Below are 264,532 nucleotides of genomic sequence, written 5' to 3'. Positions count from 1 at the left end.
GTCGCTAAGAGTCGGACACGACTGAGCGACTTCACTTTCACTTTTCACTTTCATGCATTGGAGAAGGAAATGGCCACCCACTCCAGTGTTCTTGCCTGGAGAATCCCAGGGACGGGGGAGCCTGGTGGGCTGCCCGTCTATGGAGTCGCACCGAGTCGGACACGACTGAGGCGACTTAGCAGCAGCAGCAGCAGCAGCAGCAGCAAGGAATTCTCAACTAGTCTATAGGACGTAGGAGAAATGTGTGCACTTTGAGTCACTATTTGCGTGTCCTCATTCTCATGGATTGAACCTTAAGATGTGCTCATGCTATACGAATGCTTGACATGTAGATCTAATGTGATCTTAGCAGAGCTGTGACCAGGTATTGTTATGCTCCCTTTTTACTCATGAGGAGGTATAAATCAGGATTTGAACTCCGACGATTTGATTCTAGAGTGTGCTTTTAAACTCCATTCTTCACCTGATTCCCACTACCACCCACCTTCTTACTATTAAGGCAGCAGGCCTTAGTAAATTGTCTCCAAATAAAAAAGAGAAAACCGCTGTGTGGCCTGGAAAAAACAAGTAGAGCCTAAGAAGAAACAATGGAAAGGAAGCTGCTCAGAGTCTAAGGACTTAACATTTGAATCTTGGTGCATCTGTATACGTGTTTCTAGCTTCCTTTTTCTCTGCCTCGGTTTTCTCATCAGCTCCACCAGGTCCCAATCATCACTTTGCTCACCTCACTTGGTGTGTAAGGATTCTTTAAAGTAATCACTTTGAAAACTTTGTAACTTATGAAAACCCAAACAAATGGGTGGGATTTACTGTGGGCTTCAGCTGATAATACTTTGTGAGGTAATTCAAGAAAAGAGAAAGTCGATCCAGGCTCAGTCACAGCTTTTCACTGCCCTATTTCTCCTGTGAGGGGACCCTTGCTACCCCACCTGACCTTCCTCCCCTCCTCCTGCTACCCTTTCAGCCTCTTTTCCCCGCTGCTATCTTTAAAGCTGAAAATGTTCTTCCAGCTGCTCAGTGACTCTTTGAAGTAGTCTAAGAACAGATGGAAAGATTGATTGATGGAGGCTTCCCGGGGTCACACAGGGTCCCTGGAAAGCAGAAATCCCTCAACCCCCTAAAATGTAGCCTTCCCAACGCTAGGTCCTGCTGCTTAATGATAAAAGTCACTTCCCCTTCAGTGAGCGCTTTGAGAAGAGTATCCCCAAACTCTCATAACCCTTCAGCATCTCATTGGCCTCCATACCCAGCTAGCAGACAGAGGTAACTGCAGCTTTCAGATTTTGAGGAACTACTTGCTCAGGATCAGATAGAAACTAGAATTGAACCCAAATTTCTGTGATTCAACACCTTCAAGGATTTTCCAGGCACCATACTACACCCCCACTGCTGGAGTTAGGTCAGCTCAACTCTAATTCAGCATAGACCAGTGGTTCTCCAAGTGTGGTCCATGGGTTCTCAGGAGCCCTGAAACTTGTTCAGGGACCCAGATGGGTTAAAACTGTTTTCATAATAAAGCTAAGAACTCATTTACCTTTTTTACCACGTTGACACATGCACGGATGGTGTAAAAGCAGAGGTGGTAAAATTGCTGGCACAACGTAAGATAGTGACACTATTCATACTGGTTGCCATATTTTTCATGAGTGTACTGGTGGTGAACTGGTAAACACTGATAGTAAACAAAATACTGATTTCACTTAAGAATGTCCTTGACAAAGCAGTTTAAAAAAGCACAAAAACAAAACTTCAATATTAGTAACTCTAGACCTTTGACTACAAGTCTTTTTAACATTATGATGAATAAAAATTATGCACAAAGCACCTTTTTCCACTTTCTTTTTGAGGTGAAATTCATGTAACATAAAAACATTTTAAAGTGAACAGTTCAGTGGCATTTAGTTCATTCACAATATTGTGCAGCTGCCACCACGATTCAGTTCTGAAACACTTGACATCACTCTAAAATGAGAATCCATACCTCTTAAGCTGTTAATTCCCACACATAAAGCTCTTTTGCTAGGTGCAGAAGTAGGATGGTTGTCTCAACGGAAAGCACTTCTGCAATGAGTTGCACTGATCTAGCCTCTTTTTTAGGGGAAAAAAGAAAGATTTTTTAAAAAGCAAATTACTTTTACTTTATGTGCAAGCCTGGCTTCCCTAGTAGTTCAGTTGGTAAAGAATCCACCTGCCATGCAGGAGACGACGGTTCAATTCCTGAGTTGGGAAAATCCACTGGAGAAGGGATAGGCTACCCATTCCAGTATTCTTGTGCTTCCCTGATGGCTCAGCTGGTAAAGAATCTGCCTGCAATGCAGGAGACCTGGATTCAATCCCTGGGTTGAGACGATATCCTGGAGAAGGGAATGGCTATCCACTCCAGTATTCTGGCCTGGAGAATTCCATGGACTATATAGTCCATGGGGTCACAAAGAGTCAGACACAACTGAGTGACTTTCATTTTATGTGAAAGGAATGGTCAAACATGCGAAATACAGTTATTCAGACTCGGATATTTGGCAAACGTTTTCTCAAAAATGTATGAAATGGGTTTGTCCCGTTAAGTAAAATAGTTGATGATCTTTGTTGTCAGTGATAAAACTGCAGCTTCATTGGAATTTTGGAAAACTTGAATGTCCCACCATGTACTTGATGCCCCAATGTCTTTTCTGCTTAAGATGGGCAGTAATAGTAACAAAGGTGAACTTTTGATACTGTGTAATAAACTATGCCTACACTTGGAAGAGCTGCATAACCCAGTGAACCAATATCTTCCAAATGACCAATGCATAATGTTACCCAATCATGCATGAATAAAAGATCTATCCAAAGTACAGGACAAACCAATAGAGTTTAATGTGACTGAGTATAAAAGTTTCCTTCAAATGAATTTATGCAAGTAAACTTTAAGAAACTACCTCCTCTCAAGTTTTAGTGTAGCATCAAAAAAAGAATATCCACAAACATCTGAACTGTATGCGACTGGACAGTCTTCATGTATTTCAACAAAAACAAACTGACATAGATTGAATGCACAAGCAGATAGGAGAATAGAGAATTCCTCTCTTAAGTCAAACCTTAATAAGACCTGCAAATGTGTAAAGCAATGCTATTCTCCTCACTAAATTTTTCATTCTAGAACACAGTAGTTTTTAATGAAAATATGTAACTTATATTACCATGTCTTGGGTTTGTAATATTATTTTTAAATCATGTATCTTTTAATAAATGACAAGTAATTTAATATCTTGTTTTAATTCTTAACAAGGTAAATATCCATTGATATAACCATAACTAAAGCTATTCAAGGTCCTCAATAACTTTTTAAAATATTATTTATTTATTTGGCTGTGCCAGGTCTTAGCTGTGGCGTACAGAATGCTCAATCTGTAGTTGCCGCAAATGGGATCTAGTTCCCTAGACCAGGAATCAAACCCAGGACCCCTGCATTGGGAGCACAGAGTCTTAGCCACGGGACCATCAGGGAAGCCCCAGGGTCCTCAATAATCTTTAAGGAAACCAACAAGGTTGAGAACCACTGTCATTTTCATTGGAATTTCTCAACTGCAAAGACATCTTTAGTCAGTATGTGAATTTTTTAACTTAAATAGTTATGTTTAATATATATGTGGAAAACATAGCAGATCAAACTCAGTATAACAGGTATCTTTGCTTAGGATGAGGGTAAGTTTATTTATGTAAAGTGAGGAACTGATTTAAAGAAAAATGTAGGGACATCCCTGGTGGTCCTGTGGATAAGAATCTACCTTGCAACGCAAGGGACTCAGGTTCAGTCCCTGGTCAGGGAATTCAGGTCTCACATGCCACGAGAGGCAACTAAGCCCTCATGCCTCAACCACTGAGCCAGAGAGGGAAGACCTGGCAAAGCCAAATAAATAAATACTGAAGCAGAAAAAGAAAGAAAAATGTGACATATATGTTAAACAAATCTGATGATGTCAAAAATTCATGAGGATAGCATTCAAATGACTGGTCATTGGGAAACACTGAAATAGTGATAGAGCTTTTAATGAGGGCAGACCTGCCACCATACCTTACCATGTGGGTGATGTCATATGGAAGGTGAATTATGGTGGGAGTTAAATAAATGAGCAGGTGCATTGATGTGCTTCCAGTCCTCCCAGCAGCGCAGTGCTGGGAAGGCCTGCTGCAACAGGAAGTCGGAGGCCTGGATTCCTGACCCAGCTGAACCACTGACTCACTGTCTGACCTGACCCCACCACCAGGGCCTCAGTTTTCTCATCCAGAAAATGACACAGCAGCATGTCACCCTCTCCGTGGAGCCTCCCAATCCTCCCAGCCATCCTCTGATTAAAGGAATCAGCTTCTCCTTGTTTAATTATGGCTTCAGAGAATCACAGAAGTGCAGCTGGAAAGGATTCAAGAGCTCCAAGTCTCCCTGGCAAGCCCCTCCTGTGCCCCCCCACCCCATTAATTTCACAAATGAGGGAACTGAGGCCCAGAGAGGTTAAAAAGCCCGCTGAGGGTAGTGGGGGGCTGTCAACAGGTAATGCCCCAGGGTCCAGTGGGGAAATGTGAGTGCTTTTTCTACACTCTGATGAATGAGCTAGATGTTTGGTAGCATAGACACCACTTAGGTATTAATAAATACCGCACAATTCTGCTGGGGATGTGAATCCCACTTCAGCCTAAGAAAATCAATGCGGCTGGTCAGGAACACTGTGTTAATCAGACTGATGGATCGCTTCGTGTTACTAACTAAATCCACCTTGAAAAGGCCAATTGCCCCTTCTAAATTCCCCCCAGGGAAGGCAGAGGTGAAATTGGCAAGGAGAGGATAGAAGCGGGCATGGGGGAGGGAACCATAGGAGAGGAGGGGCACATTCCCTCCAGCTCCTCTCCAGCCCTCCTCCTCTCCCTACCATCTCTGCTGTAAGACGACACACCTCCCTCAGTGCCCGGCTTGCTCTGCCCAAAGCTTCCCCGCAGCTTGGGCCAACTCAAAGCCACAAATAGAACCAGAATCCACTGAAAATAGCTCCTCCTCCCTTCTGCCCAGAGTTTCCAAGTGCAGCCAGGGAGGCCCTGCCCCCACCAGCCACAGGCCCCAAGCAGGGAACTCAGGTGGAGGGACACTCTGACCACAGCCAGGGACCATCTCAGGAGCAACAGTCCCAGTAATAGCTGACCCTTATTAAGTGCTGGCTCCCTGCCAGTCCTGCGGGGAGCTCTACCTGTCAGCAACCCAACAAGGAAGCGCCAGGAGATCAACCCCATCACGCACATGAGACTCTGAGAGTTGAGGAGCTTGCCCAGAGCCACAGAGCCAGAGAAGGGGGAACAGGGGTCCATGTGGTTAACCACGGAGCTGCCTGTATGCCTCTCTCCACGCAGCAAACATCAGCTCGCCCCAGCTTCCTGAGGCTGTGGGAGCTCAAGCTAGGCAGCAGACCTTCCCTTGCCAGCCGGGGAAACTGAGACCCAGGGAGAGGCAAGTCCTGCCCAGAGGCACTTGGTAAACAAGTAAATCAAGCACCCAGGTCTCTCAGCTCAGAGGCCAGTGGTTTTCGCAAAGGTTGGAGCAAACAGAGACTCCCTTGTTCCTTTCATGTAAAAGCCCCATTGGTCTTTTCTTTTATCCCTAACATTTCAGCCTCCTCCCACTTCCCACCAGAGCAGAAAGCCTGCCCCTAAACATTCTCTGACAGCCAGGCATCCTGAGATTACCTCTTCTTCCCTCTCTGCTCAGGGTGTTTAATGTTCTAGGGGAAGAGAGCAAACAGCAGCGCATAAATCATGGGTGACATAGGCTGGGTTTCTCCTTTGCTGAGAATGAAGCAGACGGGACCCAGCAAGGGAAGAGAATTAGCAGGGATTTGCTGGCTCATTTAAATTCAAGGTCCAAAAGACACACATTTCTCCTACCCCTGAGAGTTAGATAAATTTTCCTCTGCCCCGAGATCCCATTTGTTATAAAATAATTCTCCGAAACAGTCTTCGCCTCCAAGGTGATGACGAGCAAGACGAGAATAAGGCTGCGAAAGCTCTGCTGGAAAGGAATTAAGTTATTTAAGAAGCGGTCTAAGGGTATGAAAAAGAATCTCTCACCCAGTGTCAAAAAAATCTCAATTCCATTGCCAGACCTGCTAAGGAGTCTGCCAAGCTGCCTCAGTTTATCCAATGCGTCTGAGAAGCAAAAAGTATACACACTCAATCTTTTTTTTTTAATTTGGCAGCTCTCATATATGCAGGATCTTAGTTCCCCAAGCAGGGACCAAACCTGCGCCCCTTATGTTGGAAGCGCAGTCTCACCACCGGACCACCAGGAAAGTCCTCAGAGCAGATCGTCTTGTTTGTTAGCAATGCTTGTTGAGTACCCCCTTTGTCTAGCATGATGCCAAGCTCTGCAGATGCAACACTGAACAAGACAAAACCAGTCCCTGGTCTCCAGGGACTTATATAGTCTGACTGACACAACAGTCAACAGAATGCAAATAAGTACTCTGATGGAGAAGATACAGGATTTACAGTAGCAGTTAAGCAGAGAACCCACCCCACTCTTATGGGAGTCCAGGTAACCTTGATACAGAGACTGGAAAGAAAGAAAGGAATTAATTGGGTGAAAGTCAAGAGAAAGGATGGCTTGGGAACAGGGAACAGCACATACAAAGACCCAGAGGCAAAAGAGAGCCAACCTGTTCGCTGAACCACCCAACTGGAGCAAGTATAGGTTTATTTGGGCATCTTTCTGTGCGGCAGGCTTACCCTTTTAAGATTAAAATCATGCCGAAGCTCTATGACTTCATGTTGTGTTAATAATAGACTGCAGACTAGATTCCTTAATGGTTGAATTCTTTTAATATTACAAATTCCTTCATCAGCACCTCTAGGAAATAATCAACCCTGTTCCAGCAAGTCTCTGGATGCTCACAAACCCTTTCATTGGATGTATGCCATCTGTCTCTCCGAGTCCTACATTCTTGACTTTTTAAGGTTGAGTCTTCCAGGACATGACCCACTCCATCCTTCTTCATCAGGGCATACACGGCATAAGGCCAGCCGGCGTGATCTGGGGGTCTTAGTCTTACAGGGGAATTACAGACTTATATCCAATCAGAGAGAAAAAAAATCATCCTGCACCCCTAGCCCAACGGCAATGGAAGATTACCAGTGAATACCTCTCTGGGAAATGTGATTCTAAAGGCAGAAAACAGAAGATCAGAGATGCAGCTAGAATGAGTCTTTGCTTTCCACCAATGAGGCTGGGTGCCTTACAGTGTCCAGGTCAGCTGTCAGCCCCAAGTGACTGGCCTTTAGCTTCCGAATTTCCCAAGTGTTTCTGAGGAATGGTATTATGTAGCTATCATCAAAGTAAACGGAACAAAACCAAAGTTTCCCAGCTGAATAAATTTGGGACATGCTGAGTTCAACGAAGGTAGCCAGGTTATTTTCTTCACTGCAGAACTTTTCAGGGCCTTGATATGCTGATATACATAGTGGTCTTTTAAGAAGAGATTATTATGGAGTTTTCAGAGTTTCCAGAACTCTTGAGCTGAGGACATGTGTCCCTGTTTCTGGGAGCTAGGTTCCCTGGAATCCACTATGGGAAATTACCTCATTAACTATCTCATGCTTGTGTAGCGTTTTGTCCTTACATATAAGGAAGTCCAATCTATACATTTCGGATGGACAAATGGATGGATACCTCGACCATTTCCTTGTGTGACCTCAAGTATATAACATCCTCCCCTTCTTTGAGCCTCAATTTTATCCTCTACAACAGGAGCCAGCAAACTTTTTCTGAAAAAGACCAGACTGAAAATATCTTAGGCTTTGTAGACCACATACATCTCTGGCACATTCTCTCCTTTTATCTTTTTTCCTTTCTTTGACCAACCCTTTTAAATGTATTGATGGAGGGACTTCCCTGGTGGTCCAGTGGCTAAGATTCCATACTCCTGTTGTAGGGGACTGGGTTTGATCCCTGGTTCAGGGAGCTAGATCCCACACACCACAGCTAAATAAGATCCCACATACTATAACAAAGATGGAAGACCTGGCACAGCCAAATAAATAAATATTTTAAAAATTGTTTTGGGTTCTTGGCTCAGAAACAGATCCATCAGATACACCCAACTGATTCTTGCCAGAGGTATAAAAGCAACTCAGTAGGAGAAGCATAGTCTTTTAAACAAATATTGCTGGAGCAATTGGACATCCATAGACCCAGAAAAAAAGAACATTGGCCTAAGCCATACACCATGTATAAAAATTAACTCAAAATTGATGAAGGATTTAAATATAACATACAAGACCATAAGATTTTTAGGAAAAAAAAAAAAAGAGATCTAGGGTTAGGCAAAATGTTTTTTTAGACTTGACACCCCAAGCATCATGACACACCGTGCATGATATGAAAAGCTGATAAGTTGGACCACCTCAGAACTAAAACCTTAGACTCTGTGAAAGACCCTGGGACTTCTCCGGTGGTTCAGTGCCTAAGACTCTGTGCTTTCATGCAGGGGGCTCTGGTTACTCCCTGGTCCGGGAACTAAGATCCCACACACCACACGGCATGGCAAAAAAACCCCAACAACTCAGCAGTAAAAATCAAATAATTCAGTTAGAAAATGGGCTAAAGACATGAACAGACACTTCACTGAAGACAGTACACAGATGGCCAATGAGCACAGGAAAAGACGTCCAACGTTGTTAGTCATTACGGAATGCAAATCGAAACCATATAAGGTATAACAATAAGCCTACCAGAATGGCTAAAATAAACAATAACAAAAACACCAAGGGCTGGTGAGGAAGCAGAGGAACTGTATCACTTATACACTGCTGGTGGGAGTGTAAAATTATAGTTACTCTGGGAAAAAAGGGTGGCAATTTCTGACAAAACCATGTGTACGCTTACCAATACCCAGCAGATGTGTTCTTGGGCATTTGTTGTAGAAAACTGAAAACTTATGTTCACACAAAAACCTGTACTTGATTGTCCATAACAGCTTTATTCACAGTAAACCCAAACTGGAAGCAAGCCAAGTGTCCTTCAGTGGCTGAATGTAAAACAAACTCTGGCATATCCGTACCATGGAATACTATTCAGTAATAAAAAAGGGAGGAGCTATTGACACCTGCAACAACTTCATGGGATGTCAAGGGAATAATGCTGGATGAAAAAAGCCAACCCTAAAAGGCTACTTACAGGATGATATATATATATAACATTCTTGCAATAACAAAATTGTAGAAATGGAGAATACATTAGTGGTTGACAGGGGTTAGGGAAATAAAAAATTATTTAAGAAAATGTTTTTAATATATATTTTATTTATTTATTTGGCTGCACTGGGTCTTAGTTGTAGCAAGCAGGATCTTTAGTTGAGAATCTCTAATCTTCTTCGTGCCACACAGGATCTAGTTCCCTGACCAGGGATCAAACCCCGGCCTCCTGCTTTGTGAGCACAGAATCCTAGCCGATATACCACCAAGTTCCACTCTTCTATATCTTGACAGTAATGGTAATCAAACAAATCTACACAGACGCTTACTCCTTGGAAGGAAAGTTATGACCAACCTAAACAGCATATTAAAAACCAGAGACATTACTTTGCCAACAAAGATCCATCTAGTCAAGGCTATGTATGGATAGTCATGTATGGATGTGAGAGTTGGACTATAAAGAAAGCTGAGCGCTGAAGAATTGATGCTTTTGAACTGTGGTGTTGGAGAAGACTCTTGAGAGTCCCTTGGACTGCAAGGAAATCCAACCAGTCCAACCTAAAGGAGATCAGTCCTGGGTGTTCATTGGAAGGACTGATGCTGAAGCCAAAACTCCAATACTTTGGCCACCTCATGCAAAGAGTTGACTCATTGGAAAAGACCCTTATCTTGGGAGGGATTGAGGGCAGGAGAAGGGGATGACAGAGGATGAGATGGCTGGATGGCATCACAGACTCGATGGACATGCGTTTGAGTGAACTCTGGGAGTTGGTGATGAACAGGGAGGCCTGGCGTGCTGCGATTCATGGGGTCGCAAAGAGTCGGGCACTACTGAGCGACTGAACTGAACTGAACTGAACTGACACACACACACACACACCCAAATGCGTGTAAAACATGAAATTTAGATAAGTGGGTGGACTTATCTGATTGAGATATGGTGCTATAATTATGTAGGGAAAATTGGCAAAAGACAAGGAGCCGTTTCTTACAACTGCATGTGAATCTGCAATTATCTCAAAATAAATGTGGTGGGTTTTTTTTTTTTAATTCCTTTGAGTTCTTGGCCCAAGATGGTTCTTTTGAGGGGTAATGGTGCATTTAGCTTTCATTTGCCTACCAGATAACCTTTAGCAGAGCCTGTATGTCAGGTACTGGGCTAAGTGCTCTCCATAGATGATCTCTTTTAATAGAACCTTCCCTGGTGAGCCAGTGGCTAAGACTCTGCACTCCCAATGTAGGGTGCCCAGGTTTGATCCCTGGTCAGGGTACTAGATTTCACATGCTGCAGCTAAAAGAACCTGCATGCCACAACTAAGACCCATGAAGGCAAATAAATAAATAGTTTTTTTTAAAAAAAGAGCCTGATGAAGTCAGAAACACTGTTATCATATCTTTATGGAATAGATGAGGAAACTGAGGCTTATCAAAGTCAAGTTATTTGCCCAAATCTATATAGTGATTAGGCTTTCCCGGTAACTCAGCTGGTAAAGAATCCACCTGCAATGCAGGAGACTCCAGTTTGATTCCTGAGTTGGAAAGATCCACTGGAGAAGGGATAGGCAACCCACTCCAGTATTCTGGCCTGGAGAATTCCATGGACTGTATAGTTCATGGGGTCAAGAAGAGTTGGACACGACTGAGCAACTTTCACTCACACGTATAGTGATTAACAGCCAGGAGCAAAATCAGAGTCTCTGAGTCCAAGACCCACACCCTCAACCTCTGCACAAGTCCTCTTTGATTAGATGCCACGTGTCATTGGTCTTTGGCTTGGTCTGACCTTCAACCTGGGACAAAAAGCTAGATCTTTCCTTTGAGTGGCTTCTGGGCATGGCTGTACTACAGTGGAAGGAACACGAGATCCTTCCACTAGATTCCCTGAGACCATTCCACTTCCCAAGACTGAGTCTCAGTCCCAATACCATCACTTGCATGCCGCATGGCCTTAGAAACGTCACTTGGGTCTGAGGTTCCTCCCCCTCAAATCAGAGCTTGTAATTCCAGCCCTGTCGGTGGATCAAATGAAGTAATACATTTCAAAGGGCTTGGGCCACTCCAAAGGGGGCAGTTATTATTAATAACAGGGCATCATGAAATAAATTCTAAATATAGGCCACTTGCTCATATTTATCTTCTGGCTTGACGGTAAATGTTCTGAGGGCATGGGCTGAGTTTTAACTTTTATTTTCTCCTAACCTCCCCTTATAAAGTGCTCACAAAAATAGCAGGTTTCTAAAAATCCTTGTTAACAGCTATGTCGGTAGAAATGTGATCAGAATGCAGAATGAAAAGTGACAAATTGAGGGTAAAAATGAAGAACCCTGTTCTTTAACTGCACTCTTCTTATAAATTGTGAAGAGTACAGAGAAGAGAAAACCTGGCTTCTGAATATCCTGCCTTAAAACCCCAGGTAACTCTTTGTTTTCAGTTTTGGAAGTGTGGGTTCTATCTTTTTAGGGGCATGGAAGAATGTGAAATTTGCAAAGCCCTTTGAGGTACAGGATGTTCTTGCTATTTATACCAGCCAGGATCTGTGGCTGTTTTTTGGGCAAGGTTTTTCCACATAAAATCAACCTCCCCCCCAACCCCCCGCTTTCCCAGTTATGACAACCTTGAAAACTCACAAACAAATTTCTCAGCTTTATTACTAATGCCAATAACATGGACTTTTAAAACTGCCTTTCATGTCGACATCTTGAGCAATGTTGCAAACAGTAATTAAACTTCAACACCCTGGTGAAGGAGGTATTAATTATTCAACCCACTTTCCAAACAGGTAAACCCAGGGTTACAAATTAGAGGTCTAGCCATGGGTCACCAGGGATAGAAATAGAGATGAGAACAAAATTAAGAATTCTAGGCCTCTCAGATCTTACATTCAACAAGGTGTGCTTAGTAAGAGGCTGTGGAGATGCCCTCTCAGTGCCCAGTGGAAGAACAGGGCAGATTCAATGATACTTAAAATGAAGTGTGTGTGGGGGGGGGGAGGGTGTGGCAGGGAGGACTTAAAACCATTTCCTGGCAGTCCAGTGGTTAAGACTCTGAGCTTCTGCTGCAAGTCTTGCAGGTTTAATCCCGGTGGGGGGAACTGACATCCTGCATGCCACGTGGCAGAGCCAAAAAAAAAAAAAACTACTTAGAAAAAAAAATAAATGTATTTGATCCATAAAACACGAAGGTAAAGAAGAGTGTGCTTGAAATGTGGGCTATAGTTCCCTGTCTAGGTATTGAACCCAAGCATTGGGAGCCCAGAATCTTAGCCACTTGAACACCAGGTAAGCCCCTGTGTCCGGTTTTTGGCTACTATGAACTTTCTTGTACATGCTGTCTGGTGGACCTAAGCATTTATCTCTGTGGGAGTATATGGTCTCCCCTGGGGGCTCAGCAGTAATGAATCCGCCTGCCAGTGCAGGAGCTCTGGGTTCAGTCCCTGGTCCGGGAAGATATCCTGGAGAAGGAAATGGCAACCCAGTCCACTATTCTTGCCTGGGAAATCCGGAGCACGGTGGGCTACAAAGTTGCAGAGAGTCAGACACGACTTAGCGGCCAAACAACCACAACTACAACATGGAGGAGAAGAGTTTTGGTCCTAGGGTAATCGAATGTTTGGCTTTGGAGAGATATTCCCAGCAAGTTTTCCAAAGTGGTTGCTATTTTCAACTTACTTACCAGTGTGTGAGAGAGTCCCAGTAGAAGTATAAAATTTTATACGTCACTGAATTCTGTTTGAAATTTTATTCTTTCTTTATTGGCCGTGCTGGGTCTTTGCTGCTGTGCGGACTTTTCTCCAGTTGCGGCGAGAAGGGCCCGCTCTCCAGTCCTGGTGTGTGCGCTTCTCGTTGCAGTGCTTTCTCTTGTTGCGGAGTCCTGTCTCAAAGGGCGCAAGAGCTTCAGTAGTTGTGGGACGAGGGCTCAGCAGTCGCAGTTCCAGGGCTCTAGAGCGCAAGCCCAATGGTTGTGACGCACAGGTTTCGTTTCTCCACGGCATGTGGGATCTTCCTGGACCAGGGATCAAACCTGTGTCTCCTGCATCAGCAGGCGGATTCTTCACCACTGAGCCACTAAGGGAGTCCCTGTATGTCACTAGATTCTAAAAAGTGATGGCATGCAAGTCAGCTGAGATCTGTCCGCGCTTCAGAATCCTCATTTCAAAGTGTTTTCTGGTTCCGATCCAGAAGTGGAGAAAGCACCTAAAAGAGTCTCAAAGGCTGTTGGACAGGAAGGTGACGTCACTTGTCAGGAAGTTTAGTAGCTAGAATTGTCATCTCCTTGGGTGACTTTGAGTCAGTCACCACTCTGGATGTCTCTGGAAGTGAAGCAGATGGATGGGACCATTTCTAAAGTTTCTTTTCGCTTCAAAGGCAGTGATTCCAAGATGAAAAAATGTTGATGCTGTAATGTTTAGTGAAAAGGCAGAAATAGAATGCTCTGTGTCTGGGGAAAGTATACTTGCCCAAAGGCATAGCCTGGAGAAAAATATACAATGCTTATATTGTTAGGTTGTTGCATATTTATTTTTCTGTTTTTAACAGTATTTTAAAATTTTTGCAGCTGTATGGGTTTTTTAATATTCATCTATACAAATATATGTGACATATTAACAGTACTTGACAATATTATTAATATCTCATATTAATACATGAATTGTTTTTCTCCTTTTAGATATTACATAAGACCTGAGGCTTTATTCCCTCTGAATAAACTCTAGACTCAAATTTATTAGACACTTTGAAGTCTCATCATATTTATTTAACAAATACTTACTGAGCACCTTCTCTGTGCCAGGCACAGGGCTTGGCCCTAGGGAATGAACAGGGATGAACTAGAGATGGTCTTTAATATCTAGGAATTTACCACCTGCTGCAGGAACAAGCCCGTAAACAAATGGGAACCGGGCAATGTGCTAAGGTTTATTTTAGGCAACTTGTGAGCTTACCTCTCTCACTAGGTTTGGGCAAGTAAGGAAAGCTTCCTGGAGGAGAGGACCCTCAGCTGACACCTGAAAGATGATTTAAAGTAAGCCAGGTAATAGGGAAACAGAAGCGGGGGCCAGCTGGAGCATAGGCGTGGGAGCATCACGGAGTGGCAGGAGTCTCGGTGGTGAGAGGTCATGGGACACAGTGAGATAAGGGTGAAGAGGCTTGAATTTTCCACAGGGGTCCTTGAACTGCCAGGGGAAGTGTCTGAAAAATATGAAGCCAAAATACCGTCCCTGGCGGTCCAGTAGTTAGGATTCCGTGCTCTCACTGCTGGGGCCAGTTCGATCCCTGCTTTGCTTGGAGAACTAGGATCTCACAAGTCTTGCAATGCAGCCAAAAAAAAAAAAAGAGAGAGAGAGAGAGAGAGAGAAGCCAAGGAGTGACACAATCAGATGGGGGCTAACCTGTAACTATTCAGCCCTGTCCCCAGGTCCCCGGGACACCTGACCATAAGCTGAGATATCGCCAGATGTGGATAAACTGGGCTGCCTCTGTGCCCTGCCGGCATTGCTCTGGGTTTTGGTCAGGGAGCTAGAAGACTTGTCAAAAAGCAAGTCGTACGGGGCCTGTGGGCCTTTTTGACAACCAAGAGCAAGGTTTGAGCCCTGGAGGCGTGGCTGAGGGTCCCGCCGTGAGGGATGCACAGTAGGTGTGCGGGTGGTGGCCAGAAGGGTGAGAGAATGAGGAATTCATCCCAACAGAGTCGGAGAGTGTCAGCGGGCGTCAGTGGAGGAAACCAGGCCCAGGGAGCAGGGAGCAGAGACCCACTGTGGCGTGTTGTCTATAGCCAGGGGAGACAGCAGGCAGGCTGCTAGAGGAAAGGAGACAGCCCTTTCCCAGGGTCCCTCTCACGATCTCTGCAAAGGCTCCTCTATGCCTTGTACTGGCGGGCCGCCTCAGCTGAGCACTCAGTCCCCAGTGGAGCTGAGCGCATGTCCGTCAGAATCACAGGGTGCAGCTAGAAGCAGGGCAGCCTTCCCAGTTTGGCTGACGATATCTTGATCAAGTTCTCAAGCCTGCGGTCAGCCCCTGACAGCTTCTCTGGGCAGGGGTTCATCTTGGGCAGCTCCTGCACCTGCCTGCCCACCCAGGGCACAGCAGCTGGCAGACCACAGCCTCCTGCCAAGAAAGGCCTGGAACTCACTAGGTCTCAAGAGGCTTGACTTTCAGCCTCGAGAGCAGTGTCCTCTGAGCACGGCCCCCGATCAACAGATGGCAGGCCAATTTAAAGATACAAAAACTTGCTTTCATTTTCACATGCTGTCTAAAAAAGTATAAAGACTTACAGTACATCTCAGACTAACTAAAATCTTTATCCTGGGTTCCCCCAAGATAGAGTCTGATATAAAGGCTTCTGTATGGAAAGTTTATAAAGGAGCAGGATCCAGGGGGAGGTGGGCCAAGGGTGAACCTGATATGGGTGATTCACGACTCCTTGGGATTGTCAGAGACACCTTAGGAAATATATCTGGGAAGCAATCCCTCTGAGGAATTAAGGGGGAAGTATCTGATCATCAGCTCTGAGTCCCATTGGTCAAGGATTGCCTTGCAAGCACTAATATTCCACACTTCCTGGTTACACGGGGTGACTACTGGGCCTGACAGGTAACCCGTCCCTGGCGGCACAGGGAGAGGTGGGGCACTGTCAACTCTCACCCGAGACTACCTAGTGCTGGTTGGAATAAAAGGTCAGATCTGGGACTTCATTGGTGGAATCCGCCTGCCTGTGCAGGAGACACTGGTTTGATCCTTGGTCTGGGAAGATCCCACGTGCCTAGGAGCGACTAAGCCTGTGCATCTCAGCTGCTGAAGCCTGAAGCACCTAGAGCCTGTGCTCCACGACAAGAGAAGCCACCACAGTGAGAAGCCCGCACGCTACAAATAGAGAGTAGCCCCTGCTCGCTGCAACTAGAGAAAGTCACGTGCAGCAGATAAGACCCAGCACAACCAAAAATTAACTTAAGTATTTTTAAAAAGGGTGAACTCTGTGTAACCAAAGTGGTACACAGAAGTGTCTGATACGCTCTATAGACATTCTAACATGCCCCTGTCCACCCCCATGGCCCTCTCTTGACCTCATGCAATGGACATCTTTCATTCTTGCCTGCCTAGCATCCATTTCTAACCTAGTTGTTGCACCCCTCTTTGGGCATTAGGAAACCAAGCTTCCCCCAATTTCAGTCCCTGTAGTTGGGTGAGACTGACTTCCCCTCCCTCCCTGTGCCCTCAACTCCAAGGGTTGGCCAAGTCCCAGATCCAACCAATCAGCTAATCTGTTCCCCCATCCACTAGAATGACCGGTTCTGGAAGGTTCCCTGGATCGGGTTGGTACAAGATCTTCATTTCTTCATTTGGATATCTCCACAGCCATATATTAATACTAGGAAAGGTGATTCCATTCCAAGTTTCCGGCTTGGGACGTGACGGGCTTATACCAACCAGCACACACAGTCTACTGGATGTAGATGCTAATTTCAGAGTATGCTTGTGACCTAAGTGGCCCGGCCAGGCTGGATCTCAGGACTGCGGCTTGGAATGCAGAAACAGATGTGCCCTTTCAGATGGGAAGTGTATAAGAAGGCCCGGGACTTCCCTGGCAGTCCAGTGTCTGGGACTCTGTGCTTCCACTGCAGGGGTCAGGGGTTTGATTCTTAAGAGGGGAACTAAGATCCCACAAGCCACGTGTTTTTGCCAATTGAAAAAAAAAAAACGGGTCGTGATGCTGATGACTGCTGCAAGTCTTCCTAGGGTGCAAAGGTGAACCCATATCAAAAGAAGTCCTCACAGCACATGGCAGAGCAAAAAGCCGGACAGAACTGGTCCCTGAGAATGAGGACACGGGTGAGCTGTGGAATCAACTGAACCTGAAAATCAGCCTCCTTCTGGGATTCCAGTTATAGGAACCAGTCACTCCTCTTCACTGCTCAAGTCTGGCTAAGGTGGATGTTCTGTTCCCTGCAGCTGGACACAGTCCTGAGACCCAGCGGTGGCAGTGGTTTAGTCACTTCAGTCGTGTCCGACTCTCTGTGACCCTCTGGACTGTAGCCCACCAGGCTCTTCTGTCTGTGAGACTGCCCAGGCAAGAACACTGGAGGGAGTTGCCATTTCTGTCTCCAGGGGATCTTCCCAACCCAGGGATCAAACCTGCGTCTCCTGCATTGCAGGCAGATTCTTTACTGACTGAGCCAGCTGGGAAACACTCAACCGAGACCCGGACTCAGGCGTGAAAGAGAACTGTCAGTTCTTGAAACAGTAAAGTCCCAGGGTGGAGACAAACTGAACAAGTGGAGACTTCACACCTGTCATCTCGTTTGACCATCATATTTCATCCTGGTAACTATCATCAGGATCCCCACTGAGTACATTAAAAAAAAAAAAAAAAGACTCAAGTAAAAGCTCTAACTTAAAGCAGTGGCTTTTTAGTGGGAGCAGTTTTGCTCCCCAGGGGACACTTAATGACTAGAGACTCTTTAGTTGCCACAACTGGGGGCAGGGGGAGATATGCACTGGCATCTAGTGGGCAGAGGCCAGGAATGCCGCGCCACAGCCTACAATGCACACAAGGGTCCGCAACAGAGAAGTCTCTGGGCCAAAATATCAACAGGGCTGAGGTTGAGAAATCCTGCTTGATTAACCGAGGGCTACCTAGGTGCTAGACTCAGAATCAAATCTAAGGGGCTGCACCAAATGCAGCCGGGCCCACCGTGGACACGCAGTGCAGCCCAGCCCGGGAACCTGTCAGGTTCGCCACAGGGAAGACACGGGAGTTCGAGGGGCCTGAGAGCCAGAGGCGAGTGGAGCCCAGCCACTTCCGAGGGCACCGTGAGCTTGTACCAGCTTCGGTCAGATGCGTTCCAGGGCGAGCCCCTTGCAGATTCCTGCATAATTTCTTGGCCCTGGTGGCCTGTGCTTCAGGGGACCTGGGGAGGTCTGTGGCTCCATGCCCAGGGTCCCAACTCCATTTCTACCTGTTTGTCTGGCATTTGCTGTACAAAATTGGAAATTAATAATTCATCTCACAGGATGAATAATTCAACAGAGGGGACAAAGGGTTGCCGGCAATGGTTGGCATCACAGAAACAGACTGTATTGCCTTCAAAGGGGAGAAGGAAAGGGAGATTCTACAGCCAAGCTGGTGTTTGGACCCAGGTGACTCTGATGCTAGACAACTGAAATGAGCCCTCCTGGGGGGTGTGTGGAGTGATGAGGACAATGGGGCTCCCAGAAGGGAATTTGGGATCCTATCCTTCTCCCTCCATCACTTCCAGCCTCTTAAACCTTTATGGCTCATTACAGCCCACCTTCATTGGCACCTATTCCAGGAAACCTTCCATGATACCCTCAACCAACTGAAGCAAAAATGCATTTCTCTCTGATCCCATGTGTTAGTTACTTAGCCCTGACCTCTACTAACCTCACAGTCTCTCACTAAACCGTCTTTCTGCTGCCAGAGATTCTAGAGCTGTGGAATGGGTTTTCTAGTGTGAAGGGAAGAAGAGGTTCAACAGAGAGCTAGTGTGACTGACTCTTAGCATTTCAGGATTGTGCTCATTTGAGGTTCAGATAAAACCTGGCAGCCCTTCTACTGAAAAAAAAAAAAAAAAACTCCCCAATATATCCACAGATATTTCAGGGGATGCAGAGGTCCTGGAGCCCCTTTGCTGACTCCGGTTGAGAATTCCTGCCTCACAAGGAGCCTTCCCTGAAGGAGGGGCTATAATTGTCCAGAGTGTGGAACACAGCAGAGTCCCCCAGCCTTGCAGTGCCTTGAAATGCCCATGTCCCACATGCCAAGGTATTTGAAGAGAGTGAATAATCAACAAGGAGCTATTAGATGCTTGCATGTGACACTGGGCAAGTCACTGCCCATCTCTGGGCCACAGTTTGTTTACTTGGCATTAGAAGAGTCAGTCTAGATTATCTTGGTGCTCTGATTCAATCATTTATCAAACAAATATTTATTAAATGTTATTAGGTGCCAGGTACCTAGCTGAGAACTGGGAATAAGGTTAACGAACAAATAGATGAGGTTCCTAACTTGTCAAGACACATAGTCTAATGAGGAGTCACTGATTAAATGATCACACACAAAAATAAAAGGTGATGAGTTGTGATCAGTGCTACACAGGGGGAAGTGCAGGGAGCTAGGTAGGAGTGTATATGTTGAGGGAATGATTAGAACTTGGAGAAAGAAGAGATGAAGACTTCACCTTGATGAGGAGAGCATCGGGGGTAGTTCAGCATGGATAGGGCCCTGAAGTGTGAGGTGGCCGGGGCACTTAAGGACTTAGAAGATCAGGTACTCACTTCGGCAGCACGTATACTAAAATTGAAACCATACAGAGAAAGTCAGCCTGGCCCCTGTGCAGGGATGACGTGCAAATTCATGAAGTGCTCCGTATTTTTGGCAGATGTACACTATTGATGGGCTTCCCATGTGGCTCAGTGGTAAAGAATCCTCCTGCCATTGCAAGAGACTCAGGAGACGAGGGTTCAATCCCTGAGCTGAGAAGATCCCCCTGGAGGAGGAAATGGCAACCCACTCCAGTATTCTTGCCCCTGGGAAATCCCATGAACAGAGGAGCCTGGTGGGCTGCAGTCCATGGGGTGGCAGGCCCTGGAGTAGGCAAAGAGGAGGATGACTGAGCACGCATGGGTTCATACTGTTGATAGTCTGTATGAAATAGATAACTAATGAGAGCCTACTGTATAGCTCAGAGAACTATGCCGAAAAATGCTCTGTGGTGACCTACGGGGGAAAGAAATCCAAAAAAAGAGGGTATGTTATATAAATATATATACATATATGACTTACTATGCTATACGGTAGAAATTAACACAATATTATAAAGCAGCTATATGCCAATAAAAATTTGAAAAAAAAAGAAATTAGAAGCTCAGAATGGGTTCATTCTAAAGTCTGCTGGGGACTATGCAGGACTATGTTTACTTACTCAAGGGAGTAAACATCCAGGAACACAAGAAGGCAGAGTCCCTCTCTTTTCATGATAGCCAAGGCATATCTTCCAGTAACTTCTTTTGATGCTCTCCCAAGGAAAGCTAAAGAGCTGGCACTATTTCACTGCATTGAAACTTCAGGTTTACTGGTTAAAAACGTCAAGTACTAAACTTTCCCATCACCAGTGTTACTGAAGGTGTCTTTTGAAAGCCCTTCATATCTTACGTTAAAAGTATGAGATGCTACCAAATAAAAAATGTTTAATTTTATTTATTTATTTTTTTGGCTATGCCATGGCATATGTGCCATGAGTCAAACCTGTGCCCTTGCAGTGGAAGCATGGAGTCCTAACCACTGGGTGGCCAGAGAACCCCCCCAAAAAAAACATTTAATCTTAAAGCGAAGCAAAAATCCCCCGGCCCAGCCCTCGCTGCAATTTAAACTATGTTCCAGCTCGAGAGGAATTATTCTACCTCCTGGTTCCGTGGCTCCATGGCCCCACACTGATGATTACCGAAAGCCTGGGAGCACCAACTGCCACTCTGACGGGTGGTCTGAGAGCAGTGTCGCCGAGCTGCACGGGACAGACAGAGCTACCCTTTCATCTCCCTGGGTGGAGCTTTCGGCTGGAGCCAGCACGGAGGCTTCAGTTCTGGGGCCCCTTCTGCCCCCCGCCAGCTGACATCTCTGGGCAAATCTCATGCCCTCTCTGGGCCTCAATTTCCTTATCCGCCAAAGGAGAGATTGGGACTCCGTGTTTGATAAGATTCTTTTCTTTGACTCGGGAATTCTCTGCCCTCTTCTTTCTAAAAGGCATGAACCGGGACATTTTCAAACTTGTTTCCAACAACTATTCATAGGCCAGTGACAGAAGGCGAGATAACCACCACTATCTGTAAATTATAATGAGTAGATAATTAGCTGCCTTCAAATTAAGGCTCCCTTCTTGGAAGCCAGGAGGCTTAGTTTTTTAAGTTGTTTATCATTATCATCCTTTAATGCTGTTTTCTCACCACAACCCAGAGGGAAAGGGAAGAATGACAAGCAGATGTTTTGTTATTAGGGGCCCTGGGGGATGATCTGATACTTCCACTGCTGTGATCATTCTCCAGATTCCTCTTGAGTCAGCAGAAGCTTTGATGAACTCGACAGAGGGCAGGGGGATCGGACAGACACGGCCTATTGAGAGAAAGCCTGGCTTAACAGAAGGCTGCTGGGGACAGCAGTTCCTGGCCGGTGACAGCGTGGATTATGAAATTCATATTTTTATGTAACACTTTGCAAAGAGATTTCATTGCCGTTGTTTCATTTTCTCATGAGGATTCTTTGCCACTGCCTGAGTTCAAACCACTACCATCTTCCACACAAGTCTCTCTCATTGCACAGTCTCCCTAGCTGTTGCAGTTGCTTATAAAAACAGCCATCAAAAATCCATAGAAAGTAGATTAGTGGTTGTCTGTGGTGGTGCAATGGTAAAGAAAGAGCCTGCCAATGCAGGAGACTTGGGTTCAATCCCTGGGTGGGGAAGATTCCACCGGGGAAAGAAATGGCAACCCACTCCAATATTCTCACCTGAGAAATCCCATGGACACAGGAGCCTGGCAAGCTACAGTCCATAGGGTCACAAAGAGTTGCACATGGCTTAGCAACTAAACAACAGTGGATGGAGAGGAGGACTAGTTCTTCTCGCCCTTGAATCAAAGCTGGCCTTGCAACTTGCTTTGACCAATGCAATGTGGAAGAGGTGATCTTGTATCAGACCCTATATATGACTGAAGTCATGGCGTGTGACTTCTAAGGCTAGACCACAGAGGCATAGGTGCTTCTACTTTGATCTCTTGGATTACTCCTTCTGAAGGAAGCCAGGGACCACGGTGCAGGGATATTCAAGCAGCCCTGTGGAGAGCAACCGTGGCTTCTTGCCAACAGTCGGTACCAACTTGCCAGCCCTATGAGTGGATCACCTGACAGTGGATTCTCCAGCTGTGATCAAGGCTTCAGGGGAGCGCAGTCCCAGCTGACATCCGACTGCATCTTCAGGAGAAACCCCGAGCCAGATCCACCCAGCTGAGTCACTTTGGAATCCTTAACCCGCAGAAACCATGTCAGAGTTTTGGGGCAATTCGTTGCACAACAGTAGGTAACTAATGCAGTGGTTCACCCTTCAAATCTGGGTAAAGAGTCACTCCTACTCCACGTGGACTGAGCTGGGAAGCGTGGTTCTCTGAGGGAAATGGAGTAGGACTCTACGGTCCTTCTCCCCTATCCTCATCCTGCCTTTTTGTCTGTGGAAAAACTTTAGCCAAAGAATGTTCAATGGGAGATGAGAAAGAAAACTATCAAAGGAGTCCAAATAATGATAGTTTAGTCAGTAAGCATCGTCAAGGACCTCTAATTCCTTCTCAAGGGCTATAGATAATATTCTGAATCATCCTAGGAGCTGTCTTATAGATAAACGATGACCAGACTGCAGCCAACAATAAACGGCCACAATTCTGAGAACTGGCCTCAAGGGAATGGGAACAAACTGACCATGGGACTGCAGATTAACTGTACCTCAAATAATCAAGGTGACGCCAGTCTGACCACTGATGACCACATCCAGGACGACTGTCAGAGCTGACTGCTGTCTCTGTGTATAGCCCCCACCCCTGTCTGTAAAAGCTCTTGCCCCTGCTTGTCAGCGGGGGAGTCAGCCTTTGGACGGAATCTGTCCCCTCCCCACCCTGCTGCCTCACTGGTGTTGCTGTTTTAGTCGCTCAGTCATGTCTGACTCTTTTGAGGCCCCATGGACTGTAGCGCACCAGGCTCCTCTATCTGTGGGATTTCCCAGGCAAGAATACTGGAGTGAGTTGCCATTTCCTTCTCCAAGGGATCTTCCCCACCCAGGGATCAAATCCGGGTCTCCTGCACTGGAAGGTGAATTCTTTACTGCTGAGCCACCAGGGAAGCTCACCCACTCTGCCCCAATGCTGACATCCAAAATAAAACAAACTTTATTTTGCTTTATTTTTCCTTTCCACCAACCTGGCCTCTCTATTGGCTTTTGAGCAGTGAGCAGCCAGACCCCAATTTAGTGACATGAGGAGTGGTCAAGCTGCTGTTAGTGGGAGAATAGAGGAAATGAACATTGTGCAGGCCACGCAACAGCTCACATCAACAATGGTCCTCTGCAAACACAAGCTGGTTGGAGGGTTGAAGCACAAAGGCAATACTGATTCATTTTAGGTGACTCAGAGCATCTGGGCCGAGTGGGACTCAGACCCAGATATTCCAGTGCTGATTTTCTAGCTCCAATACCGACAGTATTTCTCTTTATTTATTCCTAGACTTGACTGATTCTAAGCACCACAGACACTTGCCTCCATTGCCAATCCAAATAATTGCCATTAAATTAAGTTAGTTGTGGTTGTGTTTCTTTTAATATAGAAAACAGAGACCACCCCCCCACACACAATTCCTCCATACTTGTGTGTAACTGGTACATAGTTTGAGGCTTCTCCTGTTAACGTGGTTTTTAATTCCATTTCACTTGGACATATGACAAGGATGTCTCCTTTGGAATCTCACATTTCTCATTAATCTCTTCTGGAAAACGAGAGAAAACAAAGATGAAATAAACATGAGGGTTAACATTTCAATGGAAGGGCTTCCCTGGTGGTCTACTGGTTAAGAATCTGCTTGCTGGTGCAGGAGACACCGGTTTAATTCCCCGTCTGGGAAGATTCCACAAGCCACGGAGCACCTAAGCTCATGCGCCATAGCTACTGAGCCTGTGTGCCCGAAAGCCCTTCCTCTCCAACAAGAGAAACCAACCACGATGAGAAGCCTGAGCACCGCAACGAAGAGTAGCCCTCGCATGCTGCAACCAGGACCCAGAACAGCCAAAAACAAACAAAGACATTTTTTAAAACCACTCCAGTGGATAGGGAGCTTCCTTCCTTCCTCTCTCTGTTTCTCTTTTTTATTTTCTTCCTTCCTTTCTCTCCACTAAGCACCTACTTTCTCTCTGAGCACCTACTATGTGCTTGGCATTGTCTGTACTATCTCATTTAGCCTCCAAATGATGAAGTGGGTATCAATGATCCCCTTTTGACAGATGAGGAAACTGAGACACGTTAGAAGTCAGGTGTCTTGTTGGAACTTTTTGTCTTCTATAAGTCATGCTGTGCTGTGCAACCTACTCCAATACTCTTGCCTGAAAAATCCCATGGACGGAGGAGCCTGGTGGGCTGCAGTCCATGGGGTCGTGAAGAGTCGGACATGACTGAGCGACTTCCTTTTCACTTTCATGCATTGGAGAAGGCAATGGCAACCCACTCTAGTGTTCTTGCCTGGAGAATCCCAGGGACGGGGGCCTGGTGGGCTGCCATCTATGGGGTCGCACAGAGTTGGACACAACTGAAGTGACTTAGCAGCAGCTGTGTTTAATCGTGTCTGACTCTGTGACCCCATGGATGGTAGCCACCAGGCTCCTCTGGGATTCTCCAGGCAAGAATACTGGAGTGGGTTGCCATGCCCTCCTCCAGGGAATATTCCTTACCCAAGTCTCCCGCATCGCAGGAGGGTTCTTTACTGACCGAGCCACCAGGGAAGCCCAAGAATACTGGGGTGGGTGGTCCAACCCTTCTCCAGAGGATCTTCTCCACACAGGAACTGAACCTGGGTCTCCTGCATTGCAGGCAGATTCTTTACCAGCTGAGCTACCAGGGAAGCCCATAGTCAAGTTAATTAGCTTTAAAACTTCAGTGACATTAATACCACCGGAAATAATGAAACCAATCCATACATTTCTGCCAGAAGTCCTACTTTAAGCTTTATCTGTACCAAAGACTGCCACGTGTGTTCTTACAATCAACCACTAAATTACAAATTAAATTGCCTGTGTGATGCCATCAACTGCGTGTGATGCCAGAGGGAAAAAAAACAGACCAACCAGGACGTTTTTTTTCTGTCCCTTTTAGATCACTGGATAACAAGTTTACCTGAAAAAACTGATGTCAATAAAAGAATGCATCCCCTGTCCCGACACAGTTTATAGCATTTAGCTGCAGAATTCCTCCTGGACTTGAGGAACCCAGGTAGCACACTTGGTTTTTCCAAGAGGTGCAACCACACCTGTTCTCCGCCCACCTCCCACCATCTCTGCTAAAGCATCAAGGGTGCTAGGAGCGGAAAGTGTGGGTACAGCCACTCCTGTACCTAGGGGAGGCGGAGTCTTGGGTTGGGGGCGTGGCCCCGGGCCCGGCTTCTCGGCGGCAGTTGGCTCCGGGGGCGGGGTCGGGCCGAGGCTTCCTGTCTGCGCCTGCGGAATAGCTGTTTGACCCCGGAAGTGCCTGCGCTCTGGGAGCTGTCACCGTGGACCGTGGCGGCGGCGGCGGCGGCGGCTGCGGCGGCACATCGCCGGCATAGGAGCCGCCAAGGTGAGTGCGTGGCTGATCCTTGCGGATGTGGGGCATCGGACCTGGGAGGGGCTTCAGCCGTTCCTCACGCGGCCTCGGGCTTCCCGCCTCGATGGCAGGGCCAAGGTTTAGACTGCCCCAGGGGCCATGAATCGCCCCGTTCCTCCTATCTCTCCACCCCGACCCGGAGTCAGGCCGTCAGAATTTAGGATTCGAGGATCGGCCCCAGAATGACCTTGGCCTTGGGCAAGACGCTGCCCTCCTACCCTCACCTCGAGCTTCAGTTTCCTCGGGGTTCATTCATTCGTTCAACAAATGTTATGTCCAGCGCCTCCTACGTGGGCACAGATCTAGCTAGGCACTGGAGATATAAACAGAGCAACAGAGGAAGTTCCTGCCCTCATAGAGCTTACAGTCTAGTGGGCGGGGACAGTCGACGACAAAGAAATGCACTAGGTAATTAAAGATATGCCTGCAACCGGAGGAGTGAATACTTTAGACAGGGCAATCTTGTACGATCCCTGAGGAGGGTAATACTGAAGCGAGACCAGAAGGGTTAAGACAGAGAGACTGAGACAGGAGTAGCCTTCGGGATGCTCCTAGGCCTTCTTGCACTTACTCCAAGCTCCCCTTCAAAAGAAAGCCCTTTCCTAAATTTTTAACTTTTGCTGCCCTGCTTGACACTGAGGATCCACTGTGGGGTGGGGCACAGATATTGTCATGATCATTTACCTTGTCATTTTTAGAGTCCAGTTACTGCCTAGTTAATTTCTACTCATACTGTAGACGAAAACTCAAATTTTCCTTGACATCCTCTCTCTGTCGAGTCAGTTCTCTTTGTTAAATGCTGTCATAGCCTCATGGGCCTTGCCTGCAAAGCATACTCACAGTATTGAATTTTCCTTGCTCATGTGGCTGTTTGGTTCATATCTGTCTTGTTAACCATCAAGACCCTAAACTCTGTGAAGGGCAGAATCTGGTCTGTTATTTGCCCGCCTTAGGATTCTCCAGGCTTCAGTGCCTGGCACATAGTAGGTACTCAAAAACTATTTGAAGGGACAAGTAAGGTTATTAACAGTTTTTGCTGTCCAGTAGTTCATAGAAGGTCTCTCCCACCACCAGGCTGTTACCTTCTCTTTCTGATTATGTCTCTCCTCTCCTTACATGACTCCTCACTTTGTCAGATGAAAAGCCAAAATCTTTAGCACAGCATTTGAGGCTCCTTTTAAAGTGGCTCTATCTTTTCTAGCCAACCTCTTCTCTCCACTTCTTGTGTTTTCAGCCACACCAAGTGTCTCCCTCATCCTTCAAAGCCACAGGCTCTGAGCCTTTGCTCATGCTTGCTCTTTGCTTAGAATGTTCTTCCTTTCCATCTTTTTCTCCTGTCCTTCAACAGCCAGGTTGTAGGTCACCTTTTCTGTGACATTCTTCCTTTCTGTGCTGTGCTCGTCTTGGAAATTTCCAGTTACAGCTCTAACGACACGGATTAATAGTCATTTACATGCCTAGGTCCCAGAAGATATTCAGTATTTGCTGAGTAATTGAGGAAGCCCAGATGCTCGGCTTATGATTGGGACTTGAGTAATAATAACAAGTGAACTTTACTGGGGGCTTCCTTGGTGGCTCAGTGGTAAAGAACCCGCCTGCAGGAGACAGGAGACATGGCTTCGAACCCTGGGTTGGGAAGATCCCCTGAAGAAGGAAATGGCAACCCACTCCAGTATTCTTGCCTGGGAAATCCCATGGACAGAGGAGCCTGGCAGGCTATGGTCCATGGGGTCACAAAAGAGTCAGACATGACTTAGTGACTAAACAACAAACTTGACCGACTGCTTATTATGTGCCAAGTACTGTGCTGACCACTTAGTATTGGTTACTTCTCATGTCAACCCTGAGGGATTATGAGATTATGTACTGTTCTCATCCCGATTTTACAGATGAGGAGATCGGAGCGTAAAGAAGTTAAGGAACTGCTCAGGTCTCAACATGGGTAGGATGGAGCCAAGACCTGAACCCAGGCTGTGGAACTATAAACTTCTCTTTTGACCATCATACCAGCCTGAGTCTAAACTGCCCTTACAGGCTCTGTGCTGTAGGAGTAGATTTCCTCTAAAAGCAGGTTGCTGTCTGTACCTATCTAGACCTGGACTCTGGGAACTAGAAGTTTAAGTGTGGAGAGCCGCCTCCTCCTTATGACTCTTTCCCCATCCTAGGTCCCCACACTGGGCACTCCTCCAGTCTTCGGAAGGTGAGCATGGAAAGGCCTGGGCTTCATTTAGACTTTGGCACTGGTGAGCTGAGCACTGATGTTTCCAGCTGTCCTCCCAGCATCTCTCAGGGATTAGGAAAGGAGTATTTTTAGCATACTCAACATCAGAGACCCAGGTGCCAAGGCACAAGAGCTGGGTTTCAGTTTCAACTTGGCTACTCAGGTATTTGCCCGAGCAAATCAGGGCCCCTCTTTGGACATCTGAGCATAATAATCCTTGTCGCTCTTAACTGGGCTATTGTGAAAGGCTAGTAAGATAGTAGCTCAATTAGAAATCATGTATTGACTCAATGGACATGAGTTTGAGCAAACTCCGGCAGATAGTGAAGGACGGGGAAGCCTGGTGTGCTCCAGTCAATGGGGTCACAAAGGGTCAGACACGACTGAGCGACTGAACAGCAACGACAAATATACAGCAGATGGTGTTATCTACATTTCGCAGAGGGGAAAGGTGAAAGCTCAGTCACAGGGACCACGTGTCTGATCCACTGTCCATGGAGACCCTAGTGCTAGCGTGGGTCTCGTGGACTGGGCAGACTAGACGAGGGACTAGTTCCTTCTCTTTCCATCCCGTGTGAAGATGGGTATCTTCAGTCTTTAAAGTAGCCCCTGAACCAAGGTTCCTTGTGCGTCAAGCTGCTTCTACCTCCTTACCTTCGTTCCTGCCGTTTCCTCCACCTGGGACACCCTTCTTCCCAGTCTCCACTAGCAAGACTCAACTCAAGCTCTCCTGAGCCTTTAGGCGCTCCTCTAGAAATGCTCTCCCTATAGCCACAAGCCCCTGCCCCCAGCTCAACTGCCCTAGACTCAGCACAGCAAATGGTTAAGAGCCAGCCTGCTTCATCAGCCACTAACTCTGAGACCTAGGGGAAATTTTTTTTATCTTCTCTGAGCCTCTGCTTCCTCACTGGTTGAGTGTTAGTTGCTTAATCACGTCTGACTCTTTGCAATCCCATGGAGTGTAACCCGCCAGGCTCCTCTGTCCATGGGATTCTCTAGGCAAGAATACTGGAGTGGGTTGCCATTCCCTTTTCCAGGGGATCTTCTCAATCCAGGGACCGAACCAGGGTCTCCTTCACTGCAGGCAGATTCTTTACTGTCTGAGCCACTAGGGAAGCTCATTGGTGAAATGAAGGTAATGAGATTAATAGCACCAACCCTGGACTTGCTACAAGCATTCGTACACATGAAGCCAGTTAGGGTGTCTACAAGCGAGTGCATGCTAAGACAGTGGCCCAGAAGAGCAGCAGCACCTGAGAGGCATGTTCCTGCTGCTCTTATTGTCATCATCATTACTGCGTTGGAGCTCCCACAGAGCAGAGACCAGGCATTTTCAGTCTGTCTTTGTAACACTAGGGCCTGGCCTGGATCTGAGAGCCAGGACCACAGTGTCTCATGGCTGGCCGTGTCCCTCAGCACCTCAGGGAGGGCTCAGGAGGTGACGGTTTCCTCATCCTACCCTCCATACATCTTCATGTCATCATTGAGGTGTGCCAGCCTTTTGTGGCATGTCTTCTTAAGAGCCCAGAGTCACTTCTGTTCCATGATTCAGCCAATATGCACATCCCTCCTGTGGATCAGGCCAAGTGGCATTGAGAAATGAGTGTTGGACCGGAAGGCAGGAGACGTGGGGTCTGCCCCTCACTGACTCTGCAGCCCGTTTGGGCCTCTCTAAGAGAGGAGGTCACTCTGGCAGGTTTCCGTGAATTCTCTGTGAAAACCTTCTGGCCCTTCTGTTTATCCATATCCTTCTTCCCTGAAGCCTAGAAGGTTTGTAAAATCTTAACACCCTCTGCAAGGGAGGAAAGTCCCATGGCTTCAAACCCCACCCCCACCCCCCGCCAAATCTGGTTAAAATGGTGAGAAAAGTATCATCATATTCAGCTGTTCGTGAGCTATTTCATGAAGACACCTCTGGACCAGGCCTGTGCTGGTCACAGCAAAGGTAGCAAGAGGAGACCCCAGGCACAGGCTCCGCAGAGCTCACAGGCCAAGGAGGGCATGGAGCTGGGGCCGTGAGAAAGATAATCTAGCTACTTTTAACCAGTGCTTCACGACTTGGGTGGGAACTGGAGAGGGATCTGCAGCCCACTCCAGGACTCTCACCTGGAGAACCCTATAGCAGGGGAGCGCGGTAGCTGCAGTCCCCGGGGTCGCAAGCGTGGGACGCGACTTCGTGACCAAACCACCACCGTATCAGGTGTCACCTGGGGAGTGTTTCCCTCCTCAGCTGAGAACTGCCACTTTGGGCAAAAAAGCCACTGGTCTTCGTGAGTAGTTGTGAGAACCAGGCCTTTGAGGCCCGCCAGGAGCCCCCTGAGGCTAGAGGTTGAAGCTTCTCTCCTGGCTCTGGGGTGAGCCCCAGAGCAGGCCCCTGCCCCCGGAGCCTCTGGGTCTGCTCTCTTCTTCCCATCCGTATTTCTTTCAGGAGGGCCACACAGCACAATGCCCGCCTTGCCCCTGGACCAACTCCAGATTACCCACGAGGACCTGAAGACAGGAAAGCTGAGGACTTCGCCTGCGCTGGTGAGCCAGTGCCTTGAGGCTGTTCAGCCCGATATTGATATTATTGAACTTGCAATCTCAGAAGCAAAAAAGTAAATTCCTTCTTTATCGGTTCTATGGTTCTACAAATGACCTGAGGGCCACAGTCTACGTTTCAGGAGCCAGGATGCTGTTAGGTCTTTCCAGGCCCCAGTGCAGGAGTTTTCTTTCCCAGCAGTAGCTTGAGTTTGAGTGGTATTTTCCATGTCACCACCCCATACCTTCCCTGCAAAGCATTTCATTTTGAATCAAAGTCTGATGGCAGTTCTGACTCAGCCTGAGCTGGCTGGGTAGCGGGGCTGGCCCAAGGCCGGATCTGGGGATTGGACCCTGCAGGAGGTGCTCAGATTTCAGATGGGCCTTTTTCAGAGCTGTCCCAGCTGTGGTCTACTTAGCGGTGGGGGGCAGAGGAGGGGGACACTAATAATGTCAGAGGTCAGGTCTGAACGGGCTAAGAAGCACTACGTGCAGACGCAGCAGGGCTGGTGAGACTGAGAATGGAAGTGAGCATGCCGACGACCAGCTGTGGGAGAGATTAGAGCCGTGGAGAGGTGCCAGGCTGCTGGAGGAAACAGATGTGGGCACCGGAGACCCCATACCCCCTGCTGTTTCCCCAAGAACATTAGCTTACTTGAACAAGGTGGAAGGAAGTATTTTCTGGGTGCTTGAGTAAAGTCGTGGGAAACAAGAGCTTGGTGTTTTATTTCCTGCTTTCTGGATGGCTTCCTATTGCTTCCTGACTACTCTCTAATAATAGTGCTTAATATTTATAGAGCACTTGCTCTGGGCCAAGCCTTTCACCTGGATCATCTCATGGAAGCCGAACCACAGCCCTCTGAGTAGGCATTTTGGCCATCCCCAGTTTACAGATGAGGAAACCCAGAGTTCAAGGTCACAAAAGTAGAACACTAGGGGAGTCAGAACAGGACCCCAGCTGAGCTGTCCCTGGAGTCTATACTTTCTTCACCTTCCTACTATCCAGCCTCTTGTTTCTTTTTCATAACTTTTTTAAAAAATCGAGGTAGTGTTGATATCCAACGTTGTGTGTTTCAGGTGTATGACATAGTGATTCACAACCATAAAGGTTATATTCCACTTATAATTATTATAAAATGTTAGCCACGTTCCCTGAATATATCCTCATATTCATAGCTCTTTTAGGTGAAGAGGATATTGATTAGAAAATCAGGAACTGTTCTGTACAGTATGTTAGCCATTCACCACATGTGGCCATGGAGCTCTTGAAATTGTGGGGGATTCAACCAAGGGACTGTATTTTTAATTTAGTTGTAGTTCGTTTAAGTTAAAATAGTCCCATGTGGTGAGAATCTGCTGTCTTGGCCAGCACGGGACAGGTCTGGAGCGGTTCCGTCTCTGCCGAGGTCCTGTTGGACAGTGCCAGTGGAGACTGGTTCCTTGGGCCCTTCCCCATGTCCTGGACACCAGGCTGTTAGACTGTGGGCCCTCTAGGAGCAGGGACTGGTCCCTTCCCTTTACTCTGGTTTTCCAGTGCCAGGTGCATCATAGGTTCTCAGGAGACATCCAGTAAATGAGTCAAGGACCCTTGCCGCACTTCGGGACAGGGCCTGGAGCTGCAGAGAGAAGCGACTGCCCTACAGAGGAAGCAGACTGGTGGATTCTCTGCAGCATGCATGATCAGGATGTGATGGAAGGAACTCCACGCTGCTGATCGAGACCAGGGAGGGGTGCACGGAGGTCTTGGGGTGGTGGGAGAGCTCACGCCACCAGGGACGCCCTGCTGTAGGAGGGAGATCCTGAACTGCGTGTGGAAGGGTGAATAAGCACCAGCCGGGCAGAGCAATGGAGAAGGGCGGGCCTGGCAGGAGGACCTGGGTATATTGTCCGCGAGTCCTGAGAGCCTGATTCCTACACCAGCCCCCGGGGGTGGAAGTGGTATCGCCCAGCCTTGTAAAGAAATCAAGTTTGGCACCCAAGTGGTTGAATGGGTTCTTGAGAAAGATAAGGATCATTTAAGGGGAGCATTTGGAGAACAGTACAGAATAGTTTCTTATCAAGATGAACAGGGCACAAGTTTGATGGGCAGGGCATGTTCAGGAAGCTTCATGGGGCAAGTGGGACCTAGGCCAGGCCTGAAGAGTGGGAGATACAGCGAGAGACTGCAGCTCCTCTCCCTGGGATCCTCCGTGGCCCCTGCTCTTGGGCGTGGCGTCGGAGGTGCTTCAAAGACCTTGGCAGGACCTGGTCCTTCATTACCTCCATGCATTCCTCTGTTCAACCTGCAAGTGTGTATGGAGGGAGTGCTCGATGCCAGCCCGGCTCTAGGGGCTGGGACTGCTGTGTGAGCAAGACTCAGACCCCCTCCAGAGACCTGCAGGATAGCGGGGAAGACAGAAGGCAGGCCCTCCCTTTCAATCTAACTTTATTGAGGTGTCATTGGAGGACAATAAACTGCGTATATTTATGGTACACGGTTTGGTTGGTTTTGACATCTGTAAACCCACATGGAACTGTTACCATAAGCAAGATAATGAGCATTTCTGCCACTCCCAGAAGTGTCCTCGTGCCCTCCACCCCCTGTTATAAGCTACCCCTTCCTCCGTCCCCCTCCACTGCAACCAAAGATCTGCAGGCACTTCTGATGTAGTTCAGCAAGTGCTGCAGGCAGGGAAGCGTAGAACGCAGGTGTTGAGGGAGCCAGGGTGAACCCCTCACCTAATTGGGATGGGGCTTGGGAGACTTCCTGGAGGAAGTGAGGTCAGAGCTGGGGTCAGAAGGACGAGCAGTGAGACCAGAGTGGCCTGTGGCATCATAGGTCACGTAGTAGGTGCACGGTGTCAGCTTTGGTTCAGATCCTGCCTCAGTTGCTTCCTTAGCCCTGTGACCTTAGCTGAGTTCCTAAATCTCACCAAGTCTTGGTTTTCTTCTCTGTACAATGGGGAGAATACTCTTTCCCTCTGAGACAGTAGTTGTGAGTTAAAAAGAAATGGGCTGTGGGACTGGCCTGCTCAGCAGCTCGCACAGGGCAGTCCTCAGTGAGTGATGGCTTTTTTCTATCCTTTCAGCATCTCTCCCTCCAACTCCGCCTCCCACTGCCCAGTGCAATCTGTGCCCCCGTCCCCTGTTTTTTGTTTTTTTGTTTTTTTTTTTTTAATGGCCCGTCTTTATGCCTGCATAAATGGACTCTGTCTTCCATCTAAAAATTCTGCTCCACCTCCAAGGTCCAGTTCTGGATGCTGCCTGGCCTGGGAAGCAGCCCCTCGCCCCCCAGGCGTTCCCACAGGGCCTCTGCCAGGTTTGAGCTGCCTGCGTTGTGCTCGTCTGATGACAGCCATGCATCGTCCCCTCTGCAGAGTGGGCTCTGGGAGCACACAGACTCCCTTCTCGTGTGTGCCCCCACACCTGGCAGAGCAGGGTGCCAGTAGGTGTTCGCACGATGGATTGCAGGAAGGTCCACGTGCGCATGTGTGTGTCGCTTGGGCAAGGGGGGGTCGGTGAGCAGCCTGGCCTGAGAAGTGACTTAAGTGAGAGGTGAGGCGTCGACCGGTAGAGGAGGGGAACCTGGAAACCACAGAGAGGAATTTAGGCCCTTGAGAGTAGTTTTGAACTTGTTTCAATCAGCAGGATTCCTTTTGTATAAATTGTGATGTAAATGGGCGGGGGACCCTGTGGAGGCCCTCAACCTAGGTGGTTCTCGAAGTAACTGACCCATCAGCCATGACATCCCTGTCCCCCCTGGACTGACAGACCTGGAAGTGGGTGGACTGTGGTTGACAACAGCTGAGACGAAAACAGGCGGCCTCCTTCCTGTCACCGCCTCCCCCGCAGAAAGTCAGAGGGGAGAACCGAGCTCATCTTTTCTTTATGCGAACAAAGTAAGGTTTGTTCCCCGGCAAGGTAAGGGTTAGAAGAGAGCACTTGTGAGGCTAAGCCGAGACCTGCAATTACTTGATTAGCATCTTTACCAAAAAGTTACTGAGGTTTTTCTCTGATTACACAAAGGGAACAGCACGGTGATCGACATTGTTTGTCAGAAAGATGAAAATGGGCCCAAACAAATGCCTCGTGTGGCCACATTTTAATGTAAATGCCTAGAAAAGGGCAGTGAGGATGCTCACGGGATGGGGAGGGGCTCCCTCTGGGTGGATGCTAGACCCGGGGTGGTGGTCCCAGGCGACTTATCTTTCTGTACTGTTGTGAGTTTTTGGAAAAAAAAAACAAAAAACAAAAACAAACCTCCTGCCTCACTTGTGTAATTAAAAAAAATAATACATGTTCTTTTTTAAATTGGAAAATATAGTCAAGTCCTAATCCTTTCTATTAGAGATAGCCACTGTTAGCTTTGAGGTGTCCCCCAACCCCCGGCCTGACACTCTTTTAAAAAATAAAGTCCATACCAGTGTGTGAATGTGTTAAATATGGCACTTTTTTTTTAATCCCAAAAATGGTCATACAAAATAGAGGGGTTTGTGTCTTGCTTTTTCTTCCCTTAACCTTTCCCTGTGTCATTAAGCATTCTCCAGAAAACATGGTATTTAATGCTCGCCTGGCGCTCCCAGACTGCGGCCAAGCCGCCCTCTGTCAGAGACACTCGGTTCTTTATGCCTGAGGGTCACCGGTTGGAAGAGCCCAGGGTTGTTGCCGTGGGTTGGCAGAGGGGCCCTCGCTGACTAACCTCTGCCACGTTAACACGTGGTTTTTGGATCCGTAGCACCCCGAGCAGAAGGCAGACCGGTATTTTGTGTTATACAAACCGCCCCCTAAAGACAACATTCCCGCCCTAGTGGAGGAGTACCTGGAACGCGCCACCTTCGTAGCCAATGACCTGGACTGGCTCCTGGCCCTGCCGCACGATAAATTCTGGTGCCAGGTAACATTCTACCACCATTCCCGCTAAGACCAGGCACGTGCCATGCCGTTGGTTGGGTGCTGCTGATTTTTCTCCCCAGGAGGTGCTTTTTCTTCCCCTGCTTCTTACACTGGATCCCTAAGAGCAAATTGTGTTTGGAATTACCGTGTTCCGTTATCAGCATCTTAATGATGTTTACACAAACGCCTTCCACCATGGCATTTTTAGAAACTCGTGTTTAGCTCATTTATGCCTCTTCAGTCCCTTCGGGTTGGTGGGCGTGTTTGCCCCAGGCCAGAGCTGACCAGCCGTGAGCCCCGCATGGTCCCCCCACAGGCCCTCGGGCCTCAGTGGCGCAGCCTGGCTGTCCCCTGTCGCCTGGCCTGGCGCAGCCTGGCTGTCCCCTGTTGCCTGGCCTAGGTCATCTTCCACGTGAGCCCCGCATGGTCCCCCCACCGGCCCTCAAGCCTCAGTGGCGCAGCCTGGCTGTCCCCTGTTGCCTGGCCTAGGTCAGCCTGGCTGTCCCCTGTCGCCTGGCCTAGGTCAGCCTGGCTGTCCCCTGTCGCCTGGCCTAGGTCATCTTTGACGAGACCCTGCAGAAGTGCCTGGACTCCTATCTGCGCCATGTGCCCCGGAAGTTCGACGAGTGGGTGGCCCCGGCCCCCGAGGTCATTGACGTGCAGAGGCGCCTCCACCGCAGCGTTTTTCTCACCTTCCTCCGTATGTCCACGCACAAGGAATCCAAAGTGAGCCCCGGGTCCTGTGACAGGTCGCCCCCGCCAGCTGACACCCCCACACCCCTGGGAATGCAGGCTCTGGAAGTATCGAGTCTCCCCCTTGTCTCCCGCTTTCACTCCCGCCGCTGGGGAAGAAGTCTATGCCGCCTCCCTCATCCTCTGAGCCGCCAGGTCGCCTGCGTTACACCCAGTATTTCCACCAGTGGGGAGCGAGGGCCCTGTGCCAGGGAACGCGTGACTCTGCCTCTCCTTGGGCATCAGAGGGCGAAGCATCGATTCTGATTTTTTTTAGAGGACCCTGGATGTGCTGTCTAAAAGCCTTTACTCCCCCACCCCGGGTTTATTTTTGTTAATTTAATTAATTTATTTGGCCAAATTGTGTGGCACGTGCAATCAGGCTGTTCCCCAACCAGGGACTGAAACTGTGCTCCCTGCGGTGGAAGTGTGGAGTCCTAGCCACCGACTGGACTGCCAGGGAAGTCCTGCCCCCCAATTTTAAAAATAATAGCGCTGCCCTTAAACAAACGTAACAAAAATATTTTGCAGATAATGAGAGTCGCCCACAAATTTCCTTCCCTCAAAATAACCACTGTTAAGGGGCCTGTTCCTTCAGGGAACTTTTTTCCTTCCAATGTGTTTGTGTCTGTGTGTGTGGTGCCCACATATTTACTTTAAAAATAGTATCTTTTCTGTTTTTTTTAGCTTGTTAGCATGGAAACTGTTAAATATACACAGAAGTATCACGACTCCCACGTGCCCATTACCTGGCTTCAACAGTTAGCATCTTGCCTATCTTGCTTTCCCTCCCCCACTGAGTTTTCTGTTTTTCTTGGAGTATTTTATCCTTGTCCTTTTGAAGCTGTGCCGTGTGGCATGCAGGATCTTAGTTCCCTGACCAGGGATGGAACCTGAGCCCCCCTCCATTGGGAGTGCAGAGTTTCAACCTCTGGACCACCAGGGAAGTCCAGTCTTGGAGTATTTTAAAGCAGTCCCAGACATCATGGTAGTTTACCTGTAAATAACTTTAGAATGAATCCCCAGGTGATGGTTTCATAGGGAGCGTCTGCTTTGTTTTACATTAGGGTGAGTGACTGTTGCTCCAGGTCAGTCCCCTTGGCTTGGGTGCATCCTTGGTGTGGACGGAGCTGCTTCTATTAGCCAGGCCCCCCCGATGGACCTGAAGGTTATTTCCTGTGAGCCTGCTATTACCCTGCCACGCACGTGTTTGGGGAGGTCGCTCATCCTCTCTTTGCTGTTCCTTAGGATCACTTCATTTCGCCCTCTGCTTTCGGAGAAATCCTCTACAACAACTTCCTGTTTGACATCCCAAAGATCCTGGACCTCTGCGTGCTTTTCGGAAAAGGCAACTCTCCACTGCTGCAGAAGATGATAGGTGAGTAGGATGTGGGGCCCAGGGCCTGGGGTGGGCGTGGGTGGTGCAGAGATGACCCCCACACGTCCACAGGGGGATCAGGGTAGGAGCAGTGGGCGGTGCTTGGAAGTGGCCTAGCGGATGTGTGTGTCAGCTCCGAAAGGAGTGGCTCAGTGGCTGTGGGGGAGGGGTGACAGACAAGGGCAGACGAGCGCTCCTCCAGGACCTCAGAGCCCCAGCATCAGTCTGGGTGTCCCGGCCCAAGGAGGGGGGCGTTTGCTTCCGTGGTGACAGCTAGCCGTTTGCCTGAGTGTGCACGGGTGACTCCACCGACGCCCCACCTGTGTCATCTCGGGTGATCCTCGCAGCCGCCCTGTGACGTCAGCGGTGTCACCACCCCCACTTACGGTTAAGGAAACTGAGGTTGAATGTTCAGGACTTGCCTGCAGGGTCGTGACTGATGCGTAGCCAAGCTGGGGTTGATGTCACGTGGGCCTGAGGCTCACACTCTGGGCCTTGGTCACTCCCCGCCTCACAGGTGACATGGCTGCCTCAGAAATGTTGAGCTTTGAGTTGCTTCTGAGAATGGACAGGGGCAGGGGTCAGAGGGGACCCCCTGGGGTTGTGGAGGGAATGGGCATCAGCAGCTGGAGCCTGTCTGGAGGCGGGGGTGCTGGAAAGTTCACGCAGAAGCTTTGTTGGGAAGCTCCAGAGGGGACAGTGGCCCTAGGGGTTTGCCTTGGAAGAGGAGCTTGTGGCAACTGGCCCAGCTGGTCACCCTGGACACTCTGTCAGCCCTCCTCACTCTGAGACTGTAGGAGAGGGTCTTCCTAATGCCCAGTTACAGAGCTCAGTCACCCCTTGAAATGGTTTCCTTCCTCCCTTTCCCTCCAACCCCAGTGATAAAGGTAATATAGGTTAATTTAGAAAATTTTGGAAGAGTATAAAGAAGCAGGAAAGTAATTATCAAATTCCTGCCCCCCCCCCCCCCGAGACAATCATTTGGTGATTATTCCCTTCTAGTCTTTTCTCTGTGTATTTTTTAAAACTGTATTTAGGGCCTAATGCATATGAAATTTCACATCCAGCTTTTTCACTGGCGCAACCTCTGGTTTCTCATTCAGGTCCAATCATTGGCCTGATCATCAGTTAAGGGAAAAGACCCTTAATAATTATACTGTAGAACGAGAGGATGGGGTGAGTACACAGAAGCAGCACGGTTAGTTAGAGAAACAATTATCAGGCCAGTCTAGTTGGAGCAGGGCATTCTGGGAGGGAGCATGGGGTCAGGGGAAGAAGCTGGCATCAGATGGTGGGGGGCTGTGGGGAGGGCTCTGAGCCAGGGACCTGGGGAGGGGTACATTGCTCGGTAGCTAAAGGGAAGGCCCTGGAGTCGAACTGCCTGGTCCACAGCTGTATTCTGGGCTGTGTCCCTCTGACTCGGGCAGTTAGCCGCTCTAAGCCTGAGTCTTCTCATCTGAAGAAAGGGAAGACTGATGATCCGTCCAGCCTGTAGGATGGTTGTGGGTTGTGAATATGAGGTGGGGCGCAGCACAGAGCCTTGCAAGTTACAGACACTCAGTAAGTGTGAGCTCGTATTGTGACGAGGCTGTGGGAGCCTCTGGGAGCACGGAGCAGGGCGGGGAGCCATCCGCTGACCCGGTCAATCGGGCAGCGCGCAGGTGGGGAGGGTGGTGATAGGAGGCCGTGGAGGAGGCCGGGCTTTGGCGTGGGCTGGAAGGGGAGAGCCTGGGTGGAAAAGGACTTCCGAGAGGAGAGTCGACAGGGCTTCGTGAGGTCGGCTGGAGGGAGTGAACTGGGGTTGGGAAGCAGGAGGCAGTCGGGGGGTGTGCTGTGAGTAGAGACAAGGTCAGCGTTGGGTCTGGAGGCCATCAACCGCTCCGAGGATACAGGAGAAGAGGCCGTCTGGCCACAGACGGGTGAGGCTGGAGCGAGAGAGCTCCACCTGCTGCCGGGGCTCCAAATCTTTCGGGTCACTTGACTCCTCTGAGAATCAGATGAAAGTTTGTCTCCAGGAAGACATAGCCCCTCATAGATTTTGAGCTGTTTAAGAATGTTCTCATCCCCAGATTAAGAATCTGAAATCGGTTTACGAAGGGAAGCACTGTCTTTGGCTCACGGAGGCTGGTTCACAGACAAGATGGCAGGATCAGTCATCAGGCGCCCCTTCTTATTGCGTGCGTGTCTGTCTGTCTGTCTGCAGGCCCCTTCTCCACACCCTCCAACACACGCATTAGCTCTCTTCCCAGCCCCTTGAGCAGAAGACAGGAGACACAGCATGGGGCAGCCTCTGCTTTCTCTGCCCCAGGAGCTCTTGAGCGAGGCAGATCAGCTGGAAGAGGGTTGACAAAGGAGACGGGGTGGGGGTGGGGGTGGAGCACAGGAACTGGCCGACTGTCCTTCGGGCAAAAGCCCAGGCCTTGCCCTGTCCCCACCTCCCACTTTTTTTTAACCTCAAGGCTGGTGGTGTGAATCAGTGAGTGTAATTGTGAAAACTGGGCCTTTTAGTTAGGCTGTGAGACCTTGACCCCGCGGAGGATAGCCCTGGTCTCTTTGGCCATACCTCGCATCCACCCTGGGTTTCTGAACTGCTTCAGTCTGAGGATGGGTGCCATCGCTTTGGCTTTTTAATTATTTCTTTAGGAGATCAAAAGTCAGATCTTCCCTGTCACTGGGATCAGATAAAGGAAAAGAAAGAGACTCCAAAGAGCCGCAGGGTAGACTGTGAAATGTGATCTATTTTGACGCTCATAGAGCGTCCCTGTTACTCAGGCCTGAGCGTGAGGAGGATCCTGAGAGAGTGCCTTCCTCCCTGCCTGGCACTCCGGGTATGGTGGGCACCGCCTTGCGGCCTGGGGATTTTCGGGGGAGGCCTGCTCCCGACAACTGGGTCGGGAGACTCTGCCTGCAGAGGGTGACACCTGCCTTCTGGTGGACTTGGCGCTGGGAGGTCACGGCAGGCAGAGGGGGAGGGCAGTTTCATTCTGTGAGGCTGAGGATGGTGTGAGGGAAGAATGCAGTTCGAGGGATGGGAGAGGGTGGCGGGAGATGCCAGCAGAAGCCAGATCTTGCAGGCCCTTTGTGCCACGGTCAGGAGTTCTAACTTGACCTTGAGGGTGTTGCTAGGAGGATCCAGTGAGGAAGAGCAGAGGAAGACAGCTCGGTCACTCACACCCCGTTCGTCAGGAGCAGGAGGTGGGCGCAGATGGTCAGGGAGAACTTCCTTCACAGGCTGAGGGGTCAGCACCCATCTGGAGTGGGAGATGCCAAGCAAGCTCCTGCCAGTAACTTTCTGGAATCCTAGGACCAAGTGGCCTCCAGAAAAGCATTTAGAGAAAGTCCAGCCACCTAATGACTCGCTTATACACCCAGCCCCATCTGGCCTCTGATCTCATTCATTTTCAAGCCCTCCGGGATGGGGTGAGGGCTGCAGGGTTATGTTGAAGGCAGCCAAGGACAGCCCTGTCCAAGGACGGAGGACACCTAGGACTCAGAGCGTCCTGACAGCCAGCCAGCCAGCCTTCAGTGCCAGGATCGCAGTGGGATGAGGAAGCCAGTCCCCTTTTCGAGGCGGTGCCATTTTGCACAGTCCTGCCTTCTCAAGAGCTGTGATCCTCTCCCCCTCCGCGTTGGGCAGCCAGAACACTTGGTTTCTGTCCCAGTGACCGTGTACTCTAACCGCCACACTCACAGCAGCAGTAAACACTCGGGGCTTCCCTGGGGGCTCAATGGTAAAATCCGGCTGCAATGCCGGAGACAGGAGTTCGATCCCTGGGGCAGGAAGATCCCCTGGAGAAGGGAATGGCAACCCACTCCAGTATTCTTGCCTGGGAAATCCCATGGACAGAGGAGCCTGGAGGGCTACAGTCCATGGGATTGCAGAGAGTTGGGCATGACTGAGCGACTCAACAGCAACGCACACTTGGGGAAGGGCTTCATCTTCTGGGAATAACTGCACGTGTGTGATAAACCTCCCCCCAGGTCTTTGGCCAGCCTCTCACCTTGGATGGGGGCTGTGTACGGCCAGCAGGTTCAAAAGCAGAGGGTGAGAGAATTTCTAGAGAATTTCTCCAGAATTGGCCTTGCAGGACCCCTGGACTGTAGCACCCAGGTTTCTTGGGCAAAGAGATCACGTCTCCTAATTTTCCTGGATGACTCACTCCCATTTACAAAGCCAACACTGTCATACAAGGCACAGTGCCCAAGTGTGATCATTCCCCGGGGACGGCAGGGTGAGCTGGTTTGACCAGGGCGGGTGGGTCTTTTACGTAATTCTGCTGGGGCAGAGGTGCTTAAAAGGTTAAATTGTACTGAGGCGAGGCCCCTCCCTCACCCTGGGGAAGTTTCTAGGCTGGGCCAGAGCTCTGTGCCAGCAGGGCCCGCGGCCAGGACTGCTCTAGTGCAGGCAAGCTCAGGAGAGGGGCGAAAGGTCACAGAACATGCTGGCAGCCATGTGGGACTTGTCTTCCATCCTGTCCACCTCCACCATCTTTCCCCAATTCCTACCTTTCTCTTCTCTTTTCAGGGAACATCTTTATCCAGCAGCCAAGTTACTACAATGACCTGGACGAAACCATGCCCACCATCCTTCAGGTACCAGCTCTTTGCCCTGCCCTGGGGAGGGTGGGGGGGATGGGGGTGGGGCAGGCCCCTTCTCCTACCTGGAGATGTTGCTCTTCTTTCCTGCAAGAGTCAGGGAGAACTCTCCCCAGCTCTTCACACCAGACACACCCCCAGACCATGTGTTCTACCCCTCACTTCATTCCTTCAAATTTGTCCTTTCCCCTCTCGAACAGGACTGAAATCTAAGGGCTGTCCAGCACTCATATGGAAGAAGCTTGGGGTGCATTCTGTGTTGTCTGTCAACGGCCATCTGCCCCTGAGGATACCTCTGCACGTTTCTCAAGTCTGAGCTCTAAAGCCTCATAGAATCATTTTTATGAAATAATGCTCATTGTAGAAACTTTGGAAAATTCCAAAAAAATAAATAAGTAGAAGAAGAAGATTAATCTTCCTCCGTAATCCCGCCACCAGGAGATAAGCACTATTCACGGCACCTCCTAGAATTCTGCTGCTAGTGTACTTAAATGTGGCGCTCGGTCGCTAAGTCATGTCCAGCTCTTTGCAACACCATGGACTGTAGCCCACCAGGCTCAGACTCTGTCCATGGGATTTCCTAGGCAAGAATACTGGAGTGGGTTGCCATTTCCTTCTCCAACTTAAATGTAGTGCAATCCACAGTGAGCTCTGTTTTCCCCCTCACTATTGATTTGTCTTTTATTCAATACAGTTCCTATAAATCGCCCCCCCTGAGCATCCAGGAATACATGTTGCTGACTGTATCTCTTAAATATCCATCCCTATACACTTGTCCAGCCGATCCAGGTCACATCCACAGGGTTTACGTACATTTCGTCATCATCATCATCCTCACCACAGTCCTGCGGGAAGGACGTCCCCATGATTCCCTTTTGACACAGGTTCCATTCTGAGATGGTCACTGAGAAGGTCACTGTCTCACCTGGTGTCCCAGGGACACCGGCATATATGCTAAAGATTCCAAGGCAGTGTTGGGGTCACCAGTCCCTCACTGCAGAACGGGGGTCCCTGCTGCCGGTTCAATAGGATGTGAGAGAGTCACCTCTTGTGTTCACAGGTCTTCAGCAATATCCTCCAGCACTGTGGTCTGCGCGGGGACGGGGCCAGCGCCACACCCCAGAAGCTCGAGGAGAGGGGCCGGCTCACCCCCAGCGACATGCCTCTCCCGGTGAGCTTGCCCTTCAGCCGGCTTCTTTCTGGCCACGAGAAGGCCTGGAGCTTGCCCACTGCTCACAGCCCCTCGCCCCAGCCCGCAGGCGGCTCGTCCCATGACACACGCTTTAGGACATTTCAGCAGGCTTTCTGGCTTCATTCATGGAGCTGCGGAGGGAGCAGCATGGAGGTTTAGCCTTCGCTTAGTTCAGCTGGACAGGTTCCTGGGTGCGTTTCTCATGGGGCCATTCATCCGTGGCACCAGCATGCCCCAGCACATGCCAGGCCCCCAGGCTGGGCCATGAGGCCCAAGTGGTTGCAGAAGCAGATGCCTGTGTTAGCACGGGAGTTAGAGCAGGGGCGAGGGTGCGGTGGGCTGCCCTCCTGCAGCTTGCGCTGTCGTGGGAAAGCAGGCCTTAAACAAGCGTTCCAGAAAAGGGCACTGCGAGTGCCGTGGGAACAGGGCACGTTGCCCTGTGAACTGCAGATAAGTTCCCTTATCTGTAAAGTGGAGATCTGACCTGTGGCCCAGCCTCTTGTTTGAGCTGTTGGGAGAATCAGGGAGCCCTGCCTGTTCTCAACACGCTCTCCAGACCCGACGGCGAGGCGGGGCTGGGTGTCTTGGCCTCCTTGGGCTGTAATTTCTGTATGGGACCTCCGGCGCTGTCTTCAGATTCAGGGATGGGTTCTTCTTCAGCTTCAAAGAGAGAATCGTATTAACCTGAAGCGAAAGGTCACCCTCGACCCCCCTGGGCGTGCATCCTTTGGAGCTGCGGCAGGCAGACCCGAGGGGGACCCTGGGCTCTGTCCGCTTTGCCTCAGACCCTCGGCAGGGCTATCCCTGGGGGGACTGATGCGGTGTTTTTCCTCCGGCCTGACAGGAGTTAAAGGATGTCGTCCTCTACCTTTGCGACACCTGCACCACCCTCTGGGCCTTCCTGGACATCTTCCCTCTGGCTTGTCCGACCTTCCAGAAACACGACTTCTGTTACAGGTACAGCGGTTGCAGTCGAGGTTTGGGTTCACATCCACATTCAGCCAATATTTACTGGACGCTTAGAACCTGCTGGGCCCCCTCTTCCAGCGCCCGCCTGCCTGGAGGCTGCATTTGAGGACTTTTACTGGGGGGGCTAAGAGCAGGGAAGGAGAGGGAGAAAAACGCCAGCCAAGGGCGGCGCAGTTTCCGTTCAGACCCGGTCTGCTGCAGAGCCCCCGGCACGGGTGGGCACAGGAATGCAAGAGGCTGAAGAGGCTCAGGCTGAGGACTTCGGCCTCCAGCGCGGGGAGGCGTGCACGCGAGCAGACGTGCATCCACGTGGGGCCAGCTGGTGGGGCTGCACCAGGAATGCAGACGAGGGAGCACGGCTCTATCTGGAGGAATAAGAGACGGTTTCAGAGTGATGCTTAGATGAGACCTTAAGAATGAACAGCAACCTGCCTGGCAGAGAAAGCCTGCAGTGGCCCAGATGGTGAAGAAAGCCGTGCAGTGCAGTATGACGCGGGGTGTGAGCTGGGGAGTGGGCTTGGGGAGCAGGTGACCACAAGATGCGGCCCCAGGGAAGTCAGACCTGCTGTGTGACGTGTGTTGGCAGGGAGTGGGGCCTTTATCGTGGAGGCAGGAGGGAGCCCTGGAGGCTTCTATCCAAAGAAGTCATAGAAAGATCCTGCTGTGATGGAGAAAGACCAGGGGGATACAGCGGAGGGAGAAAGACCTTCTTTGCCCACTTAGCCCCGTGGGCATCCGTTCCTTGAGCAGTGAGAAAGGGGTGCCGGGATGTGGCCTGGTAACTGGCTCGTTGCCCGGTAACTGTGGGGGGTGGGGGGCTGTCCTGCTGTCAGTGACCTCCGCCAGGCATCTCCCCCAACCATTCTAGGAGCTATCCAACTCCATCCCCCCGCCCTCTGTCCACTGGGTCATTTGCCCAGCTACTCCACAAAACATTTATCTAGTGCAGACATGTGCCAGAGATGGCAGCTGGTGCCCTGAGCCCACCGGGTCCCCTGAGCTCTTGAAAATCAGACATGAGGATTGCTCAGCCTCCCAGAGAATGTTAGAAAAAAGCGCCAATCCACACTGTCCCCAGAAGAAAAGGGTGGGGATAGGACTTTTTAAAAATGTTGTCACAATTATTTAAAAGGTATTTACCTCATGGTAAATGTGGCAAACTGGAAACCTGGGAACTCCCCAGAGGCAGGAAATGAAAATCACTCTGAACGATCAGGCTGTTCTTAGACTTATTTTCATTCACCATGAGCACTTTGCCATTTTGCGAAAGCATCTTCCCAAATGGGGCACAGATGGCCTTGGAAAGGGTCTCTGGAGATGGGAGGGTCCTTGCCGAAAGAGCTGAGTTTCCCAAGAGGTACCTGGAAGGCATCACAATGGACATGAGTTTGAGTAAACTCCAGGTGAAGGAGAGGGGAGCCTGGTGTGCTACAGTCCATGGGGTCACAAACAGTCAGACTCGACTCAGGGACTGAACAACAAACCACCCCCCCCCCCCCCCCCCCCCCCCCCCCCCCCCCCCGGCCCCCGGAGGCAGGGCTGCAGCTCCACCCACTTCAGGGTGAGGAGGAAGAAAGGAAAACACTTTTGACTGCGAGTGACCCTGCCTTTGGCAAGAGATGCTGCCTCAGACCCACAAATAGCCTGAGGCTGGCTCAGACTGTTCCAACTGTGCTGGAGGCCAGGAAGGCGTGCTGAGCAGAGTCCTTGGTACCCCCCCAGGGCTCCAGGCAAGGGGTTACCTCACCAAACAGCCTCCAGCTAATCTCTCTGAGCAGCCTTCTCCGCCTTCCTCTCTTTCTGTCCTTTAATTTTATGAACAAATAATATATTCACAGGGTGTATAAAACACACCTTTGAAAAGTCTCCCTCCCCCCCTTCTCCACTTCTGTTCCTTACACACAACCATTGGGTTAGTTTTTTGTGGAATTTTCCCAAGATATGCATGTAAATATGCACATATACACAAATAAACACATTATCTACCTCCACCCTCTTTTTAATATTTCATATACTGGCATATTGGGCATCCCACGTGACTCAGTGGTAAAGAATCCACCTGCCAGTGCAGGAGACTCAGGAGATGCGGGCTAAATCCCTGGGTCAGGAAGATCCCCCTGGAGGAGGAAATGGCAATCCACTCCAGCGTCTTGCCTGAAAAGTCCCATGGACAGAGGAGCCTGGCAAGCTACAGTTCCTGCGATTGCAAAGAGCTGGACATGACCGAGCACGCACACAGCCTGGTATATTATGAGTGCTGTGTGTACTGTAGGCATTCTGCTTTTAAATTTAATGCATATCTGTGCAGGGACCACCTTCAGTCTTTGGTATCTCTGAGTAGAACTCCACTGTGGGGGACCCCAGACCCCAGAGATGGCACTTTAGGTTTTTTCCAACTGTTTGCTATCACCAGAAAATAAATAAATAAATTGCCACGAAGGCTAACTTTGCACCTAGCTCACTGTGCACCTTTGCAACTATATCTGAGGAATAAATTCCTAGAAGTAGAACTGCAGGAACAGATGGTACATGCATTTGAAATTTTCACGGATTTCGCCAAATCACCCTCCATAGGGGCTGTTTCAATTTACCCTTTCACCAGCAGTGTGTCATGGCAACGCCTGACTCTGTTTGAGCCAAACTGTCCTCTCTGTCTTCTGGGTGCCACGCTGTGGGCCTCAAAAGCCCCTCCCCTTTTGGCCTGCCTACCCACGTCTACCGACAGCCCCACACCAGGAAAAAGTGGCCAGGAGCCAGCGATCGACAGACGAATGTTTACAGGGCACATTACATTTGCTGCTGCAGATTCAGCTCAGTCCTAGGAAATCAGCTGCTTTTCTGGCTTTGGGAACTTAAGATGTTCAGAGATAGAATTATGCCCCGGAAGAGAGGTAGCTGCATTTTAAGGTGTAAGATCAGCATCTTCTGAGCACTGTGTGTCTGGTTCGAGAGAGGAATAGTCATGGGGGTGAGCTTATGGTCAGGAAACATGTGGCTAGGATGGAGAGTTGGGTTTTGTGTGTTTTTTTAATAGGAGTATAGTTGATTTACAGTGTTCTGTTAGTTTCAAGTGTCCAGCAAAGTGAATCAGATATATATACATATACACACACACATACATACATGTATACACATATACATATACATACATATATACACATATACACATATACACACATATACATACATATATACACACATACATATACACATATACATATATACACATATACATACATATACACACATATATACATACATATATACACATACACGCATATATATACACACATACATACATACATATATACATACATATATACACATATACATACATACGTGTACATATATAGGCTTCCCTGGTGGCTCAGTGGGGAAGAATCTGCCTGCCAATGCAGGAGACGCAAGTGGTTGGGAAGATCCCCTGGTGAAGAAAATTGCAACCCACTCCAGTATTCTTGCCTGGAATATCCCATGGACAGAGGAGCCTGGCAGGCAATGGGCCATGGGGTCGCAAAGAGTCAGACAACTTAGCAACTAAACAACAACAACAAAATATGGGTGTTCCATTCTTTTTCAGGTTCTTTTCTCATATAGGTTGTTACAGAATATTGGTTAGAGCTCCCTGTGTGGTACAGTAGGTCATTATTAGTTACCTCTTTCATGTGTACTAGTATGTATACGTTAATCTCAATCTCCTAATTTAGGGGATGGAGAGTTTAAGTCTGAGTTGAGGACAGGTGGCTGTGAGGTTACTAAGGTGAGAAGCCAGCTTGGCTGGCCTGTACCGGGTACAGATGTACCAGAGAGAAGAGTTCCACTCTGATATCATAGGAGATAGGGAGCTGCTGGCAGTTTCTGAGCAAGAAGAAAGTCACCTTGTACCTATACCTCAAAGCTTGGTGTGTCCTGGGTGGCCTGCTCATTGCTCTGTGAGAACGAGCCCCTCTGGATCTTGGATTCCCATCTGAGCAGGGGGCGAGCTCCAGGTCACTGCCCACCAGGCTCTTCCTAGGACCAGCCACAGTGGAGCAATCTGGGCTGAGGGAGAAACTTGTCTTGGGGACAACCTGGCAGGAAGAAATGGGCCCTCCTGCTCCCTTGAGCATGCTTTGATTTTTCTAAGGAAGTGTGAGATTTCTGAACTAATCCAGCCTTTTACCCTGTGTGTGTCATTGCAGGCTAGCTTCCTTTTACGAAATAGCCATTCCCGAACTGGAGTCTGCAATTAAGAAGAGGAGGCTTGAAGACAGCAAGTGAGGCAGGGACAAACTGAGGGCTGTTGTGGGAGAGCCCCAGCTCACCCGTCCTGGGCATCGGCACCCCCTTCTCTATGTCAAGGGCCAAGGACCAGGGACGAGAGGCCCCGCAATTTCAGCTAGTGCTTCCCTCCCTACCTAGCAGCCTCCTGGCAGCAAGGAAGCCTTTCCCCCTCAGCTGTTGCTCCAAACTCTCCCGCTGGTTCCTGAGCCACCATTTGAACTGACAGGTGGCCCTGGAACCAGCCAGCCTCTCAGAGCCTGTCTCCCTTTGCCAGCTGCTGTCAGCAGCGAACTGAGGCTTTCTCAGCCCCCGGGGGATGGAGGGTGGGGTGGGGGGCACCTGCAAAGGCTGTGAGGAAGCTCCCCTGGTGCCTTTCTGCCTCTCAGATCTACTTTTCTTTCGCTCTGGCCTCCAAGGCTGCTAGGTGACCTGTGGCAGAGGCTCTCGCATTCCAGGAAGAAGCTACTGGAGATTCTGCACACCCTCCTGAATCAGACCTGCCTCCTCCCGGTCCTGGAAAGCAGGTGGGCGTTCGGGATCCCCTGCCCGCCCAGGCGGGAGAGCCCCCTCCCCAAGCCCGGCTGGGGCGCTGCCGTCATTGCACGGGGCTCCCTCCCCTGACCCGGGGTTGCCCAGCAAAGATGGCAAACCAGGAAGAATGCCTCTTTCCTCCGACTGGCAGAGGGAGGCCGCAGAGGGGTGGGGCGGGTGGGGAAGGAGCCAAGCCTGTCTGCAGGGAGTGAGCGCATCCTCTTCTCTGTGTCCTGTTCCAGCTGTGACAACATTCAGGGCTACATCGAAGACTTCCTTCAGATCTTCAGCTCCTTGCTGCAGGAGAAGAGGTGAGCTGGGAGTAGCAGCGGGAGGGGGCCCGGTCCTCCCACCAGCCCCAGGAGAGGCCTTTGGTAATAGAGCCCCTGCCCTGTGCTCACCACGATCTAAGCTTTTGGTGTTTGTGGTTGGGCAGCAGACACGAGGAGTGGCAAACTAGCCTGGTGTCCCTGCCACCCTCTAAGTCCCGCCCCCACCCCACCCACCCTCTGACTCCCGCCCCCCTCCAGGTTCCTGCGGGACTACGATGCGCTCTTCCCCGTGGCCGATGACGTCAGCCTTCTGCAGCAGGCCTCCTCCGTCCTGTATCCTTCCACCGCAGCACCCGGGGTGGGCCCGGCCCTGAGTCCTGGGTCCTGGGTCCTGGGTTCTGGGTCCTGGGCCCTGACCGGATTGGACCCAGAGGAGTGAAGGGACCGTTTAGCCTCAGAACACGTGGGAGCCAGCTTTCCCTGACACCCTGTTTTGGGAGGCGAAGACTGCTCTGGTCCTCGGGGTACACATAGCCCTCCTTTCCCTGGTCTTTGCTGAGCATCTGGGGCTGTGTGACCAAGAAGGACTCAGCCCTGCCCTCGGGGACCTCATGCAGGATGGGAGACGGATAAGCAAACAGGCAGCGAGAGTGTCACTCAGAGGCAGGGGAGTCAAGGGGAGGAGGGGGTGTCACACAGAAGCGAAACCCAAGTTGAGAGTAGCGCAAGGAACAGGAGATGGCCACGCCCTGAGCTAAGTGCTCTCCCGGGCACAGCGTGGAGCCCACAGACGTGTGCAGCCTGCAGGGCGCCGAGGCCCGGGGTCTGGTGGGGGCCGGGGTCTGGTGGGGGCCAGGTTTGGCCATGGCAGATGAGCCCTGGGGTGGCCCTTGCTGAGGAGTTTGGGGTGAGCCCTGCAGGTGCTGGGAGACCTGGAAGGATGTGAAGCGGAGGTGCACCTTGTCAGTCTCAGACTTCGGGTGGTGGGCGCTTGGGTTGGAAGCAGCATGAGGGAGGGACTTGCCTGGTGGCCCAGTGGTTAAGACTCTGTGGTCCCAGTACAGGGGGCCCAGGTTCGATCCCTGGTCAGAGAGCTAGATCCCACACACCGTAACTAAAGATCAGAGATCCCGAGTGCTGCCACTAAGACCTGGCGGAGCGAGCCTAACTAATTAATTTTTTTTTTTTTTTTTTTTAAGAAAGTATAGAGTGAGAGAGTCTAGAGCAACTACCCAGCGACTGACTTGGCAGCACCCGGGGTACTGGAGAGGGACGAGGGCCTGGGAGGAATGGGCCTGCGGGCCATTTGGATGGCTGGGGTAGGTTGCTCAGTCCAGCCTCAGGGACAGACACCCTGTGGGCCAGCTTTTGCAGAAAGCCCACAACGGGTTGGACAGGACACCCGGTGGCAGTGCCCCCGCCGGGCCCTCCTCCTGGGGGGTCCTTGTCCCAGGACCCTTGGCTGCCACACCCTGGCCTTGCCCTTACGCAGAGCTGCTGTCTGCTGAGTGGCAGGTACTGGGCTTTGAGGCTCGTGCGGCCGTGGGCTGGCCTGCTTCCCCAGGCAGCCCGCGGTGCCCACGGGGTGCAGCCCAGATGGCCCCTGGCCTCAGCCACGCAGTGAAGGGTGGAGAGAGGGCTGTGGTCCCCGAGAGACTCCTTAACCCGTACTCCCAGGGATGAGACACGGACCACCTACATCCTCCAGGCAGTGGAGAGTGCCTGGGAAGGGGTGGACCGGAAGAAAGCCAGCAGTCCCAGAGACTTGGCTGTGGCCGAGAACCCTAACGGGGTGGGGGAGACAACGGAGGCGCTCAGCGGGCCGTCCTCGCTCCCCCAGGAGGAGGAGGTGTGTGACGGGACTGGCCCGGGCAGTGGGAGACCTCCCTTCTCTGTTCCCACGAGGAAAAGGGTTTGTTTTGGGGTTGACAGCTTCTGAGCTGCTGGCCTGCTCCGCACTGCCCTTCGAGGGTTCTGAGCCGAGGGTGAGCTGGAAGGCCTGTGAGGTAGGCAAGGCGCTTAGCCATCAGGGCCTCACTTCCCCCGACAAGGTGAAGCACGGGAGCTTTTTCCACATGAACTCTCCATCGGCGCACACCTCTAAACAGCGGGGAAACCGCTGAGCTGGTGCTGTCACTCCGGACGTCGCCAGAACCCTGCAACACCACCTCTGTGACCGTCCTGATTGGCCGCTGACCCAGGGCTCTCCCCTGTGTGTCGGGAGGCAGTGTGACTTGGGGATTAAGACGACACAGTCTCTTGGGTCAGGCTGCTGAGGGGCGTATCCTGATTCTGCCACCTGCCAGCTCTGAGCCCTTAGGCACATCCCTCACATGAGCCCTGGTTCCTCCCCTGTAGAGGGGAGTGGCAGGGTCCCCATCTCCACGTGGGCGCTCAGAGCTGCCACGAGGAGCGAGTGATCGGCCCCCGTGCCCCGCTGCCAGACGCTGCTGTCCTCTTAGGCCCCAGGCCCTGTGCCCACTGTCCCAGGGCCTTGGAGAATGGTGGTCCCCTCCCCACTGCCTTTTCCCCATTTGGCTTCTTGCCTCAGACACAGAGGAGTTTTATTACTGTGTTTTTGATTTGTGAATTTCCTTAATTGAAAAGCTGAAAAAATTAACCCATTCCAAGCCAAAGGGGCGCTTCTCCACATCAGCCAGCTCCAGCGGTTGCTTTTCCCCTCCGACCTCAGTTGTCAGGCTGTCAGAGGAAAAAGGGCTGGTTCCCAGAAGCTGCAGCCACTTGTGGACAGCCTCGTCCACACCAGGCTCTGTGCTCTGCACTTTTTGTGTATCATCTCTTTGAACCATTTGAAAGCAACCCCATGAAGTAGGTATAGTCTGGGGGCTTTATAAGGAGGAAACCGAGGTTCAGAGAGGTTAAGTGCCCTGCCCAAGGTCACACAGCCAGAAGCAGCAGCTCAGCTGGTAAGCCGTAGCTCCCCCTTTCACAGAGGAGGACATGGAGGCTCAGACAGACTTAAGGTCCCTTAGCCAGGAGGGGGAGGGCTGGGACTCAGGCCAGGTCGCCTGACTCCGAGACCAGTGCTGTTTGGGGCTCCCTGGCCCAGCCCAGGCATCCCCTCGGTCTCTTCCGCAGTGCCTGGGGGCGGCCGCAGCCCCGGGCCCCACCGTGTGCGGTGTGGAGCTGGACTCGCTCATCTCCCAAGTAAAGGACCTGCTGCCAGACCTTGGCGAGGGCTTCATCCTGGCCTGCCTGGAGCACTACAGCTACGACCCCGAGCAGGTGATCAACAACATCCTGGAAGGGCGGCTGGCCCCCACCCTCAGCCAACTGGACCGCGGCCTGGACAGGTGGGAGCATTGGGTGGGAGGAAGCTCGTGGCACCCAGACTGCCCTGGGGTCCTCGTCGGGGCTCTTCCCATCTCCTCTGCCTCCCACTCCTCTTTCTCCTGTGTCCCGTCCTCAGTACTTCCCCACAGTGGCAATTCCCAACCACAGAAGCTGATGTCCTCTTTGGGGAAACAGAAACCTCAGGCCCCCAGAGGTCCTCGCATGCCCCTGCAGCGCAGAGTGGGCACCGCTGGGCCTCCCTGCTCTGCCTCCTGGGAGATGGGGGAGGCGGCGGGTGACTGAGGGCTTGCGGCCCTCTGCTCTGATGTTGCTGTCTGCCTGGCCACTGAGGGAGCACAGCCAAGCTTCTCACTTCCTTCATACCCACCCTTCTTTTCCTTTGTTGTTTTTTTTTTTTGGGGGGGGGGAGGCTTTTTTGACCGCAGTACACAGCTTGCGGGATCTCGGTTCCCTGACCAGGGATTGAACCAGGGCCCTCTGCAGTGAGAGTGTGGAGTCCTAACCCTTGGACTATCAGGGAATTCCCCCACACCTACCCTTTCTGAGTTGGGCCCACTGCTTCCCTGAAGCCTCCGGGGGCAACAGGAAGGAGTGTAAACGGATGTTTCTGCCATGAATAAATGTTGTTTGTTGAATGAATAAGTGAATAACTTCCAGAATGAAGCTAGCTCTGCCTTTGAACCAATTCTTCAGCCTCCATGTGCCCATTTTACAGGTGAAGGCACTGAGGCAAAAAAAAAAAAAACCAGCTCAAGTGACCTCTGTCTTGCAGGGAACACAGCCTGTATGAGTGGCACGTGTGCGGGGTGGCCACCTCCCCAGGCTGGGGCAGGCTTGGGCAGGTTTTTAGCCCGTGTCCCACGCGTGGCTGTTACTGGGGAGCGGAGGCTCTGACGGACCTCACGTGGGAGGGGGAGCATCCCCCTGAAATGGATTTCTTTGCCACCCCCCCAGACAGGTGAAGCCAGACCCAACGCCCCTACTGACGTCTCGTCACAACGTCTTCCAGAATGACGAGTTTGACGTGTTCAGCAGGGACTCAGTGGATCTGAGCCGGGTGCACAAGGGCAGGAGGTGAGTCCGGTGGGCTGTGGGGTCCCAGAGACCCCAACTCTGCAAGTGCAGAGAGGACGAGAGAAACCCAGGGCTGTCATCTTGATGGAAGTGGTCACAGAGCTTCCACTTGGGGCTCCCCCATACCCCAGATCAGTATGCCCCCTGCAGCCAGGCTCCAGGCCTCTAACAGTCTGGTTTCAGGCTCCAACCTTGTGTGCAGAGTTAGTGAGTCCTCCTTGATAGCAAAAAGCCAGCAGGGCCAAACCGGCCCTTCTTCCCTTCTCCCATCTTCGGAGGAGTCCCCGGGTGGGAGAGCTGGTCAGTTCTCCTCAGAGGTGCTCCCTGACTGGCGCCTCTCCACCCAGGGACACAACGGGAGAACGAAGGCCTCTGCCCAAGTGAATGTATTACATTTGAAGGCCTTCCCACTTATTTTTGGTCTATGTCCTTCGTACTGTTTTGGCATTGAAAAGTCCATTCATGATTTATTCATTTATTCAACAAATATTTGCCTGGTGCTTCTAGGTCCTGGATTTATGAGGTGCTGGGGACATGGTGGGGGGTGGAACAGACACGGCCCCTGCCCACGTGGCGTTTGGACTGATCAGCTTGGCAAACAAGCCCCATGAACTCATAGATGAAACAGATTCTCCAAGGTGGAGGCGCGCAGACTCCCAAGCCTCTACCTGGGCCTTCAGTCCAGGCAGAAAGGCTTCTCGGAGACAGTGCCGTGGGCGGACGGTGGAAGGACGAGGGAGGGTCAGTTGTGCAGAGCAGGTAGGAGAAGCTTTCCAGGCAGACTGAACAGCAGGGGCGGTGGCCCCAAGGCCATGGGGAGCATGGCAAGGGTCCTCTTCACCAGGACAGTGTACGTTCTGGAAGGATCCCCTGGCTTTGGATTGGGGACCCGTTGGAGGGACTGAGAGTCAGCAGCCACACGGCGTGGTGGCAGGATCAGACGCTGCTAGCCCGGTGCCAGCCCGCAGTGTTAATGGAGCCATTTCATGGAATCTACAAAGCTGGGGGCCGCTGGGCAAGTCCAGCGCGCCTCCTCCCTCATCACACAGATGGGGGCAGCGAGGGGCAGTGAGGGGAGAGGGCCCTGCCCGATTCTCGGGACAGGAGCCCCAGTGCTAGAAGCACAAGCTCTTCCCTGCTCCCGGGACTGCCCAGCGCTGGTAGAGTGGCCGTCTGAGGGCTCGGGGCCCTGGCACAGGGCAACCCTGAAGCCATCTGGCTGGCTGGACAGGAAGCTATTGCAAACTGCTTAGTCACGCACGTTGCGACACCACCAGATACGGGGCTGGCGATGTTGTTCCGCCTCAGTGCCCGCCCTTCCAGGCCCTGCTGCAGGAGAGGGGCACGCGGCGGGGGCTGTCCCCCTGCTCCAAGGGGCGCCCGGCCACCCGGGCAGAAACTGCGCCGCAGACGTTCACTGGCCTCGTGCTGGGCAGCCCAGGGGTTGGGGTTTACAGAGATGCAGGCGCTCTGTTCATATGCGCATTATTTATTTATCCACTCAGCAAATATTTATTAAGTGATTGACTGTGGCCAGATCCTGTGCTCGGCACACTGGGAGACACGGGGAACGGGGCACCCAGGCCTCTCCCTCCCATGGCAGAGAGACGTTGGGAATGACTTAGACCGATCAAGACGCGACAGAGTGGAGAGGGGCATGGAGGGGCATGGAGGGCCTTAGTGGGGTCGCCCGTCCTGACGTGGGCAGGGCGGGGAGCTTAGGGCCTGTAACACACGAGAAAGCAAGCCGCACAAGGCAGGCCACCCTTGAGTTAAACCGTATGTGCATCGTTACAGATACTCGAGCCCTAAATGGCGCAAGAAATGAGGAACTCTGTCCCCTTGTGGGACAGGCCAGTGCAGGGTAGGGCAGTTGAGGCGTGGTTGACCTGTGGTGCAGCCACGTCTTCAAGGTTGCATCTTGCTTTCTCGTGGCCCCTGGTGGCCGCAATGTGATGTCCAGCAATGACCAGGCCACCAGGAAGTCAGGGTCAAGTCTTTCTGCATCTCTCTTAGAGACCAGGAGACCTTTCCCAGTGGCCCTCACGTGAGGGGGTGAGCTGGGGAGCTGGGCTCCAGGGCTCCCGGAGAAGGGGGAAGAGGAAGGACCTGTGCAAAATGAGGGGCTGCTAGGAGTGGGGGTGAGGTGAGGGGCTTGTTAGGTCGGCACCAAGCACACGTGCTGCAGGTGTATCATAGCTGGGGAAGGAGGCCGTGAGGGTAACGTGGGGTCCCCTTTCTCCTTTCGACAGTGGTGCCCCAGAAGATAAGGCATTCTCTTTCAGATCAGTTCTGTTGCCCCAAAATGCTTACGCACCCTGTGTGCCTCATTGGAGAGTCACAGAGCACATTAGCCCGTTAAAGGTTCTGACGAGTCCTATAGTCAGAGAGACTGGATGCCCTTTGTGAAGCTCAGCAGGTGCCAGGTCTGCTTCTGGGCATCGTCTGATTTCATCCTTGCACCATCCGTGGAGGCAAGATCAAGTCTCAGCAAGGAGAAGGGGCCGGCCTGTGATCACACCCCTCAGGAAACAACCGAGCAGACTGAAGTCAGGAGACCTATATTCTGGCCCCGGCTATGCTGGTGGAAGCTGTGTGACCTTGGGAGGGTTACTTGGCCTCTCTGGATCCCCTGATTCCTCACCCGGAAAAGGAGGGCTTTACTGCCTCTGCAGGCCCTTTAGAAATTCAAAGGAGAGTGTCACCCCTCTAAGGGCCAATTTGAGGGCCAATCTTGAAGGACAGGCTGGAGCAGGTGAGGAGAAAGGTGGTTGAGCCTCAGGGGAGCCCGCATGTACCTGGACTTGAGGGAGGCAGAGGAGGCACCCTGCTCCAAACAGGCCCTGGTGCTCCCGCGGCTTGGCTGACCTGGCCCTCGGGTGTGTCTGCTCCCGGCGGCTTTTGCCCCTTTCTTTCTTTCTTTCCTTCTCTGGCTTCATATGAGGGCCAGAGCCTTCCTGGACGAGGTACCCTGTCCTTACCTGTGTCCTCTCCGAGGACCCCACTGAGGCAGGGGCACTTTGCTAGCCTTCTCTGTGGTCCTGCCGGGGAGCCACATAACCAGAGGCCATGCCGTGTGAAAGAACCTCCCTCTGCCCACCCTGGGGACCAGGGGCCGTGGGGTGGGGCAGGGAGACTGTGTCAGCGCTCATTCATCCTGGGTCCCCTGGCTCAGCTCGGGGCCCAGCACCTGGCAGGACCTCAGGAAGCCTGTGTTGGTTGAACGGGTGCGCTTTTACCAGGGGCTCCACCTGAACGAGCTTGGCCCCTTCACTTCCTCTCTGCCTGTCCCTTCTCCACCCCTTAGCTTGGCAGAGAGAGCGCCTGCTAAGGGCCGAGGCCACGGTCACAGGCTCCCTCTCCTGGCATGAGGTGACAGATTCCTGTGGCCCGAGATGGTTCCCTGGTCCAGACCAAACATCTCCACATCACGGAGCTTCCAAGAGCCCTTCTCCAGCGCCTCCCCCAACCCCCCCACTCAGCCCCCTGCACCCCCATTCATTTCTGCTTTCCTTGTGTCTCCAGGACGTGTGTGCCTGCATCTAGCACGCTTCTGCTCTTTGCCACTAGACTGAGTTCCATGAGGGCAAATCCAGATTTTACTCTTCTGAATCTCTCCCCAGCCCAGCTCATAGTAACCCCTTATTAAAAACTGTTGAAGGGGGCCTTTCCTGGTGGTCCAGTGGCTAAGACTCTGTGCTCCCAATGCAGGGGGCCTGGGTTCAATCCCTGGTCAGAGAACTAGATACCACATGTTGCAACTGAGGCCCAGCGCAACCAAATAAAAACAAAAAACTAAAAAAAAGGTGAAGGAAGCAGATCCTAACCTACTGTGCGGGGGGGCCCCAGTTTTGATCTGCCCCAGGCTCCCAGGCCAGACACAGCCCACCGGACTCAGGCGCCTGGCCCTCCCCACACTAAAAGCCTGTTAATAGAAGATTTTTATGGATGCTGCGGGCTTTGTGTCTGTTTTTCCCCCCTACCCCTGATGCATTCCAGAGGCCCGATTTCACAGCTAAGCTGGATTTTCTTGCCTGGCACCTCATATTGATTTTCCTCTGCAGGGGTAGAAACTGCACTCCACAGGCCTGTGTGTCTGACAAGCCAGGCTCTTCTGCAGATTTGCAAAGCCTCAAGTCCAGAGGCCCGAGTCACCGCCGCTGTGCTGCGGCTCACTCTGTTCCCACACACGTCCCTCCCTGCCCCCGGCTGGCCTCCCCTGTGTCAGGACAGGAGTTAAACTTCCAGACTTTTCTTGCCATGCCATCTGACATGGGAGATTGAACCGCAGGCCAGACAGGGTCCCTGGGCTGAAAAGCAAGGGTGAGAGGGAGGGGCTGGGGTCCCCGAGTGACTACGAAAGCCACCCGTGGGCTCACTGTTTCTTCGGGGTTTTGTTCCTTTGAAATGATTCCGGTGACCCCAGGCCCCTCCTCAGAGCAACCAGGGTTGGGGTGGGGCCCTACCAGCCCTCTGTCTCTATTCATGTGCATAGATAAGGACATCCTCGCTGGAGGAGAGGACAGATCTGGTCTGCCCTCTGCTTTTTGCACAGATGAGATCACACTGTGTTTCTCTGCGCTTGCTTTTTTCCCCTGGAGGATGTCTTAGAATTCTGTCTCCATCAGCACAAATTGTCGCTCTTGAGAACTGTCACCCAGCGTCATGTGGCCCCTGTCCTTGGGCCATGGTGGACATGAGTTGCTCTCGTTTTTCACTTTTACACATAGTGCTGAAACGAAAATCCCCAATCAGACCTCTCTGCGCGGGGGCCAACGTTTCTCCGGGGCGGAAGACTCGAAGGGGAGTCTCCCGGCTGAAAGGGGGGGGACACGTGTTACACTCTAATAGCTGCTCCTTGGGGAGGGGCGCCCTCGGAAGTGGCTGGACCTGGTGAGCCCCACGCTCGCCGCCGGTGCTTGATCTCAGTTTGCGGCGGCCAGATGCAGGAGAAGTGAGCGGTGGTCTGTCTGGACCCTCGCGCTGCGGCCCCCTCCCGCTGCCCTCGAAGCCTGATGGTTTTCTTTCGTGTCTCCCCGCTGTTCCCTCTCGACGTCAGGAAGGAAGAGAGCGCGCGGAGCCTGCTGAACGACAAGCGGGAGGTGCAGGCGCAGCGGCAGCGCTATGAGCAGTACAGCGTGGTGGTGGAGGAGGTGGGCGGGCCGGGCTAGGGGAGGGGGCGGGCCGGGGCGGAGGGGAGGCGTCCCCGGGCGCCAGCCCCGCTGCGGGGGGAGGTGGGCCAGCCCCGGCCCCGCGGACCCACGCTTCGGCCGTCTCAGGTGCCGCTGCAGCCCGGGGAGGGCTCGCCCTACCGCGGGGACGATTACGAGGATGAGTACGACGACACATACGACGGCAACCAGGTGGGCGCCAACGATGCGGACTCGGATGATGAGCTCATCAGCCGCAGGTGAGGCTGTTGACGTGGGGGGTGTGGGCGGCCCTCCCTCAGCCTCTGGTTTATACAGATCTCGTGAGCAAGTCAGTGACCAAACCAGGGTCTGAACCCCAGCCTCCCGACTCCTGGTCCAATGCTCCCTCCAGCCCTAGCCAGTCCCTTAGCCGGTTGGTCCAGCCCACCTGAGTGAGGAGCCATCAACTGGGTCTCATGCAGTGTTCCATTTTTCTTCTTAACTGCAGAAAACTTTCCCCAGTGGGATCTTGGGGAGGTTCCCCAACTCCCCCAGTAAAGGCATTGCCGCCCTAGAGAGGACTGGAGACCACCCCTGCCCCCAGGACTCAGCTCAGCCTCCCCGAAGCCCCCACCTCAGACCTTGGTACCCACACAGAGTCCTGGGGCGGGAGCAAAGCTGACTCCAAAGGCACTTTGGTTTCCAGTCCTGGAGGGCCCTCTCAGCAGGACCCCCTCCTCCATTGGAGGCTCCGCTCTCCAGGTTTAATCTAGTCTTTGATCTCCCTTTCTGTCTCAACCCTCAGGCCCTTCACCATTCCTCAGGTGCTGAGAACCAGAGTGCCCGGCGAAGGGCAGGAGGACGAGGAGGAAGAGGAGGAGGAGGCTGCAGTTGAAGCCCCCAAGGTACCTGGTTGGCAACTGGGAGGTGGAGGAGAGGGTACAGTTCTGAGGGGTTGGTCAGGGGCTGTGCCCCGCTTCCCAGAGCCTGGCCCTAAGGCATTTTCAGCATCACTGCCCGGAAGGGGGGTCCCTTTGAGCCCAGGATGTCTGCTTGAAGAGCTGCCGGCTTAGAAACCTTCTCCAAGGCCCCTCAAGGGCCCAGGGGAAGGATCAGAGACCGGGCCTTTGAGCTGCTGGGTTCATTAGGCCCAGGAACCTGGGGGCCAGCCTCCACGCCCAGGTTGGCAGTTCTCGACATCAGAGAGGCGTTAGGGCCCAAGGTCATCTGTGATGATGGGTTTGAACATTTTCTATTTTTTAGCCACTAAACTTTTTCTTCTAGTGAAATCTTAAAATGCCTCCTAGAAAACAGATGAGAGCAGCACTGCTAGGGGTGAGCAGGGCCCAGCCTGGGAGGCCTGGATCCTTTACTCCCCCCCACACCCCCGCCGTGTCCTCCCACCAGGGTGACAGGTTCATTTGTGTCCGGGGCCAGGCCACCAACGTCAGTGAGTAGCAGGCCTGATGGACACTGAGGCTGGGGCAGCAGGCACCCCTTCCCAGGGGCTCCTCAGCACGGCAGAGGCCTGGACCTTCCAGAGCTTTCCCTCCTTCCAGGCAAGGGGTCAGCCCAGGTCTTTATGTCGAATCCTGCTGTTTCCACAGGTTACTGATTCCGCTTGTCGTGTCGTGTTTTTGACAGCCCAGGCTCCCACAGTCTGCCTGTGGTCCTTGGGTCCCGATCTCCCCCAGCCTTGGCGCCAGCGAGCGGAAGCGCCAGTGTCCAGGCCGCTCTGCTGGGTTCCAGGCTCCCTGTGGTCTCTAGAGGCCCCCTCCTGGCCTCCCCCCCACTCCCCCTTGTCATCATCTGGCTCCAGCTATGACTACCCGTTAGCCACCTGTGCCGCAAATGGGTACAGGGGTCAGAGGAGGGGGCTTCTGGTGGAAACCTTGGACCAGAACAACCAGCCGGGTTCTGGGGCATCGCCCTGCCGCGCCGTGGCTGCCCCCTGACTCCTGGCGTGGGGGACATCCCCAAGATGGGGCCAGACGCAGCCCGGCTTCGGGAAAGGGGGCAGCTCGTGGTCTTTTCTCCCTTCTCCTCCACAGCCCGACCACTTTGTGCAGGACCCTGCGGTGCTGCGGGAGAAAGCGGAAGCCAGACGCGTGGCCTTCCTGGCCAGGAAGGGGTGAGTGCTTACGGCGCCGTGTCGGTGGGCACGGGAAGCCCACCCCACCCCGAGCGCTTTACGTGTGTTACGTGTTGCTCTGGCAACAGATCTAGGAAGTAGCTAGTCTCGTCATCGTCCTTATTTTATAGATGAAGGAACTGAGGCCCAGACGTGTTAAGTAATCTGCCAAAGGTCACACAGCCAGTGGGTGGCATACTCCATTTCTCCTCTGACCTCAAGCTGGCACGGGGGTGTCCTGGCCCAAGCTTGGTGTCCGCTCCTGAGGATCTCGGAGGAAGGCAGCAGGCTCTTCCCCTTCCCGTCAGGGCCGCCGCCTCTGGCTGATGGATTCTTCTGGGGGCGGGTTGTTCCCCCCTCAGGTACCGGCATGACAGCTCCACCGCGGTGGCCGGCAGCCCCCGGGGCCACGGGCAGAGCCGAGAGACCGTGCAGGAACGCAGGAAGAAGGAAGCCAGCAAGGCCACCCGAGCCAACCACAATCGGAGGACCATGGCCGACCGCAAGAGAAGCAAAGGCATGATTCCATCGTGAGACCGCTGCGCGGGGACCAGCGGGAGGCACGGGCCTCCTTGCCAGTCGGCCCCCTGCAAGGGCCCCAAGTTCAAGTCTGCCCCTCGACAGCCTCAGCTTTGCAGCCCCTGAGAAGGCCGCCTCATCCATCATCCACCAGCCAGCCGTGAGCGCCTTCCTGCAGAACACACAGTGCCTTAGCCCGCGGCCGAAGAACCGCGAGGCCAGCAAGCAGGGAACAGAGCCCCAGGGCCAGCCTCCCAAACCCTGTGCAGCCAAACACCACCTCCCTTTCTCCCGGACAGCGGGAAGCTTGTATATTCACAAACAGAAAACAAAAAAGGCCCTCGAATAAAATTTTTGACCCTTTCAAGAAATGATCTGTGCCCGGCCTGTGACCTCTTCCCCTCCCCGCCCCCGCCCCCAACCCAGCCCCGCTGTCCTAGTCCAGCGATGGCCGCCATCAGGAGAGGAAGAGGGCAGGACGATGCTCTGTCCATCAGCCTTTCGTGCCTGCCTCCCACTTTAAGCCCTCCTGATCTTGCTCCACCTCACCGTATGGCTGGAGACCATCACCCCACTCTCTGAGCCTCCGCTCCCTGCCTGTGGAAGGAGGGGCCAGTGTGAGGCCCTGCTGTCCAGCCCTTACCGTGACCTTGCGCAGCCCCCTGACAGCCACCCTAGGGCGTGGGCAGGCACGATTTCCATTCCCATAGTGCCAGGGAGGGCGGCCAGGCACTGAGACGTAAAGGCGGCTGCCCAGGCCAGCCGGGAGGTGGGCAACCAGGGACTGGGCACGCAGGTTGAGCCCTGGCCTTCACAGGGTCCTTGGTCCCAACAGGAGTATTTTCTCCATCTCACAGCTGCCCAAGGACGACCGGCCAGTGGCCACACCAGAGCCAGAACTCAGTGGCTCTTGGTCACACATACATTCCATTAAATCTTCCGAAATCAAGGGATCACAGACAGGAAGAAACAAGTGATAATGCCACTACCAAGCCCTGTTGAGTTGAAGCAAGTGGGCCTCAGGCCTTGTTCCTCGAAAGCCCCTTCCCAGCCAGGGCCAACCAGCTCCCAGCATGGCCATGGCGGCCAGGCATCCCAATTCCTGGGCCACCCAGAACGCGGCTGATCCGTGACGGATCAGCGGCGGGGCATCTGCTGGGCTGAGCCCCCGCATTCAGCCTGGCCTGGAGTCCATCGGCGGAAGCCAGGGCCCCTGCCCGGCTGGACCTTGACAAACCTCCCCAGGTGCTGGTGCCATTTGTTTGTACGTGGTTGAGATGAGCGTCTGAGGCATCGAGGCAGACAGGCACTTGACGCGTTGATTTTGTTAGGTCAGCCCACACAAGTGGAAATCAATAGCAATTCCTCTGTCGCGCCAGTTCTCTCAGCGTGTTTGAAATGCAGAGCAGATACAGGGGTGGCATGTGCTCCCCTAGAAATGTCAAGTTAGCTGAGATCAGGCCCCGGGTCAGCTGTCCTGACAGGCAGTGGGAAGACTCTGTTTCCTCCTGGAGGCATTTCCCAGGGACCCAGCTTAGGGTCAGGCCCATTTTTTTCTCTCTCTCTCTCAACTGCTCAAGCCCATCTCTTGGCCCTGGAGAGAAGTCAGGTGGGGCGGGGGGCTCCCTGGCCATACCTGCCTCACTGTTTACACAAACTCTCACACCTGCACGTGAATCTTCTGCTCCTCCTGACCACCTGGAGTTCCAGCTTCACGTTAGCATCCTGGTGTAAAGGACATGAGAAGACAGAGATCACTTTTGAAATTTTCCAGAATGAAGTTCCAGGTCCAACTTTGTCTCCCTGGAGGCATCACCTCAGGGTGATTTTCCATTTCAGACCACGAGGGCCCCCTTTCGGGGGTGCTTCAAAAGAAAACCACTCAGGGGTCACCCAGAACAGTGCTGGCAGGCATACTCCTTCACCTCTTGGGGCCTCAGTTTTCCTATCTATAAAGTGGGTACATTGGACCAGAAGAATGGTTTCCATTCGGTGCCAATTAGATCCTCCGAGGAAGCCCCAGGGTGTAAGATGGGCACCGTTATAAATGAAGTGGGCTCTGGAACCCTGCCCACCTGCTCAGTGGCTCTGCCACCCCCATGACTGCTCCTAAGCAGGAATCTGGTAAGTGCCCTGTCTGTACCCTGCCAGAGAACTCCACCATCACAGGCATCTCCCAGGAAACTTTTAAGATTTTGTGCCTCCAAAAGGACTGAAAACCGGAGTGTCTTTGTTTCTAGTCCACGAGGGGCAATGATGGTGTTAGTTTGAATAAGCACACTTGTGCCTCTGTGAGGTGGGTGGGCTGAGCCTGTCATTGTGGGTAAAAAGGGGGGCGCTCAGGAGTCCTAGCAACTTGCTCAGAGCCCATGTCAAGACAATAGCAGAGCTTGAACGCAGATCCTGTCTGAGTGGCCTCCTGAGACATCCAGGCACAGGCTGGAAGAGTTAAATGCTTGGCAAGAACCTGCCTGTCCTGGCCACACCAGAAGCTTGGGTTAAATAACACAGGAAGAGAACAAACAAAAGTTAAGCCCACCAAAAATGCAGGGGGCTGTTGCGTAGCCCTTAAACATGATGTCGGTGATAAGAAACCAAAAATGCAAGAATTTTTTTTTTCGTAAGAATAAATTTAAGGGACTTGCCTGGCAGTCTAGTGGTTAAGACCATGTTTCCAGTGCAGAGGATGGTTGTTTAATCTCTCGTCGGGGAACTAAGAGCCCACATGCCAAGCAGTAGGGCCAAGTAAAATTAAAAAAAAAAAGATTGAAAGCAGACTACATGATAATACACTGTGATTGTGAAAATATTAGAAAAAGGGGTTAGTTTGTGTGTTTTTTTTGCATTTTTCCAAGTCTGGAAGGGAATGTACATAATGAGAAATGATGATAAGAGCATGGATGATGGTGGTGGTGAAACCACAATTATTCGTTATTAGAATAAAAAGCACTTGCTGTGCACTTTCCTTGGCCAGAGTTTCTGCTTGGCTCATTTTTGTTTAATCCTCACCCAGTAGGTACAGATGAGGAGACTGAGGAACTGAGTGGGGAGGTGGCCTGCCTGAGGCCACACATTTAGCAAATGACCAAGAGAGGCTTTGGTCTTGGAAGTGTCCCCTAAAGCCGACTCTTAACCCTGGAGTCTCCTGCCATCCCTCTTCCCCGCACCCCTGAATCCTTGTTACTACCTTTCTTACAAAGGAAAAAAAAAAAAACAACAAGTCCAACAGCTGCAGAACAAGAGGACAGGAAGCACCATTTCATCAGGCCAGGCTGCCAGGACCCTGATCGATTGCGTGTGTTGGACCATTTGCCACTGTGTCCCCAGAGCTCAGGCTCTCTGTTCCATTTTTCACTTTCTGTTTTTCTATTTTCAGACTCATGTATCCTTTCAACTCTGTGTGTCCAGCCTTGCCATTCAGCCTGCTGAATGGTTCTTCGTTTTTGCCCTGAGACTCTCTCCAGGGGAAGTGAGGGAAAGGCTGGAGGCTAAGATGGGAATGCAGAGGCTGGGGGGCATGGAGGCCCTGGAGGAGGCCAAGAGGCAGGAAAGTCAAGGATCGGGGTGAAAGTGGGAGGGGACGGGGGCAAGGGAATGCCAGTTCAGGCCGCAGCCTCAAGGTGAAGCAGGCTAAGGGAGTGGGGCTCACGGCCCAGCTTTGCCAGGAAGTGAAGGGGAAATAGCCAATGGGAAGCATGGGACATGAGGAAGAGGAGGCAGGAGAGCAGAAAGAAAGTGAAGTCGCGCAGTCGTGTCAGACTCTTTGAGACCCCATGGACTGTAGCCTACCAGGCTCCTCCGTCCATGGGATTTTTCAGGCAAGAGTACTGGAGTGAGTTGCCATTTCCTTCTCCAAGAGATCTTCCTGACCCAGGGACTGAAGCCGGGTTTCCTGCATTGTAGGCAGACGCTTTACCGTCTGAGCCACCAGACAGGTAGGAGAGTGGGCCCATCTAAAAGGCAGTTGAGGGACCTTCGTCATAGTCCTGTGGCTAAGATTCCTCGCTCCCAATGCCAGGGGCCTGGGTTCGATCCCAGGTTGGGGAATCTAGATCCCATATACTGCAATGAAGAGCTTACATGCTACAACTAAAGATCCCACGTACAGCAACTAAGACCTGCACAGTTCCTTTTTTTAAAGGAACTTAACATCAAAGAGAAGGAAGCGAGGCTCAGCGTTGAGGAAGGAGTATTAGCACTTAGAGCGTGTTTATGGGATCTTTAGAAGGAACCAGGGCGCGGCTAGTCCTCAGGGAGGGGAAGCGGGGAGCCAGGGCCCCCCTGGAGCTCTCAGAGCAGCCCAGTAGAACCAGGGGCAACCTGGCACCAACTCTTATCTAGATGTTCGTGATGGGACAGCAGGGAGGGGCCTTGGCTGTGGTCAGAAGCTCTTGCAATTCCACTGGCTGAACCAAGGTAAAAAAATCAGTCTAAAAAAAAGAAAAAAAAAATCAGCCTAAAGTTTATCTCCAGCCCTACGTGTGTGTGTGTTTGTGTGTGTGTGTGTGTGTGTGTGTGTGTGTGAGAGAGAGAGAGAGAGAGAGAGAGAGAGAGATGGGGGCTGGGGACATCTTAAAATGAGCGTTAAATTCCAACTTCACATCATAAGAGAAATTCTCTTCCAGCTGTCGATAACCATCGAGAGAATTTTGCACAGACTGGCAGAACTCAGGGAGCCGTAAAGGGCACAGAGTCCAGAGTTTTTCAACCTATTTAAAACCCCCAACTTGCCCCAATCTCAGGCCCCTGGGATTTCAGATTCCAGCTCCTCCCCTGGGGATGGGGGAGGTGTACCCTGTTCAAGAATTTACTAGGCTTCCATGGGTCTCTCCCAGCCCTGGAGGTGGTATGGGGCTTGCTTTCACTCGACTTGGTCTGAATTATAAAAACAAGAGATTCTTAATTCTAGCTCTCCGAAGATGAAACTGTGACAGGATATGCTTTTTCTGGCTGCGTGATCCCACCCTCTGCCACCTGACATGTCCCTTAAGCGCTCTGCCATCCCAAGGGGTAATTGTGGCTTTCTTCTCTTTAAAGTGGTTTTCATAGAAGAGCCTGGCAGAAAAAGAGCCTCCAATGGGACGAGCGCCCATCATTCCTGTGCACTTAGGAATTTTATTTACAGAGATCGCATGCAGGCGCCCACCCTGTCTCCCATCTGGTCTAGTCAGCGTTCCTTCACATATAGACAACCCCAGGCCTCATTTGTCCATCCTTTTTATTGTTAATTTGCTCAGACTTCCTGGTGGCTCAGACGGTAAAGCGGCTGCCTAAAATGCAGGAGACCCGGGTTCGATCCCTGGGTTGGGAAGATCTCCTGGAGAAGGAAATGGCAACCCACTCCAGTATTCTTGCCTGGAAAATTCCATGGACGGAGGAGCCTGGTAGGCTACAGTCCATGGGGTCGCAAAGAGTCGGACACGACTGAGCGACTTCAATGTCAATGTCAATGGTGGCCAGGGGTGATGAAAAAAGGCACTGGATGAAGAGGCAGGAGGCTGGGGCCCAGGCCCTAGCCTTCGATAAGCTGTGTGACCTTTGGTCAGTCACTCTCTGGGCTTCTATTTCTTTTTGTGCAGAACGGAGATGATCATCCTCCAAGCCCTCTTGCCTCGTGGGGGCCAGTAACTGGGGGGAGGTCAGATGGGATCATGATTGGGGAACACTCAGAGCAGTGAACCTCGTTCAGGTGAGAGAGAAAAAAACTGTCATGGGCAGCCGTTCACTCTGCATTTGGGGCAGCTTCCTTCTCTGCTTTCTCTCTCTCTCTCCCTTTTTTAACTGCCTCGTCGGTGGGATCTTAGTTCCCTGACCAGGGATTGAACCTGTGCCCTTTGCACTAGGAGCACAGAGTCTCAACTACCGGAGGGCCAGAGGAGTCCCATCCTCTGCTCTTCTTTAATCACCCTGCCGGAAACCTCTTTGCACAAATCACCTGTTATTTCTGGGGGCAGGGCGCATTAGTCAACGTGGACTTCTGGGGTCCCAGGGCCATGAACAGCTCCAGAGCTGCCAGCATCTGCGTTTCTGCCGACAGTTCCCAGCAGAAGCACAGAAAATGAGGGGAAGGCTTTTGCCTTTGTGGGCAAGCTCTGTCATGTAACAGCCTCCCCCAGGCCCCTGCCTCTAGGGAGCCGGGAAACCGTGGAGCTGAGACCCCTTTGGTGGGGAGTCTGATTAGAGGAGGGGAGGACACTGCCTGCTCCTGTGCCAGGCTCACCAGGTCCACATGCCTATGGGCGGAGTCCTGCCCCCAGGTCCCAGGAGAGGAGCGACGGTGAGGACCAGTGGGTGACCTGCTAAAGGGAATGCTTGTCACACCTGGAAAACCGGACTCTCCTGCCCAGGAGAGGTCCGCACACAAAAGCATTGGTTCCCCCCACCCCTGAAGTTGTAAACTCAGAGTAACAGCAAGGGCCAGGCCAGAACTTTCCACTGGGGAGCAGGGGCCTCTGAATGGCCAGTGGCCTATATTGCTTTTGCCATTCATAGAAGGACCCAGGCTCTGGGGTCAGGACCCAGCTGGCCTCAGCCACTCCCGGACCCTGTGACTCTGAGCAAGGTAGCCTTTCCTCTCTAAGCCAGAGCTGTCTTGTCTGCAGATCAGAGATGTTGGCAGGATGGCTGGCATAATGTGTGTAAAGTCCCGCCTGCTGTGAGGTGGCCAGCGACCAGGGCAGTCCTCCCAGAAGTCCTCCCAGGGCTCAGGATGGCCTGGACACACAGGAGCCAGAGGGAGAGGAGATAGGCACAAGCCAGCCTGTAAGTGTGTGCGAGGTACCCTGGGAGCCCAGAGGGGGCGCCCCGCTCAGCCTTGTTGGGCGTAAACTACCTCACTGAATCCTTGAAACAAAGCCAGGTGGTACGTGTTATTATAAGCCTCATTTAGCAATGTAGTCACTGGCTCATGGCTGAGTCAGGATTCAAACCCAGATACGCCAGCCTCCAAAGTCCATAGTTGCAGCCCCTTGGTTTTCCCACCTCAGTGTAGCTTGGCGCTTGAACCAGCAAACACAATACTCCACATGTGATCGGCTCAGCATGAAAAAGAGGACCTATCACCTCCCTCATTCTACACTCCATACTCCTTTTGATACAACCCCTCTAATCAAGTCATTCCATTGACGGAGGGGCAGGAGAAAGGAAAGGAGAGTAGCAAGTCAGACAGGACGTATTTTGCAAATTTCCACTCTGCCACAGTCTCCTAGCAGAAGGAAAGGATATCCATTGGAGGTTGCAGTTTGAAGGATGGGTTTCATTAGGAAAGCTTAGCGAACCAAAAAGATAAGGCATCCCACGGAATTGCAGCCCTAGGGCGGGAAGTGGCTTCTCTGTTGGAAGGAGGGAGACAGAAGTCTGCTAAGTCGACAGGAAGGAAGGAAGATGGACGGAAGCAGACGGGACTCTGTTACATGGTGAAAGGTGTGAGGGGGAGATAAGGTCTGTCTGAGGAAGGCACCAGGCAGCTGGGGTTTACGACAGTGTTAAAGACGCCAGGAACAAGATAAGGGGAACAGAAGGGAACACGAGAGAAGGTGATCTGGCCTCCGAGGGATGCAAAGGAGGTAGGGAACACCTCCTTTTAAAGCAGCTGAGACGGCAGTGCTGTGGGGGGAGGGGGTTCACTTGGATGATTCAGCTGTACACTCGTGCCCAAAGCTCGCAGCCTGCATTTTGTGGATTGAATATGCTAATTAGGCGCTGATCCAGGCAAACTGTGCCAGCTTCCCCCCGACCCCATTAACTTCCTCATTCAAGCAATGTAACAAAACTACCCCACAGACCTGTGCTAAGCACAGCACAAGCATCGTCTCACATCCTTCCAAGCACCCCTAGGTATTACTATTATCATTAATATTGTCATCCCATTTTCCACATGAGGAGACTAAATAGTGGAGACGTAACTCGCCCAAACCCCCCACCCCCGCCCCAACAAGGCCACCTCGCTGGAGGTGAGCAGAGCCGGGCTTTGTTTCTAGAATCCATGTGTTCTCTGGTTGTTGTGTTGTTATTGTTGGCTGTGCCGCATGGCTTGTGGGTTCTTAGCTCCCAGACCAGGGATTGAACTGTGACCCCTGCAGTGGAAGCATGGAGTTTAAACCACTGGCCCACCAGAGAACTTCCCCCCTTAACCCACGTTGGGAAGTTTTGGTTGTTGTTGCTTTGGGAGTTTTTTGTTGTTGTTCATAATGGATTTATTTTGGCATCAATTTTTATCCTTGTTTATTTTCTGGCCATGCTGCATGGCATGAAGGATCTTAGTTCCCCAGCCAAGGATCGTGTGCCCTGAAGTGGAAGCATGGAGTTCATACCACTGAACCACCAGGGAAGTCCCCCCATAATCTATGTTGAATCACAAGATGAGAGAGCCATGGGAACCCCCAGCAAAGGCCCCCTATTTAGAAGGTGAATAAAGTGAGATTTGAGGTAGCCTGGATCTGAAATTGTCAGGTTAGGGAATTTGATCTTATAGGTAGTGGGGAGCTCTTGATGGCGTGTGAGCAGGGAAGTGGACATGGCAGGCTTCTGAGGGTTCCGTGGAGAGGAAGGAAGAGTCCAGAGCAAGAGGATGTGCAGGAGGCCTGAGCAGGGGACAAGGCTGGGGCAGCTGGAAGGCAGTCGGCACCCTTGTGCTCGGGAACTGTGGACGGCACGGCTCCAGGCCAGCACTCTCTGCATTCCATCGGCGCCTTGTCCTTGATGCTGGCTGGAGCCTGCCCTTGGCTTCCAGTCTCTGCATAAATCCAAGCGTATCAGGCCAAGGCCCCAATGAAAAATGATTTTTACGCAGTGTAGAGCAGTGGACCTGAGCTCTGGAGCCAAGCATCCTGTCTTTGAACCGCTGCTCCACTCTCACTAGCTGCGTTACCCTAGACAAGACATTTGACCTCTCTGAGCCTCATTCCCACCTGTAAAATGCTGCGGAGAGCAGTGCCCACCTCGGACTGAGGATCCAGTGGTACAGGGTATGTTAATGGCCTGGTCCTGGGGAATGCCCAGAGAAAGCAGCTCTGTGTGTGTGAGTGTGTGTGTGTGTGTCTGTGTGTGTGATATGTGCTGCGTGGGCCACTGCCCAGCCCCAGTACAGAGTGTTCATCTTTTGCTCACACTCAAGAAGCTGCCATCGCCTCCATCTTGCCCGAGGAATTTGTATTCCCTCCAACACTACACATGGCTCAGATGTTTTAAAATCATGGATTTCTGTCCCTTCCTCGGGAAACTTCAAACTCATCTGCAGGACAGTCCATGTGCCCTGTTGCTGGAAGGGCTGGCTGAGTTACCGGGTGGAATCTCTTTCTTTGTAATTAACTTACATTGCTCCCCACCCCCAGCTTATTACAAAACCAGTAACATGCTTGCCGTGGGTCACAGGAATAAGCAAAGAAAGAAAAACCACCAGAAAGAATCACCGTTAGGATTTTAGTTCTTTCCAGCATTATTTTAGAAAAAGGAATATAAACATTGGTTTTCTTCAAAAATGAGATCATTCAACACAGGCTGTTTTCACTATTCTGTTCAGTTAATAAGACATTGTGAGCATTTTTCCATGTCTTATTTGCATCCTTTAATGGGTAAAAGCATGTCTTGCTGTTGAGTCGCTCAGTTGTGTCTGAATCTTTGTGATCCCATGGACTGTAGCCCACCAGGCTTCTCTGTCCATGGACTTCTCCAGGCATACTGGAGTGGGGTGCCGTTCCCTTCTCCAGTGGATCTTCCCAACCCAGGGATCGAAACAGGGTCTCCTGCATTGCAGGCAGATTCTTCAACGTCTGAGCCACCAGGGAAGCCCATTGACCCCAAAAGCACTCATCAGTAAACTTCCTGCAGAGTCTGCATCCCAGAGAACCCAGCCTGTGATAGGCAACATCTTGTGTCTACCAGGGACTAACCTAGAATGTTCTGAGGGCTGGGCCTTCCTTCTTTCTTTGAGCTGCCAGGACAAACTGGACTCTACCCAAAGCCAAAAAGTTTTGAGCCTTGGCCGGCAGCCCTGAAATGCCAGAAGTTTCCAGGGTAGCCCTTGGCTGGGTTAATTAAGCAGACAGTTGGATGAGAATTTACTATACAGTAATCTTCACTCCCCTTGACACTCCTTCAAGATGACAGCATCTCCAGAAATAACAAGAATCATAGCTGTCATTGTAAATAGCACAGTGGGTATTTTACAGGTGAGGAAATCCGCTCAGAGAGGGTGAATAAATTGGTTGAGTTTGCACAGCCAGTGAGTGGTGGGGCTTGAATTCTACCCCAGGACTGTTAAAATATTTGTGCTCTTCATCCTTCACTAGAGCTATTCAATGGGAATAATAATGTTACCTTCCAGATCGTTGCGATTATTCAAATTAAATGACGTGAACCGCTAACACTTGGTACAATGCTTGGCTCATAGTAAATGGTTTATAAAGTAAATCATTACTCAGAAAACTCCCCAGGAGCTTCCCTTTCTTTGTAGTATGAAAACCAGGGACTTCCCTGGTGGTCCAGTGGTTAAGAATCCGCCTTCTAATGCAGGGAATGAAGATTCAATCCCTGGTCAGGGAATGAAGATCCCACTTGCCATGGGGTAACTAAACCTGGGCAACAGCAACTACAGAGTGCGTGTGCCCCACAATGAAAGATCCCGCATGCCGCCGTGAAGCTCCTGTGAGCCAAACTAGGACCGATGCAGCCATAAATAAATACTTTTTTTTTTTTTATCAAAAGATTAAAAAAAAAAAAAGAGCAAAATCCAAACTCTTGGTGTGACCTATATAAGACCACACAGTATCTGACCCTGTCTTTCACGCCTTCTCTTCCTTCAGTTCAGTAACTGAACCAAACTCACATCTACCCCAGGGTATTTGCACTTGCTGTTTTCATTTCCTGGAACACTCTTATTCTGGGTCCTTACCTCACTAGATTTCTATTCAAATCTCAGCTCAAATGTCATCTTCCTGGAGAAGACTTCCCTGACCATCAAACGTTGTTCTTCAAACCTGAGTCACTCCCTATAGGTTATCCAGTTTTATTTTCTTCATAGCCCTCAACATGAGCTGAAATCCTTATTTCCTTTCTCATTTACTGTCTGTCTCACCTACTAGAATGCTTTAGCCCCAAGAGGGTGGGGGTCTTTATGGTTCTCCACTATTTGCCCAAGGTCTACGACAGTGACAGGTATAATAGGCACTCCTTAGAGATATACTGCTTGAATGAATGAATGAATGAATGAATAGTTTCTACCCATTTGGAGAGATGTTCCTGGATGCAAGAGAGAAGCTAAGGGAATAGGGCATCAGCATAAAACTCTTTGCCCAGAGAGAGGTCCTACTTGCTCAGAGCTGACATACCAGATGCCAACTTCTCAGAAAAGTTTCAGAGACCTTCTGGAACTTGCTTGATGAGGCACCTAAGCAGTTAGCTTTTCCTGACACGTGTACGAGTGGAGCAGGTGCAGAGTCCTTGGGGCTTTTGACCTGTCAAGACTATCCTAGCTCTTGCCCTCAGAAAATGCCGTGGGCTGAGCTTGGGACAGAGGCGGACCTTTTTCCCAGTAATAACGTCTCTGTGTCAGTCTGAGAAGGGTGCTAATCCTCACTTCCCCCACCTGTGGGCAGATTCACCCAGGGAACCCTGGGGAGGCCCAGCTCCCACTCAGCAGGGCCAATCAAGAACAAGCTCCTGGGACTTTTCTGACCATTGTGGTTAAGACTATGTGCTTCCACTGTAGGGGGCACAGGTTCAACCCCTGGTCAGGGAACTAAGATCCCCTCTGCCTCAGGGCAACTAAGCCTGTGCGCCACAACTAAGAACCTAGGCGGCCAAAATCATTAATAATAATAATAAAAAAAGATTCCGTGCTTCCACTGCAGGGGGCATGGGTTCAACCCCTGGTCAGGGAACTAAGAGGAACTAAGATCCTGCATGCCACAAACTTAAAAAAAAAAAAAATTTTTTTAAAGAACAAGTTCTCATCAGGACTTCAGGAAGAGGCACCATGGACCACCCCGCAGCTGGGTTCCAGGGCTGGGGGCCCACATTTCTTGACTCTCTGTGTTCATGTTCTCCCTGGGCAGCCCTCTTTTAATTCACATCCATTTCCCCACTAAAGAGAATACAGGCTTGATGTAGAAAACTTAGAAATCGGGGGAAAAAACACAAGAGAAAAGAAAATGGCTCAGCCAGTTAACTACTGTGAGGAATTTCGTATAAGCATTTCCAATTTTTTTTCTTATACATGTTTACCAAAAACATAAAAGGTATCACACTTTATTGGAATTTGTGACCTGCTTTTTTCACTTAGCTTTATATTGTGACTGTTCTATCTAAGCACGTGCATTAACTACTTTTTTTTGCTGAATTGCTTTGTTTCCTATAAAATATTTTTTATTAGAATGTCGATATCAGCTTGTTTGGAGAAAAAGTCAATCACTGTTGCACGAAGTGAAGGTATATCTTTGAAGTCCTAGCCCTCAGGTGTGAGTTTTCCCAGGAAAATCTGGTGCAGCTCCTGCAGGATTCTGTGTGCAGCCTTATCAGCACGCATGCGTGTGCTTAAGAGGATCCAACTACACATTGACACACGCCATTTTGCAGCTTGGTTTTGTTTTCACTTTGTCCTTCTTTTCAACTGCAGGCTGAGTCACCCCATTCTTTTTATTGTCTGCAAAGATTTCTATGGTATGAAGCTACCTGTTATTTAACCACTCCCCCACTGAAAGGCATTTTTCTCCTTTTTTAAATTCCAAACAAGCCTCCAGTGACTTTTTGTGTGTGCGCATATGCACGTGGGATCCTGGAGATACTTTTCCAGGAAAGATCAGGAACGAAAGGAACAAACAGGGACTCTCCTGGTGGTCCAGTGGCTAAGACTCCAATGCAGGGGTCCTGGGTTCAATCCCTGGCCGGGGAACTAGGATCCCACACGCTACAACTGAAAAAATAAAAGATTCTGCATGCCGAAATGAAGATTGGTCCTGAGTGCTGCAACTAAGACCCAGCTCAGCCAAATAAATAAATAAATATATATTTTTTAATGGAACGAATATTTAAAAATGGATATCACCAAAGTACACTCCAATATCGCTGCTTCAGGGCCCATGGGCAGTGCCTGCTTCTTCACTGAAACACTGGTTTTGCTAATCTCCATTTTTGTTCATGGGATGTGCAAAAAAATGGTTATTTCATTGTGCTTATTAGTGAAACTGGGCATCTTTTCACGTTTGTGGCCATTTGTATTCCCTATTTTAATTGCCTCTTCCTGTCATTCACCCTAACCTCTACTGTGTTAGTCTTTTTTTCTCATGCATTTGAAAGACTGTTTCATATATTAGTGAAGCTGATACATTGCCATGTTTGTTGGATATTTTCTCCCAGATAAAATGTAATTATAGGACTTTCCTGGTGGTCCAGTATTTAAGGTGCACGCTTCAGGCTCCCCTGGTGGCTCAATGGTAAGTAATTCGTCTGCTGATGCAGGGGACACAGGTTTGATTCCTAGTCCAGGAAGATCCCACCTGCCGTGGAACAACGAGGCCCATGTGCCATAACTACTGAGCCTGTGCTCCAGAGCCCGGGAGCCGAAGCTACTAGAGCTTGTGCTCCACAAAAGAAGAAAAAAGAAAAGCCCCCACGATGAAAAGCTCACACACCACAGCGAAGAGTAGCCCCACTTGTTGCAACTAGAGAAAAGTCCGAGTAGCAACAAAGACCCAGCACAGCCAAAAATAAAATAAATAAAACTATATTTTAAAAAACGTTAAGCCCCCAAATCGCTTGGTTTTAAATGGCTACATATTTCACCTTAATGCTGCTGTTAAGTCACTTTAGTCGTGTCCGACTCTGTGCGACCCCATAGACGTCAGCCTACCAGGCTCCTCCATCCGAGGGATTTTCCAGGCAAGAGTACTGGAGTGGGGTGCCATTGCCTTCTCCGTTTCACCTTAATAGTAATTCCTATTTTGGATATCTCATCCCTGCCCGCCACCCCCTCCCCCCCAGCCATTGTAAACATCATGATGAACATAACTTGTGGACATTAACTTTTTTTAAGGAAAACTTGGTAGAAGTGGAATTTACTGGCTCAAGGGTATGTATATTAAGGATCTTGATACATAAGTACAAATATCCTCCAGGAAGATGGTACTGCTTCACATACGCTCGCAATAGTCCATCTGTGACATTTTCCTGTATCCTTGACAAGGTTAGGTAATGTTATTTAGCTTGGCCAGTGTGTGCCAAGTTTTGTCTGACTTTTCTGCAACCCATGGACTGTAGCTCACCAGGCTGCTCTGTTCATGGGATTTTTTTCAGGCAAGAATACTAGAATGGGTTGGCATGTCCTTCTCCAGGGGATCTATCCCACCCAGGGATCGAACTCGTCTCCTGCATTGGCAGATTGGCGGATTACTGCTGAGCCATCAGGGAAGCCCAACTTGGCCAATATGACGGGTGTATGTCACCTAGGGCTGACATGACAGATGACCGCAAACTGAGTGACTGAAAACAACAGAAATCTATTTTCTCCACGTTCTGGAGGGTTACTCTAAACTCAAGGTTTCATCAAGATCCCTCTAAAGTTTGGGGGATAGGAATCCTTGTCCTTGCCTCCTGGTTGCTGGCAATCTCTGGCATTCCTTGACCCCTGCAACTCTCATCTTTCAATCTCTCTCTTGGTCTTCTCAGGACGCCCGCCATTGGATCTGGGGGGGGGGGGTTCCCCAACCCATTACTCCATTTCTTTTGAAAAAATGTGTATTTCATAATGTGGCTGCTCCAGGCCTCAGTTGTGGCACGCAGGATCTTTTAGTTGGGGCATGTGAACTCTTAGTTGCGGCATGCGGGATCTAGTTCCCTGACCTGAGATCAAAACCTGGCCCCGGGCATTCACAGCGCAGTCTTAAGTCACTGGACCACCAGGGAAGTCCCACAACCTCATCTTCATTTAACTGAATATATCTGCTGCTGCTAAGTCGCTTCAGTCGTGTCCGACTCTGTGCGACCCCAGAGATAGCAGCCCACCAGGCTCCCCCGTCCCTGGGATTCTCCAGGCAAGAACACTGGGATTTTCCAGGCAAGAGCACTGGAGTGGGGTGCCATTGCCTTCTCTGATATCTGCAAAGACCCTAATTCCAAATAGGGTCATGTTGAGGTTCTGGGTGGATAATATTCACTCCCATAAAATAGGTAAAATGGGGTTAACATTCGTCTCTTAATTGAAAACAGACATACAACCTCAACAGTCCAGAAGCACGAGTGACGAACAACGGGGCATCCTAATGCAGAATGGCTTGGAGACTCTTGCTGCTTGGGCTGAATATGCCTCACCTGAGGCAGGTAATCAATTAAGCTCGTTCTACCCCCACTGCCCTGAGCTTGTCATCAGGTGCGCAAGGAATACTGTAGACTAACTTTTCAAGAACGCTCCATTTTATTGTTTTTCGCCGGCACACTACCCTCAAATTGTTGAGGAAAGTGTAGTGTAATGTAAATGGCAAATCTTCAACCCCCGGGATTATTCTTTACTTCATGGTGAAATCGTTCTTAAAAAGAATAGCCTCTACTCTGGCTCAGGTCTTAATCTGGCCCCTAGAGCTGTACAACCTTTGTCAGGTCATTTCTCCAGGCCTGGACTTGCCACCTTCATGAGGATATGCCTCAGGTAGGGCACACTGGGCAGTTCCTAGGGTCTCTCCAACCCCCGCGTGAGTTTCCCAAATGACTCTTCCCGCATCAGATGCTAGTGGTTGTTCTAGCTCTGGCCCCATCACTCCAGGCTCCAGGTGAAAGATGGTGGGCAAGTGAGCCACTCATCTTTCCAGGCCAGTCACCAAACAGAACCAACCGCTCCACTGTTCAGCACATCTCCATGCTCTCCAGGGCTGCTCCCAGCCATGCAGCGTGCTTTCCGATATGCCTTACAGCTATGAGAAGATGAGCTGTGGCCCAGACAGGTATGCCAGCTTCCCCAAAGATCCTCAGCAACCTAAAGGCAGAATGGACAATAAACATTTGTCCCCAGCTGGATCCACAGCCAGTTAGCTGTCCTCTGCGTGACTCAAGAATGGAGCTATTGGTTTAGAGGCCAAAGTTGAAGGTTAACACCTCCAACTCTAGCTCAGGGTGTGAAAACCAGAATTCTCTGGAAGTTAATGGGAGACCCAGAATAACGGAATCTACCCTTCAGATGCCTGCAGAGGACTTTGAAGTGGTGTCAAATAACTGGTTAAGTGAAGAGCAGGTAGTTAAGAAGATGCAGAAGCAGGTCTCAAGGACAATTTACATTTATTTGGTGATGACTCTGACTAAACATACTTCAGACACAGCAGAAGTTAAAGAGTCTGCCAGGTGACGCCATCTCCTGCGGACAGCTCAAGGCGGTCTGTGGAAAGCGGCGCGAGCATGTCTTCGAGCTGAGGCCCCGGCTCTGGGCAAACAGCTGGTGCTGGACCTGGTCCTTCCGGCCTGGACAGGGGCCTCTGAGGAGCTACTCCTTATTCTCATACTTGTGCTTGATGTGCTTCCACAGCTTCTGCATTTGAAAGACAAGAGCCACACACTGAGTTTTGCTCCTCACATCGTACACGCCTCCCACAGCCCTGGACTCTGAAACAGGCCTGAGAGAAACATGGACCACATCCAGACAGCTTGCAGTGGGCAGTCTGGAAGCAACAGCAGGCTTGATGTACACTCCCAGCATTTCCAGAATGCGCTCAATCAGTATGTGAAGGAAGGGGAATGCATGACCTCACTCTAGAGCTAACTGAGGTAGAGACACTAAGGGCCCCCAAAAGTGAAAGTGAAGTCGCTCAGTCGTGTCCGACTCTTTGCAACCCCATGAACTGCAGCCTACCAGAGTCCTCTGTCCATGGGATTTTCCAGGCAATACTGGAGTGGGTGGCCCCCAAAGCACACAGTTATTAAGGAAGAGAGGCTGGAAATGTCTCATTTCTTCAACTCCCAGGTATTACTCCAGAGGTCCTAAGAGCCTGGTCCCCAAATACTTCACACTGAGCCATATTTTAACCTCATCAGACTTATGATCCCTGGGTCAGGAACTAGCTGTATTTTCACTCCTAAAAGCACCAAGAATGGGTGGATTATGACAACGTTCTGAGATGCCTTCCCCACATACTGAAATGGCCAGGGGAACAGCTTACAAATGAACAGGAGCAGCACTTTCATAAGGACAGAAAGCTACCCTGACCACAGGCTGTACATCAGGAGACAGAGCCTGCCTGGGCTGTAGGGCCAGACAGTTTCAAATTATTAACAGAGTGGTGGAACACAGCTTACTTGTCCAGGACATTCCTTAGTATGAGCCATAAATTAAATACTTTACGATATAAAGTAGGCAGAGCACCCAGCACAGTGCCTGGCACACAGTGACTTTAAAAGGTGTTGTTATTCTCTATCTTATGCTTCCACTTTCTCCCTGGGATGGTAAAAAATGCTAGTTTTTGAGTGGTACCACCTACTGGACACCTTGCCAGCATCTCATGGAATCCTCACAATAATCCCCTGAGACAGCTACTATCATTTCTATTTCACAGAAAAAAGTGAAGCTCAGAGAGCTTAACTCACAAGTTATTAAGTGGTAAGGCCCGGTATTCCCACCCAGGGTTCTCTGCTTTTATATCCTCCCGATCCCCCTCACCCCTCACCCCCTAACCACTATTAATACCATCGCTGCCAGCATAGAAAGGCTTCGGAACTGAAAAGTGCTGTCTAAAAAGGCCAGCCCCAGTGTCTAAGAAGATGTCCTATTCACGGCCGTGGCCCGCTCAAATGTGCGCTTGAAACCCTCAGACGAAACAGGGGTCCCGGGCCCAGCCCTGACTTGCCACTGGCCTCCTGGTGGTGTGGCCCTAATAATCCTTCGCTCTCACTCTGCTTTAGTTTTCGCTCCTGCCAATGGACAGGTGGGTGTGTGGGGTGGGGGACAGCGATACTAGCAACCCCTGCAGAGCGGGAGCTGCTGATCCCGTTGAACGTTTCAGGGTTCATACCGGCCGGGAACGGACAGACGGCAGTCTACAGATAGAAGACCTCCAGGGCTCCCCCGCTTCTCGTCAAGGGAGACTGCGTCCCGCCCCACCTCCACTCCGTCACCCCTCAGAAGGGCCCAAGGTCAGGGACGGTCCAGGCCCTCACCCCCTCGTTGATGTGTTCGTAGATCGCGTCTGCGCCTTGATCGAAGGCGCGCTCGAAGAACAGGGCGCCCACGACGATGGTGAGGGCGAAGGTAGAGGTCCTGCGGAACAGCAAGGAGTACAACCTCGCAGTCAACGTCGGGGCCGCCATGTTTGCCCGCTGCAGAACGAGCGCCGGCGCCGAGACAACCTTTCTCTCCAAAGGGCCTCCACGTGTAATGCTTTATGGGATTCGTAGTTCTTCTGAATCCCGGCGCTCGTCGTTTTGAACTATGGAGGTAAACTGATGGCTTGCGCGGGATTAAGGTCTCCTAAAATCCAGATCATGGAATCCCAAACAGCTTGGTGAAACATATTACTGAATTCTTCTTCTTAAGCATTTTTTAAAAAAGATTTAATATTTTCACTACAACACCCAGAAGCCCTCGCGCTTCCTCAACTTCCGCTCTGTTTCCGCTTTGATTCGCAAAGGTTTCTGGGAAGGGCGGGCCGCTCCCCAGCGGGAGGACTACGAATCCCAGCAAGCAGTTCACGGCGTGAGGGCGCCGGAGGAGGAGCTCGGAGCCGTCGGGCCCCGCCGAACCAGGTATGTTCTGTGAAGGGGACATCGAAGGAGAGTTTCTCCTCACCCCGCCGCGGGAGGACTTGGGCTCTCCCAACTAGATCGGCGAGCCCCGCGGTAATTTAACACGACGTGGACTGGATACACGGGCGAGGCCTGGGTGCCTTATCTCAAGCTTGTCCCCACCCCTGTCGCCTCTGTCAGCCCCAAGTCCAGGTCTAGAGTTGGAACCTATGGCAACAAGTCGGGTCCAGGGGGCTAATTTCCTCTGCCCGACCCCCGGGGAAGAGGCGATTCTGCCCCTGCTTCCTATACTCCTCATCCCTGGGTTTCGCAAGCTGACAACCTGGCTTGGAAGACGGGAGACCTAGATGCACTTATTCCTTCGGGGAATAGAAATAGCAAGAACTTCGGAGGACAAGGGCGGTCCAGTAAACGTTTTCTAAGAGGCCCTGGGCCCTACGCTGCGGATCCAGCGGTGAACCAGTCCCTGCCCTCATGAAGCGCTCGTTCTAGTGTGTGTGAGTAGGGGCAGTAATAACAAGTAAGAGCAGAAGACAGGTTGATTGGGGAGGGAGTGGTGGTAATATTTTAGCCAGGGTGCCCAGGAAAAGTTATGAGCAACCTAGATAGTATATTCAAAAGCAGAGACATTACTTTGCCGACTAAGGTCCATCTAGTCAAGGCTATGGTTTTCCAGTAGTCATGTATGGATGTGAGAGTTGGACTGTGAAGAAGGCTGAGCGCCGAAGAATTGATGCTTTTGAACTGTGGTGTTGGAGAAGACTCTTGAGAGTCCCTTGGACTGCAAGGAGATCCAACCAGTCCATTCTGAAGGAGATCAGCCCTGGGATTTCTTTGGAAGGAATGATGCTAAAGCTGAAGCTCCAGTACTTTGGCCACCTCATGGGAAGAGTTGACTCACTGGAAAAGACTCTGATGCTGGGAGGGATTGAGGGCAGGAGAAGAAGGGGACGACAGAGGATGAGATGGCTGGATGGTATCACGGACTTGATGGATGTGAGTCTGAGTGAACTCCGGGAGTTGGTGATGGACAGGGAGGCCTGGTGTGCTGCGATTCATGGGGTCGCAAAGAGTCGGACACGACTGAGCGACTGAACTGAACTGAACTGAGTAAATGAATAGTAGCAGTTCAAACAGGGCTTCCCTGGTGGCTCAGAGGGTAAAGCGTCTGCCTGCAATGCAGGAGACCTGGGTTCGATCTCTGGGTCAGGAAGATCTCCTGGAGAAGGAAATGGCAACCCACTCCAGTACTCTTGCCTGGAAAATCCCATGGACGGAGAAGCCTGGTAGACTACAGTCCATGGGATTGCAAAGAGTCGGACACCGACTGAGCGACTTCACTTTCACAAACAGGAAAACATTGGTGCGAAGGCCTTGAGACTGCTCTGTCCTGGGGTGTTCCAGGGGAAAAAGTAGAATGGACTGTGAAGTAGCTCAGATCAGCTCATATCTAGCCTTGTAACCCACAGTAAAGAGTCTTGCTTTTTCCTTATTGCACTAGGAAGCCACTGATGATGGGTTTTAAGCTGGGGTGTGACATGATCTGATTTACTTTCAAGGTCATTTCTGGCTGCTCTCCAGAGATCAGACTGAAGAGGGGAAGTTGCTGTGGTGGAAGTGGAGGCTGGATGGTGATTTAGATTAGGGTGTGGATTAGAGTAGTGATCAGATTTGGGATGTATTTAGGGGGTGGGTCAAATGGAATAGATGCATGTAGGGGGTTCAGTTCAGTCGCTCAGTTGTGTCTGATCCTTTGTACACCAGGCCTCCCTGCCCATCACCAACTCTCGGAGTTTACTCAAACTCATGTCCACTGAGTCGGTGATGCCATCCAACCATCTCATCTTCTGTCATCCCCTTCTCCTGCCCTCAGTCTTTCCCTGAATCAGGGTATTTTCCAATAAGTCAGCTCTTCACATCAGGTGGTCAAAACATTGGAGTTTCAGCTTCAACATCAGTCCTTCCAATGAACACCCAGGACTGATCTCCTTTAGGATGGACTGATTGGATCTCCTTGCAGTCCAAGGGACTCTCAAGAGTCTTCTCCAACACCACAGTTCAAAAGTATCAATTCTTCGGTGCTCAGCTTTCTTTATAGTCCAACTCACACATCCATACATGACTACTGGAAAAACCATAGCCTTGACTAGACGGACCTTTGTTGGCAAAGTAATGTCTCTGTTTTTTAATATGTTATCTAGGTTGGTCATAACTTTCCTTCCGAGGAGTAAGCATCTTTTAATTTCATGGCTGCCGGCTACACCATCTACAGTGATTTTGGAGCCCCAAATAATAAAGTCAGCCACTGTTTCCACTGTTTCCCCATCTATTTTCCATGAAGTGATGGGAGCGGATGCCATGATCTTCGTTTTCTGAATGTTGAGCTTTAAGCCAACTTTTTCACTCTCCTCTTTCACTTTCATCAAGAGGCTCTTTAGTTCGTCTTCACTTTCTGCCATAAGGGTGGTGTCATCTGCATATCTGAGGTTATTGATATTTCTCCCGGCAGTCTTGATTCCAGCTTGTGCTTCCTCCAGCCCAGCGTTTCTCATGATGTACTTTGCATATAAGTTAAATAAGCAGGGTGACAATATACAGCCTTGACGTACTCCTTTTCCTATTAAGAACCAGTCTGTTGTTTCATGACCACTTCTAACTGTTGCTTCCTGACCTGCATACAGATTTCTGAGGAGGCAGATCAGGTGGTCTGGTATTCCCATCTCTTTCAGAATTTTCCACAGTTTATTGTGATCCACACAGTCAAAGGCTTTGGCATAGTCAATCAAGCAGAAGTAGATGTTTTTCTGGCACTCTCTTGCTTTTTTGATGATCCAGCAGATGTTGGCAATTTGATCTCTGGTTCCTCTGCCTTTTCTAAAACCAGCTTGAACATCTGGAAGTTCACAGTTTACATATTGTTGAAGCCTGGCGTGGAGAATTTTGAGCATTACTTTACTAGCGTGTGAGATGAGTGTGATTGTGTGGTAGTTTGAGCATTCTTTGGCATTGCCTTTCTTTGGGATTGGAATGAAAACTGACCTTTTCCAGTCCTGTGGCCACTGCTGAGTTTTCCAAATTTGCTGGCATATTGAGTGCGGCACTTTCACAGCATCATCTTTTAGGATTTGAAATAGCTCCACTGGAATTCCATCACCTCCACTAGCTTTGTTTGTAGTGACGCTTCCTAAGGCCCACTTGATTTCACATTCCAGGATGTCTGGCTCTAGGTGAGTGATGTAGGGGGTACCAGAAAGAGAAATCCAGGATGACATCAAAGTTTTGACCTCAGCAACTTAAAATCAAAGGAATGATTTTAGCTTCTGTTTGGCCATGTTAAGCTCGAACTGCTCCTTAGATGTCAGATGGAAGTGGTTGTTGTTCAGTCGCTACATGGTGTCTGACTCTGTGACCCGGTGGACCGCAGCACACCAGGCTCCCCTGTCCTCCACTGTCTCCCACAGTTTGCTCATATGCATGTCCATTCAGTGGGTGATGCTGTCCACCCATCTCATCCTCTGCACCCCCTTCTCCTTTTGCCTTTGTTCTCTCCCAGCATCAGGTCTTTTCCAATGAGACAGCTTTTTACATCAAGTAGCCAAAAGTATTGCAGCTTTAGCTTCATCATCAGTCCTTCTAAGAAACATTCAAGGTTGATTTCCTTTCCTTGACTGGTTTGATTTCCTTGTAGTCCAAGGGACTCTCAGGCGTCTTCTCCAGCACCACAATTCAAAAGCTTCAGTTCTTCAGTGCTCAACCTTCTTTATGGTCCGACTCATATCCACGCATGACTGCTGGAGAAACCATAGCTTTGACCATATGGACCTTTGTTGGCAAAGTGATGTCTCTGTTTTTTAATACATTGTCTAGGTTTGTCATAGCTTTCCTTCCAAGGAGCAAGCAGCTTTTAATTTCATGGCTTCGGTCACTGTCCACAGTGATTTTGGAACCCAAGAAACTAAAATCTGCCACTGCTTCTGTTCAGAGGGTGACGGTGGTATGAATGTAGAGTTCAGAGGAGAGGTCTGAGCCCGAGATAAAAGTCATCTGTGTAGGTGCGGCATTGAAAAGCAGGGACCGGATTGGAAACCTGGATCTACCTCTGACTTGTAAAAGCAACTGTAATGCCTTATTAGGGGATGGGGAGGAAAAATGTGAAATGCTCTATAACCATGACCAGTTATTTTCTATTTGCAAAGCATCTTGGTAGCCCGTTGGGGCAGGAGATTGTGAAGCTTCTGGGAAATAACACTTTTTCCTTGCTGACAGCTAATCTGGCTGATGGTAAGTTAAGAGGAGGGGGGAATTATTTTAGGTGAGATGGGTAGGGAAGACCACAGGGAGTTAAGGTGTGGCTTATTGTATTTTTATTTTTTTGCCTTTTTTAGTTAATTCTCGTTTTGGAGCAAGGCTTTATTAAAAATATATATAGTTGTCTTTAAGCTATCGCTTTCAGTTTAGAAATTATTATTCTATGTGTAAACCTAAAAAAATAAGAAAAATAACCTTAACTTTCCCTTTGATTAATGTTTGAACTCAAGTTGAGCAAATGAAATTCCTTTAAATATTCAGCCCTATCTTTAGCCCAAGTACATTCCCTTACACATTTAATTCCACTTATACATTTAATATATTTGATTTTCCTTTTAAGTACTTCAGATATATAACCTAACAAGTATAATATCCCCAGAATACTTAAACAATTAACTAGAAAAGCCAATAAATTAAACTAATAAATGTGATAAATTTTAAGTTCTTGTAAACAGTTTGATACTGTTAACAGACTTAGTCATGTTCTCTTATGTCACATTTTCTCAGTCTGGGGATTCAAAAAATACTGGTTCCATCTCTGTCATGAAATTGGAATATGGGGGGCCACTCTTGGAAGCTCTTCTAGCACCCCAGGTGTTATATGCAGGTGTTTACTATGCAGCCGACATTCCCAGCCTTCGCTAACTCCTCCGCCTAAAGTAACAAGCCTCAGACAAATCGCTGATAAGTTGTCAGTTGTGGACTTGTGCTCAGCCACTCAGGCGCGGCAGATTCTTTGTGACCCCATGAGCTGTAGCCCGCCAGGCTCTTCTGACCACGGGGTTGTCTAGGCACGAATGCTGGAATGGGTTGCCATTGCTTCCTCCAGAGGACCTTCCTGACCCAGGGATCGAGCCCACATCTGCACTGGCAGGCAGATTGTCTACCACTGGGCCCACTGGGAAGCCCGTTTTCTCAATCATCTAACTACAGGTTTTAATTTTTATATTTTAAATTGGAATCAGTTTAATCAATTCCTGAAAAAACATGCTTTTCTCTTGTATACTCAACAGAAATTCTTTTCAGTGAGATACTTTTAAATACCAAGTATACACTGATTATTAATAAACTTAGGACAAGAACATTAATACAGTAACGAGTTGCTCTTCTACCTCTATTTTCTTTGCTAAAAAATGATTGTCTACGTTAATCAAATTCCATGAAAAGTGAAAGTGAAAGTCGCGTCGGATTCTTTGCGACCCAATGGACTCTACAGTCCGTGGAGAATACTGGAGTGGGTAGCCTTTCCCTTCTCCAGGGGATCTTCCCAACCCAGGGATCGAACCCAGGTCTCCCACATTGCAGGTGGATTCTTTACCAGCTGAGTCACCAGGGAAGCCCAAGAATACTGGAATGGGTAGCCTATCCCTTCTCCAGCAGATCTTCCCAACCCGGGAATCAAACCAGGGTCTCCTGCATTGCAGGTGGATTCTTTACCAACAGAGCTATCAGGGAATCCCGGTCAAATTCCTTACATATAGCTTCAAAATAAAAAGGTGTATTCACGTGTTCTTTATTTTTTTCCGTGCTCCGTCTTCACTGCCGTGCGCAGGCTTTCACTCCCTGTGCAGGGCGGGGCTTCTCTTTGTTGAGGAGCGCAGGCTCTAGAGCGCTGGCCCGGTAGTTGTGGCACATGGGCTCAGTTGCTCCCATAGCATGTGGCATCTTCCCGAACCTGGGATCAAACCTGTGTCCCCTGCACTGGCAGGTGGATGCTTAACCGCTGGACCGCTGGGGAAGTCCTGTATTTTCAATTTTAAACTCTCCTGGAGTGTGACAGGAGACGTAGCCAGTAAGAAAAGTGTTTTGTCCACTTTTCTGAGTTATGCTTTGCTTTCCGGTCAAGTCGGGGTTTCAGGACACTGAGGGTGTTTGTAGACCAGCAGATTTCCAATTGGGACACGAATTTGGGGGCTGTGTCCACCCAGAGTGACTGCCTTCAGCAGAGGCTGCCGGTGGCATGCAGGGGAAGAGAAGGTTGATGAACAGTGGGACCTCAGTTCTCCAGGCTTTTATTTCTTGGGGGTATCTGCTAGGGGGGTGCTAGACTCACTGGTTAGAATACAAATTTCTCCAGATCTGCTGAGTCAGAATTCCTGAGGATCCTGTTCAGGAGGCTTCATTTTTAATAAGCTCCTCACCAGGAACAATGGAAAAATTTGAGGAGTTGTTTTCAGAGGGTTGATATAATGCTGCCCAGGGTGGGCTGAACTAAGGAGGCTGGTTCAGGGGCTCAGCAGTGGCTCAGTGATAAAGAACCCGCCTGCCAATGCAGGAGACATGGGTTTGATTCCTGGTTTGGGAAGATCCCTTGGAGAAGGGAATGGCTACCCACTCTGGTGTTCTTGTCTGGGAAATTCCATGGACAGAAGAGCCTGGTAGGCTACAGTCCACAGGATCTCTGAGTCAGACACGACTTAGCGACTAACAACTACAAACCAGATGTTATTGAAATAAAAATGTGAGGAAAAGGAAATAAAGGCTAGGGGGAGGCTGGTCTTGGTGTGAAAGGGTGAGACGTGACTTGGGCAGCGGTGGCAGAGAGTCCCGTGGTATTGGGAGCCCAGGCTTTGGGATGGTGGGGGGAGGGTGGAGAAGGGAAAGGCAGAGATGTTTTGGAATTGGGGCGTATGGATCAAGAGCCTCCTTCGGGTGATTTTTTACCTCTCCTGTTTGGAGCTCTGTCCTTTCAGGAGGTGAGGAGAGAGATGGGTGGTTGCTACAAGACCTTGGGGGCATCTGAGGAAGACCCTTAGCATCTCAGGGGTCCCATCGGGAGACATTTGGGTCTCCTAGGCACTGCTGTTGGAGCTGGATCCCGAGCAGGTAGTCTGCAGGCCTCCCGTGTGGGGCGGGTCTGATGCCACCGACTCCAGACGGCGGGCATATGCGATGCTGGAATGTTGCGGTGCTCCTAGTGGGCGCGCCACAGAGCCGCCCTCTGGCCAAGGTTTGCTGTTTACCTGGGGCCTGGCAGTGCCGTAATCAGAAGAAATGACAGGTGAGCCCGAGGGCAGCGTATGGAGAGCGCAAGCCTGGATCATTACCGGCTGCCTCCCAGCCCCCGCGGCCAAGCTGTTGGGTTATTTTAGCCTTGTGCCAAAGCCAGCTCTGGACCCGAGCTGCTCACGATAAAAGGAACCGAGAATATCAGTGGAGCAGCCTCAGGATGGGGCGCTGGGGAAGGGACCGCCGGCCCCATGTCAGCCGGCCCCGGGACGTGCGGCGACAGCGCTGGCGGTGCCTGGGGTGTGCCCGCCGGCCCACCCGCAGCGCTCGGGCTGATGAGAGGCCATCAGGGTCTCTCCCAGTCGAGGCTTTGAGCAAACTAGGAAGTGAGGGTTTCTGAATGTGTGTCCCCACCTGTGAAATGGACACCCTGGTGTCTGCTCAGGGGGTCTGTGAAGTCAGGCAAGGGAATGCCTCGCACTACGGAGTCAAATTGGACTCTCTCTTTTCTCCCCTCCTCCTCTTCCCCGCATCTCAGCTCAGTGGCCATCCTTTCCTGGAGCCTGCCGGGTGTGGGCTAAGTGGGCTGGGGGTCTCTGCTGGGGACAGAAGCCCTGCGGGGAGGGGGAGGGTGGCAGACTCCCCTTGGGGACCTCGTGTCTCTCTTCTCCTCCTCATGGTCGTCCCCATATTCAAGCTTACGGAGAAGAGGGTGGGCGAGCTGGTGACCAGGCGGCGCAAGGCCTCAGGCAGGGATGGGCAGGCCCCCCGCTCATCCCAGCAGCCACTCTGTGTTTGAGCAGGTGCAGCTGCCGGACGGACAGACAGCGCTCTCTGCCCTGGTGGAGCTGTGTTCTAGCGGGGACGCAGCCCATTTAACAGTAAATCAGCATGTGAGACGAGCTCTGGAAAACAGAGCAGGTGGCGAGAGGGACAGACGTGTCTGCTGCTGAGACTTTGGCTGCAGTTTTGAATCAGGTTTAGGGGAGAGGAGTGAGCCCCCTGGGTGACGATGGCAACAGCAGTCACAGCCTCCACTCTCCGCGGTGCTAAATTCACAGCAGTGGCGGGGTTCCTATTTTCTAGCTGAGGACAGACTCTGGGAGATGAAAAGGACTTTCCGGAGGTCACCCAGCTGATAAGCGGTAGAGCTGGGACTCAAACCCAGGCCTGTGTGACCCCAGAAGGTGGTCCCCCCCGAGCCTTGCCCTCTGCCCCATGGCCACGAGGAGCCACTCTGTCACCTGGCACAGGTCCAGGGAGCCAGCAGATGCTGTTGCCACCGCAGACCTGGTCTCTGGGAGTGGGCGGGCAGTGCCGCCTGTGTTCCCGGCGAGGGAGCGGGGCCGGATGGTCCTGTGTTCCACAGGGCTGCGCTCACATGGTGCAGAGCGTCCTCGGAGGACGGGATGAATCATGGCTGTGGAGAGGGCCCGCTTACTCAGCACCCTATGCTGGCATCTGGGTGCCAGGGAGACGTCCGGCCGTGCCTACCCCCGCCCCTGCCCTGACCTCCTGCTCAGGACTGCCAAGTGCGGTGATGCAGCCTGTGCCCTGTGCAGGGACGCCTGGCACGCTCCACCTGCCCAGCTGTGTGTCTGTCCAGAGGGCTCTGCAGCCGCAGCCCCTCCTAATGTGCGCTGGGGCGCTGGAGTGGGAGGTCGGGAGCCCTGGAGGTTCACACCTGGGCGGTACCCAGCTGAGGTCACCTTGCTGGGGGCCAGCTCCTGCCCAGGGTCAGGGCCTCTGCCTCCTGGGGTCAGGCCTGTGAAGGTGGCAGGAAGTGCTGGCCCCCGTAAAGCCACTCTGCTCCCCCTACCGCATTCCCGGGCACGGGGGGCCCCGCAGAGCTGCCGAGCGGGCAGGGGTCTTAGGCTGCCGTTGGGGCTGCGGACTAGCCTTGTGCCGCCTTATGCTGGGTGCTGTGGATGGCTCACTTCCCTTCTCCTGGCCTCATTTTCCTCATCTGTATCATGGAGCAGCTGATCACAGAGGTCACTTGGGCACTGATACCCTGGCTTTTTGGAGGCCAGCAGTAATGATGGCCAATGTTTCTTGAGGGCCTGCTGTGGGCCAGGCTCTCTGTTACGTGTCTGTGTGTGTGTCTGTGTGCTTTTAGATATCTCCTGGCCTAGCTACCTACCTCGTGCTTTCCATGTGGGGAGACAGAGGCCTGGAGAGGGCACGTGACAGCCACAGCCTGGCAGAGCTGGGACAGGATGCGCGGCCCGTTGACCTGTCCTGGACAGCTGAGCACCTCCCCTGCCCCATGAGGGGCGGCTCGGGTGGGCAGCGGGGAGGAGGCATGGGGGGCTGTTGCTGCTGTGGCAGCCCTCAGCTGAGACTAGTGTGTCCCCCGTGGTTTGTGCATGTGAGAGATGGGAAAACACAAACACACGTGTACACAGACACACGCAGCCCAGCCCCAAAGGTTCATCATTTGAATCGGTGTCACCGGGTAGGTTGAGGGAGGGGTGTGTACTCTTCATTTCCTGGTGGGTTGGTGGGTGGCTTTCCCAGCAGACCTCAGCCCCAGGCATGACGAGACCTGCTATTCTTCCTGGAGGTGTGATCTGGAGCACCCCAGAGCCCCTCTCTGAGCCTCAATTTCCTCCTTCATAAATGGGATCATAATACATACCTCTTGGTACTTGAAGGGGCTGTGTGGTCCTGGGGGTATTGTGAGTAAACAGCAGAGGAAAGTTGTCATCAGTGCGATCTGTTGGGAGGAGACTCTCTTAGCCATGGGGAGTGTGGGCTCCAGAGCCATCCCCGCTGTGTTCTCAGCCAGGCCTGGCCGCTCTCCAGCAGCGTGAGCTTGGCTCAGTCCTTTCCCTGCTGGGAATCTCAGAGCCCTCATCTGAAACCTCACAGGTTGTCCTGAGGATTCAGTGAGAGTACGCCTTCTAGAGCTTTGAGCCCAGTGCTGGCCTGGGGTAGGTGCTGACACCTACCACCATACTACCTGACATTTATCCTGCGCTTGCGCAATGCCAGACATCGTTAGCGTTATTTACATTGCTAAGTCGCACCTGACTCTTTGGCAACCCCATGGACTCTAGCCCACCAGGCTCTTTTTGTCCATGGGATTCTCCAGGCAAGAATAATGGAGTGGGTAGCCATTTCCTTCTCCAGGGTATCTTCCTAAGCTACGGATCGAGCCCCCGTCCCCTGCATTGGCAGGCGTGTTCTTTACCACTGAGTCCACCAGGGAAGCCCTGTATTGCTATTTAACTTTTACTAATAATTCATTTGGATAAGCAAACTTCTGTGTGCTGCTCTCTAAGCAGTTAGCCAGCCAGTCAGACCCACTGCCCCATATTCCTAGCCTGGAGGGGTCTGGGGTCACGCAGCTGGCTTCCCAGTGCCTTTGGGGGTTTCGCTCAGCGTCTGCCCAGAGCCCTTGTTCCATCACATCCTCCCAAGGAACGCCTCTCCCCTGGCGCTTCCCCCTGCCCGTTTCTGTCCTCTGAGCTGCTTCAGGCCTTGTGAACGGCTTGGTTAAGCACTTGGCCGTTAAACGTTCATCTCTTACAATTTCAATCCAATTCCTATAAGTTTATTGGCAAGACAGGGTGTATTAGAGCTGCCAAATTTAATATATCAAGTCCGTGTGTCTGGGATGTGGTTTCTCAGCAGTAATAGGAGAAGAGAGGTTTTATACGTTTTCATTTTGAGTGACTGTCTGTTCCCGATCCCATTACTGCCCTTGACTTAATGGCTGCTGTCTGTCGCGGGAGCGGCCTTCTCCAGGGGGCTCGTTTGTCTCTGTGTCCCTCCCCGGTATCAGGAGGGATACATCCCAAGATGCATCTGTCCCCCTCTGGCTGCCCCCTCTGGCTGCCCTGTGGATCGCCTCTCAGCTTTAACTGTATTCTCCGGGCCCCAGGGGGCTGGGGTTTCTGCTGCTTACCTGGTGACCTTGGGGAAGTCACTTTCCCTCTCGTCCTCGGGGCCTCAGGCACCCGCTCTGGGAAAGGAGGGGTCAGACTCTGGGACCTGAAAGGTGTGGGACGGTTCTGGGCTCAGCCCTTTGCCGATCCCACTTGATGGCCCTGAGTGGACCCGTTTGTCCTCTCATCTTGTGACACCAAACAGGGACCCAAGGGCTGGCCATGAGTCACAGAGTTGCCACCTGCCTCTGGTTGCGGTGGTTACCACCAGTGAGGGGTCTTACGGGTCTGAAGACCCTCAACCGTTCTTGTTTTCCTCCATGATCACCACCTGAGCGTTCAGTGCCTGCGTGTCCGCCCGAGCCCTCTGGCTTCTCTAAGCCTTGAGCTGGCTGCGGAAGAGCGGACACCAGCGGCAGGATTGTCGGGCGCCGGGGATTGCCTTCCGTGTACCAGCTGTGTGGCCTTGGGCGAGTCACTTCCTCTCTCTGAACCTCAGTTGTTCCCATAAGGAAAATGGGAATTAATGCACGTGGTCAACACACATTTGGTTGCCTTCTCTGTACTGTGCACCACTTTGGGGGCTGTAGCAACACACAACAAAACTATCCCAGCCCACAGGCGCACATTCCTGTTGAAGAGACGACATAATAAACAGAACAGATAACGTTACTTCAGAGGTGGTAAAGTGGAGCTGGGAATGGGGAAAGCCAAGCAGAGGGCTCTGCCGTTGTCAGTGAAGTAGTCACGGGAGATTACTGAGAAGGCAGTGTTTGAGCAAAGATGGAAGGAGCACAGCTCTGAGAGGGGAGATGAGAGGTGTGGGGGGCCCTGCGGGGGGCTGGCCAGTGGAGGGCAGGCGGCTGTTCTCCAGCCTGGCTGCAGATGAGAACCCCCAGGGAGCGTTGAAACATGCTGATGCCCATGTGGTTCCTCCCAGGCTGTCTGGGAACCTTCCTCCCCCGGCACAGGCCAGGCCCCGGGCGAGCCCCTCTGCACTCCGGGTGGGCTGGTGGCGTGCCCTCCACGCTCTGACCCAGCGCCCTGACCTTGCAGGCAGTGGTAGCTCCCAGCGCGGGTCACCATGGGGAAGCGTTACTTCTGCGACTACTGCGACCGATCCTTCCAGGACAACCTCCACAACCGCAAGAAGCACCTGAATGGGCTGCAGCACCTCAAGGCCAAGAAGCTCTGGTACGATATGTTTCGAGGTGAGTGTTGCAGGCCTGGCGGCCCAGCGGGGGGAACCCTGGTCTCCAATCGCTCTGATCATCCATGGGGAAGCACCATGGGCCAGCAACCATCCTGGCCTGGGCTCTCCGAAGAGCCAGAGAGAGAGGCCCGGGCTGCTGGCCCCTGGGGCAGACGGGCCCTTGGAGGGGCAGTGGCAGGTGCGCTCCTCTCCCTGCAGTCCTGACTGGAGGCTCCATTCTCAGAGCCCTTGCTAGGCTCTGGGGGACACTGGGGACAGGGAGAGGGCCTCTCCGAGGAGCTGGTGTTCCAGCCCACAGCTTAGGGAAAAGCCTGTGCTCCGTCCTGAGCAGGTGTTCTTGTCGCAGGAGAGAGGGCGAGGGGGAGGGGCTGAAGCTGGCCATGGGGTTGGGGAGCACCTGGCATGCACCTGGCTGCCCAAGAGGCTCTGAAGACCGAAAGGTGAATAGAACAGGGCCCTTCTGCCCCATGACCTCACGTCCCATTAGGACAGCGAGGTCAGGGCGGAACCCCTGCTGGCCTTTCCCTCCAAGCTCCAGTGCGCTGGCCATGGCCGGTACTGGCCCCTCCGCTGCCAGGCCTTTCCTGCTGTCGTGCCCTCCCCGGGGGAGCCCTCTGGGACGCCCTCTCCGACCCCTGGGCCAGGGGAGGTCATCTGGCCGCGTGGTGGCTGTTTACCTCGCTCACAGCCGCGTGGATTAGTGTGACTGTCAGAGTGGAAGGAAGGACCAGGTCTGACTTGTCCTCCGCTAAATCCTCATCCTGGCACAGCGCCCGGCGCCCAGGACGTGCTCGGGAAATGTTTGCCGGGCGAATGTCTCAATGAACGAGCAAACAGACCCAGGGCAGCGGGGCAGCTGTTCATCTGGAGAGCTGAAGCGAGAAGGACCAATGGGGTCAGACCTCGAGAAGCCTTGAATGCCGGGCAGAGGGGCAGGGCCTGGGGTGGGGGTTCTCAACCCTGGGTGCACTTCAGCATCACTGAGGAGCATTTTAACAGTTCTCAAGCCCTCCCCTCGGATGAAATAAAACAGAAGCTTGGAAAGACAGGCTTGGGCTCAGTAGACTTGAAAAGCTGCCTGGAGCTTCTGCCGTGTGGCTAGAGTTGGAGCCAGCAGCCAGATGCTGGGCAGCCTGGAGCCCTTCCCCATAGGGTTGTCTTGACAACCATGTCAAGACTCAGACTCAGCCCCTCTTCCAGTTTCGCTATCCTGCCTGGGAGATGGGTGGCAGGGGAGGCTCTGAGCAGTGTCCAGATGCCTTCCATGGACCCACCTCCCCAGGGGAAGCCTCTGGCACCAGCAGGGTGGGCCGAGTAACAGGCCTAGTACTGACAGATGGACCCTGCTCAACGCTGCCAGCTGCACCCACGCTCCGGCAGGCAGGCCGGGAATGAGTCCTCTGATAACTGACTGCAGACCTCAGCAGCCCAGCCCCACCCCCGGCCATCAGCTGGCCCACCTAGGGAGGTGAGGGGCCCCTGTCAGCCAGCGACTCACTGCTGGCGCTCAGCTGCTCAGTTGCGTCCAACTCTTCACGACCCTATGGACTGTAGCCCTCCAGGCTCCTCTGTCCAAGGGATTTCCCAGGCAAGACTACTAGAGTGGATTGCCATTTCCTCCTCCAGGGGATCTTCCTGACCCAGGAATTGAACCCGCCCCTTCTGTGTCTTCTGCATTGCAGGCAGGTTCTTTACCCACTGAGCCATCAGGGAAGCCCAACACCAGGGAATCAGCAGCCACACGGGAAAGGGCAGGGGCTTGAGACTCACTGCTAGGGTTCAAACTTGGCACTGCCAGTTCCTGTCTGTGTGCCCCTTTTCCTTGCATGAACCTCAGTATTCCCATCTGCAAAATGGGCCTATTTGCATATATGATGGGTTTATGAGGAGGTCATGGAGTAAGAACTGCTCCTATTGTTTGAGCTTCCACTTCTGGCTGCACGTTAGCATCACCGGGGACCCTGGCACTGAGGCTGCTCCCAGCTCCAGTTTCCCAGCAAAATTCTAATGTGTGGCGTGCTCTGCCAAGTGCTCTCCATCCATTAACTTATTAAATGTTCACAGCAGCCCTACCGGGTGAGCGTTTTCCTCCCATTTGACATGTGGGGAACCCGAGACTTGGAGAGATTAAGCAGCTTGCCTGGGATCCTGTGAACCTAGGCTCCGAAGTCCCTGGCCTCTGGAAAAGGTGGTGGATGGACGGGGAAAGTGCACAGCCCAGGCCTGGCTGCGCCCTCCTTCAGGGCAACGTGAGGGGTCTGAGTCAGGGCACCATCCTGTGTGCCTCACTCACTCACAGATTCTGACCAATTGATTCCTTGCCCACCAAGGAGCACACAAGGTTTAAACTTCAAACAGAATTTAAATTCTAACATATAAGATTTAATATTCAATATGGGATTCCCTGATGGCTCGATGGTAAGGCATCTGCAATGCAGGAGACCCAGGTTCGATCCCTGGGTTGGGGAGATCCCCTGGAGAAGGGAATGGTAGAATCTCAGGAAGTTGCAATGACAGAACAAAGAAGTCTTCTTCCAATTGGACCTGGGTCTCCTGCACTGCGGGTGAATTCTTTACTGTCTGAGCCACCAGGGAAGCCCAGGAAACCCACTTCCCTGGTGACTGGGTCAGTAAAGAATCCGCCTGCAGTGCAAGAGACACAGGAGATGCGGGTCTGATCCCTGGGTCAGGAAGATCCTCTAGAGAAGGAAATGGCAACCCACTCCAGTATTCTTGCCTGGAAAATCCCATGGACAGAGGAGCCTGGCAGACTGCAGTCCATAGGGTCGCAAAAGAGTCAGACATAGCTTAGCGACTAAACCATCTGATACCAGAACTTAAAAAAACTCCCCAGGTGATCTGCCATGCACGGTTGAGAGGCCTGACCTCACACCTGTCCTGGCTTTGGCTGGGTGGGGCTGAGGTCACCTGAGGCTTGGGTCCCTCTCCCCACGTCCCTGCACGTGGTGGTCCCCTCTTACCCTCCTTGCTGGGTGAGGCGCTCTCCCCTTCCCTGGTGTTGGTGGTGGGAAGTGCCCGTCCGCAGCCACAGTCTGAGCCCAGCTCCTGTCTCCTTGCAGATGCAGCTGCCATCTTGCTGGATGAGCAGAACAAGAGGCCCTGCCGGAAGTTTCTACTGACAGGTAAGGTGCCCTGCTCAATCCAGGTCCCTCCCTTCCCCCCCGCCTGCCTGGGACCCATCTGGCCTGCCTGGACCTCTGCACAGCACGCCCCCTGCCCTCACCCCAGCCACCACCCTGAGCCCACTTTGTGGTCTCAGTCACCGGGGGCCTTCCCGGGGGCTTGTGCCTTATGACAGCCAGGGCTTGGTCCTCAGCTCTTCAGACCTCAGCGTATGATTTTATCAGGTCACCCAGGACAAGCAAGCGCTGGGTGAGCAAGAGCCTGCGAGTCAATCCAGGAGACACTGATGGGTGTGATAGACTGGCTGATTAAGTTAGCCTGGGAGCCCGACCTTCACCGCGCCCTCCTTCTCGGCAGGCACGGCTGGAGACGCTAACAGGTCGACAGCAGCGAGAAGCTTCAGAGTTCGAACAAAGGGTGCTGGGTGTCGCTTTCACTGCCCCGTACCCAGCTAGTAAAGATGCATGTAGTTCCAGGAGCCAGAAACCTCAGCAGGCAAAGGAGCCGGAGGCAGGTGAAAACAAGAGCAGGAAGAACAGGGCAAGGCTGGAGAGCAGTGTGTCTCCTCCAGGCTTGTCCCGGGGTCCTGCGTGCTCACTGAGGGTCTGGCCCTGAGGTTCCTCGCAGCCAAAGCAAAGAGGAGCACCGTGGTGGCGAGCACGGTGTGAGAGGGAGCACGGTGTGAGAGGGAGCACGGTGTGAGAGGGAGCACGGTGTGAGAGGGAGCACGGTGTGAGAGGGAGCACGGTGTGAGAGGGAGCTTGGCACCCCGGACAGGTACTGCTGTTGGCCTTGGAAAGCGGGGTGAAGAGCTACGCTCCCCTCAGGAGACAGTGCTGCCCCCAGGGTCTCCTGAACGCGGCATGGTCCGTGAGGCTGTCTTAGGGTACCTCTATCTCCTGTGTTTGTTTTTTTCCTGTTTTTTGTTGGAGTCCAGTTGATTTACATCGTGTTAGCGTCAGGTGTCGGAGAAGGCAATGGCACCCCACTCCAGTACTCTTAACCTGGAGAATCCCATGGACAGGGGAGCCTGGTGGGCTGCAGTCCATGGGGTCACTAAGAGTCAGACATGACTGAGGGACTTCACTCTCACTTTTCACTTTCATGCATTGGAGAAGGAAATGGCAACCCACTCCAGTGTTCTTGCCTGGAGAATCCCAGGGATGGGGGGAGCCTGGTGGGCTGCCGTCTATGGGGTCGCACAGAGTCGGACACGACTGAAGCGACTCAGCAGCAGCAGCAGTTTCAGGTGTACGGCAAAGTGATTCAGTTACACGCATACTTATTCCACTGTCTGTTTGTGTTAGAGTCTTTTCTCATATAGGCCGTTAGAGTACTGAGCAGGCTCCCCGGGCTGCGCAGCAGATTCCTCTCGGTCATCTGTTTTATATACAGGAGGGTGTGTGTGTCAGTCTCAGCTTATCCCTCCCCCAGCCCCACAGCCTCTTGCTATCTCGAGACACTTTCTAGTCTCCACGGTTGAGATTCGGAAAGCCACCCTGGACTTTGGTGCCTCCTTGACAAAGCTGCCGTGAAAGCCTCTCCGGGGAAGCAGTCCAGCTTTTGTGCCCCACCCCCAACCATGAGCCCTGGGCAGGGGCCACCAGCGGGCCGGGCACGAGGAAGCAGGACCCTCACAGGGTCCTCCCATAGTTTGATGGGACTCGGGTAGGGGGAGTTGACAGGGGACAAGCCTGCAGAGGCTTAATGGAACCTAGTCACTAAAGGGGCTTTCCTGGGGCTTCCCTCATAGCTCAATTGGTAAAGAATCCGCCTACAATGCAGGAGACCTCGGTTCGATTCCTGGGTCGGGAAGATCCGCTGGAGAAGGGATAGGCTACCCACTCCAGTATTCTTGGGCTTCCCTGGTGGCTCAGCTGGTAAAGAATCCACCTGCAATGCGGGAGACCTGGGTTCGATCCCTGGGTTGGGAAGATCCCCTGGAGAAGGGAAAGACTACCCACTCCAGTATTCTGGCCTGGAGAATTCCATGGACCGTATAGTCTGTGGGATCGCAAAGAGTCGGACACGACTGAGCAACTCCCACTCACTCACTCACTCACTCGAATCTACAGTGGACTTTGGTCTCCGGCCAGGGAAGGGTTTCGAGCAGGGCCTGGGGGACCCGACAGGCGGTTCTGGCAGCCCCCGTGGCCAGGCCAGAGGGAGTGCAGCTTCTCCTTTGGGGCTGGGCGGCCCCTCCTCAGTCCCTGACGCTAGCTGGCCCCTCCTCAGGCTGCCCCTCAGCCCGCAGGGCTCCGCTCCAGCAGTGGCGGGCTCTGTCCGCTCCAGCAGTGACTGGCTCTGTCCGCTCCAGCAGTGACTGGCTCTGTCCTCCTGTTGCAGGTCAGTGCGACTTTGGCTCCAGCTGCCGCTTCTCCCACCTGTCCGAGCGAGGCCTACAGGAGCTGAGCGTCCAGGCGGAGGGTGCGTCTCCCTGGGGCCCTGGGCTGGGGGCGGGGGTGCTGGGGGCTGCTGCCCTGCACCTCCCCCCACCCCCTCTTTTGTGACTGCCATGTCCGGTAGCCCGTAGCATCAGGAGCCACCTTCAGTTCACCCCGGGCACAAGTGGGGAAGGAGCCAGGAGCTCCCGTCCGCATCCCCGGCTGGGTTTAAAGTGAGATGCATGGCTTCCTGCCCGGGAGTCCTGAGGGTGTGCCTCAGCCCCGCTGGGGCCCTGCTAGCCTGCCCTGCATTCTTATACACCCGCGCGCCCTTCCTCAGTCAGGCCACGTGTTTGGGGTCCCTGCTTGGTCCCTGGCAGATCCCCTGTTGCTGCTCTGGGTCCATGGAGATGAAAAGAGCACCTTCCCTGACCTCAGGGTGCTCTGTGGAAAGGCGAGGTCAGTGTCCGCCTGGAGACTGGCCTGTCCGCCTTTGTCCGCCATTCACTTCTTACCGCTGCAATTAGAGAAAAGGGAATTCCCTCTTAGGTGGTCTTTGTCGATCTTCTGCCTCCCTTCACTGAACCCATGGAGAAACAGCCTCGCGTGAGCCCCCGGCAAGCGCGGTGCCTCCATCCACGTGGCCAGCGAGCGTCTGGGCCGACCTGGCCTTCGCCCTCATCCCCCGATGGGCCTCGCTCCCCTCTGACCAGTCAGATCCTGTGGGCAGTGCCTGCCCTGGGGGGCTGGTGGCAGTGCAGCCGCAGCCCTGGCGCAGACAGAGGTCTCTCGGCGCTTTTCCAGGGCAGAAGTGAGGCCCGTGGGCCGGACCGGTGCATCCCGGCAGCCAGCTGTATCTGCAGCCTGTCCCCACCACCATCTCTCAGAACTGGAGGCCCGTGGAGCAGGGCGCACACAGGCTCTGCTCTGTTCTGCAGCCTACGCTGTCTTCCCGACCCTGGGAGGGTTTGGACCCTCCTGAAGACCAGCCTCTCAACACGCATTATCCCGTGTCCACCTCCAGAAAGCTGCGGGGCAGCCAGAGTTTGCTCTCCATTTGATGAGGAAGCAGTGCGAGGCCCAGGGGGAGCTGCCTGGGGAGGCAGGTGGCTGCAGGTGGAGACAGGCCAGAGGCTCTGCTCCTGGCCTCCCAGCCTGTGCCCCCCACCCCAGAAGGTTCCACCTGCCATGTGGGAGCGTGGGGGTGAGTATGTCCCTCACTCTGGCCTGTCTGTCTGTACCCCCAGAGGAGAGGCGGGCCAGGGAGTGGCCGCTGGACGTTGCCGAGCTTCCTGAGGTCCGCCTGGAGGACTGGCTGGAGAAGCGAGCCAAGCGGCTGAGCTCCACCCCAAGCAGCAGGTACAGGCCCTGGGTTCCCCGCTCCGTGCCCTCCAGGAGCAGGACCCCAGCCAGCTCGCCCTTGTTGCCACCAACTGCCCAGGGACCAGACACGAATACCCACATAGGACTCCCCAGGGGGTCCACATCAGGGCTCTTGGTCCCCAGGCCCTGGCCAGAGGCTTACGGACACTCGCTTGTAGGCGCCCATGCCCAGCCTTGTGCCCTGCCTTGGTGGCTCCCCCCTTATAGCAGTCTGCACTGGCTGAAGGCAGGCAGGTGGCCAAGCCAGCTTGAGTCCACAGCACCAAGTGTCCCTTGCCAGAGGGAGGGGCCTGAGCGTGGTCACTGTCCCCTCTAGACCCTGCCAGAGGGCCACGGTTGCCCCGACCCTGCAGAAGGGGAAGGGAGGCTCGTGGGAGGTGTGACTTGTCAGGGGGCACACAGCTCTGAGCGGGCAGAGCCGGGATGGCACAGAGCGGTGACAGACTCCTCGCCGTTGACCTTGAGGAGGGGGCTGGGGTGGGGCTGGCCTGGCTGCTGCTGGGGCCCCGCACTCAGGAGGCCCAGGAGTAGATGGGGTGCCCTTCACTCCTTATGTGGGCGGCAGCCTGGGTCAGGAACCCAGGTTCTGCCCTTCAAGGTCACAGCCAAGGCCAGAGCCAGGGCTCCTGGGGCCTTCCACCAGGTATTGAGAGGGAAGGGAGGGAGAGGGCTAAGGGGTGTGCTCGGGAGCTGCCTGACATGGTGAGGTCGCCCTGCGCCTGGCTGCACTGGGGCTGCAGAACCGGTGATGTCTGCGGGGGGGCCTCGTGGTCTGTGGCCCAGCCGGTACAGTCTGTGGGGTGAGGCCTCCCCTTGAGGCTCCAACAGGGGGTGAGAGCCAAGCCTCCTGCCTTCTCCATGCCCCAGTGAGGAGAGCTTGTTAAGCTGTTTTAAAATTAATCCTGTTTTTAAATCTGGGCCCCGACCTTGAAAACACACATTGCAGCCATGGCTCTCATGTTGGAGCGTGACGGCCCCTCCTCTGGTCCTGTTGGGAGCGCTTATGACCTTGGTGACCCACCCTCCACACAGCCGCCCCAACCAGCTTCTAGAACACTCCCCGGCCCGGCCCCTGCTGAAACCCTCCGGGCCTCCTCCCCCTCGGGGAGCCTGGACTCCGCCGCCCACCTCGAAGGGCCCTGGCTAACTTCTCTGCTGCTTCCATGGCCCGTGGGGGTCACCTTCTCACCTCCCTCGTCCGGCCTCCGTGTCAGTCCTGTCAGGACGCTTGGCGGCTTCTTAGATGTGGTGGGCGTTCCTGATTGTGGGGCGCCTCGTGCTATTTCCTGGGCCTGGAACTGCCCCCCACCCCCGCCACGTCTGCCTGGCAGAGTCAGACTCATCCTTCAAGCATTAGCTGAGCCGTCTCCCCTCCCCTGGCCCACCCCGCCCTGGGCCTCCCCCTCACGGCGGCCCAGAGCTCACAACCCAGGACACACTGGCTGAGGAGAATGTTTGGGGAGAGGGGCCCGGCCCGGGGGACCATTCCTGGGTGTTCGTGCCACATGCGCCTGGTGGGAACGGGTCTGGTGGCCCCTCTACCTCTCAGGGTGTGTCTGTTTCCCCCTTCCTGGGACACCCAGGGCCCAGACGGCTGCCTGGCCCACCTGGGGCCACCCAGCCCTGAGGGCTCTGACCCCCCCAGGCCGAGCAGAGCCCTCAAGCTGAGTCTGGCCAGCCCTCCTGGGGAAGGGGAGATGCAGGCTGGAGGGGGGCTGCTTGCATGTCCACTGCCCCCCACCCTGGCAGACTGACCCTGAGGGGCCTGCCAGAGCGGGCAGTGCTGGGATGGGGGGGCTGGCCTCAGACCAGCAGGCTAATCCCCAGCCAGGCCAGGGCTCATCGCGCTTTCCATTGTTGGCACTTCAGATTGTGACTTGATCCGTCTTAATCTCCCCTCTGCACCCTTCTCTGAGCCGGGCGCTCCTGTTCAGCCCAGGCGCCTCCCTGAGACTCTCTCTTTCTAACTGGGCCCAGGGCGGGGGACAGCGAGAGAAGAGAGAGCTGCCCCTGTCCCCGTGACGGGCAGACTGGGCGCCCGCATCCCTGTCCGCTCTGTGCGGGCTGGAGGGGTGCACCCTGACGGCTCAGGGCCTGTGAGCCTGGGGAAGGTGCTGTTCTCCTGGCAGGACCCCTTGGCCGCCTGGGCGTCTGCCCGGGTCCAGAGGCAGGACGGGGCTCCCCGTTGGGTCACGCCCTCTCTGTGGAGCAGCGGGGCTTGGCTGGCAGCCAGGCATCCCTTCCAGCAGCCGCGGGGCCCCCCCTTCACTCCCACCCTTCTCTGCGGCTGCTGGAGTTTATGAACTCTCCCCGATGCCATAAATCACGGTGGGAGCCGCTGTCTGTGCTTTCCAGCAGGCAGCAGACAGCCGAGCAGGGACTCCCCTGTCCTCACGCCACGGGAGGCCCCAGGCCGCCTGAAGTCCTTGCTCTGGGTCTGACGGTGGGTCAGGCCAGAGAGAGGCCCAAGCCTCCAGGCCTCTCCTCCTGCAGACGGTTGGCCACGGGGGCCCCGGGCCTGCCAACAGCTGCCAGGGCCTCGCCTGCACTGAATGCGGGGCCGGGTGGGGGGGTGGGGGTTGAGGGGAGGGCTGGGCAGGGGGCTGAAGCACAAGCAGCAGCCTGCGTGGGGGTCAAGTCCCGAAGGAGCGAGCGTTGTGGGACGGCAGCAGGTGGGGCAGGCTCCCTGAGGAGAGGGCTGCCCCAGGCTGGGCACAACGGGGGTGGGTGGGTGCTTCAAACAGGCCCTGGTCCCCAGGAGGTGGCTCCCGGGATGGTGGACTTTAAGGGGGAGGAGAGTGAATAGCGTGAGAAATGAGGCTTAAAAAAAAAAAAAAATTTAGACAATTTTTTTTTTCCTGATTTCAAAGGCTTGCGTGCTTGTAAAACTTTTCTTTGAAAAGTATAAAAGAGGTAGAAAAAAAAAAATCACCCATAATTGCAGCACTCAGATAGAACCACTGTTAACATTTTGCTGTGTCTTCCAGGTTTTTTTCCTTTTTATGCATTTATATATGTTATATATCTTTAAACAAAAATAGTATCATGCTATATACATTATTTTATAAGCTGCTTTTTCTACCCTCGTCTCACAGTGCGTCATGACACCTTTCCTCGTCAGTGCGTATAAGTCAGCCTCTGTCTCACACAGGTTGCATAGCATTCTCTGCCGTGAACGTGCATACATATTTATCCATTTATCCCTCTCCCACAGGTGGACTCCTGAGGTTCCTCCCATCTCTCTCAGCTCAGTCTCTGCCCCCAATCCCCACTATTTCTTTGGGCGCATTCTTAGAGCGGGGGCTCAAAGGGCCCGCGTGTTTCTGAGGCTCTACCTTCCTGAACTGGTGATTCAGGCAGTGGGGGCGAGCGGGGGGCCGCCACAGCTGGGGTGGTGGGGAGGGTGATCTGGGCAGGGGCAGGTAGTGCCCCAGCCTGGGCCACAGCGCCCCACTTTTAATTCTCCGTCCTTCCCTCTGGGTCTAGGGCCGAGCCCATGAGAGCCACCGTGTTCCAGTACCCCGTGGGTTGGCCACCAGTCCAGGAGCTGCCTCCGTCCCTGCGGGCACCCCCTCCTGGGGGGTGGCCCCTGCAGCCCAGCGTCCAGTGGGGCTGAGCCCCTCCTCCCTGCCTGGCGAGCTGATGAGTCGGCCACAGCCAAGAGAAGGGCTTCTACGGCGAACACCGAGGCTGTGCCCCATGGAGCGTCAGAAACTCAAGCCTGGGCCTCTCTGAGGCCTGCGTGCTCCCTGCCCGCCAACAGCCAGGTGCAGCCCTGGTCCTGACTCTGTGCCAGGCTGCTCCACGCCCACCCCCTCAGGAGACACCTCAGAGGACTTCCTTCTGGATGCTTATAAAGCAAGCCTGTCACCACAGTGGCACAGCTGCCCTTGCTCGCCTGGCGCCCTCTGCTCCACGCTCTGGCCCTGGGTCGGGAGATGGGCGAGGTGCGGTTCTCTCTGGGCTGATCGGTGCTTGGCACCCTTCTCTTCCCTCAGGGGCTGGCGGAGGCTCAGCGCGGCAGGGCGGGACCGATCCAGACCAGGCGTGGCTCCGCATCTGGGGAGGGGAGCTGAGGACCGGGTGTGCCGGCCGGGTCCCCACGTCCGCCAGTGCAGAGCACAGGTGGCGCAGCTCGGGTGGCGCGCGGAGCCAGGTCTCGGCCTGGGTGGAGTGGAGAAGTGGGCGACCCCTGGAGGGCGGGCCCTGGGCTGGGGAGAGCGGCCTGGCTGAGCGTCCCAGCACCGACATCGGGTGGGGGGCTTCCACCCTGGAGGAGCCAGCCCCCTGATGGGTAGGGAGACCACACAGGCGGCCCAGGTGGTCTGCGGCCCAGCCCTGCACTCCAGGTCAAGATGCTGTGCTGGGTGCTGGCGGGCAATGATAGCCCCCTGGTCACTGGGCCTCTGGTGGGGGAGCCCGATGGGTGGGGTGGCTACCAGCTCCATCTTTCGTGAGCTTCTGCCCTTCCTGAAAATCACCATTGCTGGGGGGAGCTGAGGCCAGTTCTGGGAGCCTTCTGGACCTCAGACGACTCCTCTTTAAAATGGGCTGATTCTCTAGTGTGAGGACTAAGGCTGGTTTGAGTCTAGGGAAGGTCAGAGGGAGGGACTCAGCAGAGGGCGGGGCTTCCTCAGGCTGTGCCAGGGACCAAGGCCCAGGAGACCCCAGCCTCGTCCTACTCCAGGAGGAGGCAGCCTACCCCCTGCACGCCCCTGCACGGCCCTGGGCACCCCTCAGGGACCAGGCTGGGGCTGGCTGTGCAGCGTTGCCTCCTCCTGCCTCTGGGACCCCAGCAGCTACCGGGCCCTGCACAGATTCCTCCCTTCAAGCCTCAGGAGCCCCCTCCGCCCGGACAGCGGGGAGAGTTGGTGCTATGGCACAGCAGGGTGGGGCACGCAGGGTGCAGGCGGGCCGGGCCCTTCACGGCCGGGGCCACGGCTCCATGCAAGGCCCTGAAGTACACGCGTTGGTGGCCCAGGGGACAGTGAGGGGGAGGGCTGCGGGGCGGCCGGTGCAGAGTGGCCCCCGGCCCTGCGCACCAGGCGCCTACTTCATGCCACTGCGCAGCACCTGGTTGGCTGCGATGAGCATGACGCTGATGATGAAGGCGATGGCGAAGGCGCAGATGAGGCTCTTCCGCACGCACGTCTGGCGGATCTGCTGGTTGGAGCAGGCTGCGGCCGCCGCCACCGAGGAGCAGCAGAGAGACAGAAGGGACAGCCGAGCGAGGGACTCAGGGGCTGCCTGCACTCCCGCACGGGGCGCGTGGAGACGCGGGGTCTGGGGCAGACGAGACCCCCAGCGTGGAGTTCCTCCCCTGCCCCGCCCGTGGGGTCCCGGGGGGGCCACTCACTCTCCACGTCCACGGGGCACTCCTCCGCCGTGCCCAGGTGACTCTCCTCCTCCGTCATGATGATGTTCTCGATGTCCTTCATGGACAGGTGCTCACAGAAGGTGTCATAGAGCAGCCGCTTCAGCTCGTCCACAGTCAGCTTCTGCATGTCACACTTGGTGGGGGGGACACGGTGCTCTGGCTGCGGCCACCACCGCCAACCGCCCCACCCAGCCCCTGCGGCCACACAAACCGGTGACAAGCCTCTAGGTCCCGGAGGGCTGGGAACCACTCACCCCTCTCCTTGAGTCCTCGACCAACAGTGGCCTCCCCAGGGGAGCCCTTGGCCCAGCGGACAGAAGCCTGGAGGCGTCACTGCCCCCACTTTGCAGCACGGGCCCGACCCTTCAGTGGCCCCAGTACAGCCCTCCAGTGAGCCAGGGCATACCTTCCAGAAGACAGTGTCAAAGTCAGTGCCGTGGAACTTCTCTGGGATCCCCGAGGTGGAAAGCTTGGGTCCCAAGAGGGTCACAAACTCCTCAAAGTCCACTTGGCCGTCACCTGGAGCAGGCAGAGCTCCAGTCAGCTGGCAGGCTGCACCTGGGCACTGCGGGCCAGTGTGCGGCCCAGGAAGCCCCTCCTCGGAGCCTCACACGCCAGGCTCTGGGCTGACGCTGAAGCCCCCAAATGTGTGGAGGCCCCACCTGACAGGTGTGTGTGTGGGGGGGTGCAGCAGGCGGGCCTTGAGTGGCCTTGCCCGTGGGAGACACGTTTCACCCCGAACCCTGCTCCCCGGAGCGGGTGTAGGGCCAAACATCCTCCCCACCACACACAGGAAACGAAGTTCAGGATGGGGGACCACTGGCCCAGGTGGGCACGTGCTATCTGTGTGGAGAGGGGACCTGGGAGGGGCCAGAGTAGACTGGGAGGAGAGGACTGGGCCTTCCTGGTGCTTACGAGTTTTTCCTTCACTGAAAGCCAGATGGCATATACAACTAATGATTCTTTTTTCTTTTTGGTGATGGGAACTGGAATATTTCGTATTAATATATTGTTGCTTAGTCGCTCAGTCGTGTCCGACTCTTTGCAATCCCATGGACTGTAGCCCACTAGGCTCCTCTGTCCATGGGATTTCCCAGGCAAGAATACCAGAGTGGGTTACTATTCCCTTCTCTAGGGGATCTTCCCAACCCAGGGATCGAACCCCCATCTCCTGCCTTGTAGGCAGATTCTTTACCACTGAGCCACCAGGGAGGCCCATTTAGTAGAGACATTCTTACTTTTCTGTACTTTAAAATTTTCTTGGGGACTTCCCAGTGGTTAGGACTCCTTGCTTCCACTGCAGGGGGTACGGATTAAACCCCCGATTGGGGAACTAAGATCCCACAAGCTACAGCACAGCCAAAAAAAGAAAATTCAGAGGTACAGGTCTCCAACTTCTTGGGTGTAGCTGGGGCTGTCACACTCTGTCTGGCCTCAGTTGTCCAGCTGAGAAGTGGGGCCAGACCCAGCTGCAAACTGCCATGGGCTTGGGGCCGACCCGAAGTGGTGAGAGTGACGGGACCCCTGTGAGCTCAGTCCTGGGGGCTCAGGGTCCAGACTCGGCTCCCCAGCCCCCTGCAGGTGAGGGGTGAGGGAACAGGCAGGGCGCAGCTCACCGTCCATGTCCAGCCTCTGGATGATGACCTCCAGCTCCACCTCGTTGGGCATGTAGCCCAAGGAGCGCATGGCCGTGCCCAGCTCCTGCTTGGAGATGAAGCCGTTGCCATCACGGTCGAAGACTTTGAAAGCCTCGCGGATCTCTGGGGGAGGGGCAGGGCCAGTCAGGACCTCACCCCTGTCCCCAGGACCCCAGACCCCACCACCTGAGCGCAGGATGGAGGCTGTGCCCCCCACCCCCGACCGTCGCCACCCTCTGGGACCCCGCAGGTCTGGTCAGAGACAGTCAGCGGGTGGCCCAAGAGTTCACTACAGCGCTGCCTCCCTGGAGCTCCGGGCAGGCCAAGCTAGCAGCAGTGGAGCCGGGGCGGCGGCGGTGACGAAACCGCCCCGGGGTCTCGGGCTCCCAGAGCCTCTCCAGGCGTGCTCACAACGACCCCGTGTGGCCGGCACCACGGAGCCCGCTGTGCAGGGGAGGACTCCGGCGAGGAGCCGGTCCTCCGTGAGCTGCCGGAGGCTTCCCGCCCACCCCCGCTCCTCCCATCCTCCCCCCATTCCTTCCACCCTCCCCCCCATCCCCATCACACTTCCTCCCCAGGCTCAGCTCGTTAACACCGGTCAGCACTCGTTAATGGCGGCCGCGAGAGGCAGCCGCAGCTCCGGGCTAACAGCTGGGCGCAGACTGTCTCCTGGAGCCCAGGATTTGGGGGAAGACAGGATGGATGGAGGCGCCTCCGCAGGCCTAGGCCAGGCTGAGATGTGGGGGTCACTCCCCCGCGACCACCACATGGTATGGAGAGGGAGACAGCCCTGAGGAACCTGGGTGACTCAGGGGTGGAGAGCAAGGCACAGGGCTGGGAGCCTGAGAACAAGAAACTCAGAGTGACCTTGGACCAGCCTCAGTCTTACCCACAGGAAAATGGGCAGTCGTGGTGTGACATTTTACCAAAGATATCCAGGAACAGTGGAGGGTTGAAGGGTTCTAAACTCTCCCGGTTCACCTTCCCACCTCTGTCTCTGGGCTTGCCGTCCCTTCACTGTTACTCAGCTCCAGAAGGGTCCTACAGAGCACCTCCCATTGTGGGGAGGGGCTCTCAGTCCCCTCTCACCCCCTCGGCTCAGGTTCCCGGGGGCTCCTTGTTCAGTTCGCAGGCGGAGGGGAGCTCACGCGTGCAGGTGTATTTGGAAGGACAGGCGTACTGCACACCTGGAAAGTGAGGTCTAGGAGGCTAGGTGGCCAGTGCGGGGGTCTGTGAGCCCCTGAGACTGACCATGGGATCCTGCACCTTGGGGTCAGCCCCTGATTCTGCTGGACCCACTAGAGCCCAGAGAGGGTGGCCATGTGTCCCAAGCCACACAGCAAGGCGGCTGTGGCCGAAGCCCCAAACTTCATCAGGTTCATCCCACCTGGCATCTGCCTGAAGGTTCCAGTTGCCATGCAGGCCAGGACAGTGTCCACAGGCCTCACCTGAGCTGCCTAGGCCCCCAGACCCTCTGACTCTGGACTGCCACCCCCTCCCCAATCCTAGATAGGGCCTGAGAAACCAGTCTCGTAACCAGTGGCTGCTTGGCCAGAGGAGCAGCTTGGAAGGGAGAGCTGAGCCAGGCCAGGGGCTCCTGTAAACCCTGGACCGGGGGAACCCCAGGCCAACGCCCACCTAGAGTTTCCCTGGGCCATTGAGAAGGTCATGAGTCCCCCACCCCCAGAGGAGTGTTAGCAGAGGACCAGCAGTTCCAGAGGTGCTGCGGGGGTTCCAGTCCCCTGGGAGTCCTGGGTGAGAGAGGAAGACACTGGCATTGCAGCCAGGCATTGTGTGCCTGACCCTACACACACACACACACACACACACACACACACACACACACACACACACACACTTGGGTTTTTCGCTGGCTCTGTTGGCCTCCTGACCACACGCGCACACACACACGCACACACACACAGGTTTTTCGCTGGCTCTGTTGGCCTCCTGACCACACACACACACACTTGGGTTTTTCGCTGGCTCTGTTGGCCTCCTGACCACACACACACACTCTTGGGTTTTTCGCTGGCTCTGTTGGCCTCCTGACCACACACACACACACGCACACACACACAGGTTTTTCGCTGGCTCTGTTGGCCTCCTGACCACACACACACACACACACACACTTGGGTTTTTCGCTTGCTCTGTTGGCCTCCTGACCCAGCCCCGGGCTCTGCCCACCTTACGCGTCCTGAACTCCAGCCCCAGGGGCCCTTTCAATCCAGGTGGGTACCAGGGCTGCTCCCCCTGCAGGCCTCTGAACACGAGGCTCCTTTTGCCTGCAACGCTCTTCCGCTCTCCATGGCGAACTTGGATACATCCCTGGTGCCCAGCAAGGATGGCTGGCATTACCTCCCTTCCTGCCCGCCCCCGCCCCCGCCCCAGCTGACTCTGGCCCTCCTCTGGCTCCCACAGACCCCTTCCCCCGAGGATTCCTTCCTGACCGAGCTGGATTGTGGACTATGAGATGCCATGAGAGCAGGGACAGGTGGGTCTTGTTCACTGCTGTGTCCCGTGACTGGAACGGTGCAGGCATCCAAACCGAGCCATTTGCTAATAAATGGTTAAATGAGTGACTGATTCAGGGACCCACTCCTACATCTGGGGCACACACAGAAGAGCTGAACAGAAAGAAGTTCATGGTCCATGTGGTGTGGGGCCACCTCTCAGAACCCATTTACTCTTAGTTTACAAATGATCCTAGTAAGGGCAAGTGTTACCAGAGGCAGGGGGCGGCTGGGGTGCTGCTCGTCCTCTCATGCAGCCCCTAAGGAAACCCTCACCCCAGGGGCCACCCCAGAAGAGGGGGATCACCCCCAGAAGAGGCATCCTCAGACGCCCAGATCAGGGGCTGGTTTGTGGGAAGTGGGAACCCAAGGAAGGCACCCCATCTTTCTGGGCCCTCAGCTGGGAGATCTCAGGGTGGGATGGCCAAACTGCAGCCTCATAGCACAGTGGTGCTGCAGTGGGTGCTGGCTTGCTTCCTTGCAATGAGCTGGGGCCCAGGCTGTCTCTCCCACCCCAACAGGGGCTAGGTGTGCCTCCCAAGAGCCCAGGGCAGCTTGTGTCGGAGCCCCTGACCTCGTTCTAAAAGTCCTGAGAAAATACACACACAGGGGACAGTGGAGGGCAGGTGAATCCTGGGGTACGTAGGCAGGCGACAGTCCCAGAGGCACCCCTTTCTCAGGCAGGACGAACCTCCCAAAACCACTGGATCAGTCCAAACACTGCCACTTCCCCTTCCACATGTCCCCTTAGCTACTCCTCCCTGGCACGCCCGGCTCACACTCAGTCTTGCTCTGTGTCCTTGGCCTTGCTCAGAGCCACGACCTGGCCCCTGCTGATTCTCCAAGGCCAACTTCAGGGATCACCTTCTCAGCCAGAGAATCAGCACCAAGTCACGCAGACTTGGGTCAGATCCCAGCTCTCCTCCATCCTGGCCAGGTGCCCTCGGGTGGGTGTTTGCTCACCTGTACAGTGGGGCTACAGAAATGAACAGATAGAAAATCAAGCAGGCAAGAGCTCGGCCGGGCCGGGCCTGGTTCAGAGCAAGATGCTATAAATCAGAACAGCCCAGGTGTTCGGCGGAGCAGGAAGGAGAAGGGAGGTCTCAGGGAGCTTTGGACACCAGGCCAGCCTTCCTGTTTGCTGGTACTAGGACCTGGAGGCCCAGGGCTTGGAGTCTGGCCTTGCTGCTGAGCAGCCAAGAGACCTAGACACAGCACCTTCCTCTCTGAACCTCCAAAGACTCGTCTGTGAGCTGAGAGCGTGACTCTTGCCCAATCCCAGAGACCTGGACTCTGCTGGGGGCTCCCGGAGCAGGGTGGGCATCACGGCTTGCCTGTTGCTGCTGCTGCCATCGACACAGCCCAGCTGGGCGCGTTTCCCCGAAAGCCTCACTCTGTTCCTGCCCTGGAGGCTGGGGGAAGCCTGCCGCGCTCCATCTTGGCATGGGGACGCCTGGCCCGGGCAAGGGCTGGCAGGGCCTCTGAGTTTCCAGGCCGACATGGGTCCCTTCCTGCTGCCTTCAGCCTCTGCCCTCAATCCCTCCCCTGGCCCGGGGAGCTGCATCAGGGCCTGAGTCCCCAACCAGCCCCACGGGAGCCGGAGTCCAGAGAAGGGGTGTGTGGGCTGGAGGTCACTTTCGGGGGCAGAGTGTGTCCTCTGCGGTGACGATTCCTCTCCGCGGCATTGGCCCTGCGCCCCAGCACTTTGGCCTCCCTGAGTTTCTGGCCTGCACAGAGGTGGTTGCTGGGCTTGCGGGAAAGAGGGGCAGGAAAGGGGACCCCTCTGTACCCAGAATGCCCCGTCTGGCCACGCAGTGCAGACTCCACTGTCTGAGCAGGTCAGGTGCCAAGCCCAGACCCCTGCCCTGGTGGCTGTCTGCCTGTCTGTCCACCTGTCCATCTGTCTGCCTTCTCCTCTGAGGGAGGGCTGGGTGAGGGCCTGCCGTTCCCCAGCTCCCACCCTCAGCTGTTCAAGTCCGTCGATGCCACTGGGGTCAGCCACAGGCCTGGCAGCTGTGGGGCCGTGCAGCGTGCATCGCAGGGAGGATCTGGGGGGTTCTGTCCTCTGCTCGAGGAGGGCCAGGGACCCAGGCCAGCTCTGCCCGGCCACGTCTACCCATCCAGGGGTCCCCAAGTGTCTCCGCAGACCTTCAAGGCCCTTTCCACCCACCCCTTCCCCGAGCCTGCGTTTCTGGCCCAGTCCCCCACATACCGCGTGTTCCTTCCTCATGGGCCTTCCCCGATTCCCTCTCCCACTCCTTACCCTCCCCACTGCTGCCTGGTCTCTGAGCCCCCACTGAGCCCTGTGCCAGGCCCTGTGCTGAGCACCTCCATCACGTCCTCTGTCACTTGTGGCCCTGGGGAGGGGCAAGTCCAACCCCTTTTTACAGATGGAGAAACCGAGGCAAAAAGCAAGTGATTGCCCGAGGTCACTCCATAAATCGAGGAGCAGAGATTCGAACCCCCCCCCTCGCTTCACTAGGAAGCCCTCCACCTTAAGCCAGCGCTCTCCACCTCCCTCCCTCGTCCTAACCGCCCCCTGGATCTCTGCAAGCAGGCATGTACTGTCTGCAGCATCTCAGCCCAAGCTGCTGGGCTCGCTGTCCTCGGCACATGTGGCTCGCCCACCGATGGGCGTCCCCCAGCCGAGGGCCTGGGTGGGACAGGAGCACTGACGGGTCACTGGGGAGGTGGACGGGGCAGAGGGGGACTCTGTGCCATGGATGGTCACCCTTCCCACCCAGCCCTTGGCATCCAAGGACCACTGGGGCCTGCAGAGACCTGGTCTCCTCAGAGGAGGGCTTCCAGAGTGCCTGCAGCCAAGAAGGGGGAAAATCACAGAGGACTTCCTGTCCTCATCCTTGGCTGCCCACAGGCTGTCCCAGACGGGTGGGGACCGCCAAGCATTTACAGGCATCATCTGCCTCCCCCCACCAGGGAGAGCCCTGCCCTTCAGATGTCCCCTGTGCCAAGGCCCCCTGCTCCACAGGGCCCGGGAGAAGGGGACGGGCGAGAAGCAGGCAGCGCGTTTGGTGTGGCTGGTGACTAACACTCCTGGGCTCCTGCCAGCATGTCCGCCATGCAGTCCAAGGGGAGCCTGCGGGCTCCTTGCCCCTGCACTGCCCGCCCTGTGCCCTGCTCACCCCTGCATCCCAGTCTCCTCCCACCTCTCTTTCCTTGGGGTCTGTACTCCAGGGCTGGGAGATCAGGAGAAGATGGACCAGTGAGGCCCCAGCAAGGCTGCCACGGGCATGGTGGGATGCTGGGAGCAAGAGGAATGAGATGAAAGCTGCCTGGGGTGCAGGGGGGACAGTGTACCCCTGCCCCATTGGCCAGGAGGAAGGGATGGATGAGGGCCTGTGAAGGGGTTGCTGTAAGAGGTTTGGGGTGCCCGGGACGGGAGCAGACAGTGTTAGGGCAGGGACGGCCGATGCCCCACCCCCGCCCTCTTGCCTCTCACTGGACCCCCTCGTTTTCCTAGGCCCTGGATGAGACTCTGGTTCCTGGGCTTTGGCCCAGACAGGGCATGGACTTGGGCTTTGGAGTTCAAGGCCAGAGACCCAGTAGCGGTACCCATCCATCTGTCCTGCCCGCGTCAGACACCAGACCCTATTTCTACGGCTCTCCCAACCTCTGGTGGCTTTCGGGGGGACGTGGTGAGAAGCAGGTGGCTCACGGTGGTGCAGTGCGGGCTTGGGGGTGGGGGCGCCTTCTCCCCTTAATCTTCCCCCCGATCCCCTCTGACTCCCTCAATATCTGCCCCCTCCAGGGCTTGGGGGTGCGGCTGGACCTCTCTCCGTGGCTTGTGCTCCCACGGTCACCCCTGACTGCACTGGTGTCTCAGCTGTACCCCACAAAGGCACTGTTGAGCCCCAGATCTCAGAGACCCTTGGCCCTAAGGTACCTGAAGAGAGGCCCAGCCTCTGGGTGATCGCAGGCCCTCCCCTAACAGCAGATAAGCAGATCCCATGGGGCCGAGACCCCCATCAGCCCAGAGCCCCTCACTCCACTGCAAAGGGCCCTCAGGAGGTCTAGGGGGAGGGGAAACCTGAGCCTCTGCCCCCGGTCCTGTAGGGAAAGAGCTGCAGGCCCCAGGGGTCTCACTGCTGCCCAGAATCCTCAGTCTGAGGACCCCAGATCTGCTCTGATCCTGCCCAGCCCATTGCCCAAGGTCCCCATTCATGTCCAGAGGTGGAGGGACTCGGGAAACAGATCAAGTCGCGTCCCCCTCTGCCTTTCCCTATCAGGCTTGGTTATCGCGACCAAGCCGCCCAGTCTGGCCACTTGTTGTCGCCACCACCTCCCTAGCCGCCTTCCCGGCGCTCGGGGCCGGGGGTCCCCGCAGGGCTGTGGGGAAAGGGCTACGGGCCCTGCAACAGGGGCTGGGGGCAGCCCGGCAGCCGGCGGGAGCAGGGCAGGCGCCCGCTCCCCTTCTCTGGCTGCCCGAGCAGATTGGATTTTAAAAGCGACACGAGCGGAATGTCAATGCGAGTGCAGAGCCGCGGGCAGGCGCCGCCGAGGGGATCAGGATGCGGGTGCTCCGGGGACCGGCGCTGGCGGGGGTGCACAGCTCAGACCCCCAACCCACCCCGCCGCGTTGCCGCACCGTCACCGCGGACTGCGCGGCCCCGTGACCCCGCTGCGGGGCCCGGCAAGTTTCCGCAGCGCGGGGGACCACGCGGCTGAGGCTGGGCCGGCCCTCCGCCTTCGCGACCCCCCACCGCGGCACCCAGGGGTGCGACCGGGTCCGGCCTCCCGGCGCAGCTGTTCGCTGGAGCGCCCACCTGGCAGGCGGCACCCGCAGACAGGCCCCCAGCCCCCGCGCCCTTAAGACCGCGTTTCACCTGGGCGCACAGGTAGGAGGCCGGCGGGGGTCCCGGCGGGGCACTCACCTTCCAGCTCGTCCTCGGGGATGTCCACAGGGCGCTGCTCCGACAGCAGGTTGGGGACGGTGTAGATGCCCCGGTACATCAACGCCGCCGTCACCGGGTGGAACGGCATCTTGAAGGCTCCGCGCCCGCCCGCCCGCCGCAAACTTTGAGGTCGGGGCTCATGGGCCGGCGGCGGCCCCGGGGGCGGCTGGAGCGGGCGCGGCGCGCGGCTGCGGAGGGCGGCGAGGCGGGGGGCGCCCCTCCGGGGGCCTAGCGCCCCCGCGCCCCGGGCCGCCGGTCCATGCTGCCCCCTCCCTCGTCGGGCTCCCGGCCGGGGCCCCGCAGGGGCCGCGGGGGCGGCGCCGCTCGGGCCTCTCCGCTCGGGCCGCTGCGCGCTGCGCCCGCCGCTCCCGCTCCTCCGCGCCCCGCGCGCTCCGCGCTGCGCGCTGCTGGCCGCCCGCTCGTCCGCTCGCCGGCGCGGCCGCCCGGCCCGCCGCTCCGGCTCTCGCCGCCTTCCCTGCTCGCTCGCTCGCTCGCTCCGTGTCGCGCTGGCTGCTCTCTCCGCCTCCCCCGCCCTCCGCTCGCCCGCCCCCTCCGCGCTTCCCCCCACCCCGCCCGCCCCTTCCCGCCGCCGGCCCCTGCGTGGCCGCCCGAGCCGGCCGGGGGTTCCTTCTCCCCTTTGGCCCGGGCTCCTCTTTCTCCCTACGGAGGCTCACTCGCCCACCCCCACCGCCATACAAACCAAGTCCGCAGCCACCCGGATTAAATTAAGATGGGGTGGGGTGGGGTGGGGGTGGGGCCCTTCCTTCCAGCCCCTTGGCTGGCCCCCACCCGCCTCGAACAGACAGCAGGGAGTCGAGGACCAGATACCTGGCAGCCAGCGGAGGCCTGGCCCCCCGGCCCCTGAGTCCTCGAAGAGAATCACAGTGTTGGTGCCAGGAGAGGCTCCAGAGTTGGGAAACTGAGTCCGAGGAAGAAGGGCGTTGACCAAGGTCATGGGGCAGGGCCAACCGGCAGGAGCTGGGGATAGGTTTTGGGCAGTCTCCCCTGCTCTGTGGCTGAGACCTGGCCCCCGACCTTGCCCCCCAGCAGTGGAGCCCCAGTCCTGGCTCCTTCCCAGACGTTCATCACCACTAAGCCTGCAGAGAGGGAGCCAGGCAGGGGAGGCCGTGGGGAACAGAGAGGTGGCTGGGTGCCTGTGGGGACTGCTGGGAGGGCTGGTCAGTCCACATGGCTCCAGGTTAGACCCAGTACTTGTGCAGGGCTGTCCCAGGCCCCAGGGCACGTGTGCCTGTGGAGTGAGGGGACAGCATGTGTGTGCATGTTACACCCTGTTATCCACAGGGTGTGTACGTGTGTTTTCAAGTCCACATGGAGATGGTTGCGTGCTTGGAGGGTGTGCGGCCACCTGTGTGTGCCAAGGTTGTGAGCTGGGAGGTGAGGGCAGGGGCCCGTGGGTAGGCGGGGGGCGGTGTGCAGCCCTTGGGTGCAGGCTGTGTGTTCACAGATGTCCGTGCATATTTATGGGGGAGGGCTTGGCCCCCGACCTCATCATGGCTCCAGATGCAGACCCTGCCCCTGGTGTTGTCCAGCCGCTCAGTCGTGTTCGACTCTTTGCGACCCCATGGACTGTAGCATGCTGGGCTTCTCTGTGCTTCATGATCTCCTGGAGTTTGCTCAGATTCACGTCCAGTGAGTTGGTGATGCTCTGCAACCATCTCATCCTCTGTCATCCTCTTCTCCTGCCCTCAGTCTTTCCCAGCATCAGGGTCTTCTCCTGTGAGTTGGCTCCTCGCATCAGGTGGCCAGAGTACTGGAGCTTCAGCTTCAGCATCAGTCCTTCCATAGAGGCCCCATTGGAACCACCTCCCTCCCCTCTTTGGTCCAATCAGCCTTCGTCCCCAGGGGGAAAGCTGATTGCCACGGCCCGGCCGGCCCTGCCCTCCCCAGTCTGATTACACTTTACTGCTTTTTGTCGCTGATTAATCACAGCCTGGGGAGAGGGGCTCAGGGAGAGATGCCAACCCTGGCTGAGCTGGGCCGGGCCAGGCCTGGGCCCCAGCACTTCTCACGCCTGGCTGTGGACAAGGCTTCCAGGAGCGTCTACAGCCTGCAGAGGAGCCAGGCAGGACTGCAGCTCTCGGTCTGTCTTCCCAGCCTCTATGGGCCAGCGGGTGCCCATTAGGACCTGGGGCTGGGGGTGTGGGAGTCCCCAGAAAAGCCCCCGCTGCAGCCCTCTTCGTCCACCTGACCTGGGTCCGACATCCCACCCATAGAGCCGAGTGTTCTGTGTTTCCTCGGTTCTTCTGCTGGAGCAGAGGGAAGCGGGAAGAAAGAACCCGGCCCTCGGAGCCCGACAGACCTGGGCTGCCGCCACTTAGTCGTCTCCTTTAACCTACTGGGGCCTCAGTTTCCCTTATGAAGTGAGGCTGGCAGTGCTACCTCCCGGGGTGGCCGGTGGCGTGGCGAGGATGGAGAGACGTTAACATATGAGAGGCGGCCTGGCTGGGCCTCCCTGTGTCTCTTAGGATTTCCTATTAGCGTGAAAACTACCCCCCAACCAGAGCAACAAGAAATAATAATAATTAGAGCTTCGACGTACTGATTGGGAGGCTGAGTGGCAGCGGCTCGCTCCTTTGGTGTCTACTGAGCCACCAGCTGGCTCCTTGGGACCCCCGCTCCGAGGGAGGGTGGGCTGGAGTCTGCCGAGGGGCTGGTGGGAAACCGGCTCCCAGTGGCTTTCCAAGAGGCCATCACAGGGCATGTCAGTGCGGCCTGACAAAGCTCCCACTGCATCCCCCCGACTCCCAGGCCAAGGGGCTTCCAAGGACAGGCAGAAGACGCACCTAAATAAATCAGACAAAAACTAAGTGGGGGGCCTGCCCTGTACTACCTGCGGGTCTGCGCTGAAGGACGGTGTGGGGTCCACTGGGGACATGGGCCTCCCTCCGGGCCTCGGCCTTGGTCTGTGGCCACCTCTTGGCCAGGCTGCTCCCTGGGGCAGGATCCCACCTGGCCAAAGGGACAGGATTCACCTGGTTTATAGCACCAAGGGATTATAGCAGCAAGGTCATGGAGGACCCCACTACCAGGATCCTCCCTGACCTCAGGCCAGTCGCTGTCCTCTCCCCTGGTGCAAAGTCACCCCCCGTGGAGCCGGCTGTGCGTCCAGGGAGTCTTCCACACACCACCAGCTGCACCTGGGCTGCACTTTGGCTGTGCCTAGGACCTGCATGGAGTCCTCTAAGACTCTGAAGGCAGTTGGCCATGCCCCCAACTCATGGTCAAGGGCACCCCCATTCAGGGAGCCAAAGGGACCAGGTTGGGTCATGCTGGGGTGGCAGGGCTGGGGTTCAAGTTCAAGGCAGGAGCTGGGTAGGAAATGGGATGGGGAGTCAGGTTCTGGATCATCTGCTCTCTGTGCCCTTCCAGGCTCAGAGGAAAGCTGCCTCCTTCAGGAAGCTTCCTCAACCTTCTTAGCCTTTCGTGGGGCAACCCCTGGGTACCAGGTCCTGCGAGCAAGCCAGGCTGGGAGTCAGAGGATGAGGGAGAGGCTTGTCCAGGGTGCTCAGAGAGCAAGCGCCGGAGGAAAAAGCTCACTGCCTGCTGAAAGGCAGGTGTGGTGGTCGGCATCGGGGGAGAAGGGTTTGTTTTTTTTTTTCGTGCAGAGGAAGGTCATAGAAACAGGGCTTGAAATTTTCCTGACATGGCAGGGGGCAAGCAGTGCCAAGAGCAATAAGAGCTCCACATGGAGATCCCAGAGCTGGACCTATGCCTCTGGGTATCTCTGAGCCTCAGCTTACACACCTGTTAAATAGGAACACATCCAGCCCCCAGAGTGAGTGCTTAGATCCTGCACGTGAAGTGCTGGACATGGTGGCTGAGGATGGAACGTGGCTCTTAGTACAAGCCAAAGGAACTCCAGGAGGAGGAGCCAGGGTGGGCAGAAGCTCAGACACATGAGAGGACCACTCCCCCACTCAGCTCTGGAGGGCAGGATCCAGGGGTCTGCACACCCCAGATCTGAGCGCCTGATACAGGGCTAGGCTGGGCTTGGGAAGGCGGCAGGGGCTGGGTGAAGGTCTGCTTAAAGGATGAATGAGAGGGTGAGTGAATGAACGCGTGTTCGCACACCAGCCCACCCGCCCTTCGGTACTGCAGCCCCGTCCTCTCCTCTGCACGTGACGGGGGAGCAGATGGCGAGATCGCAGGGTGTGAATTGTGTCTGTCGCTCCCCCATCTGGGGAAGGTGCCACTGTCATCACACCGCACTCTGTGGGGTGCTACCCGGAGACTCGTGGGCCTTCCAGAGAGGAGTCTCCAGGGACTTCCCCCACTAGTCCTTGGCTCAGCGTCCTGGAGACCCTGGCAGAGGTGACCCTGCCCCCACCCCCCAAGACTCTGGAAGGATCCATCAGGCAGGGAGGCAAGATGAGAGAACTGGGGACTTCCCCGTGCAAAAGCTGGAGGCTTCCCCTGCCAACCCGGAGACTGGAGCCCTCTCCTCTCAAAAGCCGGCATGCTCCCCGGCATCCTGTCTCCACCCACATTCAGCACCAGGGAGAGCTCCACCACACGGGGTGGAGTTGTGCAGGGATCTGGGAGGCCCTGGCGAGACATGAACCCATTGTCCAGGGCAGGATATCAAAGTGGACAGAGGGCAAGCATCTCGTGCAGGGTTTTGCCTGGACCACTGACCACAGCTCTGCCCATACTCGGGACCTGCTGGGGATGCTGGTCAGGGAGGGGCGCTCCGGGGAGGGCAGAGGATCTGGCCTTTGCTCCTTGGCTAGGGAACAATATTGTTCCAAGAATCCGCTGGGGACAGTGTGTAGAGGTGAATAAAATATTCATCGTCCGGGCAAACTCACACGGTCACTTGATGAATAATGGAATTTATAGACCTGCAGAGGCACACCCGGCCACGCGGGGCACGCAGGCCTGGACACCCTCTTTGAGCCCCCAGAGGCCAGCTCCTGCAGGCAACAAAGGTGTGCAGGACAGAGCAGGAGGCATAGTCCATGAGAGGGGAACGGGGTGGAAGGGAGGTCTTTAAAACTGTTACTTCTGGAGAATCAACTCGATGATGGAAAAAGAGGACTGAACTTGGAGTCCAGCGTGGCTGGGGTGCAACCTGGCTGCTGCTCTGTGCCCGGGGCGTGACACCCGGTCACCAGGTGACAGTGCCTGGCGCCTCAGTCCTGGCACACACAGCGCTGGGTCAGGCTGACAGGCTGGACCCTGAGAGCCCCCCTTTCCAGCTGTCACACCCCTCTGAGCCCAGGAGAAGTCTGAGAGGCAGAGGGAGGCACGGCCACAGGAGCAGAGAAGCTTCTAGTCCTCGGGACTGGGTTTGATGTCAAAAACATGCAAAAAACCTGGCTGGGGAGAGACGGACACAGGCACTTCCTAGCCCCCCCCCCCCACCTCACTCTCTCCCAGAGAGTCTGCTTGGCTGCGCCCTGGGTGAGGGTACTTAATTTAGTTTTTTAAAATATTTCTTTCTTTATTTGACTGTGCTGGGTCTTAGTTGCAGCATGTGGAATCTAGTTCCATGACCAGGGATTGAACCCGGGCTTTCTGCATTGGGAGAGTGGAGTCTTAGCCACTGAGAAGACCACCAGGGAAATCCAAGGGAACACTCTTAAAAAGCTTCCCAGGAGCTTCCAAGAGTGAGCACTCTAACTCTTAGAGCTCTCAGAGCTCCACAGAGGAAGGTCTGGTCTGGGAAACTGAGTTTGGGCCGGAGCCAGAGGAATTGGATGATATCCCTGCCCAGGGTGGGAGAGCGCTCCCTGCCCCTGGTCCCCTTGGGCTGTGGTCTCCCCCTTGGGGCAAGCTGCTGGCTGGCTGGGGCATCAGGGGCCCCGCCCCCACTCCAGGCCCGCTTCCTGAGTGACAGCTGTGGCAGCTGGCGGGAGGCAGGCACGAGGCCCGCTCCTAATTGCTCTGGGCTCCCGGATCCCTGCCTCAGTCTGCTGCCTCTGATGAGACGTTCGACCGATCTGCCCAGGGCGGCCGCTCCTCTGGAAGAGACCTCACGTCTGGCCGGCCTGGGCACCAGCCTGGGGGTGGGAGAAAGGAGGGAGGGGGAGGCTGCCCCTCCTTGCAGGGTATGGCCACCTCTGGACAGGGCAAGGTCCTTTCCGCTTTTCTCATTGTGACATAAAAGAGCTTGTGTGTCAACTTCCATTTGGACGAGGGTCTGTTCAAACAGTGTGAAATGGCAGACATCGTGGGTGGGCTCTGTGGCCTCACTTGGCATACCCTGCCCCTGCCAGGGGACCGTAACCTGTCCTCTGGGATCAGCTGCGAGAGAGAGAGAGACAGAGAGAGAGAGAGATGAAGTGACCTTGCGCCAGCTGTTGGGAATAAGGGCAGCTGCATCCCAGGACGAACCCCGAAGGAGGATGGCGTGGACGGCACTGAGCTGGGGCCTGGGGCCGAGTGCACGGTTCGCTCTTACTGCTCCGCTGGTGTCTCAGAGCGGTCCTTGTGCTGCTGGGGACCAGCAGCGTTTAGCATAGCCCCCGGCTGAGTTCTCAGGCTGGCGCCTGCCTCCCTACCTCCGGCTGCCCAGGCCCCTTCACCACCGCCCCACCCCAGCCCCTGCCCCTTCCTGTTGCCGAAACAGTTCCAGAGCAACGGCTGGACATCAGAAGACTGAGGCCTCTGGTCCCTCCACGGGCGTTCTCAGATCTTGACATCTCAAATCTTTCTCAGGAGAACCAGAATCATTCCCCGACTTCAGTCATCCAGCCCAGCATTTACGCTTCTCCATGTGTGAGCTGGCGGCTTCCCCAGTGGCTCAGCTGGTAAAGAAGCCGCCTGCCAGTGCTGGAGAGGCAAGAGACAAGGGTTCGATTCCTGGGTCGGGAAGATATCCTGGTGGAGGGCATGGCAACCCACTCCAGGATTCTTGCCTGGGAAATCCCATGGACAGAGGAGCCTTGTGGGCTACAGTCTATGGAGTTGCAAAGAATCGGACACGACTAAGCTCACATGCCATGCCATGCATGTGTGAGCTGCTGCCTCCACCTGCCACCACGCGGCCTGGGTGCAGTCTGTGCTTGCATACCTCCAGGGACGGGGAGCTCACTCCACCCGTACCCCCAGGCAGGGCCAACACTTGCCTGTTCCCTGGGCTCTGACTTTGTGCTCCAACATCTCCCCTGTGCTGAGACAAGACACTGAGGCCCCCGCCAAAAGGAGCACCTGCTTGTCACCTGGGAGATGGGCTGTCCTGATCTGTGAGCAGCTCATCAGATAGCACGGACATGGTGTAAGGACAGTACCTCAAGGCTGGGGGCAGAGGGCACCGTGGAAGCAGAGAGAGGGAGCCGGGGTTGTGGGGCCAGGTTTCATAGGAGTGCTTCTAACCCTTCGTCCTAGGACTCAGCTGTGCAGGCTGGCCTGGCACTGAGATGCTGGGCTGTGAAACAGTGAGTTTCACGAGGGGAACATGGGGGAACGCCCAGGCCGGAGACGCTGCCCAGACAGAGGCTGGTTTTGCCAAAGTCCCACCTCCCCTGGCCTCTTCCGGTTCCGTCGGGAACTGGGCTGTGATCTTTTAGGAGTCCCCAGTGTTGGGGGACAGGACCGGGGCAGTCACGAGGATGCTGGGGGCAGTGGGTGGCAGGACTTCCTTCTGAGCTGCTGAGTTAGGCCTGCAGCCCTGGCCCCGGCCAGCGCCCTGCTCGAGGGCCCGCTAATGGGCCTCTGTGGCCCGAAGTGCCCCGGTCGTGTCGAGCCTAAGTGATGATAAAATCGACAGCAGTTTAATTGGTAATTTTAATCCTGGACAGAGGAGTAATGGCGTTACTAATTGGATCGTTAGAGATTTGTGCTTTATGGCTATGTAATTAGAGGAGCTATGGGGGGTCGGGGTGAACTGGGGTGCCATGCAGGGCCAGGGGCAGGGAGCAGCCGGCAGGGCTCCGTCCCTGGCTGGGGCTCGGTCACCACTGATACCTCTTGCTCTTTGGCTCGTCCTGAGCAGGGCTTCTGGGGGGTGGGGGGTGCCACTCAAGATCTGTGCGTGCGCCTCCCAGACCTGGGGTTCCACAGAGTCTAGTGGAGAGGAGGACCCTCTGAGCTCAAAGCTCAGTTCCCTGTAGATGGGGTGGAGCGATTCCATCAAGCCCAGGCTGTCCCTGGGCTCCCAGGGCTCTGGGCTGGGGAGAGAATCACGAAGTGTCTGCATTTTAGACTAGAAAGAGGTTGTCGGTCCGCTGGCCCTGCTTAGTTCACAGGTGGGGAAACTGAGGCCCAGGGAGGGGAGGAGACAGCCTCGTGTGTGCATCTGAGACTCACCGGCCCTGGACACCAGCACTCGGTGGCTTTTGTCACCCTGCATCTGTGTGAAGAGACAGGTGGGCTGACAACTGGAGCATGGAGGGGGGCCGAGGGGGGTCCAGCCCCACCCCAGGCACTCGGGGCAGACACTGTGAGGTGCCTTCTGATGGGTGTGGGCAGAGGGGAGTGTCCTTTGGATTGAGTTAACGAGAGGCTCCATCTATTTCTGGCCTGCAAAAAATATTTGCTGGATTAATTAATGAAGGAAAGAAAAAGGAAAAAAGAAAAAGGAGGGAAGGAGGACAGGTAGACCACAGACAGAGGGCCTCTGCCAGATACCCCTCCCGCCGGTCCCCTAAGCAAGCCCGGGCCACCCTCCTGACCTAGGCGTGGTCCCCTGCCAGCCTTCCAGTGGCGTCCACTGACTCCCAAAGGAGCCTAGTGGGCCTCTCTGCACCCCTCTGCCCTCCACTCTCCCTCTTGCTCACCTGCGCCTGCTGCCTCAGGGCCTTTGCGCTTGCTCTGTTGTCTGCCCGAAAGGCTCTCTCCCTAGACACCTTCACTGCTCGCTCCTTCAGGTCTTTACTCAAAGGTCACCTCCCTGATGGGCTTTCCTTGGCCACATCCTTGCTTAAAAGGAAGACACGCAAAGACAAGCCACACCTGTTCTCCCACCGTCCTGCTTTGCCGCCCTGGCCTGCCCCTGAACCACAGCCCCACACGCCGTGGACTTGCTGTCCGTGCCTGTTGCAGGATTTGTTGGCAGCCGCATCCCAGTGCTGTGACACAGAGCAGATGCTCCTACAGGGCTGTTGAACGAATGAATCTGTGAATGAATGAGGGCCTGAATGAATGCAGAACCGGAGGCTCCCTGCAGAGGCAGCCCTGGGAGGTGAGGGCAGGAGGTGTGGGCGTGTGCGGGTTGAGGCGGGCAGGAGGCGGACATGGGGTCGGGTGGTGACTGAGGACCCCTCCCCCCGGCCAGTGTGAGCCTTCCGCCTGCCCTGCTCCAGCACTGCTCCATCAGGAGCCTCGACCTACACCAGCCAATGACTTGGCAGGTGGGGCCGGGGAGGCAAGAATCTTTCTCCTCGTGCCAAGTGCCCTCCGCCTGCGGGCTGTCAGCCGACCCGCACTCCCCTTCGGGTCACCCCATGGCCCACAGCTGCCTCTTGTGTCTGCCCCCACACAGGGAGTGGCTATCTCCCAGGGTGGGCTTTGGGACTCCAAGGAGACCCCTCCTCTGCTGGTCCCAGCTCCCTGTTCACAGGCAGGAGTCCGTGCCTGAAATCCCACCCTCAGCCCCAGGGTGGGTCCCGCCGGGGAGGGCACCAGCCCACCCGCCTGGCCGGGCTGCCTCAGGCTTCATTGTCGTTGTTGGGTGATGTATGGCCCGCTGGCCCTGCCAGGAAGTGACAGCGGATGGATGGGCAGTGCCGAGGGGTGGGCTTGGAGCCAGGAGCGGGAGCGGGAGTGGGGAGGAGCCTGGCGCTGGAGAAAGCTGTTCCCGGAACACCGCCCTCCCTGACCGCTGGCAGGGCAGGGAGCAGTCTCCTGCCCCGCTCCCACACTGTGGCCCTCAGGGAGGCCAAGTGCAGGGACCCGGGGTGGGGGCTCTAGGCTCCCTGTGGCGTCTCTCCAGGCCTCAGTTTCCCCATCTGTGAAAGGGCAATGAAGCGTCCACTGGGAGGGGCCGGATGGCTTGAGAGAATGCGTACCACATACATACCCCGGGGTGTTCCAGCCCCGAAGTGTCTTGGGCCTGGTGCTGGGCCAGGGAGGGCCGTCCCCACCATTATCTGCTTCCTCTTCCCTGTATCTCCCCTAACCACCCCTCTCCCACCCTTTGGGAGACTCGCCCAGCCAGAGCCAGGCAACACCTTGGGAGATTTCTAGTCCAACCTCCCTCTCAATTTTCCAGATGGGAAAACGGAGGTCTTGAGGGAGGCAGGATTGGCCCAAGGTCAGGTGGGAAGGCTTGGGAGACCCCCTCGTGGTGATTCCTGAAAGAAGCCGCCTCTCCACCCCAGGAGGGTGGGGTATGAGGGCACCGGCACGGCTGCCCTGCAGGTGGGGGAGGACGGCAGGACAGCGCTGGACACGGGGAAGGGGCCTGTCGGCCGGCGTGGTGGCTGCGGCCGAGTCAGGATGCGCCAGACGCCTCCGTGGGATCTGTCTGCGTCCAAGGAGACCGGGACAGCGGGCGGGCGGACGGCGTGTCCTTGCTGGCTGGGCCTGGAGGAGGGCCGCGGAGTGGGGGGGTCATTCTGGGAATCAGGCTGCCTGTGGGGCCGGGCGGCCTCTCCCAGCATCTGTTCACCTGCCCTGCTCCCCAGAGGAGCCCAGACTCCACGTGGGGCTCCTGATGGCTGTGGGCGCGGGACACAGATGTACGTGGACGGGGCTGGCGGGCGCCTGAGGGGTGGGCGAGGGCGTGTGCAGCTGTGGCCAAGTGTGTGCACACGTGTTTGGGGGGGTGGATAGGTCTGAGCGCCCGGGACCCCAGAGCCCAGGGCTGGGCCCATATCCCATCCGTCTGGGTGTGCAGTGCGTTTGGCCCATGTAGGGAGGCGTGGATGAGACGTGGGCATGCACAGGTGGGCGTGGGGAGAGACAGGCGCTCAGTCAGTACCCACCAGGCCCCACGTGGCGCGGCCTCAGCTTTGGTCCAGAGGACCTGCTGTCAAATGGGGACCTGCCTCAGCCCGCCCCCCGACCCCGGGGGGCTCCTGCCTGTAAATCCAGGAGAACCAGCCCTGCCCCATCCTTCTCACAACATGGGTCTCAAACAAGTGCCCCCCCGCCCCCCCAAGGAGAGAGGCAAGGGTGGGCCCTGGGGAAAGGCGCTGTGACAGACCCCGGCAGCGTTCTGGAATAGAGTCTTGGAACAGAGCCTTGCTGTGGCCTTGTTCTTCTGAGCTCGGGCAGGGCACAGCTGTGGAATTCTGCAGTCGGATGTGGGCTTCGAGATCACCCAGGGAGCCCTGGCCACTGGGTTGGGGTAGGGACCCTTGCAGAGGAGGGAGCCCCAACTGGAGGGTCTCGTCCCCTCTCCGAGCCTCTGTTTCCTTACCTGTAGAACAAAGAGGCCCCCCTCCTCCCCGGGCCCCGCTGGAGGGCTGGAGACCCAAGGTCATCTCAGGGACGAGGCAGTGGTCCCGCCACACTCTCCTGGCGGACTGGGAGAGGGGGGATGAGCCGGGGGCTGGGGAGGAGGGGGCTGAGTGATCTGAGGCAGGGAGGCAGGCCTTCCAGTTCAGTTAGTGAAGGGATTTGTCATTTTAATGATGTGATATTTCTTGCCCGGCTCCTGTCCGCGACAGCACCAAGGGGCCAGCTGCCTCCCTGAGTGAGGTGGCAGCAGAGGCTGCTCTCGGACTCCCTCGCTCGGCCAGGCTGGGGCCGGGGTCAAGGTTTGGACGCCAGGGCTGGCAGGGAGGGGGTCCAGCGGCTCCCATGCAACGTTGCTCCCCACCCAGCCCTGCCCTGCCGCTCCGTCTGTGTAACCTGGGCTAGTGCTGCCTGGTCTGCAAGGCTTGGTTTCCTCATCTATAAAGTGGGGCTCAGACCCTCACCCCCTGCCCCCGGCTTCTGCCACTGACCCACTGTCGGCTCTAAGAATCTTTCACTCCCTCCCCTTCATGGCCCCCTCCAGTCCCACCGGCCAGGGCCATGTCTGCACCCCTCATTTTTGCAGACCCTGGGCAGGCCGCCCTCCCCCTGGCAGCAGTGGGGTCTTTTTATTTTTCAGCTGGAAGATAATCGCATTACAATGTTGTGTGGGTTTCTGCTGCACGACAACGTGAATCAGCCCTAAGTATACACCTATCCGCTCGCTCTTAGGCCTTCCCCCCGCACCCCGCCCACCCAGGTCATCACAGAGCCCTGGGCTGAGGTCCCTGTGCTGCTCAGCAGCTTCCCGTTAGCTTCTGCTTCACACATGGGCGTGTGTATATATATACGTCAACGCCAGTCTCTCGATTCATCCTGCTCTTGCAGCGGGGTCTTTTGGAAGCGCCGACCTAGCTTTTACCCCCCTCCACCCAGAGGTGAGCCCGAGCTGGCCTCGCCCCACTCCCCAGCCTGCCCGGGCCCACACCCCATGCTTTCCCCACGCCTCGGTCATCCTGACTGTATCACAGCCGTGTGACCACCCCTCGCCTTCCTCGCTTCTGACCCGTCCCACCAGCTGCTCCCTCTGCCGTCATCAGATCCATCAGCCTGGTCCCTCGGGTCAGAGGCCCCCCGACTCCCACAACCACCCCGTGACCACGCCTGTCACACGGAAGAGTGACAGCTGCTTTCCTAACCTGTTGTCTGCTCCGAGTTCCAGCACACGGTGGGCCCCCCTGCTAAGCCTGTGTTTGTTGAATGACTGAATGAGGGGCCCCAGAGCCTGCCCTGCTGACCCTGGAGCACAGCCATGAGGGTGCGGGTGGCTGGGCGGGCGGCCCACCCATCAGCCTGGCACGGTGCCTGACCAGATGGAGCAGCGCCCCCGAGGAGGAGCTTCATCACCCTGGGGCCGGTCCGCAGGTGTGTGGGCGTGTCGCTTCTGCCCCCCATGGGACCCGCATCCATCATGCTGTCCCTGGGATGCTGGGGTGGGGTGAGGCGGCAGGGGGGCTTGGAGGAAATCTGCAGTTCTGTTAGCACAGAGGAGACCGAGGCCGGGACAAGGGCAACAAAAATAAAGAGTATGGACTCTGCAGCCAGACCAATCTGTGTTTGAGTGACAGCTCTGGGCCTCACTCGTGTGACCCTGGGCAGGTCTCTGGCCTCTGGGAGCCAAGGTCCTTGTCTGTAAAATGGGGACACGGCAGTGCCCCAGAAGAGGGGATTCGCGCTGTGCCTGCCTTGTGCCCCTACCCCCCACCCTACCCCCTGGCCTGGCCCCCGGGGGAGGAGGGTGAAGCAAAGATGGTGGCTGCGAGGGGCAGGGCCATCGGATTCAGGCGGGACTGGCTAATTGTCTGGGCTGTCAGGGGGAAGGAGACATTGATGGATGCTCCTCTGGGCCAGAAGGGCTGCGGGAGGGGGTGGCTGAGTGATGACCAGGCCCCGTGGTAAGTACAGCTCGGCTGACCCAACCTGCGGGGCCAGGGGGACATCGTGGCCTGGAACCTCTCCCAGCCCCACCCGGTTTGCTGAGAAGTCACCGCCTCCCTCCTCCTTCGCATTTCAATTACCAAAACAAATGCTTTCTGAGCCATCATTTCACCTGAATTGCACAACGGCACCAGGGAGTCGGATTGAAGAGCCTCACCCCACAGGTGGGGGCCCCCGCTCCACGAATGGAGGGGACTCATTCACTCAGCTGTTGAGTACTGAGTACCCACGGGACTGAGCATCGGACAAGAAGGCTTCGGCCGCCTGCCGGCCTGCCCTGGGCACCCTGGACGATATGGGACTGGGTTTTGCATCCATCACGCTCGGTACTGGGAGTGTGGCGGGCAGACAGCATCCTGCCTGGCTCGTGCTCCCTGGCAGTGATGGTGGCCTCGGCGCCAGGCACAGTCTGCACTTAAAGTGCGTTCTCGTTTAGTCATCCAAGGTGGATGTCGGTGACCCTGTTTTCCAGTTTCAAAAACTGGAGCTCAAAGCGGGGGTGATTTGAGTTGCTTGGGGTCCCCCAGCTGGGAGGTGATGAGAGGCGCCTACATGCCCACCCCAGACCTTCGCTCGCTTCCTGGGGCCAGAGCCATACCTTTGCCCAGGGGGGCTCATATATGAACCCCACACACTCCAAGAGCACCGCGCTCAGCCTAGCCTCCCCAACGCCTCCCTGCTATGGGGGTGAAGGCCAGGATGGGATCTCACCTCCCAGCATCCGACGGCACCCTGGAGGGCCCCTCCCACATGTCCTGCCCCCCACCCTGGCTTGAACTCACTGGGAGCCCCCTTAGGGGGCCGACGGCCACACCCAGCTCATTTGAGGGCAGAACAGCCCAGGCAGAGGTAGGATGGGGCTCGCACCCCAGCTTCAAGGAGTCAGGTGGCCTCTCTGAGCCTCACTCTGCCCCCCTCTCCTGTCCCACAGAGGTGACAGCACAGGGTCCCCCAGGGGCCTTAAGATGCAGCCAGGCCTGAAGTGGGAGCCACCGCCACGAGCTGGGCCCATGTGCAGCGTGACGAGCATGGTCCTGCTGGGACCAGCGTGCTGAGGTGCACACGATCACTCTTGTTCTCTCCCCCTAGGGCCGGAGCAGGTACTCAGGGGACCCTGGGTCGGTGCTGGGGTTGGGGGGCAGGGCCTGCTCCCCTGAGGCAGGCAGCGGGGCCTGGGACAGCTGGAGGAGCTGTGGGGCTGGGAGTGTAGAGGGGTGCTGGGCCTGGCCTGTGCCGACCTACCCAGCGAAGCAGAGCCGGGTCTAATGAAGTGGGCTAGCCCCAGGCCGGCACTGATTTCACGATTCGGTGGCCACTTCGCAGCCAGTAAATGTCACCGAGAGAGGAGCTGTGGGCCCTGGCACGGACCCAGTCTCTGGAGGGATGGGTGTGGGCAGTCTGCCGGGGGTGTCCAGGGATCCCTGTGGAATGCTGCTACCAGCGCCAGGCTCCTGGGCCCTCGGGGCTCCTCTCCAAGTCCCGGGGGCTGAGCCCAGGTTGCTCCAGGGTCACCTACTTAGAGACATAGTGACACAGCCCCGCTCCTGTGTCAACCCAGGGGGCCCGAGCTTGGGGGCCCCAAAGGCCATATCCTGCCACCCTCTCTTCATGGGGACGCATTTTGGGGTGGTCTGCCCAGGGCACGGGAGCAAAGCCAAGGAAGAATCACCTCCTTCCCCCGCCCTTGCGGCTCCTGCCGCCCTGAGCTGTCTCCTCCGACACCTGAGCCAGGACGAGCTAACAGTGAACAGCCATAACCACACAGCGGCAGGCCCCGCTTAATAAAGCCTCGCTGTGGCAGGTGTTGGCTCAGACCTGGGATCCATGATGACCCTGCAGCTGGCTGGGAACTGACTCTGTCCCATGGAAGACGGGTGCGGGGCTCCAGAGGCCGAGCCCTCTCCTCTGAGCAGCGCTGCCCCCCACCCAGCCCTGCGGTGCCACCCCTAGTCCTCATGGGACCCTTCTCTGCCTGGCCAGAGGAGATGGTGCCTGGCCCCCCTGTCTGCCCTGCGTCTTCCTCCCATCATCTGGGATCACCAGGAGGCGGGAGGTGGGGTGGGGCGCCCTGACAGGCATTGCTTTTCCACTGCTCCTAGTGGACACTCCGCGCCACCCCCCACCTGCCACTCCAGCTTCCTGGCCCACGGGAGCCGGAGTTGGGGAGAAGGGAGGCTCGCCCTTTCCAGGTTTGAACTTGAGGAGGAACTGGGCTTCCTGGGGGACGGAAGCAAGAGGAGCAGGGGGCAGGGAAGGGGCGTCCCTGTGCACCCTTCCTTCCCCGTCGCCTGTCTCCTGTGGGAGCCTCCATCTCCTGGTCTGAGACCTGACAGCCAAGCTCTGCTCACCCTCGACCCCACACTTCCTGCAAATACTCTTGACGTTGCATCGGTGACGGATGGGACATCAGTGACGGATGGCTGATGCGGGCTCTGCAGGCAGAGGGTCAGCACCTGTCATGCCGTGACTTGCGTGTCACCATCGCAGCCGGGGTCCCTGGGCCCAGTGGGAGGCATCCCTGGGCCTTCTACATCTCCTGACCACCTTCCCCACCTAAGGAGCCCCTCCAGGTCGGGCCCTGGCTTCCTGATTACTGCCTTGCTGGGCCTCTCCGCCTGACACCCAGTACAGATTGGTCACAGCAGAGCTTGGCGGATGGGGATGCTGGGGCTGGGGCTGCCCCTGGAGCCCGGAGGGCCTCCTGGAGCGGGGAGTGGGGTGAGGATGTGGCCCAGGGATGCCCCTGGTGGAGACATACATGCCCGCTCCATCTGAGAGCTGCTCCCTGCCCTCCCTTCTGGGCATTTCCGGGGACCTTCCTACGTGGGGCAGGGAGCCCTGGTATCCCCAGCTGCCCCCCCTCTATTCCATGGGGAAAGCAGGGAGGAGAGAAAAGCCGTATTAATAAAAGAATAGGACGCTGAGACGGCCGCCCAGCGTGTGCAGCTCAGAATAGCAATGTGCTTTCTCAAGGCAAACAGAACTCCCCAGGTGTTAATGCAAATTCACTCCAGTTAAGATGAAAGAGGGTTGTTTCCCCTTTGCTGGCTAATATGAAGGACTTAATAGATTCTGCTTGAGGAACTTGGCTGGGAGCGGAAGGCTGGGGGAGGGACCCGGGCGTGGGCAAAGAAGCTGGGGGTGGGGGGGTCCCCAGGGGTCTTAGGGCAGAGCGCCTGTCGCAGCAGGCCTGACTGACAGCGCTGCCACGGCCGCCACTTGGGCTCTCAGGAGCTGGTCACGTGGCCGGAGTCAAGGCAGTGCCAGGCCCCCTGCCCTGTTGCCCACTGCCCTTCATGCCAGCGCAGGGGCTGGCACCAGAACTGCCCACTCCCCAGTTTGTTCCAGAGGAGGGTGGAGCTGGGAGAGAGGGTCAGGTGAGGCAGGCTGACCCTGCAGGGTGCCTGGTTCAAGACCCTGGCCCACCCCCCACCCCCTCCCACCCCTCTCCCCAGCCCCACCCCATGGGGACCCTGGGTCTGTCTTTACTCTGCTCCCCGGAGGCAAAAGGGAGGTAAAAGAGACCAGCCTGTGGAATTCTTTTAGAAACACCTGCATTCATAGATGCCTGCAACAGGAAGCTTTGCCCCGGGTTCCTCTCATCCAAATTTGGACCTGGGCTCGAGGACAAGGGAGCCTGGAGAGTTGGGGAAGGGACCTTCTGGGCCACACGGCTGCAAGCAGAGAGCTGTTCTCCGGAGGCACAGGTTGGACCCCGACAGGCCAGGGCAGGACTGTCCATCTGAGTGGCTCTGCCAGTCACGGGCGCCTCCAGCCCAGACCCCCCAGATCACTCTGCACACTTGTCTCCCTGAGTCACCCTCCCCTGGGAACCATGCAGGGCCACTGCTGGGGAGGTTGGGGCCTCAGAGGCCGGGCTGCCTGGTGGCCCAGGAAAAGTGGCTCTGGAGGAAGGGAGACTTCAGGGAGGTCGGCAGGGGGGAGAGTGGGCAGGAGAGAGGCTGTCCACAGTTCTGGGTTTAACTCCATCTCCTGGGTAAATGGCACAGCAGGTGCCTACAAGGAGACACCTCCGCAGCCTTCTTGCCTTTTGTTTACTGACTTAATTCCTCCAGATCAAAGGCCCCTTGCTCCCTGAGCAGGCAGGCGGGGGAATTACATTATTTATATTGAAAATGGGCAAGAACTCCATGGGGACTTCTTCCTCATGGCTGATAGGAGAAAATGAGGTCACTGCATGCCCGTCGCCGCCCCACCCCACCCCCAACCCCGGCGTCTGCAGTGGGTGCCCACGGGCTCAGGATGGGCTACTCCAGGTGCCGGGCAGGCCAAGGGCTGCCCACCCGCCCGCGCTCACCTTGAGTCTCCAGTAAATTATTGACCGGAGCAGCAGGTATTAATGTGACGAAGCCAGAACATCCTCTCCAGGCAGCCCCCAGCCTGGGTGATCTATCATCTCCCTGGGCTTTGCAGCTGGCACTGGGCAAACACAGCGAGGACAGAGAGGCCAGATGCAGGTCATTAAGCTCTGGGTGCAGGTGGAGTGAGGGGGCCTGGGCGGGGGCCACAGGTGGGTCTGATCGTTCTTGGGCTGGGGTTTCCTCTGGGTCACCTACTGCTCTTTCCTCTGCTTCCTCATGCACCGGCACCCCCTCTTCCCCCCCGCCGCCCCATCCTCAAAGGAAGCCTCCAGAGAAAGAGTCACTGGGCTTAGGGCTTCCCTGGGCATGATCAACTCCCACAAACCCCGACAAAACTCCCTTCTCGATGAGGAAACTGCTGTGCCCAAAAGTTAGGCAACTTGTCTGGACCACATGGCTGCTAAGTGGCTGAAACCCAGGTCTTCTCTGAGTTCCAGGTCAGGGGCTTTGAGCCCGTGTGATGTCCTTTGGCCCTCCCCATGGTTATGTGAAAGGAAAAGATGCCACGTTTCTTTGTGTGTATAGCTAGCTCTTGGTACTTGCAAGGAAACTACACACCCACAATCCCCTTTCCCTTAGAAATCTCAGTATTTTTTGGGGGGGTTGTCTCATCTTCGTGTTAGCCTGACAGCATCTCAGAGGTGCCCAGAGGCATCACTCCCAGCCCTCTTTGCAGAGGGGGAGCCAGGAGGCAGGGAGTGGGTATGCAGCGAGCGACCTCACCGGGAGGTGTCTTGATTTCTTCGGCTCAGAGGCAACGTACCAGGTGCTATTCTGGGCCTACTACTCCAGCGGGGAATAGGCATCATGTGGGAACCGGGAGGGGACGAGGTGGGGGTTCCTCTGTGAAGGCTCAGGTCCTGGCGACGCTCAGTGGCCCCGAGCCGGCTCCGGCCTCCCTAGCGGTGCCGGGATTGCGGCCGCGGCATGCTGCCGTAATGCAGTAATGACAGGCTGCCAGGGAGCCCCGCGCGGCCCGGGAGGGGAGAGAAGCCCTTGACCTCCCTCTCAGCTGCCTGGGCTGTCCGAGAGGGAGATGCCGGAGAACACGCGGATGGCTCGACTGTCTCTTCCCCAGACGAGCAAGAGAAATTGGATTAGACACGGCTGCAGCAACCGTCACCAATCCCTTTCCCCCTGGAGTCCTGCTGCCAACTCGTCGTTACATCCGTGGGTGGCTCCCGACCCACTCCTCCAAAGCGAAGGCTTCTGGGGTGGCCAGCCCTGGGGACGGCTGGAAGGCACTCAGCTCAGGCGAGGACCACAACGGAGGACGAAGTTCTGGCAGGGATGCCAGAAGGGGCCACTCAGGGCCCCTCGTGGGGCCGGGCTGCAAATGCCACAGTGAAACACCCAGATCCTGTGGCAGATTTGGGTTTATAGCGTGGTCAAAGCAAACGAAAAACGACACACACAAAAAAGCGGAGGAGAATTCAGCCTGTCTCCCCGGTTAATTCCAACCCCACTGAATGGTGATCTTGACATCTGTGAGAGCACATTGTTATCTTTTGGAGGTCAGGGGTTGGCTTAAAAAAAAAAAGGTAAAAAAATTGTCTGGACAACTTCAGATGACCGGTATTTATAAGGTTCTTTCTCTAGCTTAGGACTAGGTAGGAAATCAGACTATTTCCAATCACTGCAAATGAAATGTGGCAGTTTCTGGATACCCGAAACTAACACGACGTTGTAAATAAATTATACGTCAATTAAAAAAAACAAACAGCAATTTATTATTTATTGAACAAAAATAGTTGAATTAGTTACTAACTCTATACATTTAAAATGAACAAAATAGTGAAGTGTTTAAAAACTTCCTAATTCTCTAGCTTTACAACTTCATACATATCTTTCCAATATATATATAGGAAGCTGGTTTTTTATATATATATATATATATATATATATATATATATATATATGTATGTATGGCTTCCCTGCTAGCTCAGCTGGTAAAAAGTCCACCTGCAATGCAGGAGATCCTGGTTCAATTCCTGCATCGGGAAGATCCTCTGGAGAAGGGATAGGCTACCCACTCCAGTATCCTTAGACTTCCCTGGTGGCTCAGATGGTAAGGAATCTGCCTGCAATGCAGGAGACTTGGGTTCAGTCCCTGGGTTGGAAAGATTCCCTGGAGAAGGGAACAGCTACCGACTCCAGTAATCTGGCCTGGAGAATTCCACAGACTGTATAAGTCCATGGGGTTGCAAAGAGTCCAAAAACATGACTGAGTGACTTTAAACAAAATCCCCTAAGCTCAGAAGGGTAGTTCTCAACTCCAAGGGTGAATGGCACGCAGCCCTGTGACCACACGGGGCCTGTAGGCAGCACCTGGGCTCCTGGGGAATCCACATGCTGCCCCCCACCCCCCTTCCAGAGCTGGAAACGGGGACCCCGGAAGCAGAAGTGCCTGGAGTGACCATCCAGTATGGCACCCTAGTTTCCAGGTCTGGAATTGAGGGCAGGCGAGGGGTGTGGGAAGGTCACTGGGCGATGGAGACCCAGCACACAGCCTGCATCATGGGAAGCACGAGGGGGGTGCCCAGATGAAGGTGCAGTCAGGGGTGCTGCCATCAGCCCGGAAAAGGGGGGTCCTTTCCCCACCGACACAGGGATAGGGCTGAGGTCCTAGACATTAGTGGGGGCAGAGGCCCGTTTCTCCTGGGGCTCCCAACGCCCACCACTGCAGGGGCTGGAGCGACGAGCAAACTGAGGAGGCCCAAGACCAACTTTTTACCGTTTAGACTTTTTATTAAAACAATCATTTAAATTACAACAGTCCGCCAGAATAGAAAACAGCCTTCCCTGGTCCGGCTCTGACAGGAGGCCCCATGGGAGGGGGAGGGTGGTTTGATGTCTTTGAAAACCGAGGGAGCTTCCCTGGAAGCCCAGAGGGGCTGGCCTGGCCCTGGGGCAGCAGCCATCTTCCCACCAGGCCGCCCCCTCCAGGGGCCGCCGGGTCTCAGCCCTGTCAGCGGGCGATGCTCAGTCGCTGTGGCTGGTTGTCAGCCTCAGGACAGGCTGTTTGGATTCGAAAGAGAAAAGAGAGGGAGAGAGAGAAGCCTGTCCCCAAGACTCAGAAGGCAGTCACTCAGGAAGCGTTATGTAAGGCCGCGGGGGCCGTCCAGCAGGGACCGCACACTGCAGAGGCCCCGGGGCCCAGGAGGGGCGGCGAGCAAGTCAGTGAGGTGGTCTGCGTGCGCCCACCAAGAGCCGCCGGTGCAGCCCCACCGAGGGTCACTAGCCCGGTGCTTCCGCCCAGTGACCGTCAGGGGCGCTTCTAACCCAACGATCCCAGGCAGGGCCCTGCTCTCGGTGGAGGTCAGGGGCTTCCTTAACTGGACAAGCCCTCAGCTCGCCCACTGACACATCACAGTTGCCTCTGCTGTGGGCATGCGCCCTGAGAACGAAGCTCCTCTTTCAAAGTCCTTCTTCCACTCGGGCTCAGGACCCTTCGGAGGGTCCCATCCTCTCCGCCTGTCCATCTCCGGGAGGTACCCGCCCGCCCTCGTCCCCGAGGAAAACTGCAGTGTTCCAGCCGGCCCTCTCCCACCCCGAGGCAGCTCCCCTACACGGCTCAGATGCCAGCCCGCTCCCCTGTGGTCAGAGACTTCAGACACACAAGCAGCAGTTAAATAATAATAATAATAATAAAACCCCCACAAAGCCCGACAACGTTTTTATAAATGACCACCATGCTCTGGGCCCACAGCCACTGTTACAGACAACCTACAGGTCAGGGAGGGGTGGTGAGCCTGAGGAGACAGCCGGGCAGACGCTAGAGGACCCCCACCGGGAACCTTGTCTCAGGGTTAGAGGCCGTGGAGGGTCAGGGGAGACGGAGGGGAACCTCCCAGCCACAGCCGTTCTTGCCTAATGTTCAGAGTCCCACCCTGCACGTCCCGAGGGGCTGGCTGCCTCGGGGCAGGGCAGCCCGAGGCGGTGGCGGCCAGCCCAGGACAACCGCTAGGGCAGCTCGACCGTGGAATCTGGCAGGATCTCTGTGAGCGTCTCAGTCTCTCAAAACCACTTAGGATGGCCAGAGACCACCTCTGCCCCCGGGAAATCTCTGGGCCCTCACAGGTCTTCACGTAGGAAGCGTCTTCTCACTGGATGAGACTTCCCTCCTGCCACTCTGCGCAAGAGCCCCGTGGGAAGGACGTAAACAGGCTGGTGGGTCCAGCAGGCCATGGAGGAAGAAGGGCGGGAGAGTGGCCCCAGACTGAGGAGCGAGTGTGGGCCCTGGGGTGGGCGCATGGCAGGGGGGCATCACGTGCCAGCAGGCGCCGAGCACTGACTATGCCTCCCCATCCCCACCCGGCCCGGGGGTCACCTGCACCCCTCCCCCCACAGCCCAGGGAGCATGTAAAGTGAAGGCTCTGGGGAGATGAGGGCAGCAGGAAAGGAGGCCCGGGCACCGTCACGGGTAGGGGGTTGTGTCAGCTCGTGGCCAGGAGGGAGGATGCTTCAGATCAACAAGACAGACCGCGGCCAGTGAGACATCCCTGTGAGGCCTCAAGAGCCCTGCAGAGACCCCAGTCGTGGCTGGGCTGACTAGAGCGACGGGGAACCCCCTCGAGGCCCTGCCACGTGCAGGAGAGCATCCAGCTGGAGAGGCCCACCCCGCCTACCTCTCAGACCTGGGTCTGAGCGGGCAGAAGAGAGGCAGTGAGTGTTTCGTAGGGTGCAAGTTCCAGGTGCAGGCCTGGCTGGCCTCCCAGGCCCTCTGCCAGCAGCCAGTCCTTCACCACAGCTTGGGCTGGGTTTTCCCCGGGCGCAGCTGCGTTCCCACTCCCCACCACGGGCAGCCAGAGCACTGCCCCCGGGGGGTGCCTGGGCCGACCACCCATCTCCGGGCTCTTCATGGCCGAGCTCTCCAATGACGTGGAGTAGGCGGGCCACTCTGAGCCACCTTCTCTCCATGCCAGCTCCTTACTAGGGAAGGAGATGAATGTTCTGGAACCCTGGGGGCAGGTGTGGGGGATGGCACCAGCCTCTGGGTCTCCAGGGGGCTTGTATACTCCCCTCCCTACAGCCACTTCCCAGCTGGGGGACCGGGGCGGTCAGCCGGGGCAGGGGAGGTGAGGACAGTAAGACACACACTCCAGGGTACTTTGGACGAAGGAAGCATAGGATCCCACATCAGACAAGGAGAGACAAATACTCCTTAAAAAAGACCTAAAGACTCAGGTCAGGAGAACTAGAACCCCACGAGAGAACCCTCTGCAGGGTCATAGTTCAAGGCAATTGCACACGAAAGGCCTGGGCTCTCCGCTCGGCCCGCCTTCGGGCGGCTCCCGTGGTGTCGGGCCCATCCCGTCGGTGCCAGGGGCAGACGGGCAGAAGCAGCCGATCCTGGGGTGGCCGGGTCACTTGCTAGAGCTCTTCAAAGAAGGCCACTCGGGACTTGGCGCTCTGCAGGGTGAGCTGTAAGGAAGCAGAGAAGATGGTAAAGGCGGGGCTGGCTTCTTGCCCTTTCACAACAAGACATCCTCCTGCCTTGGGGACTAAGCTCGAAGCGGGTTTGGAATGAAAGGGAAGACGGCTCGAGAAGCCAGAAGCCGGTGGTCAGCCCCAAGCAAGTTTCCAGAGTCGTCCAAGGACTCGGATTGGGAGGTGACCTGTGAGGACACTCAGGAGGGAGGGATGGCTGGCGGGTGGACGATCCCAGGGCATTTGAAGAGACTCCTTCATCCCCGCCTTGTGTCTACAAGGCGTGCTATCCACGCCAGGGCTCGAGGGTCAGCTCAGCAGTGCTGACGTCTCAGTCCTCAGGCCCTGGGCGTGCCGCTCGGGCAAAGTGACGGGCCTCGGGCGGGGCAGGCCCGCGTCACGTGAGGACCAGCTCATCTCTTCTGCTCCCGGTACCCCAGGGAACCCCAGAGCCGACTTGCCTGTGACCTGGCAGCTGAGAGGGCGTTTCCATCCACAAACTGGGATGGAGGGCCCAGGCTTTCTAGGTGGGGCTGGTTCAGGCAGGGAGGAGGCAGCACGTGGTGGTTGGGGATGCTCTGGGCCCGAGGCCTTTCCTGAGAGGCAGGAGCCCGGCGAAGAGGTGGAAGGGAAGGGGAGGGCCCAGGGAGGAACTCCTGGCTGGCAGATAAGGCCTGAACTTGGGTTTGCAACCTCTCGGGGCTGCCAAACCTTGATTCCCAAACCCCGCAGGCCCCTTGCCAGGAGCTCCCCAAGCTGAAGCATCTGGCGTGGGCACCCTCCCAGCGCCCGGCTCTGCTCCTGAAATCAACCACGCCGGCGAGACTGTGCATGCCACGTCCAGCTCTGGGACTTTGCTAAGGAGAGTTTCTGGGGATGGGGACACAGAGCACACACAGTCCATCCACCTTCATACCCTCGAGCCTCTCGGCTTAGTGCTGTGCACACAGTAGGAGCTCGGCTTGTCAAGTGAGCAAAATGCAGGTGTAACTGCAACAAATGGTGAGATGCGGGGGAAATTCGAGAGTTCCCCACTGGGCTGGAGAGGCCCAGGTGCTAATTCTCCATCACCAGCTCGCGGTGTGGCCTCAAGAGACACGCCTGACCTCTCTGGGCCCCTTTTCTCTGGAGTTCAACCACAGGGGCAGGCTAGATGGCCTGGCCTATTCCCTCATTCAGAGACCTCTGGCAGCCTCTGAATCCAAAGAGCTTGGCTCTGTGAAGGGCGGGGGAGGAAGGCTCCAACCCAACCACTTCACCATCAAAGATGCACAGCATCAGTGCACTCGAAATGAGACAGCTTGAGAGCCGGCTCTTTAAATCCTGCCAAATCTTTTGGCCTTGAAGTTCCCGACTAACAAGCTAAATGCAGGGAGGCATCTGAGCTGTTTCCTTCAGTGGAACCAATTTCTGAAGCCCTTTGGAAAGCCCAGCTCTAACTGGAATGCAGAGAGCTTTCATTTCTTTGCTGAGATGGAACTCCCTCTAGAAGGATGGGCTTCTCCCTAAACATGACAGCGGAGAAGGACCGGGAAGGACACGCTCGGTGATAATGGGAACCAGGATGCGGAAGAGAGAGCCGGAGAGCCGCTGGGACAAAAATCGTCCTGGGAGAGAATGAGCTGAAAGGGGTAGAAGCCTGTGTACCACTCAGGTTCCTCCAACATGCCCGGGGAGCCTCAGGTCAGCTCCTCTGAGGACAGGGGACCCGCAGGAGACACACTTTGCCACACACCCAGTCAGTTACAGGCACAGCCAGACCGCCTGACCCAAAGCCCACCCGGGCTGCTGAGCTGCAGGGTGGTCCTGACGGTCCCTTCCTCACAGGGTGATCAGAAGCGCCCGATGACACGCTACGGCTGGTGGTCTACGGGGGCACTAAGAGGAGATCATGTCCCTCCTCCCCCAGCTCTGGCTCCTGGCCTTCCAGGGATCAGGGAGCAGGGCAGAGCACAGGTTAGAAGGGGTGCAGGCGAAGGGGAAAGGCTCATGGCCGCTGAGATGGGGCAAGCAGATGCCCCCGAGGAGGGGGGCCTGGCCACTTCCGCGGGCGGGGAGCCCGGCCTGTGCAGGCCTCCGAGAGCCTGCTGCCCATTTGTACGACGGTGGCGCCAAGAATTCCTGGATTGTCTACACAAGCTGCGTGCCGGCTGTCCCCTCGAGGTGCCAGCACCAGACTCCAGCTACTCACTCCAGCATGAGCTTGTCAGGAGGCGAAGCCCTCTTCGGGTGGGCAGCACACATCCCTGGACCCCAGCCCACACTAACCTCTTATCTCGCAAGAGCGGCAATTGAGCCGCAGTCCAAGGAGAGGTGTGGGGACAGACCCAACGCCCGGGACATGCGGAAGCAGGGAGGCGCCCCGGACACACGGCCTCGGCAAGAAGACAGTACTGTGGCCTCTGGGCTGCTGGACGGACGGGTGGGGCCGCCAGACAGAGGTGGCCGACGTGGCCGCTGACACCAAGGGCCCTGGGATTCCAGCCCTGGCCCACAGTCAGACCTGCCCCCATCGCTCCCTCTTTCTGCACAGCTTGTGTAAATGTAAATCCTGTGTGAGTCGCTCAGTCACTCCTCTGTCCGTGGGATTTCCCATGCAAGAACCCTGGCGTGGTTTGCCATTTCCTTCTCCAGGATCTTCCCCAACCAGGGATGGAACCCGGGTCTCCCACATTGCAGGGAAGATTCTTTACCGTCTGAGCCACAGGGAAGCCATGGCAGCTCCAATTCCCACAGGAAGCCCGTCATCAGAGGAAAATCCCGCACGAGCTGACTGGCGCCGCTGGAACCCTCCCAGTGGCCACGGCGGCCTCCGCCTGCCCCAACTCAGCAGCATCCTTCATCTCAGGCATCACGCCGTGATCGTGGTCATGCTGGAGAGCAAGCTGGGGAGGCAGGCGGCGGGAAGGTCTGCAGGGAGAAGCCTGGGCTTCTTTCCTCCATGTGGGGACTCAAGCCCAGGGGCTGGGAGACGCGCCCTTGGGGTCTGCCAGCCACGCTCCCAGCCCCTGGGCTTGAGATTACTCCCCTCACCTGTGGGATCCCTGACCGCCAGCTCTTTCTAGAAAGCTCCCTGACTGTCACACCGACCGTGCAGCCTCAGGCAGGATGCGTTCCTAACCAAGGAAGGGGAAGCCCTAGCGGAAACGGCACACAGCCGGCCCTTTGTAGCATGAACTGCCCCTGTGGTCGTCTCCGTAGACTCCGGGAGACGGGCTCACAGAGGCCAGGACCCCAGCCACCGTCTCACCCCCCCAAGGTGTACAAGCCACTCAGTGTTCCGTCCACCTTCCTGGCTCTCCGCCTAGCAGGCAAGGGACCACACAGGCGATGATCCGACCGAGGCCTTGCGTCCTGCCATGTCGCACGGGAGAGCTGAAGCTCATCCAGTGAGCCCACCCCCAACCCTGCAGTCCCTTGGTGATCCAGCAACATGCGTCATCACCCCCAGAGGGACTGCTCGGGGTGGGGGTGGGCAGCGCCTCCAGGACTGGGGCTAGAGGAGGACCCCCCCCACTTCAGTAGACAGAGGAGCAGAAAGCCCTGGGGACGTGGATGGACACAGGCGGCCTTGCGCACACAGGCTGCCCCGTCCAGAACCGCGGGGTCCACTCCACCTTCTCTGAAGCCTTCTGAGGACGTGCGGCCTCAGCGGGTCCGCTCGCCGGCGCCCCGAGGATGACAGCAGGCCATGACGGCTCCTCACCGGGCTCAGGGCTGACCGCGCCTCTCTTCCCGCTGTCTCCTGACACCTGCTTCGGATCAGCCGTGTGAATAACGCAGGAGTTAAGTTCTCTCTCTCGACTGAGCCGGCTGTTCAAGCCTGTCACTAACCCAAGCTCCATTCCGAGCAGACAAACTTCCTCTTCTCTGCCGGCTGCAGAGCTGGACAGCGTGTTTTTCACTTTCAGGGGGTGTGTGTGTGTGTGTTGCGGGGGGCGGGCATCTGGTCCACCTGTGGCCTGGCCCCTTCTTCCTGCCCAGCCTTAACACACACAAGCCCGGCAGAGTCGCCTTCCTGCTCCTGCCCACCTCCCCATGGCACTGCCCGTTGTCTGTGACTGCCACCGGGCTGGGCAAGGGCAGGACAGGGTGGGGGTGTCACCTGGGTGGGGTCACCTGGCAGGGCCGAGACCTCTGCACACCACCCAAGCTGTGTGCAGTGTGAGCGAACAGACACCTCCAACCAGGTGATAAACGAGTTCAGATCTGGGAGCCGCATCTGTGCCCTTAAAAAGACGGGAGGTTGGCTCCCCTGGCCCTGGGAAGGACCTGGTAGCCAGCCACCTCTCCCGGACTCAGGCACGGGTAGAAAAGACAGGCTCAGGGACCTCCAGCTCAATGGGCAAGGACTTCAGGCAGCCCTCTGCCACTGCCTGCTCCTGAGAGAGAGCCCCCGGAGGTCTAGAGACAGCAGCCCTAGACCTAGCAGGCCTTGAGACAAGCACCAGGCTCAGAGGGGGCCGTCCCGCCCTGCAGGGAAGGCTTCCAGCTCTCAGGCTCCTCCAGCCTCATTCATTCCCAGGAGTGCCCCCTGCTGGAGGAACACAGCCCCCCAGCCTGGTGGCTGCCAGCGCCCTCCTCCCCAGCTCTCCTCTAAAAGTCCTTTTGGGGTGGAGGGGGCATGGCGGGCACTGCTTCCCGAAGAGAAGGGAGAAGAACTAGATGTATTCCGGCTCGGAGCCTGCGGCGGCGAGGCTGCCTGATTAAGGCTGAATTACACTTTCATCAGCGCATAGAGAAAACTGATTCACAAGGCCGCACTGTGATAATCTGGCTCCTACAGAAAAGGGGGTGGCGTCGGGGGTGGGGGTGGGCAGGACACAGAGCCACTGGGGCGATCAGTGACAAGATAGCGAGAAGACGCTTTACAATTAAGCTGGGAGAGCAAAACTAATCAGAGAGCCAGGGGTCCTCCAACTAGTTTCTGGGGGCCTCGCCTCAATCCACTCATCCCTGTGGGCAAGAGAGAAAGGCGGTGGGGGTGGGTAGTGGGGGAGTCTTATTCATTTTAGACAAGGAGACCCACAAGGCTGAACCCGTTTCAGACACTAACCTAACAACTCCAGGGGGCCAAGACCCTGCTCTTCCCATCAAAATGCAGGGGAATCGAAATGCAAGCCCTAAAATCATGTTACACTTTCTGTCCGTCACTACATATTGAGAACAGAGGAGCTGGGGGGCGGGGCGGGGGCAGCACAGATGCAAAAGGAGAAGCGGCTTCTCCACCACTTGGAGCAGGAAGGTGACCGGCAAGTCCAGAAGCAGCAGCAAATTCCCACATAATCTCTAGCTTGGGGTGTGATCAACATTCCCCTTCCGGAGAGAAGCTGAGGGGGCAGGGTCGGCAGAGGGGGATGGTGGCTGGGAACTGGCCGGATTAAGGGATCTTGCTGGCTGACAACTTGCACCCGAGTGCCATCTGGGGATGTGTACAGGGGCAGAGAACTTGTCCACATGCTTATCCTGAAACGGAGGTGGGACGAGGGGCCGAGTCCACCACCATGAACAAATCCAGTTTGGCATCAGCTACTTTATCTGCTTCTGGGAGAAATCTGCCTGGGAAAACCCAGAGGGTGCCTTTGGTTTATGCATCCTTTAGGCTGAATGGCGCCTGGAAACTGGCGTCTGCCGGCATCTCTGGCTGTCCGGGTGATGCTTGGCTTCTCCACCTGGAAAATGGACTAATCAGCCCGCTTCACCTCGCTGGGCACAGGGAGGCTGACGGACGGGCACGGAGCGCTCGGCATGGACACCTGGGGAAAATGGTGCAGACAGACCCATGTCTTTTCAAATCGCCAACATCAGAAGGGAAATCACGGCAGGGATCATCAGAACAGAACCTCGCACCCGCAGAATGAGTTTACAGGCAGATTTGTCCCTCCTGTGGCTATGGTGATGGATCAGGTGCTGGAGGGAAGCGGCATGGACGCGTAGGGTCCGTGCGGAGGGACCAGATGAGATGTTTGACTCAAACATCAAATAAGGCCGGCTGGTGCCCTCGGGCACTTCCAAACGGGGGCAAGATATCCTTGGAGGGCAAGGCAGGCTTTGTAGGCTCCTTGACACCTCCCACAGGGAATGGGCTCACGTAGGTAAAGCCCACCCGCCCAAGGGAGGGGCTGGATCGTGGTCTTTTGGCAAAGAGGCTGAGCCAAGTGGGTCCCTGAGATGGGTCTGGGGGCACTGAGCATGTCAACCACACCAGCAGCACAGCCTGTGAAGCGTCCCGGGTCCTGGCAGGCAATGCAGAGAGGCTGGCCGGTGGCTTTAGCCAGGAGGGATGCCTCTTGTGCGAGTCCACCCTCGCCCTGGGGTTGATCATGCCCCTGGTATTTTAACTGCTGCACTTGACTCCCAGCCCTGCAGCTCCAGAGGGAGTCCCTGCAAATTGAAGACGTCACTGGTCTTTTATGTCTTCCTGATCTCAGAGCAGCAGCTGGGCTTCAGAGACGTGTTGAGGCTCCTCACTGCCACCTCCCCACCAGCAGAAACCACAGCAGGGCCTCAGTGGTTTGCACCACTTATGGAGGAAATAAGCTTTCTAAGCTCTCTGACCTCCAGGATTTCTCATCTGTCGACTGCCTTTGAGATCCTGTGCTTCTTCAGAGGGTACAAGACACGAGGACAAGCTTGCTGGCGCTCAGACCAGCCCAGAATGATGCCGTCCCTCGAGAAGGGGTGGGGTGAGGGGTGCGACTGCGGTGCCACCTCCACAGTGCGCTATGCAGCTAAATCGCACCCGGCCACCGCGCACCTCATCGGCCCGGTGGCTCTGAAGGCAAGAGGCTCAAGCCCCGGACACCGTTTCCCCCTCCCCCAGCCTCACTGCCGGACCCCACGCCCTCGTTCAGAAGACCCAGAGGCCAGGAACACGTGCCTCTGTTGCTCTCCTCTCCCCATCCCCGCCACCCCGAGAATGCCATGGGTCTACGTTCCCAGGGGCAGCCTTTGATTGCTAGTGCCGCTCAGACTCGGATGCAAACGTCAAACCAGTTGTGCTGATTATCGATCGGGAGAAGATGCAAAAGTGCAGCGAAGATCAGTGGGAGCAGAAAAATGCGGATCGCACAGCACCATCGGCGTGGTTCGTTCTGGCTTCTTAAAAGCTTTCGCCTCCCAACACGTGGAAGCTGAAGCACCACTGGATGCGCACGTCTCGCGCTGTCACGCAAGTGTGGCGCCTCCCAGCCCAGGCTCCCCAGCAGCTTTGTTTCTTTACGTAAGTTCAAGCCCTCGCTGAGTTTTTACACGGAACTGCGTGCCATGCTGTGCTCAGTCGTGTCCGACTCTTTGTGGCCCCGTGGACTGCAGCCGCCGGGCTCCTCGGTCCATGGGATTTCCCAGGCAAGAGTACTGGAGTGGGGTGCCATTTCCTTCTCCAGGGGATCTTCCCGACTCAGGGATGGAACCCGTGTCTCCTGTGCGCGTGCGTCTCCTGCGTCAGCAGATGGATTCTTTACCACTGAACCGCTTGGGAAGCCCACAGGGAACTCACTGAGTCCTCATAAACATCCTGAGGGGCAAGAACTGTTTTATCCCCCTTTTATAGGTGAGGACGCTGACTTTAGCAAAAGCTAAGGATTATAGAGGAAGGAAGTGGCAGAGCAGCTGGCCCCGGCGAGGCAGACTGGACTGCCTCTCTGCATTGCCACAGGAACATGGTAGCCCCTGCCCTGGGCAAACCCTGGGAATTTAGCCTAAGTGTCACCAGCCCCAGAGGGTTCTGCTGAGACGGGTCAGACACAGGCCTCGAGGGGGAGGCAGAGAGCAAAGGGGGAGGAATACGGCCAAAGGGAGGGGAACCAGTCTTTCCTCGAAGGAATCTGTGATCAGAAGACATGGAAAATGAAACAAAATAAAATCAGTGCAGGCTGGTTTGAACCAAGATTAATGACGAGCTCCAGGACAGTGGAAACTCTTCGGTTCACCCCCGATCTGCATTTCTCACCCTAGACTTTCTAGATGGAGCTGTGCCCTTGACAGGCTGGGTGCCCACATCTCAGAGCCTGCGGTGTTTCTCATCATCTAGGCTCACTCTCAGGGAAGGCGATGGCACCCCACTCCAGTACGCGTGCCTGGAAAATCCCATGGACGGAGGAGCCCGGGGGGCTGCAGTCCGTGGGGTTGCGAAGAGTCGGACATGACTGAACGACTTCACTCTCACTTTTCACTTTGATGCATTGGAGAAGGAAATGGCAACCCACTCCAGTGTTGTTGCCTGGAGAATCCCAGGGACGGGGGAGCCTGGGGGACTACCATCTCTGAGGTCACACAGAGTCGGACACGACTGAAGCGACTCAGCAGCAGCACCAGCAGGCTCACTCTGGCCCAGACCACGGCCCAGACCACAGCCCACGCACAAGGCCAGAGCCACCCTGGCGTAGCAGGTGGCTGGCCGGCAGGCTTGGTTACTGGCTGCTGGAACCACCAAAGTCTAGAATGTGCCTCCCCTCCAACTTCATATGTAGCAAAAGCTACCACTGCTTGATCTGTGATGCTGAGATTAAGTCCAGCTGTGTTGAGAGCCAACTCCATTTTATTAACCCTTGATTAATCTGAATTCTGGGTTAACCGGAGCTTGCAGCCAGCCTACTTTGAAAACAAGTTCATATCAAGACATTAAAAAAAAAAAAAAAGGCGTCTGTGCATGTCCTAGGAGCAGTACACGTTTGACTGCAAATCAAACCTCATTTGTCTGTAATCAGAGCTCAGTGAGGACTGACGGTCAGAACCAGGCCCCTGAAGACTTCTACCTTGGGATGGTTTGAAACGTTCTGAATCATTATAGAAAGAGACAAAACCATCCCAAGGTAGAAGAGTACAGTCACAGAGAATATCTGACAGCCCAGACTGAAACAAAAAATGGGCTTTCCGTGGGCCCCTGTGCTCGCCACGGGGCCCAGGAAGCTACCGTGGGCCCACCCTGGGTGCTGTGCCACCTGGCCCACTCATTTCATGGTTCTCACTCCTGCCCAGCACAGAGCATGCACCGCTTGGAGACGGGGTGTTCAATGCCAGCACGTGGCGTGAAAGCTCGAGAAACAGGAGCCCGCTAAATAAAAGTGTCACACACAAATTGTGGTTCACGCCAGGGGTTCCTGGAACCACTGACAGATCGAATCCATCTTATAATGAGATCCATCTGGGACTTTAATAGCTAACCTCTCCCGCTTGGATGGCAACCACAAATAGGATCTCTCCTATGCCAGATAGCACTTTTTGATACAAAGCTTCCAATGGGCTTGTTTTATTCTGGGAGCAGAAACCATGGTGAGGATAGCAAAGAACATGTCCACATGTGACCGCGGGTGTCGGCGGGCTCCCTGGCGCGGGTGCTGCCGGGGTTCGGCTGAGGAGCAGGGGGAGAGTGCCATTTTACTATTGTATGCAATGAATTCTCTCCACTGCCTAGACCTGTGGGGAGAATAATGAACTGTCGCAGGAGGAAAGCAGCAATCATTCAATTAATTCACTTGGCGAGCGCTGACTGCCCGTCGGCCAGGACTGCGCCGTCCCGACGGGAGTTCCTGCCGAGGTGGCCGTCAGCGCGCTCGCTGGTGGACAGACAGTCCGCTGAGCCTGACCGCGGCTCAGCCCCCTGTGCTAGCGGTTTGTTTTACTTGAAAAGAGAATAGATGTGGACAGAAACTGGGGGTTGGGAGGCGGCTCTAGAGGAAGGCAAAGCGGCACGGGCAGCTCTCCCCGCCCCACCCCGGTCCCCCGACCAGGAGCTGCCAGGTGTGACCGCGGACGGGTCTTCAGAGGCTGTCACCACATGAAAGGTCACGATCTCCAGTTAAAAAGACACCCAAACAGACCCCGTTCCCATGCCAGGGTTATTTATCGGAGGGGGACGCCACCAGGACGAAGGACTTGAGACACACCTGACCGGACAAGAAGCCATGACCTTCCCCAGCCCAACAACGACACACGTGAAGGAAGGACGGCTGGGCCGGCAGCCCCGGGACATGCTCTTCCGAACGAGGCGGCCCCCAGGGGCCTGGAGGTCGGCCTGGCCCCACAGAGGGGGCACCTGCTTTCAGACTCAAGCATGCTGCGGCCAGGCCCCAGGTGCCGCCTGCCCCGCCGGGGAGGGCTGGGCGCGGCCCCGGGGACACAGACAGGCAAGCTCATGCAGGGGTTAGTACCACAGAGGGCGGTCCCATCACCACATACAGAGTACCTGGGCATAACCTACTGTGAGGGCTCAAATGCAGATAGGTCTTCTGCCTTGGGCTTGAGGCTAAACCAGCAAGATAAAAACGAAGAAAAACAGAAAACACACCCTGTGATATCAACAATGTCACGTGCCATTTGCAAAATGCTTTCAGCCCGGGTCTGAGACTGCGACTGGTGACTTCACGCACTTGTTTTTTACGGCTTGGAAACGGGGATCTCTACAGCTTTCAGCACCCCAGGGGCCGTGGGGCAGCTACATATAGCCTGTGCCCGGGGCGGCAGGGGAGAGAGAGTGGAGTAGGGAGGGGTCCGAGGCAGCTCCTTGGAGGCCCCGCCGGCTCCCTGGCCAGCTGGTCCTTCCTCCTCTCTGCCCACAGGCTGAGGCCTCGCTCTAGCATCCCTCTCTGCTCAGAGTTTCAGACGTGGGTCCAGGAGGGAAAGCCGTTAAGTTACAGAAGCTGGGGGAAAGAGGAGCTTGGATGGTGGGGAGGTCTCTTCTTCCCGGTCGTGCTGTTAAAAGGAATTCTCTACTTGGTGCCAATGCTAACTGGAGTCAGGAGGAAGGATTCGGGACTCCCGATTGCCCCCCTGTGTGATGGCAGGTACACACATCTCACGGTTTTCAGATACAGCTTAACCACTGAAAATAGTCCTCCAACTGAGAGACTAATTTTAAAGGCTCGGGTAAAGGGTACAAAATTAAACACATCTATCACCACCTAAGCTCACTGAAGAGCCTTGTCGTACTGACCCCCGTGTGACAGGTGTTCCTGGCTCTAGGGGAAAGTGTCAGGAGCTGATGTCACCTGGAGGGAGAGGACCTTTCTGCTCTGCCCAGCAGAAGACAAGTATACTCTTGGGCTGACAGTGTGGGACTCAGCTTCCTCCCAAGGGCTGAAAGCCCGAAACATCCATGGAGAAAAAGACACGAAACTTGTTAGCAACATAAATGGGAGTCTCATCTTTTAAAACATTAAGGTTCTTCCAGACATTTCTTTTCAAGTCTGGACGAAAGCTTAACATTCAGAACTTGGTTCTGAATCAAGAACGGAATTTTACAGTCCTACGCCGCTTAGACACACAAAAAGCTGAGAGGGAGAGGCCAGTCTCAACAGCCTCCCTTTCATTTTGCTTTCTCATTAAGTGAGGTAGCTCCCTGGGCAGAACTCCCCTCGGCTTGAAAGACAGAATTGCTTTACTGCTAAATGATGGATCGAAACCTGTCCTGTAACCATGATTCATCTCATCAGAGCTCTTAACACAAGCTCCCCTTCCATCAGGCCAATGGGTTCACAGTCATCAGCAGAGTAACTTCCCTTCCCGGCGTGATTAAAAAAAAAAATTCCCTCAACTAAGTACGTGTCAAAAAAAAACACGACACCGGTGTGATGCCTCGGCTGCCGAGGGAGCCAGATGCTGAGCCCACCCTTGGTGAGTGGCCATCCTGAGCGTAGAAGTCGGGCGGCCCAGTACCTTTTTGATGGTGCTGTGCTTGCTGCCGCCGCCACCCCGGTCGGAGCTCTCGCTGTGCAGCATGTCCAAGGCCGTCTCCCGCTCCTTGAGTCTCAAGGCCTCGATCTCGGTCTTGAGCTCGTTGAGCTGCTCCTGCAGGTGCTTGCTCTTCTCCATGTACTCCACCCTGCCGGGGAGAGGACAAGCGTGTCACGGGGCTGGCAGAGGGCGAGACCCGCTGCGGCTCAGAGGCCACAGACCCACGAGCGGCTCGCCCGGGGACCCGGAGCCTGAGCGAGGGGGTTCAGGTCCCTGCTCGGCCCTCCACAGGCTGGTCCCTTAACTGCTCTGCATCTGTTTCTCGCCCATGAAGCAGGGATGATGATCACAGAGCCGAGGTCAGGATTAAGCAGAAGGGGGCGGAGGATAGCCTCAGTAAGCTGTCCTACTGGTGGTAACGGCTAACAGAGAGCTTCTAAGTTCTGTCCAAGAAACAACATGAGAAGCCAGCCTCCCAGAACCAAGAACAATGTCCTCGTCTCAAAAGGGAAGTCGCCCAGTCACGTCTGACTCTTTGTGACCCCACGGACAGTATAACCTACCAGGTTCCTCTGTCCATGGGGTTTTCCAGGCAAGAACACTGGAGTGGGTTGCCTTTTCCTTCTCCAGGGGATCTCCCAGACCCAGGGATCCAACCTGGGTCTCCTGCATTGCAGGCAGACGCTTTACTGTCTGAGCCACCAGGGAAGCCACGCTCTTCTTGGAGAAGTGACTCCATTCTGGTGGACCTCTCGGACAGGCCGTGGCCCCATCCCTACTTGCTCTGGGCCATCATCTCCTAACGACAACAGATGCTCACACAGCCAACACCGGAAAGAGAAAGACGCCCGCCACCATCTGCAGGCAGACACGCTGTGAGGGAGGCCACTCTCGGGGTGTCTGACCACCTGGGCGTGGCCAGGCAGACTGGGCCCTCCCAGACCCAAGGGGACATTCTGCAGGGATTCCCAAGGCTGGTTATGCACTCTGCCCAGATGCTCATGGGGACTGAGTAAGGAAACATAAACTGTAAAAGAGCAGGGCACGGACAGGACACAGCTCACCCCCATCGCGACCAGGTAACGCTGAACATGCCTAGGATGCGGAGAAGGGGGAGGGGAACTCACGCCGCGGGTGCCACAGTCAGACACTGGGGCCCTCTGTCCTCAGGACACACTGCCCGGCCTGGGGCTGCTAGGCGCGCTAAGTCTGGGCTCCTGTTGATAACAGGAACACTAGGCCTGCCTCTAAAGTCAGTTGGTGGCGATGAAATGAAATGAATGCTAAAGAACTGTGTCACCAGGCGCCCCACGCCAGGTAGCTGCCGTGACAGTCCCCTGGCCGGGGTGGCACGGCTGGCTGATTTACCTACGGCTCAGAGCAGGGGACCCCGGTTAGATGTCCTTTGTAGGGGGGAGGTTCCCTTCCATCTCAGGGCCATGGCCCCCGACCATAAAGTAAACAAGGAGGTCCACTCAGGGCGGGCTGAGCTTGGCCGCCAGAGAACACAGCTAGGAAACAAGTTCCACTGCCAGGTCAGAGCACGACCACCACTTGAACAGGGTCTGACTGGCTGGGAGACCCCCAACAACCAGTCCTAGACTGTGGGTGAGCTCGGAAGCCACTGTAAACTCCGGGTCACCCATCAGGTGTCATTTTTATCCTGGAAGACTGAATGCTGGTCTATCGCCCTTCATTTCCAATCAGGAAGCTCCTCTTCCAGTGGGCAACTGTGAACGTATTAGTCGCTCAGTCATGTCCAAGTCTTTGCGACCCTGTGGACTGTAGCCCGTCGGGCTCCTCTGTCCACGGGATTCTCCAGGCCAGAATACTGGAGTGGGTACCCATGCCCTTCTCCAGGGGGGTCTTCCCGACCCAGGGATCGAACCCAGGTCTCCTGTGCTGCAGGTGGATTCTTTACTGTCTGAGCCACGAGGGAAGCCCACAAAGGGGGAGCAGCCGGGAGAGACAGGCAAGAGTGCTGCGAGGGTCCGGTGGGCAAGGACAGAGCAAACCTTCCTGGGGTCAGGGACAGGCTGCCCACGTGGGGCCCCAGGGAGCCAGGGACTCCGTACTTCTCTTTCTCTATCTCCATGGAAAGCCGCTTCATGTCGGTGTCCTTGAAGTCGAAAGACAGGCTGTCGCCGACGAGGTTGAAGCTTGCCATGTCGGGAGGCAGTGGCGCTGGCAGTGGGTTCATGGGCTGTGAAGGAGAAACCTGATCATCAGAAGGGTTGGTTCCCCAAGAACGGAGGGCACCGCCGTGTCACCCGCTGACCCTCCAGAGGGCACAGAGGCCCTGGGCCCAGCGCGCCCACCCCTAAAGCGGATGGAGGTGAGGCAGCGAGACTGGACGACGTTCTCCTCCCAGATCAGAGCGTCACCTGAAATGCAGCCCCAACAGACCTCTCCCACCGCCTGCCCCACAAGGCTGCAAGTGGTACTGTTTACTACTCTTTGGAGCCACTCTTTTGTACCTCCTGCTCTGTCCCTCTGCTTAAACCATGTTGCTTCCCTACACACCACGCTTTCGAGGCCCTAGAATGTTTTCCACTGCTCACTTTGCCGTGCATTTGCTTAACAGTCACCCCGAGGGCCTCGCCAGGGAACCTGAGGGCTGGGAGGCCGGGGAACCTATGAGGCTGGAGGCAGGGTGGCTGGCAGCCCAGGCTCACCGGGTACGCGGGCTTGGTGGTGATTTCCAGTAGCTTCTGCTTGGCCCTTCGCTCTGCCTCCCGGGCTTCCTGCAGGTCCTGCTTCAGCTGATCGGCCTCCTTGGCCCTGCAAGGAGAGGAGGGGCCGTCAGCTCCACAGAAGACACAGGAGGAGCTGGAGGTACGCGAAAGTGGAACCCTTCTAGGAAGTTCAGACTAGGAACGAGCCAGTGTTCATCTGATGGCTGTGGGACAAGGACACCCAGAGCCTTGAATCGTCTTTGCAAAGCACAGACCACAGTTCTATCCTTGGACCTGGCTGTGAGCCAGGGTGGCCTGTCCAGCCCCACTCCCGCCTATAGAGCATGGTGAATACTGCTGTCTCCCCAAGCACCTCTCAAAAAAAAAGAGGAGAAGCAGTATATTGTGTAAGTGTAAGAAAAGTCTCATGTCTCCTCAGCTAAAAGCAGCCTGTGAATAAGCTTGGCAGTTTTCCTGCAAACACAACCGTCCAAGGGCCAGAGGCTCGGTGCAAAGGCACGTCTGGACTGCGGTCCACAGAACCAGAGAACAGCATCCCTACACCCGCCTGGCTCCAGCCCCTCTGGCCGTGCGGGAAGGGGCCTCTGGCCGGCCCAGGAGATGGACTGGCTGTGGGGGCACCCGCTCACCTCCTCTCTGACTCCTCGGCCATCTTCAGCGCCAGCACCTCGGCCTCCAGCACCTTCTGCTCCATCAGGCGCTTCTCCTCCTCTGTCCGGATAGCCGTGGCCTTGATGCGCTGCATCTCCTGCTCGGCCTCTGCCGCCTTCTGGGCCAGGAGCTTTGCCTCCTCCTCTGTGATCTGGGCCTTTTCAGCCAACAGGTCAGCTGTCTCCTCGGACCGCATCTGCAGAGAGGAGCACAGTTCAGCGGAAAAATGGGGGGTCCCGTTCCTGTCCTCCCACCCTGCTCAGGTCTCAGACACCCAGGTCAGCAAGAACCAGTGTCTTGGACATCCTGGGGCCCTGCTGGTCCCCAAGCCACACCCTTCAACTGCTGAGAAGGCCCTTCAGGGGGTCCATCCGCGGGGGCCCATTTGAGCTGAGGCTACACTTTATGAGGGAGAAAACCAGCTTAACTCTGTCCTTCTCTCTCTTTAAATAAGGGGTTCGAAAGCGGGGCGACTGTGCCCTCATGGGACACATCACAGTGTCTAGAAATGAATTTGTTTGTCACAAATGGGGAATCCAGTGGATAGAGGCCAGGGACACGGCCAACCAGCCCTCAGTGGACAGGATGGCCCCCACCAGGGGACCACCTGGCCAGATGAGCGGGGGGCCGAGGCTGAGATACCCCGGGGAAAGGTGACCCATGGTGAGTGAAGTTTGCCTGTCCTGGGAGGCTGAACTCAGCCTAAGCCTGCTCCTGCAAACATAGGTGGAAAGAAAGCAATGTTTGTTTTAAGCAGAAACGTCAAAGCAAGTGGCTACTCCATGGTCTTTGGGGCCTGACCCCAAGCCCGAGGGAGGCCTCCTGGGACCCGGCCCCGTGGGCGTCACCAGGGCTTTTTAAGCTGAGACGTCACAGCGCGTGGCACTCCATGGTCTTTGGACCCCGACCCCGAGGGAGGCCTCCCAGGACCCGGCCCGTCGGCGTCACCAGGGCTTTTTAAGCCAAGACGTTACAGTGAGTGGCACGCCGTGGTCTTTGGACCCCGACCCCGAGGGGGGCCTCCCGGGACCCGGCCCGTGGGCGTCACCAGGGCTTCGTTGGCCATCGTCGCCTCTTCCTTCATCTGCAGCAGCCGCCTCTCCAGCTCGTCCCGCGTGCGCTCAGCCTCCTCTCGCATCTGCTTCTCCCGAGCGAGGCGCTGCCGTTCCATCTGTGGGGGAGGCGCGGCCACTGGTCACAGGGGCCCACGACCTGCAGACGCCCAGTGCCAGAATCTCCCTCTGAGGACCCTTTTCCTCCCTGCACTTTAGGGACCCAGCGTGACTCCCCTCGCCCACCAACCTCCATCCTTCTGAACCAGCTTGTCGAGTGGCAAGCCGTGCTCCTTGAAAAATCACCGAGCGGTAAATGAACAAGCAGCGGAATGCCGAGCCAGCCTCCCCTGGGATGGACGGGCGCGTTCGTGCATGGTGGGTGTGGAAGCAGCTACTTGGCCAACGCAGCCCTTGTGCAGGGAGGCCCTGGTGGCCCTGCTCTGCGGCTCAAAGGATGCGATACAGGCTCCTCCCAAGGGGCAGCTGCAGAGACAGACTGCGTTCTCCCCTGCACCCACAGACCCCTCCCACACCCCTAGTCTCATCAGCAAACGGCTCCACTCTTGCCTCTGACCCTCGGCGGTGACGTCGTCCGTGTGATGCATCAACAGCTCGCATGCTGTACTTTACAGGGGAGGCAGCGGCAGCCGAGGTACAGACCCCACAGCCTCATGCGGAGGCAACTCCCGAGCCAGGCCTGCGACAGGAAGGAGCCAGGAGGGGACGGGGCCCGCTCCTCGTGGCACCAGCACTAAGCCACCACTGCTGCCTCCCTGGCCTTCTGGATCACTGAATTAATTGGGCCACATGCCGAGCTTAATAAGGGGAACAAGAAGAGGACAAGTGCTATTCTCTGTGATCTTAGGGCCCTAGGTGAGTTCAGAAAGCAGGAGCCAGAAGTGACCACTGCACTATTTTCTTCCTTAAATAATTAAAGCACATCTAATGACTTATTTCTTGCTTTAACCTTTTCCCCAACTCAAGATTTCTAAGACTGCTGCTTTTTCTAAATACTAAGCAAAAAAAAAAAAAAAAAAAAAGGCGTTGGGCATCGAAGGAATAATGCAAAGACAAGCAATAAAATCCTATAAATTCTTCTCCAATTTTCCCCTTCCAGGTCAATGAAAAGCTTGGCCAATTTGTTCTCGATTTCTACCATGTGAGAATTTCCATTATGTGGATGACTAGATCCCCATTATCATCTGCTTGAAAAATGCCTACAATCCCTTCTGCTCCCAGCACTGCACCTTCCCTGAGACCTCCACCTCAATCATAAGGAATGTCCCCGTTTGCAAAGTGGTTTCAGCCACAAAGACCCGCAGGTACAGTGTGTCCTTTGATCTGAGACGCAGAAGACAGATCCTCAGCTCCACTTGACAGATGAGAAAATGGAGGCCTGGCAGGTTAAGTCATTCACTGGGGTCTCAGACTAAGTCCCATGTGTGGCACCAAGGTCAACGTCTGTCCTGCTGGGCCATGGAGCCCCTGACCTGCGGCCGCCAGATGTCAGGAACAGACGTCTGCCGTCCTCCCAGCAGTGTGGGTCAGGGGTGTGTTCATGTTACTCTCTGCACAGCCTGGAGGCTTACACGCTTCCTTGCCCTGTTCAGATCTCTAGCTTCTGAGCTCTGCTCTGCCCATAAGGAGGGTAGAGAGGGATCTTTTTGAAGTTGCCTCTATGACCCTGCGCTGGCCCACAAGCATTTCTTGTCCAACAAAACCCATGCCACTGCCCTCCCCCACCCCACCTCGCACACACACACTCAAAGCATCCCAGCGAGTATGTCTATGGCCTGACGTCTCAAGAGAGCAAAGAGATGGAGAGCCGGGAGCACAATGGATCCAACTGGGCGTTTTGTCCTAAATCCCAGGGCTGGGAGCCAGCCTCTTTGGAGGATCCGAAGTTGAGAGCTACACACAGACTAATCATCACCCTCCGAGCCTGCAAGTCCGAGGGCAGCTGATTGCAGCTGCTGTTCCTCTGTCTGGTGGTTCATCCACAACCACGACTGACATTTGCAGCAGCGAGGCTCACATAAGCCGTGTGGGTTTCGGTGAGTCAGAAAGGTCTATGAGTGGAAAACAATGGTGCGGATGGTCCAGGCTGATGATAACGGATGCTAATGGAGGCTCCCGGCACCTCCCACTGTGGCCGCTGTGCTGCCCGGCCTGACCTGCAGCGGGGAAGTGCGGCCGGGGTCTAATTAGCATTCTATCAGCGGGCTGCTGGGTGCACCCTGTATTCCATCACCAGCTAATTAGAAAAGAAAAAGTCTGGGCACAGGAGACGGGCAGGCAGAAAGAACGAAAGCTTAGCTGCATGGACCAGAGATGGATGGATGGGTAGATGGATGGATAGAAAGATAGACGGATGGATGCGTGTGGGCTTGGCTATCTCTGCCCGAACTTGCGCTGACCACGCTTCACGCACTCCACTGGAGAAGTAACCAGGGACGTGTCTTTGAGATACCCTGTTACAGTTTACTCCTCATTTCCAGAGCTGATGTCCCACCATCATTTCATCGGCCAGAAAGATCCAACAGGGGCAACATGAGAGCAGGCACTTTCATGATCAGAGCTCAGCCACCCCTGACCTCTGGGCCGAGGCCCCCATGGGCCGACAGCAGCAGCTCCAACACCCGCTCACCTGCTTTCTAGCCTTCTCCTCCCTGGCCTGGGCTTTCATCTGCTGGACTTCCAAAGAATCGGCCTTCCTTCTCCTCATAAACAGGTCGTGATTCCCAATACACAGCTGGAGAATCTGCGGCCAGGAAAGCAGGGGACGTGTGAATACCCGTGGACACAGGCTGTGTGCAGGGCTACACGGAGACGTGCTCTGAACTCCCGGGCAGCGACTGCCCGTGCACACCAGTGGGCACACACAGACGCAGAAAGCACTTGACTGCCTACTAACAGGAGCGTGGAGGGAAAAAACATGTATCACACAATATACGATGGAGTACTATATAGCAGTGAAGTATGCGGTTAGTTACTCAGGACCATATTTTTAAGCATCAACATGGATAAATCTCAAAAAAAAAAAAAGGTAAAAAAAGGCAAGTAACAGAGGAATACAGTTGACAGCACATATATACATTTCAAGAACATACAAAATTTGCTAGTATCCTTGTTTTGCCATACGTGAAATAAAAGTTCTTGAATATCGGGGGGGTGGTACTTAGCACACAGCTGAGAACATTGGTCACCCTTGGGGAGCAGAGGGCTGGTGGGGTGCCAGTGTGGGAGGGGGTTCCCACAGTGATGGGAGTGTGCTGTTTTTCTTTTTTGTTCTGCCAGACTGCATGGTGGGTGGAACTTCGCCAACCAGAGACTGAACCCATGTCTCCTGCAGTGAAAGCACAGAGCCTCAGTCAACCACTGGGTCACCAGGGAAGTCTGGGAGCATGGCACTTCTTAAAGCTGGGTGGTGGCTAAGTAGTTGTTTATTCCTGTCATTCTTTATTTCTCATAGATACATTATACTTATCCTTTCATATGTATGAAGTACTTTAATAAAAATAACTTTAAAAAAGTTCCTCATCACAAAATGTAGATTTGACTTTTTGCTGGTGGTGGTTTAGTGGCTAAGTCATGTCCAACTCTTGGGACCCCATGGACTGTAGCCCATCAGCTCTTCTGTCCATGGGATTTTCCAGGCAAGAATACTTAGGTGGGTATTCGCCACTTCCTTCTCCACGGGATCTTTCCGACCCATGGATAGAATCCAAGTCTCCTGCATTACAGGCAGATTCTTTACCAGCTGAGCCACCGGGGAAACCCGTAAGTGTGACCTTCCAGTGAAGCTGGAGAGAAGTCTTTCAAGGCTGATCAGGAAAGCACATACCAAGCGGGTTATCATTTTACACCTCACAACACGTCGCTCTGATACTGGTTCAAAAAAGGCTTTCAGTTTCGCAGAAAAACTACAGTCCATAATAAAAACCAGGATCTTAACTTACCAGCTTATTGACACGAAGCTTTGAGGAGTTAAATTTGAAGACGTCGATTTTCTTATCCAAAGGCTTAATGGTAAACTGAAAGGACAACGCAGAAAACAGCTTCAGTTTCCGACAGCCTAGAGCGCTACCATCAACCGGGCAATTCCACAAAGGTGGCGACCCCCTGGCAAAGATCCTTGTCCCAGGACGTTCAGGATCCTGGAAGCTGGGTTCTTAGCACCACCTTGGGCTTGGAAACTTGAAGCTAAACCCTAGGTGGGCCCGACCTTGAGGCCAATGCTGGACGGGCCACCCGGGAGTCTAAGGCAGCCTTCAGGAGGCTCTCAACCAGGCCAGAACTAAACCAACCACCATCAATGGCTCGACAGGTAACATCAATCATCACTGCCTCGCTGGATGGCACAGATCTCAAATCCTCAGAATAGGAGGGACATGCTGCTCTTAGACAAAGAACATGACAGAGAAGCTAAAACGTAGGAGGGAGGGGCATTCTGGACAGGGCGAGTAATAGAAATAAAGCAGAGATGGGGAAATGAGCACCGTGTGGGAATGTGTGTGCATGTGTGTGTATGTGGTGTGTGCGTGTGAGAGAGAGAGACACAGCATTAGCTCTTCGATGACCAAGAGAAAACCATGGGAGGGGCTTCCCTGGTGGCTCAGTGGTAGAGAACCCGCCTGCCAATGCAGGAGACACAGGTTCGATCCCTGATCCGGGAAGATCGCACACGCCCTGAAGCGACTAAACCCGCGCGTCACGACCATTGAATCTGTGTTCTAGAGCCTGGGAGCCCTAAGTCCTGAGCCCACACGGCGCAGCTACTGAAGCCGGCGTGCCCTAAAGCCCGCGCTCCCCAACAAGAAAGAAACGCCGCCACAATGAGAAGCCTGCGCACCTCAACCAGAGAGCAGCACCTGCTCCAGAAACTGGAGGAAAGCCTGTGCTGCGATGAGACCCAGCACAGCCAAACAGATAAATGAAGTTATAGGTATACATATATAAGAGAAAACCCATATGCAGAGTACATCATGAGACACGCTGGGCTGGAGGAAGCACAGCTGGAGTCAAGACTGCCGGGAGAAATATCAATAACCTCAGATATGCAGATGACACCACCCTTATGGCAGAAAGTGAAGAGGAACTAAAAAGCCTCTTGATGACAGTCAAAGAGGAGAGTGAAAAAGTTGGCTTAATGCTCAACATTCAGAAAACGAAGATCATGGCATCTGGTCCCATCACTTCATGGCAAATAGATGGGGAAACAGTGGCAGACTTTATATTTTGGGGCTCTAAAATCACTGCAGATGGTGACTGCAGTCATGAAATTAAAAGACGCTCACTCCTTGGAAGGGAAGTTATGACCAACCTAGACAGCATATTCAAAAGCAGAGACATTACTTTGCCAACAAAGATCTGTCTAGTCAAGGCTATGGTTTTTCCAGTAGTCATGTATGGATGTGAGAGTTGGACTGTGAAGAAAGCTGAGCGCCAAAGAATTGATGCTTTTGAACTGTGGTGTTGGAAAAGACTCTTCAGGGTCCCTTGGACTGCAAGGAGATCTAACCAGTTCATCCTAAAGGAGATCAATCCTGGGTGTCTTTTGGAAGGAATGATGCTAAAGCTGAAGCTCCAGTACTTTGGCCACCTCATGCAAAGAGTTGACTCATTGGAAAAGATCCTGATACTGGGAGGGATTGGGGGCAGGAGGAGAAGGGGACGACAGAGGATGAGGTGGCTGGATGGCATCACCAACTCGATGGACTTGAGTTTGAGTGAACTCTGGGAGTTGGTGATAGACAGGGAGGCCTGGCGTGCTGCGATTCATGGTGTCGCAAAGAGTTGAACACGACTGAGCAACTGAACTGAACTGACTGAAACTGGGAGGAAGGCAGGAGCTGGGGGTGGTGAGGTGGGCTGGGGATGGACAATCAGCAAGGCTTAGATTTGGTGTGACAGCAGTCAGGGAGTTACCCCAGATTTCCCAACACGGGGATGGCTTGATAATGCTGCTAAGAGAAGGAACGCAGTCACGAGTGATGAAGAACGCACTGGAGGAGAGAAGGAAGACATAACCTTCACAATCAAAGGGGAGAGGAAGATGAATGAGGATGGGGATGGGGGAGAAATCAGGAGGAGACCCGAGGGCCAGACTGGGGACTGCGCCACATAAAAAGAAAAGAGCTGGTGCTCTCACCTCTTCCTGATGAGATCGGACAGAGCCCAGATTCCAAAGCTGCACCTTGGACGTGAAAAGCCCACTCCCACGAAAGACTTGCTAAGCAAAGGCACTGGGGAAGCTCTATTCTTAGATACTTCCTTCCCACGCTATGCTGTCCAACAAAGGGGGAGCACACGGAGGACAGAAGAACGGTCCTCTGTGTGGCTTTTGGTCAGGTGAGCTGAGAAGCAGTGCTGCTCTTGTGCAGGCTGCTATTTATGAATTTCGAGAGCTTATTTTTGGCCTGGCTGCCAAACCCCAGGGCTGCCAGTGGGAGACCTGAAGGAACGGGGACTCCACAGGCTCTGTGCCACTCTGGGGCACGCGTGCGGCGTCCACGGGTCATCTGGAATAAACCGGACTTGTGTTGTCACAGCACGGGGGAGAATGCCCCAGGCTCCTTCCCATCACGTCCCACCCGGGCTGCGTGAGTTCCTGACATGCTGGCAGGCGATGGTGCCCGGCCCCGGGAGAGGGAACATTAGAGTTTCGTGTCGGGCTGTATGAGGGGAGCCTTTGCTGCCTGGCTTCTGTGAAGGACGAGCATCTCGGGACCTTTTAGCACGCCAAGTGTGCGGACGTGCCGTAAACAGACTTTTATGAAATTAGAGGTGAAAAACTACCGGCTTACCCTACTGCTGCTTTGAGTCACATGGAACTTTCCATTTCAGGGCCTTAAAAAAAAATACCTTAAATGCTCATCTCTTGGGCTACGTGCAAAAAATCTGAAAGCCAGAATGTTTTGAGTTAAGAGGCTCAATCTGTCTCGTCAAGCGTGGCCGAGGGGAGCTCAGCCACGTATTGGCAACTGGGGGCCTGGTGTTCCTATCCTCAGAGCTGCTACATGAGGGAAGGGCAAAAACAGGAAACCGGCTTGGAGGTGGGGGCCTGCAGGCGACCACGTGAGCCATCTCTTACTCACTCCCTCCGCGCTCGGGCCTGGGTGTGCGGGTACCAGCCCGCCGCGGGGCACTGCCCGGGCCTGCATTCCTGGGCCCCGTGTCCTGAGTCTCGGGGCTCGTCCTCTGTGTCTCCCCGGGAACCGCCGGGGGCGTGGCTTCTGCTGGTGTGCCCCCCTGCCTGACACAGCTCTCCTGCTCCCTCTGGGTCCCCGCTTCCTGAGGGGGCGCAGAGCTGCCAGAACACACCCCTCCTCCCGCGGCGGTGTTCCTGTGAGGGCTGAATCAGAGCCGGGGCGAAGCTGCTGGCTGGCAGAGAAGCGCCGGATCGTCGCCCTCTTTGTCACTGGCCTTTCGCGCTGCAGTTATGTGTCACGGCAGCTGAGTCACTGCTTGACTAGAACTTCCTTGAGGGCTGAGACTGCACTCGCTCCATCTCTGTTTCCCTCACGAAGCCTGACACCAAGCAGATGCTCGAAAATCCCTTGAAAATTAACCAGGGAGGGGGACTTCCAGTGGTTAGAATCCGCCTGCCAAGGCAAGGGACATGAGTTTGATCCCTGGTCCAGGAACTAAAATTCCTCATGTCTTGGAGCAGTTAAGCCCGAGCGCTACTGAGCCCGAGCTCTAGAGCCTGGGAGTCGCAACTACTGAGGCCTGAGCGCCCTAAAGCCTGTGGCCCCAACAAGAGAAGCCACTGCAATGAGAAGCCCTCCCTCCGCTGCTAGAGAAAGCCCACACACTGCAACGAAGACCCAGCACTGCCAAAAATAAATCAGCTATTAAATAAAGCGATTTGTAAAACTTAACCATGAGCGCATGAGTGAGGGAATGGACACGGCATTACAGCATTTGGGAGAAGTCCATTCTGTGTCAGTCAGCTCAGCCACTCACTTTCGCAACCCCATGGACTCCTTATCACTATATAGGACCATCCTATACAGTACTACTTGAATTCTGCGTTAGGGTGTTCATCCAAGTTATCTGAAGTTCCTTATTCTTGAATTCTTATAAGCAAGTTAGTCTGATATCCTTGTTTATATCATTGCTGGTATGTATATGTTATTTGTATAGTATATATAATACATACAACTCATGTATGTATCATGGAGATTTGAGTGAGTGAGTACAAGTGTCTCTTAGTCGTGTCTGACTCTTTGCGAGGCCATGGACTATATAATCCATGGAATTCTCCAGGCCAGAATACTGGAGTGGGTAGCCTTTCCCTTTTCCAGGCATTCTTCCCAACCCAGGGGTCGAACCCAGGCCTCCCGCATTGCAGGTGGATTCTTTACCAGCTGAGCCACAAGGGAAGCCCTATGAAGATTTATGTATATATAAATGCCTGCATCACATTGAATCAAGCTCTGGACGCAGAGAGAGTTTAATAAACACCACATTTAAGAGACAAAGAGAATTCTCACCAGAAATAGAAAGCCAAGGAATAAGAAAGGGTTACTTTCTGGTTTGTTTACAGTTCTCTGGGGCTTAGTCCTGACAAATTGATCTTCCTGGTCTCTTGTTAGTCAGTAGGGAGGGTTTAGTGATACTATTTGAAAACAGGATGCCAATACTGTTCTGTAAATGCTATAAAAATCAACAAGCAAAAACCCAAAGCCTGGGAATTAAAGGATCTTGCTGCTGACAAGGAGCAGGCTGGCCTGGGCTGCTCCGGAAGGAGGAGAGACAGAGAAGGTTCAGCTGGGCTGCCGGGGTGTCTGCTGTACAGACTCGACCTACCTCCTTGTCGCTATAGGAGATGTTCCGGATTTCGTTCCACGGGAAGGAGATCTTGGGGGTCAGCCTGTTCTCAGGGTCATAAATGTGAAGCCCCAAAGCATCCACTCCGAGCAGCAGCTCTGTGCCCTTTTTATTCTGTAGATTCAACAGAGAACAGCCACCGTCAGCTCCAGCTGAGGCTCAAGGTCTTGCTCAGCTTCCAAAAGAACTGACATAGACTATTACGTGTGACACGTTTCAACAGCTCCTGACAGAAATCACCACTGTCCTCGATCCTGGGGGGGCCTCCAGCCTCCTGCACTGGGGCAGGGGGAGGCAACATGAGACGGTTCTGATGACTGGGGTGTCCCATGGAGGGGGCACTGGGGGCACCCATCACCGCCCCAGGCACCCTGCACCTCTGCCAGCAAGAGACAACGTGTGAGTGTGCGTGCTCAGTCCTAAGTTGCGTCCAGCTCTTTGCAACCCCATGGATAGGAGCCCGCCAGGCTCCTTTGTCCATGGTATTTTCCAGGCACGAATACTCAGGTGGGTTGCCATTTCCTTCTCCAGGGGATCTTTCAACCCAGGGATCAAATCCTGCACTGGCGGGCGATTCTATATCACTGAGCCACCCGGGAAGTGTCAGCGGCTAAGACAGCAGTAATGGAAATGTTGTTACTGCTAATTACATAGCCGGCTTATCACAGATGTAGAATAAAGACCTGTAGGGTTAAACACCCCTCATGTTAAAAGAAGAGGTGGTTGTACTACCAGAAAGAAAATTCTAAGAGCTGTGATCAGGTGGCTTTATTTTACTTTAAAATGCAGTTTCAATGTGATAAAGCACGTGTTCTGTAGTAAACTGTTAACTGTGGAATCCAGGCAGCGGGTGTACAGAGGTCCTCACTCAAAAGTCTTCCGACTTCCCTGTATGTTGGAAATTTTTTATTGTAAGATATTGGGGAGAAAAAAAATATCAAAATGACTTGAAAGTATATTATACTCCAATAAAGCTGTTTGAAAACTTAACTGACAGGTTGCATGCAGGCTATGCCTCTAATGGTAGTCCAGCCAGCACCCAGCATACTGGAGGGCGATGCCCTGGGCCCTCACGTTGCAGACCAGTGCACACCTCCTCGGGTGTGGGCCCCTGCCCTGTGCAGTCTGGCCCTCGAATAGCGGTGGTAGCCAGCTCCCTGCGTCTGACTCCCTTGCTGACATCAAGGAAAAGGAACCAAGACTCCAGGGCAGGAAAACAGGTCGGCAAGCGAAGGACGTGCCCCGACTGTGAGGAGAAGCACCAAGCTAACAGCAGGTGCAGGAGAAAATCTTTTTACTCCATCTAACACCCTGGAGTCAGGTGCGATCACCAAAGCGTGAGGGAGAGTCGTGAGCTCTTCTGCAGGGCTCTTAAAACCACTGCATTAACACAAGTGAGGCTTTGTGCTTTGAAAATCTACATTTTGGAAAACAAGATATTTCATTATGTTTCTAACTTAAATTTTTAGAGGAAAAAAAAAAATGGATCCCACCCTCTCGTCTCCTATCACGATGACTCCAAGACTTCTAGAGAATAAACAGAGAGAGGCGAGGACTGAAGAAGCCCCTTTTAAATTGTTTCAAGCACACAGCTTCCTTAGATGATGGCAAAATTTCAGGAACATTAACCCTAAGACGCTAAAATATTCCTTACCCTCATCTGTCATGCAATATGAGACATACACGCACAGAATAGTATAATGTAGTCTGACTGCTGCTGTAGAATTAGTGCCCCCCAAAAAACTGGTTTTTCTTGTTGTTTTTTTCTTTTTAAGAACTATAAAGATCTAGTTTTCTACAATGTAGGTGGTGGGGCAAGAGACGTTGTATGGACAAAACCACAGAAATGCGTCAAATGAGTCTGCCCTTAAAGAAACCAAATGTTTGGCAAATATAAATCGATAACATTTTACAAATCAACCTTCAGCGTTATCATGGAAAACCTTTTAGGCATTTGTACACTGTACAAAATGACAGGACTTGTCAGTGTGCCTTATTTTATGCAAATAACCCATTAAAGATATGTATTTAGAAAACAAAGTAGAAAGCTATCCCGAGGGTATTTTAAATGTGTTTCAATTTACCTAAATGTAATACAGAATTTTGGAGAAGGAAATGGCAACCCACTCCAGTATTCTTGCCTGGGAAATTCCATGCACAGAGGAGCCTGGCAGGCTTCAGTCCATGGGGTCTCAAAGAGTAGGACATGACTTAGTTATTAAACAACAATAAATACAAAATTTATGGACACTCCAAACAGGAAAGCAAGCCTTAACTGTAATGACTAAGGTGGCCCAGTGCGGATGGTTGTTTTTTTTTTTTTAACTGTCTGCTTATCTACAGTTTGGAACCGGCTATGAAATAGGTCAGCAAATTGTATGAATCCTCTGGAAGGCACTGCATCCAGCAACAGAACCTTGGGAGAAAGATGCTCAGGGTGCTAAAAAAAAAATTAAAAAAGATGCTCTCAGGGATGGACTGGGGGCTGAAAACAAATGCTTCTCCAGTGTACAAGCCATGGGTTCCCAGAGGACAGCGGAATATTAATGGTCTGAGTAGAAAACCAATTAGCCTGCCAGGGAGAGTTCCCACCCAAACAAATCAGTAATCTGTAAAAGCAGCTTTACTCTCCTCGTGTCCTGAGGGGAGAAAGTATTTACAGGTGATCCCCATGGGCCCAGATCTCACAGAGCCAGAAATAATCAAATGTTCCACCAGAGCATTCAGACGGCCCCCCCGAGGCTCCACCGACACTTCATTACCTAGCATCTAATTGAAGGCCCAGAATAGAAACTGAGGCTCTCAGACCCTCTCCCCTGCCTCTTCCCTTGTTGGCCACTGAACCGGCCAAGTATCTGCCACCTTGGGACCAGGAAGGACCCATTTTAGCAGTCTGCCCCTGATTCCGCCTCCATCTACGCCCCAGGAACTCGCAGGGGCTTCCACACACCCGGATTGTGAAGTAGTTCACACCATACATCTCCAGGTCCTGAGCTATCTTTAAATACTCCATCTCCGCTTCGTCCCTGCGAAGAGAAGGAAAGACTCTGTCACTGGAGGGTAGCGGGTGCCAAGCTGAGCCTCGAACCTGCGTGAAGACGTGAGCCTGGCAGCTCCCAGCCCGGCTCTGCCCAACCCTGAGTCTATTAACCACACTGAGGTCAGGCAGAACTTCCCATCCCCGTGAAAACAAGAGAACAGATTCATTAGCGTGTCTCTTGGCTTCAATTTCACGCTTTGCCCTTGGTAAACAGTGACACCCGTCTCAAGTAATTCGAGATGAGCACGTGGTATATCTGCTCCCTCAAATGGATCTGGATGTTCACAATTTCATTTCAGCTGTTGCTTTATCCAACTGCGTGATTTCTTCACCTAGAAGGTTTTGGTAACAAAGCATCTCTGTCTGCAAGCAACCTGAGAGCTCCCTTCCTGATCTGATTCCTTTGGGTGTTGCTGGAAGTTGGGGTGAGAGCAATCCAGCCTGTAGAACCCCAGCCAGGACGCCCACTTCTAAGTTATGAGTCAGACTTAAAGGCAGCTCTTGAAGTAGTGATGACTTGCAAAGAACTCTCAGACAGGTAGAGTGTTGAAACATCTTAAGTCTATGACCTTGCCTTCTTCTCTTCTCCAATCTCAAAATGGCCTCAAATGAATTTTAAAAATTCAACCCCGAGGGGACACCGTGGTGGCAAGCTGAAGCAACTTGAAATCACACATGTATTGTTGACGTACCATTGTTTGGAAGATTGATGTTATTCGTCACAACAAAAACCAGGAAAAAACCCGGCAATCTACATGCCTGTCGGCAGCGGGGTGGATAAATGGTGCGTGGGCTATTAACACGTTGGAATAGTACATAGCAAAGAGAAAGAAAGGGGGAGCCACCGCCACAGGCCACAAGCCCACATCGCACAATATGACCCTGAGTGAAAGAAGTGAGGCCCAGATAACAGAAACTGATCACACTCAAATCACCTTTAAGATTGACCACACCAACCCGTGAGTTGTGTGTAGGAGAGTGGTCAGCTCTGGGGAGGAATGAGGGGGGTCACCTGGTGTTTTCACTTGGTAAGAGTCCATCAGGTGTTACATTTATGACCTGCCCACTTTCTGGTGTACTTTTTTTTAAGAGTTAAAAAAAATGTCATAGGAAGCTGGTTTGAAAAACAGGAAAAAAACATACGTTAAAGGCTAATGAGAAGATGATTAATTCCCAAAGTGATTGGGGAAAAGCTAATGATACTTGAGATACAAAATTTCACCTTTGAGATCACAAAAGTTAGATTGGTAATTGTTGGGGATTGGATGGGGGAGGGAGGTGGGGCCCTTTCATGCTCTGCCCACGGGCATGAAAAGGGGTACAGCCTTTTTGCAGGACGATCTGGGAGGCACCTTTCAAGACACAAAACGCTCACCTCCTTCGACTCAGCAACTCTTTTTCTTCTGAAGGATCTCTCCTCAGAACGACTCATACAAGTACATCATGACGTAAGATTGTACACTGCAGAACATTCTGTGAAACTGAGAAACCTACAGCTACTCCAGACGCCATCAGTCAAGGGATGGACGCAAAAGCTACGGGGCACGCACACAATAGGAATCTTAAAATGGACCTACATGAGCAGTGAACGTGGCAGGTCTGTACCTTCTGGCAGGTCTGTACATCCCGACAGGCGGGAAGTACCCACGCCTCCACGCGCTAGCAAAGGGACACACACAGTACCGGAGCCCGGAGTGGCTGCCAGCGCTCCCTTTTTCTTTTGTGTACTCCGGTACTGCATTTTGTTCAACAAACACGTCCCAGTTTTGCAGTTCTTTAAAAAAGAAAAAAGAGGCCCACGGGGAAACGTCCATCAGCAAGGAGCAGCCTCACCTGGCTCGGCCTCGGTGCTCCGCGTACCAGGCTGTGATCCTCTCCTCCCACATTTCCGGAGTCATCTGATACAGATTTATTACCTGGTGCGGAAGAGAGCAAAACAAAAAACCCACACACAAAAGAAGTTTGAGTACTGAGCGCCTTTTTGATAATTATGCATCATTTTTACAAAATAGCAAGGCACGTGTGTGTATGTCTGTGTGAGTGTGTGTTAGCCGCTCAGTTGTGTCTGACCCCTTGCGACCCCATGGACTGTAGCCCTCCAGGCTCCTCTGTCCATGGAGTTCTCCAGGCAAGGATACTGGAGTGGGTAGCTATTCCTTTCTCCTGGGGATCTTCCCCACTCAGAGACTGGATCTGAGTTTCCCACATCGCAGGCAGATTCTTTACCATCTGGGCCACCAGGGGGGCCCCAAAAGCCGTACACAGGGGGCCAATCACAGGCAGAGGTGGGTGAGTAAATGAGCATCGTCCGATCTGAGTCACAACTCAGAAGGCTGCACCATTTCTCGGGCTGGCACTGGCCCCTCTCTCCTGGGCCATGGAGCCCAGAGGCAGGACCTTGCTCAGAAGCAGGACTCCCTGGCCTGAGAGCTGCCTTTGACTCTTACAGAAGCCATCAGGGGCGCAGGTCAAACCAGGGGAAAGGGGGGAGCAGGCCTTTATCACACATGACAGGTGAGTGGAGCTAGAGAATCAAAAGTGGCTAAAGAGAGGGCAGGCCTGCTTCTGTGGATAATCAACCAGACCAAAGACACCAGGGATTAAAAGCTACAGTGCCCACCCATCTACCTGCCCCCTGCAGCTACAAACAGCTCACTCTGCTGGGCTGAACTCAGGTGGCTCCATGCCCCTCCCTGGGAACCAGTGCTGCTCACCTACCTTTACAAAAAGGACCAACTACAGGCCACGCTTGTTCTAATAACCCCAAAGGAATTCCACAAATCTTTACTCAAGACTGATGACAAAACACTTATGAAAACATTCTCAATACGGCCATCCTGTATTCCTGCAGGTCCTTCGGTTATGTCTTCCCAAATGGGAATTTTAACGTCTTACCCTTTTTGGAAGCAATTCCTCTTGGGCCAGAAAGCCCCGCTTGTGAACAGAGGGGTCGTAGTCGCCATACTGGAAGAAGAGAAGGTGAACGAGGGATTGAGATTCTAGAGACAACTGCGTTTCTGAACGGGTCGACTCGGCCTCCGTCCCTCCCAGCTCCCGGGAAGCAACGCAATTCTGATGACAAGTCAAGATTTCAGCCTCGCTAGTTTGTTATCCTCGGATGAAGATACAAAGCTGATTGTATCTGTGAACAGAGTTGCATAATCCCATACGGGATGGATGGGTGACGTGCTAATAAGACTGTGACATTTGTAGAGAAATGGGGCTACACTTTCTAACTCCTGAAGGAAGCCAAACGAAACACAACTGGGTGTGAGATGTGATTAGCATCGGGTGATAAGAGTCTTACCTACACATGCTTCTAAGTGGCTGGGAATTGGAGCCAAGTGCTAGATGGGAGCTAGGGACAGTGCTGGCAATATTTTTAATAGCTTTCACTCAAGGCTCTGAAAAATGCTTTGGAAAAATCTGATGCCAACACTGTCATCCTTACCGTACAGACAATAAAAAAGTAAATAAATAAAAGGTTAACTGATTTTCCTAAATTTGCAGAAGAGAATCACTAGGAGGGCCAGAAATCGGCCCTGCATTTTCATGTACCCACAGGGGACAATAACTTGGAACTTCCTGATTTCAAACCAATTATCTCTTTCTTTCCTGGAAAGTTAGTCTGACCAGGAAATAACCAGAAATGAAGGAGTTATTTTTAACAAGAAACTAACCACAAAATATATAGAACACCAAACCCTGTCTCTTGTCGATTAGCATTCAGTGGTTTTCCTCTTGATCCAAAATGACAAAGCTCAGTATTTTAGTATAATCTTCTATAAATATTTATGCTTTTCACTACCAACACTGGCAAAAAAAAAAAAAGGCTTGGCAGTTGGCTCTACATCCCACCACAATGGATCCGGACATGGCCCACCCCTCTCATTCCCAAGAATCTCAAGTTTAGATTTCTGGTGTGTTTTTCAATCGACACTCATGGGATTGAAAAGAGATGTTTATCATCAACTGGAAATCACGCCTTCATCCCATATCACTCTTTTGTAAAAGCCCCAAGGATCAATATCGCTTAGGAATTTCATAATTATCTTGCAAATAGAAGAATTGTACTGCATTGTTTTTTCAGTTTAAAAAAAAATTCAATCTCAACCCCTTCACTTCTTAGCAGTGACCTTGGACATTTTGTGTCCCAGTTTTCTCATCTGTAAAATGGGGATAATAACAGTACATATCTCACAGGACTCCCCTGGGGGATCAAATGGAATACCCATACATTTTTTTTTAAACTATGACTAACACACAGCATTCAACACAACCTCATGTCAAAAGATAAAAACTCAGGTCATGCCACCTCTCCAAGCCTGCTTCCAAATTGTCAAAGGAGAGCGTTGGTCTTGGAGGGCTCTGAAGGGGCACTCTGGACTGTCCCGAGGCCTCGAGTGGGGAACCTTTGGAAGCAAGGGTCAGAATAGTGCCTGCCTCCTGGGTGTGTGTGTGTGTGTGTGTGTGTGTGTGTGTGTGTGTGTGAAGGATGAAGAGTCAAGGAAGCACGGTGTGTGTGTGTGTGTGTGTGTGTGTGTGTGTGTGAAGGATGAAGAGTCAAGGAAGCACGGTGCCCGGCTCATAAGGCATCAGGTGTCACTGTCATGCCCTGTGTTATTTATAAAGACGCTGGTCACTCTTGGCTTCTCTGATTTTTGGAGGGACAGAATGATAAAGCCCTCGCTGCACTTGCAAACCTCTCTGAGTGCTTCTGCAAGCAGATATGCAAAGTGAGAGCTATAAATTCAGGTTCCAAAGGCTTGCGAGAGTAATGACCCACATTATCATACTGAGCTCCCAGCTACGGCACCGATCAAATAATCAAACGTTACATCTGAGCACCGGGGAGGTGGCAGGGACGCTGCTGAAGGAACTTCTCCCCTGGACTAATTCCACTTCGGACATTAAAGCCACCTTGAGGTATGGGTCTGCTCTTAAATGTCTTTAAAACAAAACAAAAGAAGAAGATCCTCAAGTCGTGGCAGCTGGTGAATATAAAGGAGAGTCACACCACCCTATGGATGCAGACAGCTGTTCCCCCGTCTTTCATGTACAGAGGCTCCCTGGTAAAACAAGCAGGAGTGAATCTGCTGGGAAGCTATAATGAGGCTTGGGATTCAGGCGTCTGCACCTGCATGGGCCTTGACCTAATTTTATATTCATAATTGGTGTTCTTGCATTAAAAGAACCCCCTAAATTATAGAAGCTCCTGGCCCCACAAAACCTGGGTCCACCCCTGATATAAACCAGTGGAATTTAAATTCAAGAAGGGAGTTCACCGGCCTCCTGGGAGGAAAAGCGAACAGAGCAGCAGAGATGTTCTAGGCTCGCAAGGGGAAAGGATGGGGTGGCTGGCTGTTTAATGAATTTTAAGGACATGTCAAGAGATGGTGTCAAGTGGGCGTAAAAACCCAAGCACAGAGTAGATAGCACACGCAGGGAAGACCCAGGACGCTCGGGGTGATGTTGTCCACGCTTAGGGAAGGGAGAGAGGAATCGGTTCACGTTGAGACCAAATTAAATTTTAAGAAACCAATTTGCCAGTGAATGATGAGGGAAGTCAAGAGTTTAATGATATGTGGATCTTTGCATCTTAAACTTCTCTCCCAGAACCTTTTCGTTTTCATTAGTTTCATTTTACCACCTCTGGCCACTTGTGAGAAGTTTAGAGCTTTGAGGTAGCCTCCTGGCCCCCCATCCCTGACTTCAGAGTTTAAAAAGAAAATGTCTCTGTTGCTATAAATAGCATGTTTCCATCCCTAATGTATGGTTTAAAGAGAGTCTGAAGGTACCCGCTTTTCACTGGGGTAAATTGCGACAGGTTTATTCACAACAAAAGAAATGAGAAAAAAAGAAAAGAATCCACCTTTTAAAGGACTCTCAGAGTCACTTCTTAAACAGAAACCCATACTTTCCTCTGCTTATATATATGAAAAATGAGACCAAACGATCTGAATAGGATTTCACAAAACACAAAGGTCTAATCAATGCATATATAGAATAAGTAGTCAGATCCCTACCACACACCAGTCACTAAATTCCAGATGGATTAAAGACTTAAACTTATAAACAGAAATCCATAAAAACATCAGGATAAAATATTGAAGAACATATTAAGGTTGGTGTATATTAAGGTTGATGAAATCATTTGAAATCAAAAGTCACTGAAAACATGAAAAGGACGGACAAGACTGACATGTAAAAAAAGATAAACGATTAATATTCATAATATATGGAGCTCCTGTAAATCAATTGCTGTTCAGTCGCTCAGTCGTGTCTGACTCTTTGCAACCCCATAGACTGCAGCATACCGGGCTTCCCTGTTCTTCACTGTCTCCTGGAGTTTGCTCAAAGTCATGTCCATTGAGTTGATGACTTAGGGACCAAACAACAAGCCCCAGTGCTATGCAGTACAAACCTGTTGTTTCAGCTCAGTCCAGTCACTCAGTCGTGTCTGACTCTGAGACCCCATGGACTGCAGCGCACCAGGCTTCCCTGTCCATCACCAGCTCCTGGACCTTGCTCAAACTCATCTCCATCGAGTCAGTGATGACATCCAACCATCTCATTCTCTGTCATCCCCTTCTCCTGCTTTCAATCTTTCCCAGCATCAGGGTCTTTTGCAATGAGTCAGCTCTTCACATCAGGTGGCCAAAGTATTGGAGCTTCAACATCAGTCCTTCCAATGAATATTCAGGACTGACTTCCTTTAGGATTGACTGATTTGATATCCTTGCAGTCCAAGGGACTCTCAAGAGTCTTCTCCAACATCACAGTTCAAAAGCATCAATTCTTTGGCAATTTCATGGGTTTGAAATATTTCCATGTGTGTGCGTGTGCTAAGTCACTTTGGTCACGTCTGACTCTTTGCAACCCTATGGACCATGGCCCGCCAGGCTCCTCTGTTCATGGGATTCAGTTCAGTTCAGTTCAGTTCAGTCGCTCAGTCATGTCCAGCTCTTTGCGACCCCATGAACTGCAGCATGCCAGGCCTCCCTGTCCATCACCAACTCCTGGCATTCACCCAAACTCATGTCCATCAAGTTGGTGATGCCATCCAGTCATCTCATCCTTTGTTGTCCCCTTCTCTTCCTGGCCCCAATCCCTCCCAGTATCAGGGTCTTTTCCAGTGAGTCAACTCTTCCCATGAGGTGGCCAAAGTATCGGAGTTTCAGCTTCAGCATCAGTCCTTCCAATGAACACCCAGGACTGATCTCCTTTAGAATGGACTGGTTGGATCTCCTTCCAGTCCAAGGGACTCTCAAGTGTCTTCTCCAACACCACAGTTCAAAAGCATCAATTCTTTGGCACTCAGCTTTCTTCACAGTCCAACTCTCACATCCATACATGACCACTGGAAAAACCATAGCCTTGACTAGACGGACCTTTGTTGGCAAAGTAATGTCTCTGCTTTTGAATATACTATCTAGGTTGGTCATAACTTCCCTTCCAAGGACTAAGCGTCTTTTAATTTCATGGCTGCAATCACCATCTGCAGTGATTTTGGAGCCCCCCACAATAAAGTCAGCCACTGTTTCCCCATCTACTTGCCATGAAGTGATGGGACCGGATGCCATGATCTTCGTTTTCTGAATGTTGAGCTTTAAGCCTGAAGTGGGTTGCCATACCCTGCTCCAGGGGATCTTCCTGACCCAGAGATCAAACCCTCGGTTTTTAGGTCTCCTGCATTCCCGGGAGTGCAGTCGTCTCTCCCGAGTTACTGGTGAGACTGAGAGCTGTTTGTATTTACTGGTTCTTCTCCTGGTCTATAAACTGCCTGCTGTTCATACCCTGTGCTCCCATTGTCCTGCTGTCTTTTTTCTTAGAAACTTATGAGTTCTTTATATTCAAGGATGTGCCTGGAATTCTACTTCTAGAGATGTACCTTAAGGGGAAAAAGCTTTAGCACATGTACACAAGGAAGCATATAAAGAGTTTTCAGTAAAACACTACTTATAATAGGGAAACAGCAGAAAGTAAACCTGCCTCATCCTCAGGAGGATGGAAAAATAAATTAGGTTTATTCATCAACGGCTACCATACAGCAGTTAGAATCACTGAACTACATCTACAACGTCCAACATGACATATCTCAAAATCAACACTGAGAGAGAGAAAATACCCATTTGTAAAATGATAAGTCCCTCCAAAAGGGAGATATGCAGAGGATAGCACCACTTATATCAAATTTTCCCTTCTGAATATTTTTTTTCCTAGATATTATATTTCTTTCCTGGATATTTTTTATTTCTAAAAACCTTACTATTATTTCGGCTGTGCTGGGTCTTCATTGCTGCCCACAGGCTTTCTCTAGTTGCAGCAAACAGGGGCTACTCTCCAGCTGTGACGCACGGGCACGCTTCTCTTGTTGAGAAGCACAGGTGCTAGGCATAAGGGCTCCATTAGTTGGGGCCCGAAGGGCTCGAGAGCTCAGGCTCAGCAACTGTGGCACACCCGCCCAACTGCTCCTTGGCACGTGGAATCCTGCCAGACCACGGATTGCACCCGTGCCCCCTGCACTGGCAGGCGGGCTCCCCGCCACTGGGCCACCAAGGAAGTCCTTTCTACCTGGACATCTTAAAGTCAGCCTCCTCCCACCCAGCTGAGCACTGCCCAAGGTGTGAAGCCCACAGTCTTGTCTGGATGGCCACCGCAGCCTTCTACCAGGTCTCCTTGCTTCCAGACTGGTATTCCTCCATTCTGTCCTGCACACAGCCACCAAAGAAAGGATCTGTCTAAATATAAACCCTTCCCTGGCTCTGCATCACCCACAGGGTGAAGTTAAGACTCTTTCTGATCTGATCCCAGACCTCTCCAGCCTCAACTCTTACACTCGCTCTGCCTACACTTTACAGATACCCAACTTCTGAGTCGCCTTTTGGCGCTCTGCCCCTGATTGACATCAGAGCGCACTGAGAAACAACAAGCCTCCTCTCCCTCCCACCAGCCCTTCCTCTCTCCGAGCACTAGGAATCTGCTGGCCAGCCCTGCAAGTCTGGGGAATTATATACCATTCCCTCTCCAAGTCATTTTTAATAAGAACACATTTTCAAACTGTCAATATGAAATCCAACAGGTGGCTTAAAACATTGCAAGATGGTTTGGTACATCACATGACTAGGCCAAAAAAAAAAAAAAAACAAAACCAGCCCATATTTTTAATTGAAATATAACCTAAACTCCAACTATGAAATATGGTTCTTGTTAACTGAACCATGTGATTAATTTTTGTATTTATGCTTTAAGGGTAATTGTTTCTTTATGCTTTAGAATGAACTGTGTCTGTATCAGCTGAACAGCTGAAACACTGTAATGAATACATTAGTGCATAATTACATCCCATGTGTTAATGCACTCAAATTCACTTTCCCCACCACACTTTTACAGTTCCTGTCTGTCTCAGAAAGGTTGTGGGAAAGGAGAAATGGAAGCAGCAGGTACAATTTATTGAAAAGTTTGGAGGGGTGTGACCAGATAAATGAACCTGGGGTTTAGTGAAAGGGGTGGACCGGTGTGGGACCCAGAGACTCCTCTCACGGTATGAGCAAAAGCTAAGTGAGGCAATCAGACTCTAGGGTTCTCATCCTGGCTCCATTCTCTAGCTCCCTTTTCCTTCGAATCCTGTCCATCAGGAAGTGGGCTATAGGGGGACTTCCCTGGTGGACCAGTGGTAAGACTTTGCCTTCCAATGCAGGGGGCACGGGTTTGATCCCTGGTCAGCGAGCTAAGATACCACATGCTTCTTGGGCAAAAAAATAAAAAATAAAAAACAGAACATAAACAACAGAAGCAGTACTGTAACAAATTCAATAAAGACTTAAAAAATGGTATATACATTAAAAAAAAAAACCTCAAAAAAATAGTGGGCTATAAATTCCAATTAAAGCAGAATTAACATCAAGTATTGTGAGACAAATTATTAACCTTTCCTGATCCTTAGCTTCCGGAAAAGACTCCTCTGAGGAATCTCAAGAAATATTTATGTTATAACACTGTGTAAAACGGTAAAATGCTACAGACGTATAAGATCGGATCAACGTGACCACCAGAGGCACCCTACTCACAGCAACAGCTGTCCTAGAAACTGGAAGTATGGTCCAATAATCCTTAGCTTCCCAAATGCAGACTCGAAACCATAGATCACCTTTGTTTGTACGACTGTGACAATTTACTCTGGGAAAAACAGCTAGAACACGCTTCTCCATGTGAACCACACGTGATGTCTGTGCATCACTTTCATCTCTAAATTAGGAGGATCCAAATCAGGAGGGCTTTCCTACAGTGAAACCTGTTTAAGCAAACATCTGCTGGTTCCCTGAAAAGTTATTTTTTTTCCACAAGTAGCCTTTGAATTTGCCCCCCCACCCCCGCCGCAGTTTGTGCAAAGACAGTGTGGCCTTTGAGAACTAAAGTCCTTCAGAGGGAGGTGGTATCCTTGGGAGCCTGGGCCTCCTCTCGGCTGGGGAGAAAGCGGGCGGGAGAGGAGCTCGGTTCCAGGCCAGGAAGTGCTCGGATTTAATGAAAGTGACAACAACTGCTTCATCACTGTCAGGGAGCTACTGATTGAAAGGACATGTTCTTTTCCCCTGTTATTAATATTCTTAATCAAAGCAGAAAAGGAAGCATATGTTTTAGTTGAATCCAGGCCCATTCTGTTTTCTCAATTACTCATTTGTCAGGGCAGCGGGACAGGCAAGGCACAAGATGCAACCCCAAGGCCGCGGGCTCTGCCCTGAGCTTTACCCAAGGTTGCCCAAACGACCTTGAACAAACCATGAGGGCAGAGATGCTCGCTTCGTGTCTGTATCCATGACAGAGTCAACAGCCTCCTCTCTGGCCAGCAAATACTCAGCAAATATTAGACAAGTCATCCAGCGACCCAGATGCTTCTGTTGGTGTGACGAACAGGTACAGACCCTTTTCTCCTTCAAACAGTGGGCCAGTTTTTTTCCTTCCGGGCTTTGATCTGAAATTATCTTAAGCTCCCCTTAAAAAGTGGGCTAAGAAGTTGAGGGTCTTATTAATTTCTGGAAATTAGTTTCAGGGAAATGGCTTTATGGAGACCTCTAATTAAAAAAGAAAAATGATCACTGAAAAGATTGTGCAAAATCACAAAGCTAACGAAAGTGACCCAGTTCTGAGGTCATCTTCCCATGCTGTAGTGAAAGGGGGTAGCGAAGGGACCAAGGGCAAAAGGCATGTAGGGGGGAAACGATGCGGGGAAGGGATAGTTAGGGAGTTTGGGATGGACATGTACACACATCTGTATTTTAAATGGATAACCAATAAGGTCCTGGTGTGCACAGCAAGGAACTCTACTCAATGTCAACAGGCAGCCTCGATGGAAGGGCGTTTGGGGGAGAATGGATACATGTGTATGTATGCCTAAGTCCCTTTGCATTTCAGGTATTCATCTGAAACTATCACAACATTGTTAATTAGCTATACTCCAGGTAAGCTAAAAAGCTGAAAAAAAAAAAAAAAAAGAGAGCAAGTGGCATGTGACTAAAGCAGGAAACCTGAGGGGCATGAAGCATCCTGGGTAGACCCTACGTTCATCTTATAAAAACAGAGCGGATAGGAACACAGCTCCCTGCCCCACCAGTCCCAAACTGCAGCCATTTCTCTGAAAGACTCTCAGGTCACCAGACAGCTCAGCTGGGCTCAGTGGGCCCGAGGGCCTGCAGTGCCCACCATAAGCAGAGCCAGCATACCCGTCGGGGGGCATGAAACAGAACATTCTCTAGGGTGTGGTCCTGACATACAGGGTTGCTGGTCCTCAGAAGAAGATTTTGCAGTGAGCACCTGGGCCTTTCTGACCTCATGGCCACGTCTGGCCAAAACTGGAGATGATAAACTCATTTTTCCCAGTTAATGAAAAGAGAGGTTGGCGCGGCGAATATAATTAACCATGTGTTCAAACAGGATTACACAGAAAATTCATCAAGCTGTACACTTATCATTGGTAGGCACACACACACACACACACACACACTCTCTCACAAGATGGTACACAAGTGGGACAGTGAGAGTGGTCCCCAAGCCCACACGTCCCAGAGCATCCCGCTTTCCAGGGGAAGTCTCTCTGAAGCCCAGAGAGTCCAGAGAAGTGGATGTCTGGTATGATCCTGTGACATGCATTAACACTCAGAAAGAATGCTTGCATCTTCTCTGAGCCTACCTTGGCCTGGACGGCGTAAGAAGCCAGGAGCACAGACGCCTCGGGAGGGCAGTAGATTTTTTCATCCAAGATCTGCTTCTTCACCTGCAGGGGCGACAGGGGAGGCGTGACAACGTGCGTGCAGAGGAGGGCCGTGAGGACGGCTAACAGCCGGTACCGCTGGGTGTTCTAACGAGCCCTGCCACACCTGCCTGTAATGATTTTCTGACAAAGGGTATGATTTAAAAAAATTTTTTTAATGCTGCTGACAAGTCGGGAGTTCAGCCCTGAGAAGTTACTGGTAAGATAGCTAGGCATTAAAAAAAAAAAAACAAAACCCTATCTTATCTCTTCTGTTCATGATCAAATGCTGAAGAAGAAAACAGTCTTTGCGGTGGTTAAGAAAGAGACTGACTGGGCTGTGATGGAGGAGAGCTGTGAACTTGAGGGGGTGTCAGGAACAGGCCAAGACTGCAGCCTTGGCCCCTGCTGAGCACACGCACAACCAGACCAAATGGAGTCTGCTTTTTGAAGTCTTAACACGAGCCCAAAGTCAGCGAGGCCACTGAGTTATGACTGCAGGGAGAAAACCATCGCTTTCAATATGCCTGCTCTAAGGAAAAAGGAAGCAATAAAAGCTTGATCGATTAAACCTTTAAGTCCACGTGAGGTCCAGGAAATATAATTCTTAAGCCATAATGTTGAATTAACATATCTCATGGCATTTAATTTCTTAGCCTGGTGGGGTGGGGGGATGTTCCAGACAGAGAGGCAGGAGGGCCTCCTCAAGTGGGGGCAGGTTGAAATAAACACAACAGGAAAGCCAACTCTCCTTCACAGATGTCAACAGTCACCAGATTCATAAAAGTAGTAAATTTTGCCTTACTCAGCCATGAGAGCACTCCTGCATTTCAGTGGGAGGGTAAATTGAGCCAAAGTCAAATGGAGAGTAGGCACTGCTTCCAAGAAAGCCATCTCTATAAGGCCGGGACGTTCTGGGGCCCAGAAGGTCATTGTGTGGCTTCATTTAAAGCAGGGCAACTCTAACTCTTGGGTTTTTAAGCCACACTACAGAAAAGCTGAGAGGGCTTCCCTTTGACATGAGAATGTTGTAGCGCGAATATATATACATATGCATATGTATATATATATATATATATATATATATATATATATATATACACTTTTTTGGGGGGGTAAGCTTGGTTGTTTTATTGTTCGGTTGCTAAACCATGTCTGACTCTTTGCAACCACATGGACTGTAGCCTGCCAGGCTCCTCTGTCCGTGGGATTTCCCAGGCAAGAATACTGGAGTGGGTTGCCATTTCCTTCTCCAGGGGATCTTCCCCACCCAGGGATAGAACAGCATCTCCTCTACTGGCAGGTGGATTCTTTACCATTGAGACACCCGGAAAGCCCTGTAGGAGGACTGGGTGATAGCCTATATGCCTGCTTCTGGGAAAAGTGAAAGTGAAGTCGCTCAGCCATGTCCAACTCTTTACGACCCCATGGACTGTAGCCTACCAGGCTCCTCTGTCCATGGGATTTTCCAGGCAACACTGGAGTGGGCTGCCATTTCCCTCTCCAGATCTCCCCGACCCAGGGACTGAACCTGGTCTCCCGCACTGCAGGCAGACACTTCACCGTCCCAGCCCCCAGGGACTCACACAGCTAATGCCCCTGCAGGGCTTTTTCCGTCACTGATCTCCCAGCGCCCGGCACCGACCACGAGGGACTTCCCTGGTGGTCTAGCAGTTAAGACTCTGAGGTTCCACTGCAGGGGGTATGAGTTCGACTCCTGGTTGGGGAACTAAGATGCCAAATACCTCAAGATACAGCAAAAAACAAATAAAAACTAACCCTGAAACTGGGGAAACACTCTGACCAAGCAGTAGGAACACAAACAAAACCGGCAGCGTTCCCGCCCTCACTCCAGTCCCATTGCCCCTCCAGAAGGCCAACTCCAGCGGTCTCTGCACCTCTAATTATGGAGTAACTTATGGGATGGCCACCGTGCACTCAGTGAGCCTTGCCTTAAAGAGGCTCACAATCTAAAGGGGGAGTAAGTGGGAAATAAGACAACCTAGACTAAGAGTGGCTTGAAGCCTGATGAATCTCAAGTGTTAGTGGAACGCTGAAGCCCCACCTTCATGAGAGTGAATTTTGAACTTTTCGAAGAACTGCTGTTTGCAGGACTCTCTGTTCAGACTTCCGGGGCAACTACCTAGTACTTTCAAGTCAGTGGGGAAGAAAATGGGATCCCTCTCCAAAGAGATGGATCTAGTGAGGGAGCCGCTACCGGCATGGGTTCTTTCGCCATCACACTTCTGCAGTTTCATCTGATACCAATTCTCATCGCTCAAGCACAGTTCTGTCCTGAAGCTTGTTTTTTCATTACAGAACCAGAGGGACTGGCTTTCCAGAGAAAGAGTTTTCAGGATGTGGAGGCATGTGTGGTCGACACAGAGGGGTCAGTCCAGACTGCCTCTGTGGCCATGCCTCTGAGAGGGGGGGTACTTTTAGGATCGGGGGGTAGCATGGAAAGGGGTACCTGCAGGAAGAATAAGTGTTGTGTGATCTCCTGAACCAGCTCTTCCTCGGCATTCTCGGGATAAAATTTGGCCAGGAAGTGAAAGGTGACCGGCTCTTCCTTTGAGACATCGTGATCCAGCACCTGTGGGATCACGGAACGAAAAGAAAACAAGCTGGGTTGGCCCCTCTCCCTCCTGGGGCCACCATCAAAGAACCTTCTGCAGGGAGTGTATAAACATCCTTCTCCCTTCTAAACTCGTCACATTCCCCAAGGGTTGTGATTCTACAGTTTGAAGCATTCACAGAGCCACCTATAACAGGAGGTGGTGTTCACTCACATGGCGTCTCTGAACCAAATGAATCGATTCCCCCAAGTGGCGAGTGGAGCTAAGAATATTAAGGCACCAATGTTTTCAAGGCTGCAGAGATAGCTAACAACTAGAAACTTATAACCTGAGGGTCTTGGGCACCATCCTTTACGGTCGGCCGAAGGTTCTTTAATTTTCTCAAGTCATGGAAGCTTCCTTTACTGTTTGGTCTGGCTGCCTACCTCCAGCATTTAAGTCCACGGTGGAATGGAGCTTAGAGATGACAAACTAGATCTCTGTCGAATCATCTCATCATTAACTGAGCAACGAGAGGTGAAACCTGTCCATCAGGGCAACCCTGTGTTTCAAGGAACCTCTAGAGGGGCCCCCATGAACTACTTGAGCATGGCCAGTAAACCACGCGGCCTTTAATCTTCTAACAATTCCATCCACCCACTGGAAAGCTTGAGCCATCTGCTCTCCAGAATGAATTTCATCTCAGGACATAAACATGCCATGTGACAGGCTACAAGGCTCCATTAACATGTGTCATGATTTATTTCTTTTGAGCAGCAGGCTCCATGGCTCCTGAGGCCCCCCAATCTAATATCCATTTGGCCGACACTCAGGTTACGACTGCAAATTTACTTTGCCGAGAGCCATAAAATGATACCGGTGGTTCTGCTGCCTTTGGTGGGTAACCTTCCAGGCTCCTGCGCAAATTCCTGGCCTCGGTGCCTGAGAAATTAAAAATAAACCTGATCGGGGACGTTCATGATCGTTGGGAATTTCCACGTGAAATTTATAACCGGCAGCCATCCCAATGTGAAGAGCCGGATTTACGTTCGTAAACACAATTTGAACACTTGGGTTCAGCGTCAAGCTGGTGAAAGACAGAAGGCCTGCACTGCTTATCATGCCAAGTAGTAGATAATAAGATGGGGTAGGCAATTGAAGGGGGGGGTAATCTGCGGTAAGAATTCGACACTGACTCACTCTGAGATTCGGGGGTCTTTTAGGAGTTACTGACAAATGCGGAGATGCTCTCAGCATCTCCGCAGTTAGGTGGGCAGGTAAGTAGGTGACAGTGTCTCTGTGCGCATATAAGAACCCACGCAGAGGGCAGTTCCCCGAGGCAATATCCATTTCTGAGCCACATTAGAACTGCTGGGAGCCCAGACTCCTCCGCCAGGCCTCAGATGCCCCAGGAAACATGAGAACAAAAAAGACATTCTTCTTTCACCGTAGGGACCAGGCACTCTTTATTCCTTAGATCATGGTAATGAGTAAATTGAGTTGGGCCATGGTGCTTCTCAAAAAGACTCGAAAAAAATTCCCTAAAGAACATGAGCCCTGAGAAAATCTTTCAAAGACATAAACTGTGGGGAAAAAAATAAAAGATAATACAATAGTAATTTTTATTCACAAAGCCTGACTCCTGGCTCAGGCTACTGAACGGCATAAAGCCTGGAGCAACCAGGTGACATCCGATGACAAACGAGGAAGCCAGGAATGGTGGCAGGTCAGTCCTGGGGGATTCTTCGGGCCTGGAGAGCAGAGGAGGGGCCTCCCCAGACCCACGTCCCACGTGACTTCCTCTGCGACCCGGCCCCCTCTCTACTGTGCACCCGTAATGTTCCATGATGAGCAACAAGCTGGGCACACACCCAGGGGAATTTGGGGCCCACGCCAGCCCCACTAGTGTCATCGGGGTCCAGGCCCACCTTCTTGTCCATCTTGAGCCAGGCCACGGTGTCCTTGATTGTGTACTGCAGGCCAAAGAACCAGGTTTCGCGAAGCCCCAGGGTCCGGCACACCAAGTCAAACAGGTCCTTCCCCTTCCACTTCATCTGCAAGGGAAGAAACCCACAGGGAAAGCTGGCTGAGCCTGAGTTGCAGTCTACTCACAGGAAAAACTCTTTCCTCTGTGCCCCCCGCTCTCAGGTTCCGAAAGGTGGGGAACGACGCTGAGATGGCTGATGAGCACAGAATTCCTAAATAATTGTGAAGCTTCCTACACAAAACCATGAGTGGGAAAATACCAATTAGAGCTTAATGGCTTAATCGCTGCAAAGCACACACAATACCTCCCTTGGACAGTTCCTTTCAGATCTTAATATCCCCAAAGCTGCTAATTTTGGAAAGCTGGTAAATAGCATCCGCATTTAGGAGAGTCGAGCTTCTCCAGTTAACCCGGGGTGAGCTCCCAGGGACATCCATTTCCTCGAGATTTTACTGTCGATCTTTTTAATAACGACTCTGCCCTTTGATAGAAGGCTAGCTTTTTAAAATGTAAAGACAAGTTTTACTAGCTATTTTTAAAAGCAATATAGGGGAGGAAGTTATAATCAAAGTCACAAATCAGGAGGAAAAGGCACCATCAGAGACCAGCCAGCAAAACCACAGTCTCTTAACGATGTGTTAACGGAGGCTGGAGGGGAAGGGGTCCCACCTATAGTCACACAGCAATTTCACAGGAAACCCAGGGGACAAACAGACAGGAATACACTGCCATGTGCTAATTCTACAGCGTCCCCTTCAGAAGGACCTGAAGCAATGGCTGCTAAACCCTTTTTCTCTGCTCTTCAATCTTACGGCTGGAAAAGCAGGTTCAATATCATAATAGGGGAAGAGAATGCCCAGCAGCTTAGTAAATGTTGCCACCTTGTGGCTCTCCAGTTATATCACCCAGGATGCTCCCACATTACTCCTTAGCAGCCCATCGCCCAGACCCCAGCGGCCCCCAAGTATCAGGTGGACATTCGAATGGACACCCGGGTACACGGATGAGCGTAAGCCATACCACAGAGACCACGGTCACAGACGGTGGATTCAAATACTACGAGGTCACCAAACATCAGAAGAGCAAGGACACCAACCTTCAGAGGGGCGTCTGTTCTTCTCCTGCCCTCATAAGAGAAATCTCCACCCAAGGTCCCGGCACATTCCAGATGTATGATGAAAAAGCACTGGGGAAAATTTCGGGTTCAGAGACCTCTTATAAAAGAAGGGAAAAAAGGAAAAAACAAGCAAGACCTCTAAGATTCGATTCGTTTCTGCTAAGACCTGACTCTACAGAGGGCTTTTCAAGCAGGATTTTTCTATTTTTAATGTGTGTGAGCGGACAGTGTGTTCCCTACGAGGAACTCAACGGGGAAGCCCATCCTGGCCTGTTCCATCAACATCAACAGAGCAAAGGAGCAGCCTACATGGAAGGACACCAAAGGCTGCAGCACAGGGCCTTTCCTGGTAGTCCAGTGGTTAAGAATCAACCTTGAAATACAGGGGATGTGAGTTCGAGCCCTGGTCCAGGAACTAAGATCCCACATGCCACAGAGCAACTGAGCCCATCGCCATAACAAAAGATCCCACTTGCCGCAAATACGGGCTGATGCAGCCAGATCAATAAATACTCAGCAGACAAGGGGTGGAGATTCGGGTTGGCTTCTGTCCCTCACGGGGGCCATTTCTCCAAATGTCTCTCTAACTCTGCCCCTGTCCCGCTTCTGGGACCTCAGTGGGGCCCCAGCGCCACCCCAGAGGTGGAGGTCTTTACTAGTAATGCTTGTTGGCACATCTGTGTCCCAGCCTGACTCCAGGACAAAGGGCTTTTTAATTCACGGCAGGTTTTTCTAATTCCTACCGGCAGACTTCACCGAAGAAATGTTATTTTGGAAAACTAGGAGCTTCAGAACGCCGATGATCCTCTTGTCTGTATTTTAAGCCGGCATATAGTATATAAATTATAAATGACTACCTTGCTACCAGATAATGTAACGCTTAAGAGCAGACATTAACTTGGAGAAGTGAAATACCCAGCAGCCCAGAAGATCAAGGTAAAGGCTCCCCATCCGCCATAACTCACGGCCGTGGCAGGGAGGGCTCTGGCAGGCAGGGGCTGTCTGCTGGGAGGTGTGCGGTGCGTCCTAACTCCCAAGAGGATGCTGACTGGATTTCCTGACTTGGGTGCTTAAATTCTCAAACACAATCTCCTATCAAGGCAGTTTTCCTGTATTCCTTTCTACTTCTTTGTTTCCGAAATGCAAAACTATCTCTGTTGAAGGCAAAGACTGCCTTTGTTCCCATGGGGCTTGCAATGAAGTGTGTGTGTGTGGGGAGGGGTGATTCTCACACCGCCTCAATGCCTGTCTTGGATTTTCAACTTCGACTCTAAGAACTGTAGGATGTCAAATGGAAACGAGTCTGAGTCATTAATTACCTACTGCAGACCTGTCCCCTTCTTGTATAAATAAGGAGACCTTCCTTGGCAGCCTGCTACAGCAGACACTGGCCGTTTTCTTGATGGTCTAAGGTAGGCAACCCCCACCCCCACCCCATCACCTCTTTTTCTTCTCTGTGGGGTTTCCTGTTGGCTTTCTATCAACACTCCCCAGCCATCTTTTCCAGTAAGTGACTAGGGTCTTAACACTCTTCTCCCACCTTAAAATAAAACCTGTTCTTGGAAGGGCCCGATATTATTCCTTTATAGCTCAAGGTAAATTAAAGTCTCTGTTTCCTCTTATCTAATCTTTTTTTTTTTGGCTGCACCACGCGGCTCATGGTTTCTCAGCTCTTGGACCTGGGATTGAACCTAGGCCATGGGAGCGAAAGCCCAGAATCCTAACCTAACTAGGCCACCAGCGAACCCCCTGTCCTCTGAGCTGATCTTTCAGCAGGCACCACAGAGCACATTATATGTGTCCAACAACATTAGACACTCGAAATGCTGGAGGCATGTTCCCCGCCAGAGACTCAAGCAGGGACCCACGTGGGGAAAAGCTTTAAAGAACAGAGGAGAATTAGTTAAAGGAGAAAAGGAGATACGTCTTAAAACAAACAAACGTCCCAATCTCTACAAAGAAATGCAGGTCATCTGGCAGAAGTGAGACAAGACAGCCTGAACTTGCGGGGGTGTGGAGGGGACCACCCAAAGACCTTCAGACAGACGGATAATAGGATCGGACCTGCATTCTAGAATGCACACTGACAACATGTTGGAGAACGGGTTGGAGCAAGTGTGAGTCTCTCAGTCGTGTCTGACTCTTTTCAGACCCCATAGACTATAGCCCAGCAGGCTCCTCTGTCCATGGGATTCTCCAAGCAAGAACATTGGAGTGGATCGCCATTCCCTTCTCTGGGGGATCTTCCCGAACCAGGGATCGAACCTGGGTTTCCTGCATTGCAGGCAGAGTCTTTACTGTCTGAGCCACCAGGGAAGCCCAGAGGAGACTGGAATCAAGAAAGCCAGAAGGGAGGACAACTCCCACCTAGAGGAAGGCAAGTGGGAAGGAGAGGAAGGCTGAGAACTGGAGAAGCATTGAGAGAAACACCTGAATTTCTGGGTTTGAGCATCAGGTGGTTCCAGGAAAGGAGGGCTGGAAGATGGGAGAAGTAGGAGCAGCCAATTTTGAGCGAAACAGATGAGTAATTAAGTTCTAGACAAAGTAAGCTCAACTAAGGTGCCCGAGGAAACCAGGTAGAGGTGTCCTAAATACATCTGATTTTGTCTCTGCTCTATTTATAAAATAAAGTGTTCTATTCTTAAGTCATTAAGAGTCTCTCTTGGGTTACACCTAACCTCCAGCGTGCTGTTACCTACATGAGGTTGCACTTTTCAACCTGCCTTCCCCCAAAGTTGGCGGGCGGCCTGCTCAGTCCTCCTAATGTGGGCTTCTACTTCTTCACAGACAAGAATCATTGCTCCCAGTTGCTCCCAGCGGTTCTCAGGACACCCTGCAGAAGGGAGGTCTTGGGTTGTGATGGGGCGTCCTTGGACTCGCCAGCACGTGGCCACACCTGCCCCTAGTTCTGTCGCCAGTCCACAGAGCCGGTGGGTCAGGAGCCTCGGAACAGGATCGACCAGGTCACCTCTCCACCCCCCACGGTGCCCGCCGAGTGTGTACACAAGACGTGGCAAATGATGGCTGTGCAACAGAACACACTTGGCCACTTAAAAAACCCTTGGCTCCAAAAAAAAGGAAAAGCCCTTGACTTTGCACTTCTCTGGTGGTTAAGACACCATGCTCCTAAGGCAGTGGACATGGGTTTGATCCCTGGTTGGGGAACTAAGATCCCACATGCCCTATGGCATGGCCAAAAAAACCCTTGAGGCTCAAACGTGTAAAGCAAAAATGAACTCCTGTTCATCCACTCCTTCAACATTTAGAGAACACACGTTGTGTCCAAGCACCAGATGAGGTACAGGAGGTTAACAGGGAACAGAAGACAGTCTCCGCTCTCAGAGAACAGGCCCGGAGAGGGAACCTGGCAGGAACGGGTGATCACTCCTCTCACCCCGCACACAGGTCAGCTTCCGGTGTGGCTGTCAGTGCTACCGCACCGTGAGGGCCTATGACAGCGCCATCGGGGACAGGAAGGGACCCTCCACCTGGGAGAGCTGAGGAACTGCATCTGAGCAGGTGGAAAAGGGAAGCCAAGGGAGGACCGGACTTGGGGAAGGAGGAGTGAGCAGGGACGTGTGTGACGGGCACAGGGGAGAGCATATGCGAAGGTCTAGGGGCCAAACAGCTTACATGGTCCTTGCAGGAAATGACAGTATTGTAGTTCAGCGTGGCTGGGGAACACTTGCGATGCCATACTTTCAACTACCGTCTAAAACCAGTTCTTCAGGGACTTCCCTGGTGGGCCAGTGGTGAAGACTTCCCCTTCCAGTGCAGAGGGTATGGGTTTGATCCCTGGTTGGGAGGGTAAGATCCCACATGGCTCGAGGCCAAAAAATTGGAGCATGATGTTGTAACATAAGTAATATTGTCACAAATTCGATGAAGACTTTAATAAATAAACAACCCAATTCTTTGTCACCTAACCCTGCCTGTCTCGTGAACCACAGAAAGTTATCCGAGGGGCTGTTATCTGCTTTCTCCCTGAATGGGAACCTGACTCGTACCCATTCTTCATGCACAGGAGAGAAATTAAACCATTACATAAGATGGATGCCTCTGGAGATTCGAGCTTAATTCCTTCCAGGAACCAGCCTCCAAGGCAGAGAGAAACCATGGTTATCTGACCTCGGTATGAATCTCTTCGCTGCCACCGTGTGACCTTCGGCAAGTTATTGGGCTTCCTTGTGCTCTGCAATGGGGATAATGAACAGAACCTGTCTCAGCAGATTGATCTCAGGAGTAAGTGCACTGATACATTTTAAAAGCCTGAGAAGGCACCGCAGTAAATACTCAATCAAAGGGGGTGATTACTCATTCTAACCCCGCCTCTTCTCCTTACATTCGCAAGTGGCATCGTTTAAAGCCTCCCAGTCGTGTTCCACTCCACGGGTGATGGATGGCGGATCAGGAAGGGCACCATCAATTCTCATCGCGCTAACCACGCCATCACTCACTTGACAAACATTTATTGAGCACCCACGACATCCTCGTCACTGCGCTGGGCCCCAGGGATGAATGAGGGATCCGGGACAAGACACTGTCCCTACTCACGGCTGACGGGGAAGACAGGTGAATGGAGGAAAGTGCACCCTGGCCAATGCTCATTGAACAGAGGACTGGGGGGCACACAGCTCAGGCCTGGGGGTCTGATGGGGAGACAGGGGCCTCCCGGGGGAGATGCTGGGTCTGAGCTGGGTCTCCAAAGCCAGGTGGTAGTTGGTCCTCTGATACAGGAATGGGGCGGGGGGGTCATGCCAGCTGGAGGGAACAGCACGTCTGCAGCTCGGGTCCAAGCTGCTGCAAAGGGAAGGAATGTTCTCTGCGCTCTTCTGGTGTCTGAGAGGCAGCATGGCTGTCCTGTCTGCAGTACTGAATGTTCAGTGCAGTACTGAGCACTCGGCTGCAGCCCCGCCCACCTGTGATGGCTCACACCCTCCTCGGCCCACCAGGGCCTGGGTCGTTCGTCACTGTTTCCCAGCCTCCCCCCAGCAAGACCTGCCAGGTCTCTAAGGAGCCACGACCAGTTGGATGAGTCTCTTGTTTATTCATTTATTTTAATATTTATTTGGCTGCAGCATGCAAACTCTTAGTTACGGCATGTAGAGTCTAGTTCTCCAACCAGGGATCAAACCCGGGCCCCCTGCCTTGGGAGTGCCAAGTCTTAGCCACTGGGCCATCAGGGAAGTCCCTTACTATTTTTTTTTTATTAAAACATTTCCTCTTCTGACACCTGCTAGAACATAAGTCATTCAGGCTTTGCACTTACAGACTCTTCTTTTGGGAGGGTTTGCCATTTTTCCCAAACAGATTGCCAGAAAGAGAACAGCTCCTTGGGCTGATGGATGGATTTGCTTGAATCCATCTCTTCCTCCGGAAGGGACGTGTCCCACTGCCTCCCCTCAGCCCAGGGAAGAGGAGGCAGGGGCTCACTTGCAGAAAGAAGAGGGGTGGTGGAGGGAGTGAGAAAGGCCATTTGTGGGAAGGAGCAGGGCTCTGGACTCCACGGCGTGTGGGCTCCAGCCTCATCCTTCAGGTGCCCGTGGTGCGCAGGGCAGCTGGCAGGGAGCCAGGGCGCCCGGTGCGTCATGCTGCGTCCTGGCTGCGTGCTCACATTACTTTAACCGACTGCAGTGCTATTTCCCAGATCCACCCTGCACCTCCATCAGAGATGGATGTGTATGAACTTTATAAACAGGACTAAGTGCTGTCAGCTTGTTATTTTTGGTAGGGGCTGAATTTATGAGCTGTACCCAGAGTGAAGTGCTTGTCATTTATCAACCTCGAATGGTTTAAGGAAATAGCGCTAAGCATTTACGGCTCCGTGGCGGAGGATGTAGGGAGTGCAGCACTTCTGCTCTGGGAAGCAACTGGCACCAATAACCTACGGGGCTGATCCGGGTCTGTTAACTGGGGAAAAGTTAATACAAATCCACGACCTCTTCTTACAACGGGCCAGGTTTAGACTCACAGTCCTGAAACGATCACTTGGTTTCTGGGCTTTGGTAGACATGGAGCCGTCTTTCTCCCACTGTGCTCTTTAATCCCTTGTGCTTGCTGGAGACAACCACGCAGGGTGCGTGGAAAGCCAGACACGACACAGGAAGAGGCCACAGACAGAAAAGGGCAAACTTTCCCGAAGAAACAGAACTGAGTCTGACTGCCGTGGGCGAGATATCTGAGAATTAGAAGACACTTCAGCTTTACAGAAAAGACTCAAGCCTGGAGAAGCTGGCAGAGAGGTCTCATAGATGTCAGGGGACAGGGTGATCAGCCACCCAAGGGAGGCTATTTGACTGGCTGTCTACTCCACAGAAGATGACAGAGAACCAAGGGACCTGGCATTCACTTATCAGGGTTTCTCCTAATTAGCTCACAAGCTGCCCCAGCATTTGCTGTAAAAACTGTCAAAAGGTCGGATCCTTTACAGACAGAGCAACAGAAGGAACGGCACCTCCCAGGGCTCAGGACACGCGTGGCATGTTTGCCATAGTTTCGGGAACACAGAGCCAGAAGGGCTGTGACCTCTCGCAATGCTCATCCCTAACTGACCTCTGCAGCCACGGCTGCCCTACAAGAACTGATTCAGAGAATAGTTGACAATTTAAGGTGTTGCCGTACCAGATCCAAACCTAAGTACGACTTTTATTTGACTGTTTTGAAAAAAAAAAACAACAACAAACAGACGCCAGGGACTTCCCTGCTGGTCTAGTGGTTAAGACTCTGAGCTCCCAGTGCAGAGGGCTTGGGTTCAATCCCTGGTCAGGGAACTAGGTCCCATACGCTGCAACCAAGAGTTCGCATGGAGCAACTAGGACCCAGCATCGCCAAGTAAATAAATATGAAAAAAGCCCAACACCTTCATTTAGCAGATGTACACAGTGGGAAGAGTTATAAAGATGGTTTCGCTGCACAGTAGTGAATAATGAATTCCATTAAAATCTATTCTGGTTTGCAGACTTCCCTGGTGGTCTAGTGGTTAAGACTCCATGCTCTCAACGCAGAGGGCATAGGTTTAATCTCTGGTCAGGGAACCAAGACCCCACATGCCATATGGTCTGGCAAAACAAACAAACAAAAACAAACCACCAGGCTTATGTCTCATGCCTGTGTTCCCTATCGTGGTGAAGACACATCACTCTCCCTTTTTTCTGAGATGTCTCAAAAAACACTTGATTTTTAAAGAGATATTTTGACCAACTGTAGGCTAATGTGTTTTGAGCAGATCTAAGCTGGGCTTCCCTAGTGGCTCAGTGGTAAAGAATCCACATGCCAAGTGCAGGAGACTCAAGAGACCCAGGTTCAGTCCCTGGGTCAGGAAGATCCCCTGGAGGAAGAAATAGCAACCCACTCCAGTATTCTTGCCTGGGAAATCCCATGGACAGAGGAGCCTGGCAGGCTATAGTACTCGGTGTCACAAAAGAGTCAGACCTGACTTAGTGACTAAACAACAATGACAAGGCTAGGCTAGGCTAAGCTATGATTCCCCAGGCTACGTTAGTTAAATGCATCCTCAACTATGATATTTTCCACTTGTTGTTCAGTCACTGAGTCATGTCTGACTCTTTGCAACCCCATGGACTATAGCATGCCAAATTCCTTTGTCCTCCACTATCTCCTAGAGTTTGCTGAAATTCATGTCCTTTGAGTTAGAGATGCTATCTAACCATCTCATCCTCTGCTGTCCCCTTCTCCTTTTGCATTCCATCTTTCTAAGCAGCAGGGTCTTTTCCAATGAGTTGGCTAGGACATACCACTCCTACTCAGCCATTATTTCTGAGGGAAAAGGGGAAACAGGATTTTAGCCAAAAAAGAATCATTATCTTGATCTGAGCAAAATTACACAAACCTGAAACCGCCCTGATGCAAAACAAACATTTCAGCTGTAATCTTGCCCTGTCAGTTTCTGCCATAATCAACCACAGCAAGTAATCTTCCTCTCCCGGTCCTCCGATCATTGCTGTTAATATGCCCAATCTATCTAAATTATTGGTTTCAAAGCCCTCCACCAATTACCTCCTCTCTCTTCCAACCAACTGCCCCGCCTTGTGACAAGGCAGCCCGTGTCCTCCCAGCTCAGCACAACATATGCTTCCATTTTCTCACAGTCAGACCTTTCTCAGGTCGCTTCCTTATCTCATCAGTCTCCTTCCCCAGCATATAACACCAGACACGTGAGTTAATATGCACTTTTGTTGTTTTAGTCGCGAAGTTGTGTCCGACTGTTTTGAGAACGTGTGGACTATAGCCCGCCATGCTCCTCTGTCCGTGGTGTGAAAAAAAAAAGAGTACCGGGATGGGTTGCCATTTCCTTCTCCAGGGTATCTTCCTGGATCAGGGATGGAACCTGTGTCTCCTACATTGCAGGTGGATTCTTTACCACTAAGCCACTTGGGAAACCCTGGTGGCTCAGAGGTTAAAGCGTCTGCCTGGAATGTGGGAGACCTGGGTTCGATTCCTGGATCAGGAAGATCCCCTGGAGAAGGAAATGGCAAACCCACTCCAGTACTCTTGCCTGGAGAATCCCATGGAGGGAAGAGCCTGGTAGGCTACAGTCCATGGGGTCGCAAAGAGTCGGACATGACTGAGCGACTTCAAGCCACTTGGGGAATCCAATATGCACTTACATACATGGAAAAATTGGGTTATCTGTCTTTTCCCAAGATTCCTGTCTTTCCTGTAGATCATAAACTCCCTGAAGGCAACAGCTAACACATACACTCTCTCTCTCTCTCACACAAAATCTCTAAATCTCCTGGGACCCAAGCAAGCACTGCATAATCAATTTGTGGCCACTTCACAAACACTTGTGGTCGGTTGATGATGTTGATATAATGATGAAGACATCTGGATCAGGCTTCTGAGCAGAACAATCTTCTAGGTAATGACTGCAATGAAGCAAGAATTTATGATGCTCCTTATTAAAATTCTAATTGCATAATTGGGCCTGAAGGTATATGTCCCTCCGCCTGCCTTTGGTGACACATACTGATTTCCTCTCTCTAAAAATACCTTGCCAAGGAAATCTAAATCTCAAAGAGCCAACCAAGAAAAATTTCCTCAGAATAAGAGATCAGTAGGAAACAGATCACATCACCTTGCTGCTGCTGCTGCTGGTAAGTCGCTTCAGTCGTGTCCGACTCTGTGCGACCCCATAGAGAGCAGCCCACCAGGCTCCCCCGTCCCTGGGATTCTCCAGGCAAGAACACTGGAGTGGGTTGCCATTTCCTTCTCCAATGCATGAAAGTGAAAAGTGAAAGTGAAGTCGCTCAGTCGTGTCCGACACTGTGCGACCCCATGGACTGCAGCCCACCAGGCTCCTCTGTCCATGGGGTTTTCCAGGCAAGAGTACTGGAGTCGGGTGCCATTGCCTTCTCCACGCATCACTTAGGGAGCCACAAAGAGGAGGTTTTAAACTCTAAGGACTCTTTCAAACCAAAACAAATTATAGTTGTTGGGTTTTTTTTTACGGGGGGGGGGGTGCAGGGAGAACAGTCCTTAAGTTTGCAGCTTCTGGCATGTTTCCTGCTTTAGTGGAAACAGGTTCTGGCAGCAACTGTGAGCCCAGAAAGGGAAACCAAGTCCTAAACTGCCCTCTCTGGGAGACCTCCTAGCGGTCCAGTGGTTAAGACTCTGAGCTGCTAATGCAGGGGGTACAGGTTCAATCCCTGGTCAGGGAACTAGGATCCCACATGCTGTGCAGCCCAGCCAAAAGATATTTAAAACAAAAACAAACCAAAACCCCACCCTCAACCACCCACAACCGTGGGTGAGCCACGTGGCTCAACTGGGCCTTGATTTCTTCATCTGTCAATCTCTCATGGCCCCCATGCAAGGCTTAGAATTCATGATGCCATGAAAAAAGGGGGCTTGAAGCTTTGAAAGCCAGCTGACAGATGACAAAGCAAAAAGTATCCGTAGTTTATATGCTATAAAAGCAGTACAGTCCTCCCAAAGCAAAGAAGACTGTCTCTGTCTTTGGAATTTAGCTCACAACATGAGGGCAATCACAGCCTTGTCAAACAACTATAAAACACCCAAACCTGCTGTGCTAGGAAAGTCACTTAACCTCTCTGGGTCTCGGCTTCCACAATCATCAAGTGGGCTTTCAGGATTAACACCCCCCGAGTCTATGAGATTCAGACGGTTTTGTATAAACCGTGGAGTACTTTTTTCGCTACTATAATAAATTTTCTTTTAATCCTTTAACATTCCATTCTGTATCTTAAAATCATTTTCGGGGATGTCAATGACACTTAACAGTTAATTTCTGTGCTCTCGCTACATTCTTTTCCCTTACTCAGGTTCTGTCATTGCGATCATGTTCTTTACTCCTGATAATCAGGAGTTGTCTTATTATAATGAACTCGCTAGTGTAACAAAAATTGTGATTTATCATGCTAATGAAAAATAGAAGCTTTTTTAGCACCAAGCTTGCTGTTGATATTCAGCAATTATCAATGAGTACAAACGTTTCCAACAACCGAGAGTAAGAACTCTATGGGGAGCTACGGAGAAGGCGATGGCACCCCACTCCAGTACTCTTGCCTGGAAAATCCCACGGATGGAGGAGCCTGGTGGGCGGCAGCCTATGGAGTCGCAAAGAGTCGGACACGGCAAGCGACTTAGCAGCAGCATGGACAGCTATGAATAGGAAACATTAGTAAATCCAATGCCAGTGGTACAAAGCTCAATTGCAAATGCCCAAACATGAAAGGAGATTAACAGACTCTGAAACATCACCCAGGACCAAGTGTTACTCAACTCATGCCCTGGTCTCTACGAGAACTGTAGTTAATATTTAAAAGTGTGCTTCTTCAAAAAAGAAAAGCTATCAGCACAAGAGAGCTATAACATTATGTGTTTATGCAAACCATCTCATGTAGAACCCAGACCCTAGCCTGGAAAGAACCTTTAAACATTCTGTTTCTGGCTTGACCTTTTGATTAAGGTTCACAGTCGTCAATCCTGGAGAAGGAAATGGCAACCCACTCCAGTATTCTTGCCTGGAGAATTCCATGGACAGAGGAGCCTGGAGGGCTACAGTCCATGGGGTTGCAAAGAGTCGGACATGACTGAAGCGACTTACATGCACGCACAGTCGTCAATGAGAAGGACACTGATTTTAACAAGGGTGGGAGGCACAGGTGCAAGTGAGTAGGACTGTTTAAAAAAAAAGCCTGCAGGTAGATGAGAACTACTGTAGGCTGAAGTCTTTTAAAACTTATTTATGAGACTGATTTAATCACAGATCAATAGGAGTAGGATACTAGATAGATACACGATTGGTGAATTTAAAACCACAGATCAGCTCAGATAAGTTTAGTAATGATTCCAGGCTTCAGTTTTAAATTTTACTTGAAAGTCAAATTTCGAACTGTGGTGCTGAAGAAGCCTCTGGAGAGTCTCTCGGACAGCAAGGAGATCAAACCAGTCAATCCTAAAGAGTCAACCGTGAATAGTCATTAGAAGGACTGATGCTGAAGCTCTAATATTTTGGCCACCTGATGGGAAGAACTGACTCACTGGAAAAGACCCTGATGCTGGGAAAGACTGAAGGCAGGAGAAGGGGACAGAGGATGAGATGGTTGGATGTCATCACCGACTCAACGGACACAAGTTTGAGCAAACTCCGAGAGATGGTGGAGGACAGGGAAACTGGTATGCTGCAGTCCATGGGGTTGCAAAAAGTCAGACATGCCTTAGCGACTGAACAAAACAACAACAAATTATCAAAACTACTAAAACCAGGAGACTAAAGCTGGCAAAGTGGATGGGAAAGCCAAAAGTAATGTAACTCACTAACGGAAAGTTGTGAATTTTTCAAGCGTGGCTCAAATTTGGCAAAGCAGCAGAAAAGAACAGTAGGGAGACTCAGGAAGAGGAAAAAGGCCCCATTCCTTTGGAAATGATGTGCTCTGACTCCACCTAGTGGGGCCCAAGGATTCCTGAACTAGACTCCTAAGCATCTCAATGCGGCACAGGTAACTGAAGATCTGATTAAAAGCTTTTTTTCCCCTTTGGTCAGCACTAAATTGGTAATAAATTTTTGCTTGCTAAAAATGTACTAAAACATGTGGACTTGGAGTCTAAATCAGACAAGGCACAGACAGGAGGATGGAACACATCATCCTGTAACAAACCAGAGAAACCTGGTCACCAGCTGGCTAAAAAAATGATTAGCAGCTCACAGAAAACTCAATTCTGGGTTTTTAAGACAGCAAATACGTTAACTTATGAAATCAGGAATAAACAAGTACCAAAAATGTTCTTGGATAAGAATGCAAAACTAGCAGGAATAACTGGAGAAAAACAAAAGAGAAAAATTCCAAGATGACACAAGGGAACAAAGGAATGGAGGATAATTAAGCATTGCAGAAAAGAGCCCTGCTGTCATCGCGGACATCAAGCTACATAGAGACCGATCATAGAGTGCCTTACAAAAAAAGATCCTTAAATATATGGCATAAAGCTCACTATATTTAGACTAACTGTAGAGTCTAGAAGGTCTACAATTACCAAGGCATGGATAACCTGAAGAAGATTCAGAGAAAATGAAGGAGGTGATTCAAAGAGAAAATTCACAGTGCCTCTAGCATGAGACCTTTCCTCTTTATTCCCACACTTCTGACTCGAGATAACAGAAAAAGCTAATGTTTGGGCTTCCCTGGTGGCTCGGTGGTGAAGAATCCGCCAGCCAATGCAGGAGACGCGGGTTTGATCCCTGATGCGGGAAGACTCCACATGCCTCAGAGCAACTTGGTGCCAGGCACCACTACTGAGCCTGCGCTCCAGAGCTGCAACTGCTGAAACCCGTGCACCCAGAGCCCATCTCTGCAACAAGAGGAGGCACCCCAACTAGAGATGCAGCCAGAGAGCAGGCCCTGTTCACCACAACTGGAGACAAGCCAGCGCTGCACTGACGACCCAGCACAGCCACAAATACACAGAATCAAAACTATATAGATGTATGAAAGTCATATTTAAAAAAAAGCAGAAGAAGCTAATGTTTACCAAGTAGTTACTACGGTCAGTGCCTGGGCTAAATGCCCATGAAGGTCTGCCTTATTCAGGCCTTAAAACAATCCTATAAGAAAATACTATTAATCTCGTCTTACAACTGAGGTTTAGAGAGGTAAATCCAAGATCACTCAGGGAGCAGGGGGCAGTGGCAGGGCTTCCTTCCACCCGAGCCAACTTGCCACTTCTGCCAGGATGCTGGCTCTTTTCCCTGAGCAGTATCTGTCGGGCCCTCTAGCAGATTTTTCTCATACCTGCATGCTCAAATCCTGACATGACTTCCTACCTAAGAAGGAAATATGAAACAGAGAGCTATGTGATAAGCTTCTTCTGCCCGCGTCACCTAAAATGGGATGTGCAGCTGAGGGCCTTGGAAATTGAGCTCCTCCCTGTTTTACAGCTGAAGAATTGAAGCCTGGGAGAAAAAAAGAGAGAGAGAGATGTACCCAAGGTCACAGAAGAGCTCCGCAGAGAAGCCAGGGTTCAGACACCAGTTTGAACTCCCTCCTGGAAGACAGTCACTGGCCTCAATCTTGGGGTGTCTAGGATTTAGCATCTTACTGGAATCACCAGAGCTGCTCTTCCTGCTTTCCCCTTTTGAAAGTCCCACCTGTCAGGTGTATGTCCACTTGTATGCTGGGATGATCTGTAATGCTGGTTATCTAACCCAATTGTAATTCCACGTGGGTATGTGAAAATGTTTGAGAAGCCAACCAACAGGAGAAGGCGGCTTTGTTTTCGATATAAGATGAAGGTATTAGGCTCTCTCACAACTCAATTTTGAGAAATTTTTCATATTTGACTCTTCTTACTGATAGATTGAATTACTAGAGTAGAATTCCAGTCTAGATAAGAAATAACAGAACCGTTTAGCCTCCTGGCAAACTACGTTCAGCACCCACTTTCTCAAAATGACAAATATCAAGTCTTTCAAGTGGAAAAATTCTCCAAAGCATCAAGCCAATTGTGCAATGCAGCAAATGGTGCAAGAAAGAGATTTTTGCCCCCCATCTCTGCAGCAAAAAAAGTCTGAACTGATTAGCATAAGGCATCGCAGTTCATATGTTAACTCCCAACTGGTTGTGACATTGAATCCTTCTTAGAAAGCCACCTACATCTGACCTCAGTGAAGCCAAGAACTCAAGTACCATCTCTCCTTTGTTTCAAAATGCATCTATAGGCTCCCTGCATTAGCATAAAAATAGAGCAGGAGCGTAAGACCAGACACTTCTGAGTTCTCGCTATCATCATAAATCAAACAATTCTTACTTTCAACAGAATATTGCTTTTTTTTTTTTTTTTTTAGCATTTAAAAGAAATGTTTCTGGCTGCACCAACTCTTCCTTGCAGCACGCAGGATCTTTAGCTGCAGCCTGTGAACTCTTAGTTGTGGCCAAGTTAGGATCTAGTTTCCTGAAAAGGGATCGAACCCCGGGCCCCCTGCATCAGGAGTCACAGCAGTCAGTGCTCACGGTGACCCAAGCCTCCTGTTTTAGGCTGACCAGAGTCCTGTCCTTCCTGCCCAACACTAAGCATTTCATGAGTCCTTATAACACTCTCGCGGCGTCAGTAATATTAGTTCCATTGTACCGATGTGCAAACTGAGGTTTGGAGAACTTGAGTATCTCATCCAAGCTATGAGTAGTTTAGCTGGAATTAAAGTCCGCATGTGTCTTATTTCAAAGTCTGCGCACCTTCTACTGTGCTTTGTTTGTTTAGTGCGGCTTCCCCGCGGCCTCAGACAGTAAAGAATCTGCCTGCAATACGGAAGCCCAGGTTTGATCCCGGGGTCGGGAAGATCCCCTGGAGAAGGAAATGGCAATTTACTCCAGTATTCTTGCCTGAAGAATTCCCTGGACAGAGGAGCCTGGCGGGCTATACAGTCCATGGGGTCATAAAGAGTCGGACATGACTGAGCAACTAACACTATTTGGACCAGTAGCATTGGCATCACTTGACAGTTTGTTAAAAATGCATAATTCTCAGGACTTCCCCGGTGGTCCAATGGCTAAAACTCTGCAGGCTTCTCATTGCCATGGCTTCTCTTGTTGTACAGCACGGGTTCTAGGGCTCGCAGGCCCAGTAACTGTGGCACTCGGGCTGAGTTACCTGGTGCCATGTGGGATCTTAGTTCCAGGGCCAGGGATCGAACCTGTGTCCCCTGTACTGGAAGGCGGATTCTTAACCACTGGACCTCCAGGAAGCCCCTGAAGATTTTATGTTGTCACAACTGGGGCAAGGCAGGTGTGCTACCATCATCTGGTGGGTAGAAGCCAGAGATGCTATCTATACGCCTCGCAGTACAGGGGCAGGCCCCACCACAGAGAACTCTCCAGCCAAAATGCCAGTAGCGCCAAGGTTGAGAAACTCTGATACTGCTGATAGTATTGTCCATCCTCTTTGGGCCTGTGGTCTGTTTAAAGAAGAAAAACTAACAGCTTTTCACTGCAAAATTATGGCTGAAGGAATGTCACTAAAAACTTCTGTCCCTGTGGGTCAGTCTCATATAACAGGTACCAAATAGTAACTTCAATCCAGGGGTCAGTAAACTATGGCTCATATGATAAGTCCAACTCGCTGCCTGTTTCTGTGCAGTCTGAGAGCTAAGAATGAGTTTTATATTTTTAGGTGACTGAAAAAAAAATGTAATAACATTTTGTCACTTGTGAAAATTATATGAAACGAAAATCTCAACGTCCATAAAGAAAATTTTACTGGAAAAAAGCCATATCCATTATTTTTCATTTCAAGAAAGGCTGCTTTTTTTCTTTTTTTCTTCCCCCACCACGCTGCTCAGCATGGCACACAGGATCTTAGTTCCCCAACCAGGGATCAAACCTGTGTCCCCTGCAGCGGAAGCTGGGAGTCTTAAGCACTGGACCGCCAGGGAGGTCCCAGAGTATCAGTTTTACACTTCTTTTGTTATATTTATTCCTAAATATTTCATACTTGAAAAAATATATTTATTTATTTGGCTGTACCTAGTCTTTGCTTTGGCATGTGGGATCTAGTTCCCTCACCATGGATCGAACCCAGGCCCCCTACACTGGGAGCATGATGTCTTAGCCACTGGACCACCAGGGAAGTCCCTATTTTATACTTTTTGATGCTATTTTAAATAGCATTTCTTAATTTCATTTTCAGATTGTTCATTGCAGACATACAGAATTACATTTAATTTTCCAAATGCAGACTTTCCATATCATTTTTACTTTTATTTTTCAATTAATTAATTAATTTGGCTACACTGAGTCTTAGTTGCAGCCTGTGGGATCTTTGTTGTGTCATGCGTTTCTATGTTACAGGTCCAACAGTATATTATATACAAATAGCATTGTATATGATATACAAAATTACTTTATGCAATTGCATCTTACGTCACTTAAAAGTAGAAAGGAGAAAAATATATTTATACTGTCTTTTATAATTCTTTAATTACCTTTACGGGTGCTCCTTGATTTCTTTCATTTGGGTTTGAATTACTATCTGGGGTCACTTGCTTTCAGCCTGAAAAACTTCTTTTAATATTTCTTGTAAGGTGGGTCTCAAAACAACAAATTCTGGTTTTGTTTATCTAGAAAAGTCTTTAACTTTATTTTTGAAAGGTCCGTTTCATTTATAGCCAGCTATGTTGGATATAGAATTCCTGGTTTACAAGCTATTCTCTTTGAGTGCTTGGAACGTTACACCACTGCCTCTGGCCTCCCTAGCCTCTGCTGAGAAGTTAGCTGTTAATCTTACTGGGGTTCCCTTAAAAGTGCCAAGTCGTTTTTCTCTTGCTGCTTTCAGGATCTTCTCCTTGTCAGACTTTCAGCATTTTTACCATGACGTGTCTGTGAATCTCTGTGTTTGTCCTCCTTGGGGGTCATTGAGCTTACTGAATATACTGGTTATTCTTTTTCAATTAATTTAGGAAGTTTCAGCCAATTCGGGGGGAATATTTTTTTCTCACTCCTCTCCTTCTGGTAGTTGCATTGCATATATGTTGATTCACTGAATGATCCTCACGTTTCTCTGAGGCTCAGTACATTTTTCTTCATTCTTTTTCTCTTTACTCTTCAGCTTCCATAATCTCCATCAATCAATCTTCAAGTATACTAATTATTTCCTCTGCCAGTTGGAATGTACTTTGAGCGCCTCTAATTAATTTATTTCAGTCATTACATTTCCCAACTCCAGAATTTTAATTTGGCTCTTTTCATAATTCCTGTCTCTTTTATTGGGCTTCCCTGGTGGCTCAGTGGTAAAGAATCTGCCTGTCAATGCAGGAGACCTGGGTTTGATCCCTGCGGCGGGAAGATCCCCTGGAGAAGGAAATGGCAACCCACTCCAGCATTCTTGCCTGGGAAATCCCATGGACAGAGGAGCCTGGTGGGCTACAGTCCATGGGTTCGCAAAGAGTCAGTCACAAATGAGCCACTAAACAACAGCAATCTATTAATATTCTCTAGTCGATGCAAAAATATCATTATACCTTTAATCATGTTTTCCTTTAGTTCCGAGAACATATTTATAGCAACTCTAGGAAGTGGTTCTCCACCCTCACCCTGGGCATGCTGTTATTTGCTTGCTGTTGAGTAACAGTCTGGACTGTTCTAGTGAAATCTATTTCCCTCTCATGGTGTTAAAGGCCTATGTTGTTGCTCCTCAGGGAGCCATATCTTTGGGTTTGCCCAAAGTCACCAAAAACAAGACCAGGAGCTGACTGTGGCTCAGATCATGAACTCCTTATTGCCAAATTCAGACTTAAATTGAAGAAAGTAGGGAAAACCACTAGACCATTCAGGTATGACCTTAATCACATCCCTTATGATTATACAGTGGAAGTGAGAAATAGATTTAAGGGACTAGATCTGATAGAGTGCCTGATGAACTATGGATGGAGGTTTGTGACACTGTACAGGAGACAGGGATCAAGACCATCCCCAAGAAAAAGAAATTTTAAAAAAAGCAAAATGGCTGTCTGGGGAGCCTTACAAATAGCTGTGAAAAGAAGAGATGCGAAAAGCAAAGGAGAAAAGGAAAGATATAAGCATCTGAATGCAGAGTTCCAAAGAAAAGCAAGGAGAGATAAGAGAGCTTTCCTCAGCGATCAATGCAAAGAAATAGAGGAAAACAAAAGAATGGGAAAGACTAGAGATCTCGTCAAGAAAATTAGAGATACCAAGGGAACATTTCACGCAAAGATGGGCTCGATAAAGGACAGAAATAGTATGGACCTAACAGAAGCAGAAGATATTAAGAAGAGGTGGCAAGAATGCACAGAAGAACTGTACAAAACAGATCTTCATGACCAAGATAATCACGATGGTGTGATCACTCACCTAGAGCCAGACATATTGGAATGTGAAGTCAAGTGGGCCTTAGAAAGCATCACTATGAACAAAGCTAGTGGAGGTGATGAAATTCCACTTGAGCTATTTCACATCCCGAAAGATGATGCTGTGAAAGTGCTGCACTCAATATGCCAGCAAATTTGGAAAACTCAGCAGTGGCCACAGGACTGGAAAAGGTCAGTTTTCATTCCAATCCCAAAGAAAAGCAATGCCAAAGAATGCCAAAACTATCACACAATTGCACTCATCTCACACACTAGTAAAGTAATGCTCAAAATTCTCCAAGCTAGGCTTTAGCAATACGTGAACCGTGAACTTCCAGATGTTCCAGCTGGTTTTAGAAAACGCAGAGGAACCAGAGATCAAATTGCCAACATCCGCTGGATCATCGAAAAAGCAAGAGAGTGCTAGAAAAACATCTATTTCTGCTTGATTGACTATGCCAAAGCCTTTGACTGTGTGGATCACAATAAACTGTGGAAAATTCTGAAAGAGATGGGAATACCAGACCACCTGACTTGCCTCTTGAGAAACCTATATGCAGGTCAGGAAGCAACAGTTAAAACTGGACATGGAACAACAGACTGGTTCTGAACAGGAAAAGGAGTACGTCAAGGCTGTATATTGTCACCCTGCTTATTTAACTTATATGCAGAGTACATCATGAGAAACGCTGGGCTGGAAGAAGCACAAGCTGAAATCAAGACTGCTGGGAGAAATGTCAAAAACCTCAGATATGCAGATGACACCACCCTTATGGCAAAAAAGTGAAGAGGAGCTAAAAAGCCTCTTGATGAAAGTGAAAGAGGAGAGTGAAAAAGTTGGCTTAAAGCTCAACATTCAGAAAACGAAGATCGTGGCATCTGGTCCCATCACTTCATGGGAAATAGATGGGGAAACAGTGTCAGACTTTATTTTTTGGGGCTCCAAAATCACTGCAGATGGTGACTGCAGCCATGAAATTAAAAGACGCTTACTCCTTGGAAGGAAAGTTATGACCAACCTAGATAGCATATTGAAAGGCAGAGACAGTACTTTGCCAACAAAGGTCCCTCTAGGCAAGGCTATGGTTTTTCCAGTGGTCATGTATGGATGTGAGAGTTGGACTGTGAAGAAAGCTGAGCACTGAAGAATTGATGCTTTTGAACTGTGGTGTTGGAGAAGACTCTTGAGAGTCCCTTGACTGCAAGGAAATCCAACCAGTCCAATCTAAAGGAGATCAGTCCTGGGTGTTCATTGGAAGGACTGATGGTGAAGCTGAAACTCCAATACTTTGGCCACCTCGTGCGAAGAGTTGACTCATTGGAAAAGACCCTGATGCTGGGAGGGATTGAGTGCAGGAGGAGAAGGGGACAACAGAGGATGAGATGGCTGGATGGCATCACCGACTCAATGGACATGAGTTTGGGTAAACTCCGAGAGTTGATGATGGACAGGGAGGCCTGGTGTGCTGCGATTCACGGGGTCACAAAGAATCGGACACGACTGAGCGACTGAACTGAACTGAACTGAAAGTCACCCGAGATGACAATGGTCTTAGTAGGACACTCTTCCTCCCTTTCCCTGATCACACCCAGCTGTTGAAAGTGAAAGTGTTGGTGGCTTAGTCATGTCCCACTCTTTATGACCCCTAGGACCGCCAGGGTCCTCTGTCCATGGGATTCTCCAGGCAAGAATACTGGACTGGGTAGCCATTCCCTTCTCTAGGATATCTTCCCAATGCCGGGATCAAATCCAGGTCTCCCTCACTGCAAGCAGATTCTTTACTATCTGAGTCACCAGGGAAACACCCAACTGTTACACTCCACTATTGTGATATATTGCTCTATTATTTCCAACAATACCCTAGAGCATAACTTGTTCTACAAAGTAATCCAATCAAAAGGTGGCTCTTCTGAAAGAACCATTTCTGAGATCAGTGTCTGACATTTTTTTCTGACCAGGAGGGCTCTTCCCAGCTGTCTTACTCTCCTGCAAACTAGCTGCCTACAGTAGTATCTTCATTAAATCCACAGATCTCCTTCCAGTTGCCTTTCACCAAAACCTTCACAGTTCTGGAGAGCACCCTTAGGCATAAATTTCTCCAGTCTCTACTGCAAATAGGACTTCCCTGATGGCTCAGAGGGTAAATAAAGAATCTGTCTGCAATGCAGGAGACCCAGGTTCGATCCCTAGGTCGGGAGGATCCCGTGGAGAAGGAAATGGCAACCCACTCCAATACTATTGCCTGGAAAGTCCCATGGACGGAGGAGCCTGGTAGACTACAGTCCATGGAGCCGCAGACTGAGCAACTTCACTTTCACTACAGCAAATGAAGCAAATGCTTTTGGGAAGAGATTAGAAGCTAAGGGTTTTTAAGCCTACTTCTCCCTCCAGGCAAAATCTCTTAGAAGTTGTGGGGGGGGGGGGTGCCAGTTTGAAGTCCTCTCAGTTTGTCTCTCTTGGTTGGTACCACCCATCTCACAAACTGAGGGTGGGGACAGAACCACTGGGAATCCAGTATTCTTGGTGAGCAACGCCCAGAGTACAAAGGACTGAGCCTCAGTATCAAGCAGCCTTGGACAGGAGAAGCCCTAAAGTAATGCTCCTTCTGGGAAGAAAGCTGTCGGACTGGGAGCTAGGGAGGGGAGAGAGCCCAGTATCCTGGGTTGCAGCCGTCCAGAGCTGAGAGCAGGAGGGTGGCAGTGGTCTTGGTTCAAATATTAATACCGCAAACTCCTGAGATTTTCCCTGTGGTCCAATGGTTAAGACTCTGCTCTTTCACTGCAGGGGGCGTGGATTCCCGGTTGGGGAACTAAGATAAGGCATGCCTTGCGGCCAAAACAAAAACAAATACCACAAACTCTTGCCTTTCTTACCGCATTTTCATAGATTTTCTTGAGTAGATGTTTTTTCACTTGATGCTTGCTTGCCCTTAGGACAATTTCCAGAGGGGTTAAACTGAGTTGTTTGGAGTGAATGAATGTCAGACACTTAAGTATTCAATAAATGATACCTGTTACAGGACAGAAACTATATGCAAAGTTTAAGATACCATCACTTTCCTCAAAGACTTTTCTCTAGAAAAGTTAGGCTGTGAAAAAGGGAAACAATATAGACTTTCCCAACGAGATGCAACTTTTAACACCTATGATTATATCATCTTATAAAGCTGAAACTCTAAAGAGCCAGAGCTAAAGCGTGACACTGAGAGCTAGAATTCGCTACCACTGATGCTTTCAGACTTCTGCAGTAACAATGAATGAAAACCTTCAGGAAGTGCTTCCAAACCCAAAAGCCCCATTGAAAAAAAAGCAGTCATTATCTTTAACGTGAGGATTTGGGCCTAGATGGCCCCTTCCGGATCTGGCCGACTCTATCTTTGCCCAGAGATGATATAAACAGAATCCCGAAGCTTCCACCTTGACTGTCACCGCGGCAAGGGCGCCCGGGTCGGTGCCGGACCCAAACCAGGGCCAGATCCCAAAGGGCTGCCCTTCGCCGCAGCCCGTCGGGGCTGCAGGCCAGTTACCTCGCAATTGAACTCCATCTCCGCGTCCATGGTGACGATCCGCACGGTGAATGTCTTAGGCTGCTTCCTCTTGAGCGAGCTGAAGCTCATTCGGGAAGCGATGGCCCCGGCCATGGCGCGGGGCTCAGGCGCAGGACCCTCGCGCCCCGAGGCCTGCGCTCGGGACCTTTTAGCCTCCCTGGAGGAGGCGCACAGGCCTCAGGGCCACCATGGTGGCCGGCCGGCCGGCCGGAGAGCTGTCTGAGCGGCGCGGGCCCCCAGCGGCCGGCATGGGCCGCGAGGACCCTGCCCAGGAACGGAAAGGGGAGTCCCGGGGGCGGACCCTGACGGCCCTGGGCAAGGATCGCGATCGGGGACCGACGGGGAGGGCACGGCCCCGCTCTCCGGGACTCGGGCCGGGGACGCTGGGAACGCCCGCGGACGGGGCCCTTAGACGGCGGCTGCCCAGAGCCCGCGCGCCTCTCAGCGGCCGACGGAGGTCTCAGGGCCGCGCTGCAGCCGGGCGCGCACGTGCGCGCGTGGCTGTCACCGTCCTCGCTCCGCGCGCCCGCGGGAAGCGTCCCCTCCCCGCAGCCCCCGGCCTGCTCCCCGCCCCGCCCTCGGGCCCCCAAGAATCACTACACACGACGCAACCAAACCCGGCTGCTGCCGCCCGGATGCCGCGGTTGGCTGAGCGCTCCGAAGGAGACGGGACTTTCCCGCTGTGTCCCACCCTCTTCGGCATCACTTCACCAATCGGAAGTTCAGATCTGACTGGAGGCGCGGGCCTGGGCTCGCCGTTGAGTGGCTACGGTGACAGTCACTCCGAACGCTTTTGTTTTCTAAGAGGTACGCCTACTCTAGCAAGACTGGTTGAGGTGCCTGAGCCCCGCCGACCCTTTCCCAGGGAAACACGTAGAGGCTGGTACCCGGGCGCGGGAGACGCGTCACCCCCTGTTCCCGTGAGGGACTGCACTTCGGACCAAGTCGGCGCCAGGTGTGGCGCCCCATGGGGATCGTGTTTTGGACACCGGGTGGATAAGCCTGTTGAGCACTTAAAATTAGTTACGTGTGCTGACCTCTGTGTTTCTCAAACTCTCAAATCACTTGTGGAGGCCGTTTAGGTAGGCAGCACTTACCGCCCTCCACCCCCCACCCCCCACCCCCCACCCCCCGGAATCCTTCTGCTTCTTTTTAGGGAGAAATTCTAATTATTACCGAGGGTTATCAGTCTCTAAGTCGTTGTTCAGTCGCTAAGTCCTGTCGGAGTCTTTGAGACCCCATGGAGGTAGGTGGATAATAATTGTACCTACCCCACGGGATTGTTGAGGCGTATAAAGCTTTAGAACGTGGCTGGTCATTTTAGGTCGAATCCTATGAAATTGCTCTTTTTTGTAGATACTTCCCCCCCCTCCCCCAATGAAAGTATTCTGGGGGAATTCCCTGGCTGTCTAGTGGTTAGGATTATGGGCTTTCACTGTGGGAGTTCAGTACCTGGTCAGGGAACTAATATCCTGCAGGCTGCTGGGGCGTAGCCAAACAAAAGGAAAGAAGAAAGCATTTTTCATTTTTTACTCTGTGATTTCCAGTTTTGGATCATAAACATATGTTTTACTGTCATCAAGGATTATATGGATGTGTGTGTGAGAGAGAGAGATGGGGGAATACAGTTTCGTTTATTTAAAAAAATGTTCAATTTTAAATGAGACTTAATGGTTGAATACCTGAATGGCTGAACGAAACACATTCCACAAATGTTAGCCGTTAGCATCACCCCCCCTACAGGTGAAGAAACAGAAAGTCAGCCTGACAGAGTTACTTGCTGGCTATTATATACACATTCAGTTCAGTTCCGTTCAGTTCAGTTCAGTCGCTCAGTCGTGTCCGACTCTCTGCGACCCCATGAATCGCAGCACGCCAGGCCTCCCTGTCCTTCACCAACTCCCGGAGTTCACTCAGACTCCCGTCCATCGAGTCAGTGATGCCATCCAGCCATCTCATCCTCTGTCGTCCCCTTCTCCTCCTGCCCCCAATCCCTCCCAGCATCAGAGTCTTTTCCAATGAGTCAACTCTTCACATGAGGTGGCCAAAGTATTGGAGTTTCAGCTTTAGCATCATTCCTTCCAAAGAAGTCCCAGGGCTGATCTCCTTCTGAATGGACTGGTTGGATCTCCTTGCAGTCCAACGGACTCTCAAGAGTCTTTTCCAACACCACAGTTCAAACACATCAATTCTTCGGCTCTCATCCTTCTTCACAGTCCAACTCTCACATCCATACATGACCACTGGAAAAACCATAGCCTTGACTAGACGGACCTTAGTTGGCAAAGTAATGTCTCTGCTTTTGAATATACTATCTAGGTTGGTCATAACTTTTCTTCTAAGGAGCAAGCGTCTTTTAATTTCATGGCTGCAATCACCATCTGCAGTGATTTTGGAGCCCCCAAAAATAAAGTCTGACACTGTTTCCACTGTTTCCCCATCTATTTTCCATGAAGTGATGGGACCGGATGCCATGATCTTCGTTTTTTGAATGTTGAGCTTTAGACCAACTTTTTCACTCTCCACTTTCGCTTTCATCAAGAGGCAAAGCTGGGACTCAAACTCAACCCTGTCCCACCAAAGGCTGCTGGTCTTTTACTCTGCTCTCCTCCCCTGGTTGGTGTTGTTCAGGCACTAAGTCGTGTCCAACTCTGCGACCCCACGGACTGCAGCACACCAGGCTTCCCTGTCCTTCACCATGTTCTGGAGTTTGCTCAGATTCACATCCCTTGAGTCAGTGATGCCATCCAACCATCTCATCCTCTGCTGCCTCCTTCTCCTCCTGCCCTCAACCTTTCCCAGCATCGGGGTCTTTTCCAGTGAGTTGGCTGTTCGCATCAGGTGGCCAAAGTATTGGTGCTTCAGCATCAGTTTTTCCAATGACTATTCAGGGTCAATTTCCTTTAGGATGGACTGGTTTGATCTCCTTGCTGTCCAAGGGACTCTCGAGAGTCTTCTCCAGCACCAGTTTAAAGCATCAATTTTTTGGCACTCAGCTTTCTTTATGGTCCAACTCTGACATCTGTGCATGACTACTGGAAAAACCATTGGTGGCTTCTAAATTGCCTGTTTCAGCCCTGAGATGGTGAACTACAGTTCGAGAGCACTTAGCAGAGGCTGTTGCTATAACTATACTAATAGCATAAATTTGCTCTTCCCTGTGGGCCCCTGCGGTGCCTGTGAAGTACCCACCAGGCCCCAGGAATCATTGGCTGTCACACCCGGCAAGGATGCCAGGCTGCTTTGGGGGAACTTTATGTCCTGCGCCTGCCAACTGCTAGCAAATTTTCCCCACCAAACATTGTTTAGGGCACTGTGGGCTTAGCGTGGGAGTGTCTTTATTTTCATTGCTTTGGTTCATCCCTGCAGGTGGGAAAATCAGGCTGGATTCTCCTATAGGCTCCCCATAGGGACAACTAATCAGGACTTTAACCCAGGGCCAATATTGCTGGCAGAAAATAAGTGACTTTGGGAACCCACTGAGGAGTAGCATGAGGAGGTGGATCAGAGAGCAGGGGCTAAAGATGACAGCAATGGCCAGTAATAGCTTATTTTATGGAAGGCTTACTATGTGCTAAGCGCTGGGCTAATTGGCTAAACATACCGTTGAAATTCCTAGGGGACCTCCAGGCAGATGTGTGGGTCTGGATCTCAGAAGGGAGGCCATGGCCATGAGTCAAAATAGATGTGGTAGAATATTATGCTGGCATTAAAAGTGCTGTTCACAAAGAATAGAGATAGTAATACCAGGTAGCAGATAAGGTTTTGTGAAGGAAAAATTTAGGTAGGGCTCGCTAAGAAAGACCTGACATACAGACACCAGTTACTAAATATCTGTTGCATAAATAAGGGAATGACATGAGGAAATACTTACAGTCTCAAACTATGGGAACAATGTTAATAGCTGCCATATATTTAAGTGCTTACATAAGGTACTTTGCAAAGTGCTATGAATTCTTTACTTCTGATCTTTTATCAAAACCCAACTTGGTAGGTATATATCCCTTGTTTATATGTGGGGAAACTGGATAAGGGTGAAATGAAGTAATTTACCCCAAAGCATGATTGGTAGATTGGCAATGTGCATATCAGTTCAGTTCAGTTCAGTCGCTCAGTCGTGTCTGACTCTTTGCAACCCCATGAACCCGCCAGGCCTCCCTGTCCATCAGCAACTCCCAGAGTTCACTCAAACTCATGTCCATCGAGTCGGTGATGCCATCCAGCCATCTTATCCTCTGTCATCCCCTTCTCCTCCTGCCCCCAATCCCTCACAGCATCAGTCTTTTCCAATGAGTCAACTCTTCGCATGAGGTGGCCAAAGTATTGGAGTTTCAGCTTTAGCATCAGTCCTTCCAATGAACACCCAGGGCTGATCTCCTTTAGGGTGCACTGGTTGGATCTCCTTGTGCATACAGGGCTGTTTTAACCCAGATCTCACCTGGCTTACATTTTGTTCCTTCATTCTTTTAGATCAGTGGTGTTCCAGGTGACATCTTTTCCCTCCATGAGGGCATTTGGCAGTGTCTGGAGATTATTTTTTTGGTCGTGACAACCAGGAAGTGCTGAATGTGCCCTATATGGGAAGGTCAAGGTTGTGCGACCTGGGACCTCTAAGGCTTCTGAGGTCATAGCTGGGATGTTCCAACGTGCCTCCTTGAAGCCCTGAGCCTGGATGAAAGCATCTGCAGATAACAGCTCCTCCCTGAATAAGGGTGAGTAAGAGCCGATGAGGCCTCAGGACCCTGAGAGCCTCCTCAGCGGTGCTCTCTCTTCATTTCTGGCCTGGGGTCGAAGATCCTTGAATTTGCCCAGGCTGTCACCTGCAGTGTTGGAAGCAGGCAGACCTGAGTAGGAATTTCTACCTTACCTTGCCCTTGGGCATAATGTAGCTTCTCTGAGCCTCAGTTACCTCATCTGTAAAAATGGGCATAATAATAATATGACATGTTTAAAAGCCTCTCTTAAATGCAAATTAATATTTATTGAGTGCCCTCTGTGTCTAACGTGCTGTGCAACCTTGAAAAGGTCTTTACCATTTCTGGGTTTTATCCACACTTAAAATGGGGAGAATAAGGGGACTTAGCAGTGGTTCAGTGGTTAAGAATCTACCTTGCAATGCAGGGGAAGTGGGTTCAATCCCTGGCTGGGCAACTAAGATCCCACAGGCAACTGAGCCGACACGCCACAGCTATTGAGCCTGTATGCCCTGGAGCCTACATCAGCTAAGACCCAACATAGACAAATAAATAATTTTTTTTTTAATGAGGAGAATAGGAAATGGGATTGCAAATAGCAAAGCCTCACAGCACACATAAGTGGAACTTTAACTGGGGTTCATTTTCATAGGCATGCATTTGATTTAATTCTCATCATTATGTAGGTTATTATGCCCATTTGACTGTTAAGAAAACAGAGGGACCTAAAGCTGAGTGATTGGCCAAAGACTACACAACCAAATAGAGAAACAACCTGGATCCCAAACCCAGGTGTTTAGCCTGGGCCCATGGACTTCCAAGGACAGCATGCTGCAGGTTACGGGGGTCCTGTCTACAGCAGGCACTGAAAAGCGACTGCCTAAAATTCATGCTTATGCCTATTCGTACTTATGCATGTGAATGTGTTCACCAACCTGGAAGCTCCCTAAACCCCACCCATACTTTTGGGATTTTTGTGGAGGCTTCCTCATGTAGGCATGACCCATTATCAGCTCAGTTTCCAGCTTTCTTCCCCTTCCAGGAGGATGTGGGCTGGAAAAGCTAAAAGCTTCATACTTCTAATGACGGCTTAATCTCTCTAGTCTAGCCCCTGTTCAGGGGGCTTCCTTGGTGGCTCAGTGGTAAAGAATCTGCCTGCAATGCAGGAGACCCAGGTTCGATTCCTGAGTGAGGAAGATCCCCTGGAGAAGGAAATAACAACCCACTCCAGTATTCTTGCCTGGAAAACCCCATGGACAGAGGAGCCTGGTGGGCTGCAGTCCACGGGGTTGCAAAGAGTCAGACACGACTTAGCAACTAAACGACAGCAACCACCCCATGCAGGAGCCCACAAAACATTACCTCGTTAGAGCAAACGATGTTCCCATCACCCAGGCAGTTCCCAGTGATTTAGAGGCTCTGTGTCAGGAACCAGGGTCCAAGACCAAATATCTGAACAGGAAGGGCTCCTGGTGATTTTATCACTTAGGAAATTACAAGAGCTTTAGGAGCTCAGTGCTGGGAACTGGAGGCAGAGACTAAAGGTTTTCTGTTATTTCACAGGATACAATTCAACCCATAACATTTCCCTTCTAGGGGTGGGCTCCAGGAGCTGTATTTATGCCAGGATATCTGAGGAGGTCCAGGGAAGTCACATTTTTCAGGAAGGATGGCTTCTATAAGCTTCACATGATTCAAAATGTTGTATTAAAAAACTCATGTTTCCCCGTAGGAATGAATGTGAAGGAGCAATAAAATGCGCGCACACACAGCTCGTGAATCAACAGCCCATCTTACCATACTTTCGCTTTTATACGAAAATTTATTGTTTATTTGGCTGCACCAGGTCTTAGTTGATGCTAAAGCTGAAACTCCAGTCCTTTGGCCACCTCATGCGAAGAGTTGACTCATTGGAAAAGACTCTGATGCTGGGAGGGATTGGGGGCAGGAGGAGAAGGGGACGACAGAGGATGAGATGGCTGGATGGCATCATTGACTCGATGGATGTGAGTCTGAGTGAACTCTGGGAGTTGGTGATGGACAGAGAGGCCTGGCGTGCTGCGACTCATGGGGTCGCAAAGAGTCGGACATGACTGAGCGACTGAACTGAACTGAACTAACTGAGGTCTTAGTTGTGGCACGTGGGATCTTTAGTTACAGCTTGTGAATTCTTAGTTGTGGCGTGTAGTATCCAGTTCCCTGACCAGGGATTGAGCACGGGGCCTGTGCATTGGGAGCTCAGAGTTTTAGCCACTTGACCACTGGGGAAGTCCCCCATATTTTTGCTCTGTATCTTTGCAGCATTATCTCTACCTGTGGACACTGTCCTACATTTACAGCAGCACCTGTCCCAGAGCTGGTTCAGTCTTCTCTGAGGGTGTTTTATCACATCCGATAGCTGCTCCAAAGTATTGATTTGGGGGCGTGATTTTCAGCATTGGCATACCTACTTTGTGAGTGATTTTGTCGAACAACATTTGTATAGCTTTTTAAAGTGGGTTTATAATGACAGTGAACAGCAAAATAACAGCTCAGCACACAAAAAGCAGTTGCTGGAGTCCAAAGCACACTAACAACGATGTGCTTTGCTCTGAATTGACACAGAATGTGGTTGTTTCTCAGCTGTAGCGGCGCGGCCCGGTGGCAGCAGAGTGAACACAGTTTATCATTCATTCCACGCTGACAGCCTTGAAGTGATTGGGTATTTAACAAGGGAAAATGTTTTCTTTCTCTGGCGTTTGTATGATTTCCAATATGTATACATGGAGTGGCACTTTGATCATGTTTTTGTGTGGCACTATGTCAAAGTCCCATAATTCATGTCTGCATATGACTTATCCTGCAGAAAGACTGGGACTTGGCAGTGTGGCTCATGCCCGAGCTGAGACATAAAAGCTTTCTTGTCCTGTCGCTCCTGTTTGGGGGTCTCATGGCTGGAGGATGCAATTCTAGAGAGCAGTCGGGCCCGGGCATGAAAGCCCATCAATAAGGAGCTGGTGGCACTGCCACGGCTGGCTGCTTTGTCTCTCTGCTCTTCTGCAGCCCACTCCGTGATGATCTATTTGTCCCAGGGAATAGACGATGGCAGGTGTGTCCATATTTTACACTTATGAACCTGTCTGCTCCTTTTTGCTCCATCTGTCTTTGTCCCCGGTTCCTGTCTTTTCATTTCACAGACTGGGCAGCAGGGCTTGGCAACGAGTTATGAAGGTAAATTCCATGAGGACGGCTTTGGGAAAAGAGGGACGGAGGGAGAAAAAAATGGGTCAGCTCCCTGTCAAGAGGGGAGGATGAACAGGTTCAGGAGAAAGAGATGTCACAGACTCTAGTGGGCGGGTGGGGACCTCGGAGAGGTAGGGGAGGGAGAGACCCTAGGACAGAAAAACAGTGATGCTGGGGAGACATGCTCATGGAAGGTGGCTTGGACGTCTGAGTCCAATCCCAGTAATTAAGCTGGGCCCAGGGCACAACCTAACTGTAGGAACCAGCTGCCAAGAATCTTTTTTTTTTTTTTTTAATTTCTGGATGCCCTGGGTCTTCGTTGCTATGTGTGGGCTTTCTCTGCTTGTGGTGAGCGGGTGCTGGCCTCTAGTAGCAGAGCGCGGGTTTCTCATTTCGGTGGCTTCTCTTGTTACGGCACGCAGGCCCTAGAGCACATGGGATTCAGTAGTTGTAGTACACGGGCTTAGTTGCTTCTCAGCCTGTGGAATCTTCCCGGACCAGGAAGGGATCAAACCTCTCCATGTCCCCTGCATTGCAAGACAGATTCTTAACCACTGGACCCTCAGGGAAGATTCCTCCTAGGAATCTTACATGTTGGTATTGACATCCTTGTAAGACCCCCTCCCACACTGAGCAGGGCTGACCTGTGTCACCAAAGAGATATTCAGAAATGACAGGGTATGATTTCCAAGGTCGGTTCACAAAGTCCTTGAAGGTTCCCACTTACTCTCTCCTGGATCACTTGCTCTGGGGGAAGTCACCTGCCATGTGGTGAAGACACGCACGCAGCACTTGGGGAGGCCCACGTGGCAAAGAACTGAGGTCGCTGGCCAGGAGCCCCCAACAACCAGCGCTGACTTGCTAGGTGTGTGAGCGGCCCACCTCGGAAGCAGATCCCGCAGCCTCCATCAGGCCTTCAGATGACCATAGCCCAAGCCAACATCTTGACTGCAATGCGGTGAAAGACCCTGAACCAGAAGTAGCCCAGCCAGCTACTCATTCGTGAATTCCTGACCCATTTGGAACCGTGTGAGCTCATAAATGTTCATTGTTTCAAGCTGCTAAATTTTGGGATAATTTATTCCACAGTAATTGGAAATGGTCTAATTATGTTACTCCTTACTTGCAGAATTGTCTTCCAACATCCATCTGGTTTACTGCCCAGAATGCACGGTCCATGGGGCAGGGACCCATTTCCACCAGGTGCCGAGTTAACAGGCATTGCATGTCACTGAGTGTCACGCAGTCAGCCCCCCTGCCCTGCTCCTTCCAGCAGAGTCAATGGGGTTAGTTAAATGAGGAAAAGATTCTGGGGGTGGAGTGGATGTGTGAGCCAGGGAGAGGGAAAGAGCCACGGTTAGGATGATCGTACATCCCAGTTTGCCCAGGATAGAGGGCTTTCCTGGGATAGGGGACATTTAGTGTCCAAACGGGGACAGTCTGGGGTAAACTGGAATGAGCTGGTCTCCCTGGCTGGGGTGGGAATGGAGGTCACAAAGCTGCACTTCCAGTGAGCTGGCTAGACTGGTTCCCTTGGCCTGGATATGGAGACTCATCCATCTAATCTGGTCAGGGGTGAGAACGTGGAGAACGTGCTCGTGGAGGGCCTAGTTTGATCTTCCTATCCCACTCAAACAGCGGGAGATGGGAAGATGGTCTTAGTTAGTTCAGTCGCTCAGTCGTGTCCGACTCTTTGCGACCCCATGAATCGCAGCACGCCAGGCCTCCCTGTCCATCACCAACTCCCAGAGTTCACTCAGACTCATGTCCATCAAGTCCATGATGCCATCCAGCCATCTCATCCTCTGTTGTCCCCTTCTCCTCCTGCCCCCAATCCCTCCCAGCATCAGAGTCTTTTCCAATGAGTCAGCTCTTCGCATGAGGTGGCCAAAGTACTGGAGCTTCAGCTTTAGCATCATTCCTTCCAAAGAAATCCCAGGGTTGATCTCCTTCAGAATGGACTGGTTGGGTCTCTTTGCAGTCCAAGGAACTCTCAAGAGTCTTTTCCAACACCACAGTTCAAAAGCATCAATTCTTCGGCGCTCAGCCTTCTTCACAGTCCAACTCTCACATCCATACATGACCACAGGAAAAACCATAGCCTTGACTAGACCGACCTTAGTTGGCAAAGTAATGTCTCTGCTTTTGAATATACTATCTAGGTTGGTCATAACTTTTCTTCCAAGGAGTAAGTGTCTTTTAATTTTTTAATTTCATGGCTGCAGTCACCATCTGCAGTGATTTTGGAGCCCCCAAAAATAAAGTCTGACACTGTTTCCACTGTTTCCCGTCTATTTTCCATGAAGTGATGGGACCAGATGCCGTGATCTTCGTTTTCTGAATGTTGAGCTTTAAGCCAAATTTTTCACTCTCCTCTTTCACTTTCATCAAGAGGCTTTTAGCTCCTCTTCACTTTCTGCCATAAGGATGGTATCATCTGCATATCTGAGGTTATTGATGTTTCTCCTGGCAATCTTGATTCCAGCCTGTGCTTCTTCCAGCCCAGTGTTTCTCATGATGTACTTGCGTAGAAGTTAAATAAGCAGGGTGACAATATACAGCCTTGACGTACTCCTTTTCCTGTTCAGAACCAGTCTGTTGTTCCATGTCCAGTTCTAACTGTTGCTTCCTGACCTGCATACAGACTTCTCAAGAGGCAGGTCAGGTGGTCTGGTATTCCCATCTCTTTCAGAATTTTCCACAGTTTATTGTGATCCACACAGTCAAAGGCTTTAGCATAGTCAATAAAGCAGATGGTCTTACAAATGCCTAGACTAGGACTTCCCTGGTGGTCTGATGGTTAAGACTCTGTATGCCAGTGCAGAGGATAAGCCTTCGATCCGTGGTCTGGGAGGATTCCACCTACTCTGGGGAAACTGAGCCCTCTCCCCCTGGGGCCTGTGCTCTGAATCAAGAGATGCGCCGGCAGTGAGAAGCCTGTGCACCCAACTAGAGAGTAGCGCCCGCTCAGTGCAGCTCGAGAAAGCCTGAGTGCAGCAACAAAGACCCAGTGAGGTCAAAACTGAATACATTTTTAAAAAATGCCTAGACCAGCAGGAGGAGGCTTTGGGCCAGTCCTTCCTCATTTTCCCCAGCAGAGATGGCCAGGAAGACCAAGAGTTTGGTGAGGAGTCTCACACTAGACCTGGAGGATGAGCCCTTCCCTGTCCAGGGGTCCTGGCTCCCCACGGCTTGATAACCAAATGACCAGTTAGTTGCTGTGCAGCCTCTGTTGTCATAGTCCAGTGACGGGTCACCAAGGCCATCCACTCCATTGTTAGAAAAGTGCTCCTTGTACGGAGCGAGGAGATGCCTCCACGTCATCCCCACCCTCTGATGACATCCGATGATGCTGAACAGTCCGAACCCATTCCTTCCTGGAGGCCCTTTCACATACCGTGCACACACTGCTTCCTCTGCCCAAGGCTCTCCTTGCCCTGCTCACTGCTGGCAGACTCTCTCTGCTGAAAAGAGTGTCTGTCATGAAAAGAGTCATGTCTGACTCTTTGTGACCCCATGGGCTATAGCCCGCCCAGCTCCTCTGTCCATGGGATTCTCCAGCAAGAATACTGGAATGGGTTGCCATTCCCTTCTCCGGGGGGTCTTCCCGACCCAGGGATCAAACCTGGTCTCCTGCATTGCAGGCAGAGTCTTTAATGTCTGAGCCACCAGGGAAGCCCAGCCTAGGTCTAACATCAGGCCACCCAGTGAGCTGTCACGCCCACCTCTCCACACCTGCCACACTTGGTTCCTCCAGCGCAGGACACCAGTGACATGTTACTTGCTGCACCTCCATCTCCCCATCTGAGCTTTTCCTGAGTGTCTGTGTCTGGGAACACGTCAGTCATGGTCACTTTTGGTTCTTCTGATAACCCAAGGAGCAACTGGGCTCAGCTGTGTGTTAACATAGAGTAACCTTCGGCCTTAGCTATAAAGTACCAGGGATACAGTATCTTCATTGCATTTATTCTGATGGTTCTGCCTGTGTATCACAGTTGATTTAGGTGTTTTGTTTATCATGATGCTATACAGTATCCTTTTAAAATAAATCCTGCGAAGAATACATATTCAATGTAGCAGCTTCAGAAAATACAAGGGAAAAAAATAGTATAGGCCTCACTTCCTTATAGAAATTATCATTGACCCTCAAAGTCTATGTAGAACCTCACATTTTCTCTTTCCCCCTCCCCAATATAAGTCCTCATAGCTCTCCCTATTTTTTCATAGCCTGTATCACAATTGGCAAAAAATATTTTTGTGTATATTTTTCATTTTTTTGGCCAATATTTTTAGCATGTCAGGCAAGAGAGGGGAGAAGGGTTAGGTCTAAGGTCTCTGCCCCAGGGGGGTCAATACCAGTTTGATTTTGTCTCCCCAGCCAGGCCAGGCCTTAAATTCCAAGAGGGCTGGGGGCTGGTCGTTCTGGCCACGTTTGGCGTCTCAGGGCTCAGCACATGGTCTAGCCACATGGACTCAACATTTGCTGAAGGAATCACAAAATTAAAGCCTGCCAGGGCACTCCTCCACCCCAAGCGTGGCAGGAGGGAACTACCATCAGCCTTGGCCTCAGTAGGTGGACAGTCTTTTGGGGGGTGTGTATGCACATATTCTCTGGAAGTTATTAGGCTGCTCCTGCCCCCTCTATAGGGTCTGCAGGTCCTCTGCTCCCACAGAGGTCTGTGACCTGGGGGACCGTGGGCTGGGAGAGGACTAGTTTGGAAGTTAGGCACAAGACCGGGGCAGAGCAGAAGGGCATGGAGCTCCATGAGGCCCAGGCAGAGATGGTAGAAGGGGATGGGAAGGGAAAAGGAGATGATGGAGAGAAAGTGTCCCTGCAACCCAGAGCCTTGTCCATCTGTCTTAAGTTGTTAGGGGGCTTGTTCCTTTCAGACTATGATAAACGGTACCTGTGCCCCACCCCCGCAGGAATGCACAGGCGCACAGAACTGTATACCATGTCAAGTGGGGTTGCTGACCCTCTGCCACTCGCCCTGGAGAGCCCCTTTAAGAACCTTTGGTGTTATTGTTCAATGCTCCCATTTTACGGGGTGGAAACTGAGGCGCAGACTGGGCGAAGGGTTTGCTCCAGGCCACAGAGCAAGTCTGTAGCAGAGCTGCAGAGGCTCAAGGACAAGAAACCGGACCTCTGCCCTGCATCTGCGTTGCGGGAAGAGAGGGGACAACGCCCACCTGCCCGGCTGGCGAGGGAGGCGGGCGAGCCGGTGGGGTGGGGCTTACCCGAGTCCCGCCTCCGCTGCCGGGTTCGGGGGCGGGGCCTCCCTCCAACCTGCACAGCTCCAACATGGCTCCGCGTCTGTGCAGCATCTCTGCGGCGGCGCGGCGGCTGCTGGGGGGCCCGGGGTCGGGCCCCAGGGACGTTGCGGCTGTGGCTGCGGCGCGGTAAGAACCGGGCTGGGCCTGGGGTGGAGCGGTGCGCCTGGGGGCTGCAAGAGTGAGAGCCAGGGTCTGGGCCTGGGGGATGGGCAGAGACTCGGGCTTGCAGTCTAATGGTTAGAGGCCGAGGGCCAATCTCTAAGCCTGAGGAGGAGGTCTGGGCAAAGAATGGCGGAGGTGGGAAAGGTGGGCGCAGGGTCTTTGTTCTGCTGGGTACTTGGCTCTGGGCAGAGACTGAAGAACAGGGTGAATGGGAGGGGCAGGCCCTGGGCCGTGGGGAGTGGGAGCTGGCTGAGGGCGGGAGCAGTGGCCTTTTCCCTGGCCTTTGCGGTGACTGTGAGATGGGCACCCCGGGGACTTCTACGACAGGCAGCTCCTCCCTCGGTTGGTTCCAGGGGTCAGAGGTTTGGGGAGCAATGGAGATTGCTAAGGGCCGTGGCTGCACAGACCCTTGGCTTCCCAACCATAAACAGAACAAGGGGAGCAAAGGAAGCCTGAGAAAGGGTGGGAGTTCCCAAGATCACTCCCCCTGCCTCCCTGTGGCAGCACCGAGTCTGGACCCAGGCCTCCTGACACCCTGTGGTCCTTGCGCCACAGCTGGTGGCCTTCTGGGGGAGGGAGGCTGGTTGGACGCGGCCCAGAGCCTGGTCTTTTGTTTGGTCCCTCCTCTGGGCCTCCCTGCCTGGCCCTGGGCGCCCCGCCCTCCTCCCTCTGGCGCCCTCTTCTTCCCCCATCTCTGCTCTTCCCACCCTCTACACAGTTACCTGTCCCTCCCACTGGACCATCCCCTCATCTTTCTGTTTCCCCAGCCCTTGGCTCAGGGCTCAGGACAGTGTGTGCTCAGGAACATTTGCCAAAGAAGTGAGGACACCTGTCCCCCGACCTGTGGAAAGGAGGCAGGGGTCTGTCCTGCCCAGCAGCCTGGGTGTGAAGCTGTGAGTTCTGTTAGACTTTGTTGTGAGACGCCACAGAATGTTGTGAAGTGGGGTCAGGAGGCTGGAGAAGAGGAGCCAGGCGCGTGCCCTCACCCCGTTGTTCAGTTGCTAAGTTGTGTCCAACTCTGTTGCGACCCCTTGGTTTATAGCCCGCCAGGCTCCCCTGGTCATGGGGTTATCCAGGCAAGAATACTGGAGTGGGTCGCCGTTTCCTTCTCCAGCTTCCCCACCCACCCTGTTGTTATTGTTCAGTCGTTAAGTTGTGCACGACTTTGAGACCCCACGGACTAAAGGACGCCAGGCCTCCCTGTCCTACCCTATCTCCCAGAGTTTGCTCAAACTCATATTCGTTGAGTAAGTGATGCCATCCAGCCATCTCATTCTCTGTCACCCCCTTCTCCTCCGGCCCTCAGTTCTTCCCAGCATCAGGGTCTTTTCCAATGAGTCAGCTCTTCACATCAGGCGGCCAAAGTATTGGAGCTTCAGCTTTAGCATCAATTCTTCCAATGAATATTCAGGGTTGATTTCCTTTAGGATTGACTAGTTTGACGGCTCAGTAATTGGGGAGAAAGCTCATGACATGGAGAGAACCTAGAGTTTGCCTGGCACCTACACACCCAACTCAGCCTTTTTCAGTGAGGTGACCTTGCATGAATTATTTGGCCTCTTGAAGTCTCAGATTCCTCATCTGTAAAATGGGGGTGAGAAAGTAGAATGATTTCACAGAGTTGTTGAGGATTAGCAGTCCTGTGTAAGGTACCCAGCGCTTGGTGAACTTGCAACAAATGTTGCCCCTTGCCCAAGCCTGTGTCTCAAGCAATGTCTTCATGAGTCCCTTATAATGTCAGGGCTGAAGGGGCTTTGGGAAGGTCATGTTCTATGATCCCCTCATTTTCCAGATGAGGAAATCCAAGCTGGGGGCAGGACCTCACTTCTCTAGCCTTACAGAACTGGTTGGTGGTAGAGCCAGAACATCAAGAGACCACAGGAGGAACATAGGCCGTGTAGGCAGCCTGCTGCTCTGTAATCTTGGACGAGGTGCTGAGCCTCTAGGGCCCTTGGTTTCCTTCTCTCTGAAGTAGAATTGGAGGTCCCTGCCAGGTGTGTTTTGCAGGATTGCTGTGAACGTGCTTGGATTCATACTTATCAAGTCTCTCAAGGACTGCTGTGAAGTGACCTGTGCCCTGGTTCCCACCTTGGATACCTGGGAACATCCCCTCCTGCCAATCTCTGTCTGCCCCCATCTCTCTGGAGTCCCTTAGGGGGGCCCTCTGGCCTCTTGAGCTCAGAGTGGGGCTCCTGGAGTTCAATCACAGTGTGGGCTTTGAAGTCAGATGGACCTGGATTGGAATCCTCTTGGCCATTGGTTAATTGTCCTTGAATAAGGCCTGGTACATCTCTGGGCCTCATTTTTCCCTATTTTGTTTTTGGTTTTGTTTGTTTTTGAGCCTCATTTTTCTCAAAAGCATACTGTGAAGATCAGTTCTCAGCACACAGTAAGCGCTCAATACGCAGCAGTTGTTACTGCTACATGGTAGGTCCTGTTGTTAAAAGGACTGAAGTTCTTCCTGTATGTCTTCTAAAGATATTATTGTGCGTGCGTGTGTGTGTGTGAGTCACTCAGTCATGTCCAACTCTTTGTGACCCCATGGACTGTAGCCCACCAGGCTCCTCTGTCCATGGAATTTCCAGGCAAGAATACTGGAATGGGTAGTCATTCCCTTCTCAGGGATCTTCCCAACCAAGGGATCGAACCCAGGTCTCCTGCATTGCAGGCAGACTCTGTACTGTCTGAGCCCCCAGGGAAGCCTGACAACATACTTGTGGAGCAGTAAACAGAAACATGGGCCCTTTCTAAAGCCAGCCGACTCCGGACAGAAGAGTGTTTCAGAAGATGCTTAGCGCCGAGCTTCCTAGCGTGTCAACCCAGGACACTCCGGGGCGGTTTCACGCGGGGTGGCACCAGACCGCTGATCCCTGTTGAGAGTGCCAGTGTGGCTCTAAAGTTCTCATCTGGGGCAGACATTTGTTGAACAACTCCCAGGCTAAAAGTGTTGTGCTGGGTACCCTAGCGGATGGAGAATCTCTGTTCCAGGCTGAGGGGGAAATAGGAGAGGTGGGCTTTTTGTTTGTTTTTTGGCCACGCAGCGTGTGGGAACTTAATTACCCACCAGGGATCTAACGCGCACCCCCTGCACTGCTGGAAGTCCCAGGAGAGGTGTCTTTATGGAAGGGGTTGAACTGGTTTTTCTAGGCCTAAGGGGCATTCTTAATATAGTTTAGATAGCAGAATCTTTGGTGTTTCTGGGATAATTTACTGAGATTACATGAAAAAAGAAAGAAATTGGGACTACCTTAGAGCAGTGATCCTTAAGCCTGAGCGTGCGTCAGAATCCCCTGGCAGACTTGTTAAAACCCAGATTGCTATACCCGCCCCCGGAAGTTTCTGTTGCAGTGGTTCTGGGTGAAGCTGGAAAAGCTTTAACAAGTTCTTGCTGCTGCTGCTAAGTCACTTCAGTCGTGTCCGACTCTGTGCAACCCCATAGACGGCTAACAAGTTCTTAGGTGATGCTAATGATAGGGAATCTTGGATTGGTGGTCACCAAATTTAGAAGGGAAGTGGGGACTTCCTGGCGGTCTGGTGGTGAAGACTCTGCACATCCACTGCTGGAGGCTTGGGTTCAATCCTTGGCTGGGGAACTAAGAACCCACAAGCTGAGTGGGGCAGCCAAAAACAAATGAAAAAGAAAAATGTTTTTAAAAGAAGGAAATTGACTTGAAAGCTTGGCAAAATAGATTAGAGCCAGTGGAGACATCTAGCCTTGGTTTACAGGCAGTAGGGAGCAATAGAAGATTTTCAGGTGGACAGATAGCATCACAACCATGGTACTTCACAAGACTGATGGGCAGGTTAGGAAAAAAGAGGACAAGTGGGAGCCAGGAGATCAGTTAGGTAGGAACAGTGATACTAGCTGCACTGCTGTGTCTGCCCTTTTCTCTGCAAGGCACATCCTGTTGCCCTTATAGATGAGGAAAGTGAGGCTCAGAGAGGTGACGCTGAGCTGGGACTAGTCCTGGATTTGTCCAGAACCTGTGCTCTTAAGCAGTAACTCTGCTGGTGGTTGGGGGGAATACAAAGGGGCCCTGCATCCTGAGTCCACACACGGGGTCCAGGTCCACCCTCTCTCTGCTTTCCTACCTCCCGATGTCGTCATTTTCATGTGGCTCTGTCTCAACTCCCCTGCACTCCTTCACTCTCCCCCGGCGTGGGCTGAGCGTGTGCCGCGTGCCCAGCACTCTTCCAGGCCCTGGGGAGACAGCGGGGGTGCACAGGGAGAGAGCGTCGCAGGCTACACGGGGCTGCTGCCAGTGGGAGACGGCAAACGGCACATACCAAACCCCCAGATTCTACAGTGTGTTAGAAGGAGCAGTGGAAAAAATAGGGAGCAGGGTGAGAAGGGTTGGGGAGCTCAGGGACAGGAGAATGTTGTGATTTCATTGAAAAAGTGAAATTTGAACTCTTGAAATGTGAACCTACAGATGCTAGCTTCAAGTTCAGACCCTTCTCTGGGATCTTCTTGGGACCTGCAGAAAAGGTCTTTGGAGATAGGCTGCGCCGCCCTGCTCTTTTGGCACGTGGGGAAACCGAGATGTGGAGGCAGGAAAGAGGAGGTGGGAAGAGTTGGGAGCTCCCGGACACTCCCTGGCACCCAGGTTCCAGGCTCTCTCTCCAGGGCTGGCCGCTTGGCTGTTTATCTTGGTCAATGCTGATGTTAATAAATTACTCAAGGCCAGTCCTGGAGCAAAGGTCTTGGTTGACAAAGAGTAGGAGTTGCTGTCCTCTCGGTCACCACCCCTTCTGGGGGACACAGCCTCTCTACATTCAAACCAAAGGTCAGGTCCTTCCACCAGTGGCTTTGCTAAAAAACACCTGCTTCTTTAGAGTATCTCCCTGATGCTAGTTCCCGCAGTTGGTACCTGACCTGAGGGGGGAGCTGGCTTTAGAGGAGAGAGCTCTAGGCTCTTTCCAGAGCTCTCTGCCCGTTTGCTGTGTGACCTCAGACAAGTTTCTTAACCCTCCCACCCATGACCTTCTATTTTCTTGTCTCGAAAATGGAGATATGAATAGTATTAACGTTATATTCTCGTTGTGTAGATTTAGCGGGATCCTGGTACTGACAAGCTGATCACGGGTCCCTGGCAGAGGCTATCCTCAGCCAGTGTTAGCCATAGTGAGGCTCTGGTCCCGTTTCCACAGACCGCATTGGCCATCTGATGACAATTGCTTTTTTTTTTTTTTTAATTAAAAATTTTAAAACACTGAAGTGTAGTGTTTGCCTGGTGGCTCAGATGGTAAAGAATCTGCTTGCAATGCATGAGACCCAGGTTCAATCGCTGGGTCAGGAAGATCCCCTGGGAAAAGGAATGGCTTTATATATATATGGCTTTATTTATATATATTTATATATATATATATATATATATACTTTTAATGGCTTTTTATATATAATGACTTTTTATATATATATTCTTTTTCAGATTTTTTTTTTTTTTGACTGCATGGTATGCGGGATCTTAGTTCCCTGACCAGGGATCAAACTATAGCCCCCTGAAGTGGACGTTCAGAGTCTTAACCACTGGACCACCAGGGAAGTTTGTGCCTTTTTGCTTTTAATGAAGCAGTACACACACAACCGTAGAAAGCCTATGAATTCAGAAATATTTAAAAGTTTGTTTTTTTTTTTTAGCTTTACAAAAAATTTTCATGAATAACGAAAAGTTTAACCATCTTCCTCTTCCCTCTCCCAGGTAAGCAGTATTAACGGCGTGGGGCTGAGAGTTCCCCAGTGGCCTAGTTAGGACTCGATGTTTTCACTGCTGTGACCCGGGCTCATTCCCTGGTCAAGGAACTAGGGTCCTGCAGGCCTCCTGGTGTGGCCAAAACCAAACAAACTAACAAAAAAAAAAAACAGTTCGGAACAAATCCTTACTTACCTTTCCTCTGTGCTCATACAAATATATCATCATTTTTAGGGTGCTGTTCAGATTTTATCAGTCCCAGTGCTCAATCCAGATTTTGGAGAAAAGCAATACTTTGATTTGCAAGACATTTATTCTAGCCATAGGAAAGGCTCGAAAAAGAAGAGAACTTGCTGATGGGGCCCCCACAGCCAGGCTCCTGGGCTGGAACTCATCTAGCAGGAGGCTGGCATTTCAGGCCTGGCTACAAGCCTCACTGCTGCTGCTAAGTAAAATGATTTACCACCTCTGGCAGCCCAAACATAACCCCAGCCGGCTGGGATGTTGTGTGGGGGAGTGCAGTTATGATCTGGCAGGACCTGGTGCTTGGTCCCCCTGCTCTGAACAAGGCATGTCATTTATTCATTCAGCCACGTGCACAGGGCAGGTATTTGTCAATTAAGTGTTGGCTGAATGAATGAATGAATCTTGCCTTCTGATGCCTTTGACCCCCTCTATCTGCCTTTATCTGCCAAATCAGCCCTGGAGATTTGGAAACTGGCCAGATCACCTCCATCGGAGAGCTCACCCAGACTTCCAGGGGTCAAGATCAGGCTCACTCATCTGGGCTCTCCCAGAGACCTCTGGCTGTAACTGTGTTCCAAGGTCCACTTCTTTCAGTGGACTGAGACCTCCTCAAAGACAGAGCGTGTGTGTCTCAGGCGCTCCATTTGTGGGGGCTGCATCAGGCACGGGCCAGGTGTCGTGTGAGAACTGGGGAGGACCGTGGGTGCAGGCTTCTCGTCAGAGGGGACAGAAATTGCAAAGAAAGCGCAGAGTGAAAGAATCTGGTGTGTTCAGGGGGAGGCGCACCTGGAGAGCAGGATGTACAGGTCGGGGGTGGACCGGAGGGGAGGCTGCCAGCGTAGGTTGGGCTGTCACAGGTTTTAGACACCAGGCCAGATGTGTTTGGGGTTCACCCTTTTGGCAAGGGATACAGTTGCAGGGTCCAAGTGTTGGACCTCTTGGAAGGGGGTGAAGGGGAGGCAAGGAGGCTGGAGAGAGAGGCGGGAGGTGGGGCTGCCTCTCGTGGCCTCCTGAGGCTCTGCAGAGTTTCAAGAAGCGAACTGGGCAGCCAGGATCCCTGTGGCTGGCTCCAGTGACATGAAATCCGCTGGAGCTGCCATGGGATTCTGTGGCCCCATTCCCAGAAAAGTGGTCACCAGCCTCGGGAAGCACGGCGTCTGGGCAGACGGAAGCAGGTGCCCCTTGAACTCCTCTGTCCCGCAGCTTCTATTCCAAGGACAATGAAGGCAGCTGGTTTCGGTCCCTCTTCGTACACAAGGTGGACCCCCGGAAGGACGCCCACTCCACGCTGCTGTCCAAGAAGGAGACCAGCAACCTCTATAAGATCCAGTGTGAGTGGCTGCTGAGTCAGCCGACCTGCCTTCCCGGGGACCTGCGAGGCTCCTGCTGGGGACTTGAAGAGGGTCTGGGACATCTGAGCTGTGCTGGGAGCCCAGGCCCTGGGGGGCTACCCCATCCCAGCTTCCCACACCCCCTCCCCTCGCTTCACCTCCCGTTCTCTGTCCTCTGTCACAGTTCACAATGTGAAGCCTGAGTGTCTGGACGCCTACAACAGCCTGACGTGAGTGAGCCTAACCCTCCCGTCCCCGCCCCGCCTGGATGGGGGACTCTGTCCCGGCCCTGTTCTCCGTGCACAAATCCGGGGGCTGTAGGTTTCAGAGCCACACGTCCTGTGCGGCCTCTGCATGTTAGCGTCCTGAGGGCCTGAGTCGGAAGCCTTATCCCAGGAGCTCTGGGGGCTGGTGTGAGCCCTCCCCTTTCTCTGTGACGCCCCCCCACGCACAGGGAGGCCGTGCTGCCCAAGCTGCACCTGGATGAGGACTACCCCTGCTCGCTCGTGGGCAACTGGAACACGTGGTACGGGGAGCAGGACCAGGCAGGTGAGCTGCCCACCCCCAGCACAGATGGCTGCCCTCCACGCCCCCGCACAGCGGTGCCCAGAGGGGTCCTTCTCTGCGCAGTGCTCATGGACTTCCTCCCCTGCTCACGTCTGTGATGGCTCCCTCGGCCCTTGGGGTGGCCCACGAGGCTCTTGAGCCCTTCCCTGCCCTGCCTCGTGTCTCCTCTCGCCACGTCTAACTGCTCACTGCACCATCCCACCCCAGACTCCTTTCCGTTCTTCAAGTGGACAGGTTTTCCCTCTAGTTCCAGGCTGTTGTTTCCCCTGTTTCATTTCATCAGCCTGAAGCTCTTTCTCCCTGGCCTCCTTTTCTTGGCTCACTCCTCTGCTCACCTTTTATTTCGGTGTAGACATCACCTCCTCCTGGAGGCCTCCCCTGATTCCCTCCACCCGAGCTGGGTAAGGCAGCTCTCCTGTCTCCCCAGCCCAGGACTTGCCTCTCCACAGCCTAGACCATGTGCCCTGTTGTGTCTGCCTCCCAGCGGGCAGGGCCCCTGCCTGTCTTTCTTCACCACAGAATCCCCAGGAGGTGGAACATATTTATAGAATGAACAGGGCCTCTTGTCTGAGCTGGTTCCGTGCAGCTTCAGGAGGCCCCATCCCATGTCGGTTGGCACCAGCTGTGAGGACCCACACATGAATTTGGTTAACTCACAGCGTCCCAGCCACTCTGAGGGGCCTTGGCGTTTAGATCTGTGCTGTCCCAGGAGGTAACCACTAACCACATGCAGCTATTTAAATTTAAATTGGGTAAAGTTAAATAAAAAGAAAAATTCAGTTCCCCAGTCAACAGAAGCCACATTTCAAGTGCCCATTGATAGAAATATGTGACTCATGGCTACCATCTTGGTGGGCACAGCTGTAGAACTTTTCCATCAGAGTAGAGAGTCCTTTCAGACAGTACTGATTAGACTGCAGATAGCACAGGGGGCTCCTCTGGCCCTGATAGAAGGTCCTCTATGCTTCCCTTAAACACTCCCAGCAATGGGGAGCTCACTATCTCACAAGCCAACCTATCTCATCCTTCAGTTGCCCTGATAATAGTATTTTTTTCTTTAAATCTGTGATCTGCAGTTAGGTAGATTCTCTTAATCATTTATTCTGTTTCAGCAATCATCAGCACATTGATAGTGGGGTAAGAAAAAGCCAGCTGTCTTCCACTGCACCCCTTACAGTTTTCCCATTTTAAGGTACAACTGAATCAGTTTCTGCAGTACTTCTTAGGTTCTCCTAAGTATTTGCTAATTGAGAAATGAACTTTGAGTAATGGGAACTTGAATTTTAAAGCATGTCTATATTTTGGGTGTCTTGAAGGGTTGTGCATCTTGTAGAATCAGGTGGGGAGCAGACTTCCTGAGGAATCCACATTTTAATGAATTTGTAAGAACCCAGTACAGAGGCTGTGATTTTTAAAAAATGCAAATGGTGCAAAGAATTTTCATTGGATAGTAAGCCTTCCTCCTGCTCGAGATCCTGAAGCCTCAGGTCTCTGGCCCCAGGGCAGCTCCTGTCACGGGCTCTCGGGTCTCCGTTGAGAGACGTGGCACAGCCCACCATCTCTGGATATGTCCCTCCCTGCCGAAACACACGTGGTAGCATACCGCACGTGCTGTTCTGTTCCTTGGCTTCATTTTCAATTCACTGTCTTGGAGTAATCCATCTCAGCCTACCCGCCCCTTCCTTTGGCCCAGCCTACCCCTCACAGACCTGCTATGAGGTCAGCTTTACACATGCCGCAGCCCCTAGGGTACAAGTTCACTCTGATCCTCTTGTTGCTCTTTAAGGAAGATTGGGTGGGTGCATTATTCTCAAAATGGGGACATTGAGGCCTAGAGGGGTCAAAGGCCACTTGGCAGAGCTGCAGCTCAAACCCTAGTCTCCTAGGCTTGTGTCTGGGGTTTCCCCTGCCCAGCACTGCCCCTGGCAAGGCAGAGGAACTCAGAGAGTCTTGATGCTACAGAGAACTGGCTGGAGGCTCCTCCCATTACATACACATGGAGCTTGGTGGGGGCAGAGCAGGGCAGGGTCCCCGCAGCCCCCTGACCTGTGCCTTCCTCCCTGTCCCCACAAACAGTACACCTATGGCGATTCTCAGGGGGCTACCCAGCCCTCATGGACTGCATGAACAAGCTCAAGAGCAATAAGGTACGTGGGCAGCCCCTTGGCACACCTCCCCGGATGCTGGTTCTGACTCAGCCCTCTGTTGGGGGCTGCCTCCACCACTCCCTGGGGCACACTGCTAGGGGGTGGGGCACTTCCTGGCTGCTGTGCCCAGCTCGCCTAGCCCCACCCCGCCTGCAGGAGTACCTGGAATTCCGAAAGGAGCGGAGCCAGATGCTGCTCTCCAGGAGAAACCAGCTGCTCCTCGAGTTCAGCTTCTGGAACGAGCCCCAGCCTAGAGCCGGCCCCAACATCTATGAGCTGAGGACATACAAGCTCAAGGTGCCTCCCCCCTTCCCTGCAGCAGTGTGCTGTCCAGGGACCCTGAGAGGTGGGGGTGGGCCCAGTGCCGCAGCACCTGGACTGGGGCTTCTGGCCTCAGAAGAGGTGTGTTCGCACATGTGCATACATGCACGCTCAGGTGTGAGTCAGGGCCCCTGAAGGAGGCCAGGCGGCCCCTGGAGCTGGAGAGACAGTTTCCCAGCTCCACCCAACAGTGAGGCTTGGAATCCCAGGTAGGGGCTCACTCCCACCCTCTGCTCTGGTTCTCTTCCAGCCAGGAACCATGATCGAGTGGGGGAACAACTGGTGAGTGGTCGCGCCAGGGAGCTGGGGGCCCCTGGTCACCTGGTGGGCCTCCTTTTCCGGGTGCTGTGGCAGAGAACACGGCATCCTCTGTGCCTCGTGGCTGCAGGAGCAGGCGACGATCCAACCAAGGGGGTGAGGATCCTCCAGACCATTGGGGTGGAACACACAGCCAGCAGCCGCACCTCCGTCACCCAAGTCCCCGATCGGCTCTGAGAGCCGAGGGCTCTACCCCGGGCTCCTCCCTCGATGCGTGACTGAGAAACCAGCCTGGGGTCCCCGCAGAGGGCCCTTTGCACCCACCCGGGCCTTGGCCCCACACTCTTCTGCCGTCCCCAGGGCTCGGGCCATCAAGTACCGGCAGGAGAACCAGGAGGCAGTGGGCGGCTTCTTCTCACAGATAGGAGAGCTCTACGTCGTGCACCATCTCTGGGGTAGGCTGGGGACCCGCCACGAGCCCTCCGTGGCCCCCTCCTCTCTCCACTGTCACTCTGCGTCGACACTGCGAATACATTAGTGTCCCTGTGGAGCTTACATTCTAGCAGAGGGAGACACCACCTCAGACAGAAACTAACAAAAAGGATAATTGCGGATTTTTACAAATCATCAAGGGACAGGGAGAAATAATGAAGACAGACATGGAAAGCTTCATTGGCTTGAATAGACCAGAACCTCTTTCTAAGGAGGTGAAATGTAAGCTTAGCTACAGAATGACGAGTCAGCTGCAAACTGTCAGAGAACAGTATTCCAAGTAGAACAACACGTGCAAAGGCCCTGTGGCAGCGAAAGGCCTTCAGGGTTTTGAGGCATGCATAGGAGCCCAGGGTGGAGGGAATGGGGAAGAGAGTGGGAAGATGGGGATTGGCCAGATTGCGCTGGGTCTTGCAGGCCATGAAGATGAGCTGGGACATACTCTAAATGCAACGGGAGACTGCTGCAGCATTTTAAGCAGTGTGATATGACCTAGTTTGCGTTCTGATGATTGCTCTGGCTACCATGTGCTATGTTAAGAGCACTTTGTAGGGGAGCAAACGAGGATGTGGGGCATCAGGAGATGGTTACACTAGCTTGGGTGGGGAGAGGATGCCAGCCTGTGCAGTGAAGATGCTGAGAGGCCCACAGATTCACTGGTCTTGAGGTGGAGCCAGTGGGACTGGTGGATGAATTCTCTGCGTGGGGCAGGGAAAGACAGGAGACTCTAGGACCCTCAGACTCCTGCTTGAGCAGGTGTGTGTTGCTTAGTGAAACTCCTGGAGGAGCAGGTTGGAGGGGTCAGGAGTGTGCATTTGGTCCTTGGAAGTGTTACCTTTCAATCACTGACACATCTAAGTGGACAGCGGGTACACTGTCAAGTGGATATGTCAGATGGACACTGGATATTTGAGTCTAGAACCTGAGGGAGAGTTCTGGGCTGGAGATATACATTTGGGAGTTGTCAGCAAATGTACTGACTGTCAAAGCAGACAGCGAAAGCATCCAGGGAGGAAGAGATAGCAGGGCAGGGTTTGGAGCAATGGGAGGAGGGCCTCGTGCTGGGTATAGGCTCAGGTCCTCTGTGCCCCAGAAACGAGCCCAAGCCTTATCCCACAGCCTATAAAGATCTGCAGTCTCGGGAGGAGACCAGAAACGCTGCCTGGAGGAAGAGGGGCTGGGACGAAAATGTCTACTACACAGGTGAGCACCTCTCCGGAAGTCATCTGCCAAGAGCTCCATCTGAGAATGGAATCCCCTCTGTAAGGAGATCTAGCCTCACTTGATTACCTCTCCTGATGGGGAACTCACTTTCAGGACAGTGAGTTCATAGGTTCCTGTCCTGGTGGCATGCTCTACAGATTGCAGGCTGTCCTAGGTGAGTTCTCGAAGGGGCAGTAACCCAGCCAGGTGGTCTCTGCCTCAGAGAAGTGTTGTGGTTGACCACACAGTGCAACCTTGGGCCTGGTTTTTCACCTCACTGATACTTTTTCTGCCTGTAAGATGGCGATGGTGATGGTGCCTCCCTCGAAGGACTGGAGGGAGGGTTCCAGGAGCTAATTTATAAAATTGTAGCCCAGACTCCAGCAAAGAGGAAGCACAGTTTTTTTCAAGCAAGTTTTTTGCTTATGGCATTTGCCCCTTTGCTGGGCCTCTTGAGAACCACCTGGAATCAGTACATGCTGATTGAGCACTCACTGTGTGCGGACTTCCGGTGGCAGGGGGTCAGGAAGTGGAGAAAGAACATGGGCCTGTTTTCTCCTGAAGGCACTTACAGTTGAGCTTGCACACTTACCAGCTGGTAAGTGCATCTCCTGATGAGTTAGCTGGAGCCTCATTCTTCTCAGCGTGATCCCAGATGACAGTGTCATCCTCCCCTGAAAGCTTATTAGAAATGCCCAATCTCAACCCGCGCCCCCCCCCCCCCCCCCCCCCCACACACACTGAATCAGGATCTGCACTTGAACGAGAACTGTAGGAAATTTGGAAGCATGGTCAAGTTTAACAGTGCTGAGCAGGAAGAGTCTGACCAGCTGGGTTACCTTGGCTGACTGACCCCCTCTGGACTACAGCGTCCCCACCTGTAACATGAGTCAGTTGAAATAAGTCAGTGTTTTGCAAACCTCAGCCCCTTGGGGGACACCCTCACAGCTTGGGTCCTGCCAGTTCCCTTCTGGTGCAATTATTTTCTTGACCTCTTCCTTTGAATCCCCCACCCTGTTCTTTGCCTAGCTTTGTCCTAAGCAATAATATCTGTGAAGTCGCTTTTACTAATAAACAATGCTCGTTTTTTTTTTTCTTCAAATTTTGAAAGCTGCATTTTGTCATAACTTCAGTCCCCTCATACCCTATAACTTGGGAGATGTGGCTCTCTCCATAGGCCACTCCAGGAGAGTGGGGGGCTTTAGCTATCTCAGCATCCCAGGCTTCCTCCTCCTCCTTCAAGGGACAGTTTGCAGGGGTTGGCTCACCTCCAGCCCCTTCATGATCTCTGCCTCTCTCTCTGCAGTCCCCCTGGTGCGACACATGGAGTCTCGGATCATGATCCCTTTGAAGATCTCACCTCTCCAGTGATGCTGCCGCTGCCTCCATCTCCTCCCCCCTCTCCTTCAGGGTAGCCATGGACAGAGGAGCTCCCAGTTCTGCTGTCTTGGTTTTCTCTCCTACCCTGTGGACTCTAGGGGGTTAGTGCTCAGGTCAGACAAGGGGGAGCTAAAGGATGATGGGGTTATGGAGACTTGCAGCCCTGCCCAGACCCTTCCCACCTTCCCTGCCCACTCTTTCCCCTGTGCAGGAAGCAGTTTTTCATTTCTCTGAATGGAACATCAGCCTTTTATGTCTTCTCACATTTCCTCCTCAGTTCATTTCAGTTCAGTCACTCAGTCGTGTCCGACTCTTTGCAACCCAGGCCTCCCTGTCCATCACCAACTCTCGGAGTTTACCCAAACTCATGTCTGTTGAGTGAGTGATGCCATCCAACCATCTCATCCTCTGTTGTCCCCTTGTTCTCCTGCCCTCAATCTTTCCCAGCATCAGGGTCTTTTCAAATGAGTCAGCCCTTCACATCAGGTGGCCAAAGTACTGGAGTTTCAGCTTCATCAGTCCTTCCAATGAATACCCAGGACTGATCTCCTTTAGGATGGACTGGTTGGATCCCCCTGCAGTACAAGGGACTCTCAAGTGTCTTCTCCAACACCACAGTTCAAAAGCATCAATTCTTCGGCGCTCAGCTTTCTTCATAGTCCAACTCTCACATCCATACATGGCTACTGGAAAAACCATAGCCTTGACTAGACAGACTTTTGTTAGTAAAGTAATGTCTCTGCATTTTAATATGCTGTCTAGGTTCCTCCTAAGATTCCCCATCTCAAGGTCACCAGTTCATAATCATCACCCTGGAAACCCTCAGTTTAGCTTAAGTTGCACAAAAGGTAGTGTGTCCAGTGATTAAAGGTGGTCTGGGAGGAGGTTAGGCCAGGCCAGGCTCTCAGGAATTCCCTGTACTCCACTGGGCCACTCACTTGCTAGACAGTCTGAGCCAAGACCCTCCTGCTGGAAAAAAGCCTAGAACTGCCTCAAGAAGCAAAAGGGAAAGCCCTCAAATTAGCTAAGTTGGCAGGATGTCCACATATTCCACCCAGAAAGGCTGAGAAAAGGAATGGGAGCTGAGAAGAATCTGCGGGAGGGAAACATAATGGAACAGGAACCCAGAAGGTAGAACTTAGAACTTGGATTTGAACTGAAGAATTTGGAATACAGAATGGGGAAGACAGAGGTGACAACAAGACCACTTGGGGAGGGGCTTCTAATACAGGACTGCTGAAGAGAGATGCACCTCATTCTCCCCGCACAAAGAGGTTGAGATCTGAATGAGCTGTTCAGCCCTTCTGTGTAGAGAGGCTCCTGCTCTCCCAACTGCTCTCCTACTGGCAGAGCTACGGGCTAGGTCTTGTATTTCCCTCACCCCGAATTCCTTTTCTCCCTCTTCACAGTCTGTCAGCCCTACCCTCATTCTCCTGGGCCATCGGGTGTGTGGAGTGGGGTCAGTGACTTTGGAGGCCTTCTCAGTGATCCTCACACCTCACAAACCTCTGGGTAGCTTGATTCTGCCTCCCTTTCAGGAAAACTTGTGCTGGAGTTGCTGATGGAACCAATTAAATATTTACTATAAACCATGATGTCTTTTCTTCATCTACAAGGAAATTTGGCAGGTGACCCCTCAGGCAGGGCCAGCTTCTCAGGTCCACCTGGCTCATCTGCCCTACTGGTGGGTATTGTGTTCTGAGATTCTGTTGGGGAGGGCCTCTCACTAGGGCAGAACTGCACAGCATAACCAGGGATTCGGTTTCTACCTTCAGATAAGTAGAGCGTACTGAACCCCATCTGTGAGATTCATACCAGGAGTAGAAAATACTTGAAGCTGTCAAATGCTGCATTAGATTTGCCTTGGTCAAATCGAGCCAAAAATGGGGGGAAAGGGCAGGTTAAGATGGGGTTAATGCCCTCCCCAACTTGCTGTCCTCTCTATTGTGGGATATTCTACCGTAACTATGGCAGTAGTTAAGAATCCAGGTTAGGGAAGCAAATTCACAAATGTCCAGATCATGGCACTACTACATTCTTGTGTTATCTTGGGCACACGACAAATTCATTTGACAAATACTTGGCAGAGCACCTACTAGTTGCTGGGCATTGCTTTAGGCGCTGGGGGCAGAATGAACGAGCCCTAATTTGAACTTTAAAAGTTCAAAATGCAAGTCTGCCCTTAGAGCCTCGGTTTCCTGGTTTCAGTTGGTAACGTGAGGCGGATGGCCGGCTGGGACCCGCCTAGACAACCCAGTTGCCGCCACCACCTTGTCCCCTTACAGCCCAGCAGCCGTCTGCACCGCCCGCCGGCTGCGTAGGGATCCTTCGCGCTCCGCTTCCGGCCTCCACAGAAAACTTCCGGTCGGCCGCTCCTTCTTTCTGCTTCTCTATGGTGCGCAAGCCGCAGAGTCCCCGACGCCGGAAGTGGCACGCTCTCCGGGACGCGTCGGGGCGCCGTGTGGTGAGGAGGGGGCCGGGGCGGGGTGGGGCCGGGCGCGCTGGAACTGGGGAGTGGGCCGCGCGAGGACGTGCCCCGGCTCGGGTCTAACCCTGGTGCTCGGCCGTCATTCCCAAGGGACCCGGGCCGCTCGGCGCTTCGGCCTCAGTTTCCTCCTGTGGAGAATGTCGGCCGCAGCATCGTCAGGCCCCACAGTGCAGCCTCTAGAAAACGACCCTGAAGGTGGTGGTGCTCGCAGCTCACTTGTATTATGCGCGTGTCTGTGCCAGGCACTCTTGACTGTGCTGTCGAAGTCAGAATTTCCCACACTTAACGCCTTTCAGGCCCTTTCTCTGTGGAAAATTAACTTATTAATTTTTAACTGAGTCATTTTTTAAATTTAAATTTACTTTGAAAGAAAAATTTTAATCTCTACCACAAATAGAGCATTTCTTTCACTGTCCTATGCAGGATGTAATGATTAAAAAAAAAAGATTAATGTATTGAACATGAAAAATTAGTGACTGTGACTGGATTTCAGGTGTCTAAGGATCTGAGATAGAGTCCTTTCGTTAACAAAGGGACCTTGGCATTTGTAGATGTTAAAGGCCAACCAAAGAAATGAGACTTTCTCTGTGAGGCAGTTAGAAGTTTCTAAAGAGAACTGACAGGAATTAACTTTCTCCATAGGTATTCAACATTATTAACCACTCGGGCACCATCTGAAGCCCAGCTCCCAGATTGTCTTCATTGCCTTCCCCAGTGCAACGCCTCCAGCTTTAATGTCCACCACCACCCTGGAGGTAGGGACTGCTGTTCTCATTTGATCTGTGAGGAAACAGATGCAGAGAAAAAGGAAGTGACTTGTCCCAGAACTCATAGTCATGAGACAGAGGAGTTGAGACTCCAACTTATGTTCTGTGACTGGACTCTCGGGAGATCTTGGCTCCCTCGTTAAGTGTTGGTGACAGATTTACTGGGATTGGGAGGATAGGGCTTCCCACCTCAGGGGTCTCTGGTGACGGTCAGTAGAGGTAGCAGAGTGAGGATGCTTTGTGATGCTAGAGCCCCGTGAAATGTCCGTTCTGTTCTTTTAAATTTTCGGGCCAACCAGGGAGTTGAGGGCATCACCAGATGACCTGGTAGGAAGACAACAAGACACAATAATGTATCAAGAGCACTGCTGTGGCATGGGGTGGATCCAAGCTTTAGCAGGACTAGCTGTGTGATCTTGGGCAAGTCATTCACCTTCCTGACCCTCAGTGTTCTCACCTGTAAGTTAGATGCTTGTTCGTATCTGAGAGAATCCTTGTTTTAAGAACCAAATGAGAACATACCCTTAAAGTGCTTAGCTGAAGGTCCAGAACACAATGATCAGTCAGTAGTACTGGAAATAGGCTTATGTGCCTGGCTGAGGAGTTAGTGAGGTCAGTGGAGATGAGGAAGACGAGTTCATTTTGAACAGACTGAGGGATGATTCCCCTTTTTACAGAGCTTTGGAGGGTTGATGACTTTTCTTGATTTACCGAGAGTATAAGCGGCCAGAACTGCTAGACAGACTTCAGTATTCTGACTCCAGGAAAATCTCCGATTAAAACTCCAGATAAGCTTGAAAGCTTTCTCTTAACAGGTCTCTGCTATTCCCTCCTGACTTTACCAAACAACCATGTCATCAGAATCAAGCAAAAAACGAAAGCCCAAAGTGATCCGAAGTGATGGAGCTCCAGCTGAAGGGAAGCGTACTCGTTCTGACACTGAGCAGGTAAGATCAGCCGGGGCTGCTGTGCTGCTGAGAAATTTGCAACTTGGGGCCAAGCACCTGGCTGTGGGTTTGCAGCAGCTGAGGGTCATGGGCACAACCTCCCAGGTGGCCTCTGCTTGACCATGTTCCTGGAATTCCCTTGGCTCTTCAAGACTTAAGTATCCATGTCAGATTTGGCTGCAGTATCCCAAGAACCAACAAGCCTATATTAGACATGATTAGTGGTTGGACAGAGAACGAATATTCTAGTATACTGTGCGTCTCTAGCTTTCTAGATGGTCAGATGAAGACAGTCCATCCGCACCGTGCCCCTAAGTCTTTGGAGATGTGCAGTCCTCGTCTGCTCCTGAGATGGTGCCAGAACCGTGTCCCCAAAGAACCTCTTTTATGGCCTGAGTGCTCTCGTGGTCAGCAAGGTTCTTCTTTTGCTGTTTCTCTATCCTTGAATCTGTCAAGCTGATTTATGACTTAACTAATTTTTTCTTTTCCATTATGATTTGTTACAGGATGTTAAATATAGTTTCCTGTGCTATACAGTAACACCTTGTTATTTTATCCATTCTATGTATAATAGTTTGTATCTGCTAATCCCAATCCATCTTTCGCCGTGGCAACACAAATCTGTTCTCTGTGTCTGTGAATTGTAAGTTCTTTTGTGTCGTAGTTTAGATTCCATACATAAGTGATATCACATGGTATTTGTCTTTTTCTGACCTACTTCATTGGGCATGACAATCTCTAGGTCCATCCTGATTGCTGCCGATCTACATTCTTTCTTAAGTTAGGTACTGTTCCATTGTGTGTGAGTATATGTATCTGTGTATATGTGTGCATGCGTGCTCGCTTAGTCATGGCCAACTCTTTGCAACCATAGATTATATCCCACCTGGCTCCTTTGTCCATGGGATTCTCCAGGCAAAAGTACTGGAGTGGGTAGCCATTCCCTCTCCAGATCTTCCCAGGTCTCCTGAATTGCAGGGAGATTCTTTACTGTTTGAGCCACCAGGGAAGCCAGTGTATATGTGCGTGTGTGTGTGTGTGTGTGTGTGTGTGTGTGTGTGTGTGTGTAAACACACACCACATCTTCTTTATCCGTTCATCTGTTGATGGACTCTTAGGTTGCCTCCATGTCTTGACATAGTAAATAGTGCTGCCGTGAACACTGAAGTGCATGTATCTTTTCTAGTTAAGAGTTTTGTCCCGATACATGCCCAGAAGTAGGGTTGCTGGATCATATGACAACCCTATTTTTAGTGTTTTGAGGACCCTCCATACTGTTTTCCATAGTGGCTGCACTAGATTACATTCCATCAACAGTATAGGAGGAGTCCCTTTTTTCCATACTCTGGCATTTCTTACTTGTAGACCTTTTAAGTGTCTGTTACAACCCGTGTGAGGTCATACTTCACCGTAGTTTTCATATGCATTTCTCTAATAATTAGCAGTGTTGAGCATCTTTTCACATGCCTATTGACCATCTGTATGTCTTCTTTGGAGAAATATCTGTGCAAGTCTTCTGCCCATTTTTTGATTGGGTCTTTTGTTGTTGTTACTGAGTTGTATGAGCCAATATATATTTTGGAAACTAAGCCTTTGTTGAGTGCGCTGTTTGCAAATATTTTCTCCCAGTCCATAGGTTGTGTGACTTAACTATATGGATTGATTGTGAGTTATTTTTTTAAACCAGAGTAAAACATACCAGCTTCAGTTCAAATAGAAGATGATGCTTTCTTTAGATTTAGGAAATTAAAATTAATTAAGAACTTTATCCTTTGGGAGGCATTGATTCTGATTCACTCTTCTCTTTTTAATAATTAAATTGAAGTATAATTGATCTTCCCTGGATCGGGAAGATCCCCTGGGGAAGGAAATGGCAACCCATTCCAGTATTCTTGCCTGGAGAATCCCATGGATGAAGGAGGCTGGTAGGCTACAGTCCACGGGGTCGCAGAGTCGGACACGACTGAGCGACTTCACTCACTATAATTAACATATAACATCAGTTTCAAGTGTACAACATAATGATATTTGTATATTTTGTGAAAATGATCAGCAAAATGTCTAGTTAATATCCATCATGTTAAATAGTTACAAATTTTTTTTTTTCTTGTGATGAGAACTTTTAAGATCTACTCTCAGCAACTTTCAGACACACAGATGCAATATTTTTAACTGTTGAAAGAGAGGTGTTTGTTTATTCCAAAGGCTGGGAGACCAATTAGGATATTTTAGTTTCTGCTAAAGCTTGATTCAACCATCCAAACACCCATCAGAAGGAATTTGGTTAAATGAATTCTGGTTCATCTGTGTGTAGCCATTTTAATGGAGATCTGTATTTATTGTGATGGGAAATTGCACTAAACAGCATGAACAGTATGATCCCAGTTTATTTTATTTTGATGCATTTATCCACAGTATTAACAGTGAGTTATTTCAGGCTGGGAGGTGAGATTATAGGCAGTTATTCGTTTTGGTTTTGATACTCTTCACTGTGTTCTCAGTCTCTCAACACCAAGCATGCATTGCTTTGCAATCAGAAAGAGGAAAAGAAGAAAGAAAAGCATTTGATTTGAGGACCAGAGTCTTTAGAGACCTGATTTGGGGGGCTTCATAATCACTGATCTCAGCTAAGTGTCCCTTGTTCCACTGGAGAGACTTTTACTCCCCATTCCACAAGGCTTGATCCTTGCCTCCACAGGAAGGTAAATACTACAGTGAGGAGGCTGAGGTGGACCTGCGGGACCCTGGCCGAGACTATGAGCTGTACAAGTACACGTGCCAGGAGCTGCAGAGGCTCATGGCCGAGATTCAGGACCTGAAGAGCAGGGGCGGCAAGGACGCGGTAAGGAGCAGCCGTGGGCGGACGTGGGTCTGCGTGGATGGATCTGGTTTGCACCTGTCACAGCCCTTCCTGATTTTGGTCTTGTGTCCTGCCATCAGGGGATTAGACCCTGAGGGCTCTAGAGATCTGCCTGTTTATTGTAACATCACTGCACGGTCACCAACAACAGTCATGAAAGTATAGGATTAATCATTTTTTTTCCGTAACTGTAATTTGATAATCCATTGAAATGGTATTTATTAAGTGCTGGGCATTTTGCTAGGTGTGGAGAAAATGAATAATACCATCAGTCATCCTTGCAGATGTAAGACCAATATATACAAGTAAGTCATAGAGACCAAAAACTGTTAATAGTAAATAAAAAAAAACAAAAAAAAACAGGTTTCAGGGCAGAGAAACAAAACAGTGTGACTGAAAACTCTATGGGTAAGAAATTCAAAACAATCCATATTTTTTCAGGAATCTCACTTATTTGTGCTTATCCTGGCCAATATTGTTAAGATTATTACAGCCTATCTGTTTGACTGTAGTCAAGTTTTACAGCTATAGTTCTACTATTTTTGCTCAAATTAATTCTGTAGTCAAGTTATACGGCATGCAGTGGCGCTGTTTGGATCTCTGTGCACGTTATATAGAGACAGCTTTGGTTTGTGCGTTGCCTGTATTTGCTCCATCTTTGATTCCTGTTACTTTGGTCCAAGCAGAAATTTTTTTTTTTGGCCTGGGAACTGTAAGCATTTCCCTTATACAGTCATTCTTCCATCTCCCCCGACACTTCTCATGGTTCTGAGCTCCTTCCAGTGTCTGGTCTTAACCCTAGGTGAGGTTGGGTCAGCAATGAGGGGCTGAAGGAAGCTGAGCCAGCTCCATTTGTCAAGGTCTTTATCAGTTTTCTCGGCCAGCAGGCAGTTGAGATAGAAGATCGGAGGATCCAGAGCTGTGTGCATTTCATGACTCTAAAGAAGCTTAATCGATTGGCCCACATCAGGTTGAAGAAAGGAAGAGATCAGACCCATGAGGTAGGAGCTGAGAGACTTAACTCTGCTCTTCCTCCCTCTCACCCCCTCCCTAATCCCCTTTCCCTTTTTCTGAGTTTGCAGCTGGCTGTGCTTTGCCCTGCCCCACCTCGCCTTGTCCCACTCCCCTCTGACCTTGTCTTCCTTGCAGGCCAAGCAGAAAGTGGACGCCTATCACCTGCAGCTCCAGAACCTGTTGTATGAGGTGATGCACCTGCAGAAGGAGATCACCAAGTGTCTGGAGTTTAAGTGAGTTTTGGAGCACAGGGCTTTGGCACGGCGATCTGCTGGTAAACTGCCTTTCCTTCCGTAGCTCAGTGTGAACCAGTTTCTTTAAAAAGGAGTCAGATGCGCTTGGAGACTGCAGGATCTGGGGAAAGGATGAATAAATCATTTTTGAATGGGAAAATCAGAAGCAGCAGTTCCAGGCTGCACAAAGAACCTCAGAAGCCTGTCTGACCCTTCGGAGTTTTTAGCTCTGACCCTGGCGAAAAGCAGTTGTCTCCCCAGCAGGGAGAGTCTTCGCATTATCAGTTTGATTCCTGAGCACCTGTATGTGAGCAGCTCACTTCCAGTTACATCTTTTTAACCTTTTGGCCCAGTTTTTCCCTTTGAAGTTCCAGCAGTTCATTTTTGCAAATGGATTTCATTCTTTGGAACCTGAACCCCTTGTTGCCTAGCTGCCTCTAGGTGAACAAACCACAGTTTGTCAGTATCCTTCTTAAACTGTGATGCCTCTTGGCAAGTCCAAGGTGAAAGATCAGAAAGAGGGAGGAATAGACAGAATAAGAGAGGGGAGCATGTTCATGCTTGATCAGACCTATTTGTGTAAACTGAAAGGAGTCAGGTTTTATTTGTAATAAACTTGAGATGAAGGAGACCACGTTAGACGTTGTTGTTGTCCAGTCGCTAAGTTGTGTCTGATTCTCTGCAAACCTTTGGACTGCAGCACACCAGGCTTCCCTGTTTGCTCAGACTCATGTCCATTGAGTCAGTGATGTCATCCAGCCATTTCACGTTAGACATTGGGTCTCGTGTGTGCTGATTTTTGAGAGGCATCTTTCTCTGCTCCACAAATTCATCACATAATTATGCTGAAATACAGAAGTAAAATCCACATCAGGTAACTGAGTTAACAGTGTTGTAAAGTTGTCAGTTTCCTGGTTTTGACTATCATCCTTAGATAAGTTATTATCTTTGAGGGAACCTGGGAGAAGGGTACAAGGAGGAAATAAACTCTTAGTTTAAGATTCACAAGAAGTTTTAAAAATACTACTATTTCAAAATAAGAAAGGTATAACAACACCAAGGGTATGATGCACCACCTGTTATTGTTGTTCAGATGAAGGCCAACAAATGCAGAACGCAGCCGGATGTAGTCTTGTGGCGGAGCAGTGGCCGTGTGGAAGGGCCAGGGACCCTGGGCAGCATGGCTTCAGCCCCCAGCTCCGCCACTCCTTGGTCATGTGGCCTTAGGCAAGCTGCTTCCTGATGGCAGCCTCTGTTTCATTTGAAAAGTGGAAGTAACGATCCCTGTCTCAGTTATTGTAAGGATTAAGTGAGGTAAGGATGGTATTTCCAGTAGACGTGCATGGAAGTGAGAGTTGGACTATAAAGAAACCTGAGCGCTGAAGAATTGATGTCTTTGAACTATAGTGTTGGAGAAAAGTCTTGAGAGTCCCTGGAACTGCAAGGAGATCAAACCAGTACATCTGAAAGGAAATAAGTCCTGAATATTCATTGGAAGGATGCTGAAGCTGAAATTTCAATACTTTGGCCACCTGATGCAAAGAACTGACTCCTTGGGAAAAATACTGATGCTGGGAAAGGTTGAAGGCAGCAAGAGAAGGGGATGACAGAGGATAAGATAGTTGGATGGCATCACTGACTCAGTGGACATGAGTTTGAACAAGCTCCGGGAGTTGGTGATGGACAGGGAAGCCTGGCGTGCTGCAGTCCATGGGGTCGCAAAGAGTTGGACACAACTGAGCAGTTGAACTGAACTGAAGGATGGTATACAGTGGGTACGTAATATGTGGCAGCTCCTGTTATTACTGCTATACAACCTGAGCACTACTGTGTTCATGTAGCAAAAAGGATTGGGTTTTTTTTTATACACATGTGCCCCTATACATGTAATAAAGCCCCTAGATCTTTCCATGTCAGTTCTGCCATGTTGAATGTTCCTCATGTTAAGCTTAGATAGTTAATAATTTAAACTTAAATGTAGACTTTTATGTTTATTCCTGCTAAATTGCATTTCTTGGTTTGAGCCTGACATTCTAGGCCTAGACCATGATGGGTTGTTTTTTTTTTTTTTTTGATTCATTTTCCTTATGACCATGAATACATTGGTTGATAAGTAATTTTCTTCTTATTTATGTAATTGTGATTGTGCTGGGTCTTTGGTGCTGCGCAGGCTTTTCTCTGGTTGCAGCAGGTAGGGGCTACTCTGTAATTGCAGTAGGCGGGCTTCTCATTGTGGTGGCTTCTGTTATTGCTGAGCATGGGTTCTGGGGTGCCCAGGCTCAGTAAATCCAGCTCGCTGGCTCTAGAGAGCATGGGCTTAGTTGCCCCACAGCGTGTGGGATCTTCCCAAGTCAGGGATTGCGCCCATGTCTCCTACATTGCCAGGCGGATTCTTTACCACTGAGCCACCAGAGAAGCCCAACTATGATGTTTTTATTTGATTATTTAATCTCTTAGCTCTCTTGCAGAGCTTGGAGAGGTCTGTACGTTTCATAAGCCTGTTTTCTAGGTCTTTAGTTAAATCATGGGTATAAAGCTTGGGCACCGTGGGTAAGGATCCTATGGCATGTCACCAACTACCTCTCTTCACACTGAAATACCTACTAATGATCATTTGCTGAGAAGCCTGGATTCCAGGCTCCTGAGTGGCTATAGACCAGGCCAGAGTACACATACCTGGGGGGAACTGGGGGCCCGCTTGAGCCAGTGTTTCTGAGAACAGCAGCTTGACGTTGAGTTTTTGACTACAGGTCAAAGCACGAAGAAATCGATCTTGTCAGCTTAGAGGAGTTTTATAAGGAGGCTCCTCCAGATATCAGCAAGGCAGAAGTCACCATGGGAGACCCTCACCAGCAAACCCTTGCACGTCTGGACTGGGAGCTGGAGCAGCGGAAAAGGTAGCGTTTCCTCCTTCCTGACCTATTCACCTGTGCAGACACGAACCTGTATTCACCAGGGCCAGTGCTTTGTCCTGTCCCAGGGTCAATAGCAAAGCACAGTGGGACAGCAGAATGGCCTCTAAGACCAGATCGCGTTTTTTTATTAAGTCACACTTCGCATTTCACACTTGACCGGCTGTACGTAAGTGGGGTTGGAGTTGCTTAAGGCTGTTACAAGAAAGTTGAGGTAACCTTTCCTTGAAACTGTTAATGCCTAAGACTTAAATACCTTTTGTACTGTAAATTTAATTTTTTTTGCCTTTTCTCCCACCCATAAGCATATTCATATGGTATTGCAAAGCTTTGCAAACGTCATTTCAGAAGGCTATACAGCATTCCATTGTAAACTGTCACATAATTGTTTCCATAGTGGATTGGACTTTTAAGTTGTTTGCATTTTTTTGCTATTGTAAATAATGCATTGAGGCACCCCTTTACATATAAAACTTTTTGTACTAATAAGGAGCTTTTCTTTATTAAGCATAAATAGAATGTCTATACTTTGTAACTTAATCAAGATTTTTCTTAGAATATGGTATGTATATACGTTTTTCACCCTAGACGTTTTATGGTTGTATCCCTTCCACCACGGTGACTTTTTCCATGTGTACAGGAATTCTGGTGCTTTTGGGTGGCACATTTGCCTTGTTTTCTGTCAGAAAAGGTGGTATTTTTAATCCCTTGCATTTTTCTGTTGTTGAGTATATTTTGTGCCTTTGGTCTACATTATGAATTTATTAAATACAGAGTCTGGATCTTAGGGAATTGGTTTCAGCTTTTTAGCACATGGGACAGGCCCATCACACCCCTTTCCAGTACGTAGCCTGCCCTTGGCTAAGCCACTGTGCTCTTAGCAAGCACAGTTGGACAAGTTACCCACCTGCCTGAGCCTCGGTTTCCTCCTTCAGGGATTAGGAAGGTCCCCATCTTCCAGCGATTTTATAAAGGATTAAATGCCATAATGTTTATGAAAAGGTCTCCAAAGTGCCTGGCACATAGTAAATGCTAGGTAAACGTTAGCAGTTCATCATGACTGTGGTCATTAGGTAGAGTCTGGCGGTGAATAGGTGTGTTGGTGTGTCCCTGGGGAGCATCCCAGGACAGTACCCTGTCCTCCCTCAACAGGCTGGCGGAGAAGTACCGAGAGTGCCTGTCCAACAAGGAGAAGATCCTCAAGGAGATTGAGGTGAAGAAGGAGTACCTGAGCAGCCTCCAGCCTCGTCTCAACAGCATCATGCAGGTGAGAGTCTCCCCACAGCCCGCGACCTCCTTGGCTTTTACTTGGCCTTCACCACCCAGTGACCTCGGGCCACCAGCAGCCACATTGCCCTGTGGGTTTTGTCGGGTCTGTGAGCCTAGAGCACAGTGCAAGGATGGCCCCGTCTGCAGGTGCACAGCTGGCCTAGTAAGTTTGTGTCCTTTGTGGAGGAAGTGCAGGCAGGATGGGGTCAGGAACGCATATACACATTTACCTGGGTGTTTTCACCCAGCGCCTCTTCCAAGTAAAACACTGTCACAGACTATAAGCAGAGTTTACTGTCGCATGACCTCCACCAGCCTGCAGTCTGCGAGGACCTACGCTTGTGGGTGCTAGGTCCCCTGACTGCACTTCAGGGGCCAACTGCTTCGTAGAGCTCTTACTCTGAAAAGAACTTCACTAGTATTGAAAGCCATCAGGTACCTCGGGAGGGAAAGTCCCCACTTTTTACCTGTAAAGTGCAATGTCTTTCTTTGTGGGTGACCTTATTTTTGTTTGTGAAGTCAGGTTTGATTTAAATCTTTATAGTTTTATAAAGTAGGGTATATGGCTAATATGGAGGAACTTTGTAAAAGGACAATAGAGAAATTAAAAATTCACTTTTGTAGGATTTGGCAAGATCTGTGTTTCCTCTCTTCAACTCTAGGTATAGAATTAACAGATACTTATATAGGACAAAAGTCAGAAACTTAAAGTTTTGGTTGTACTTAAATTTTTCCTGTTAACTGGAAGCACTCCAAATGTTCCTAAGTAGGGTGTAGGGTAAATAAATTCTTGTATGGTTCAGTCCTAACAGTTGTGATGGAAGTGTGGAAGAGCCTATTACTGACAGAGTAACTAGACATAAAGATCTGTTAAATTATGAAACAAAAAAATGCAGGTTGTAGGACATGTAGTATAATCTCATGTGTACACGCGCCTTCATTTACAGAGTATTGAATGGATGCGTATGTGTGCTAAGTCATCTGTGTGCTTAGAAAAGTGTGTTTTCACACCAGACCATTAATGGTTACCTTTGGTGGCTAGGAACTGGGAACTTTTGCCTTATAAACTTGAATACAACCTTTTAAAAAAGAAGTACTCATATTACTTTAAAAAATTAATTTTACATAAAACCATACAGCTTGTACATGCAGGTCAATAAATTTTCACCATGTGCACATTTGTGAACACATCTGTGTAATCAACACTCAGAATTGAGAAGAACATTACCAGTTTTCCACAAAGTACTTTATTCCCCTCACAGTCTAGGGAGACAGTGACTGCCACTGTGTACACATGGCATATAGCTCCATTCATTTAGAGCTTTTATTCCTCAGGTGTTTGTGTAGAAGTTTACACACTTGACATTTAGGTACTTGATGTTTTCCTAAAGTTAGGGGAAATGGTATCTTTTTTTTTTCTTTAAAAAAAATTGGAATATAATTGTTTTATAATATTGTGTCAGTTTCTGCTGTACAATGTGAATCGGCTATACATACACATATATCCCCTCCCTCACGAGTCTCCCTCCCACCCATCCCCCCATTCCACCCTGTGGAGGAGCTGGAAGGCGTTAAGCAAATACTGAAAATGTATTTGCTCCACTCATGACGAAGGTTGGGAGCTAGGACGAGCATAACAAAGGTTATGCGCTTTCACCGAGTGCCCAAGGCTGGGAACTGATGACGAAGGGTCATACGCCCGGCCTTGAGGCATTCGGAGGCTTCCTTCTGACCACCTGTTTGTGGGAGCAAGGACTGTTGTTTCATGATAAAGACTCCTTTTAGAGTTTCGCCAAAGCTATGTTATGGCTTGGGCGGTGGGAACTGTATTTTATGCTTGAATGCTTTGATGTTTTATCGAGAAAGCCTACGTGCAAGTCTGCTTTGTGCTCTGCTCCCTGAGACCATATATCTGCGAAGTGAAAGTGAGTGAAGTTGCTCAGTTGTGTCCGACTCTTGGTGACCCCGTGGACTGTAGCCCACCAGGCTCCTCTGTCCATGGGATTCTCCAGGCAAGAATACTGGAGTGGGGTGCCATTGCCTTCTCCAGGGGAGTCTTCCCAACCCAGGGACCAAACCCGGGTCTCCCACATTGCAGGCAGACGCTTTAACCTCTGAGCTACCAGCGAAGCTGGGTAATAAAATTTGTCAGTCCACTAGAGGCTGTCCCTGAGTGTTTCTTTCAGAGTGCAGCCCTCCGAGCCTTACACCACCCCTCTCGGTCATCACAGAGCGCTGAGCTGAGCTCCTTTGGTATCTTTTTTTAAAGTTCATTTTCTTATTGTTTGTCATTGCTGTCAACTTGATAAGGTTCCTGTATGAACTGCCTACCAAAGAGAAACAAAATCCCTTCTTCCGTTGCTTGCAGGCTTCCCTCCCGGTGCAGGAGTACCTGTTCATGCCCTTCGACCAGGCTCACAAGCAGTACGAGACAGCCAGACACTTGCCGCCTCCCCTCTATGTGCTCTTTGTCCAAGCCACTGCGTACGGGCAGGCCTGTGGTGAGTGTGGGGCGGGCAGGGAAGAGGGGCTGTGGGAGCAGCGGCCGAGGCCAGGGAGGCATCTGGAAGCACCGCCTACCGAGGAAAGCTCCCGGGCCCTGCCCAGAAGCCCTCAGGTGACAGACGCTGCCTCCCCTCTGCACCGCCCAGCATGGCTGCTTTGACCAGCTGGCCTGAGGCTGGACTAACCTGATGGGCACTCCAGGATGGATGGCTTTGAATCTCTGATGAGCCCGGCTGGTCGGCTGTTGGGTTCAGTGCCGAGGCAGCCTCTCCAGGCTCCCAAGCGCTTCCGCCATCAAGACATGCTTGGCAGGTGGATCGGTGCCTTCCGCTCGCTTGAGGGAGAAGCTCGGTGAACACAGGTCCCAGCCAGCTCTCCCAGGCTTTCACCGCCATGCCCTGGAACAGGCCGCATGTCATCACAGTGAATTACCGGGGGAGAGGAGGTGTCCTTATTAAGCTTGAAGGCAGCCCGTGACTCCAGTAGGATTTGGGGATGTTTCTGGAGATCCTACCTCTTGCCTTCCTGCAGCTTTCCCCTGGCACCTAAACTTTTCTCCCCTCCCCCACCCCACCACCTCAGACACGCTGCATCGGTGCATGCCTGTCCTCCCAGCCGCGGCATCCACACATTACTGTCTCTCTTCTTGTGTCTTCCCGGTCCCTTTGATCCTCTCCTTCCCCTCTGTTCTCCCTCCTGTTTTCATCATCAGCTCATAGGAAATCTTCCCAGCCCCCTAGACAGGGTGAGTAATTTTCTTTTATTTTGTGTTTGAAATCCAGCCTGTTTTCATTCCCATTTTACTGTGGAATTCCAGGAGTAAACCAGTCAAAAGAACAGTCTGGCATTTGCCTGTGTTTGGTGGGGGCAGCCAGTTTCTTTGGGACGAGCTGTGGTGGTTCTTGCAGGGTTGTCAGTGATAAGCAGTGGTCAGCCACCTGGGAATACGTCAGTGGCCTGCCCCTTGGGGGAAGTCTGTCGTCCTTCTTTACACTCTTGGGCAAACTCTTTTAGGCCCCCATGACTATGTTGCATCTCTGTACACCCCTTTGAATGGAGCAAGAAGGGCTCTAGCCTCTCTGACCTCCCAGCACCAGACGCAGAGTTCCACAAAGGCAGGTCCAGACATCGCTCGGTGAGCTGTCAGGCCTGGTACAGGGATCAGGATGCTTAGCTCTGTGGTAGACGGACCAAGCTCAGGCTGAATAGACTTGAATCCTAGTTTGTCTACTTGGCTATTGTATCTAACATCCCTGAGCCTTAATTTTCTCATCTGTAAATGGCTAGAGTAATAGTATTTCTCCTGTAGGGTTGTTGTGAGGATTCAAAGTGAATTTTTTTCAGTAATTTCAAAATTAAAGTTATAGATATTAGCTCTTTCAGTCCTCATCAGCCAGCTGGGCGGCTCCCATCTGTCAAATCCCCATTTCACAGATGCCGAAACTGAGGCTCCGAGCAGTGACGTAACTTCCCCGGTTGTGGGTTTGGGAGTTGGTTGGGTAGAGACTGAGGCCCGAGAGTAGACTGCAGGTTCCATCTTCCTCCCTACTGTCCTTCTTCCAGTTAAATGTGACAGGCAGGTGCTGGGTGTTTGGTGTAGCACAGAAGAATAGCTGAGGGGAGAGCCGTCGTTCCTAGGACGTGGACAGTTACAGGGTCCAGATGAGAGCTTTTCTGATGGTTGGCAGGATGGTGCCATGTGGCTCTGGGCCATTGGCTTGGGTTTCTGTGCCTTGGTGTAAACCTGAGGAGAGGACTCACACCTAGTCTCAGGTGATGCTTGGCCAGGGATCCGCACTTGGAGTCCTTGTTTTCGGTAAATGATGGAGAAAAGACCTAGGTTTCCTGCCTAGCCGCTCTGCAGCGGGAGAAAGGGCTTTTTGCCTTCCAGCCCCTGTCAGTAAGGAACTGTGACAGGTGCAGGCAGTGCGGCCCCAGGGTGGGCCTACTGTGTGGCTGAGCTCCTTCCCTCAGCAGCTGTCACAGGCTGTTCTTTCTTGCTCCCAGATAAGATGTTGTCTGTGGCGATTGAAGGCAGCGTGGATGAGGCCAAGGCTCTGTTCAAGCCTCCCGAGGACTCCCAGGGTAAGTGGTACTCAGGATCCTCTTCCATGTCCTCCTCTGCTGATTCTGGGGGCGCCAGGTCCCCACCCAGGGCCGTCTCTGGTCTTGTGGAAATGAGCCGTACTGGTTCTGAGTGGCAGGGAGCTTGGCTTCAGTGTCTCAGTGCTCGGGGTAAACAGGGAAAAGCCCTGACTTTGGATTTCAGCCCTGCTTCTCACTAGCTCACGGTGCTGGGGAAACTCTTCAACGTTTGGAGCCTCAGTTCACTCAACTGTCAAAGCAAGATAGTGATAGCTCGTGTATCTAGGATTGTGATGTGGGTTAAAGGAGGTCGGGCATGTAGATCCCTCAGCATCACCCTCAGCACATGGCTTGTAATCCCCAGATGTATGAGCTGCTGCTGCTGTTCATGTTACTGTTATTGCTTCCACCACCAGCGGAGGACCTTAGGATGTCCCTAGGATGGCATTAAAAAGCACTGGAAGAACTCAGGAGCGATGGGATTATAGGTCATTATCCTTTTCCTTGCATCGCTGTACTGTACTAAGTGAGAAACAGCAGATTTATTATTTGTTCTAAGGAAATTCATTGACAAAAGCCTGAGCCCTTTAACACGCCCCGACCGAGGTGCTCTGGGGAGAACTGGGGGAGTCCCCTCATCCCCCAGCTGCCTTCCCTCTGTCACTGCAGACGATGAGAGCGACTCGGACGCCGAGGAGGAGCAGACCACGGTGAGAGCATGGGGCCTGCTAGCTGCCAGGTGCCATCCTCCCTGGAAGCAGAAGAGAGATGTGGAAGAGAGGGCGGCTGGGGTCCTAGCAGCCTGAGAGCTGAAGCACAGGTCCCAGTGCTGAAGCCCTGGGTGGCAGGGAGAGGGAAGGGGGGATTCCTGTGACGCGTGCTTAATCTGCTCACCTCCCTCCTTTGTCCAGAAACGCCGGCGACCCACACTGGGAGTTCAGCTAGACGACAAGCGCAAGGAGATGCTGAAGAGGCACCCGCTGTCTGTCCTGCTGGACCTGAAGTGCAAAGGTCTGGCTCTCCATAGTCCGGGGCATCTCATAACACCTAGGAGTACGGCCAGCTGCAGCCACCTGGGGTCTGGCAAGCCAATGCCCCGTTGCCTACGGAAAGATTCTGGTTTCATATTTCTGTTTTCCTTTATTGTTCTTCATGGAGTTTGACTTTATTTTCCCTTCCTGAATCATAACCCTAAAAACATAGCAAAACCATTAGACACATCAGGGACACTTGATGAAGCTACCATCTTTCTGAATTGGACAGGTCAGGTACACAGAGCAAGTTGCCAAGAGTATGCCGCTTTTGACTAACATAATCAACTTGCTTAATTTAATACATACAAATAGAACTTTGTATTCTGCAGAGAATGTGGGTTTTGAAACTGGCTTCATATGGATACTGGAGCACATGATAAAACATCCCAGCGTGATAAGAGTGAATGGTCAGACATAAGCTTCCCTCTCACCCCAGCCTCCCAGACCCTGGGCCTAGGTCTGAGTTCCAAGGGCGGCCACTGTGTTGGTTTTCTGTGTATTTTCAAGAAATAGTCTATGCAATAGTCAGTTCTTGACATCAGATGGCCAGAGTATTGGAGCTTCAGCTTTAGCATCAGTCCTTCCAATGAATATTCAGGATTGATTTCCTTTAGGATTGAGTGGTTTGATCTCCTTGCTGTCCAAGGGACTCTCAAGAGTCTTCTCCAGCACCACAGTTTGAAAACATCAGTTCTTCAGTGCTCAGCCTTCTTTATGGCCCAACTCTCATATCTGTACATGATTACTTCACCGGAGTGCAGTTTTCAAAATCAGAGTTAGTTTCGTTGGTACTATGCCATTAACTATAGAACTTACTCAGATGCCCCTGGTTTTTCCCCTAATGCCCTTTTCCTGTTCTCAGATTCAATCCAGGATCTCATGTGCATCTAGTCATTGTGCCCCTTAGTCTCCTCAAGTCTTTGCTTGTTTTTTATGACCTTGACACTTTGGAAGATGAGGTTTATGTATCATGTAGAAAGACTCTCAATTTGGCCTTGTCTGATGTTTTCTGATTAGACTGAGGTTGTGGGTTTTGGAGAAAGCACACCACAGATAGAGTGTTCACCGTCCTGTATTACCAGGGATCCATGGTATCACTGCATCTTGGTACTAGTGATGTTACCAGGTGATCACTTGATCGCTTCTTTTCCTTGTTGTTTTAGTTGGAAGCAGAGTCTCTATGTCCAGTCCACTCTCAAGGGAGGAAAATGAAGCTCCACTTCTTGGAGGGAGGAGTAGTAAAGAATTTGTAGAGACTTTTTTTTAAGTCAATATTAAGTTGCCGTTGTTTTTGTGTGAGAGATCTTAAACGTCGTTGATTTTCTATGATTCTGTTGACTCCCTTCTAATGTCAGCTCATAAAGGATGTCTCTTTTCCTCCTCGCCTCCAGATGACAGTGTGCTGCACCTGACTTTCTACTACCTCATGAACCTCAACATCATGACAGTGAAAGCCAAAGTGACCACCGCCACAGAGCTGATCACCCCCATCAGCGCAGGGTACCTCTGTGGGGCTGGCATGTGGGCGGGGGTGTGGTGGGTGCCTGCCTGCTGTGCTGTTCCCGGATCCTCTCTCACCTGACTCGGAGGGGTTCACAGCCGCACTGGCGTCTGCTGTCGCGTCCACACAGCCAGAAGTCCTGGCGCACTAAGGGTATATTTAGAAAGCGCTCACTGGCTGGAATCCGTGCAGTCTTCTTACTACACAGCCGATGACAGAAACGACTGCAGCCTGTTGTAAACTGAGTGGGTGGGCTCCAGCTTTTACACCAGTGGAAAGAGTGTGAACGTGAGACTTGGCAGACTTTACCAGGTTGACAGATTTAGGCCTCTCTTTCTCTTGTCTTTTTCTGCCCCAAGGGCCTGGGATTTTACTCTGCAGCTCAGCTCAATCCCAGGTTGTCCTTACCTGGTAGCAACAGTGGGAAGAAGACTGGTAGGTGGGTTTTGAGAAGGGTGAGCAGAGGCACATAGAGGCAGCCACAGGGGGAGCGTCCCCAGAAAGACCCTGACCATGGCCGCTGGTCGTGGGAGGAAGGGAAGAGGACCAAGAGGGCCTGGGGGTGAAGGAGGCTCGCCTGGCCTGGCTCGCCACCCAGCCCTGCCCCACTGAGTCCTCACATCAGGTGTAGATAGCCTGGGAGGCACAGGGCTCTTCCCAGGGCTGCCCGAGGGTGGCTGCCGTCCACCCTGAGCTTAGTGTCCGTGCCCGCTCCTGGCTGCATCCTTGTCCCTGTGCTTGAGAGTGATGCTGGGCCATCCTGAGCACTGTGGGTGCTGTCGTCCCTGTTCCCACCTCACGCCAGCAGGGGGAGCCTGGGGCTGGCTTCTCCAGACCACCCAGTCGCACTGCTCAGCCAGAGGGCCCCTGTGGAGCTCCTTGGGTAAGCATCCTGCCTGCTCCCTTCTCAGACGCCCATCTGCTAAGTCCTGGGGCTGCAGCCTGGCACCACTGGGCCCTGAAGACCTCTCCTCACCAGCCTCTGCACGTGCAGTCGCCTGCTCTTTAATGTCCATTGTTTTTACCAAATTCAGTTGTCCTGAGCCACATGTTGTGGGTGGAAATTTGTCAGAATTTGACCATTCCATCAGGTTTTGTCAATTTCAAGTCCCACTTTTGTGCAGTTTAACTGTTTTGTTTTGGTTGATTGAGTATATTAGTATCCGCCACTAAATATTGGCTAAAAGAATGACAGTTACTGATTTTATAGCTAGTTCTCTGTAGCAGCGAAGGGGACAGAGACCCTTGGGGGTGGGGGTGATGCAGGAAACTCTGGCAGGACAGAGCAGCGCAGAGCAGTTTAGCCACAAACTGCCACTCTCCTGGGCCGAGTTCCCGGAGGCCTGCCGGGCTCAGGGCAGCAGGATCAGCCGTCTGCCTGAGTTTCTCCTGATGCTGTCCCTAGAAGGTGAAGGGGAGCTCCCACGGATGAAGGGAAAGATTGGGCCCTGTTGTCCTTTGTGACCAGATTACTCCACTCTGCGCCTGTGCTGTCTCTTCTCTGATCGTCACTCTCAATTACATGTTTAACCATTGCGAGGAGGTGGCATTGGCATCACCGTGTCTTTCTGCTTACAGCACTAGGTCACCTTGTCTCCAGTCTGTGTGATGTATCTTTTCCGGGAATATTCAAGGGGAGCTCTTTCTGTGTCCGCATGAGATGAGGTGAAGTGTGAGATAGGCAGAGCATCAGAGCTGCACACTGGGTCTCTTTGGGGTAGAAGAAATCTGTTCTGCTCCTATGAAAGTTCTGAGTGTTCTATTTCTGGTGTCACAGGGTTTTGCTCCCTTGAGGAAAGGCTCTGGTCATTGTATACTTCTTGAAGGGATAGGTTTCTTTGGAAATTGGTGGTTAAAGGACTATCTTGGTGGTCCAATGGTTAAGACTCCATGCTTTCAAGGCAGGGGCCGGAGTTCCTCAACCAGAGATGGGATCTGCACCAGAAACAAACAAAAAACCTGCAATTAAGAGTATTACTGTCTTTGATGGGACAGTGTAAATCCTGGCTCCAGCGCTTACTAGCAGTGTCAGCTTGGGCTTGGTATATCTTTCAAAGCCTCGATTTCTCCTCCATAGAATGGAAATGCTAATCCTCCCTACTTCCTAGGGCTGTGAGGATCTGATGGCCTCAGGCATATACAGGGTCTAGACTGCAAGGAGCATTCAGTAAACGGTGGCTTTTCTCATCAGTGGGAGAGGGCGTTACCACCCCCAGATGGCCACGTCTGCGTCGAGCCAGGGGCTTGGCCAGTGTTCTCATTGCAGTCTTTTCCCTCCTCCAGTGACCTGCTGTCTCCTGACTCAGTCCTGAGCTGCTTGTACCCAGGGGATCATGGAAAGAAGACTCCCAATCCAGCCAATCAGTATCAATTTGATAAAGTTGGGTGAGTCAGCAACATTTCCTCCTCTTCCAGCCTGTCCACTTCAGAGTTTCTCTGGTGACTCAAAGCAGGAGACCTGTTAGGACCAGAGGCCTTCAGGGGGTGGGGGTTGGGGATGGAGAAATGGTGGGGTGAGAGGGAGTGCTCCATCCAGAGAAGGGGACACCTGTCCTTTCTTGCTTATGAGGCCCTGGAGAAGGATGGGGAAGGGTGGAAGGGTCAAAGCTCTGAGTGTGGTAAGAGATGTGTTTAACATTTTAGTTCTCTTGATGATTAAAATTTAGAAAATACTTTATAAATTGCTGGACTAATGAAAAGATAAGTACACTGCCTTTTTATTGAGATTTGCTAATGAGTTGAAGGCTGCCAGGGAAAAAGAGAAAATTGGCTCTAGGAGAGAGAAAATTCACAGCAGGGAACTGATGAACTTGAGAGACCTTGCTGGCGGCCCGGCCATGAGTGCGCTGAGCCTGCAGGACCGTTCTGTTAGGGGAGATGAAAGGGTGGGATGAGGCATATACCCTGGGACCACAGCAGAAGTGACTTCTAAACTCATTCCGTTGTGTGTTCTTTTCTGCAGCATCCTGACTTTGAGGGACTACGTACTTGACCTCGGTCACCCCTACTTGTGGGTGCAGAAGCTGGGTGGTCTTCACTTCCCCAAAGAGCAGCCTCAGGTGTGTCCACTGATTGAGTCCCCTTGGCTGAGGAGCCCTGTTCCTCTCCTCTGCAGACTCCAGAAGGGCTTCTGATGGCCTCTGGGACTTTAAACTAGCAGAATGCCAGCCCTCTGGGCTGTGACCTGTCCTCCCTTCACTCTGAAGTGTCCAAGGCCTCCAAGTGTTCAGGTGTCTTTTGCTTTCACCCTGAGCCTATTACCCCCCCAGGTCAAAGTAACTTGGATCCTTGCCCTGCGTATCCCATGGCTCCTGGTGCTGCTACCCCTTGGTCTTATGTACGAAGGTGCCAGAAATGAACCCCAGGGCAACGGGCACCTCAGCAGAAGCCTTCCTTTCCCCCAGCCTCTCCAGATCCTGGCAGCTTGAATCATTCCCGCCGGGACTCGGTCTCTGGCCCTACTTCAGGGAGACCCTGCTACCCCAGAAGACATCTACGCCAGGACGTGGGTGCTCCTGGCCGCCACGGGCAGGCAGGCCCTGGGAGAGGGGTGGCAGGAGGAGGGCACAGAGAGCACTCACGCGTGTGCTGTGCTCTGCCACCCACAGCACACTGTGATCACAGACCACTCACTGAGCGCCAGTCACATGGAGACCACCATGAAACTGCTGAAGACCAGGGTGCAGTCCCGCCTCGCCCTCCACAAGCAGTTTGCCTCCCTGGGTAAGTGGTGTTAGTCGGGGTTGTGGCCTGAGCCGCTCAGCACAAGCACAAAGAGCACGGAGCCCTGCTCTCAGACGTCTGGAATCCTGATGACAAAGTCAGCTGGGCCACTGGGGAGAGCTCTAGGCTGCCAGGCAGAGGTGTGAGCTCCCCACAGGGCTACAAGGCTGTCTCGGCCCGCCCAAAGCCTTTTGGGGCCCCAACTTACTAGATTGGTCGGGAGCACTTGTGCTAGGTCAGCGCGTGGCAGACTTTACTGTGCATTTTAACAGGAACCTCATTCACTCGGGGTCTCCAGTATAGTGCTGGGGAAGGAGCCACGAGCACAAGACAGAGCCCTGCTTCTGTGGAGCTTGTGCTCAGCTTGCTTGAATACAGTGGTCCAGTAACCCACGCCTCCTCCCTCCCCTGACCCCTGAGCTGACATCCTCCAGGCCGGGGCTGAGCCCGGGGTTCACTGTAAGCTCCCAAGTGGTTCTGATGCGCCCTTGACCAAGATGGTGGCCACGTAGGGGCTTCTCTTTTATTCGTTCTGTGAACACCTGTCACAGCCTGTCGGGTGCAAGGCACCAGTGGGGGAGGGTTAAGATCTTTCCAGCCTGAAAAAGGCCACTGTCAGGGCTCCCCTGGTGGTCCAGTGGTTAAGACTTCGCCTTCCATCGCAGAGGCTGCAGGTTCTGTCTCTGACCAGGGAGCTAAGATCCCGCATGCCTTGCAGCCAAAAATCCAAAACAAAACAGAAGCCATATTATAACAAACTCAATAAGGACCTTAAAAGTGATCCACATCAAAAATAAATAAAAGAGCCACTGTCAGGAAAGGCTTTGAGTTCCCAGCACCCATCTGGAGGCCCCACGTGGACTCTGGTTTCTCCAGGCTCCCCATCAGCACTGTGGAGTTTGTTTTGTCCCGGGGTTGGATGATTGTCATCCTGGATAGCGTGTACCATGTTGGCATATTTGCTTATTGAAACACCAGCAGGAATTCGCCCTGGAGCAGCCCTGCTGCTCTTCTCCCTTAGAGGAACTGGCACAGAAGACTAGTCCTTCCTCCTACAAGGTCAGCTGCGAGAACGGCCCTCTTGGCTATTTGATCTAATTAACAGTCACTGCCACAGAGGCCTCCTCGTCGGTTCTGGCGGCAGGGGGTTTTTCGTTTGCTTTAAGGATGAAGCGCTGTGAATGCTGGGGCTGGGTCCTGCCACGTGCACGAGCGCTGGGCGAAGGTCAGGTTGACGTGCCGCCATTCCTGGCGCGTGTTGACCTGAGTACCAAGTGTACCTGGACAGGTGGCAGGGCCATCTGAGCCTTTCAGAGGGTGCCGGTTACCCAGCTGTGGCGGCCGATTTCCGCCTGTGATGCCCTCTGTCCTGCTCTCTTAGAGCACGGCATTGTCCCGGTCACCAGCGACTGCCACTACCTCTTCCCTGCAAAGGTCGTCTCTCGCCTGGTGAAGTGGGTGACGATTGCCCATGAGGACTACATGGTAGGTGTGTGGGGGGGGCGGGGGGGCAGGGACAGGCCACTGTTGCTATCCTGGGGACTGCAGACCTGAGTCTCCTTTCTGCTGCTCCTCCTCCTGAAGGGTGGGGCAGTCTGACAAGAGGCGCCAACAGCTCACCCTCCCCCTTCTTGGTGACTTCCAGGAGCTGCATTTCACCAAAGACGTTGTGGAGGCGGGACTGGCCGGGGACACCAATCTCTACTACATGGCACTTGTGGAGAGGGGCACAGGTAACCACTCTGCCGACAGTGGTTCTAGGTGAGGGGAGCCGCTGAGAATCAAACCTTCCTGGGAGCTGGCCCAAGGAAGCTAAAGATCTGGACTCCTGCCTCGGGGACTCAGCAGTCTTGGCTGAGAGGCAGCGTTCAGCCAGGACTTGTACTGCAACAGTCCCTTCCTCCGCTAATCGTCACCACGGTCCGGTGCTGGTGACGTACCCGCTCTGTAGATGATGCTCAGTCACACACCCAGTCAGATCTCTGAGCCTGAGTTCTTAGCCCTTTTGCTTCATCACCCTTTAGAATCAGAGAACTGCTCGTCCTCTCTTCAAGGTAGGACTGTCACTCTAAAGCTGTGAAGTGCAGGACTCTCCTCCCTCTTTGCAGTCCCTGCGCTCACTTGGGGAGGCATTGAGAGCTCTGAATCCTCACCGCTGTCCTGGCATCTAATCGGCCAGGGCTTCCAGCTGGACCCACCCCGATGGCGCCTATGGGGCTGTCGTCCAGCCCCAGCCTCTGTGGATCTGGCCCACCCCAGAGGCTCAGTGCCAAGGCTGCAGGGCAGAGGGAGTTGTCTGTAGTTCCAAGATAGTGTGAGAAATGAAAGGTTACACTCTTTGATGTTCATGATTCTTTACCCGTGTCTTCACTTTTCATGTTTTTAGAAATATTCTAAGGAAATTAGATAACTTCAGATACAGTGGAGGCTCCTTGATCCCACTTCATTCTCACCCTCGTGATGGGTGACTGCTGTTTGGAATTTTGCGTTCACTTCCTGTCTTCTCTCCTTTTAAAAAATACTCAAACCTCATCCCTAAACAACGCAGAGTGCTGTTTTCTAAGGGCACAGAAAACTATGCATCCAAGAAATTTCCAAAGCCCCAAGGGTGGGAAATCATTGGAAGACATCACTTTTGCTTCCTGGATGAGGGGAACAGAGCTTGGAAAAATAACAGATATCCTGTATTCATACAAAGGATGAATGTGATCATTTAAATTTTTATTAGATGTGTTGTAATAGAATTTGAAAATTTAAGAGTGAACTTTAAATGAATAAGTGGACAACAATTTCCTAGTATGGATTAAAAACAAAAAAATTGGTGGACAAGAGATCAACCCAGAAATACATTCAAAACTATTATGACAGAAACAACAGTAAAATGTCACTTTTCAATAAATGTTGCGACTGTCAGGGTAGAGTTATCTTATTCTGTACTCTCTTGTTCTCTATTAATTTATTTGAATTACTAGTGGGTGAGCGTTCATTCCCTCCGTCCCCATAACTAATGAGAAAAGGGTGGCTAAGCACTTAGCTCATTGATGGAGAGGGTATCGTATTGAAAAAGACAAAGGCTGTCACCAGAGAAAAAACAAGTATGTTAAAAAATACAAATTTCTCATTTAATGATTATGAACACAGCTTTGGCACCAGGTAGCTCTGGTTAAACTCAGCACTGCTGTTTTGCGGCTGTTTAATGATTTTTAGGAAGTTTCTATCAGAGCCTCAGTTTCTTTAACTGTGAAATGGGATGAGACTCGTTATCAGAATGAAATAAAATGTGGGTGAAAATGGCTCAGCACTGTGCACAGAAAACAGTAGGTGCTCAGTAAATGCTGGTTATCAAAAAGCTTCATGTAACAAAATAGATAAAAATAAAGAACAGAATAGGGAAAATATATTTGACTATAATGTGATGTCTAGTACATAATACTGTTGAAAAGAAAAACAGATAGGGCACCTTCACTGGGAAAATCCTTAACCTGCTGGCAAATAAATGCCAGGTAAAACAGACTTCTGTCAAAGTAGTAAATAGAACTGGGCTAACCAGGCTCAGGACTCCTCACATCTCTGTGTCCTGAGGCCTAGTCACAGGACCTCACCTTCTGCAGCCTGACAGTACCACTTTGGAGTTTCTAGGCGGAAAGTAAAAGTTGGTAGCAGAATGTGCTCTGAGCACCTGGACTAATGTAAGACACAGAGCTGGCCTCAGGGTTCCAGCGGGGAGGTGGTCGTGGCTGGCAAGCCGGCTCTCAACTGCGTTTTCCTCCTCTCCCTACCTTTCCCAGCTAAGCTCCAGGCTGCTGTGGTGCTAAACCCTGGCTACTCATCCATCCCACCCATTTTCCAGCTCTGTCTGAACTGGAAAGGGGAGAAAACCAACAACAACGATGACAATATTCGGGTAAGGTCCTCGGCGGGTGATGGAAGGAGCAGGGAGAGCCTCCTTGGGCCGGGGTTGGGGGCGAGGGGGGCATAACCGGTGGTAGCTGGGGGCTTGGGCATTGACGAAGTTCCAGGGCAGATGCTGCTGGGATTGTAGAATGTGCTAGAGACTGCAAGGTGTAGTGAAGGGCTCAGACCCCCCTTACTAGCCTGGGGTCCACAGGTTCACCCTGCTTATAAAACAGGGCTAATACAAAGACCAGCCTTGAAAGGTCGTTTCAGGCTTATGCGGAAATGTAAAATGCACAGGAACGAGACGGTGTGAAATCGTTGCCCGTGTTAATTGCTGTTATGCCCATGGATCTGACTCCATAGCTGAGGAGCACACTTTGAACCCTAACACTTTCCCATTTGGATCTGATCTTGAGATTCTTCCTCTGTCCATCTTGCTCTTTTTGGCTGTGGACATGCAAGGCAGGAAATGTTCCAGGTCAGGATCAGGAAGACTCCATTGTCTTGAGGAGCGGGTGCCTCAGGACAAGCCAGCCTGGCTTGATCTGCAGGGGCCCAGGCTCGGTTCACATGAAACCATGAGACCCAGCTGGCCTACAAGTGGTGCTGAGTTTCTGGCTTCTGCCGCACCTCCCCCCCCCCCCCCCCCCATAGGCCATGGAGAGCGAGGTCAACGTGTGCTGCAAGGAGCTGTGCGGCCCGCGGCCTGGCCACCAGCTCCTGACCAACCAGCTGCAGCGCCTGTGCGTGCTGCTGGACGTCTACCTGGAGACGGAGAGCCACGACGACAGCGTGGAGGGGCCCAAGGAATTTCCCCAGGAGAAGATGTGTCTGCGGCTTTTCAGGTGAGGGACAGGGCCCCGGGACCTCCAGCCCTGCCTCTCACAGGGACGCGGGGCAGAGAGAGCCTGGCACAGAGGGCACACATGTCCTCGGGTGCTCTGGTCTCCTTTCACTGTGGAAATTAACACCCTGCTGCCAGATTTCCGGAGAGAACTCACTTCCTCCTTCCTAAAACTTGCCCTGGGGCCCTGCCCTATCAGCCCAGCCCAGTCTAGTTAGTTGTTCTTCACACATACACCCCAGAGGTGGGCCTCATGCTGTGTGAGCAGGAGGACTTGACTAAACTTCCCTTTCTCTGCTTTCTGTAGGTTTGTTTTTTGTGATTCAAATGAAGTTTGTAAACTACAGAGAACACAGGGATGTCCTCAATCGATGCAGGCTATAGGCCTGTATACAGACTAGACATGTCTCCCACCAGTCCCCAGAGTCTGCTGTACTCCCTACAGTGCTCCCACGTCCAGGAGGATCACAGCTGTAGGCAGTCGGGCGTCAAAGAGGAGCCAGCTGTGAAATAACACACACAGTGCAGACCTCTGTTGTCCCACTCATCATCTGGGTGACTCATAGAGCCACTTCAGCTCAGCTCTGAGCCTTTCCCAAAGGCTGAAATGGAAGCATTACCTTCTAACTCATGACAAAGCAGAGGTAGTTCACGTAGGCCTTCCAAAATGGATCTCGGCACAGACGGAGCCTCAGAAAATGCCCACAGGCGCTGGCGGCTTGGTATTTAGTGTGTCTGCACGCCCCGCATTTCTGGCTGCTTTTCCTTCCGCTTTGGTGTCGGGTCTTTTCCTTCCCTTTCATCCCTTAACTCATGGTCTTGTTCTTCAAGTCAGTTTCAGAATCCCAGAGCCCACACTCCTCAGGCATCCCTTCCCTTTGGGGCAGGGGGCTGGGGAGGAATGGTGTCACAAAGGGCTATAGTGTGTATCCAAGGAGGACATCACTGTGTTCTCTGACAGTCTGGAAGGTGCCTTGCCTGCCTTCACCTTCTCACACAGCCAGCCTCTGCCCCTGGAGGCTGTCCCACATCCTCCCGCCTCCGTCTGGCACCTCCACCTGGCCTGGCTTCTTGTGCTAGCTGATAATAACCAGCTCCAGCCCCACCGTGGCTGCGAGGTGGCGCTGACGGCTAGGTGCCGGTGTGTTCTGGGACTTGCTGTCCCTGGCCTGTCTGTGTGAGACCTCAGCTCTTCCCCGCGCCCCGCCTGCTGTAGCACATTTCCAGGGTGGGAATTCTCACCCGGCCACTGTCTGTTCTCTGCTGTCTAGTGGCTCCCACAGGGCCCGTTTCCTGAGCTGCTTTGTCGCCCAGGCTGCGCTCGCCTGTCACTGATCTGGGAAGGTGCTCCTTTGCTGCCCAGATCCAGTCAATTCCATGGCTGATGAGACGTGGGATGTGAGGTTCTTGGTGTGGAGTCCTCCTGACCACTGGGATCAGGTCAAGGGCCTGGGCTGCAAAGGGCTGGCCTGGGCCGCAGGAGACTCGAGGTCTGGCTCTGCCCGGGGCTGGCTGCCTTCAGGCTGTGGGGTCTCCATCAGCTGTACGCCTCAATTTGCCTGACTCGACTCTGTACCCTTCTGGTGTTGGGAAGGTTCATGACATCATTTTAAGAAAAGACTTTGGGGCCAGAACAGCCTGGGTTCAAATTGCAGCTGCTGCCTGTGTGATCAGGGTCTGAAGCTCTTGAGCTTCAGATTCCTCATCAGTAAAACTGTGTCCAGTCAGGTGGTGTTGGGAGCATGAAATTAAACCAGGGGAGCCTGTCAAGTGCCAAGCACAGTGCAGGCAGAGGAAGCCCTCCTTTAAGTCCATTCTGTGCAGTGTGGCAAAAAAAAAAAAAAAAAAAGATATACAAATCTCCTCCCTCTGGCAAACACCTACACTGCCTCTCACCCTCCCTCCCTCAGACCAAGATCCAAGGTGTCACCTTCTGGTCACCACTGAGTGTCAGGCACAGGCAGAAGGGTGAAGGAGGCCCTTTAGCTGGACACTGTTCACCATGGAGTTGTGTGGAAAAGCACCCTGTGTGAAGTTTTTGCCCAGGGGCCCAAGACGAGCTGAAGCACCTAAATGTCACAAGGTCCAGGCTTTGGCTATGATTGTTAGCCTCTTGTGCCAGCAGGCTTTAGCATCAGACCTGGTTTTGAATTTGGTCTGTGAGACTTTCTGACTGTCTAATATCAGGTAGGTCACATCCCTAAGCCTGCATCTTCATTTAAAATCTTTGAAATGATAGAAATAGCATCTCTGAAGTAGCAAGTATAAACGCAAGGCCCTTGGCAGGCACTTACTACAGATTCTTTTCCCACGTCAACTCCTACCTGCATGGGAATCTCCCTACAGAAGAGGATTTTCAAGTTATATTTTTTTTAATCATAGACATGAATAAAACATGTTTGTTGTTGAACATAAAAACAGCAGCAAACTGTTGCATGAAAACAATGTAAACAGTGAGGGTGCCCAAGCCCCCTGTCCCCTAAAGTGCCCGTCCGGGCTTGTGTGCCCACGCCTTCGGGGGCACATGACGCTTTTCCAGAACCGCTGTCACCCCTTTCACACTGTTCTGCAGTGTGCTTTCCTTACACCAGTCTCGTACTGTCCCTTAACAGCTTCGTAGTAGTCCCTTGTGTGGATGCATTCATTATATCAGCCCAAAGCTATGGTGTTAACTGGCCTCCCTTCTCCTGTTTCTCTAGGGGTCCCAGCAGGATAAAGCCATTTAAATATAACCACCCTCAAGGGTTCTTCAGCCATCGCTGACGTCGCGCGCGGCCTGCTTCCCCGCAGACCCTGAGTGCTGCGCCTCTGCTGCCGGTTCCGGCGCACACGTGGCTCTTGATAGTCTCCCGGGACAGGTTTTCTATTTGTAGCCTATTAAAATGTCACCTGACCAAGTGGCCTTTGTCTGCGGCTCCCTGGGGAGAGGGGGTGGCTTTGGTCTGAAAGGGCAGGTGGGAGCGGGGCGTGGCGTGAACGCGCACGTGTGGATGGCGCTCTCTGGCTGGCCGGGAACGGCAGAGTGAGCACGACTCCGGCTCTGCAGCAGACCCTCACTGCCTTCACGTTTGTCATCCAAGTCCCTGCTCTTAGCGGGTGGCAGGGGAAGCCAAAGGCAGTCTAGTAGAAAAAGCAAAAGCTCTTCTTCCCGCGGCCCCTCACCCTGTCAGTGTCTCCAGCGGCCACATTGCCCTGGCTGGTGGATGTTACAAGCATCTGACAGCGCAGCAAAAACAGACAAATAGTCCCAGAGAATAATTGTGAGTCTTGTAGGGTGTCGTGGAGCTGATGAGAGTGATATCAGGATCTCAGGCAGAGCTGCTGTCCAGTGATGCTCTGGCAGTGTGAGAGCAGGTGTCTCCAGAGGAGAGGCTTCACGGTGATGGCACGATAGGAACCTCAGGAAATAATGGTTTGATTCTCAGAGGATTAAGAGAAGTCCTGAGGAAATAGGCAACGCCCTCCATTAAAATTATTTTAAGAAGATACAAAGATGTAAAAAAATATTGAAGCATTATTATAGAGTTGCAGTTATAAAATTCACTAATTAGAAAATGAAATAAAGTTTTATTTTTCCAGCTTTATTGAGATATAATTGACATATAACTGTGTAAGTTTAAGTTGTACAGAGGGATCCTGATACATTGAGAAATGATTATTGCAATAAGGTTAACACATCCATCACCTTACATAGATGGGGCAGGGAGGAGATGGGTGTGGGGCTAAGAACTTTGGAGATCTGTTCTCTTAGCAGTTTTCAATATACATAAATCTAACAACAATAAAAAAAATCGATATACTTAAATCTTATTTGCCATGATAGTCCCAATCACATGGATTTTTTCCTTCCATAACACACTTTGAAGTTTGGTTTCCGCTATAAATGGAATTTTTTTAGATTATTTTCAATATGGACCATTTTTAAAGTCTTTGTTGATTTTATTACAATCTTAACTTCTATTTTATGTTCTGGCTTTTGGGCCACAAGGCATATGGGATCTTCGCGCTAAAACCAGGGGTTGAACCCGCACCCCCTGCATTGGAAGGTGAAATCTTAACCACTGGACCACCAGGAAGGGCGCCTCTAAACGGAATTTTACCAGTTACCCTTGGATACTGTGGACCTCTGGTATAAGAGCTGTCTCCTCTTGTCTTCTCAGCTGATCTCTGAGCATCCCTGTGACAAGGATTTTCTGAGGCAGAACCTAGGAGGTTCTTGGCCTTCCCGGGGCCCTGCTCTTTACTGACAGAAGCCTGAGCCCAGTGAAGAGAGAAGGCTCCTCCGGGGCTTCTCCCTCCCCTCGGCCTGGATCATTCCTTTAAATTCCAGAGGTAGATGCTTTCCAGCCCACGGGTCCTCAAACTGTATTGTGTGCGAGAATCACTCACCCTGGGAACGATTAGAAACACATTCCCACGCCCCACTCTAATATTTGGACTCAGTTGACCTCAGATGGGCCAGGGAAGTGTATTTAACGAGCTCCCCAGGTACGCTTTGTCCTAGTCTCTTTTTGGAAGTCACTGCACTTTCCGCATTTTTCCTCATGACTCCTCTAGTAATGCAGGAATGATTCCCTGTAAGAAGCACCCCTCTTGTGCCTCTTCCTCTTGGACAGCGGCATAACCTCTGGGCACTTCTTTCTCTCCTGTACTGAGATTTCTTTGTCTTTTCCCCGACCTACTTGCCTGAGACGATCTCCGCCGACATCCCCCTCGGTCTGGCCACCTTCAAGCCTTGCATCTCACCGCCTGTGCTGAATAAGATTGAAATGGGGCCTAAAAATAGTTCCTCTGAT

At 52.4% G+C, this 264,532-nt stretch overlaps 7 protein-coding genes and 2 non-coding genes across 37 annotated transcripts; 5 read left to right on the top strand and 4 right to left on the bottom strand.

Moving 5' to 3' along the window:
- Positions 1-19,491: 19,491 nt before the first annotated feature.
- Positions 19,492-19,598, top strand: LOC114108930 (U6 spliceosomal RNA). The gene has a single exon (XR_003585656.1). It is a non-coding gene; the product is annotated as a U6 spliceosomal RNA (small nuclear RNA).
- A 5,875-nt stretch (positions 19,599-25,473) lies between these two features.
- On the top strand, positions 25,474-61,689 carry ASCC2 (activating signal cointegrator 1 complex subunit 2). 5 transcript variants are annotated; one of them, XM_027956744.2, is made up of 21 exons: positions 25,474-25,574; positions 27,767-27,801; positions 30,251-30,348; positions 35,057-35,215; positions 35,770-35,940; positions 37,195-37,324; positions 41,850-41,917; positions 42,981-43,091; positions 43,957-44,069; positions 48,263-48,337; positions 48,761-48,868; positions 49,118-49,186; positions 49,406-49,480; positions 50,825-50,996; positions 52,247-52,461; positions 53,417-53,536; positions 58,596-58,689; positions 58,816-58,946; positions 59,474-59,573; positions 60,720-60,799; positions 61,162-61,689. In XM_027956744.2, the coding sequence occupies exons 3-21, from the start codon at positions 30,268-30,270 to the stop codon at positions 61,331-61,333; spliced, it is 2,244 nt and encodes a 747-aa protein (XP_027812545.1). In that variant the 5' UTR covers positions 25,474-25,574; positions 27,767-27,801; positions 30,251-30,267; the 3' UTR covers positions 61,334-61,689. The 5 variants fall into 5 exon arrangements, with proteins under 5 accessions (XP_027812545.1, XP_027812547.1, XP_027812544.1 ...); XM_027956746.2 differs by lacking the exon at positions 27,767-27,801 and having other exon boundaries at positions 35,130-35,215; positions 35,770-35,914; XM_027956743.2 differs by lacking the exon at positions 27,767-27,801.
- Positions 52,910-52,982, bottom strand: TRNAE-CUC (transfer RNA glutamic acid (anticodon CUC)). Its single transcript has one exon. It is a non-coding gene; the product is annotated as a tRNA-Glu (tRNA).
- A 15,872-nt stretch (positions 61,690-77,561) lies between the features above and the next one.
- On the bottom strand, positions 77,562-79,622 carry LOC101108778 (cytochrome b-c1 complex subunit 9). Its single transcript, XM_004017466.5, has 2 exons — positions 79,448-79,622; positions 77,562-77,825 (listed from the first exon to the last, which is right to left on the bottom strand). Exons 1-2 carry the CDS (start codon positions 79,595-79,597, stop codon positions 77,781-77,783), a joined length of 195 nt encoding a protein of 64 aa, XP_004017515.1. The 5' UTR covers positions 79,598-79,622; the 3' UTR covers positions 77,562-77,780.
- Positions 79,623-79,972: 350 nt separating this feature from the next.
- Positions 79,973-103,181, top strand: ZMAT5 (zinc finger matrin-type 5). Of its 4 annotated transcripts, XM_027956741.2 has the most exons (7): positions 79,973-80,032; positions 84,229-84,313; positions 92,239-92,393; positions 95,476-95,538; positions 97,886-97,966; positions 99,171-99,282; positions 102,793-103,181. In XM_027956741.2, the coding sequence occupies exons 3-7, from the start codon at positions 92,267-92,269 to the stop codon at positions 102,920-102,922; spliced, it is 513 nt and encodes a 170-aa protein (XP_027812542.1). In that variant the 5' UTR covers positions 79,973-80,032; positions 84,229-84,313; positions 92,239-92,266; the 3' UTR covers positions 102,923-103,181. The 4 variants fall into 4 exon arrangements, with proteins under 4 accessions (XP_027812542.1, XP_027812540.1, XP_027812541.1 ...); XM_027956739.2 differs by lacking the exon at positions 84,229-84,313; XM_027956740.2 differs by lacking the exon at positions 84,229-84,313 and having other exon boundaries at positions 79,973-80,125.
- CABP7 (calcium binding protein 7) lies at positions 102,140-113,933 on the bottom strand. 2 transcript variants are annotated; one of them, XM_027956738.3, is made up of 5 exons: positions 113,729-113,927; positions 106,300-106,443; positions 105,090-105,202; positions 104,663-104,816; positions 102,140-104,483 (listed from the first exon to the last, which is right to left on the bottom strand). In XM_027956738.3, exons 1-5 carry the CDS (start codon positions 113,835-113,837, stop codon positions 104,356-104,358), a joined length of 648 nt encoding a protein of 215 aa, XP_027812539.1. In that variant the 5' UTR covers positions 113,838-113,927; the 3' UTR covers positions 102,140-104,355. The 2 variants fall into 2 exon arrangements, with proteins under 2 accessions (XP_027812539.1, XP_042090748.1); XM_042234814.2 differs by having other exon boundaries at positions 103,262-104,816; positions 113,729-113,933.
- Positions 113,934-134,220: 20,287 nt separating this feature from the next.
- NF2 (NF2, moesin-ezrin-radixin like (MERLIN) tumor suppressor) lies at positions 134,221-205,236 on the bottom strand. 7 transcript variants are annotated; one of them, XM_027956735.3, is made up of 17 exons: positions 204,647-205,236; positions 181,604-181,729; positions 179,591-179,713; positions 177,061-177,144; positions 167,769-167,837; positions 166,707-166,789; positions 164,784-164,859; positions 161,813-161,947; positions 156,958-157,032; positions 155,646-155,759; positions 152,992-153,114; positions 151,922-152,139; positions 151,272-151,377; positions 150,672-150,799; positions 148,579-148,744; positions 147,125-147,169; positions 136,803-136,917 (listed from the first exon to the last, which is right to left on the bottom strand). In XM_027956735.3, the coding sequence occupies exons 1-16, from the start codon at positions 204,758-204,760 to the stop codon at positions 147,134-147,136; spliced, it is 1,776 nt and encodes a 591-aa protein (XP_027812536.1). In that variant the 5' UTR covers positions 204,761-205,236; the 3' UTR covers positions 136,803-136,917; positions 147,125-147,133. The 7 variants fall into 7 exon arrangements, with proteins under 7 accessions (XP_004017512.2, XP_027812536.1, XP_027812535.1 ...); XM_027956734.3 differs by having other exon boundaries at positions 136,804-136,917; positions 147,110-147,169; XM_027956737.3 differs by lacking the exon at positions 136,803-136,917 and adding an exon at positions 142,039-146,340.
- A 251-nt stretch (positions 205,237-205,487) lies between these two features.
- NIPSNAP1 (nipsnap homolog 1) lies at positions 205,488-233,246 on the top strand. 6 transcript variants are annotated; one of them, XM_042234812.1, is made up of 12 exons: positions 205,488-205,749; positions 209,138-209,379; positions 223,661-223,721; positions 225,162-225,289; positions 225,474-225,519; positions 225,744-225,838; positions 227,933-228,003; positions 228,160-228,300; positions 228,575-228,606; positions 228,943-229,037; positions 230,194-230,277; positions 231,584-233,246. In XM_042234812.1, exons 2-12 carry the CDS (start codon positions 209,340-209,342, stop codon positions 231,646-231,648), a joined length of 858 nt encoding a protein of 285 aa, XP_042090746.1. In that variant the 5' UTR covers positions 205,488-205,749; positions 209,138-209,339; the 3' UTR covers positions 231,649-233,246. The 6 variants fall into 6 exon arrangements, with proteins under 6 accessions (XP_042090746.1, XP_060256837.1, XP_060256835.1 ...); XM_060400854.1 differs by having other exon boundaries at positions 205,488-205,913; XM_060400852.1 differs by having other exon boundaries at positions 230,194-233,246.
- An 848-nt stretch (positions 233,247-234,094) lies between these two features.
- On the top strand, positions 234,095-262,633 carry THOC5 (THO complex subunit 5). Of its 10 annotated transcripts, none has more exons than XM_027956728.2 (22): positions 234,095-234,121; positions 234,788-234,900; positions 235,728-235,859; positions 238,558-238,701; positions 239,607-239,720; positions 239,869-239,966; positions 242,717-242,863; positions 244,031-244,145; positions 246,516-246,648; positions 247,365-247,397; positions 248,660-248,737; positions 249,407-249,447; positions 249,649-249,748; positions 251,163-251,271; positions 253,556-253,657; positions 254,235-254,331; positions 254,881-254,995; positions 256,377-256,480; positions 256,641-256,728; positions 258,784-258,899; positions 259,547-259,737; positions 262,436-262,633. In XM_027956728.2, exons 3-22 carry the CDS (start codon positions 235,764-235,766, stop codon positions 262,497-262,499), a joined length of 2,085 nt encoding a protein of 694 aa, XP_027812529.1. In that variant the 5' UTR covers positions 234,095-234,121; positions 234,788-234,900; positions 235,728-235,763; the 3' UTR covers positions 262,500-262,633. The 10 variants fall into 10 exon arrangements, with proteins under 10 accessions (XP_027812529.1, XP_027812528.1, XP_042090741.1 ...); XM_027956727.2 differs by having other exon boundaries at positions 239,604-239,720; XM_042234807.1 differs by having other exon boundaries at positions 234,095-234,340; positions 239,604-239,720.
- Positions 262,634-264,532: the final 1,899 nt, after the last annotated feature.

Source organism: Ovis aries, chromosome 17 (assembly GCF_016772045.2).
Source record: "Ovis aries strain OAR_USU_Benz2616 breed Rambouillet chromosome 17, ARS-UI_Ramb_v3.0, whole genome shotgun sequence".
In the NCBI taxonomy this organism is placed as follows: domain Eukaryota; kingdom Metazoa; phylum Chordata; class Mammalia; order Artiodactyla; family Bovidae; genus Ovis; species Ovis aries.
Note: the sequence above shows the minus strand (reverse complement) of the source record. Positions and strands in the feature narration are given on the sequence as shown.

Coding starts and splice junctions, on each gene's coding strand:
- THOC5 (XM_042234809.1), top strand. CDS start 235,764: ATGTCATCAGAATCAAGCAAAAAACGAAAGCCCAAAGTGATCCGAAGT. Junction 249,448..249,648: donor CCGAGGAGGAGCAGACCACG/GTGAGAGCATGG, acceptor TCCTTTGTCCAG/AAACGCCGGCGACCCACACT. Junction 253,658..254,234: donor TATCAATTTGATAAAGTTGG/GTGAGTCAGCAA, acceptor TCTTTTCTGCAG/CATCCTGACTTTGAGGGACT.
- ASCC2 (XM_027956743.2), top strand. CDS start 30,268: ATGCCCGCCTTGCCCCTGGACCAACTCCAGATTACCCACGAGGACCTG. Junction 35,941..37,194: donor CCACGCACAAGGAATCCAAA/GTGAGCCCCGGG, acceptor GCTGTTCCTTAG/GATCACTTCATTTCGCCCTC. Junction 48,869..49,117: donor CTCCCGGTCCTGGAAAGCAG/GTGGGCGTTCGG, acceptor GTCCTGTTCCAG/CTGTGACAACATTCAGGGCT.
- ZMAT5 (XM_027956739.2), top strand. CDS start 92,267: ATGGGGAAGCGTTACTTCTGCGACTACTGCGACCGATCCTTCCAGGAC. Junction 92,394..95,475: donor CTGGTACGATATGTTTCGAG/GTGAGTGTTGCA, acceptor GTCTCCTTGCAG/ATGCAGCTGCCATCTTGCTG. Junction 97,967..99,170: donor GCTGAGCGTCCAGGCGGAGG/GTGCGTCTCCCT, acceptor CTGTACCCCCAG/AGGAGAGGCGGGCCAGGGAG.
- LOC101108778 (XM_004017466.5), bottom strand. CDS start 79,597: ATGGCGGCCCCGACGTTGACTGCGAGGTTGTACTCCTTGCTGTTCCGC. Junction 77,826..79,447: donor ACGAACACATCAACGAGGGG/GTGAGGGCCTGG, acceptor TTTCAAATGCAG/AAGCTGTGGAAGCACATCAA.
- NIPSNAP1 (XM_060400852.1), top strand. CDS start 209,340: ATGAAAGCATCTGCAGATAACAGCTCCTCCCTGAATAAGG. Junction 225,290..225,473: donor CAACCTCTATAAGATCCAGT/GTGAGTGGCTGC, acceptor CCTCTGTCACAG/TTCACAATGTGAAGCCTGAG. Junction 228,004..228,159: donor ACAAGCTCAAGAGCAATAAG/GTACGTGGGCAG, acceptor CCCCGCCTGCAG/GAGTACCTGGAATTCCGAAA.
- CABP7 (XM_042234814.2), bottom strand. CDS start 113,837: ATGCCGTTCCACCCGGTGACGGCGGCGTTGATGTACCGGGGCATCTAC. Junction 105,203..106,299: donor CCAGAGGCTGGACATGGACG/GTGAGCTGCGCC, acceptor TGCCTGCTCCAG/GTGACGGCCAAGTGGACTTT. Junction 104,817..105,089: donor TTGACACTGTCTTCTGGAAG/GTATGCCCTGGC, acceptor CCCCCCACCAAG/TGTGACATGCAGAAGCTGAC.
- NF2 (XM_060400856.1), bottom strand. CDS start 204,760: ATGGCCGGGGCCATCGCTTCCCGAATGAGCTTCAGCTCGCTCAAGAGG. Junction 152,140..152,991: donor CGATGGCCAACGAAGCCCTG/GTGACGCCCACG, acceptor TCCTCTCTGCAG/ATGCGGTCCGAGGAGACAGC. Junction 148,745..150,671: donor ATGGAGATAGAGAAAGAGAA/GTACGGAGTCCC, acceptor TCTCCCCGGCAG/GGTGGAGTACATGGAGAAGA.